General features: G+C 36.4%; 1 protein-coding gene, 1 non-coding gene and 2 pseudogenes across 4 annotated transcripts; 3 read left to right on the top strand and 1 right to left on the bottom strand.

Annotated features, from left to right (window-relative positions):
* Positions 1–34,843: 34,843 nt before the first annotated feature.
* Positions 34,844–34,967, bottom strand: LOC118155134 (small nucleolar RNA SNORA18). Its single transcript, XR_004745357.1, has one exon. It is a non-coding gene; the product is annotated as a small nucleolar RNA SNORA18 (small nucleolar RNA).
* A 22,146-nt stretch (positions 34,968–57,113) lies between these two features.
* On the top strand, positions 57,114–58,815 carry LOC100401627 (serine/threonine-protein phosphatase PP1-beta catalytic subunit-like; annotated as a pseudogene).
* Positions 58,816–74,074: 15,259 nt separating this feature from the next.
* Positions 74,075–77,993, top strand: LOC100387979 (RNA polymerase I-specific transcription initiation factor RRN3 pseudogene; annotated as a pseudogene).
* A 20,481-nt stretch (positions 77,994–98,474) lies between these two features.
* KYNU (kynureninase) lies at positions 98,475–268,605 on the top strand. Of its 3 annotated transcripts, none has more exons than XM_002749467.7 (14): positions 98,475–98,641; positions 111,388–111,575; positions 144,799–144,919; positions 159,122–159,204; positions 177,444–177,505; positions 178,809–178,880; positions 180,268–180,342; positions 182,924–183,070; positions 207,870–207,968; positions 208,720–208,793; positions 253,877–253,929; positions 257,464–257,549; positions 266,423–266,653; positions 268,341–268,605. In XM_002749467.7, the coding sequence occupies exons 2-14, from the start codon at positions 111,407–111,409 to the stop codon at positions 268,464–268,466; spliced, it is 1,398 nt and encodes a 465-aa protein (XP_002749513.4). In that variant the 5' UTR covers positions 98,475–98,641; positions 111,388–111,406; the 3' UTR covers positions 268,467–268,605. The 3 variants fall into 3 exon arrangements, with proteins under 3 accessions (XP_002749513.4, XP_008997191.4, XP_008997192.4); XM_008998943.4 differs by having other exon boundaries at positions 266,423–266,657; XM_008998944.5 differs by lacking the exon at positions 111,388–111,575.
* The last annotated feature ends 14,060 nt before the right edge of the window (positions 268,606–282,665 follow it).

Genomic DNA, 282,665 nt, shown 5'->3' with positions numbered 1-282,665 from the left:
AAGAAAATAGGTTTAATTGGCTCATGATTCTGCAGGATGTATAGTCATGAGACTGGCATCTGCTCAGCTTCTTAGGAGGTCTCAGGGAGATTTTAATCATGGTGGAAGGCAAAGAAGGAAGAGCAGCAACATATGATATTATGGCAAGAGGAGGAACAAAAGAGAGAGAGGGTTAGATGCCAAACAGTAACCTGAACTCACTCATTACTAAGGGGATAATATTAAGCCACTCATGGGGAATATACTCCCATAATCCAAACATCTCTCACAAGGTCCCACCTCCAACACTGGGGGTTACATTTTAGCATGGGATTTTGTAGGAACACAGACCCAAACCATATTAAAGATGTACAAATCACGAAGAAGTATATAAAAAAAAATGCCCAACATCATTAATCATCAGTGAAATGCAAACCAAAACCACAATGAGATATCATCTTACCCCAGTTAGAATGGTTATCATAAAAAGTCAAAAAACAGATGCTGGTGGGAGTACAGAGGAAAGGGGACTCATACACTGTTGGTGGGAATGTAAAATAGTAAAGCCACTATGGAAAACAGTATGGATATTTCTCAAAAAAACTGAAGATAGAACTACCATACAACCCAGCAACCACACTATTATTTATCAAAAAAATTATAAAAAGGGATACCTGCACTCACATATTTATTGAAGCACTATTCACAATATCAAAGATATGAAATCAAACCATATGTCTATCAATGAATAAACAGATAAAGAAAATGTGGTATCCCTACACATTGAAATACTATTTAGTTGTAAAAAATAAAATCATGTCAATTAAAGCAGCATGGATGGGACTGGAGGATCATTATGTTAAATGAAAAAAGCTGAGCACATAAAGACAAATATGCCATGTTGTTAGTATATGTGAGAGCTGGAAAAGTTAATATCATGGAGGTAGAGAATAAAATAATAGACACCAGAGGCTGGGAAGGATGTATAGGTACAGAGGCAACGGAGAGAAACTGGTTAATGGGTACAAACATACAGGTAATTTGAAGATAAACGTTTTAATATTTATAATAGAGTAAGATGACTATAGTTAGATACAATGTATTGTACATTTCAAAGTAGCTAGAATAATGGACTTGAAATTTTCCCAACACATAGAAATGATACATAGGTAATGGATACTCCGAATTCCCTGAGTTGATCATTACATATCCAATGAATGTATGAAATAATCACATATACTCCATAAATCTGTGAAATATGTACATCAATAAAAATAAACAATGAACATATTTCAACACAACAATTTATCATATCAGCAGAAAAAGAGCACATGACAAAATTTAAAAAATGGTTATTAACAAAATAGTAAGAGAAGAAACTTCCCAATCCAATAAAGACCATCTGTATAAAATTCACAGGTAACATCATCCCTACTGGCGAAACACTGAAGGCATTCCTCTTAAGAGTAGAAACAAATCAAGGATGTTCATCTCATTTCTGCTCAATGTTGTATTGGAATGTATAGCCAGTGTAATAAGTCAAGGAAAAGTAATAAAATGCATCTAAATTGGAAAGGAATAAATAAAACTGTCTGTTTGTAGACAAAATGATTCTATACCTATAAGATGAGTAAAATAATCTCCAAAGAAGCTACTAGAACTAAGAAGTGATATGGTTAAGGTTAAAGAATAAAAAATTAATTTAAAAAATCAATTTTATGTACTAGCCTCAAACTACTGGAAAATAAATTAAAGCTGAAATGGAAACTATGTCTCTAATAACATCCAAGTATGAAATTATAATATCTACTTACATAATAATATTTTACTTTATTATGACAAAGTATATTTACTGAATTTTCAGTGTTAAAACTTGGAAAGTTTCTGACAAGGGATAATTAAGCAAGATATGTGAAATAATGCACTTAAAAGTACAAATATTTCTGGAAGAAATTATAAAAGTTGTAAATTATTTGATTTTTGTAGATACATAGTAGGCATCTCTATTCGTGGGGTACATGAGATCTTTTGATACAGGCATGCAATGTGTAATAATCACAGCACTGAAATGGGATATTCATCCCCACATGCATTTATTCTTTCTATTACAAAGAATTCAATTACAATTTTTTAGTTATTTCTAAATGTACAATTAAATTATGATTGATTATAGTCACCCTGTTGTACTATTAGATACTAGGTCTTAGTCATGTTTTCTAACTCATTTTTTGTGCCCATTAATCATCCCCAGCTTATACCCACATCCTCACTACGCTTCCAAGCCTCTCATAACCCTCATTCTACTCTCTGTTTCCATGAGTTCAATTCTTTAGATTTTTACATCCCACAAATGAGAATGTGTGATGTTTCCCTTCTTGTGCCTGGCTGGTTTATGTAACATAATAACCTCCAGTTGAATCCATGTTGATGCAAATGACAAAAATCTCATTTTTTTATGGATAAATAGCACTCCATTTTCTAAATGCACCACTTTTTTTTTATCCAGTCATCTGTTGATGGACACTTGGGTTGCTTCCAAATCTTGGCTATTGTGAACAGTGCTGAAGCAAACATGGGATTGCAGTTATCTATTTGATATACTCATTTTCTTTCTTTTGGGTATCTCTCCAGCAGTGGGATTCCTGAATCATATGGTATCTCTATTTTCAGTTTTCTGAGGACTCTCCAAATGGAGAGTCCATTATGTTCTCCATAATGGTTGTGCTAATTTGTATTGCCACCAACTGCATACTAGGGTTCTATTTTCTCCACATCCTCATCAGTATTTGTTATTGCTTGTCTTTCGATATAAGCCATTTTAACTAGTGTGAGATATGTCATTGTTGTTTTAATTTGTATTCTTCTGATGATTAGTGATGCTGGATGTCTTTTCATGAGCCTGTTTGCCATTCATATGTATTCTTTTCAGAAATGTCTATTTAAATCTTTGGACAATTTTAAAAATCAGATTGTTAGATTTTTCTCTATAGAGTAGTTTAAGCTCCTTATATATTCCTGTTATTAATTACTTGCCAGATGGTGCAAATATTTTCTCACATTCTGTGTGATATGGTTTGGATCCATGTCCAAATCTCTTGTACAATAGAAATCCCCAGTGTTCAAGGTAGGGCCTGGTGGCATGTGATTAAATCATGGGAGCAGTTCTCATTAATGATTTAGCACCATCTCCTTGGTGCTACAGTCTCATGATATTGTAGTGAATGAGTTCTCATGAGATCTGGTTGTTTAAAAGTATGTAGCACCTTCCCCACTCACCCACGCCTTCATCTTGCTCTGGCTATGTAGAGTGCCTTCTCCCTCTTTGCCTTCTGCCATGAATGAAGGTTTCTTTCCTGAAGGCTCTCCACAAGCCAAGCAGATGGTGTCAACTGCTAGTGAGTCTATCAGTCTGAGGTCTGCAGGATGGTGGCCCTGTTCTCACAGCTCTATTAGGGAATGCCCCAGTGGGGACTCTGAGTAGAGGCTTCAATCTCACATTTTCCCAGTAGAGGTTCTCAATGAGGGCTTTGTCCCTGCAGCAGACATCTGCCTGGACATCCAGTCTTTTCTATACATCCTCTGTAATCCAGTGTACGTTTTTGGGACCTTTGCTGAAAATGACTTTACTGTAGGTGTGTGTGGATTTGTTTCTGGATTCTCTTTTCTGTTACATTGTTCTGTCTCTTTTATGCCATTTACATGCTGTTTTGTTTTCTATAGCTCTATAATATAATTTGAAGTAAGGTAATCTGACTCCTCAAATTTTGTTCTAATTGCTTAGGTTAACTTTGGCTATTATGGGTCTTTTGTGGTTCAATAAAAATTTTTTTTTTAATTTCTATTTCTGTAAAGAACATCATTGGTAGAGACTGCATTGAATCTGTAGATTGCTTTGGGTAGTCTGAACATTTTAACAACACTAATTTTTCCAATCTATGAACAGGGATTATTTTTCAGTGTCCTCTTCAAATTCTTTTATCACTTTTATAGTTTTTATTGTAGAGATCTTCCCCTTATTTGGTTAATTCCTAAGTATTTAATTTGATTGTGGTGATTGTTAATGGAATTACATTTTTATTTATTTTTCAGATTGCTCACTGTTGGCATATAAAAATGCTACTTAATTTTATATGTTGATTTTGTGTTCTGCAACTTTATCAAATTTATCAGTTCTACTTTATTTTGTGTGTGTGTTTCATTTTTATGCTTTTCCAAATACAGGATTATATCATCTGCAAACAGGACAATTTGATTTCTTTCTTTCTAATTTAAATGCCCTTTGTATTTTTTCTCTTGTCTAATTGCTCTAGCTAGGACTTCTGATTCTACATTGAATAGCAGTGGTGAAAGTGGGCATACTCATCATGTTCCAGATCTTAGAGAAATGACTTTCATATTTTCCCCCTTCAGTACAGTACTAGTGGTGGGTCTGTCATATACGACTTTTATCGTGCTGAGGTATGTTCCTTCTATATATAGATTTTTTTAGCACTTTTATCCTCAAGGGATGTTGAATTTTAACATGATTTTTCAGCATCAATTTAAATAATGACATGGTTTTTGTCTTTGATTCTGTTGACACGATATATCACATTGATTGATTTGTCTATGTTGAACCCTCCTTGCATCTATGGGATAAATTCAGCTTGGTCATGATGAATGATATTTTTAATGTATTATTGAATTTGGTTTGCTAATATTTTGTTAAGTATTTTGGCATCAATTTTTATTAGAGATATTGGCCTATAGTTTTCTTTTTTTGATGTGTCTTTGTCTGGTTTTGTTATCAGGGTAATACCAGCCTCATATAATAAGTTTGTAAGTACTCCTTCCTCCTCTATTTTTTGAAATAGTTTCAATAGGATTGGAATTAGTACTTCTTTAAATGTTTTATGGAATTCAGAAGTAAAGCCATGCTGGGCTTCTCTTTCCTGGGAGACTTTTTATTATTATTTCAGTTTTGTTAATTATTATTGATCTGCTCAGGTTTTGGATTTCTTTATGGTTCAATCTTGGTAGTTGTATAGTAGATAGGAAACCTGGTAGGTAGGAACTTGTTCATTTCTTCTAGATTTTCCAATTTATGACATATAGTGATCATAGTAGCTCCTAATGATCCTTTGAATTTCTGCAGTATCAGTTGTAATGTTGTCTTTTCATCTCTTATTTTATTCACTTGGATCTTCTCTCTTTTTTCATAGTCTGACTAAAAATGTGTCCATTTTGTCTAACTTTTCAAAAAACCAACTTTTTGTTTTATTGGCTTTTTGTATTGTTTTGTTCATTTCAATTTCATTTATTTCTGCCCTGATCTTTATAATTTCTTTTTTTCTGCTAGTTTTGGGTTTGGTTTTCTTTTGCTTTTCTAATTCTTTAAGATACATCATTAGGTTGTTTATTTGAGGTTTTTCTTCTTTATTAATGTAGGCACTTAAGTCTATATACTTACTTCTTAGTCCACCTGTTTCTATATCCTATAGGTTTTGGTGTGTTGTGTGAAGTAATATCATCTGTTTCAAAAATTTTTTCAAAAAAATTTTAAAAAATTTCTTTGTTGACCCATTAGCCATTCGGGAACATATTGTTTAACTTCCATGTATTTGTATCATTTCCCAAATCCCTCTTGTTGTTGATTTCTAGTTTTGTTTCACTGTGGTCAGAGAAAATACTTTATATTATTCTAGTTTTTCTGCGTGCTTTAAGATTTGTTTTCTGACCTAACAATGTTGAAAGATATAGTTAAAATAATTTAAATTTTTATAATCTTTTACTAATTGACCCATTTATGAATATAGTGACCTTGTCAATTCTTCATAGTTTTTGTCTCCTTTTCCAGGCAAAAAACCCTTAGATATGCCCTTTTGAGGCTATTTTCTAGATCTTGTAGGCATGCTTTACTGTTTTTAATTCTTTTGGCTCCTCTGACTCTGGATTTTCAAATAGCCTGTCTTTAGGCTCACTAATTCTTTTTCTCTGCTTGATCAATTCTACTATCAAATATTCTGATGTATTTTTCAGTATGTCAGTTGCATTTTTCATAATGAAATTTCAGAATGTCAATTTGCAATTTTCTAGAATTTCTGCTTCTTTTTATTTCAATCTCTTTGCAAAATTTATCTGATTGAGTTCCAAATTTCTTCCCTGTGTTATATTGAATTTCTATGTGTTTCCTTAAAACAGATATTTTGAATTGTGTGTCTGAAAATTTATATATCTATTTCTCCAGTGTTAGTTCCTGGTGCTTTATTTAGTACATTTGTTCAGGTCGTGATTTCCTGGATGCCCCTGATACTTGTAAATATTCATCTGTGCCTGGACATTGAAGTATTAGGTATTTATTTTGGACTTCACAGTCTGGGCTTGTTTATATGCATCCTTCTTAGGAAGGCTTTTCACATATTCAGAAGGACTTGGTTGTTGTATTCTAAGCTGTTTCTGCTTTAGGCGATACCCCAAGCCAACTAATTCCATGGTTCTTGCAGAATTGTAGAGGTACCACCTTGTATTGAACAGGATCTGGATGAAGTTTTGGGATTATCAGGCAGAAACTCATTCTTTATCTTAACTTTCTCCCAAACAGACAAAGTATCTCTCTATTCTGGGCCACCTGGAGCCTGAGGTGAACTGACACATGCATGCCTGTGGCCACCACAACTAGGGCTGTGCTGGGTCAGTCCTGAAACTTGCACAGTGCTGGGTCTCGCCCGAGGCCTGCTTAACCACTCCCTGGCTAATGACTATGTTCACTCAAGATCTTGCAGCTCTGCCATCTGCAGGTGGCAAAGACAGCTATGCCTGTGTGTTTTCTTTCATGATGGCAAGATCCTCCAGGCCCCAGCAGGTCTAAAAATTCTGCTGAGAGCCAAGAACTAGAACTACAGCCAAAACCTTAGAAATTTTCCTACTTTTTTATTGTACTGTGGCTAAGCTGTTACTCAATCACAAGATACAACTACTCCCACTCTTCCGTCCCCTTTTTAAAGGCAGAGGAGCCTCACTCCATGGCCACTGCCACCACAGGCACACTGGGAGTACTGCCAAACTACTGCTAATGCCCTTTAACCCTTTTCCCGTTTAGAAAAAAAAAGGCAGCTCTCTGTCAGAGCTCATTTAACTTTACATAAACATGATCTTTGAGGCTGAAGCAAATCTGACTGATTTTCAATGTAAAAATAAAATATAAAAACTGTTCCTGAAGTTATTTCTAAACAGAACTCACATCAGAAACATCTGAATCATCAGAATCATCTATTTTGGAAAAATCAGATTCATCCAATGAGTCTTCAGCCAACAATTGGTCATGAAAGATGTTAACATCACACATAGGGATACTACATTTTATAGGATTTGACATTTTCAGCAATCGAGGATTACTAAACCGAAATACCACTACTAAAAACAGAATGCTATAAATAGAATGATATCTTTTGTTTCCGAAGTCAATGTACTAAAGTGATGTGAAAATAATAAAAGTGAGCTATTTTATGACAAAGTTATCTCGGGGTAGACACTGCAGAGACAGTTGCCTCTGGTGAGTATTCTTGGGAAAACAGGAAAAGGGTTATCGCCTAAAGGTTCTTGAGTCAGCTTGTGGTGAATGCTGCCTGACCTGGGACTCACTCTTCAGGCAGACCCATAATGCCACATAAGAGCCAAAGCCTGGAATAGGGGACCCCAAGAGCCCATTGTTGCTCTAACCTCTGTGGCCAAGCTGGGTATGTAAGGTGCAAGACAAAGTCCTCTGCACTTTTATTTCTGCTTTTCTCAAGTATAATGGGTCTTGCTTCAAAACCACCACAGCTGTGAATGTATTTATTCTAATCTGAAGCCAGCAAGCCTCAGAGTCTTACCCAAGGCCCACAGTCTACTACCTGGTTATTTTCATGAAAATAACTATGTTCAAAGACAAAAAACTTACTGAAAACTGGGACAAGAGTTTACAGTTTCGTAAATCTCTTTTTAAGCCTGACAATAGAAAACAATTAGATTCTCATATGATTTTGCTTTCAGTCTATCGGTGTATGTTGTACTGATTGATTTACTGAAGAAAATCAGCCTTACACAGATATGTAGTTTAAAAACAGTAATATTTTAATAGCCTTTTCAGATAATTGTGACCATTATTTGATATTATATCAAAAGTCAACAAGTGTAAATTTCATAAAGGTGTGTTGCAATGTGAATATTCAAATATATCAATATATTTCACATGCTCTATTATATTAAAATCCATTATGCTATAGTGTACATTAAATGGATTTTCTCCATGTGTGAATGTCTCATGGACTGTAAATGAGAAAAATCTTGATTCTCTGAGTTCTGCAGTTCTTTCCTAGTTATAACTAATCTCATTCCACAATCTTTAAGTAACAAATTTCAGTTTCCTCTTGAGAAAAGAGGCTATTTTTCCTGTATATCACCATTTCCTAGGTCTTTGAGTTGATACTTTGGTTAAGTAAGTTAAAGTAGTTAAGATCAGAGCCCTGTGAGTAAATCTCTAACTTCTATCTCTTTATGCTTATTGTTATATGGGTAGAAACTGTTCTATTGCACAATAAATATTAATATTATTCTTATTATGGAATATGAGGCCTTTAAGATCTGCTTCCTCAAATATATTAACATCCTTCTTACCATCCTATTTGCTAAACTCAGAGTTTCCAGAATTCAACTTACTTGTACACATTTTGTCTACTTTGCCCACATCCATACATATACTTGTATTCTTATTCTGAAGAGCTCTTTATCCTCTTAAGCAAAGAAGTTTGATAATGTGCTAAAATGAGATTCTTTGCTATTATTTGAGAAAAACTTCCTTTACCATTTTGAATGAGATAGGGGGTTCCTTTCACATGCTGACATAATAACTGATTCTACCACTGTCTTGGTCTTCTTATGAATTAAAGAAAGGCAGCCGGGTGCGGTGGCTCACGCCTGTAATCCCAGCACTTTGGGAGGCCGAGGCGGGTGGATCACGAGGTCAAGAGATCGAGACCATCCTGGTCAACATGGTGAAACCCCATCTCTACCAAAAATACAAAAAATTAGCTGGGCATGGTGGCACGTGCCTGTAATCCCAGCTACTCAGGAGGCTGAGGCAGGAGAATTGCCTGAACCCAGGATGCGGAGGTTGCGGTTAGCCGAGATCACGCCATTGCACTCCAGCCTGGGTAAGAAGAGCAAAACTCCGTCTCAAAAAAAAAAAGAAGGGCAATCCTTCCATTTGGGCATGGGCTATACCGGAGTTGGCAGCCTAATGGAACCTTATTCAACGAGAAAGAAGCAGATCTTTCTCTAGCTGGACACAGCCTCCAAGTAGGCACAAGGATAGAAGGGAAGAACTGGCTAGAACTTTGATATCACTCACCAGAATTAGGAGTCCTTGTAAGATGACAATACACAAAATCGTTTCTGCCTGTCCTAACCTACTCCCACAGCACATTTTCTTTTAGTTATATAAAATCACCACCAGGTAAACTATAAGCAACTTGAGAGAAGAATCTCTGCTCTACCTGTGTCCCTAGGGTGCAGCACAGAAACTGACATACAGAAATGTTCACCATATGTATGAGGAATAAGTGAATATTGATGAAACATATCAACATGAATATCTATCTGCAAGAAGAAACGACGTTCATCGGGGACTTCTCTCTAAGCTCATGTCATGGTATTATCTGTCTTGTATCCCTCAACCGTCAAATTCAATACACCATCAATCTTCATTTGATAGATTAGTGTGGAAATTTAAAGCATTGAAATGAAATTATTCACAGAAAAAGATTTCTTTCTTTTCAAAATGGAAGTGTGAGACATGAAAAGTACATGAATAAATATATTTGAAATAGTAATTTGGGTGATAGTCAAAGGAGAGAAAATGAAATTTTCAAACATGCTTCTAGATTATGAAAGGTTCAGAGGAAATGAGACAGCATGGAAGAGCACACATTGTTAACCTTGATGAGAATTGGTAGGTATGCCGACTCAGTTCCTTTCTGGTCACATGAATTTGGGCAGACTGGTTATCTACTCTGATCACAGGTTTGTCATTTGTAAAATAAATGTCATTACCTCCATTGCAAGGTTGTTGTGAAGATTTAAAAATGAATGATGCATATAAAATACCTAGAATGGTATTTGGAACATTGCAGGCGCTATTTGGTAGTTCTCCACAATTAAATATGAGATTTAAATAGGAGAGCTATATATCTCATATTACATAAAGTAGATCTAAATAATTTTAGATCTAAAGTTCAAAGATGACAATAATTTATTTTATTGATGGGTTGTATCTGTTTTGGGCACTTCCTTATATTTTCATATCAGTGATAAATACATAAAAAGGTGTACATTTAAAACTATTTAAGTCAATATACAGAATTTTTAAAATGCATATTTGCTTCAAGTTGACTCCTGAGGAGCCATTAAAACAAAAGAGACAGATAAATGCATAGTTGCTTTATTATTTAATAATGTATTTGGCTTCAAATAAACAAAAACATAACCTACAGCAACTTTGAAAATTTGAGTTTTGTTATATATTCAGTAAAATGTTCAGAGGAAGCAGCCTAGAGCTGGTGAAGAAGCTCAATGTGCCAGGAAGGATGCGGGTTCTTTTATTTTCCACCACCTCCACTGCCCCTGAATTTTCATGGTCCACCCTTTTCATCTTTTATAGTGTTCACTCTCATGCTTGTTCTTCCTGGTTGGCAGGATAAATTTTATACACCCAGAGACCACCCAGCCGCCATACCTGCAAGGATGAATGGAGGTTTAATTTTAGCTTTCCAGACTTATAGTAGAGGAGGGCAAGTGAAGAGATTAGGAAGTATGTTGACTGGGGCCAACTACTATATCTTCTACAGCAACACATGTAGATGGTATTGTTGGCCTCAGTCAACATATTCTTCTATCATACACGTTTGAATTTAAATTTCAAATTAAATTAAATTTCAAACATGTGTATGATAACCAACACATGGTTATCATATGCGTGTTTGAAATTAAATTTAAACAAATTTGTCGACATTCTACACTATACTTCTTACTTCAGTTGCTTTTCTACTTTAATATTTGAAATGTCAATAGCAAAAATGCACCCTGTTTTAATACTGTGTGTTCAATAATGATGCATCCTAAGACTTCTATATACAGAAAATTTGTTGAAAGAGATAGTAACGTTATTTTGTTGACCCTCAATAATTCAAATTAGATTTTATTTTACATGAATTACATTTTTTTTTTTTTGAGAGTTTTGCTCTTGCTACCCAGGCTGAAGTGCAATGGCGCGATCTCGGCTCACCACAACCTCTGCCTCCTGAGTTCAGGCAATTCTCCTGCCTCAGCCTCCTGAGTTGCTGGGATTACAGGAATGTGCCACCATGCCCAGCTAATTTTTTTGTATCTTTAGTAGAGACGGGGTTTCACCATGTTGAACAGGATGGTCTCAATCTCTTGACCTCATGATCCACCCGCCACGGCCTCCCAAAGTGCTGGGATTGCAGGCGTGAGCCACCACGCCTGGCCCACATATTGTTATTTTTAAAGTTTTGAGGCAATTATAAAATATCTTAGATTTGAACACTTTAAGTACTTTTTCAAATAAGACATACATTCCGTGAACCGATTGCTAACTTGTAACATGTCGATGCTCTCTTTTACTAAAACCGTCAATATTTTATAATAACAAGGCATATTTTAAATAGTGGCAAATGGGAATACATAATATGTTGGGAAAAGAAACTGAGTTATGAAATAGAATCTGATACCACTAAGTAGGGAATAAATTTGTCTACATTTCTGAAAGATCTGTCAGTAGAGCAGACAGCTCTATAAGTGGGTGTGTCTTTTGTATTAACATCAAATCTTTAGATGACAATTTACAATACTTATATTTTATTTTTCAAGTGCTTACAAAAGTAATTTTTGATCATTTGTCAAAAACTAATTTACTTTGTGCATATTAGAGCAAAGTTAGGCAACCTGACTTGAAATATGACATAACCTTGGAAACTTTCAACATTTTTATGTTTAGCCAGTCAGAATTTTTGTCTTCCTTTCTAGTATTCCTGTATCTGCCTATTTTTAGCGCTCATTAACTTAGTTTTTATTGAAGTAAGGAGCACAAAAGTATCATAGCTACTTATCTTTTTGTTATTTTAGAACAAAACCAAATGAGTCAAATTAATTCCATTTATCTCATTAAAAATTTCTTAAAATCAAGGTACATTCAAATAATTATTTTCTTTGTTCCTTTTTTCACCTTTTCTATTTTATGCTACATGTTTATTGACCTGTTTTTATTATTTGTATAAGTATCATGTTTATGAATGTCTGTTTCTTGGATAAAAAAAGACACATGGAATTGTAGCCTTTAAACATATGTTTTGGGTACATGTTCAGCTAGTGACATTGGTAAGGGATATAATTTGTAAGAGAATCATGGAAGCCAAGGAGAAGCGACAGAGAAGTAGAAGGACCCACGAGGACAGATGTATTTACTGAGGCAGTGTAATGACAGATAAGCATTATCAGTAATATCTAGTGATAAAAGACTGAAGGATTAACACATAATTTTGAGAGAAATGTGCACTTCACATGGTTTGTTCAAAGATGTCACTAATATATATTTTAAACTATTATGATGGTTAATTTTACATGTCAACTTAGAGGATATTTCTGAATTCAGGATTTAAATCAGTGAATTTTAGGTAAAGTAGATTGCCTTTTATAATGTTAGTGGGCCTTATCCAATAAGTTGATGGCTGACTGGAGCAAAAAGACCAGCCTCCTCAAGCATGAGGGAGTTCTCCAGCAGACTGATTAGGACTTCATTGATGCAGGTGCTGATTCTGGGTCTCTAGCCTGCTAGCCATATTTCAGACTTGCCAGCCTCCATAATTGTGTGAGCCAATTTCTTAGAATAAATCTCTTTATGTATTGGTTCCATTTCTTTAATGAATTCTGATTAATACAATTATTCACAAAGAAGGTAAAATTTAAAATTTTGTGATAGGGAAAGTTGTAAAGGTAGTTGTCTTCTTCATGGAATTACCAATGCATTACGCTTCAAAAATATGTAAATTATTTACTGGTAATCACAGAAAACAAAATTATATAGCTCCAATAATTACAGCTTTTGAATTGAGATGGCTTCTTTTTTATTATTTCTCACACACTACTCATAAGAAGATTCAGTCAATACTTGATTTCTGATTTACTTTTTTTAAAAAAAGTTTTTAAGTTATAGCATATCTCATTACTTCCTTTTTCTCACAACATTGTAATATGAATGTTTTTTCTAATCTTCGAGAAATAATGATCAAAGCTTTCCTTGATCAAGTTATGGCAGAATACTCTTTCTAGCCACCTGTTTTATCGAATTAACAGGCAATTAGTTGACTCAAACCCAGAAATGATTTCAAATTGATAGACTACAGAAAATATTTGCAAGAGGTCAGTAAATAAATTAGTGAAAATGGTTTTTGTTTTTTGTTTTTTGTTTTTTTTTTTTTGAGACGGAGTTTCGCTCTTGTTATCCAGGCTGGAGTGCAATGGCACGATCTCAGCTCACCGCAACTTCCGCCCCCTGGGTTCAGGCAATTCTCCTGCCTCAGCCTCTTGAGTAGCTGGGATTACAGGCACGCGCCACCATGTCCAGCTAATTTTTTTGTATCTTTAGTAGAGACGGGGTTTCACCATGTTGACCAGGATGGTCTCGATCTATTGACCTTGTGATCCACCCGCCTCGGCCTCCCAAAGTGCTGGGATTACAGGCATGAGCCACCGCGCCCAGCATAGTGAAAATGTTTTGAAAGATCAAATTTTTTTCTCAATATGGCTTTGATTAAATTTATATTATGAATACATTTTATCATGCTATCCATTATGTTTATTTTCTTTATCTTTTAAAATAATTTTATTGTTGTAATTCACATACCAAAAAAGAGAGTATACAATAAAGTAGTTTTCAATATACTTACAGAGTTGTGCAACCTTCCCGTAATTTAATTTTAGAACATTTTCATTACCCACAAAGAAAACCCTCAGTAGTAACTTCCCATTTAACAGCCACCCCATCACCACCATTAGCCTTACTTTCATCTCTAAAATTGTCTCTATTCTGGGCATTTTATATTAATAGAATCATACAATTTCATTGTATGTATAGACTATGCAAATAAAAGCTAATGTTTTCAAGTTTCATCTATTTTGTAGTCTGTACCTGGGCTTTGTCCTTTTTAATCGCTGAATAATATTTTAGTAATTGGTTATACCACATTTTGATTATCAAATTCATCAATTGATGGCCATTGAATTTGCTGTGACTTTATAGTTTTTATGAATAGCTTCTATGAACTTTCCATGATGAGGAAAATGTCCTAAATCTGTGCTGATTATTACAGCAGTTACTAGCTATATGGAAATACTGGACTCTTAAAATGTAGCTTTTACTACTAATAAAATTTATTTTATTCAAATTATTTAGAGAGAGGGTCTCCCCCTGTAAGAACTTTTGTTGATCAAACATGTCATTAAGAGAGTAAAAAAGACTGAGCAAGCACAAGTATATATTTTAATTACATATATTTGACAAATTTCATTGAAGAGCACATATTTTTAAAATTCTTATAAATCATTAAGAAAAAACTAGTCAACCAAACAGAAAAATAGAGCAAAGACTTGAAAAGACACTTCACAAAAAAAGATACTAAATGTCCAATCAACCTCAAAAGTATACTGAAAGAAATATATTTATATATGTGAACATATGTGTACCAACCTACATGAATTAACACACGCATGGCAGCACTAATGTAGCAGCTCCAAATCTGAAACATCTAAAATGTATGTTAATAGTTAAATAAGTCAATAAACTGTACTATATTCATATAATGTAATATTAAATGAGTTTACTATCACATTAAATATTAATTTAATTAATACTTAATATTACATTTAATTTGCCCTTAATGGGGCAAATGGATCTCATTCTATGAGATCAGTATCATCCTAATACCAAAACCTGGCAGAGATACAACAACAACAAAAAAACTTCAGGTCAATATCCTTGATGAACACTGATACAAAAGTTCTCAACACAATTTTTGCAAATGGAATCCAGCAGCACATCAAAAAGCTGTTCCACTACATCAAGAATGCTTCATCCCCAGGATTCAAGATTGGTTCAACATATACAAATCAATAAAAGTTTACATAAACAGAACCAAAGACAAAAACCACATGATTATCTCAATAGATACAGAAAAGGTTTGGGATAAAATTCAATATCCACTCATGTTAAAAATGCTTGATAAACTAAGTTTTGAAGGAACATACCTCAAAATAATAAGAGCCATCAGCTAACATCATACTGAATTGGCAAAAGCTAGAAGCATTCCCCTTGAAAACCAGAACAAGAGCAGGATGTCCTCTTTCACCACTTCTATTCAACATAATATTGGAAGTCCTAGCCAGAGCAACCAGGCAAGATAAAGAAATAAAGCACATCCAAGTAAGAAGAAAAGAAGTCAAATTATCCCTGTTTGCAGACTACATGATTCTATATCCCATAAGTTTCAGGATACAAAATCAATATACAAAAATCCCTAGTAGTCCTATACACAAACAACAGTCAAGCCAACAAATCAGGAGAGCAATCCTATTCACATCTATCACAAAAAATCAAACATTTTAAAAAAGATACCTAGAAATGCAGCTAACCAGAAAGATGAAATATCTCTACAATGAGAACTACAAAATATTGCTCAAAAAAATCAGAGAAGACACAAACAAATTGAAAAACATCCCATGGACAGGCAGAATCAATATCATTGAATTGGCCATACTGCCCAAAGCAATTTATAGATTAAATGATACTCCTATCAAATTACCAATGACATTTTTCATAGAAGTAGACAAAAAATTAAAATTATATGGAACCAAAAAAGAGCCAAGTCAACACTAAGCAAAAAGAAGAAAGCTAGAGGCATCTCATTACTAGACTTTAAATTACACTGCAGGGCTACAGTAACCAAAATAGAATAGTACTTGTGCAAAAACAGGAACTTAGACCAGTAGATCAGAATAAAGAGGCCAGAAACAAGGCCATGTACCTATGACCATCTGATCTTTGACAAAGTTGGCAAAAACAAACAACGGGAGAAAGACTTCCTCTTCATTAAATGGTGCTAGGATATCACTGGCCAGCTACATGCAGATTGAAGCTGGATGTCTTCCTTATACCATATACAAAAATCAACTCAAAATGGATTAAAGGCTTAAACGTAAAGGCCAAAACTACAAAAACCCTGGAGGATGACCTAAGCAACACAACCTTGAAGCTAGAAATGAGCAAAGATATCATGACAATGATGCTAAAAGCAACTGAGACAAAAGTTGAGACAGATTTTGACAAATGAAATATAATTAAAATTAAAAGCTTCTGCACAGCAAAAGCTTTCTGCATGCCAAAAGCTTGTTGATAGTTGCTGAGAACTATCAACAGAGTAAACAAACAATCTACAGAATGGGAGAAAACATTTACAAGCTATGCATCTGACAAAGGTCTAATACCTAGCGTATATAACGAACTTAAACAATTTATAAAAAGAAAGAACCCCACTGAAAAGTGGAAAAAGGACATTAATAAACACTTTTCAAAAGAAGACATACATGTGACCAACAAACATATGAGAAAAAGCTCAATATCACTGATCATTAGAGAAATGCAAATCAAACCACTATGATATACCATTTTATACCAGTCAGAATGACTACAATTAAAAGGTCAAAAAATAACAGATGTTGGGAAGGTTGTGGAGAAAAGGGAATGCTTATACACTGTTGGTGGGAGTATAAATTAGTTCAACTGTTGTGAAAGCAGCATGGCAATTTCTCCAAGAGCTGAATACAGAACTACCATTTGACCCAGGAATCCCATTACTGATATACACCCAAAGAAATACAAATCATTCTGCCATAAAGGCACATGCACACATAAACATTTATAATAACAAAGACATTTATAGTAGCACTAGTTACAATAGCAAAGACATGGAATCAACCTAAATCTCCATTAATGATAGATTAGATAAAATCTGGTACATGTACACCATGGAATATTATGCAGCCATAAAAAGAACAATATAATGTCTTTCATGGGGATGTGGATGGAGCTGGCGACCATTAACCTTAGCAAACTAATGCAGGAACAGAAAACCAAATACCATACGTTATCACTTACACGTAAGAACTAATGATGAGAACTCATGAACACAAAAACAGGAATGATAGACACTAGGAGCTACTTGAGGATGGAGGATGAGAAAAGGAAAAGGAGCAGAAAAAATTACTACTGGGTACTAGGCTTAATACCGGCATGATGAAATAATCTGTATAACAAATTTCTGTGACATGAGATTACCTATACAGCAAATGTTCAAATATAGCCCCAAACCTAAAATCAAAGTTTTTTTTAAGTAAGACCTTAAAATATTCTCTAATGTTAAGTGTACTGCCAAATCCTGAAGAAGACCTCTATTGCCAGCATTTATTTTCCTAACTATACTTACTCTTCAATTATTTGTCCACTGTGTTAAAGTGTCTCTAGTATTTTATTATTTAAATTATTTTCTTCATATTCTTTCAGTCACATTACTTATAAACATTTGAGTTGTGAGTACATAATTTTCACTCTTAATTTAAACAAAGGTCTAAAAATATAAATAAATTACTCATATATTAGCAATCATGGCATTAAAAATTTATCTTTGAACTTCGTCCCATTTAGAGATTCAGTCTTCTTTTCCCAGAGCACCTGTACTCTAATCTGTTCATGTTTCTGAGTTTCTCCTTTCCTTCTAACATTCAGGAACTCTCATGAAAACAGAGATCCTGAGAGAGGACGGAAACTCCTCATTTTTTAACCTTTACCTTTGTCATAACCACTGCCACAAACATATTTTAGATAAATCAGATGAAATTTCAATATCTTAATTTTTGACATACAAAAGTGTCCTGTGGTTCAAACTAAAATATTATCACTATATCTTATTCTTAAAATTCTGCTCATTCAATATCACTTTCCTCAGGAGAATTTCCACAATTGCCTTATCCTGAAAGGATTTCTCCTCCCTAGGGAAATCTACTCTGCAATCACACTGTCATTGCTCCATCGTGGCATCACCTCTGGAGGTGTCTCCTGAGGGGAGACAAAGCACAGGTTTCAGCCAGTAGAACCATGTTCAAATCCTGACTCTTACTTGCTGAGTGATGTTGGATAAGTTATTTGACCTCCCTTAAGTCTCAGTTCCCACACTTATAAAAGTTTCTGTAAGTACTGAGATTATGAATTTAATCTTTTATATACTGTTAATTTTATATAGTGTTCAATAAATGTCATTTTAAAAAATCCAAAAATGTTCCTATTTAAGCAGTTCTTTCGAATCACACAGAACTAATTTATAACAGTAACCACCAAAGTCCCTACTACGTGGCTTGTAGAAACTAAGAAAGCTCTGTTAGTGCAAATTTTGTAAGATTTAAAATTGATAACTGGCAACAGAAATATTCCCATACACCACTGTTATGTATTTACATTAGGTATATAATAATGTATTATCTCCAAAATATCACCTGCATGTGACATTATGATGTATATATATATGACATTATAGATATATATGGCATTTAATATATATAATACTGTTATTGTATCAGATGTAGCTTCCTTTATAATAAATATAAAACTAATAGTTTTTCAGGTTATCGCAGATAGGTATTTAGCTTTCTCCAAACCTTTTTTATGTCTTCTGCACTGCAATGGATATTCTTAGGTATTCACCATTTCACATGGATGAGTATAAAGCTATAAAACAAATTCCTGAAACTACTTGGTTAAGTGAGATTTTTAATTTTAATAGATATTGCCATAGTTGTACATTAAGGTGGAAAAATTTACCTTCAAATAAGTCAAATATAATTCTAGCAGTTGTTTTAGAATGCTAATTCTCTGTGAAATCTGGAAGATGTATTATAGCAAGAAACAATGACATGACATGTGAGATACTAATTTAAACACTAATACAGTAACAGAAAAAGGCAGTAAGTGAGAGGAAGTAACAATTTCTCGAAGTATTGAAGTAGCAGCTTTGAGAGAATTGATATAATGGCACCTTTGAGTGCTCTATCCATAATGGCCTTAAGTATATCTTTTACTAAATCAATCAAACTGAAGTTCCAATAATTCAAGAGAAATCCAGTCCATTACCACCTCAACCTTTGACTTCTCAGCTCCTCTTGCCAAATTCTCACTTCATTAAAGTGCTACTAAAATGAATTCCCTTTGTCAGATGTCTTCACTACTGTACATTAACCATTAGCATGAACTTTTCTCTCTTAAGACTTTTGGCCTTAAAGGTTAGCAAACCCCAAGTTCAAGTATTAGGCCAATATCATTGAAAGCCTAAGGAAAAAAAAAAGTATTCTCAAATATGACTCCGTATTTAACCTCCAAATTATACCAAATTATACCAAGTTAAGCATTAAGAATTCTATAATCCCTAGAGGAGAGGAGAGCTGTCCACACGATTTACATGTAGATAAATGTATGAATTTCCTCTGGAGACACTGAAATTTATCGGAGAATATGAGCAGCAACTCTTGATTATTGGCTTAAATCCTTCATCATTAATCAATCAGTTTCCAAAATCCTTATGGTATGCATGAAATACATTTTCTTCCTGATATGAGAAAACCTTAACCCTATGTTACTCTTCCAAATGTTATGTAAACATAACTATAAATTGGAAGAATGTAGCTAAAGTTGTTTGTGATGCAATTTCTCCTGGGAGAATGCTGGGACTGACAGCTAGGTTTATGTGAAAATTTTTATTCAATACTTTTGCTCAGACCTGTATTCCACTTGAGAATCTCACTTTGGCTCACTTCTTCCCAAGATGATATAACTAGCTGATTATGACATAAGAACAGTTTGGAAGATGGAAAAGGCAGTGATCCCTGGAAGAGCATGTGAAAGCCTTAAGCAGATATCTTACTATCAGTGATGTCTATGGATTATGAGTATAACAGACACTTTTAATTTAATTTAGATTCAAACTTCGTGCTAATATCTCTGAAATCTAAAGCTAGCATAGGCAAGGTTGAAAGTGCGATAGAGCAAACAAAAACTAAACTAAACACAATTGTTCATTTAAAGCAACAGGAAATTTTCTGCCTTCAAACTGTTAGAGTTGATTCTACTTTCAGAGAGGCTGTTTTATTGTTCCAGGAACACTAGACACTGAAAATGTGCTTTTTAATTTTGAGAATGTCAATCAGTGATGTGACTCCAAGGAATTCACTTGCCTTGTAAGACAATGTAAAGAGGCTAGCTTTGTTGCAAGCAGAGTTGCATTTCCACAGATTGTGCTTCCCTGCGAGGATTTTTTTTCCAAGGATGTATTTAGAATGTGCTGTCTCTGAAAATCATAGCAAGTCCTTGGGGAAATTTTTGTGCAAACGATGGCCACAAGATGTCAGCAATACAGACCCCTCAGGACTTCAGGAAAGACCTGAAAGCTGAATTAACTTGAGCTTGGGAAACAAAAATCAAACAGACAAAACTGTACATTGGAAATAAATTGGGCTTGGCTAAACATTGAACCATTAGAGTAGATTGTTGATTTCTCATGCTATTAGTATTCAAGGCAAATAGTGTGTTTTTCAAGAGAGGGGCTGATGGAAGACTATTTTGTCCCGGTAGGATTGTTCTTTAGAAGAGGTTGAGCAATTTTATGTGTGTGTGATTGGAAGTGAAACTGTCTTTGAACAGAGTCGAAATATTTATAAAAATCATTCAGGAAGAGGGCAAACTTGGAATAGATACTGAATTGGTGAGTCTTAGACTGGAAGAAAAGAGAAATATCTGTCTTTACACGGATAGTAGGATTGTCATGCTAAAGAGTAGTAGGATTGTCACATTAAAGAGTACTGGTTTAGGTGGGTGGCAAGCAGAGGAATTAGGAGAAGTGGAAATTGGCCAATACGACATAGACACAGACTGGAAGCCAGACAGGAGCTATCCTGTTAGGAGCCACTTAATAGTAAGTTATAGCTTAGGTGTACCTTTGAGCTCTGAGATTGGCATGTCTAGTACCCGTTATAAATTACAAACAAGGTTTGTCTCTCTTTTCTAATGTTTTAAGTTTCAACTTCCTCAATGAGAAATTAAGTACAAATTTATGCTGATAGTTGAGGAGGGCAAGAAAGAAAAGTCACAGATACAACACATTTATTTGCTCATTTTCCAGATGCTTCTCACACTCGCTGTGTCTGAGGACACTATGCTAGATGCAGGGACTATATGGGTAAGCGAAACAGTCTTGATAAATGAGACAACATCTCTTATAAAGCTAACATTCTAAAGTGATGAAATCAATTAGGTAATCAGCAATTTTAAAAAATGAGTAATATAAAAAATTTAGACACTAATTAGTATTATCAGAATAATAAAATAAGAATATAATAGATTACAGGGATATTATTTGAAAAGATGACCAAGAAGGCCTCTCTTAAGAATGACTTCTGAATAGACACCTGAAATGATGAGAAGCCAGCCAGCTTCTTATGGAGCTCCATAAGGAGCTTAGTAAAAGCATTTTGTTGGAGAAACACCAAACTCCATGACCTTAAAGAAAGCAGAGTCGTACTGTCCAACAGGTGGATAGAGAGTAAGGATCAATAGATCAGAACCAGATTCCAAAGTGAAGTGGAAACTAAAGACCAGGTTTTCTTTCCAGAATATGTAAGTATACTCTAGAAATTTTCAGAAATTATTTAGAAGGGAACTTAGTGAAAATACACACACACACACACACACACACACACACTATATATATATATATATATATATATATATATATATATATATATATATGTAATAAAATTAGAATGAGGCATGCCATTCTGAAATACAAATTTCGAGGGCAAATATAAGCTATTTTGGTGCTTATATGCAAGTAAGCTGTTACCATACCATTTACAGTTATGTTTTTAATACAATACAATAACTAACTTGCTCTGAATAGGCATTAATTTTTGAAGCCAATATATCTAGATTTATATATATGTATGTATATGTATATATATGTACACACACATATACACATATATGCATATATATATACACATATATATGTATATATATACACAGAGAGAGAGAGAGAAAGAGAGACAGAAAGAGAGAGACAGAGAGAGAGACAGAGAGAGAGAGAAAGAGAGAGAGATCTTTGTTCACCTCAAAATTAAACTCAACCTTCACAACAGGTCCCAATTTTTATTTGGGGATCTATATACCAAACAAACTGACATATTAATGGTGCCACAGTAAAACATGTGACCTAGGCTAAGTCCATTAGCAATTTCTGGAGTTTTTAAAAGATTTCTGAGGCTACGATATAAGAAGCAAACATGTAGTCTCATGAGCTGCTAGAAGCCATCTTCATGCCATGATAGGAACAAGCTTTAGGATGACACCTACCAATCTTAAAACAAAGTGGAAAGTCAGAGGAAGCATTCTTCCTTGGGAATATCATTGAGTATTGAGTCTCTCAATCAATCATTATCTGACGACAGTGCTATAACAAATCTTCTGCTTATGTAAATCAAATACTTTCTTTTACGATATAAAACTTTTGTTTTTGGAGTCTGGGTCTCACACTGTTGCCCTGGCTAGAGAGCAGTAGCTCAATTACAGCTCACTGAAGCCTCAAACTGTTGTGCTTAAGCAATACTCCTGCCTCTGTCTCCAGAGCATCCAGGACTACAGCAAACACCACCATGCCCAGTCAGCTTTTAAATTTTTAAATTTTTTTTTAATAGATGGGGTCTTGCTATGTTGCTAGGGCTGGTCTCAAACTTCTGGCCTCAAGTGATCCTTCTACCTGAGCCTTCCAAAGTGCTGGGATTGTAGCTGTGAATCATCACACCTGGCCAAGACAATTTTAGCCATGTTCATTTATTATTTCTAGCCCCCACCCTCTCCCAAAATTATAATATAAATTTGCCTGTAAATTGGTAATTAGCTTATAGTTCATCAGAGTGCAGTGACTGGAAAATTTGTTAAATGATATGAAATTCTTATAAGAAAAAATGATAGACAAAATCCTAAAATCAGATCAGATGTGCATAGAGTTTAATAAATATTGTAATGCCAGCACATCTTTTATGCCACAATTTATGCTCAACTATTCTTATATTACCAAAAATGTAGATATGTGAAGGTTTTCTTCCAAGAAGCTTAGAGCTCTTTGCAAGCAACTCATAAATCCTCCTCATTATATCTCTCTAAAATAGTCAGGTTATAAGTGTTATTATTCATATTTAACATTAGACAAGAGCAATTTAAAACTCTTATAATTCCATCTATCTAAAAAGATAAAACTATTCACCCCAGAAACATTAAATATAACTTGGCAGTGAGACATATTGGTCCTGAGTTGCTTCAAAGTTCAATGCAACTAAATGCCTTTAAGTCTTTAAGCTTTTCTTTTTTTTTCTTTTTTTATTTTTTATTGCATTTTAGGTTTTGGGGTACATGTGCAGAGCATGCAATAGAGTTGCATAGGTACACACATGGCAGTGTGTTTTGTTTGCTTTCTCCCCTTCACCCAGAGTATCAAGCTTTTCTTTTTTACCATTTGAGAGAGCCAAAAGCTGATAAGAAAGAAACTATCAAGTGCTCCCTTCAAAATAATACGTGCTAATTTATGTATCCCAGTTACACTATTAAAACAATAGTGTAATTTCAAAACTTAATCAATATGTTATTTATGTATAAAAAAGACTAAATAAGGTCATCAAATAGAACAATGTTTTGAGATATTATTTAATAATATATTAAAATAGTAAATGATAGACTTGACATTGATTCATTTAACTTTGTCTACCCACCTCACCCTCCGTATTTCTTTGAACTGAAAATGCAGGTTTTGAGAGACCAGTTGTCAGAGTTAGAAACTATTACACTATTATAAGTACATGGCAAGAAAAAAATCTACATTAACCAATTGAGATAATTTATTAATTAGAAGCTTATAATTACCTGCGTTGCCAAATATGAGTACATAATCGTTCTTTCCCATTGTAGTCTTCTGTGAGTTTTAATCTCATTTTGTTTCTGTCATTAAATATTAAACATTTAGCATACAGTTAGTAAATTCAAACTAGGCACGGTATCATTATTAAATGGGTTTATCCTGCCTACACAGACTGTCACATAATCTGGTGCTTTGAATTAATGAGCTTAATGGTTAAGTATTCCATGATTGCCATCCAACTAGTCAAGTGTTTTTCAAGTATCATTTTTATACAAATGAAAAATCAGGTATCTTCCATAGACCTTCAAAAGAATAAATAGATTATAAATTTACTTTTTATAAAATCCCATCAAAGGAGAGTAATGAATTTTTGTAAAGGGAGATCTTTTTACAATATTACTGGAAGAGAAATCAACTTTAACTCTTAAATGCTTTCTAGATTAATATTCTACTAGAAAATTCATTTTGGTGTGCACATCTATCACTTTAAGCTACTAACTGAAATGTCCTGGCCACAAAAGTCACCTTAGAGAATGCAGGGTCATGACTCAGAAAGTCAAATACTATTTCCAGTAAGTGTTCCTCCTGAAATGTAGAAAGACTCAGTAATTAAAAGTTTCTGTGATTGAAGTAAAAATTCTTGTAAACTAAGAATGGGCTTTTAATAAGAACTAAAAATTGGTATAACTGTTCTTTTAAAAAATTACAAGCGGGATTTTATTTATTTTTAATTATTAATTTATTTTTACAGAGACAGGGTCTTACTCTGTCACCCAGGTTGGAGAGCGGTGGTGCCGTCAAAGTACACTGCAGCCCCGAACTCTTGTGCTCAAGTAATCCTCCTGCCTCAGTCTCCGGAGCAGCTGGGACTACAGGCAAATGCCACCATACATAGTCAGCTTTTTATTTTACTTTTTTGTAAGGATGAGGTCTCATTATATTGCTAGGGATGGTCTCAAACTTGCACTGCAGCCTCACACTCCAAAGCTCAAGTAATCCTCCCCCTTCAGCTTCCTGATTAGCTAGGACCACAGGTATGCTCCACCATGACAGGCTAAGAGCCAGTTTGGAAACAAAAATTTCCAAATATATTTCAGTTTATTTCTAAAATTGCTGAAAATGTTAAGGCAATAATTTAGATAGCAGGGGTCTTCATATTTTGGCAAAAGGAATACATTAAATGCTGTAACCATCTAGTTTCTTGTTAGACAATGTAGAAAAATAATCAAATATTCAAAAGAGCAATGTTACCCTAATCTTGATGGCATGTGGTTAGTGAGTTACCTTAAAAAAAACAAGATGTTTCTACATTTCAATGAATGGCATTAATAACATTTATCCTGAAGACTTACTCAGGATTTTTTATTTGAACTTGTCAGTTTTGATAATACTGTGATTGTATACAAAAAGTAGATTGGTTAACACAGAAACCAACTGAAACATTCCTGAAGTTTACTTCGTAAAGGAATTTCTCAATTATGTTCATCTAATGACTGTCTCATATGTGATATGCACATGCATGCACACACACAAACGGTGAAGACACTTAGCAACATAATCTACATGATAAAACTCCTTATCACATCTTAGGTCATGATGTGCAGTGCAGAAATGAGATTTAGATTTGGGTAGGGATTTGAGGGAGTAGTTGTATAGCAGGTATCATCAGGTAAGGCTCAGGTATAGAGTAGGATTTCAGAGATGAAGTCGTGGATGAAGCAGTTAAAATGTTACAGTAAATTATAATACTTAGTGTATTGGTTCATTTGTGTTGCTATTAAGAAATACCTGAGGGTGGGTAATTTATAAGGAAAAATGATTTAATTGCTTACAGTCTGCAGGCTGTACAGGAAGCATGGGACCAGCATCTGTTTCACTTCTGGAGGCCTCAGGGAGATTTTACTATTGGTGGAAGGCAAAGGGGGAGCAGACACTTCACATGGCAAAAGCAAGAGTAAGAAAGAGAGTGGGGATGCCACACTTTACAGAAACCAGATCACTTGAGAATGCATCATTGTGAGGACAGCTCCAAGCCATGTGGGATCTGCCCCCATGACCCCACCAGTCCCCACCTCTAAAACTGGGTATTAAATCTCAACATGAGATTGAATGCAAACCATATCACTTCAGGAAAGTAAACTAATACAATAGATTGTAAAGTAATTCATCAACTTTCGGCCAGGCATGGTGGCTCACACCTGTAATCCCAGCACTTTGGGAGGCTGAGGTGAGCAGATCACAAGGTCAGAAGTTTGAGACCAGCCTGGCCAATATGGTGAAACCCCATCTTCACTAAAAATACAAAATTTATCTGGGTGTTGTGGCGTGCACCTGAATGTTTAGGTGCTCGGGAGATTGAGGCAGGAGAATTGCTTAAACCCAGGAGGCAGAGGTTGCAGTGAGCCAAGGTTGCATCACTGCACTCCAGTTTGGGTAACAGAAGGAGACCACATCTCAAAAAAAAAAAAAAAAAAAGTTATTCATCGATATTAAGTTCCAAATAAGTTACGTAGATCTAAACCAGTAGCCTCATTCCTTAGAATTGATACCTAAGGAAAAGTATTTAAAAACCTTAGCAGGTATGGGAAAAACTCTATCTATGAAAATGCTCTTTGTGGTGACATTACATCTGCAGAAGTCAGAAACAGTCTAAAATTACAACAATATGCAATTACCTTATTTATTTCAGATTTACCTGCTTGATAATTTTTGTGTTAATTTTTTTGGTCAGTAGCATTTATTGAGTACCTTGTATATTCTTGGAAACATTACAGGTGTTGGAGATAGAGGGTTGAGACATTGTACATGGATCCTATCTTGTTGGAATTAACTACATATCAGTCATAATCAACTATGATAATCTTGAAGACTGTACAAGTATATAGAACAATGGTTATGTATTTTTTAATTATTGACATTTAAAAATATATTTATATAGAGGTTGTAACCATAGTGCAGAGCATTCTAAGGCATCCTTCACCCAGCTACCCACAATGATAACATTTTACATAGCCAAAGAATAATGATCAAAACCGGGAAACTGACATTGGCTTAATACGATTAACTAAATTACAGACTTTAGATATATTTCACTAGGTTTTTTTCTTTTTCGTTGAGATGGAGTTTCGCTGTTGTTACCCAGACTGGAGTGCAATGGCACGATCTCGGCTCACTGCAACCTCCGCCTTCTGGGTTCAAACAATTCTCCTGCCTCAGCCTCCCGAGTAGCTGGGACTACAGGCGTGCACCACCATGCCCAGCTAATTTTTTGTATTTTTAGTAGAGACGGGGGTTCACCATGTTGACCAGGATGGTCTCGATCTCTTGACCAAGTGATCCATCCTCCTTGACCTCCCAAAGTGCTGGGATTATAGGCGTGAGCCACCGTGCCTGGCCTTCACTAGGTTTTTACAGGCACACTTTATGTGTGTGCATGTGTCTGCATGTGTGTGCCTGCATAGCTTTATATGATTGTTTCACATATGCAGATTTGTAACCACCACAAAAATCAGGATACAGTAATATTCTCTCACTTTAAACAAAATTCCCCTTGCTACAATCTTCTACTCACACCCTTCCCACAGCACTAACCTTTGACTACCACTGATGTGTTCACCATCACTATAATTTTATGATTTCCAGAATAGTATACAAGTGGAATGATACAAAATGCAAGCTTTTTAAATTGTCTTTTTCACTTAGCATAAGGAACTTGAGATCATCCAATTTGTTGCGTGTCTCAAGAATTTGTTTTTTTATTTTGCTTAGTCATATTCTCTTGTGAGGATGAATCACAATCTGTTTGCACATTCACCCACAGAACATTTAACAATTGACTTTTGATCCTACCAAAGTGATATACATTATTAATATCTATTTTTCAATTATACAATACATGTATACCCAGCAAGGTGACTAGATCTATTAGGGGATTAATAAATATTTATTGCTTGAATCAATTTCCAGGAAAAAATATAGAAAATGTATAATTGTATATTTCATTCTGTGAAATAATGTGTAGTAACTGATTTCACAATTTTGTTTTTATAGACTTCTATGTTTAAAAAAAACATGGGCTACATAACATTATAATTAATCTTCTAATGCTACCTTATTCATTATACCTTTGACATTCTATTGATAATTTTCTCCAAAACCTAGGTTATATTATCTCATTTAATGATCACAATTTTTAAAAACTTTCTGTGAAGAAGGATTATTCTCCCCATATTCCAGATAAGAATACTGGAGTTCAGCACATTAGCATACAAATTAATAAAATAAGACACTTCTTACCTCATAGAAAAATAAAGTACATTAATAAGATGCCCAGTAATTTTAAAAACTATTTATTCTAGTAAGCCCAAACATACTTATTGAAAGACCAGTATATTTTAACCATGGAACTACCAAAGATTTGTTTTAAGTGATAAATACCCAAGACTTGTGATTCACTATTTATGGGATCAAAAGTTAGCATTAAGTTCCAGAGGACAATTAGCTATAAATATCTTCACCAATGTAACTTAATAAATCGACTTCAAGTATTTTTTCTGAAAAAAAAAATTATATGTGTGTGGAGCATACATATATACAAATATACATACACATATTTCTGCACACACACACATATACACATGTATATATTTGTTTACCAAGGTGTTTATGCTAATAATAACCTAAAATTTTTAGCTCAGATATAATTTAAATATATAAAGTATAAAATATCAACATTTATAGAATTTTGCAGATAAACTGATGTTTTTTCATGTTTTTATTTATTTGTGATCCTATTTTTTTGAGACAGGGTTTCACTCTGCTCATAATTTTTAAGTATTTCCTGTGTTTTACAATATAGTATAATATCTGTTTGTAATAACTACATATTTTAAAATCAGAATATATATAGAAATACATATGTGTATATATACAAATGTATATATATATATATATATATACACAGAATACACATACAAATATATGCTTTACATCATTAAATATTTTCTATGCTTGAAAATCACTTCTCACTTTTTCTCTTCCTTGGTTTTCACAATAGCCATTTAAGAATGTCATTATTGTTCAGTTTTGCTGTCAGACTACTGAGACCTAACTTGGTAAGTGATCTGCCAATATCTCACAGATAATAAATGCCAAACATAGTTCTCACAATCAAGTTTTCTTTCTCATGGGGTAGTATTCTTTTTACTGCACTCTGCTGACTGCATATGAAGTGTTACACTTCATGGGTAAGAAATATATTTCATCATATTTGTGCACTATAATCCTTAGGCTTGCCTAAACAGTAGTTTTAAGCACATTGGCTTAATTGATTATAGCAAATTTAAAAATTATTTAGTACTTGAAAATGTAAATGGCAACAAATTCATTTCCTATCAAAAGCAAGATTTTCTAGTAGCTAAATATTGAATGGAACTATGCCATTCATATTTCTGATATTCAGTTGCTACGAAGGACATTGAATTTCTTTGTAATGCAAGCATAGCCCAGGGGTGCTATATTTAAAACGACATTGGCATTTCTATTAAAATTCCAGCCTTTCAAGGGTTTATGCCAAAGCCATAAAAATTCTATTTGATAGAAAGACAGAACTGAAAGTCTCTGTGGAGATTGTTTTCTTTCTTTTTCATATAAAATCAGCTAACCTGCTTGTTTTCTTCATGAAATCCAAACACTTTAGCTGAACAAGAATCTCGTGCACCTGCTAGGTTGTTCAATATACCAGCACTCTACAAACCTGAGAAAATTGTAAGTTAGTTGTACATTCTAAAGGCTTGTCAATCTTTGCTTATAAATCTAAAAACTCTTTGTTAATAGTAATGGACTTTAGACCCAGAACATTTTGAGTCACTGTGCAAACAGTTTATATTGACCAAAAAAACAAATGTTAGCTTTTCCACATTATTAAGAAACTGCTATGATTTACGTTTTATGTTTTGAAGGGTGACACACAAACCTGTCCACTAACACAGGGGCATGTGAATTTAGAAATTTTGTCTTCATAATAGTTTTTCTGTCACTCAATTAAATGTCTTCATGGAGTCCTAGAATTCTTCACTGAGAATTGTGTTATGACTGTAGAAGATAAGTAGGAATACTGGACATAGCTCTGGGGTTTTTCTGCTTTTATTTTAGGTTCAGGGAGTACATGTGCAGATTTGTTCCATAGATAACTTATGTGTCACTGAGGTTTGGTGAACAAACGATCCCATCACCTAGGCAGTGAGCATAGTACCTGATAGGTAGATTTTCATCCCCATGCTCCACTCAAGCATTCTACAGTGTCTGTTTTTCCCATCTTTGTGTCCATGTTTATTCAACATTTAGCTTCCTCTTATAAGTGAAAACATGCAATATTTGGTTTTCTGTTTCTATGTTCATTTGCTTGGGATGATGGCCTCCAGCTGCATCCATGTAGCTGCAAAGGACATGGTTTCATTCTTTTTATGGTTGCATAGTATTCCATGGTGTGTATGAACCACATTTTCTTTATCCAGTCCACCACTGATGGGCATCTTAGTTGAACCCATATAGTCTTTCTGTTGAATGTGATGAATATACAATTCCATGTGTCTTTTTGGTAGAATAATTTATTTTCTTTTGGATACATACCCAGTAGAGGGATTGCTAGGTCAAATGGTACTTCTATTTTAAGTTCTTCGAGAAATCTTCAAACTGCTTTACCCAGTGACTGAACTAATTTACATTCCCACCAGAAGTATACAAGTATTCCCTTTTCTCTGCTACCTCACTATTGTTTTTCAACTTTTTATAATAGCCATTCTGACTGGTTTGAGATGGTGTCTCATTGTGGTTTTGATTTACATTTCTCTAATGATTAGTAATAATGGACATTTTTTTCATATATTTGTTGGCTGCCTGTATGTCTGCTTTTTAGAAGCGCCTCTTCATGTCTTGTACCCATTTTTATTTTTATTTTTATTTGAACTGTTTAAGTTCCTTATAGATTCCTGATATTAGACCTGCATCAAATGCATAGTTTGTGAACATTTTCTCCCTATCTGTAGGTTGTCTGTTTACTCTGTTGATAGTTCCTTTTGCTATGCTTAAGCTCTTTAATTGAATCCCACTTGTTAATTTTTCTTTTCTTTGTTCTTAAAGGGAAAATCAGATTAGCTCATGAAACATGTAGTTCAAATACATACTTGTAATCATTGTAAAATATTCACTAAAAACCTAGATGAAAATTATAATAATGTTAAATGCACTTTAATAGGGAATAATCTTACTTTTTAAGGATTTTATGACAGAAAACAACATAAGTCAACCTAATGCATAAGGAACATTAAGAAATATATAAAGATTTATCAAACCAAGTCTCAATTTTTTCAATTATAAGATGAAAATTAGCTGTGATCTGTGTTTTTTAAAATGAAAGAGGGCTGTTATACCTCCTTTAAAGTCATGAAAAGTCATCATGAAATTAAATAAATGAGTCACTACCAGCATTCTTCTAATAAATAAAATGGTATGGAATAGAAAAAATAGGAAATACTAAAACGTATCATATGAGGGTAGGTGCTGTTTCATGGAACATTTTTTTAAAGATATGTTGGGTTGTATCTCTCCCTGTATGTGATGTGTGTGTATAATCCACTATAAAATATGTGTCCTTTGGTGGGTCATCATACATATAATTTTGATTAGATGGACAAGTTTTATTTTATTTCCAAAGTTCTATAGTTTTGTAAACTTTCTCATATTTCATCAGGCTGTAACAACACTATGTCACATTAAACACTAATTTTTACTGGATTTAAAGTTTCATCAGTTGAAACAAGAAATTCATCTCTTCTAAAATCCCCATTTTCCAAAATTGTTGTTGTACAGAATATAAAGGCTGGTGGTATCCTGCATATGTCATGGTGATTCTAGTATAATTTTTCTACTCTGGCATTCTTTTCTAGGAACTGAACCAAGTTTGTCCTGAGACTCATTTTCAGTCCTTGAAGTTTCTGCAAGTGTTATAATTCATGCACAGTATCATGTTGACCCTGAAGCACCAAAGCTCTATTCCTGGGATCTCATAGTGCAGTTAATGAACTGAATTATTTAAGCTTCTAGCTTGAGCCTACTTGTTTTTATCAGATATAAAACCTAATCCAACTGACTGGTAAGCCAATAAATGCTGTTCTATCAATTATCAATTTTTGTCATTTCTCTCTCCTCTCCTTAAGTCTTCTTGCAAAAAGATTGTCCATATACCTCCAGCCAAAAGGTAAGGACAATTTGTGGAGATCATTTTTCTATTTGTTCTTGACCCCTAAACTCTATTCTGCCTGACTCTGCTATGTGTTAGGAGACTGAGGTAAGCATATTATATTTCTCAAACCTCCGCTGACAGCTGGCTTATTCATGAGTACTTATCATTAGGAGAGGGAAAATAAAATCAGAAAGCAGGAGAAAGAGAGAAACCTTCTATTTCTGGTTCATTCACTTTGGTAGTTGTTGAAAACTGCTAGAAATGCAAAAAGAGAGGACTTCAGCAATCTGGGAAAAGCTCCCTTTTCTGTATCAGCCCTGGGCTGGTAAAGCTGCAACCTCTTTGGTGGATCAAACAGCAACTACAACAGAGTTTCTAACAGAATTGCATCAGGCAAAGCTCATGTACTCCAGGTCAAGGACTTTCACAGCTTTTGACCTTTGAGTATCATATCTTTTGCCTTTTTTTAGACATCACCCTTTCTCTCTTTTGATATTCTTGTCCTTTCTACATGTTTAAAGCCGGTCCTCCCTAGGGCATTTCCTCTAAATTACTAGAATTGATCTGTTTCTCTAACTCTGTTTCTCTAACTCTGACTCAGTCCTTCCACATAAATGGGGATGGAAGACATATCACCAGAAACAGCACTATTTTGAACATCTAGTTCCAGTTCTACTTTAGTCTATGGAATAAGAGATGAAGGCGTTTGCCTTGAGTTTATGAGTAGTCTTAGCAAAATTATTTTTTCCTTTTTGATGCTTGAGGTAAATTAGAACATTGTTCAATAAAAATTCATTGCCTCTGATTTCCGTATAGGGAGTACATTTCCCTACTCCATAGATGTGGAACATAGCCATGCATTTTCCTTCGATCCATGAGATATGAGGTAAGTAACAGCAATAAAGTAGCAAGCTTATGCCTTAGAGGGCATCGCATATTTCTGTCAATCCCTTGGGCATAACCTGACTGCTACCAGAAAAAAGTCATGCTTCAATTGGCTGCTTCTTCTCTCATCTATGCATGGATCAGAACTGCCCCAACACACATGCCAACATGCAGCCCAAAGCTCAGTTGTCTCAGCCAAACTACAGGCCTGAGAAAAGAAGAATAAAAGCTATATTTGTTTTTGAGATTTTGGAACTTGTTGATATGCCGACAAAGCTACTATTTTCATTGTTTTCTATATTTTACCTTTTCTTACCTTATTGACTTCTCTCTATGTAATTGATAATGTAGATAATCCCTGTGATCAATATCTGTGCAACTCTCTGGCCTTGTCATTGTAACCTATTGTGACTGACTGCATAACATCTGGTGATTTCATTTAAAGCCATGAGAAAATAAAAATGTTATTAATTTTTCAGTACTTGCATAACATAAAAAGCAACTAATAGGCTTGGCCAACAATTTCAAGAAATATTTCTCAGCTGGGTGTGGTGGCTCACGCCTATAATCCCAGCACTTTGGGAGACCGAGGCAGGTGGATCATGAGACCAGGTGTTTGAGACCAGCCTTACCAATATGGTGAAACCCCATAAAAAAAGAAAGAAAGAATATTTCTCGAAAAAGAAATTTCGCTTAAGCTAAAAATTTGTTATCCTTTATTTATTTATGTATTTTTTCATTATTCATTATTATAGGGAGTCCATGAGGCCCACACATTGATGTGCCCGAATGTAGGGATCCATCTTCCCATGTTGGGCACCAAAACGTAGGGAACCAGCCCTACATCACCTGTGGGTACCCCAGTTTGGTGGCAACAAAGGAACGAGAAAAAGACAGATTAAGAGAGAAAGTGGGACCCAGGGGACCAGCACTTTATTACTCTGGAGGAAACAGTGAAGACCCCGAGCTCTGATCATCCACACTATTTATTGATTACGATCACTTTGATCTATATAGTAGGAGTGGAGTGATGATGGAATGAATCAGTGAGTCGGAAGTGAATCGGTGAGCTGGAACTGGTGTATCGTTCTAAGGACTGATAACAGTGGCAGTTTGGGAGTTTCACAAAACAAGAACATGTGGTTATCTTTTTTTTAAAATTGTGTATATTTAAAGTCAATAAATTTTTAATCACGGAATTCCATGTTGTGATTTCTTCCACTGTCCATCAAAGTCACTACAGATCCTCTAAAGAGCTGCAAGTTAGCCCTTTTTAACGAAGCTGATGATTACTTTAATCCAGTTGTCCTGTCAGCCCATTAATTTATTTTGGCTTCTGTCATCTCCTTTTAATACGGATATACTGATGAAGACTTCAAAATTCACCAAGAATCTTTGGGATCTACTTTCTTCAACCAATTTATTTTAGGGTCCTAGAAATTGAACTTTTTATTGTAGGTCGTGGATCTGCCTGGTTCTCAATTTAACACCCTTTCAACATGAATGAGTTCAAATCATATTCATTCCTAAGCAGTCACATTCAAGAATAGTACAGGTACGGAAATATGCCAATACCTAAGGTAAAAAAGTAAATTATCAGGTCTTTCAGACATGTAGTAACTGTCATTTTTAAACTTTCAGCAGCTGTCTTTCCATTCCTTTCCACAGATCTAACAATAGTCCTGTGAGTAAGGTAGACTCTATGAGGCATTTCCAACGACCTGCAGGCTACAGGAAAAGCTCCATAGGGATAGATAGACCTCAACCGAACATGTGGTTATCTTTAACCTATTATCTATGTGCACCTGGTGGAATGCGGGCCTTAAAAGGAGCCTACAAGTCTGCTACCACATAGTGCTACAAAGGGGTTTTACGTCCTTGAGCACAATGTTTATGATAATGGAGCGGAGGTCACTTTGCACGGATCCTGAGGCATGAAGAGGACTTCCTCCTCAGAGGCCTCCTGCAGACTTTTGCAGTTTGTTGTTCCCTGTTTATATGTTACTCACAACCAATTTATGTAGGCACTCTGCAAGTCCTCTCTCCTTTGTTGTTTTTCCCAACAATTATTATTTAAAGTGTGGAGAATACAGTATAAATCAAACAAAGGTCCTTGATCTCACTCTAATACAATATAAACGAATGAATCAGCAACATAATGCATATGCTATTTTGGATAGGTTCATCAGTGAAGATCCTTGGCCTTTGCCATAGTCATCATAAACACTAGCAGAATTTATGTTTTATAAATTTCAACATAATATACATATGTTGAAATATATGTATAAATCTACCATTTCATATATAAGATTAGTCCAAAAATATTTTTTTATTCTTTTCTTATTCAGCAATTTTTAAAATGAGATTCTGTGCCTTGCAAAATACTTCACGATGAAAACATTGGCATTTATTAGAAAGTTACCGAAGGGTATCTTTCAGAACCCAAATAGAAGAATTTTAAGCAGACATATCAAATGATTGGAAATAGAAATTAGCAAATTACCTGAAGAGTTGCTTTCTCCATTTCTCTTTTCTGGATTTCCTTTGCTCTTTACTTTGTTTGATGAATATCTGATTTATTCCTTACTCTGCAAAATTGCTTTCTCTAATTGTCCATGACCCAATGTGGCCACCTTAGCCCCAAATTTAGAGATACTACACAAAGATAACTGATAACATTTTCTAATTCCAAATTCTTAGTAAAGGGAATCTTATTAACCTTTACTAAGAGCCCAAGCTCAAAACTTTTCTAGGTCAGTGATTCCCAAAGTGCAATTTTTGTACCTGTAAAAGTAGCAACACTTGCTAATGCGTTTAAGATGCAAATTCACAGGCCCAGCCCAGACCTACTGAATTAGAACCTCCAATACGGCTGTCAGAAATCTGTGTCTTAAACCTTTCAGGTGATCCTAATGCATGTTAAACTTTGAGAACCACTGCTCTAGGTCTTGCCTCTAGTACTAATGAAGTATATGAAAGTAGATCACTTATTTCATATAAAACATAGTCATTTTTGTGAACCATGGGGTAGGGCTGGGATGGATTTTGAAGAAATTTCTTTTAAATAAAACAGAAAAATATGGGATAGAAAAGAAATGATTAACCTCCTTAGTACATCCTAGGATCCTTCTCATCTTTGGTTCCATTAGGGAAATTAATTAAGCATAGACTGCCTTTCATCCAAGATTAGAATTTTTGTTAATAGAAATTACTTCTATTAATATAAAAAATTATTTTTCATATATGAGTAAGTCATAAATTAGAACACACAAGAAATGTGTGCTTTCAATTTTTTTCCAGAGGGATCAGATCTGAATACATAGAAAAACACTTTTTCATAAGACCCCTCAAAAAAAGTGGAGTGTTTGAATTTCTCTTATATTGTGTTTTAGATTTTAAAATAGTATAAGTATTGTTTTTAGAACAGTTTGATAGCTAAATAACTTCCTGGGAATCCCAGCACAATATGGCTAATAAATACTGGATAATGTTATGTGATGTTCATAAAGTGTTTTTCTAACATCCTTACATGCTATGTTAGTATTCAATTCATAAAGGCAGCAGTGAGATTTAAAGCATTGCTTGTTCCAAATATTTTCCAGTAAAATAAAGGCCTTAGTATTAGAGTACATCATAGTAGAAGATAAATTTCTGGTGATTTAATAACCACTATTTACTCTGAAGAAGTAGGAATCAAATAAAATCCACATCATCCTAATGCTGTCCCCGGCACTGAACAAAGAAAACTACAGGATGTGTCCTTTGTCCTTCAATAGATTACAATCTGAGAACATATATTTTGCCTTAAAGAAACTGATTTAAGCAATCTAGCACAGAGAAGAAGTCACACACAGAGTTCCCAGGCAGTTAAAAAGTGGTTGAAACAGAAATGGAAGAGACAGGACTCATTTTATATACACGGAAATACCAAACTTCTAAGGCTATGAAGACTTAATCTTTGACCTTTGTTAAACACTCATAAGGCAAAAAGTAACTTCCTTGATTTCTGTTCAAAATTTTCCTGCTACAGTTCACTATCTTTGCTTCTCTGCTTCCTCTTTCAATGATGAACTGCTAAAGTAAACCATAGAAAGTGAGACAAAAATATATTTGTTTTGGGAATATTACAGCCAAATGAAACACATTATTGAGAGCAGATGCGTGCAAAAGAAAATGTAGAGAGAAGATTGTATGTTTTGGTAAAGACAGAGAGAAACAGCAAAACAAGACAGAGATATGACCTTAATTTGGCATCAAATAACAGAAAGAAAGCAGTGAGGATTAGAAGGTGCTTGAAAAAATTGAAAACTAAAATCTTAATCAAGAGTTTGAAAACAATAAGTTTTAAAAAATACTATAAAAATTTAGTACATATAAAAATAAATAGATTAAAAAACAATTCCTGAACTTATCGACAATGTAATCACAAGAACATTTCATACCTGTGTGCTCCTACTTGATTTTAGCACCATCCTGAATTTTTCGTCATTCTCGTTTGTTATAAAATGAGTTTTACTAAATGTGCTTGTGTCAAAAGACTCATAAATTTGAAACAAATTTAAATATTTTGAGAAGACAAAAATAATTTTAAAAATAATACTTTAGACAATGACGCTTATCTGTACATATAATTGCTAAAACATGAAGATAAAAGTGGATCTAGAGAATATATCAGCAAAGAATACATCAGCAAAGTAAGCAGTTTGTAGATGGATTTCAAATGATTCCTCATTTATGAATATATATTATCAGTAGCAATTATAGAAATTTAAATTTGTAAAAACAATAATATATTACTTTATCACCCATAATAGTGTAAACAGTTGAAAATAATATTAATATGCCAATAACGACCTGACAAATTCTGGGGAAATAGTGGTTTCTTTCATAGCTGACAGGAAAGTAAACCAGTGGAACACTGATGGAGAAGACATTTGGCAGTAAGTGTTAATAGTAAAAATGTGCACACACTGAGAGACAGAAATTCTATTTTTTTTCTTTTTTTTTTAATTGCATCAGAAATTCTAATTTTAAGTATTTAAGACAGAAGGAGCAAATGCATGCATGCATGCATATGGAGACATATTAGGGTGTTTAATGAAGACATGCTTTCCAAAACCTAAAAATTAAAACAAACAGAAATCCTAACACTACAAAAACAATTAAATCTAGTTTGTTCATTTGATAGAATAATACACAGAAGCTTTGAAGCATAAACTAGACCTGCAGACATACCTCAGAGATATTGTGGGTTCAGTTCGAAATCATTGCAATACAGCAAGTTATACAAATATTTTGGTTTCCCAGTACATAAAAAAGTTACATTTGTAATGTATTGCAGTCTATTAAGTGTGCAAAATTATGTCTAAAAAATGCACACATTAATTTAAAATATTTTATTGCTAAAAAATGCTTACTATCATTTGAGCCCTTCAGTGAGTTGTAATCTTTTTGCTGGCAAAAGGTCTTGCTTCAACGTTGATGACTGCTGACTGACCAGGTGCTAGTCGCTAATGGTTGGAATGGCTATGGCAATTTCTTAAAATAAAACACCACGGTGGAAGTATTACTTGAGCCCGGGAGGTTGAGGCTGCAGTGAGCCATGATTGGGCTCTGCATTCCAGCCTAGGCAAAAGAGCATGACCCTATCACTAAGAAAATAAAATAAAATATGAAATAAAATAAAACTAAGACAACAATACCGTATCAATTGACTCTTCCTTTTACAAGGGATTTCTTTGTAGCATATGGTGCTGTTTGATAGCATTTTACCCACAAGTAGAGCTTCTCTTAAAATGCTTTGTTAACTAAACTTACAGACTATTCTAAATCTACTGTCATTTAAACACTGTTTAGAGCATCTTGAGGATGAGGAGATTCTGTCTCAAGAAATCACTTTCGTTGCTCATCCTTAAATAGTAATTCCTCATCCATTAAAGTTTATTATGAGATTGCAGCAATTCAGTCACATCTTCAGACTTCACTTTCAGTTCTAGTTCTCTTGCTATTTCCACTACATCTACAGTAACTTCCTCCATTGAAGGCTTGAAAAGTCATTCATGATGATTGAAATTGACTTTGAAACTCCTGTTAATGTGTTATTTTGATCTCAAGCCACACATCATGTTCTTGATGGCATCTAGAATGGTGGATCCTTTCCAGAAGGTTTTCAAATTATTTTGCCTGGTCCATCAGAGAAATCACTCTCTATGGCAGCTATTGCCTTCCAAAATGTATTTCTTAAATAATGAAACTTGAAAGTCAAAATTACTCCTGGATGGTTGCAGGTACTCCCTTTGGTGAAAAAAAAAAAAAATTACTCTTTGATCCATGGACTGTAGGATGGTTACATTAGCATGAATGAAAGCATGAATCTCCTAGTGCATCTCTCTCAAAGCCCTTGGATGATCAAGTGCATGTCAATGAGTGGTAATATGTTGACACCAATCTTTTTATGTAAGCAATGTCTCAACAATGGACTCAAAATATTCAGTAAACCATGCTGTAAACAGATGTGCTGTCATCCAGGCTTTGTTATTTCATTTATAGAACACAGGTAGAGTAGATTTAGCATAATTCTTGAGGGCCCTAGGATATTTGGAGTGGTAAATGAGCATTGGCTTCGACTTAAAGTCATCTACTGCATTAACCTCCAAAAAGAGAGTCCACCTGTTTTTGAAATTTCAAAGCCAGGCATTGACTTCTCCCCTATAGCTTTGAAAGTTTTAGATGGCATCTTCTTCCAATAAAAGGTTATTTCATCTACACTGAAATTCTGTTTTTTTAGTGTAACCACCTTTATCAATTATCTTAACTAGATCTTCTGAATAATTTGTTGCAGCTTCTACATCAACACTTGCCCCACCTTGTACTTTTGCGTAATGGAGATGGCTTCTTTCCTTAAACCTCATGACTCCAACTTCTGCTAGGTTCAAACTTTTCATCTGCAGCTTTCTTACCTCTCTCAGCCTTCATAGAACTGAAGAGTGTTAGGGCCTTTCTCGGGATTAGGCTTTGGCTTAAGGGAATGTTGTTGGTTTCCTGCTCTATCCAGAACACTAAAATTTTTTTCATATCAGCAAGAAGACTGTTTTCTTTCTGCCATTCCTGTGTTCACTGGAGTAGCACTTCTAATTTCCTTCAAGAATGTTTTCTTTGCACTAACAACGTGGCTAAAATTGATGCAGGAAATCCAGCTTTCTCCCTGTCTCTGCTTTCAACACGCCTTCTTCACTTAGCCTAATAATTTCTGGCTCTTTACGTAAGATAAGAGACAAGAAACTCTTCTTCCACTTAAACACTCAGAGGCCATTGTAAGGTTCTAGTGGGCCTAATTTCAATGTTCTGTGTCTCCATGAATAGGGTAGCCTGAGGAGGAGGAGAGAGATAGGAGAGTGGCCAATGGCTGGAACAGTCAGAACACAAACAATATTTATTGATTAAGTTCATCATTTCATATAAGTATGGTTTGTGGCACCCCCAAAACAATGAAAAGAGTGACGTCAAAGATCATTGCTCACAGATCACTACAATAGATAATACTAGTAACTTTTAAAATAGAAATACTGACAGAATTACTAAAATGTAACAGAGACAGGAAGTGAGCACATGCTGCTGGAAAAATGGCACTCTTAAACTTGCTCAACACAGGGTTGCCCCAAACCTTTATACTGTAAAAAAAAAAAACCGTAATGTTTGCAAAGCACAAGAAAGAATCAATCAATAAAAAGTGTATGGCTATATATGGGTTAACATAGGCAGATTAAAAACATATTTGAGTGGAAAAAAAGAAAATTATAAAATAAACACACACCATACTCTTAATTATGTAAAATCAAAAACCTGCACCACAAATTTTATAAATGTTCTTGCATATATTTGGAAATATAAACTGTCTCTTTGTTTTCCCATAAGGGAATGCACAAATCAGGCAAGGATGGAGAAAGTGGAAGAGAGTTGTCAAAATGACCTCAACCTTCTGTAACAGGGTTTCTTCTCGGATGTTGTGGGTTCTTGGTCTCCAAACTCTTAAAGAATAAGCGGTGGGACTGCTTCAGCTGCACCAGATGCTCGCAAAAGTATAATATCGGACTCAAAAAGTGTTGCAGAAAGGTAATTTTATTTAGGTAGAGAAAAGAGAAAGAAAGGAGAAGAAGAGAAGGACTTCCACAAAGACTGTGGAAGGGGATTGCAGAGAGGAAATCCAGGAGGGAGCTCCTACCGTATGGGAGGGGATTCCAGAAAGCTGGAAATCCGGGGCAGGTGAAAGAGCACGGACTTTTATCCTGGGAGAAACCCCCACCTTCTCCAAGACCCTGGGCCAATGAAAGGAGTTCCTTAGAACTTCCGCAGGAGTGATTGACTTTTAGTTTCTTCCCAAGCCTGCAAAATTCAAACATAAACCGTTCAATCTCCCAAATAGAGAGAGATGGGAGGGGGCTTGGCACCAGAAAATTATTGCCTTTAAAGCTATGACCCCTCATTGACCCGGAAAAAGAACACATTCCCTCAATTCCAATCTCACATTCTCGTTATTTAAAAGACCAATGCAATAAAGTATTGCTTGTGTCACCAAAATTTAAAAAATGAAAATAAAAGTAAGATTTAGACAGCATTTTCAGGAAAGTAAAAGCTTGAATCACACAGGCTGGACTCTAAATGTAGTGTATGGTATCTCTTCATGGAAATAGATGCACTGGATTATCATGGTATGAAACATACAAATAACTGCTCTTCTTTTGAATCTGTTTACCTACATCTTATAGTTTTGATCTATCCCCCCAAGAAAAGTATGTGCTTAGCTTGGCAAGATGAATTTGCTTGTTAGCTGAGTACTAGATAGTTACCATGCACCCCTCTCTGCTCTGCATAATGGGAATATATCAGTAAACAAAACAAGAGAATCTTTCCATGTGGAAATTATAGTATAATTATAGTATAATTGTAGTATAATACGTAAAAATGTTAGATGATAGTAGATGATATTAAAAATACAGCAAAAGGTAAGATATAAATTTGAGGGAGTAATTGGGAATGAAATGTAGGCACAAGGATTGTTAAAAGTTGTTACAGGTTTTGAATCATACCCTGAGTTAAATGGGAAGCAGTTGCTGAGTCTTAGGCAAAAAAATTATTTGGATATCTTTGGGTGCTGTGTTGAGAATAGAGCAAAACAGAGCCAAGGTAGAAATGGTAAGAATTGTTAGGATTCTACAGTAATATAGACAATAGAATATGGTGGTTTGGACCAGTGTAGTAACAGAGAGATGATGAGAAATGTTCCCATCAAGATCTGTTTTGAGTGTAAAGTCCATAGTATTTGCTGTAGAATATCCTATGGATTTCACAGGGATATTTTACTCCAGAGAATGTAGTTATATTAGTACAAATAAGGAATCTGAAGTTTTAGAGAAAAGCATCATGGTCTATATTAATTTAACTTATGGAACAAAAAGAAAAACTAGAATATGTGGATATTTTATTTTGATCCTAAAATGAATGTCTTTTTATAAAAAAGCTAATGTATTAATATAACATTTTGGACTTTGATTTTAATACTTGACCATAAATGATAAGAACTTAAAGTCCCCTGTTAAACTAGAGAAACTTGAATATTCTCACTATGCTACTGTTTCATCACTCATGAGACACTGATCTTTTTTCCTCATTTTAACACCTTTGAAATTTGATGTGATTAAATCAATAGTGTCTCCCAACAGCAACCAGCCAGTGAGGATAATTGTCATTACTTATGTATGGGCAACCATCAAAATGCCAGATCAAAACTTGTAGAAAAGGTAGCAGTAGCTTTTAGGAAGGCCCAGAGATAATTTTGTGATCTAAAAAAATTCTTAGATACTATAAGTAAAGAAATTGAAAGACAATATTTAATAAAAATCTTGATGTGGCATTTAAAAGTAAGCTAGATCATCATAATTATAAAGTTGTCTTAAGAACCTATTACTAAAGTGTTCTTCTATGTATGATTTTAGGAAATACTATATTATCAATGTTTTTGAAGATGAAACATTGAAGTTTTGATTGCTGAACTGAAAAATTACTCAGAATATTTATAGTCTAATTACATAAAATTTGTAGGAAAAACTCAACCTGTTTTTAACTATTCTTTTCCACATGCTTGCATAAGGTTGATAAAGATATAGCCCTTAAAAAGCTCTTTTAGTATACACATATAAAATACAAATGTAAGTGACAATAAGCATTGAATTTTAGTTTTAATCTTTTTCAGAATTAACACTGTATCTAAGATTGAATGGTGCTTCAGAGGCATGAAGTACACAATGTGCTTTAAAGTGATAGTTTTTCTTTTAATCAGAAGTAAGATTAAATTAGCTTTAGAGGCTGTGATATCATCGAAGTGCATTGAGTCATAATTAAGAGGTCTAATTGTGACATTGACTTGCAGGAAAACATTAGTTGACACCAAAATGCTTATTTTATTGGTCTCTAATGCAAAAATAAAAACAATTGATTAGGAAATAACACTATCTGGTAGAAGTAATTCTGTAAATTCACTTAGTGTCTCAAACATGGTTGTGGAATTTTTGCATGGCTTTTTATATACAAAATAGTAATCTGCATAGCACACTGCATTTAGTAATCTTTTTACCAGTGCTGTGGCAATGAAGTTCAAAATAGCAACTTTTGAATTAACTATCTAGAAAAGCTCAAATATATAGCATCAACTCTTAAGTCAGTGAAGCTACCTCTTCAGGAGCCAGAGTTAATATAATCCTTTCTGAAAATAGAAAAACAAATAGGTACATCTGTTTCTTTGACAATAGAAAAATAAGTACAATTAAATAGAAACTGAGTCAAATGTTTTTCTGACCACCACACATAAAGTAACATCTTAGTCACTGTCACCTGCTTCTGCCTATGACCTGCTCCTTTGGTCATAATATGCATTATATTAGCATTTTCTATCATCTATTTTGTATGGCCGTTCTGTCTCTCAAGAGCATAATATCTACCAGAACAAAAACTGATCAGGTTTTCTAACTGCTATATATGTGGCTTTTGGGAAGTACCTGAGATACAGAAAGTTTCCAATTAATATTTGTGGTATGAATGAATAAATGTGGTGTTTTAAAAGAGCTTTGAGTAAAAATACTAAGTACAATATAAATGTAAGAATGTTGTTAATAATGAGAAAGGGGTGCACGAATCTTAGCCTATATTTTCAAAGGCACACAGTATGTATACAAAGTTTATAAGTGGGATTGTTCCCACATCAGCATCTATAGAGAGAATATATACAGAGTATGTATATACTGATATATATATCAGTATACTCTATGTGTGTGTGTATATATATATATATATATATATATACACATCAGTATACACTTATATATATGCACACTGTATATATGTATATATACACACATCTTAAGAACCCATTCTAAAGTGTTCTTCTATATATGATTTTAGGAGATACTATATTATCAATGTTTTTGAAGATGTTATTTATCAATTGCTGAATTGATAAGTTACTCAGAAAATTTGTAGTCTAATTATGTAAAATTTACAAGAACAACTCAACCTGTTTTGAAATTATTATTTCCCACTTACATGCATAAGGTTGATAAAGATATAACTCTTCAAAAGCTCTTAGTATACACATATATACACTGATGTATATATAAAGAGTATATATACTGATGTGGGAACAATCCCAGTTATCTGTGATGTCCAGGGAGCAAGGCGTTTTCAATCTAAAGGATAAGGCAAGGGTTAAGAAAATCAAATTTTATCTTTCTTTTATTATTGTGGCTTCTCTTGTTTTCCACTGCATCCTGCCATATTTTAAGATAAATTTTAATGTCATATATACAATAACATGGAACAATTTGGTGATGGCTTTAGGAAGAATTTTTAGAGTAATTTTTATATCATATTTACTGAAACAAATTATTTGTTGTCTTTTCAATTGCTATATTTATGCATTTTGATTATAAAATTACAAAAAGAGAGTTTTTTACTGCTTTGTGGTTCCTCCTGTTGCTTAAATTTAGAATATAGGTTTTAGTTATGAGTAAAATTATCTATTTTCTAAACACTTTAATTTGAAGTTGCTATTTAACCTCTTCTTTATTTTTAGAGCTTTTCATCAACCATCTGTGAAATATCTATCAATAACTTTATATGCCTTGTGTTTGTAGTCATGTTTGACTTTAAGAAAAACAATTTTACAAATAGTAGTTAGTGAATAAATAGTATACTCACATTGACATTTAGATAAACCAGTCTTTGAAGATTTTTTTTTTTTAAGGCAATAACTACTGGGTAAGCATACTTGACTTCTGGATATATAACTAAGCAGAGTTACAGAACAGATCAAATGTTTATTTGTTAAACAACTGTTTTCCATATATTTTCTCTCCTTTTTAATGCAGAGAGAGCATTTTAAAAAATTCCTGACAGTTAAAATTTAGAATTTTCCAAATTCAATCTTATCTCAAGTTCAAAGATTACCTCCACTGAGATAAACAGCAATACACTTAATAATGTTCTACAATAATTTAACAAAAGATGAATGTTCCCTTTTCTGTCCCTTTCTCTGACTGTAAATTATTCAGGCTGTGATAATATTACCAAGAACTAACACTTTTATGCCCTAATTAAATGTCACTAAGCACTAAGTATGTAATTACATTTAACTAAACACTACATACTCTATTTATATTAACTCATTTAATCTCAAAACAGTCCCACGAGGAAGGTAATGTTGTAGAATCTCGGAAAAACAATATGGAGAAGTTAAGAAACGTTCCCCAGATTAAGAAATTTTAAATACCGATCTTTCCAACTCTAGTCCCGAATCTTAACCATGATGCAATAAAAAAGTAACATACCATAACAAGATACCACTTTATAAATTATAGACTAATTTTGTTATAGTGGAAATGTCAATGGCTGATTAAAATGTATTTCTACTGTTATTCATAACATTGCTATGTCTTAAAAAGCTGACTTGAGAGGACTGAAACTGATCTATATTTGAGGAAATACTGAGGTATATCTGCTACCATGCTAAACAAATCTGTAAATTGAATATGGTCACCTGCATTATACCTTTCATTATATCTTTGTTTAATTCTAAGTTAAATAACACACTATGTCATTAACACAATGTAATTTGGCTCAAATATGTTAGCATAGATGATTGCCATACAGGCACTTTAAAATTATTAATCATTTATCTTATAACTAGTCATACTAAACATTTTTTAATATAAATTTATTCCAAATTAAGCTATAGAACATCTTCATATTTGTACCTATAGATGATAATATTTACATGTAATAAATATTAAATAAATAATTTAAATTAACAGACAACAGTATTAAGAACAGAAAAGTAATTGTTCATAAAAAGACATAAGGCATACCTGGTTATAAAATACTTACCTGTTTCCCTGCAGTTGTCTTAAAATGAATTTGTAATATGTGATAGGCTGAGTAATAGCCCCTCAAAGATGTCCATGTCCTAATCCCAATCCCTGGAACCTATGAACATGTTACCCTATATGAAAAAAGGAACTTTACAGATGTGACTAAGTTAAGGATCTTGAGACATGGAGATTACATTGAATTATAAGAGAGAGGAGGCAGAAAGAACAAAGTCAGGAAAAGGAGATGTGACAATGGAATCAAGGGTTGGAATGATGCACTGTGAACACACAAGGAGGAGCCAGGAATCAAAGACTGCAGTCAGCCTCTAAGTACTGGAAAAGGAAATGGAATTCTCCTCTGACGCTTCCAATAAAAATATAGCCTTGCCAACACCTTAGTTTTAGACTTCTGACTACCAGAATTTTAAGAAAATAAATTCATGTCATTCTACATCACTATGTTTGAGATAATTCTTATAGCAGTATTAGAAAGCTAATAAATTATGGTTGTTTAATAGGACTTCTCAGACATGCACCTCTGGCCAAGATTTGCCATCACACCAGAAATAAACCAAATAAAGCAAAACAAAAATGAACAAACAAATATACATGAAAACTTGTTTTCAAATTACTGGACATCAAATAATGAAAGATAGTCATTTCTTACAGGGAAATGAAATGAATAAACATTTGAATTGAGTCCTATAGTTTTCCTAGTTTGCTGTCTTCAGAGAAATTTCAGGCCATGGCACAGTAAGGAGGAAACTCTACATAACATTGTTGTAACCGAGCAAGCTCGAAATAACCACTGAGACAAAGACTAGGCCAAATTACAGGGTCTTTATTGCCGGGGTCCACAGAGGACTTGCATCTCTCTAACCCGTGCCCACAAAAGGAGGGTGTCAAGATCTTTTATGCCCAAAACCCACCTCCTGGGCAGGGGTGAGGGCAAGGGGCTTTGGATATTCTGAGGGCCAGTGGACCCAAAACCCACCTCCTGGGTGGGAGTGAGGTTGAGGCGCTTTGGACATTCCGATTGTTACTTAAGTGGTTCACAGAAGTCAAGATAAGTGTTAGTTTACACATTGTCTGGGTAGGGTGGAAATTACCTTAGTTACTTATTACAAGTCGCAGGGGCCAAGATGGTGTGGGTTTGGACTGCTTGCCTGTCACATCAGGGTTACAGGAGCAGTTTCAACAGAAAGCCAAGGTATGGTTGAGGTGTGCAGTTATATGGGGTTTTTACCACATCACAACATGGACAACTCACTGAGTTGAGGAGACAAAACTAAGAATCTGAAAAGAACATGGTAGCTAGATTTCACAGAACCAAGTATCTGAAAAGAGAGAACAGCTTCCCAGACATAGAGCTCTGGGAGAGGCACAATCAGAAAACTGCCCTAGGCTGGGGAAATGGCAACCATAATTAGAATGAATAGGGTTTGGAACACACACAGCTGGGAGCTGTGCCCAGCTCTTTCACACCGCTGGATAAACTCATAATACATGAGACACAGAACTCGGAAAGTTCATCTCAGTAGATGGGCATCTGTATCTATGAACTGAACACAACTAATAAATTTTAACATCTAAAAGGATCAAACTTCTTTACAGGTAACTTATCTGAGTCTCCAAAACTCAATGAGATATTACTATATGTCTATTAGAATGACTAACATAAAAAGTAGTGAAAACACCAAATGCTGGTGAAGATACAGAGAAACTGCTGGTGAAAATGTAAAATGTTAACGGCCATTCTGGAAAGCACTTTGGCAGTTTTTGAAAATATTAAATATGTAGCTGCCTTACAACCTAGCAACTGCATTTCTGAATATTTATCTCAGCAATGTGAAGACTAATGTTCACACAAAACTCTTATATGAATGTTCATAGCAATTTTATTCGTAATAGGCAAAAACTGGAAACAACCTATATGCCTCTTGCTGAGTGAATAGTTAAACCAATTGTGGTACATTTGCACCATGGAATGCTCCTTAATAAAAAGAATAAGCTACTGATACACACAGGAACTTGAATGAATCTCCAGAAAATTATGCTGAGTGGAAACATCCAATCCCAAAAAGTTACATACTATATGATTCCATTTAAAGAACAGTCTTGAAATAACAAAATGTCAGAAATAGAGATTAGATAAGTGGTTTCCAGTAGCTAAAAAATGAGGAGAGTGAAGTGGGTGTAGTTGCAAAAAAAACAACATGAAGAATCTATGTGTTAATGAGGAATCTTCCTGACAGGCCCAGATGTCTGCCCCAGCACAGGCCTTTTACCAGGCACCCTGGCCTCCACTGCCAGGACACACTTGTTTGAGCTATATAGCTATTTATAGATGGATGTTTTCTGTCTTACTTTAAATTGGTAAATGAAGAGAATATACACTCTGAATTAAGATCCTTATGTAGAAATTGGAAATCGGTGTTTAAAAAAATGGAAAAATCCTAAACCCCTTACCTATGTGAAAGGGTCAGTAGAAGATTAAGAGAAGGTTGTAAAAATTTATATAGAGAGTAAATTGTGATTTTGCTGTCATTTTCACCTTTGACGTTGGTACTATTCCCTTTATTTGAAGTCAGTGGTGAGAAAAGATTGTAATATGTGACCCCTGTAATTTGATTAGAGAGGACTGGTGTCTTTTCTTGCCTATATCATTTAAAGTGAGAGCAATCTGCTTTAACCTAGACTGAATGATAGGTGACTTTACTAGCATTGGTGGTGTACGTAATCAGAGTCTTCTAGGCACTGATGTGTGAAGATCTTCTGTGAGTCAGTTGTGGGCCATGCATGTGAAGGAAAGCTATTATGAGATTGATCTGGGTCCCATAAATAAGGGCTGCCTAGAAGGTAATGAACTGGAGCAGAAGAAAGTGGAAGAAGGATAGATGTTTAAAGTACTCATATTAGTCTGCATGTAGATGCACTAACCCAAGTCATGGAAGACAGAATCATATCTAGGGTCCTCAGAACAAGATACAAAAGCACTAAGAAGAGAAAGACAGCTGTAAATATCTGCAAGTCTCAGAAAGTGAGATGCCAGTTTATAAGTGTATCAAATAGATAAGAATTTCCCTGCTTCTATTTTCTCATTTCCACTCTGCTCCCCAACACATTCCTTCCCTTGGGGTCATACCCAGAGTGTCCGAAACTACTTTTTAGGCAGCTCAGGGAGGAAATGTGAAAGGGCTGAATAGTAAAGCCAACCACTCCCTCTTTCCTATTGCAGGCCTTTCAGCTGAATCAAATCTCAGCCAGGGATAGTGAGGAAAGATCTTCACCTAAATTAAGCTCAAAGTTTTGAGTATTACATAGATTATTTTCTAAGTTGACATGGCATTTTTTAAAAAATTCTAAGTGACCAGCAAACTATATCATACAGAAACATCTTGCAAATGGTGAAAATCAAAGATTGAAGATCTAGTCCCTATTGAACCTACATAGGAACTAGGAGAGATGTTTCTTTATGGTTATATGCCATTAATCCTAACTTTGAAAATATTGTGATTCATTTAGTAAATAAGAATCATTTAGCAAATAAGTAATGTGCTTAAAATACTGTGATTCATTTAGTAAACAACAATTCATTTAGTAAATAAGTAAATTTGCTTAACAATTGCTGAAAACCATTTAAAATTACTTTCTGAAAGAGAATTTCAACAGAAACATGAAAAAGATCAAGTAGTACACAGTTAATTCAACCTGTTTTTAATGCAATCCCTGTACAAGAGCATCAAAATATTCCTTTGAACACATGATGTCACTGACGAAAGCACTTCTGATAATGGGCTTGTGAATGTGATTCTGCATTTCATGAAGAACCCTGTATCATAATAACCTTTAACTATTACGAATATTTATAATCAAAATGTTATACTCCTGTATAATTGAAAAGATGTCAGTTTTTCCCACTTACAAATTAGCTGCACATCTATGTGGGGAGCTTTATTAATCTTGATTAAAGTAATGTTTTCCTAACTATTCCCTATGAAAACCCTGAGTTCTTTTTTGGCTCTGTTGCTGGCTTAATGCCCCACTCTAGAAGTGCTTTCTAACCTCTCTTTCATATATATTAAAGATATATATCACAGCTACTCCAAATAGGCCAAGAAATTAGGCCTGTATATGATGTAGTTTCCCAATATCTGAAACCATCCTTTACCTTGCACTTAAAGAAGGCATATTTGAAGATTTAAATTTGCCTAAAAACAACCAAAAAAAGTATTAAAAATCCCATTTATAATACCATCAGAAAATAAAAATAAAGAATGCATTTAATGAGATGTGCATAATGCCTGCACAGGAAACTCAAAAAATCTTCAGTGAGAAATTAAAGAAGAGCTAGATAAGGAAAGGGATTTACTTTATTCATAGATTGGAAGCCTCAATATTTTTAATCTCTCAGTGCCCCTCAAGTTGATCTATTGATTCAATGCTATCCCAATCAAAATCCTAGCAAGGATTTTTAGGGGGTAAAAATTGGCAAGATGGAAGGTGCTAGAGTAATTGCATATTCATATAGGGGGGGAAAATGAATCTTTCCCTCCATCTCACACAATACAAAACAATGCATAGGCAAATTCACAGAGACAGAAAGTACAACAGTGGTTATCAGGAGTTGGAGTGATGGTGGAATGGGTAATTATTGTTTAACAGAGTTTCAGTAGTGTTTGATGAGAAGTTCCAAAGATGAATGGTGATTATTTCACAACAGTGGGAATATGCATAAGGCCAATAACCTGTACAATTAAAAATAGATAAAATAGTACATTTTATATTATGTATATTTTACCATAATTAAAATGAAAAGAAATAATTTACGCTTTGAAAATCAGAGTGGCACTAAAAGCAACCTCTCCTAACTAATGTGTGGCTTATCAGGTAGGATAGTGAAACCATTTAGCCTGTCTTAAAGGTTTGGGAAAGATACTGAGTAAAAGGGTGCTTCAGACTTGAAAACACACATTATACTGATGGAATAAAAATATATAACAGGTGTATGTTGAAAATACATGCTTAAACCTGAGAGAAAATTAAATAACATGGCTAGCAATTGTGTGTTGAAAATATGTACTTAGAACTGATAGAAAATGAAATAACACAGCTTCCACCAGATCAAAACACTTGGATCGCCCTAGAGACGTCAGATCTGGCTTCTTGTACAGTTAAGTGTTATTTATGGACAACTTCTACAGAGATCAAAAAATGTTCACTGATGGATATGTTTATTATCTTGATTTGTGATGATGGCTTCAACAAGCTATATGTGTCAAATCCATCACACTATGCACTTTAAATATGTGTAGATTTTGTTTTTGTTGTTGTTGTTTTGTTTTTTGGGTTTTTTTTTTTTTGAGACGGAGTTTCTCTCTTGTTACCCAGGCTGGAGTGCAATGGTGCAATCTCGGCTCACCACAATCTCCACCTCCTGGGTTCAGGCAATTCTCCTGCCTCAGCCTCCCGAGTAGCTGGGATTACAGGCACGCACCACCATGCCCAGCTAATTTTTTGTATTTTTAGTAGAGACGGGATTTCACCACGTTGACCAGGATGGTCTCGATCACTTGACCTCGTGATCCACCCACCTCGGCCTCCTAAAGTGTTGGGATTACAGGCGTGAGCCACTGCGCCCAGCCGTTTTTTGGGTTTTTTTCTGAGACAAGGTCTTGCTTTGTCACCCAGGCCAGAGTGCAGTGGTACAATCACAACTCACTGCGGCCTTGATCTCCTGGGCTCAAGTGATCCTCCTGCCTCAGCCTCTTAAGCAGCTGGGACTACACGTGCATGCCACCATGTCCAAATCACTTTTTGTTTTTTTATAGAGATGAGGTCTCATTATGTTGCCCAGGCTGGCCTCGAACTCCTGAACTCATTATTGTCTCACCTTGGCTCTCAAAGTGTTGGGATTACAGGCATGAGTCACTGAGGCTGGCCAATATGTACAGTTTAATGTACACCAATTATTCTTCAATAAAGCTGTGAAAAAATAATTTTGGTGGATGACAGACAAAAATATAAATGCCATAAATATAAAACTTCTAGAAAAAAAGAATAACATCTCTATGACTTCATAGTAGACAAAGGTTTCTTAGGCAGAGCACAAAGAGAACCAATAATAAAAATCAGAAAAAGACAAGACTTAAACCACGAAATAATATGTGCTTATTAAATGAATCATTAAGAAAATGGAAAAGTACCAGGCGCGGTGGTCAAGCCTGTAATCCCAGCACTTTGGGAGGCCAAGGTGGGTGGATCACGAGGTCAAGAGATGGAGACCATCCCGGTCAACATGGTGAAACCCCGTCTCTACTAAAAATACAAAAAATTAGCTGGGCATGGTGCTGCGTGCCTATAATCCCAGCTACTCAGGAGGCTGAGGCAGGAGAATTGCCTGAACCCAGGAGGCAGAGGTTGCGGTGAGCCGAGATCACGCCATTGCACCCCAGCCTGGGTAACAAGAGTGAAACTCCGTCTCAAAAAAAAAATGGAAAAGTAAACCACAGACTTGGAGACAATATTGGCAGTGCATATTTAATAACGAATTTGTGCATAGGATTTATGTTAAAAATCTCTAAAACCCAATAATTTTTTTAAAAAGAAAGCACAATAAAAACAGGCAAAAGATTTGACACTTCCCCAAAGAACATACAACTGGCTAATAAAACTATAAAAAATGTACGATATTATTAGTCATCATAGATATGCCAGTAAAAACCACAATAAGAAATCATTTCACTAGAATGGCTAAAATTTAAAAGAATGGAAATACCAAGAATTCATAAATATGTAGAGATGCTGGAATTTCCACATATTGCGATAAAAGAGAAACTGTGTCATCACTTGGAAAACTCTGGCAAATTGTTATACAGTAATACTTACTGCATGACCTAGCAAATAAACTCCTATTTTCCCAATAAATCAAAATGTATATTCCCAAAAAGGCTTTCATAAGAATGTTTGTTATAGGTCTATTTTGAATATTAAAAGCTGTAAACAAAGTAAAATGTGAAAGAGTAAACAAATAGTAGGTATTTATATAACAGCATGCTATTCAGCAATATAAATCAAAATGTAATCAGGCCACACAGCAGCATGGATGAATCTCACAAAAATCATTTTGGGCAAAAGACACCAGATATTCAAAATTCCCTTTACTTTCAGTTAGAGAACAGGAAACATTGGTGACGGAGATTAGATCAATGTTCACCTGGCATGAGAAGAGATTGGGTGCACAGGTGCATGAGGAAACATGCAGAGGTCACAGAAATGTTCTCATTTGTAGTGGTGGCTACACAGAAGCATATATTTATGAAAACTCACTGAACCAATCACTTAACATCTGTGCATGTTATGTCAAATATATCTTACGGTGGTTAATTTTATGTGTCAACTTTGAGGTGTTTTTGAATAAGATTAATGTTTAAATTTGTGAACTGTGAATAGGGGAGATTGCCTCCCATGATGTCACTGGGCATCATCTAATCACTTGAAGACAGGAAAAAGACAGTTCTCGCTGATCAAGAAAGAATTCTCTAGCCAATTGCCCTCAGACTTCATCTGCACCATTGGCTCTCCTGGGTCTCCAGACTGCTAGCCCACACTATCGCTTTTGGATGTGCCAACTCCCATCTTGCAAGCCAATTATTTATAATTAGATGGATGGATAGTTAGATAGATAAAAAGATGATGCAAAATATGCATATATCCTCTTGGTTCAGTTTCTCTGGACAACCCTATTATAGAACTCATATCCAGGAAATAGTATAGAACAAATTCCTTAGAAACAATATGTTTCTTCTTTAAGAAAATTCTTATAAATCAATAGATTTCATGCCAAGCTAAGTATCAGAGTGTATACTTCAGAGATTACCAAAAATATTGTTGATTTTCCCTTATGAATCTTGAATGTTTCTACTACTAAAAAAATCAAGGTTGTGCTTCATTCTTCTGATCTCATCAATTGAACCACCCCAACCTCCTCCTTCCTAAAGTTTCTAAGTCATTTTCCTCCATTAAATCTATTTCTAAGCAGTTATTTCTGTTTGTTCTTACTCCTAGACCATCATTTTCATGGCTGTGCTCCTACAGCAGAGTCTGTTGTTAGGCCATGACCCATCTGGTATCTCACAGCTGGAAGCTCTTGGAGTCTAACAGGGACCCTCCGTCTTGAAAGCAGATGCCCACATCTGCCCCCCCAGCACTGTGTTCCTGAAATCTCTGCTCACCTGTTTGACTTTTAGCTACTGTTTCTGCTGAGTTTCTTGGAATCTCGCTTTGTAGGCGTCAGCCAATTCTTGAGAGAAAATTGCGCGCAGATTTTTAAACTCACTTTTCTGAAGTTTCCTCTCTCCAGGACTTTTTTTCTGTCAAATCCTATCCATTTTTCCTACCAAACACACACCTATAAAGTTGGCCATTTTCAGCTTGGGCTGTATTACCATGAACTGAAAGTTGGCAAATGCCTTGAGAGGAGAGAGCCAAAATACTTGCATGTCAGTATTTTTCCTCCCCTTCTCTTAAGAAAAGAAAGTCCTGCATCTTGCCTTTCTTAGTTCTCTCTAATGCCTTTTAATGGTTGCTTTGAATAGTTTATCTACATTTAATTATTGCTTTCAGGGACATGTTGGATAGTACTAGGGGTAACCACAGCAACCTTTAAAAATTTAAGTTATATAAAGTCACTCCTTGCCTTAAAACCCTTTAACGGCTTGCCTCTACACCTTGAACAAATTCAAATAACATAGTTTTGACTTAGAATGGGCTTGTAATCTAACCCTTGCCTATCTTACCTAGTTCACCTACAGTCACAGTCCCATTTTTTCACTGCAATCCAGCCACATATGCCTCCTTGCAAGTCTTTAAATAAGCCCTTTCCTGCCTTTGTATTTGCTGTCATCTCACCTCTGTTGGAAACACTGATTTCTAATTCTGTTATTGGCTAATTTCTTCTCCTTCCCATGACTGATGTAAATGCAACTTTTCAGAGAGGTCCTCCAGGAAAAGACACTGTTTTCACCTTTTGCTTTCAGTGTATATCACAATATAATAAATCACGGGCAAAGTCATACACAAAGAACAGGGGCAAATGAAGCAAAAAAAAGGATTTAGCTGTGCAGAGGAGAATATAATAACATCTGCAAAGTCCGTTTACAGAGCCTAATGTGAATGTAAAAATTCACGGGAAGAAGATGAGAAAAATGAAAAAAGGTGTAGATGTGAGACACAGTCCAAAGTGCTCTGTGTAATAAAGAGATTTGCTTCACTCTGTAATTTATTATCCAAATGAGCATTAATTAGAACTTAAGACCATTCTCTGAAAAACTATAATCAAGGTGTTCTTGAGCACCTGAAAGAAACAGTCTGTGCATTTCTCTGATTAATTTTCAAAGGATTTACTCACAAAACAAGAAATTTCTGACTTAAAGAATATGGGCATGTTTAAGGTTTATTATTCTAATTGTCAAATTATACTAAGACTGAATGCGCCAATTTACAAATAACTGGTAACATGCAAGAGTGCTAGTGTTTTGCCACATCCTCACCAATATAGGATATTGCTGCTTTTTAACATTTTTGTCAGTTTAATGGAAAATGGCATTCTTTTATTTACAAGAGTGATTGAATATATTCTCTTATATTTATTAATTGTATTTCAACAGTAATGAACTTTTTGTATACCTGAACCACTTTTTAATTTATACACACATTGTTTTTACTAAATTCAAATAACTTTTCATATATCATGGCAAGTTTTGATTGATGGTTTCAAATGAACAATTAAAAGTATGAAATGCTTCTATTTCTATCAGTATTCAAGCCAGATTTGCTTTGGGTATCTCTAGCTCCTTTTATGCAAGTGAAGAAAATTAACATTTTAACAGTGTCTTTTCTTCTTAATTCTTTTGGGCAATTAATTGAGCCTTTTGTTCTCAAATATAAGCTGTATCCAAAGTATTTCACCTATTTATTTTGCAGTAAGGTTAGTTCTTTATTACACATATGGTATATATCTTTAAAGTGTTTTACTTTTAATTATATTCTAACTTTTGCCATGCTAAAAGTTTTTATTTTATGTGGATAAATCTATGATTTTTTTCTTTATGGCTTCTCTTGTGGTATTATACTTTTAAAGTACTTTCTCATCCTAAGGTGCACTCAATTTTTTTAGTCACTTTAAATTTTTATGTCTTACAATTTAAATACATCTAGAATTTATTTTGACTTATGCGGTAAAATCTGGAATCTAAGTTACTATTTCCTAATTGTCAGTCAATTATCACTGTATATTATAAAATAATATTTTATCTCTTTAGCTTTAAGATCTCAATTTTTGGGAGAACTGCGTGGCGCGGCGGCGGGCAAGGGCAGTGCGCAGTGAGTGGCGCTGCGGGTGGTGCAGTCAGCGGCACTGGTGAGAGAACGCCGAGCAGTCACCGAAGCCTCCGCCGCCGAGAAGCCCGTTCCCGCTGCCGGGAAGCAGAGTCTGTGCCGACAAGATGGCGGACGGGGAGTTGAACGTGGACAGCCTCATCACCCGGCTGCTGGAGGTAGGAGGATGTCGACCAGGAAAGATTGTGCAGATGACTGAAGCAGAAGTTCGGGGTTTATCTATCAAGTCTCGGGATATCGTTCTCAGCCAGCCTATTCTTTTGGAATTGGAAGCACCACTGAAAATGTGTGGAGATATTCATGGACAGTATACAGATTTACTGAGATTATTTGAATATGGAGGTTTCCCACCAGAAGGCAACTACCTTTTCTTAGGAGATGATGTGGACAGAGGAAAGGAGTCTTTGGAAACTATTTGTTTGCTATTGGCTTATACAATAAAATACCCGGCCGGGCGCGGTGGCTCAAGCCTGTAATCCCAGCACTTTGGGAGGCCGAGACAGGTGGATCACGAGGTCAAGAGATCGAGACCATCCTGGTCAACATGGTGAAACCCCATCTCTACTAAAAATACAAAAAATTAGCTGGGCATGGTGGCGCGTGCCTGTAATCCCAGCTTCTCAGGAGGCTGAGGCAGGAGAATTGCCTGAACCCAGGAGGCGGAGGTTGCGGTGAGCCGGGATCGCGCCATTGCACTCCAGCCTGGGTAACAAAAGTGAAACTCCGTCTCAAAAAAAAAAAAAAAAAAAATACCCAGAGAACTTCTTTCTCTTAAGAGGAAACAATGAGTGTGCTGGCATCAATCGCATTTATGGATTCTATGATGAATGCAAACGAAGATTTAATATTAAATTGTGGAAGACCTTCACTGATTGTTTTAACTGTCTGCCTATAGCAGCCATTGTGGATGACAAGATCTTCTGTTGTCATGGAGGATTGTCACCAGACCTGCAATCTATGGAGCAGATTAGGAGAATTATGAGACCTACCGATGTCCCCGATACAGGTTTGCTCTGTGATTTGCTGTGGTCTGATCCAGATAAGGATGTGCAAGGCTGGGGAGAAAATGATCGTGGTGTTTCCTTTACTTTTGGAGCTGATGTAGTCAGTAAATTTCTGAATCGTCATAATTTGGATTTGATTTGTCAAGCTCATCAGGTGGTGGAAGATGGATATGAATATTTGCTAAACGACAATTGGTCACCCTATTTTCAGCCCCAAATTATTGTGGCGAGTTTGATAATGCTAGTGGAATGATGAGTGTACATGAAACTTTGATGTGTTCCTTTCAGATATTGAAACCATCTGAAAAGAAAGCTAAGTACCAGAATGGTGGACTGAATTCAGGACATCCTGTCACTCCACCTCAAACAGCTAATCCACCAAAGAAAAGGTGAAGAAAGGAATTCTGTAAAGAAACCATCAGATTTGTTAAGAACATACTTCATAATAAAAAGTGTGCGCTGTAAAACCATCCAGCCATTTGACACCCTTTATGATGTCACACCTTTAACTTAAGGAGAAGGGTAAAGGGTCTTAAACTTTTTTCTAATAGAAAGATGTGCTACACTGTATTGTAATAAGTATACTCTGTTATAGTCAACAAAGTTAAATCCAAATTCAAAATTATCCATTAAAGTTACATCTTCCCGTATCACAATTTTTAAAGTTGAAAAGCATCCCAGTTAAACTAGATGTGATAGTTAAACCAGATGAAAGCATGATGATCCATCTGTGTAATGTGGTTTTAGTGTTGCTTGGTTGTTTAATTATTTTGACCTTGTTTTGTGTTTTTGTTTGTTTTTCGCTAGAATAATAGCAAATACGTCTAATTTTTTTCCGTAAACATTTTTAAAAGTGAAATATGGGAAGAGCTTTAAAGACATTCACCAAGTATTACTTTCCCTTATTTACCTACTTAGATACCTGTTTAATCTTACTAAGAAAACTTATGCCTCTGTACATTAAAAATGAATTTTAGAGATTGATTGATTAAAAAAAAAATACGCACACTGTCGAATCCAGTGATTTTAATCATACAGTTTGACTGGGCAAACTTTACAGCTAATAGTGCATATTTTGCTTTATACCGAAATTGCTACTGCTTTGGATTTGTGCACTCTAATTTTTTATTTATTTATTTTTTATTTATTTTATTTTTTTTGAGAGGAAGTTTCGCTCTTGTTACCCAGGCTGGAGTGCAATCTCGTGATCTTGGCTCACCGCAACCTCCGCCTCCTGGGTTCAGGCAATTCTCCTGCCTCAGCCTCCTGAGAAGCTGGGATTACAGGCACGCGCCACCGTGCCCAGCTAATTTTTTGTATTTTTAGTAGAGACGGAGTTTCACCATGTTGACCAGGATGGTCTCGATCTCTTGACCTCGTGATCCACCTGCCTCGGTCTCCCAAAGTGCTGGGATTACAGGCGTGAGCCACCACGCCCGGCCTCTAATTTTTAACTTATTGATGCTCTATTGTGCAGTAGCATTTCATTTAACTTTAAGATAAGGCTCATATAGTATTACCCAACTAGTTGTTAATGTCATTATGTGGTACCTTGGCTTTAGGTTTTAATTTTCAGGGAACACCTTTTGGCATGCTTAACTTCCTGGTCACACCTTCACCTACATTGGTTTTGTTTTTTTTGAGTTTTTTGTTACTGTTGTTGTTGTTTGTTTTTAGATTCACAGAGAATCCTTTAGATTCATGAGAATCCTTTTTTGACAAGCCTTGGAAAGCTGACGCTATCTCTTTTTTCTCCCTCTATACAAAGGATGTATTTAAATAAGAATGCTGGTCAGTGGGACATTTTGTCAACTATGAGTATTGGGTGCTTAACTGTCTAATATTGCCATGTGAATGTTGTATACCATTGTAAGGCTTTTGTCACTAAAGATTTTTATTCTGATTTTTCATAATCAAAGGTCATATGATATTGTATAGACATGCTTTGTAGTGAACTATAGTAGCAATAATTTCTGTACCTGATCAAGAGTTTATTGCAGCCTTTCTTTTCCTATTCTCTCTTTTTTTAAGGGTTAATATTAGCAAATGGCAACAAGTAGAAAAGTTAACATAAAGATCTTAGAAGGAGAGAACTTAAAGGACACGGATTTGTGTGATTCTTTGGCTGTGACTCTATTGCATGTGTTTCTAAAAGCTTTTATTGAGCATTGTCAAATTTGTAAGCTGCATAGGGACGGCCATCATATCTATAATGCCCTTCTATATGTGCTACCATAGATGTGACATTTTTGACCTTAATATCATCTTTGAAAATGTTAAATTGAGAAACCTGTTAACTTACATTTTATGAATTGGCGCATTGTATTACTTACTGCAGGAGATATTTCATTTTTGGCACAGTGCAAAAGTTCTTTAAAATGCATGTCTTTTTTTCTAATTCCATTTTGTTTTAAAACACATTTTAAATGTAATTTTCTCATTTAGTAAAAGTTGTCTAATAGATTAAAAAAGATCTCAATTAAAAAATAATTAATATAAATGCAAAATATGTATATACCATATAATAATTCAGTACACCCACACACACCTGGATCGGCTTCCAGGCATTTTTCTCTGCTCCTTTCATATATCCACTAATGTTTATGATTGTAGTTCTTAATAACTAATTGTAAGATAAATGGAATTAAATCACAAATGATATTAGTCATTAAAACAGTAATCAAACTAAACAATTAAGTATGGTATATAACATCTTCACTTTACATATATATCTTTATATATATGTAAAAGCACATTTCATGGTCCTTCTTTTAAAAAGCTATTGAATATTTTGTTTTCTTTATTCTTAAAAATGTGCAATATTAAATGATTATCTTAAACCACATTTTATAAAGTGACATTTGATGTAAAATTAAGAGTCATCTGGAGTTTGAAATAAATATAAGGAAAGAATTGTTTTCTGTAGAACTGGGATAAAAGTAGATTTCAAAGATTTGTTCAGCACTATTGTTATTCATCCTGTGCTGTGCTGAGAACACAGAAACCTTTCGGTAAATATTTATTGATTGATTAAAAAACATATTTGAAGGCTTTTAAAATGTGATCTATTTCTCCAAGCTGTGCAAATAAAATTACACAGATAAAAAATACCCCTTTACAATTTTTATGACACGTGTGTCAATCAGTTTGAATCAACAATTAATATAATGTACATTAGTTACACACAGAAATCCCAGTTGTTTCAGAGTATATAGAAAGAAGTAGGAGATGTAATAAGTCTATCTTCTCAAAGAGTTTATAATCAAATCAGAGAAATATGTAATGTTCATTCAACCATTAAGAGAAGATTAAGAATTCCGAGAAGGGAGAAGTTTGTAATGTCCGGAATCTCACAGTTACCTCTCTTTGCCAAAAGGACAATACTCTTTTCCCTCAGGTACACAGAACAATAGGCAGGGAAACGATACAGCAGAGATTCGCTCCCCTAATGCCCAGGAATCCTAATGACAGAACTCCAGTGAACTATTACCATAGAAGTAAGTAGACTTCATGGTTTCAATGACAATTATTTTAGGTTGAATCCTTTTGAAGAGACATTCAACTGTGAAAACTAAAATACATGCTTCAAACTTTTTTACACTCTTGTGCATTTTCCTTTTCTAAAAAAAAAAAAACCCCTTCTTTTTTTAAATTCTGATTTGAGGCAAGAGGCTTGGGTTGTTGACATGGGTATCAACATAAGTATTCACTTGGCTATTCTATAGTTTTTAATACTGCCCAGCTGTTTATGATAACTATTTTCTATATATATATTTTCTTTAATGACATAATAACTTTATAAGCACAGCTTATTTTAATATTTTGTCAGTTTAATGGAAAATGGCATTTCCTTTTAATTACAAGAGAAATTGAACATATTTTCCTACATTTATTAATTACATTTCAACATTTATGAACTTTTTGTGTACTTCAACCACTTTTCTATGTATATACACATTGCTTTCACTAAATTCAAATAACTTTTCATATATGATTGCAGGTTTTGATTGATGGTTTCAAATGAACAATTAACCAGTTTTAGTATTGCCCAGCTGTTTAGGTTAACTATTTTCTACGTATCTCTTTTCTTTAACAACACAGTAGCATTATAAGCACAGCTATACAAAGGAAACAAGAAAAGAATATTAAACATATTCAGACTTACTGCCTGTTGTGTCTGTGGACATGAGGCTTAGGCATCTTCAAGGGAATATACAATTCAATCATTTTGACTGTTGGTACTCTGGGCCAACTCATATGCAAGAATAAAGCAGAGCAGTTAACAAGCTAATAATTAAAGTTATATTCCGGCTCAAATGTAAATAATTAGATAATACTTTGTAGTTGTATTGTTAATATGTGTATGTCATATGCTTTATAATAGTCTCTAATATTTTATGTTTGCTTGAAGAATCAGTTCAAAACAAAAAACTTTACAATAGACATGTCAACTTGAGCATGACATTTCAGATTTTATCCTGCAATGTTTATGAATTCTCTGCTCCATTAAGGCTTCACCTTAATAACCTTAGAAGGCCCTATGAGATTATCCATTTTAGTGCCTGTTGATTGACATTTATATCTTTCAGCACCAAAAGCTTTGATTTTGAAATTATTTATTAAAGGGTTAAACTATTTCACCATATGCAGGGAATAAACACCTATTTTTCCTCTGATAAAATACTGAGAAAAATAAATAGGTGGATTTATGGATGTGTACCAAAACATCACGAAAGCGTAGTTGATTCTGCTAACAAAGCTACCTTAATAATCAGAAGAAGGCCAGGCGCGGTGGCTCAAGCCTGTAATCCCAGCACTTTGGGAGGCCAAGGCGGGTGCATCACGAGGTCAAGAGATCAAGACCATCCTGGTCAACATGGTGAAACTCCGTCTCTACTAAAAATACAAAAAATTAGCTGGCACATGCCTGTAATCCCAGCTACTCAGGAGGCTGAGGCAGGAGAATTGCCTGAACCCAGGAGGCAGAGGTTGCGGTGAGCCGAGATCGCACCATTGCACTCTAGCCTGGGTAACAAGAGCGAAACTCTGTCTCAAAAAAAATAATAATAATAATAATAATCAGTAGATATCACTACCGAATCGACTTCATGATAGCAATTGATGTCGATAGTAAAGACAATCAGAATCATTCTCCCAATTATACTGCATCCTAGCTCAGTTATCTAACCTAGACAGGCATGGTTGCAGATACTAAACTCTCTCTGTCGGTCTCTTTTTCCTTCATTTTCTCTACAAATATTTTATAGAAAACAGATTGCATAGCCCACTTTTGACATTAGAGTTTCAGTAAGAAAATGAAACATTCTCTTTCTCTCCCCTAGACATAGGTAAAGATGGGTGGGTGGGCCTAAGACACATGTGTCCTCAGTAACTTCTTGGTTTTGATGTGTGGCAATGAGTGAAAATGAAGTAACCAGGGTATCTAACCCCCAAATCACTTCTTGTACTCAGGGTGAATTGATCAGCAGAGTTTATTTTCCCCAGGAAAGCCCTGTGAGCTAAAAGGTAACAATTTATGATGGTACAAATTATTTCATAATTTAGGGTCTTGGTTTTAGTAGTTTTTCTTCTGAGCAATTCACAAAGTTGTATCCAGAATGATCCAACAACTAAGACAAAAACCTTTGAACTTCTGAACTCTTTGTAAAATGAATGTTCTAATCTAAGTCATAATTCCCAGTCTTAGTGATCAGTAAGAGTTTTTCCCATAGCTTCCTATTCCAGTCTACCCCTACCTATAATCTCTCCCAAAGAACTCTCAACAAATAGAACTTCTTGAACAAGTATGGTCTTAATCATCTTATATAAATCAACTTAGACATGTTTCTGTTGATATTAAAATTATGACACTGAGCTACTTGTCAGAATGGCCGCTGTTTATTCAATGTTCTCTCTCCCTGCATTCATACCAGTAGCACATGGTATTGATAGTGCTACTTCACAGAGTTAGGAGAATTCCATGAATTGATATATGAATAACACTTAGAACAGAATAAGCCTTCACTAAACGTTAATAGACTCCTTTGCCTCTTGCTGTGGCTGTTGGCACTACATGCACGTCTGCCTCACCCTCCAGCTTCCTCTCCAACTGCCGCCCCTACAACCATGGCTGGGACCATTGCAGCTACTATCCTGAAGGCAACTGGGAGTGGAGTGATGGGGATGAGGAAGACAGACCTTCACTTTACCATTTTGACACTAGAGTGAAAAAGATCCTCCTCTAAATCCCTCTCTACAGTACTGTGGCCAAACTGCAACGTTTACAAGTTTCACTGAAAGTTCATGAGTAACCAAGTGGTATACAATCAGCAGTTATTTCTAATGGCCAATGCTTGTGGTTCTTGTCAAAGTCCACTAGTCCAGGCTTATATTTATGGAAAAATCTAGCACTCAAGTTGACAACTTGTTTACAACTGCTAGAGGTCAGCTCAGTTTTCACCAACAAAAAAGCAGTGGAGCATTCTCTTCTAGGTTCAATTATTATGAAATCTGGGGAGGAAAATGCCCCCATCACCCAAACCCAAGGCTTATATACTGAATTCTCATTTCTTGTCCCAGATTCTGTCTTTCCTCCAAGCCATTGTCAACAGGAACTCATTTCTGCAATATAACAATACAGTTTAATGTAATTTAATCCAATCTAAATCTCTTAAGGAAAAGAGATGTTTCTACCATCTATTTCCTCCTGTCTTCTCACCCAGGCCAAAAACAGCAACAATGTCAACAGAGATAGAACTCTGACTCAGAAAAATGCATACAATTTTATATTGCAAAGCTGCAGATTTAGCTTCTCCAGCTAAATCATCTGCATTTAGGTTAATGGGCACTTCAGTTCTTCCCACAGAGCAATGGTTAGATGCATTACAGGACATTATGAACATCTACAGATACATTTGCTAATTATTCCAAAAATTGTTTTAATTGCCTATTATATGCTTGCCACTGATACATAAAAACAAATATGCATTTTTTTTAATGAAAACATTAGGCTGTCTTTTGAAGGTAAAATCTAGTGATAGAAAAATAAGTTAAAAACAATTATTTTGAATGTTGTGAATTGCTGTAAGTTTTATTAAAAAAATAGAACCTGGGTAAGTGTTGAAAATACTTGTAAAAAAATCATTTCACTAAATGTAATTAAAAGTAGTGGTAATAAAAATAATGAAATATGGGGAAAATGGCAAATTTGGCACGCATATTGAAATAAACCTTTTGAAAATAGTATTGATTTCCAGGAACAAATAGCAAAGCACGCATCATGTAAACAATACTGTCCTTATGCGATAATCAATAAACAACAAATGTAGCCTGCTGTCCTTCCTCCCCTGCTACCTGCCCTATTTATTATAGTTTCACTCCCCTTTTAGAATTCTTATATGTGTTCCTTATTTACTGTTTTTCCTCTTTATTCCCACTAAGTTCCACAAGTGAAAGGTTTTCTTGTCTGATGAATACCACAAAGCATGAATAGTGCCTTACATGTAACAGGGGCTCAATAAATATCTTTAATAAAGGCATATGTATGTAAATTAATGAACAAATGAACATATTAAAATCTGATAATTTCAAGACAAAAAATATCCATAACATTAGATGAATTATAAAATTATTGCATTTGTGATTTTAAAAGAAGAAGTGACCTCCAGGTACAGTGTCTCAGGCCTGTAGTCCTAGCTTAGGCCAGGAGTTCAAGACCAGCCTGGGCAACATAGTGAGAAACTGTCTTTAAAAAAATAATAAAAATAAAAATTAGCCTGATGTGGTGGTACATACCTATAGCCCCAACTATTCAGGAGCCTGAGGCAGGAGAATCCCTTGAGCCCAGAAGTTTGAGGCTGCAGTAAGCAATGATCCTGCCCAGACTGGGCAGAGTGAGACCCTGTTTCAAAATAAACATTAATAAAAGTGACTTTATTAATCATCATTATCTTTCCTTGTAACTATAGAAGCCTGGTGCAATTTCTATAGTTTATCATTTTAATCACTTATATGTTTATTAATATACAAGAAAACAGTGTGAAGGAATATGGGAATAATTTGTATTTCCATTCCAATTTATATGAGCAAATGTAGGGATTTTTAAAATATGCTAATATAATAGTCAATGTGTTCAATCATCAATTCTGCAAATACTTATTGAGCCCCTACTATGTTTCAGGCATATAACTCTAACAAAAAAAAAAAAACCGGAATTTCTTACCTCATGGAAACAAATGTAAACCAATATAAAAACTGAATCATCCCATAGAATGCTAAATTCAAATGAAAAAATATGGTGAGTAAAAAATAGGGATTTCACTTGTGTTTAAACCATTCATGGACGATCTCCCCTGTGGGTGACTTTTGAACTGATGCAGAATGGGGAAATTGCACTTGCTACAAGGAGATTGAAGAGAAGAATATTCTAGGCAGAGAGGAGAGTGAGTACAAAACACTAGAGGTGAACGAAATGGACTGTTTGAGGAATGAAATGAAGGCCATTGTATTTGGAAATAGCTGAGAAACAAAAGAATTACAATGTAAGTTGAACTCAGAAAGTTATCAGGAGCTAAATCATGTAAGGCTTAGATGACTATGGATAGAATTTGGTCTTCATTTCCTGTTCCCTTGTAATTTTCTGGAGAGTGTCATGCTGCAAATAATGCAATTTGATTCCTACTTTCAAAAGATATTCCAGCTATATATAGGAAAAGGCTGTACTTGGGGGAAAAAAATCTTTATTATGTGTAGTTTCTATTAAATTCCTCAATGAGAAAGTGTAACAAAAAGGTAGTATTGAATGACTATTACAATTCTATGCATTAAAAGTCACAATTTTTATAATTTTATTCATGTACATCACAAATATAAAACTTTTAATTTTTCATTTTTTTCTTCAGACACATTTTAAGTTTTAGTTTTTTTCTTTTTCCTTTCTAGTTTTTTTTTTTTTTTTTAGAACTAACCTAAATTCTCCTGGGTGTAGGAGAGAAAATTAATAACAATAATTCCAGTCCAAGACTATTACTTTCTATAAAAGTAACCCTAAACTTTGGCTTACTTCAGCCCTAAAAGAAATGCCATATTAACTCTGGCTGACTATAATGGGTAAATATGATCAGTATTTTGCTTCTTACTCCTCCTGAAAAACTACAACCTGACAGAATACAGTAAATTTAAAGTCTAACCGATGAAGCTGTACCAAATTTAGTTTGGCCAGTAAGTAGGTATTTAAACCTGTACCATAGATGTGACTAAAACAATTGGTCTTGTTGACGTTGTTACCTTTGTGCGGATAGAAATAAATATTAACAATATAATTTACCATTGCACATTTTGGCAAGAAAATTTTTACCATTTGTAAAGTCAGGTTGAGCTTGCTCTCCATGGCAGCGTCACAGCCTACCTTTGATGGAAAACATTTTTAATCACAATTGGCTAAGTCATTTGTCTTAGTGAGACATCACAGGCAATAGATGGCATCAGCAAGTAGATATAGGAAAACTGTCATCATTAATTATACTGAGGACTGCTGTTGGGGTCCCTGAGCTTCCAGTCACAGACTCATAATGTAGGTAATACAATTTGTGAATCAAACACAATTAGGTGTAATATATAATTGATGTCTTTCTATTTGCCTCTTTAATTGCAAGATCAACTCTGAGTCTACACGATGGTGACTAGTACCCAACTAATTCTTTGGCTGTGTAATCTGGATTTACTAGTGGCATTGTATTTGAGCTTCCTGAAAAGTTCCACGACAACCAGCAGTAATGAGTAACTTTAGCCAGTATATACACAAACAAAGTAAAAGACTGAAGCAATTCTCTAGCTAGTGTTTCTCTGTAAATGTTGATCATCAGGATGAGTAAACTTTCAAAGAATGCAAACATAGAGTTTTCATTTTTAGAAAATTATTGGCTGAACACTGTGCCTCCCACCTGGAATCTGAGCACTTTGGGAGGCCAAAGTGGGCAGATTGTTTGAGCTCAGGAGTTCAAGACCAGCCTGGGAAGCATGGAGAAACCCCATCTCTGCAAAAAACTTGAAAATTAGCCAGGTGTGGTGACGTGCACCTGTAGTCTCAGCCACTCAGTAGGCTGAAGTCGGGGAGGATTGCCTGAACCCAGGGATGTCAAGGCTGCAGTGAGCTGCGATCACACCACTGCACTCCATCTTAGGTGACAGAGTGAGACCCTGTCTCAAAAATAATAAGAATAATATTAAATGAATAGAAAAAGTGAGACCCTGTCTCAAAAATAATAACAATAATATTAAATGAATAGAACAAATTCCCGTAAAAGTCATTTAAAATAAAACTATTCATGAGTGCCAACATTTTGACAAATGGGATATAACTTTAGAATATTTTTAATTGGATAAACAAGAGTACATAAAAAACTTGCTGCATCTTTTGGCTCTGATATAATAGATGCAAATTCAGTCAACCCTACTGGCTATAAATCAGTATTAATTTGATTACTTATGCATTTAACTATTCCCCTAGTATTTTCTCCTGTGGAATTTACAGTTTAAAATGCATTTTCTATTTACGCTATTCCATATTGATCAGGATTACAGTTTCTTACCGGCTCTGTTTCTGTAGCATTTTGCTCTTCTATACTTTCCTTTCATGCTCATTCATGTCTTTCATATTTTTAGTCTATTGAGCATTGCACTTTAATTTTGGTCAGTCTATTTCTCTTCTCTAAAATTACATTGGCATTTCTACTAGCACGTATTAGAATTTCTATATGCTGATTCATCTACTTTTTATATTTAGGAAATTTTTAAAAAGAAATCTTATGTGGCAAAATTCTCCTCTCCTCTCCAATCAGAGATCTCTTATTCATAAATCAGTGATCAAAAATACACATACCTGTCACTTAGAACATTTTTCAAAATGTAAGGTAGCTTTTTGTAGAAATCCCAAGTTTACCTTCTAAAAGTTACATTTATAAACCACTAAGAGATTTACATGATTCTTAGAAACATTCACTATTTAATTCTCTTCTCTCAGTATTCACATTTGTAAATTGTGTGTGTGTGTGTGTGTGTGTGTGTGTGTGTGTGTGTGTTCAGTGGATTTGGGAGAATTAGTCAGCTTGGCATGATTATGTAAACTCTATGTAAACCATGTTGCACCAAACATAGAGGAACATAATGACATCTTTTATGTGTATCTTTCCTTCCTTTCCTTTTCCTCATTTTGTCATTGACCTATGAATATAAAATAGCTTAGGGATGGCAACACCGTTTAAAGATGTTAGTTCTTGCCATCTCTCACACAGTGTACGTACCTCTAGAAATACAGAGTAACATAGGCACATTGCAACTTGGTCTTCTTTGCTGTAGTGTGTGTGTGTGTGTGTGTGTGTGTGAAAGAGAGAGAAAGAGTGGGTATGTGTGTGGTGTGTGTATGTTGGGGTGAAGGTCTGGCAAGCGGGCTGTGAAGAAAAATAAAATACTAGATGTCATTAACATGATTATAGCTATCCTTCTTACATTAACTCACTTCCCCCCTGCATTTTTTGTTATTATTCATTGAATCTAAAGAATTTTCAGACTAAGCTAAACTACCACTTGGTTAAGGCAAATTCTAAAATGGCACTGCTTTAATGCATACCTTTTCTATTTCCCTCTTTCTCCTGAACTAAACAAAAGCCTTTAAATTCACCAACCTGTAATTAGGTATGTAAAACACTACATCATTAATACAGTAATGCTTTGTCCCAGAGTAACTTTCATATGGCTACAAGCAAAACAGCACACTCTCTTTGACTGAAAGTAGCCTACATATTTGATATGGTATACATACACAGTAGAATACTATTCAGCCTTTAAAAAAAAAGAAGGGGATAGGCGGGTGGATCACGAGGTCAAGAGATCAAGACCATCCTGGTCAACATGGTGAAACCCCGTCTCTACTAAAAATACAAAAAATTAGCTGGGCATGGTGGTGCATGCCTGTAATCCCAGCTACTCAGGAGGCGGAGGCAGGAGAATTGCCTGAACCCAGGAGGCGGAGGTTGCGGTGAGCCGAGATCAGGCCATTGCGCTCCAGCCTGGGTAACAAGAGCGAAACTCCGTCTCAAAAAAAAAAAAAAAAAAAAAAAAAAAAAAAAAAGGAGGGGATCTCCTGCCATTTGCAATAACATGGATGAACCTGAAGAACATTATGCTAAGTGAAATAACCAGGTACCAAAATAAAACTACCGCATGATCTCACTTATAGGTGGAATCCAAAAAAGTTGAACTCATAGAATCAGACAGTGTGATGATTGCCAGAGACTGAGGGAGGAGGATGAATGAGGAAAAGAGAGAAGCTGGTCAAAGGGCACAAAGTTTCAGACAGGTGGAATAAATTTGGGTTATCTATTGTGCAGAATGGTGACTGGAATAAGTGAATATACATCGTATATCTCAAAATTGCTGAAATAATAGATTTTAAATATTTTCATCCCCCAAAAATAAGTGTGTGAGGTAATACATTCCTTAGCTAAGCTGATTTACACATTCCGTACATTTCTCAAAGAATCACATGTTACCTTGTAAATACACATAATTATTATTTGTCATTTAAAATGTGATTTTTAAAACATACTCATGTTCCGAAGGTGAATTCTTTCCAGATACAAGCTTTCTCTATCCAAAACTGATATTTTATCTTCATATCCACAGAAAAAACAAAATTGTATGGGATGAGGTCTTGAGATGGAACTTAGGCTGGTGACAAACACCTTGCCTCAGCCTCCCAAGTAGCTTCGCAGAAAATTTTACTAAGAGATAGATGGAATAGGAGAGAAAAGGGCATTCAGTGATCATGTTATTATGTGTAAAACTTCCTGTGACCAAGAGCTCATCTAGTGATTCTCATCTATATTTGACCTTGCTCGTAAGTCAATGGATCGTTCATGGCATGTCAGAAACATAAATAAGATCATAAATATCTTAAATTAATGCACTGATGACAGTTCTATACAGGTTTTCAAAGAAACTTCCCATGAAAACATCTCTAGACATGTATAATATTATGTATTACATATATATGACCCAGAGAGATTCTGAAATCTAAAAAATTTCCCACAGTAGGTTCAATTGTCCTTAAATATCCACAGAGGATTGGTGTCAAGACCACTCACAGATACCAATATCAATGGATGCTCAAATCCCTAGAAAAAAAAAATCACACCTCTAATTCTAGCAGTTTGGGAGGCTGAGGTGGGCAGATCCCTGGAGATCAGAAGGTCAAGACCAGCCTGGGAAAACCTTGTCTCTAGAAAAAAATTAAGAAATTAATCAGGTATAGTGGCGTGTACCTGTAGTCCCAGCTACTAAGGAGGCTGAGGTGGGAGGTTTGCTTGAGGCTGCAGTGAGCTGTTATCATGCCATTGAACTCAGCCTGGGCAATGGAGCAACACTCTTATATTCAAAAAAAAAATCAGTATTTTCATATAACCTATGTACATCCTTTTGTATTCTTTAAATCATCTCTAGAATATTTACAATACTCAATACAATGTAAATGCTATGTATTTCTGTATTTGCATTATTTTTTGCTGTATTTTCAACTGATTTTTTTTTTCTGAATATTTTTGACCTGCATCTTTTTTAATCCATGGATAAAAAACCCATGGATCCAGAAGGCTGACTGTACTGAACTTGGATTTGACATTAGACGCAATCCCTTCGAACAATACTTAGGAATTGACAAACATCGCTAGAAAGGATCAAAAACAATGATCCAGTCTTGTGCCCATTATGGCAAGCAGTCGAAGGGGGTCAGAATATGCCACCCTAAATATGCCACTTTGACATAAGAATTATTTTGAGTTGAGTTCCAGAAGAGTTCTCTGCTCTCTCTTTTAACTGCCTAAAAGTAGAGCATAAATTTCCCTTTGTAAAGAAATCCTCCTCTTTCCTTGTGTCAGGAATAGAAGAGCATTCATCACTGAGAAAGAATTTACACTAAGAGATATTTACTTCAACAGATCTTACTAAAATAACCTTGTCTTCCCTCATAAGTTTTCTAGTCAGTTCTCCAAGATTTCTTGACCCTTGAAGCCCAAATACCTTTTCTTTTGTTAAAAACTGGTCACCAAGTCAAATCACTTTGAGTTTTCCTTATTTTTTGTGAATTCCCATGCATGTAAAATATTAATTAAACTGTACTAATCTGCCTTTTTTTAGTTTAATTCATAAGCCCCTAGTTACTTAACATAATAGAATAGCACAAAAAATCTCCCTTCTAAGACAATAGTATGTATAATTTTTTAACATAAAAAATTTCCAGTCTCCATATATTATTTAGTGACCAGTTCCAATAGCTTCACATTCAACCAACCTTAATGGGTGAATTCATGTCAGGCATTTCCTTCTCAAATATTGATATGAAAATATTTCTAAAACAAGTGAAGCACTAAAACATAATTGAAAAGGCAAGGAGTACGGGAACACTGGCTAAGTCGAAGTGTGAGACAGAGAATAATGAAGGAGGATACCTATAAAGAGGCTTCCTATCTTACTATTTTCTCTGTATTTGACCGTGCTCATAAATCAATTGATTATACATGTTAGAAACACAAATTAGGTCATAATATCTTAAATTAATGCACTGACGACAGTTCCATAGATAGTTTCAAGGAAAATACTGATGCTTTTGGAGCTCTTTTTTGACATTTGAGTTGGCATCAAGTACAAAACATCTCTTCCTACCCATCCTTTAGTGACCTACTAAGTGACAGAATTCTGATGGGGCAGCACCCAACTGACTCCATGTGGCTGATATGATACTTTTGCTTTTATAGTGCCATCTGCAGAGAAATAAACCATGTTAAAGTTGACTGAGTGTGTCCTATGTTCACCTGCTTGAACAAGTTCAATGTAATTGACTGACAATAATAAAAGGGGATTAGAGAAAAAAAGGCCTCAGTATTGTCAAGTGAGTATCAACCCACACTTGACTTCTGAAAGGTGGTCAGGATACAGATGGTCTGAAAGAAAGAAGAGGCTATCCAAGGAGAGCAAAGACAGACAGGACATAAGGAGTGTGACAGCATGGCATCTGTGTTTGTGATGGGAGAGTCTGCATGCAATGGAGGAAATGGGAGAAGAGGTACTTTACATAGTTAAAAGGTTAGTCTGATTGAAATAGATAGTGCGTGTTGTTAACTAATAAGGGATAATTTAAAACTGTACAGTTCACTGAAATTATTGAATGCTATAATTTGGGTTTATTTTTGTATCACATTTGACATCTCAGCACAGTAGCACAAGTAGCACACTGAGAATTAATTAATTGAGAGCATTCTGTAGAGGTGAGGCTTTCATGCATTTTCCTCCTCTGCATACCAGAATATGAACCTAATGGAAAATCTGCATCCAGACAGACCAGGACTCTCTATATAGCAAAATCTTGAGGCCATTTTTGAAGGGATTGTATAAAGAGAAAGAAAGAATATGTAAAAAAACAAAAATTTGTGGAACCCATATCTGTAATGAGTTGAGTATATTACTCTAAATATTTATACACAATGAACTGTAACATCTCTGCAATGAGTTTTGTTATAACCTTTGCTCCTCCCATTGAATAACTAATGGAAACCATTGACCAGAGTTTTTCTGATGATCTGCTGGATGTGTTGCCTGTGCCTTGCCCTCTTGTTTCATGATCCACACTGATCCTCAGATAGTTCTTAATATTCTCTAGTTAATTCCTTTAGTGGCATTTGATGTTTTATTTCTGCTGTTCATTCCAGCTTGAGTGGATTGTTAGTGTGGTCTTGTTCTCTTAGCAATAGATTTTTTAAATGACAGACAGAGAATTTTAAACTTTCCTTAGAGGAACTTATGAATAGAATCAATGTTAAGAGAAAAGGACCAATAGACCACTTATGCATGCAGATTTTCTACCTTTGAATTATCCCAATCTTAGAAACTTAGATAAGCATTGTGTTACAAGCAGATAAATGCTCAGAGCATAATATTTAATAACTTACCTCCAAACTTTGGTGGATTTCTTTGCAAATATTTATAAATATACAATATCACTCCATGCCTGGACCTAATATTCAATATGAGAACTTTGAGTGCCGGCTTTCAATGCTGATCAAACCCTTCGTGTCCGTGTATCCACCATGTGGTGTAGCTATGAAGATGGATAGCAAAAAAATTAGTGGGCTCCTGTTCAGTGAGTCAAATGGGAATGACGGACAGCATGACAAATAGAAAAAAGCAATCAGTCAACATTCATATGCCGTGCCACTACTAGGGTCCCTGCTAGGAATCAAAGAAATAGATGACATTGATCTTGCTTAAAAAGATTAATTTGGAGTTCCAACATTTATTCCAAAGTTTTCAAATATTCATTTCAATATTCCAAAATTTAAATATTTATTAAATAATTAAAATTTTAAGAGCAAATAATGACATTAAAGGGAGTTAAATATCAATGTTACGTGGAATCATCAAGACTAAAAGGGCTTAAAAAAAGATTTTTTTTTTTTTTGGTAAGACGTTGTAGCAGGATTTAAGACAAGCTTCAGAAACAAATATGAAAGTTATTGTAGGAAGTGGTAACAAACATAACAAAAACAGTGAAAAATGACTGAATATGGTATATTAAGGAAATAGGGAAATAGAGAGATTTCACTTAAGAGAAATCTTCATCAAAACACAGCCTGAAGTACCAGAAGACCATCTGCTCAGCAATAGCAAATGTAGAGATTCACTTAGCAAAAGCAAAGGGGCAACAATTCAAAGGACAAAAACAAAAGGTGTATGAAATTACAAGAGCTGACTAAGTGTGGTGGTTCTGAATCCCAGCACTTTGAGAGGCTAAGGTAAAAATATTGCTTGAGCTCAGGAGTTTGGGACAAGCCTTGGCAACATAGGGAGACTCTGTCTCTGCAAAAAATAAAAATAAAAAACAGCCAGACATGGTGGCACATACTTGTGATCCCAGATACTCGGTGAGAGCCTGAGCAGGGAGGATTGTTTGAGTCCCGGAGGCTGAGGCTGCAGTGAGCCTTGATGGAACCAGTGCATTCCAATTTCGACAGCAAAGTGAGTCTCTGTCTCCAAAAAATATGTGAATAAAGTTAAAAGAGCTTCAAATTCTCTTTCTTACTGATAGTCTGTTGAATTTTGCACACAATAGGTGTCCAAATTATACTACAGAATTATTGCCTGGGCAGAATAAAATACATCGCTTTAAAAGTCAAATCGAGACTTTTTTCCCCCTAGAATATGTTTTGACTTCGGAGATTTAGAAGGATCAATTTCTATCAGTGGTAGAGGGCTATACTCTGAATATCAAGTTTAAGATCCATCATTTGCTTGAGCTACATTATAATAGTTTAATTTTTAAAACAACACAGTTGAATAGTTTTTGGATCTAGATACTAGATTGTAATACAGACTAGAAGGAATTGTAGTACATTTCTTCAGGGCACAAAGCAGGTGCAGTTATGTCTCTGCACGTGCATCTGATGCTTATGTATTTTAAATGTAAATTGTTTCTTGTAAGAGAAAATATTATATTGAATATTGATGCAAAGGCATTATATGTTTGTGTTTTATTTTCCTGAGATATAAAACTTATTCTCCACCAATAATGAGACTTCAATGAAATATTCCACAGTGTTTGTAACAAATGTGGCATTTAAGGAAGCAGATTTATATAAGCTGTAGCTGGGATTTTTTTCTGTATCTATTTCCAGTTTCTTCATACTATTTTATGCAGGCTTATTATGATTTTTGTCTATAGGTGCATTTAAGTATGTTTTGAATAATGAGAGGAAAATTAAAACTTGAAATTTAACAAAAAACTTAAAGTGAGTTACCACAACAAAGAGTTCTTAAATAATGAATTTTAGAAGTCAGGTGAAATTCTTCCTAAAAGGATTTATTATATAAAGCAAATAGCTGAACAATGTCAGGTTATAACATAGTAATCAAGAGAAAGGGTTTCCAGGCCGAGTTGCAGCTATCACTTTAAGCCCTGTGGTGTCCAGGTTGCTTCTCACATGGTTGCTGATGGAAGTTGTGGCTTCAGCTTCTGTGGTCAAGAAGCTGGGTATGTCATGGACCAATACTTCAGATATGCTTGTATTCAAGAATGATTTTTCCAGTTCTTCCCAAAGAAAAACTGTTCATCTTGATGGAATCATGACAGAAGTCTTGCCAAAGTTCCAAAAGGGTGAAACAAAAGACTTTGAGCTGTTGAAGAGCCAGTTGTGAAATCTAGACATAAAGGTTTACCAGTTCTTGAACTGGCTGCCAGAATTTCGCTCTTCTATCTTGTACTTGGCAAAAAACTTTGAGTAGCTCCCCAGTATTATATTGAGATTGCCTTGATTGAACAGAATTCAAACAGTGGTGAAAGAGTACCTGGCTTCTCTAGGTAATTTGTATCAACAGATTGGGGTACCCTCCCCGAATGATCATTAAGAAGAGCCATGTAAATGTTTTAGATTTAGATGACGGAGATGATTATCTTCCTGCAAATTTTGACGTATGTCATAGAACCTTGCAAAAAATCGCAAGATGTGTCCCTCTGGCACAGTGGTTTCATTGCCCATACCGGTTCAATCAGAGAGAACATTGGAATGTTACATTCATAACTTACTAAGGATTAGTATATATTTTCCAACTTTGAGGAATGAAATTATTAAAAATCTACTCAAGTTGGATGTGAATGCATCCTGGAAGGATATTGAAGATGTTGAGGAAACAGGAGCTCAAACTTGTGGTGGGACAGATTCCATGGAATGATTGTTTAATATGAATGAAGATGAAGAGACCGTTTTGAGGGCTGACCCCAAATGGCTGGGTCAGATAGTACACCCTGTAGCTGAATACGTGGACATCCTGCTGTCTCTGCTTTTGCAGAACGTGACATTTGCTATGTACGATAGATGGTAAGGTTGATAACAACAAAATAAATGATTTATAATATATCACAAACTGATAAAACTTATTTGACAAACTCCTGTTGCCCGTGCCTGCCTACTGTCACATACACTTTTTCATGTTTTACGTCCATTGCTTAAATTGGGACTCTCAGAAGCACTTTTGGAACATCTCTGGGAAAAAAAAAAATGCAGGATTCAAATAATCCTGCCATCATCAGGTGAGATGCTGGAAATTATACTGGAAGCTCTTTGGCAAGAGTTAAATTCATTCCTCTCATTACAACTATAAAATCATGTCTAGGTCTTTTGGTTAACTGGCCATACACATACCTTAATAACAAGGATAGGAAAACAAAGGCTTTTGGTGATGATGCTCTCCATCGATCACTTTATTCAGCCTTTCAAGCTATGTTCTGCACCTTTGTTTTTAGACACAAGCAGCTTTTAAGTGGAAACCTGAAAGAAGGTTTAAGATGTCTTCAATGCCTAAATTTTTAAGGGATAGTGACTAGTCAGCTAAATCCTCTCTGAAGATTTGCCTGCCCTCAGCAGTTACCTTATTTGCTGCTATCACAGGTAAAAAACAGCTAGTGTGCTCCATTATCAGGGAGAGGAACAACGGCCAGAAGTACAGCTGGTGGGAACTCAGTGTGAATGTGCACCAACCCATTAGATGCCTTCTTCCACTTTAATCCTTGTGTCCTTAAGCAGTCAAAGAAAACCATTGATTCTATTTATCAGATATGGGAAGACATAAGTGCTGAAGAACTTCAGGAATTTAAGAAACTGATGAAACAGGAGATGGCAGAAGATGAAGATGATCTTTTGAAAGGTGAAGTGCCACAGAATGATACTATGATTGGGAGTATACTGAGCCACTTTGATGTGATGCATGTTTCCAAAGTCCTTCAAGTAGTGTGGGCTCCACACGTGTGTTATACCTGGCAGATCAGTTCTTCTCATCTCGAGGATGTGTGATTGAGATGCAGCGTTCTTCCCCATCACTTATCATGCTCTTCAGCACCTGTTCATGCTGTTTGGGCACCACATCGAACTAGAATGAGCACCTGACTCGAATATCGTACTTTCAAGTTAGACTTGAGTGTCTGAACAGATCTTTTTTTTTCTTTTTTGTTCCCCTTAGAGACAAAATTAGGAGACTGAATGTCATGTGCAATATTTTACAATGGGGCAGATCATAAATGTTGAAGACTTTGCTTGTTTGTTTAAGAGGGACTTTTCTTATGCCTTACAGCTTTTTGACCTAATTATTGTGGGATTTCTAATATAGACAGAAGCCTATTTTGACAGATTGCCTTTTTAACACAGAATTTGTCAGAGCCATAGTCATGGAATTTGTGTTCAGTGAAGAATCTTCTAGGGATAAATCCTCTATTTAAAGACTCTAAATAGAATGTGTTATTTTTGCTACATTGTTTACCTTCTGCTGTAGTTACGTGTTGGAATTTCTGCAGGGTGAGGAGAAAATGGAAGCTGGGGAAACATCCAGACCTGGTCTGGGACAAAGAGAGTTGGGGCTGGCACTGAAGGAGATCTCTAGGGACCTCAGAGATCAATAAAAGCCAACAGGGGAGAGACAGAGAACTTAGGGAAACAGAATCAGACAAATAATATACTTTCATGGTGTGAAAATGAGCTTTAAAAAAATGGAGATCCAGGTAAATGTAATTTGCATTGACTGAAAGGCTTGGGCTTACATTAAACAACTGACATCTTATTTTCCCCTTCGGCCTTCAAGTGTCCCATTAGAACTAGAAATGGTCTTTGGTAGTAGTCAGGTAGAGTTCTTTTTGACCTGCATCAGTTGGTTATTTTGAAAATTTCTTTGTTCAAACAGGAAAAAATTTAGGGCCGGACATGATGTGGCCCATGACTGCAATCCCAATATTTTGGGAGGCTGAGGAAGGAAGATTGCCTAAGTTCAAAAGTTTGAAACCAGCCTGGTCAAAATAGCAAAATCTTGTCTCTACAAAAAGCACAACAATTGTCTGGGCTTGCAGCTTTAGTCCTAGCTACTCTGGAGGCAGGAGGATGACGTGAGCCCAGGAGGTGGAAGCTGCAGTGAGCTGTGTTTGCACCCCTGCAATCCAGGCTGGGCAACAGAGTGAGAGCCCATCTCTTAAAAAAAAATGTAGGTTATTCGGTGGAATAACTTACATTTTGCTAGCAATAATAGGCCAAACTTAATACTGCAGTCTTTGTCCAATGGCTATGCCTATCATGAATTCAGCTTGGTGAAATCCCTCTCTACAAGCCTCTTTTTCTATTTCCATAACTAAACACTGGAGAGAGGGCAAGTCTAAGACAACCTTGCTTTATAACAAATTTGCCCAAGCACTGTCATAATCATTTTGAAGTTCAAGTATATTTTTGCTTTGTTTCTTAAACGTATACTTTTTTGTTTACTTGTGAAAATGGCCCTCTTCAAACATATTTATTTTTCTGCAACTTCTATTTATTTAAAGGCAAGCAATATTTTCTTGATCACAAATACTTTGTAATGAACTACTTCCTCTTTCCTAAGGCTTTGTATGCTATTGCATAATTACACTGGTGGCAATGTAGAATTTGAATTTCAATCTATAAATATGTTTTTTTGAAAACAGAAATTGTCATTGATTCAAGATTTGGATATTGGTGATTGGATTATGATGACTTGGTGAAAAGTCATTTGAGAACTTTATGGTTCTCTTTTTTAACTGCTGACAAAAAGGGGATTTTTGTATATTGGATAAAATGAGTAAATGAAATTATATTTATGGAAGTTTAAAGATTACAGTAAGTGTAATCTTTGTGGGTTGGGAGACAGTTTTATTGCAGAAGGATCTATTTACAAAAAAGTATGTTTAGTTTCAAAAGAATTTGAGGTAAAAAATCCATGGTGAAAATAAAGCAATGATATGATTAATCTAGAACTTTCATTCTTATGCTGATAAAGGGAGGTACCCCAACATAAAAAAAAAAAAACAGAGAGAAGGGAGAGAGAAACTGACTGTAATCCAGGACTCTATGCCCAGCCCTGAATCATTCATTTGTCAGAGAAAATAAAGCTATCTATTGATATGCAAATAATGAAAATCATGTTATTCTACACCCATTAGGGGAGATATGGAACAAATTAAAACCATACAACAAACAATTAGAACAGATTGCTCGAGTATCCCTGTAGAGGACTTTAAATGAGAGATCTTCCATGCAAGAAAAGGACGCTTTATGAGCTCCATTCAGGGGGAACAAGATTGGGGATGCCAGAAGTCAAATAATAAATACAGTAAGTGTGATATTTGGTCAGCCTACATGCTTTATTGAAGCACAGCCAAAGCCCTAGTCTTTACTTATTCTCTATTCAATTGTGCTCAGCCTGAAGTTACATCTATGTGGTTTTATTTTAGTGTCTACATTTCTGTTATCAAGATTTCAATTGATTATTCTTTTATATTCATATTTTATTGTTTCAATCTTCCTGTTTTTTACTTCTTAAATAACCTAAAACACACTTATTCCTTTGATCATAATTTGATGGGGAAGAAATTTATCATCTGAGTGCTTAATCATTGTGTATGTCTTTCTTAGTGTTATGCTACTTAATATAATTTGGAATTTTACTTCACAGACTTAAGAAAGAATTTCATATGATTATTAATATTCTCTCTGTCCTCCCACTCTAACTGCCTTACTTATATCATGCCCACTCACTCAACTCTCTCTTTTTCCAAAAAGCAGTCACAGTTCCAGTAGCCCAACTTGTCAGAGGCACTTCTGTCTCCTACAGGAGCCGAATTTGTATCCTTTCTTCTTTTCACCCACATCCAGAGCCCTTTAGGCCCATAACTTCAGCCCGACTCACTGCTTTGTTGTTTTTCTACTTCTTATTCACAGAAGTATGTCTCCTTTTAAGTACAGCTATGATTATTTTGCTGTACTTTTATCATATTATCTATTATTGTTTTCATAATATTGTTTTATCATAGTATCTATCAATTACTTTTATCATATTGTCTATTGTTGTTTTGAGAACTATGTTGTGTGGAAGTCTTCCCTCTTCCTGTCTCTCTCCCTCTCTCTCTCTCACACACACCAAACACATACACACATTTATATTGTTTTCTTTCCTTTGATCTATTCCTAATCTCAATTCCCTCTTCGAATAAGCATTGATTATTTCCTTCATAATCTACATTCTTCCCAAACCACTGTTCATGCCATTATTTATATCCAGGGGATTTTTGAATAATATGTAGTATATGCATGTATGTTTTATCCTCAAAAATTGCATTCTATACTATATATCATGAAAATGTCATGACTGTGTTTTTTGCTGAATATTTTACTTTTGCTATCTCTGTCGATATAGATAGATATCATTCTTTCTACTGTTATGTAGTATTCCCTTACATGGATATTACATATTGTGCCTCTTCATTTTCCTTAGGTTTAACAGCATTTCTAATCCTTGCTATGGAAAGCATGCTTATATGGACAATAACCCACATTTCTCTCTGTAAGTGAAGAAGTGTTTTATGGGATCCAGTGCAGATAGGGCTGATTTCCAGCTGGACAGGAAGAGCTCTATCTGTAGTTCTGGAGATGCCTAGAAGTCTGGTTTTTTACCAAGGAAAGGGCAGTGGAATTCATGATATTCTCTTCAGAGTTTGAGACTTTCCTAGATACCCAAAGTTTAGCTTCCTTTTACTCTGTCACCCAGGCTGGAGTGCAGTGGCAGAATCTCAGCTCACTGCAACCTTGACCTTTCAGGCTCAAGCAGTCTCTCCACCTCAGTCTCCCAAGTAGCTGAGACTACAGCCATGCTCCCAATACTGGGCAAATTTTTGTATTTTTTGTAGAGATGGGGTTTTGCACTGTTGCCAGGCTGGTCTTCAACTCTTGGATTCAAGCAATCTGCCTGTCTTGATCTCCCAAAGTGTTGGCATTCCAGGAATGCACCACTACACCCAGCCCAAAGTTTGCTTCTTTATTGATGACTTTGTCTTAACCCATTGGATAAGACTGACTTCACTCTTTAAAAAGCTACTGAGAACTTTTGAGGGGAGCTCTTCCAAAGACAAAATTCTTAGCACAGATCCTGGGAATTTGAGTCAGAGACTCAGCTCATCCTAGAGCTCAAAGATAGGACTCTGAAGAGCTCACGCTATAGGTACCTCTTCGATTTCGAATGTTTGCTTGCATTCTTTAGATATTAGGTTGTTGCAAAAGCCTTAAAAGCCTCAAGGAGGTCTGGTGAGTCACTTCAAATAACTAATGTGGGGAAAACAATACAGAAACATACCCAGGAGCAAAACTTCTGGAACACTGGGTTTGGCTTTACTGGAACGGAGTCCACAGTGGAATTCCTACTTTTCCACAATCTTTCCAGCTGTAAATATTATCTAAATTTTTAATTTTTGACAACATGATTAGTATACAAAAATATTTCAGGGCCGGGCGCGGTGGCTTAAGCCTGTAATCCCAGCACTTTGGGAGGCCGAGGAGGGTGGATCACGAAGTCCAGAAATCGAGACCATCCTGGTCAACATGGTGAAACCCCGTCTCTACTAAAAATACAAAAAATTAGCTGTGTATGGTGGCGCATGCCTGTAATCTCCAGCTGTTCAGGAGAATTGCCTGAACCCAGGAGGCGGAGGTTGCGGTGAGCCGAGATTGCGCCATTGCACTCCAGCCTGGGTAACAAGAGCGAAACTCTGTCTCAAAAAAAAAAAAAAAAAAAAAAAAAATTCAGCATGGCTTTACCATGCATTTCTCTGATTTCTAAAGTGTCCGTCTCTTTAAAAATGTATTGGCCATTCAGGTTTTCCCTTTTGGAATTCCTTAATTCCTTATTCATTTTTTCTATTGAGTTTTCTGCCTTTCTCCATGAGGAACTTCTTAAATATTCTAGATATAAATATTTTCCTAATCTGTTACTTTCCTATTAACTGGGCCCATTATATCTTTAATTCAGTTTCCTTATTTGTAAAGTAAAAATAGTAATACCTATATCTCTTTTTCTTTTTTTTGCCTCTAAGGTTAAATGAGATAATGCATATAAAACACTAATACAACATCTAACACATAGTTAGAATTTAATATTTACCAGGAATTTATTAAGCATCTTTCAAATTGAATTGACTTTTTTTTGTACCTAGATATATGTATAAATTTAGGAAATTTATTTTAATCTAGATTTAAACTAAGTGCTTTTTCAGTAGCATATTTAATCCCAGACCAAAATCTCAGACTAGACACCTAAAGTTTAGCATGTAGACTACTGTGATAGATGAAGATGTGCTGGAAAGTCAGGAGCCTTACTCTGTTCTTGAACTCACATTAGCTGGGCACTCCTACCTGTGTGGGAAAGAGACCCTGCCCTTAAATCTGACCTCCCGTCTGCATCAGGCACCTGACCTGCTGATGATGGAGGGCCTCACAAAAGTATCCATCAAATCTGTATCTTTATATTTTCAAAACTGTGACACTTACATCATCATTACTCTTGCCCTTCCTGCATGGTGTATCACCCAGGTTGTCAAAAAATTTTTAAAAAGACATCATGAAACACAAGACATATGTTGTATCTGATTTCCTTTCCTGAAGAAAAACAAACCTAGAAGGGAAAAGAAAAAAATGTTCTGCTAATGTCATGGTAGAGAGTAAACTCATTCATAAATTGATGAGTCAAGATGCGTTTTCTAAAATTTCTATTATAGATATTAGCAAACACAGATATGTAAGACAATGGGGCAAATGGAATGTTCTTAAATGTGCATGGATTTTTTCTTAGTAGAAAGTTTTCTTTCAGTTGCTAACCAAATTCTCTAAACATTAAAAATATTTCAGATGTTGTATGGAAATAATCATTTATTTAATATAATCAATCAAGTAAATTGCTAGTTAGTAAAGTTTCACTCCAATGTCCATTCTTGGCTCTGCTAATTCATACTCTATTCTCAGTTGGCATCTTTACTAGCAAGGTGTCATGGGGAGCATTATGTAAATCAGATTAGTCAAAGATGCACATTGCCCCAGGAGTGTGTACACTCTTCCAAGGTTGAGAGACAGCGTTCCATTCCTTAGTGTTTGTGCCCGGAGTATTCTGCTGTGGAAATGAAAGATCACATCTAGGTACAGAGGAAAAGAGTGAAGTGTGAGTTTTATTAGCAATGTCTGCCATAAGCAAATGAGAAGGAATAGGTTCATATGTAAACACTGGAACCCTCTCTGACTTCTCCAAGCAGAGCAATTATTACCTCTTGCTGTTCCATGAGGATGTAATTTCAGAATATTTTGAAGGGCTCAATTCTAATCATGTTCTCTGGAGATCTATCAGACTAAATATAAATTTTAAATAATGAGTTTTCTTGGAAGATTTCAGATCAGCTATGGACTTTTATTACTTTAATCAATAAATTTAATTAATTTATAGGTAGATTACCAGATATAACAGATTTAGAAACTGAACATATGCTAGGGTTTTCCAAACTGAGCTAACCCTCATAATTCAATGGGAACTGTAAGTGTATTCATAATTGTTTTGTAAACCATATATCAATAGGCTCAAGTCTAACAAACATAAAGAAAAGTGTTTCTTTTATTGTTTTATACTTTAATTGTACTGTAATCAAGATATAGAGCACAAGAAGATGGAGTAATAGACACAATAGGGATATCTCACACATCATGAGTTGGACTCATTTAATAAACAAAGACTTGAGATCAACAGTTAAGCTAAGAGACAGAGTTGCAAAGAATAAACTTTTCATATGATCTTCAGCTGAAAATGTAAGAAACACAGTCTTTTTTGTGGACATGCAGTGGAAAGAATTAGTTCTAATTCTGCGGGTTTCTCCTACCATCGCTGGAAATGCTCATCACAGAAACAACTTTATTTTTGAGAAAGTAGGCTTTTGGGTGTGACAATGAGGAAATAAGTGCTGATAAAGCATTTCCTTTTTATAAAGCTTCTACAGCTAGAGTTTAATGGTCTCAAGGGGCATTCTTATTAATGTGATAGCTTTTATATTTCCTTTTTTTGAGGTAGGCTATTACTGTGTCGCTCAGGCTGGAGTGCAGTGGTGCAATCTTGGCTCACTGCAACTCTGCCTCCTGGGTTCAAGTGATTTTGTGCCTCAGACACCTGAGTAGCTAGGGTTACAAGCACACACCACCACACTCAGCTAATTTTTGTATTTTTAGTGGAGTCAGGGTTTTGCCATGTTGGCCAGACTGGTCTCAAACTCCTGGTCCCAAGTAATCTGCCCACCTTGGCCTCCCAGAGTGCAGATTACTGGAACGAGCCATTGCACCCAGTCTAATGTGATAGCTTCTTTAAAAAGAGCATTTGTTTTTTCTGGTGGATATTTTTTTTAATTTTAGTTGAAATTGCATGCCTCTGCCACGTTTTACTTGTAAAGTGTTGTCAGTGAAAATTAGACTAAAATGAATTTACTGACCAATGACTAAAAGTCATGATCATATTTCAACATACTTTTCTATTTGAAAACTGAAAGTAAGTACTTGCATATTAAAGAATTTTAAACTTAACCTGTGTTGTTTGTGTAGAATAACTATCTCCTTTATCTACTTAATTTACGCCTACTCATGCTAAGAGCCCAAACTTTACTCATGCTAGATCTAGAGAGTAAACTGATACTCAGGCATATGGCTCAACCTGGTTTTTTGGGTTTTATTGTGTTTTTAAGTTTTCTATTCCGTTGTCATAATTCTTTTATTTTTGCTGTCAATTTTAATTTATGAGATTTTAATACATTTAATTTATTAACATAACTATTTATTAGTAGATTTTGGTGAAGACACAACGCAGAGGCAATATATCTAATTTGTTATACAGTTTAATAATCTGAATTCAGGAAACATTTGATTACCTCCTATGTAAAAGGCACTAAAGAAAGATAAAACTTCAAAACCTTTTTACAAATATTCTAGTAAAAAAAGATAATTGGCTTGGTCTGTTTGCATTGCTATAACAAAACACCTTAGACTGGCTCATTTTTAAAAAATAAAAAATGTATTTCTCACTGTTCTGGAGCCTGGGAAATCCAACATCATGGTGCTGGCAGATTTGGTTTCTGGTGAGATCTGCTTTCTGCTTCCAAGATGGTACCTTATTGTTGCATCCTATGGAACAGAAAGTAAAGCTACGTCCTCACATGGTAGAAGGAGAATAGGAAAGGAAAAGGCTCATTCCTCAGAGACGATGTGGTCTAGGTGTCCTCAAATGGGTAGAAGGCATGGGAGTGGGGAGGCAGCTCTATGAAGTGTTTTCTAAAAGGGCATTTATCCTAACCATGAGGGCAGAGCTCTCATAGCAGCCTAGTGACCTCTGAAACACTCCACCTCCTAATACCAACACTTAGGGGGTTAAGCTCCATCACATGGACTTTGGAGCAATACATACAAACAAACCACAGTGGTAATCATGTATACAGGTAAAGTGTGAACTTAGCCTGTGCTAAGAGTTATAAAGAGCAGTATAAAAACTCCTGCAAGTACAAAAATAAAGGGATATGTTTCTCCTTGGTAACCCAAGGAAAAGAGTGTAGAGTGAGATTGAAAGAGAAGAGAAGACAAAGGAGAATGAGAATAGAAATTAGCTGAGATTTGCACTGTAAAAGAAGTGATAGGAATGAGAGCTTTCAGTGTAGAGGCTATCAGCAGAGAAGGCAGTTTTTGATTTGTCAATTAGGAAGTCATTAGACCTTTGTCAGAGAGGAGGTTCAGTAGCACAGGGGAAGTGAAAGTAAGGTTTCAGGGGAACTTGCAGTTAAAGGGGCAGGCTAGCCATTTTTACACTGCTTATCTCTTTAAAGCCACGAGAATATAAAAAAAAAAAGCTTTTTAGGAAACTGAGGAGAAGATTCTGTCTTTAATAAAAGTTAATAGCTATACTCTTAAACCACAAACTATTATATTAAGAATAGCTCTTGAATACAATGAAGTGTCAGACCTAAGAAATCCAAGTGTGAAGCCAGACACAGTGGCTCATGCCTGTAATCCCAGCACTTCAGGAGGCCAAGACAGGTGGATTGTTTGAGCCCAGGAGTTTAAGACTAGCTTGGGCAGCATAGAGAGATTCCCATCTCTACAAAATAAAAATACAAAAATTAGCCAGATATGGTGGCATGTGCCTGTAGTCTCAGCTTCTCAGGAGGCTTAAGTCTAGGAGGTCCAGGCTACAGTCAGCCAGTGAGCCATGATTGCACTCTAGCCTGGGCAACAAAGCCTGACCCTGTCTCAAATTAATTAATTAAGAAAGAAGTTGGCATGGAGAGCACACTCTCTCTTTTATGAGCCAGGGAGTTCTCCCTGGGCAGGCAGTATGGTCCCACGAAATGCAATGAAGAATATCTTGGCCAAGTGTGGTGGCTCATGTCTGTAATCCCAACATTTTGGGAGGCTGTGGTGAGAGAATTGCTTGATCTCAGGAGTTCGAGACCAGCCTGGGCAATGTAGGGAGTCTATAAAAAAACTTTAAAAATTAGCTAGATGCAGTGGCACATGCCTATAGGGCTGAGGAGGGAGGCTTGCTTGAGCCTGGGACTTGGAGGCTGAGGCTGCAGTGTGCTGTGATGGTGCTACTGCCTTCCAGCCTGGGCAACAGAGTGATACCTTATCTCAAAAAATTAATTTTTTTCCTCAAAGTAGTAATTTTGGAAAATTAGATAGGCCAGGGAGCAATCCCTACACTGCATCCCACTCTGAAGGAGATAGTATATAGAAAGGACATAGCCATTATTATAAGGCATTGCAGCAGGTATGATAGGGAAGTAAAGATCAGCAGCCAATGGCTTCACACAGGATGATCAGGTTTAGCTAAGTTATCTCGCCACACAAAACCTATGTTACCTGGTGCTAAACTTGAGTCATGTTGATTTCTTGCTTTAGTAATAACAAAGAGAATTGGTAGATTAATCCCTGAATACCTCCAGGATACCTCATACCTCCAGTCATACTTCTGATCTATAGAGCTCTATAGATCTTATATTTTCTCTTTTTTATATTATTTTCTCTTTTTTATGTTACTATCCTATTTTCTATCTTATTTTGTTTTTTTTAAATTTCTTGCAGAGATGGAGCCTCACTTTGTTGCCCAGGCTCGTCTTGAGCTCCTTACCTCAAGCAATCCTCCTGTCTCAGCCTCCCAAAGCTTTGAGATTACAGACATGAGCCACCACACCCAGCCAGACACATTTTAAAACAGGCAACTCTGTTTTAAAACTCTGACTGGAATTCAAAGGAATACCTTAAAGCTAGAATTGAAACTCAAATTGATTTCCTAAAGACGGCAATCAAGAAAGAAAAGAATATTCCTGCCTTCTGATCAGTGGTGAATGGGGAAAAAAAGAAAGAGAAACAAAAAGAATATTTCAAAGAAAATAAGTAACTGCACTTAAGGAAAAACAGAGAGGTGAGTAAGAGAGTTTGGGGCAGTTCAATATTAGGTTTGCTAAACTATAGCATCCGTGGAGAAGAGACACTCAAAATGAGACTCTAGAGCTAGGCACAGGCCTTGTGTGTCATGTTAAAACTTCATCCTGAGACCCCCATCTCTGCAATAAAAAATAATCATAATAGAGAAAAAATTTATTTTTACAAAAGGCCTTTACATAACATCTTAAGACGTGATTCCATTTGCATTTTAGAAAACAATTATCTCTGAATGACACGGAGTTTTGAATATAGGGGGAAATATAAAGACAGGGAATGAAGTTAGGAAACTCTCCAAAAAAAGTTGTAACATGAGGACACAGGATTTATTTGGGGTGCCACTTTGCCAGCTGAAAACCTCTGGGTTTTTCAGCTCCTCTGCCCAGGCTTTGCTCTGTCCCTCTGGGCTTGCTCTGCCTGCTTGGCCTGGCAGGCTGATGTTGGCTCACTCCTAGCTTCCTTGATCACCACATCTCTGCACACAGCCCGCAGTGGGACCGGGTGTGCCCCAAGGGGCTTCCACCGCTGGGTGCCTGCCTTAAGACAAGGGGGACACAGTGGTGCCCGAAAACTCAGAGACGTGAGCAACCGCGGAGCACCAAGTGGGTGTCACAGCTTCTTCTAGGGGTGTCCCGAGGTCTGAGCTGCCAGGGAATGCCACAGCTCTCTCTCTCCTTCCTGCCTCTTGCATCTCGGAGAGTGGGGACGTGCTGTATAAGCTCGTTCGCTCGAGCCGCCTGTGGCTTGAATTAACCTGGGAGTGTGTTACAACTCTGGCTCAGAGTCCCAAAGTCTGGGCCCCTAGAAGGATCACAACTCTCATTCCCGCGCCCGCAGCTCCATGAGCTGGCCAGGAGTGTTATAGCCTTTTTCGCTCCCATTATTCTGCAGTTTCCAGGTTCTTGTCCTGCAACCAAGAATAAGGTACACAGACACCGCAGAGTGAGCAAGGCAGAGAATCATGTTATTGAGCAACAGAAAAGCTCTCAACAACAAGAGGGGACCCAAAGTGGGCAGCCCCCTTTGTAAGAGGGGGGCCCAAAAGCAGGTAGCTGTCTGTGTGGCTGAGTCTGGGGTTTTTATAGGTTGGGACGGGGAGGCAGGGGTTGTAGGTAGCCTGGAAAAGGCAACATTCCATTGGTTAAAAAGCATTATTCATCACGCCTGTAATCCCAGCACTTTGGGAGGCCAAGGTGGGCAGATCACCTGAGGTCAGGAGTTCGAGACCAGCCTGACCAATATGGTGAAACCCCGCTTCTACCAAAAATACAAAATTAGCCAGGCTTGGCGGCACACCTGTATGTCCAGCTATTTGGGAGGCTGAGGCAGGAGAATCTCTTGATCCCAGGAGACAGAGGTTGCAGTGAGCTGGGACGGCACCATTGAACTCCAGCCTGGACTCTGTCTTAGAAAAAAAAAAAAAAAAAGCATTATTCAGAAAAGACCAATTAGGAAAGAGTGGACAAACAGGAATATTCTCATTCTGGTTGGACATAGAGTCTATCTGGAACTGGCAACTGGATTTTCAGGCTTTAAGTTGGCTTTGGTTTGAACACTGGGTTTTATCAGGAATCCAACCCTGTCTGCCTAGGTATTTGTCTGTTTCCTGCCACTATCAATGACCAGTTAGACTGAGACACACAGTGCGAGGGGGAATGCTGTAGAAGGAAGTAGTAGACAGTCATTGGTCAAAGTAAGGACTTCATGTTTTCTGTTAAAAAACCAACAGAATTATGATTCTATGCTTTTTGTGAAAAGTTATGAATAAAAATAAATTAAAAAGCAATTTCTTCTGCCTATGTCTTCTTGCTGATGATTTTTTTGTTCTATATTAGTGTCTTTCTATTAAGTAAAAATCTAGAGTATCCTGCTTAGCTACTAGTTGGTGTCAGTAAAACATTAACCTACTATTGCATTCAGCCCGTGTCAGTGCAGTGAGTCCAAAGGTGCATTTTTCAAGCACTGTAAAGATACAGAGATGCTGTATCAGAGGAATTGTTTTTTATTTGTTTGTTAATAGAGACAGTGTCTCTCTTTGTTGCACAGGCTGAAACACAGTAGCAGAATCAATATAAATGGTATGTAGATATTTATTTAGGTATATACCTTTTTAAAAAACTAAATAAAATGACACAAAAAAGTGTTGAAAAAGAGGAAATCAAAGAAAATATACAAGAGAAATATAAACAAAAGTTTTTCCTGTATTAAGATAAAAAATTAAAGACATGGGAAAAAGTATAACATGAACAAATGGGAATATTTTATTGAGTAAAGTGAAAATAAATAATAATAGTTTTTATCTATCAAAAACTAACCTGTGTATATACTATATATTCCAATATTTTTTCCCAGTTTGTCATTTGTCTTTTGTCTTTATGCAGGAAAGTCAGGAATGAGGCATGATCATCAGACCTGGAAACTAAAGAGCACTGAAGCCACTGGAGAGTCTGAAGCATCCGTGAGGCCAAGTGGCCAAGAGATGACCATGAGGGGAATGCAGGGAGAGATCCCAGCCTTCACAGAATGGGAAGCTTGCAGTTGCAGTGAAGAAACAGTTTTAACTTAGCATAACGTTTATAAGTTGGAAGAAAAAATTTCCAACAAATAGAACTGATTATTACTCGGATATAAAATGTTCTACTACAAATAATGCAACAGGAATATGAGCCAAAGTTGTGGTTACCTTTGCCTTAGCATTTAGCTAGAGGTTTTGACTACATCACAGCTGAGAACTACTGAGAGTCAATGATCCTGTTCCCTTCACTGTGTTGTGGCAAAGAGGTTAAGAACCACTATTCCTGTGAAATTTGATAGAAAACTGCAAGGTCATCTTTTCATGGTACAGACCCTTTCTCCTTGAGGCCATCCATATTGAATTGTTTTTCATATCCCATAAAAAGACCATTTTTTAAATTAAAAACATGTACAATTTTTAATAATGAACATTAAAACAGCCAGGAAATAATTAGAATTATGAAATTAAACCAATGAGATAAAGTCAAAGAACAGAATCCAAGAAACTAAAAAGTTGAATAAAAATAAAGAATAAACACCATCATATAAGACATAATAAAGGTTAAATTGTGTAACAGAAAACCAATTTAAAATAATTAATACTGAAATCAGTAAAATAAAAATAAGCATAATGTGGAATTATGAAATAAACTAGGGAAAGAAATAAAAAGAACTAAAAAATGACAAAATAAAAGAATCAATATTGAAATAATAATAAAAGAAAATGTAAGAAACAAATTGGACAAAAGTGAAAGAGACAATGAACTTGACTGGAAAAAAAAAAGTTAAAAAAGATAAGTTGAGGGGACCACTCAATGGCTCATACCTGTAATCTCAGCACTTTGGCAGGCTGAGGTGGGAAGAATGCTTGAGTTCAGGAGTTTGAGACCAGCCTGGGCAACATGGTGAAAACCCATCTCTACAAAAAATACAAAAATTAGCTGAACGTGGTAGTGTGCACCTGTGGTTCCAGCTACTTGGGGAAGTTGAAGTGGGAGGATTGCTTTAGCCCAGGAGGCAGAGGTTGCAGTGAGCCATGAGTACACCACTGCATTCTAGCCTGGGCGGCAGAATGAGACACTATCTCAAAAAGAAAAAGGAAAAAAAATAAGTTGAGGGTAAGGGGATGCAGGGATTTTACTGTACTTTCTGCTCAGTTTTGCTATGAACGTAAAATTGCAAAATGGGATAGAATAAAATCTCTATGAAAGAATAAATGTTTTTAGTTAAAAACAAGCTGAAAAAGGAAAATACAGTTCAAAGCCATGTAAAACAACAAATATGGTAAAACGATGCAGTGGGGAAAAGCTATATTTTAGGCAGAATTAGTATATCCTGAATAAAAAGAATTAGCATTGGTATCAGTGATATAGCTCGAAGTTATTGCACATGTACTTGATGGCTTACTTTGCATGTTTGTAGGATTAAACTTTATATAATCTTTTTACAAAAAAAATTAAATGCAGAATCTTTCAAGGTGAAAATAAAATCTGAAAAAAATAATAATTAGCTCTGATGAAAATAGATGTGATACAAAATCCTTATCAGCTTTTTAAAACTGAAGTTGTATTTTGCAGTTTAGATTCCTATTCTTATCAAGTTCTGGAACTTTAGCATAACTTCATAAAATGAGCAGGAAAACTTTTCTGGTTGTATGGTCTGGAATAGTTTGAATAACATGAGACTATCCTAATCTTCAATGTTGTGTTAGAATTCGTATGTAAAACTTTTCAAACATAATGTTGCCTTCTATTTTTTTTCTGTACTTCCTGGCAATGGGGATGTTTCCTTTTATACACTAACTCTTTAAACACATTTTTAATCTCCTCTAAAGCAACTGTTTTCTTCAAGTGTTTCTCTTATTTGGTCAGTTTTAAAAAATTGTATTTTGCTAACTATATTTTTCCTCTAAATTACAAAAATATTTCTATAAAGGATACTATATTCTTACATGAATACAAGTTAAAATTTCAAATGCATTTGTTCTTTTGTTTCTTGCTAGCTCTTATTCTTTATTTTTTAAATTTTTTTATTTTCTTTCCTTCCTTCCTTCCTTCTTTCTTTCTTTCTTTCTTTCTTTCTTTCTTTCTTTCTTTCTTTCTTTCTTTCATTCATTTTTAGTAGAGACCAGGTTTCGCCCTGTTAGCCAGGATGGTCTTGATCTCCTGTCCTCGTGATCTGCCTGCCTCAGTCTCCCAAAGTGCTGGGATTACAGGCGTGAGCCACTGAGCCCAGCGCTTTTATTCTTATCTAATACTCTGCACCTTCCTTGTCTAGATTCAGAGCCCCTTAGAAGTACTTTTTTTTTTGGCTTTTGAGGACATACTGCACCATTCTTCAGATTCGAGTCAAGTGAACACTTTCTCCCTGTCTGCAATGTGGGATTGAGACAATTTAGGAATTTGCTGTATTTTGGTGTCTGTGTACTATCATCTATGGGAAGTCACACGACTGGCAAAATTGTACACCAATACTGGACACTTCCAAAATGGGAACTCTAATAGCATTTATTAGTGACACTAGAAAACACTTTGCCAGACAAACATAGGAAGCAAAGCCAAATGCCAGAAGAGGATCTTGGAGTGACATCTCCAAATGTCAGCTCTATATTGCCCCGGTTGATAGTCATTTTTAAAATTAAGAAAGTTTTTTTGTTATGAGTTGTTATGGTAAAAGAGGGCATTGTATTGTACTTTGTACTGTGGGGGAAAAAACCTGGTGTATGAGCGCTTTGTCTTTAAATGGAGGTTTTCTAATGCCTGTTCCCATTTTTCAGAGTCATCATGATGTCAGTGATGTTGTTATGTGGTCAGTGATGTCAACATTACTCAAGTTACTTTGGGTTTTTCATGTTTTACAGGAACCTCAGGGAATCCGCAGTTATCAAAGTGGCGATGATAGCAGTGACAGTATTCCTTTGCAGCCAACTGTATTATTAAACAAACAGTAACAGCAACAACTACCACTACAAAATGGTTTATTTATTTGAAAGCAAACCATTGCTCTACTGTGGAGTTTCATCATTCTCAGCAAACTGACACAAGAACAGAAAATGAAATACTGCATATTCTCACTCATAGGTGGGTGATGAACAATGAGAACATATGGACACAGGGAGGGGAGCACTACACACTGGGGTCTATTGGGGGTAATATGGGAGGGACAGTGGTGGAGGGAGCTGGGGAGGGATAGCATGGGGGGAAATGCCAAATGTGGTTGAAGGGGAGGAAGGCAGCAAATCACACTGCCACGTGTGTACCTATGCAACTATCTTGTATGTTCTGCACATGTACCCCAAAACCTAAAATGCAATTAAAAAAATCCTTCATGGTAAGTTATTAACTAATCAATCTTCTATATATTCAGACATGATAACTCATTAAAATAGGGCCAGCAATGTTAAAAGCATATTCTTACATCTAAATGATTTTGGATACACTTTATAGCTGAGCTCTGATTCTTTTATCATCCGCTATTTGATTACAAAGGGAAAGAAGTGGATTATTTTATTAATTCTAAATCCTCATGTAAACAATCAGAAAATTGAGCAAATTGACTTGCAAACACATACACAGAAATCTACTAACGTTCCCCTGCTACAGCACATGGTTTAGATTGCCTTCTACACCTTTGTGAATTTAACAGTGAGGGAAAAGTTCTAATCTAGTAAAAAAGGAATGGGTTATAGGAATTTTCTATTCTAAATAAATTTTAATCACCAACTGACAAAATGTCATTTGCTTATAATGAGCCCTTGCATTTTTCTCTGAAAAACTGAATATACGATGTATAGAGGATAGGAAAGTCCCTGCCCATTACTGAGAAATTTTTCTAGTAACCAGAATATGTACCTCACAGGAAAAAAAATGTAGATTGTCTAAAATAGCCTAGTGATTCATTAGCATATTAATTTGCTTTGCTTTCCTAGTTCTAGAAGTGAGGGAGATGGAGAAGAAAGAAGAGAATAGGGGAGGAAATGAGAATGTAGTGGAGGGAGGAGAGGAAAGAAGAAAAGGGGAGAGAGGAAGAGAGAAAGGGAAGGCAAAAGGAGGGCGTTGGAGAAAGAAGAGAGAAGGCCAGAGTGAAAGAAGAGGGGGCAGCAGGAAAGGAAACAGAGGAGGAGGAAAGGAAGGTAAGCAGAGGAGGAAGAAGGGACAAGAGATAATTTTGTGTGTGCTATTTTTTATATTTTCCCCTACCCCTATAGGGAAGATACTGCTGTGTTCCTTGGCAGAAGTTGCTTAAGGCAAATCTCCTGACCTGGCATGTGAGAAAATTTTGTTATGTTATATTGGTCATCCCCAAGGGGAAGTTTGGAAAGAGTGTTTGAGTGTGCAGGGCTTCAGGGATAGGGTGAGGGGAAAGGAGAGTCAGGAGGGCAGAGAGAAGGAAGCAATTGGCCCCTCCCATATGGGAACTTCCCAATGCCCTGTGGAAAGAAGAGCCCCAATAATGACTCAGAGTTAATTTCCCTCCTAAGAAGTCAGGCGTGAACTCCAAATTTTTATTTAATTAAAAAAAACAAAAAACAAACAGTGTATTGTGAAATTTTCTATTTACCCTAGTTTGAGACTGCAGATTTTTACTATTTCTTCCCCCAACTTGTCCCTCAAGATGAAGTTTTTTCCTTTCATTTCTAGAGGCTACTCTCCATAATGGGACCATAATCAGCCACCAAGCAGTGGCCCAGTCTCTAATCTCATCACTCATTTTATGTACTGAGGACCCAGCCTTAGAGTGTCATGATCGGACGCCTAGTGCAGCCTTGGATTCTTTTTTTAAAAAATTTATTTATTTTACTTTAGGTGCATACTATATCTGGCATTTCTCTCCATGATATCCCTCCTCACCCAGCTTCAGATTCTTATAGAAAGAATTATTTGGTTAATGATCCAGCAAGTACACATTTTAGTCTACTAAACGCTAGGCAATGGCCAAACTGAAAAAAAGGCCCCGAAGAATAAGAATAAAGTTTGTGGTTCAAGATTACCTTCTGGGAGAATAAAATTTCCCCATATTTCCAATCATCAGTTTGTATAAAATAAATGAAATCTTAATTAAAAACAAATGAACCAATTCAATAGATATTTATTTAGCTCCATATATAGACAGAGCTATGAGGAGGATAAAATCAGTCTTTTCCTCTGAGAAACATCATGTTGTGAGGGGGATGACATACCTTGAAATGAATAGACAACTCAGAATTTTACAACAGCTTATTCTGGCAACACTCTTTTTCTTCCTGTTTCCAAAAAAGAAGGAATGGTAGCTTACACTGTTCTTTGTTTAACCTCCACTGCTGGCCATGTAGTGGGTCTCGCTTTCACCCGTCCCCACGTGACTTGCTCTCCCACAATCCCCTTATGTATTTAGCAGCCTGGGTTATGATGAAAGTTTTGCTCCCCATTACATCCCTGGCATTTCACTCTGTGCTTCATGCAAATAGTACATGTAATACTTTTCTTGAATGAATGAAGATGTCAACTGAAGAATGATAGGTTCGTAAATTTGGAAAGGAGAGCTTCATTTCACATAAAGGGTTACAGCCCGCAGAGTGGCATTCTGACCTCTGAGACGCGTAGTCTCTGGGAAACGGACATTATGAGGGAGGGGAAAAGGAAACGAATTTATGCTGAGCAGGGTAGCTGAATATACATCTTCAATAAGCTATAGGGGGACCATGAATATTCATGAAAGGAGAAAGTTGGGCATGCACAATTGAGTTTCATGCCTCTTCATGGGATTCCTGTGTATAAAATGACAGCCTTAATACAATCTGAGGGGGCTGTTTTCAGCCCAATGTGAAGCAGAAGACATGAAAACCTTTACTGCACATTCTCCATAGAATAGCCAGAAACACTCCAGGATCGGTGATGTCTTTTTGTTCCAAACCACAAAAGGGAGGGATAATGTCAGGTGATGGTTGAGGTCAGTGGTGGAGTCTTTTGAAATGACTGGTTTCTGTTTAGCCACAGGGCAGAAAGCCTAATCATAGTTAGTGATGGAGCAGGTATGTGTTCCACCTCCTATCCTGTCATGGTCAAAAACTTAGTTTTCAAGTTTATTCTGGGGTCCCCTTGGCCAAGAGGGTGTCTGTTCAGTTGGTTAGAGGATTAAGATTTTATTTTTATTCCTCAAATGTAACAAATTTTAAGAGAAATAAATTTATAAAACATAAGAAATAGAAGTATAGCTTAGACCCCCAAGCAAGTTATTTAAAGATGTCTAAGTTAAACATAGTTTTTAAGATAATATTTTGATGAAATTGTTCTTAATCATATTATTATGAGATTTTAGAAGAAGCAGATCAAGTGGAAACAAAACCTTGGTAGGTCCATATCTATCTCTGTCTCTAAATCTATAGTCAGTCTTTAAAAGAGTGACACAAAAATGACACAGACCCACTCTCTGGTTCACTCCCCATATATTAGAGACTGGTAATCTTCCACAGTTTTTACAGCATAAGGCATACACAGAATAGATCCAAAAAAAAAGTATATCTTCTGAAATTCCCTGAATGGATTCAAATTTTTACTCTTCCAAGTTAATATATTGGTAGTCTCTAGGATTACTGTAAGGATACAATTGATGAAATACGTTTTCTTATCACTGGTCAATTACTTGTATTAAGTAGTTTCATGGACTTTATCTCCCCTCTTGGAAACTGGAGAGTAGCACTTTTTGTCTGGTTAATAAAGATTTAAGAAAAGATAATATGTCATTTTTGACTTCGTGTCATGGTACCTGTGGTTTTCTACATGCATGATTTCATCATCTCAATAATCTTGGGAAGAAGGTGTTGTTAATTCATTTTATAAACAGGAGACTGAACTGCCACAAGGATTAAGTGAATTTCTCAGGGTTATACAACAAACACTTAGAAATGATTAAATAACACTTTACTTGATTTGTTGTGGGTTACTAAACAAAGCATAGGTGTGTATAAGTCATTCAATTATTCAGGCACAGTCTCCACCCTTAGTTCTAATACCGAAAGTCTTTGCTCTTAGTTTTTAATAACTACAAGGATAGTCATTGAAAGATCCAAGCTCCGGAATAAGCCTAAGGAAGTAATCTAAGTGGAACAATAGTTCACACTCTTAAAAGAATAATTTGCATTAATGGAGTTTGCCTGGCTAGTTTCCACTTCAAACTTCAAATCTTCTTCTTCCTTGTCTTGTTAACTGTCCAGATTTATTTCTTAGTTTTTTTAAAACTCATATATTAGGCAATGGGGTGTATTCTGGAATTGAGAGCCTATTTTAAGCATTTGACTAAGAAGTTTAGCCATCAGACTAAAAATCCTCAGTGCATTTGACCACGGGTACTGTCTCAAAAATCCAGAGCACAAAGTAAGGCAAAATTTAGAATTCAGTTCTAGGACAAACTCACCAATTCAGGTGCCAGAAATTTAAATAGTTAAAGGACAAGGAAGTGTATGTTTACCTGAGTCTAAAGAGCAAAGTTGCTTCTGGAAAAAAGCCCTCGCTGGAGGTGCTGGCATTTAAAATGTTGGGCAGGCGCACATGTTGCTTAAATTTCTGACAGTGGCTGGAGATTACAGATTGGTTAGTGGGAAGTAAAGTACGTAAATTGTAAATTCTCCACTGGGTGGAGTCTGAGCAGTTCTTTGAATCTCTCACCCTAAGATCTGGCCTGAACATTGGCAAGAAATTCTTGAGAGTTCCTTGAGAGGTTCCAGGAGCCGAGCACCCCACTGGAATCCTAGGTAAGCTCAAGGTGCTGATAAAAACTCTCTACCCTAATGTTTACTCTGTGTGTATTCCAAATGGAACTCTCTCAGCTGGAATCCTTGTCATAGTGTTTTAAAGGTTTTTTTCTGTTACTCTCTTCTTCTTTCTTTTTTTTCTCATATTCTTTTCATAAATAAAGATGGTATGACCTTCCTAAAGGCCCCACCTTTAAAAATGGGTTAAATGAAGAGATCTTTACCAATGTAATGGAAAAGAACTGATGTCCAGAGTGTACTGCAGTGCATCTACTGAATATGGATACATTTGACAAATCAAAGTTAGTCCTGTTCTTACTTGAGTTTAAACAGTAAGATTAGGTCAAACTCCAGATGCTGGAAAGATATCCTTAAACAGACTTTAAGTCTGCTGTTTCCTGGTAACTTTAATTGTCTTCTTATTCTGCTACATGTCATAATAAATATTTATTTAGAGAAGTGAAAATGTCTATTTCTTGCACAGAGTTTCTTCCCCTTTCATTTTATGAAACTGTCACTTCCCTAAGAAGAGATAGTTGATACACTTTTAAAAATATACTCGATTTTCTTTTTTCTGTTCTGCTTTTAATTTGAGGTGGTAAGGTGTTACTTAGCAGTAACATTGAAGCAAATGTATTGATTTTATTAATGTGTTCAGCAAGTAATTCATATCCTAAATATGAAATATACACTTGTAAAAGAGTAATGTTACCCATTTCTCAATGATATGCTTAAAGAATCTTGATCAGTAGGTATATTCTTTTTCCTTTTTCTTTATTAATGAAAAACTACACACTTTTCAACATATTTTTAAGTCTGGTTCTAAACTTTGAACCCCTATGTACAATTTGCTCATTTCAGGCATGGATGTGAAACTGTGTACAGATTAACTGTTTGGCACTCACAGTTATTTATTTAATTATTTAGCCCTAGATAGTGGATGACTAGGAGATTATGAATTCTGTGATTTCCTTAAAACCAATCAGTTTTGAATTATTATACAAGTTTTTTTTTTTTTTTACTTTAAAGTTGTAGCTGTCTAAAAAAATTGTGAAAACACAATTTCCAAACTTAAATTGAGGGCACATTGGTGCTGTCTATCAGAAGGTATTGATAATTTCTTTTAAATTACAAACAATCTTTTATCTTTTTATAAAGGACCTAATGTCATTTGAGCTTAACCACAATCCTCTGAAGAAAGTAAAATTTAACTTTAAATAGCATTGACAAACAGAGCAGTTAGGTGACTTGCCTGAGACCATATGATATGTATGTCCCCCCTTCTGACAAAATTAACACTAAATATGTAAAATTTGAAAAATTTGTAAAATACATAAAAGGTGAAGTTTTTAATGGCATAACATTATGGCTTCTGAATAGTAATTGTCTTAGCTGAAGAGGTGAATGCAGAATTAAGCAGCAATTAGTATGAGTGAATAAATTGCATCCTTAAAGTGAGTGCACTATGCTACCCTGGGAATTATAAACTATATTTAAGACTATGTGAAGTTGTGCACACTGGTGAAGTGGGGTAGGGTGCACTCATTTGGGAGATACTATGCCCATCAAATATCTCAAGGTACCCCAGGTGTGACAGGCCTGGAAGAACTAGCCACTCTAACTTTTGCCTGGCTGAGGCTGGACTGGGAAGGATAGATTCAAAAGGGTAGATCAGTTCATATATACCTTGTGGTCCTTTGCAGACTGAGTGTAGGACTGAAAAAAGAAGCCAGAGAAAAAGGGAATGAGCTGAAGAAATACACACACACACACACACACACACACACACACACACACACACACACCAGGAAGCAAAATGCAAAAAAATAAATAAAGTGAGAGGTTCAAGGTTCCGAGCAGAAATTGTGCTGTGTGCATTCCACTCACAGGGGCTGCCAAAGACCAACATAATGGACTCAGCATCTCTGGCGCAGTTAAGTACCGTACAGTGCACTCTGCTGTCGTTTTAGTCCATTTGTGTTTCTATTCTGTCTGTGCCAGTGTTTCATCTCGAAATGGAGGAAAAGGATTCTGATGCCTCATAATTACTACAAGGATTAAATAAGATACAGATAGAAAGAGGCTAATGACTATCATTTTTATAATAAGGAAAGTTGAATTTTATTCAAAATATGTTGGTAACAAACTAATCTCTTTATTTAAGTAACCCCACTTAGAGGTGAAAGTCACCTCCAATGAACTCAAAGGGCTGACCTCCCAAAGAAAGTTGCAAATATAAGGCAAGCTCTCTTGACTTGAATTTCATTAGAAATGTTTGCCTGGTCTTTCACATATGGTCAGAATGAGAGAGGGTGTGCACCTAGTAATATGTCATTATGTCAAATAATTCATCAACCAATTTTTGTTTATTCTCTCAAACTGCCACTTTGGCAGCAGGGGTACTCTGCCTAAATGAGGTAGCTATAAAGATAAATTAGACATGATTCAGGCCCCCTGGTAGAGTTCAGTTCAATAAGGTAGAATAGCAACTCAGTCCAGCTACCATAAGTAACATGTTTGCAGTAAGACTAATTTGATAATAAGACAGAAAAGCATCTCAGGGAATTTTAGGAATAGCCACAAAAATTGATTCCCTGAAGCCTTGCACACAACATGTTGCATGAAGGATTCAGTGACTCTCAACATGGGCTTGTCCTGTCACCTTTTCGGGAGACATAGCTATTCAATCCCCTGCCATTGTGTAACTAAGTGACTCTCACTTGCTGCTGGAATCACTTCATGCTTTTCATGCTTTAACAATCAGTGGTTATGTTTTACTTTGAAAAATGAGTCATCCCATGACAGTATTCCTTCTAGACCCTAGCATTTCATAGCTTCTATCTACGATTATTTTAACTTCTTGCTCCTGTATCTAACTGAATGAATAAGCACATCTCACAGCTCAGATTCCTGAAAGAATTTGATTATATGCTCAGCTAAACATCATCACTGTTTGGTTAGAGCTTTTACAGCAAATAATTCACAGATCTTTGATGAGGCTACAATGTCTTTAGTGGGTAAGTGTCCAACAGAGGTCTAGTAAAGTATGACCTGGCAATTGATAATGCCAAGTGTTAGAGACACGGTCATCACTCTTTAAAATGCAATTTCCTTTATCAGAAAGCTACAGGTGGGACCCATTTAGAATCAAGTTTTAGGCACAACAAGTGTTTTTGATCTTTCCTATCCATACATGTGTTCAAATAAATATAGTACCTGGTAGAATTATCATAAGCAAAGTTCATATCTTAATTGTTATTGGTAATCAGAGGAAGACAGACTACTTTTACTCGAGACATTGTAACAGGCCTCATGAAAAATTATTTGAGCTAGGGCTTTGAAGGTTGGCTCGAGGAAAGGGAGCAAAACACTTTAGGCAAAGGAAATGGCATGAGAAAAATCGCAGAAATAGAAAATTTTATGTGGAGGACAAATAATACTTATGGTCAGATATTGAAAGAACCATTCATCAATGTTGAAATCATACACTTTTGTACAGAACCATGGGTTGAAGCAGTTAGGAATCATGACGGATAGCAACGTAAAAATCATGCAATGGTGAAGCTTGTTATCTTTGTCTAGGAGTATAAAGGATGGCTTATCAGTGGAGACCATTGCCAATTGAGAAAGAAAGAAGCCCAAAAAATACAACACTGAAAATTGAGAGTGCAAGAAGAATGTTTTACTGGCATTACGTAACACTCAGATATACATCCCTTTATTGCCAAACACTGTGTGTGTTAGTGAAGGTAAAAGAGGAAGAGATACAGAAGAACAGAGACTGAATTGAGTTCTAGAGCTTTAGTTCTGTTTTAGTTTTGCCCCCCAGAGGTTCTAGGCATTAAGAACAGTCTGAATTGAAAAATATTAAACATATCTTGTGATCCAATATTTCCCTATAACATAGACTCAGATATCCAATGACCACCTTGACATTTCTACCTGCATTTTCCATACTTGTTGCCCAGGATGGAGTGTAGGATGCACTTAGCTTACTGCAACCTCAAACTCCTGGTCTCCTGCCTCATCCTCCTCTGTAGCTAGGACCACAGGTGCATGCCAGCACATCTGTTTGTTTGTTTGTAGAGATGAGCTCTTGCTAAGTTGCCCAGTCTGGCCTCAAACTCCTGACTTCAAGCAATCCTCTGCCTCAGCCTCCCAGTGCTATGGTAACAGGTGTGAACCTACACACCCAGCACACTAAACTGAATTTCAATTTCCTTCCTCAAAATTTTTCTTCCCCACATATTTTTATTTCATATTTCACATATTTGCCCATATTCCAAAGCTAGAAGAAAGCTCCTTTGCTGTCCTTACTAGAAGTAATCTGTTAGCCTGTCCTATCCACTTTTTCTCCAAATCTCTCACAAATCCACACTCTTCTCTCTACCTTTGCCCTCATCACCAAATTTAATTCACCACCATTTCTCTCCTGAACTACTGCATTAGCCTTAATTGGTCTCCCTTTTCAACTCTTAAAACTCATTACAGAGCAGAGTGATTTTTATTTGGTAAAATTATATCACATTACCTTTCTACTCAAAACTCTCCAATGGTTTCCCATTAAACTTAGAAACAATTTAAATTTCGTTCTGGCTCCCAAATTTCTTAATGATTACCTTCTGCCTCTGCTTTTCACACATCACAGTTCATTATCCCTCCTTCTCTCTTCTTCCCTCCTAGTGCTTTTAGTTGAATAAGCCAAGCCCATTTTCACCCCAGGAGCTTTGTACTTGTTGCCATGTTCCTCCAGGTTCAGGTCTTCACATAATGTGAAAATGCTCATCTATCACTTTCTCAGAAAGATGAATATGACCCTCTAAGGTAGCACTTCCATGCTCCAGTGGAGTCTACCTTAAAGGTTCTACCTTAAAGAGCTATCTTAAAGGGTCATGTTCATCTTTCTGAGAAAGTCACACACCAGTGACTGTGTCCCATTACTCTGCTGTCCCATTACTCATAGCTCTTAAATCTGAAACTACATTGTTTTTCTATTCTTCCACTAAAAATCAACCGTACAAGGGTTGGCACTAATGCACTATCTCTTACACTGCTGTCCTGCCAATGCTCGGAGCCACATGGTAGGTACCAAATAAACATTTGTTGAAAGAGTAAATTAATTAATTAAATGAAATCAGCAAAACTATATGTAAATTTAACTAGTCCAAAGAAATTTTATTTCCGTAATATTATTCTTGTTCAATTTCAAAAAAAAATAAACTTAGGGGAAATATAAACAAACAACCTCGGGTGAAATTTTAAAAACATGTGTTTAAATATCCATGGTCATTTATCCTTTTCCAAAAAGGAAATGTGGCATGATGATTAAACAGAGTATAGTGTGGTTTCAAGAAATGTCACACAGTCCTGTTTGTTCTAAGATAATACATATGGTGTTGACAAAGAAGAAATTTCAAATTATTAACAGCACCAGGGGGATGAATCTCTTTGGTATTCTTATGAACAAAATGCTAACATTTTAAGTAAAATTACCTTTTCCATGATTATGATTTTTACTCAAAACAAATAATTTTGTTCAGGTTCAATATGCCCATAGTATTAACACCATGATCCAAGAAACACTGGGGGTGGGACAGTGGATTTGGGAAACAAAGAAAGACAAGCTAAGTGGGACACTGCTTTTCCACATTTTGACAAAGATCATCCTTACCATTTCCTCCTCATAAGATACCTAGAGGAAAAGGTTATGATATTATATATGCTTGGAAGCCAATAATGACATATTTCTAGATAATAAGAATGGAATGAGCTAATGTTTAGTGAGAACTTACTCTGTCCTGAGCACTGTTATCTAATTTAGTTCTTTTAATGTCTCTCTTACTATTATTTTCTTTTCTTTCATTCTTTTTTTTTTTTTTTTTTTTTTTTTTGAGATGCAGTCTTGCTTTGCTTTGTCACTCAGGTTGGAGTACAGTGGTTCAATCCCAGCTCACTACAACCTCCACTTCCTGGGTTCAAGCAATTCTCCTGCCTCAGCCTCCTGAGTAGCTGAGATTACAGGTGCCTGTAATTTTTGTAATTACACCACACCCAGCTAATTTTTGTATTTTTTTTAGGACAGATGGGCTTTCACCATTTTGGACAGGCTGGTCTCGAACTCCTGAACTCAAGTGATCCGCCCACCTCAGCCTCCCAAAGTGCTGTGATTACAGGCGTGAACCACCGCACCACGCCTATTTTCTTTTCTTTCTTTCTTTTTTTTTTTTTTTTAATTTTTTATTGCTTTTTAGGTTTTGGGATACATGTGCAGAACATGCAAGACAGTTACATAGGTATACACATGGCAGTGTGTTTTGCTTCCTTTCTCCCCTTCACCCACATTTGGCATTTCTCCCCAGGCTAATCCTCCCCAGCTCCCCCACCTCCCGCTGGCCCTCCCCTTTTCCCCCCAATAGACCCCAGTGTTTAGTACTCCCCTCCCTGTGTCCATGTGTTCTCATTGTTCATCACCCGCCTATGAGTGAGAATATGTGGTATTTCATTTTCTGTTCTTGTGTCAGTTTGCTGAGAATGATGTTCTCCAGATTCATCCACGTCCCTACAAATGACACGAACTCATCATTTTTGATTGCTGCATAATATTCCATGGTGTATATGTGCCACATTTTCCCAATCCAGTCTATCATCGATGGGCATTTGGGTTGATTCCAGGTCTTTGCTATTGTAAACAGTGCTGCAATTAACATTCGTGTGCATGTGTCCTTATAGTAGAAAGATTTATAATCCTTTGGATATATATCCAGTAATAGGATTGCTGGGTCAAATGGAATTTCTATTTCTAAGGCCTTGAGGAATCACCACACTGTCTTCCACAATGGTTGAACTAATTACACTCCCACCAACAGTGTAAAAGTGTTCCCTTTTCTCCACATCCTCTCCAGCATCTGTTGTCTCCAGATTTTTTAATGATCGCCATTCTAACTGGCATGAGATGGTATCTCAATGGAGATGGTGGTTTTGATTTGCATCTCTCTGATGACCAGTGATGATGAGCATTTTTTCATATGCTTGTTGGCCTCATATATGTCTTCTTTTGTAAAGTGTCTGTTCATATCCTTTGCCCATTTTTGAATGGGCTTGTTTGTTTTTTTCCTGTAAATTTGTTTGAGTTCCTTGTAAATTCTGGATATCAGCACTTTGTCAGATGGGTAAACTGCAAAAGTTCTTTCCCATTCTGTTGGTTGCTGATTCACTCTAGTGACTGTTTCTTTTGCTGTGCAGAAGCTGTGGAGTTTGATTAGGTCCCATTTGACTATTTTGGCTTTTGTTTCCAATGCTTTTGGTGTTTTGATCATGAAGTCCTTGCCTACTCCTATGTCCTGGATGATTTTGCCTAGATTTCCTTCTAGGGTTTTTATGGTGCCAGGTCTTATGTTTAAGTCTTTAATCCATCTGGAGTTAATTTTAGTGTAAGGTGTCAGGAAGGGGTCCAGTTTCTGCTTTCTGCACATGGCTAGCCAGTTTTCCCAACACCATTTATTAAACAGGGAATCCTTTCCCCATTACTTGTTTTTGTCAGGGTTATCAAAGATTGTATTTTTGTAGATATGTTGTGTTGCTTCCGATGCCCCTGTTTTCTTCCATTGGTCTATATCTCTGTTTTGGTACAAGTACCATGCTGTTTTGATTACTGTAGCCTTGTAGTATAGTATGAAATCCGGTAGTGTGATGCCCCCCACTGTGTTCTTTTTGCTTAGAATTGACTTGGCTATGAGGGCTCTCTTTTGGTTCCATATGAAGTTTATGGTGCTTTTTTCCAGTTCTGTGAAGAAAGTCAATGGTAGCTTGATGGGGATAGCGTTGATTCTGTAAATTACTTTGGGCAGTATAGCCATTTTCACAATATTAATTCTTTCTAACCATGAACATGGAATGTTTCTCCATCTGTTTGTGTCCTCTCTGATTTTGTTGAGCAGTGGTTTGTAGTTTTCCTTGAAGAGGTCCCTTACGTTCCTTGTGAGTTGTATTCCTAGGTATTTTATTCTTTTTGTAGCAATTGTGAATGGCAGTACGTTCTTGATTTGGCTTTCTTTAAGTCTGTTATTGGTGTAGAGGAATGCTTGTGATTTTTGCACATTGATTTTATATCCTGAGACTTTGCTGAAGTTGCTTATCAGTTTCAGGAGGTTTTGGGCTGAGGCGATGGGGTCTTCTAGCTATACTATCATGTTGTCTGCAAATAGAGACAATTTGGCTTCCACCTTTCCTATTTGAATGCCCTTTATTTCTTTTTCTTGCCTGATTGCTCTGGCTAGATCTTCCAGTACTATAATGAATAGGAGTGGTGACAGAGGGCATCCTTGTCTAGTGCCGGATTTCAAAGGGAATGCTTCCAGTTTTTGCCTATTCAGTATGATATTGGCTGTTGGTTTGTCATAAATAGCTTTTATTACTTTCAGATACGTTCCATTGATACCGAGTTTATTGAGGGTTTTTAGCATAAAGGGCTGTTGAGTTTTGTTGAACGCCTTCTCTGCATCAATTGAGATAATCATGTGGTTTTTGTTTTTGGTTCTGTTTATGTGGTGAATTACGTTTATAGACTTGTGTATGTTGAACCAGCATTGCATCCCCGGGATGAATCCTACTTGATCATGATGGATAAGTTTTTTGATGTGCTGTTGCACTCGGCTTACCAATATTTTATTGAAGATTTTTGCATCTATGTTCATCATGGATATTGGCCTGAAGTTTTCTTTTCTTGTTGGGTCTCTGCCGGGTTTTGGTATCAGGATGACATTGGTCTCATAAAATGATTTGGGAAGGATTCCCTCTTTTTGGATTATTTGGAATAGTTTCAGAAGGAATGGTACCAGCTCCTCTTTGTGTGTCTGGTAGAATTCGGCTGTGAACCCCTCTGGACCTGGGCTATTTTTGTGTGGTAGGCTCTTAATTGCTGCCTCGACTTCTGACTTTGTTAATGGTGTATTCATAGTTTCAGCTTCCTTCTGGTTTAGGCTTGAGAGGACACAGGAGTCCAGGAATTTATCCATTTCTTCCAGGTTTACAAGTTTATGTGCATAGAGTTGTTTTTAATATTCTCTGATGATGGTTTGAATTTCTGTGGAATCTGTGGTGATTTCCCCTTTATCATTTTTTATTGCATCTATTTGGTTGTTCTCTCTTTTCTTTTTTATCAATCTGGCTAGTGATCTGTCTATTTTGTTGATCTTTTCAAAAAACCAGCTCTTGGATTTATTGATTTTTTGAAGGGTTTTTCGTGTCTCTATCTCCTTCAGTTCAGCTCTGATCTTAGTTATTTCTTGTCTTCTGCTGGGTTTTGAGTTTTGTTGATCTTGCTCCTCTAGCTCTTTCAATCCTGACGATAGGGTGTCAATTTTGGATCTCTCATATGGGCACTTATTCTCCTCATATGGGCACTTATTGCTATATATTTTCCTCTAGAGACTGCTTTAAATGTGTCCCAGAGATTCTGGCATGTTGTGTCTTCGTTCTCATTGGTTTTGAAGAACTTATTTATTTCTGCCTTCATTTCATTGTTTATCCAGTCAACATTCAAGAGCCAGTTGTTAGGTTCCATGAAGCTGTGCAGTTCTGAGTTCGTTTCTGAATTCTGAGTTCTAACTTGATTGCACTACGGTCTGAGAGACTGTTTGTTATGATTTCAGTTGTTTTGCATTTGCTGAGGAGTGCTTTACTTCCAATTATGTGGTCAATTTTAGAGTAGGTGTGATGTGGTGCTGAGAAGAATGTATATTCTGTGGATTTGGGGTGGAGAGTTCTGTAAATGTCTATCAGGTTTGCTTGTTTCAGGCCTGAGTTCAAGCCCTGGATATCCTTGTTGATTTTCTGTTGGGTTGATCTGTCTAATATTGACAGTGGAGTGTTAAAGTCTCTCACTATTATTGTGTGGGAGTCTAAGTCTCTTTGTAAGTCATTAAGAACTTGCCTTATGTATCTGGGTTCTCCTGTATTGGGTACATATATGTTTAGGATCGTTAGCTTTTCTTGTTGGATTGATCCTTTTACCATTATGCTATGTTCGTCTTTGTCTCTTTTGATCTTTGTTGCTTTAAAGTCTATTTTATCAGAGATAAGAATTGCAACTCTAGCTTTTTTTTTGCTCTCCATTTGCTTGGTAAATCTTCCTCCATCCCTTTCTTTTGAGCCTTTGTGTATCCATGCATGTGAGATGGGTTTCCTGGATACAGCACACTGATGGTTTTGGATTTTTATCTAATTTGCCAGTCTGTGTCTTTTGATTGGTGCATTTAGTCCATTTACATTTAGGGTTAATATTGTCATGTGTGAATTTGATACTGCCATTTTGATGCTAGCTGGCTGTTTTGCCCGTTAGTTGATGTAGATTCTTCATTATGTTGATGCTCTTTAGCATTTAGTGTGATTTTGGAATGGCTGGTACTGGTCATTCCTTTCTATGTGTAGTGCCTCTTTCAGGAGCTCTTGTAAAGCAGGCCTGGTGGTGACAAAATCTCTGAGTACTTACTTGTTCGCAAAGGATTTTATTTTTCCTTCACTTATGAAGCTCAGTTTGGTTGGAAATGAAATTCTGGGTTGAACGTTCTTTTCTTTAAGGACATTGAATATTGGTCCCCACTCTCTTCTGGCTTGTAGTGTTTCTGCTGAGAGATCTGCTGTGAGTCTGATGGGCTTCCCTTTGTGGGTGATCTGACCTTTCTCTCTGGCTGCCCTTAGTATTTTCTTCTTTATTTCAACCTTGTTGAATCTGATGATTATGTGCCTTGGGGTTGCTCTTCTTACGGAATATCTTTGTGGTGTTCTTTGTATTTCCTGCATTTGAGTGTTGGCCTGTCTTGCTAGGTGGGGGAAATTTTCCTGGATAATGTCCTAAGAGTATTTTCCAGCTTGGATTCATTCTCTTCATCACATTCAGGTACACTTATCAAACGTAGTTTAGGTCTCTTCACATAGTCCCACATTTCTTGGAGACTTTGTTCATTCCTTTTTGCGCTTTTTTCTCTGATCTTGGTTTCTCATTTTATTTCATTGAGTTGATCTTTGACTTCTGATATTCTTTCTTCTGCTTGGTCAATTCGGCTGTTGAAACTTGTGCATGCTTCGCGAAGTTCTCGAATTGTGTTTTTCAGCTCCTTTAATTCATTCATATTCCTCTCTAAGTTATCCATTCTTGTTATCATTTCCTCGAATCTTTTTTCAAGGTTCTTAATTTCTTTGCATTGATTTAAAACATGTTCTTTTAGCTCACAAAATCTCTCATTATCCACCTTCTGAAGTCTAATTCCGTTATTTTGTCACAGTCATTCTCCGTCCAGCTTTGTTCCCTTGCTGGTGAGGAGTTTTGGTCCTTTGTAGGAGTCTCAGTGTTTTGGTTTCAGGTGTTTTCCTCCTTTTTGCACTGGTTTCTTCCCATCTTTGTAGATTTATCCACCTGTCATCTGTGTAGTTGCTGACTTTTCGATTGGGTCTCTGAGTGGACGCCCAGATTGTTGATGATGAAGTATTTCTGTTACTTGGTTTTCCTGCTACCAGTCTAGACCCTCCACTGTGTGACTGCAGAGTTCCATTCCAGGCCCTGCTTGTCTGGGGTGCACCCATAGCAGCTGTGGAACAGTGAGGGATACTACCAGTTTCTTTTTCTGCTATCTTTGTCCCAGAATGATGTCTGCCAAATGTCAGTCTTTTGGATATAGAGGGGTCAGGGAGCTGCTTGAGGAGACAGTCTGTACTTTATAGGAGCTCGAGTGCTGAGCTGTGAGCTCTGTTGTTCATTCAGGGCTGTTAGGCTGCTATGTTTAATTCTGCTTCAGCAGAACTCATAAAAAAAAAAAGACCCTTTTTTCTCAGATGCTCTGTCTCGAGGGTTTGGGGCTTTCTCTGAGAGTGTCCATTGCGCTGTTCTGCCCAGCTAGGAGGCAGTCTAGTCACTATTTGCCTGCCGAGGCTCCGCTTGCTGGTGTGAGCTTCACCCAGTTGCTGCAGGCTCTGCCCTGCTGCTGCGGTCTCTGCCCTGCTACCCTGTGGCGGAGTCTCTCTGTTGTGATGGGTTGCCTGGGCAACAGCAGGCTGCGTTAGCGATCGGCGTATACCTCAGTAGGGGCGGATTGCCTCGGTAATGATGAACGCCCCTCCCCCACCGAGCTGCACCATCCTGGGTTCAGCTTTGCCCGCAGTGAAACTCTCCATCCGGAGCGTTTGGAATTGCCATTTTGTTTTTCCCACTGCGCTACCCCAAACACGGTTTCCCTGGAATCTTCTGGCCTGGCTCACTGTCCAAGTCCCATTCAGTCAGATAGATATGCCAATATGCCCTCTGAAGTCTCAGATTGCTGGTTCAACAGGGCACCTGGACCAGTGTGCCTTGTGCGGAGCGCTGTGGAGTGCCGCTGTGCTACAGCACTGGCTGCTGGCTGCACCGGCTGCCGGCTGCACCAGCCAAAACCTCTGCCTGGCATCCTGCATCTCTTTTGTACCTGGGTATTTCCCTGTTCTGTGGGCAACAAAGATCCATCTGGAAATGCAGCCCTGACTCACCCTCCGCATGTTCACCAAGAGCTTCAATCCTGGGTTGTTCTCACCGTATCATCTTGAGTTCCTCCTCCTCTTTCTTTTTTTTTTTTAATACATGAGAAAAACTCATGCATGGGGTTTAATGCTGGTTGGTTATGTATATTATTTCTGAGGTTGGGAAAAAGGAAGTCTAAAGGGCTCTTTTCCATAGGAAAATGATGGTGTCTAGATTATGTTTTATTATTCTATTTCAGTTTAAGAGAACAACTTGTAATGGAGCCTTCATCTCTTGAGCTGCCGGCTGACACAGTACAGCGCATTGCAGCTCAACTTAAATGCCACCCAACGGATGAAAGGGTCGCTCTCTACCTAGATGAGGAAGATAAGCTGAGGCACTTCAGGGAGTGCTTTTATATTCCCAAAATGCGAGATCTGCCTCCAAGTAAGAACACTGAGAAGATTTTTTAAATGGATTTATTGATTTATTTTTGCTACTGCATGTGTTCATTATCATCTTTGAAAATCATTGTTCTATTACATAATAGAGCTGTTGCAATTATGTTTGAAAAACAAAAGGACCCTGGTGCTCTCAATCAACCTGTCAGGCACCTTAGCCTCAAATTCTGTTTTCTCCCCTCCTCTGAAAATGCATACAGGGTACTTATACTGTCAACTACTTCTGTGAACAATTGAGTGACTGATTGAAAATTATAGGCAGATACATTTATTTGTTCTCTAAGCACTTGGGATTCAAAGCAATTCTTTTAGAATACAATGTTAGAATAGCTCTTATATTGTGCCACTTAGTTTATGATAATGTGATGTTTGTCTTAGAGAGAATATTATTTTGTGACCTGGATATAATGGGAGAGATGTTATATGAATAGCCATCTTTGCATGCTGTAAAGTTGGCAAGGGTAACAGTCACCAAGAAAAGAAACAATGAATGTACAATAACTACATACTATATTTTAAAATAACATAGTAATCTGACTCTGTTCTGGGTTTGGGGACATCATTTTAAGAAAATAAAATATAAGTAGCAAAGGTATAACAATAAAAAGAAATTCGTCAGATTTAGCTTTACTCCATTTTTTTATTAATAAAAAAAGTTCCCAGTTTGAATGGAATTAGTCAGCCAAACTGGGTTTCACATGCTTTATAATAGTCTGATTTCATTTTATTCAGATTAAATGAAGTTCAATTTTGGGTACAGTACTCAGGATCCATGAAGGCCAGCTAATAACATTTTAGGATGTCTGGTTCATATAACACTAATATATACTGTGTAACAGATGTTAAAACACCTATTCATCTTTGACTATGTACCTAACAAACTATAGAACTCTGGAAGGATGAAAGAAGAAAAATACCTGTATCTAACCTAAGATTGCATAATATCGATTGAGGGAGACATTGATAGAAATGACAACTAGAAGAGACCAAATAAAACAAGGCTATAAGTGAAGGGATCTGAGACAACAGAAGAAAAATCTAGGTCATCCTAGAATCTAAAATTAAAAAGAAATTTTGATTTGAATCTTAAGAGATAAAATACTGCTAATGAGTGAATTGTGAGGAAAACAAATTTAGGAAAGGAATTCTCAGGGAAATGGGAGATAAGGGGCTTGGTGATATGTACATCACACAATGTGGAAATCTTTAAAAATAGCGAGGACCCACATGAGTCAAGTCAGGTCTGGTTGATAGTGGCCCTGCCCTGATGTGCTCTCTGGCCCACAGGACTCCTGTACTGAATCAGAACCCAGTTTAAAAGTAGCATTGTGCCCCACTAATCACCAGGAAAATGTATGTCAAAACCCAGGGAGATATCACCTGACACCCTTTCCTCTGAGTACTATTAAAAAGTGCAGGATATAAATATTGGCTAGAATGTAGAGTGATTGGAACCCTTTTGCACTGTTAGTGTGAACATAAAATGGTGCAGTCACTCTAGGAAAGAGTATGTCAGTTTCCTCAAAAACTGAAGAATAGAATTACTATATGATCCAGCAGTCCCACTTCTGGATATATTGCCAAAAGAATTAAAAGCAAGATCCCCAAAATATATTAGTATACACATATTCATAACAGCATTATTCATGATAGCCAAAAGGTGGAAGTGGAATGAACCCACATGTCCATCAATGCATGAAAAGACAAGCAAAATGTGTGTGTGTGTGTGTATATGTGTGTGTGTGTCTATTTGTATATGTATGCGTGTGTGTGTGTGTGTGTGTGTGTGTGATGAAACCTTATTAAGTTTTAAAAAGAAAGGAAACTGTGAAGCATGCTACATGGTTCACATGCATGAACCATGAGGACATCATGCCAAGTGAAATAATCCAGATGCAAAATGAAATATCCTGGTTAATTCCAATTATACCAAGTATCTAGATTAGTCAGATTCACAGAAACAGAAAGTAGAATGGTAGTTGTCACAAGCTTGGAGAGGGAGAAATGGGGAGTTATTGCTTAATGAATATAAAATTTCAATTTTGCAAGGGTGAAAAATTCTGGAGATTGATTGCACAGCAATGTGAAGGGACTTAACTGAATTGTATATTTAAAATTGTTATGAGGGTAAATTTTAGGTGCATTTTAGCACAGTATTTTTAATACTCATCAAAAATAAAAATATTTCTCCCTTAGAAAACAAGCAGCATTGTACATATAACCACCTCTATTATACTTGAGTTGACTTAGTATCCTAATTATGGTATAATATTGATTTTGATTAGTTATCCAATATAAAGTAACTCTGAAGGATTACAACCTTGAATAAATCATTGCCGATTCTTAAAGAGATTTAAATTGATTTAACAAAGAGTTTAAATAATTTGCTTGTTTAAAATATATAGTTTTGCTAGACACAGTGGCTCACATCTATAATCCCACCACTTAGGGAAGCTGAGGCTGGAGGATCACTTGAGTCTAGAAGTTTGACACCAGCCTGCACAACATGAAAAAACCCCATCTCTACTAATGATAAAAAATTAATTAGGCATGATGGTATGTACCTATAGTCACAGTTACTCCGGAGGCTGAAGTGGAAGGATCACCTGAGCCCAGTAGTTCAGGGCTGAGTGAGCCATGATCACACCACTGCACTTCAACCTGAATGTTAAAGGAAGACCTGTCTCTAAATAACAATAATTATTCTAATAATTTTGAATGATATAAGACTTTATTAATGCCAAGTGTTCTTCTACATCAGTGATTGTCAAAATGTGGTCCCTTAATGAAAAGCAAGAGGTTCACTAGAGATCTTATCAGAAATGCAAGTTCTTTGGTCCTAACTCAGAATTACTGAATCAGAGATTCTGAAGGTGAGGCCCAGCCTTCTGTTCTAGATCAGCTAGGATGAGATGGTATCCCAGAATTGGGTCAATTAATTCCCATTCTTGCTATTCTCACTTCAGTTGCATCTTACTGCCTAAGAATTCATCCGTTCAGCAAATATTTATTAGTAATTTACCCTACTCAAGACACTTCTCTCAGAACAGTTCAGAGAACCAGAGAGCAAAGCTGTCATATGAATGTATATCTAGTATGACAAAAGATAATAACCAGACTTAGAAACAACTTAATTATGTGCTACCATTAGGTAGCACTTTAAGTGACAATGAGGACTGTGAAGATGAGGGTGTAATCTTACCCAAGATAGTCTGGAAAGGAAATGCTGGTGAGGTGCCATGTGAGCAGAGATGACAGCGCTGTGAGGAAATGAGCCTCATGGAGCACAGGTGAAGCTGAGCCTGGCAGTGGTCCAAGTTTATGCTGGACATAGGTACCAATTCAGGAGCACATGATGTTATAGGGGCAAAAAGATAATACATTTTTCATATTCATCATAAGGGGAATGACTGATGCTTCTAAAACAAAGAGGTAAGCAAGAGAAAAGCCCAGAGAAAACTTGTGATTTTATGCTAAGTCAAATGAAAGAAATGAATAAATGTGAAGAACTAGAATTGGAATAAAACATTATGATCTAATAGTAATCAATGGGCAGTGGCGGGGGGGACTCAGCAAGGTCTATATTTTTGAATTCTTCTTGGTCCCTCTGTGTAGCGCTCCTTCTCTCTAAATATAGGGCAAGCACCTGTCATATGAAGGTCTATCAGGAAGAAGGGAAAAGGTCAGTGAATGAGCTTTCTAGGTTTTATGGTTTGCTTTAGGAGAGGATTTCAGTTTCTTTGACTCATCTGGCTGCAGAGTACAGGGCAGTGGATTGCGGAAGATCCAGAAGACCTTGTTTCTAAGGCCCTAACAATTTTCTTCAGTTCAAAGTCCTCAGCATTCCAAGGTGCCATATTTTAGAGTATTATGTTCTGACCCCAACAGTGTTGAAAGTTCCTTCTTTTTTGTTTTGACAAGATGTAAATTCATCAGGAAACCCGTGCTTCCTATCTTATTAAAACCTTCCAAGAGCCTCTAAAAATGATAAATCATGTCAAATCATTTTGGGAGGCTAGCATAACACCAAAAACAAATGTCCTTTAGCAGCTGTTAACAACGGAAAACAAAGAACAGAAATAAACAAGTTTTGAACAAATGAGAGGATCACAATTTCCAACACGAGATTTTTTTTTTAATCTTGAAGAAAGGCTATCGGCATAACCTATAGTTTTGAATTTTTCCATTATATATGATGTTTTCTCTAAGTTTCTTATATAATTTTATTAAAATAAGTGCTATTCTATTCTAAGATGGTGTCTGAGATGTTATCGGAGAAAGGGGTCAAAAATACTTTTAATCAGTTTCTGTCCTTATGTTCAAGAGCACAGTTTACAAACAAGCAAAGGAAAGGAGGAAGAGAGAGAAAATGAAAGAAAAGGAAGAAAAAAGAAAGAAAGAAGAAAGAAAAGGAAAAGAAATGCAGGGTATACATATGGAAAGACATCTTTCTAAATTTTTTTAAATCATAAATATTCCTGTTTGAAACATCCTTATACCTAAATTTCTGAAAGCGTATTGGATAGCCCCATAAGATTTATGGCTCTTACGTGGACACAAGACAAAGACAATCTTTTTCAGAGTGTCAAACTGCCATCCAGGAAACCAGGTGTGCAAATTTACATTTCCTCCAACAGTAAAAACAATTTAGGGGATTAGTAGGTTTGTTTTTGTTTCTGCTATTTGGGGCCAGGGTCTTGCTCTGTCACCAAGGCTGGAGTGCAGTGGTGTGATCTCAGCTCACCGCAGACTTGACCTCCCAAGCTGAAGTGATCCTTCCACTGTAGCCCCCCGGAGTAGCTCAGACTATAGGTGCATGCTACCACGCCTGGCTAATTTTTGTATATTTTGTTAAGGTGGGGTTTTGCTGTGTTGGCCAGGCTGATCACAAACTCCTGGATTCAAGCAGTCCTCCTGCCTCAGCTTCCCAAAGTGCTGGGATTACAGGTACAAGCCACCAGACCAGGCAGGATTAGCAGTTTTAAGCATATCTGCTCGTTAGATAATAAAAAAATTAATCCATTATTGTTTGAATTTGCAATTCTTAGACAACCTTTGGAGATAGTTTTCATAAACTCCTTGGCCATTGCTTTTCTTTTCGTCTTAAATTGTTTTTAATGTATAAATTTAATTTAAAACTAAGATAAATGTAAGTAGTAATTTTAAAATTATTTTTTCTCTTAAGGATATAAACTCCTTCTTTCATGTATCTTAGGGATTTTAAGTGAAAATGTCCAGTCCATATAGCAGGCTAATAGCAGAACCAGAAATGGATTCCAAATATTGTGACTGCTAGCCCAGGTCTCTTGACTTAATCCTGCTTTTGCTCCTTTAAAAAATTATTCAATTGAAATATAATTTACGGACCATAGAATTCACCCATTTTAAGTATACAATTTAATAATGTTTAGTAAGTGCATAAGATTACACTACCATCATAATCCAATTAGAACATTTCTTCATTCCTCTTTTTTATCTCTAGCTTAGGCAACCAGTAATCTACTGAACTTGCCATTATTTGGACCTGTATAGAAAATTATTAACTCAAATAATTTTCACTATTCTTTTCATAGTCAAATAATTCTCTACTTCAATCTTACCACATATCCAGGAGAGAGATCAGTAAGTTGACAACTTTAGTGGACTTCAGTAAGTAGGTATAAATTTAAAGCCATCCAAACAAGATCATCTGTGACTTTACCCATGTAATTATTTGTCCTCAGTTATAACTGGGATAACAAAATAGTCATGCTTAGGTCTGTCTCCAGGGCTTCCATATAACATCGTAGAGAGCCTCTTAAATGCAACTGTTTGGAGGCTTAGAAGGCTGCGACAGATATGAGTGCATGAAATATAGGAAAGCATACTTTTCTCTATAAACTAGAATTCCTTATTCAACAACAGATCAAGATGTGTTAAATAAAAGATTTTATCCAGCTATAAAAGGACATGTATTTATAACTAATTTTAATAATCTAATAAATCTCTAATTTTTTTTATTGCATTTCAGGTTTTGGTATACATGTGCAGAACATGCAAGATAGTGGCATAGGTACACTTGTGATAGTGTGATTTGCTGCCTTCCTCCCCTTCACCCACATCTGGCATTTCTCCCAATGCTATCCTTCCCCAGCTCCCCCCTCAGCTGTTCCTCCCCTATTTCCCCCAGTAGACCCCAGTGTGTAGTACTCCCCTCCCTGTGTCCATGTGTTCTCATTGTTCATCACCCACCTATGAGTGGGAATATGCACTATTTCATTTTCTGTTCTTGTGTCAGTTTGCTAAGAATGATGTTCTCCAGATTCATCCATGTCCCTACAAAGGACACAAACTCATCATTTTTGAGTGCTGCATAATATTCCATGGTGTATATGTGCCACATTTTCCCAATCCAGTCTATCATCAATGGGCATTTGGATTGGTTCCAGGTCTTTGCTATTGTAAACAGTGCTGCAATAAACATTCGTGTGCATGTGTCCTTATAGTAGAACGATTTATAATCCTTTGGATATATATCCAGTAATGGGATTGCTGGGTCAAATGGAATTTCTATTTCTAGGTCCTTGAGGAATCGCCATACTGTCTTCCACAATGGTTGAACTAATTTAAACTCCCACCAACAATGTAAAAGTGTTTCTATTTCTCCACATCCTCTCCAGCATCTGTTGTCTCCAGATTTTTAATGATCGCCATTCTAACTGGCACGAGGTGGTATCCCAAAGTAATTGATTTGCATTTCTCTAATGACCAGTGATGATGAGCATTTTTTCATATGTTTGGTGGCCTCATGTATGTCTTCTTTTGTAAAGTGTCTGTTCATGTCCTTTGCCCATTTTTGAATGGGCTTGTTTGTTTTTTCCTGTAAATCTGTTTGAGTTCTTTGTAAATTCTGGATATCAGCACTTTGTCAGATGGGAAAACTGCAAAAAATTTTTCCCATTCTGTTGGTTGCCGATTCACTCTAGTGACTGTTTCTTTTGCTGTGCAGAAGCTGTGGAGTTTGATTAGGTCCCATTTGACTATTTTGGCTTTTGTTGCCAATGCTTTTGGTGTTTTGGTCATGAAGTACTTGCCTACTCCTATGTGCTGGATAGTTTTGCCTAGACTTTCTTCTAGGGTTTTTATGGTGCCAGGTCTTATGTTTAAGTCTTTAATCCAACTGGAGTTAATTTTAGTTTAAGGTGTCAGGAAGGGGTCCAGTTTCTACTTTCTGCACATGGCTAGCCAGTTTTCCCAATACCATTTATTAAACAGGGAATCCTTTCCCCATTACTTGTTTTTGTCAGGTTTTTCAAAGGTTCTATTGTTGTACATACGTTGTGTTGCCTCCAGTGCCTCTGTTCTGTTCCATTGGTCTATATGTCTGTTTTGGTACCAGTACCATGCTGTTTTGATTACTGTAGCCTTGTAGTATAGTTTGAAATCCGGTAGTGTGATGCCCCCCGCTGTGTTCTTTTTGCTTAGAATTGACTTGGCTATGCGGGCTCTCTTTTGGTTCCATATGAAGTTCATGGTGGTTTTTTCCAGTTCTGTGAAGAAAATCAATGGTAGCTTGATGGGGATAGCATTGAATCTGTAAATTACTTTGGGCAATATAGCCATTTGCACATATTAATTCTTCCTAACCATGAACATGGAATGTTTCTCCATCTGTTTGTGTCCTCTCTTATTTCACTGAGCAGTGGTTTGTAGTTCTCCTTGAAAAGGTCCCTTACATTCCTTGTGAGTTGTATTCCTAGGTATTTTATTCTTTTTGTAGCAATTGTGAATGGCAGTTTGTTTTTGATTTGGCTCTCTTTAAGTCTGTTATTGGTATATAGGAATGCTTTTAATTTTTGCACATTGTTTTTATATCCTGAGACTTTGCTGAAGTTGCTTATCAGTTTCAGGAGGTTTTGGGATGAGATGATGCGGTCTTCTAGATATACTATCAGGTAGTCTGCAAATAGAGACAATTTGGCTTCCTCCTTTCCTATTTGAATACCCTTTATTTCTTTTTCTTGCCTGATTGCTCTGGATAGAACTTCCAGTACTATATTGAATAGGAGTAGTGAGACAGGGCATCCTTGTCTAGTGCCAGATTTCAAAGGGAATGCTTCCAGTTTTTGCCCATTTAGTATGATATTGGCTGTTGGTTTGTCATAAATAGCTTTTATTATTTTGAGATATGTTCCATCAATACCGAGTTTATTATGGGTTTTTAGCATAAAGGGCTGTTGAATTTTGTCAAATGCCTTCTCTGCATCAATTGAGATAATCATGTGGTTTTTGTTTTTGGTTCTGTTTATGTGGTGAATTACGTTTATAGACTTGCATTTGTTGAACCAGGCTTGCATCTCCGGGATGAATCCTACTTGATCATTGTGGATAAGCTTTTTGATGTGCTGTTGGAATCAGCTTGCCAGTATTTTGTTGAAGATTTTTGCATCTATGTTCATCATGGATATTGGCCTGAAGTTTTCTTTTTGTGTTGGGTCTCTGCCAGGTTTTGGTATCAGGATGATGTTGGTCTCATAAAATGATTTGGGAAGGATTCCCTCTTTTTGGATTATTTGGAATAGTTTCAGAAGGAATGGTACCAGCTCCTCTTTGTGTGTCTGGTAGAATTCAGCTGTGAACCCATGTGGACCGGGGCTTTTTCTGTGTGGTAGGCTCTTAATTGCTGCCTCGACTTCTGACCTTGTTATTGGTCTATTCATAGTTTCAGCTTCCTCCTGGTTTAGGCTTGGGAGGACACAAGTGTCCAGGAATTTTTCCATTTCTTCCAGATTTACTAGTTTATGTACATTGAGTTGTTTGTAACATTCTCTAATGATGGTTTGAATTTCTGTGGAATCTGTGGTGATTTCCCCTTTATCGTTTTTTTTTTTTAATTGCATCTATTTGGTTATTCTATCTTTTCTTTTTTAACAGTCTGGCTAGTGGACTATTTTGTTGATCTTTTCAGAAAACCAGCTCTTGGATTTATTGATTTTTTGAAGGGTTTTTCGTGTCTCTATCTCCTTCAGTTCGGCTCTGAACTTAGGTATTTCTTGTCTTCTGCTAGGTTTTGAGTCTTTTTTAATCTTGCTCCTCTAGCTCTTTTAATTTTGATGATAGGGTGTCAATTTTGGATCTCTTCACTCTTCTTATATGGGCACTTATTGCTATATATTTTCCTCTAGAGACTGCTTTAAATGTGTCCCAGAGATTCTGGTATGCTGTGTCTTCGTTCTCGTTGGTTTCGAAGAACTTCTTTATTTCTGCCTTCATTTCATTGTTCATCCAGTCAACATTCAAGAGCCAGTTGTTCAGTTTCCATGAAGCTGTGCAGTTCTGAGTTCGTTTCTGAATTCTGAGTTCTAACTTGATTGCACTATGGTCTGAGAGACTGTTTGTTATGATTTCAGTTGTTTTGCATTTGCTGAGGAGTGCTTTACTTCCAATTATGTGGTCAATTTTAGAGTAGGTATGATGTGGTGCTGAGAAGAATGTATATTCTGTGGATTTGGGGTGGAGAGTTCTGTAAATGTCTATCAGGTTTGCTTGTTCCAGGTCTGAGTTCAAGTCCTGGATATACTTGTTAATTTTCTGGTTGATCCATCTAATATTGACAGTGGGGTGTTAATGTCTCCCACTATTATTGTGTGGGAGTCTAAGTCTCTTTGTAAGTCATTAAGAACTTGCCTTATATATCTGGGTGCTCCTGTATTGGGTCCATATATTTTTAGGATCGTCAGCTCTTCTTGTTGTATTGATCCTTTTACCATTATGCTATGCCCTTCTTTGTCTATTTTGATCTTTGTTGCTTAAAAGTCTATTTTATCAGGGACAAGAATTGCAACTCCTGCTTTTTTTTTGCTCTCCATTTGCTTGGTAAATCTTCCTCCATCCCTTTATTTTGAGCCTTTGTGTATCTATGCATGTGAGATGGGTTTCCTGGATACAGCACACCAATGGGATTTGGCTTTTTTTTTTAATTTGCCAGTCTGTGTCTTTTGAGTGGTGCATTTAGCCCATTTACACTTAGGGTTAATATTGTTATGTGTAAATTTGATACTGCCATTTTGGCTGGATACAAAATTCTGCATTGAAAGTTTTTTTCTTTAAGGATGTTGAATATTGGCCCCCACTCTTTTCTGGCTTGTAGGGTTTCTGCCAAGAGATCTGCTATGAGTCTGATGGGCTTCCCTTTGTGGGTGACCCAACCTTTCTCTCTGGCTGCCCTTAGCATTTTCTCCTCATTTCAACCGTGGTGAATCTGACAATTATGTGCCTTGGGATTGCTCGTCTTGTGGAATATGTTTGTGGTGTTCTTTGTATTTCCTGGACTTGAATATTGGCCTGCCTTGCTAGGTTGGGGAAGTTTTCCTGGATAATATCCTGAAGAGTATTTTCCAGCTTGGATTCATTCTCTTTGTCACATTCAGGTACACCTATCAAATGTAGATTAGGTCTCTTCACATAGTCCCATTTCTTGGAGACTTTGTTCATTCCTTTTTGCGCTTTTTTCTCTAATCTTGCCTTCTCATTTTATTTTATTTAGTTGATCTTCGACTTCTGACATCCTTTCTTCTACTTGATCAATTCAGCTGTTGAAACTTGTGCATGCTTCATGAAGTTCTCATATTGTGTTTTTCAGCTCCTTCAATTCACTCATATTCCTCTCTAAGTTGTCCATTCTTGTTATCATTTCCTCAAATCTTTTTTCAAAGTTCTTAGTTTCTTTGCATTGATTTAGAACATGTTCTTTTAGCTCATGGAAGTTTCTCATTACCCCCCTTCTGAAGTCTGATCTGTCATTTCATCACAGTCATTCTCCATCCAGCTTTGTTCCCTTGCTCATGAGGAGTTGTGGTCCCTTGTAGGAGGTGAGGTGTTCTGGTTTCAGGTGTTTTCCTCCTTTTTGTGCTGGTTTCTTCCCATATTTGTGGATTTATCCACCTGTCGTCTGAATAGTTGCTGATTTTCCAGTTGGGTGGATGTCCAGATTGTTGATGATGAAGTATTTCTGTTTCCTTGTTTTCCTTCCAACAGTCTGGCCCCTCTGCTGTAGGACTGCTGAGTTCCACTCCAGGCCCTGCTTGCCTGGGGAACTCCTATAGCAGCTGCAGAAACATGAGGGTTGCTACTAGATTCTTCTTCTGCTATCTTTGTCCCTGAATGATGCCCGCCAAATGATCAGTCCTTTTTGAGGTGACTCTTTGGATATATGGGGGTCAGGGAGCAGCTTGAGGAGACAGTCTGTACTTTATAGGAGCTCAAGTGCTGGTCCGTGAGCTTCGTTGTTCATTCAGGGCTGCTAGGCAGGTACATTTAAGTCTGCTGCAGCAGAACTCATAAAGCCCCTTTTTTTCCTCTCAGGTTCTCTGTCCTGGGGAGTTAGGACTTTATTTATGAATATCTGCTACACTGTCCTGCCCAGCAAGGAGGCAGTCTAGTCACTGCCTGCCTGTAGTGGCCATGCTGAGCTGCCGTGGGCTCCACCCTGTTGCTGTGGGCTCCGCCCTGCTGCCGTGTGTAATTCCCTGTAGTCCTGTGTAAATGGGTGTGATTAGAACTGCCCATATAAAGAGTGGGGATGGTGGCCCACCTCTGTAATGGTGGACTCTCTCTGTTATGGTGGGTTGCCTCAGCAACAGCAGGCGGCATCAGCAATGGCAGAGTACCTCCATAGGGGTTGAGTGCCTTGGTAATGATGGACACCCCTTCCCCACCAAGCTGCACTGTCCTGGGTTCAGCTGTGCTTGCTGTGAAACTCTCCACCTCAAGCGTTTCAAATTGCTGTTTTGTTTGTTTTTGTGGAGGTGGGACCCACCAGGCCTGATGGTTCCCTGCCTCAGAGCCCTTTTTTTTTTTTAAGTTGAATGGTTGACTCTCCCCTAGGTGTTCCAGTCACCTGCTGAAAGGGCGCTGGGATCTGTGTGATTTCCCGTGCAGCGACCCACTGCACCAGCTGAAATAACGTTGCTGTCCAGGAATCTCCTGGCCTGGTTTTCAGTTTAGGTCCCATTTAATCAGATGAATGTGCTAATCTGCCTTCCAAAATCTCCAATTGCTGGTTTAACAGGGCACCCAAACCAGTGTATTTTATACAGAGTGTCACTGTGCTGCGGCCCTGGCCCAAACAGCCACACTGGCCCAAACTGCCATGCTGGCAGCCCGTGGGGCTCCTACAGCTGGGAATCTCCTGGACTTTGGGCAATAAAGATCCATCTGGAAATGTGGTGTCCACTCACCCTCTCTGCTTTCACTGGGAGCTGCAATCTTGAGTTGGTCCTACAGCGCCATCTTCCTTGCTCCTCCCCTAAATCTCTAATTTTCATAAGAAAAGTAATTAAGTGTACTCCTTAGTTAGAAGTTTCACTTTAAAGGCATTGCAACTTTTTTTATTAGATGGGGTCTTGTTCTGCCTCTCTCTGTCACCCAAGCTGGAGTGTAGTGGTGCAATTTTGTCTCACAACAACCTCCACCCCCCTGAGCTCAAGGAATCCTCCCTCCTCACCCCACATTCCAATTAGGTGGGACGACAGATGCATGCCACTACACCTGGATCAGTTTTATATTTTTGGTAGAGATAGGGTTTGACCACGTTGCCCAGACTGGTCTCAGACTCCTGAGCCAAGGGATCTGCCCATCTCAGCCTCCGAAGTGTTGGGATTACAGGCATCAGCCACAGCACCTGGCCAACATTATAAACTTTTCATGTTACTTGAATTCTGCATTTTAGTGGGCATATTTGTTATCTTGTCATCTCATTTGCATTGGACTGTCTGCTCCGTGAGTGTAGGAACTGTCTTCGTTCTCTGTGAATGAGTGGGAGTCACCTAGGTAGACCTTAGAGTAGAGTGAGGTCCAATCACAAAGAGGGAACAGCATTTGCAAACACACAAGAGAAAACATAGTTGCTTTGATCCATAAAAATAGTTTTACATGATCAAAGTATGTCGTGTAAAAAACTGGGTGTGGGTAAATAGTAAACAATCAGGTATGGAATGGGGAATGCAGGGTACTAGGATAATTGGTATAATAGGATGGATATTAAATGAGTGATTCAAACTAGCAGTAAATCTAAAGAAGTAAATGTAATAGAAGTGGATTAAAAGGAAAATATTCAATAAATATATAAAATACTTATTAAATAAACCTGATTTAGTAGTAGGAGAGACATAGCATGAGCCATACTTTCTGGTTTATGTGAATAGTGGTGATATTCACTGATCCATTTAACTCATTTGGGAGCTAGTCATTGAAAGAGAAACTTGTTTTTTCTTTGTTTGTTTGCTGCTCTGTCACCTGTGGCCTTGACCTCCAAGTCCAAGAAGGTGGCAGCTGTTACAAGCAGTGAGAAGCAGACAGGAACAAAGAAGAAAAGACAAATATGTATGTGCATTCTCCCTTGAGAAAGGTTTCAGAGGTTGCCTCGTGATCTCTTCACCTAAGCCCCCTGGGCCAGTGTTTGGTCATGGCCTTGCCTATCTGCAAAGAAGACTGAGTGTAAAACACGGCTTTTATTATTGATGGCCACATACAAAGCTATTTTCTATTTCTGTAAAGAAAAAATGAAATGGCACTTAGGGTACAGCTAGCAGTTGAGTTTGGTTAGAAGGTAGTAATGTGACAATCATCAACATTTAGGTAATAGTTGAAAGGGTGGGTATGGATGATATTATCAAGGCATCATACCTAAGTGAGAAGAAGATGGTGGAAATAAAATTTTAAGCATTGACAAAGAACTCTAGAAAGAGCCAGAGACATAGAAGAACAAGGAAAATGCAGTATTCTAAAACCAAGGGAAGTGACACAGAGGGCTTGCCATCATCAGCTATCACAGAGACTGTATAAGCCTTTCATTTTAGCAGTCAAGAGAGATTCATTAAATTGCCTTAACTTTAACATCTTCAATGGAATGACAGGGAGGGAAACCATTATTTCTAGGTGTCATTGAAGGAGTAAAGTATTGGAAATGAGATTTTTAGACTTCTTTTCCAAAAAAACCTTGCTACAAAAGGAAACCTAGAAACAAAAGGAACAAAAGAAAATGAATGAATGCTTTTTTCAAGGAAGGTAGGGGCTTGAATATGATTATGCATTGAGAAGAAGGTATGGGAAAAAGAGAAACAGGCAGGTAACAGAGGTAAACCCTATTTTCAGCCAAGCAGAGTCCGTACTGGATCTGTTGTCTATTTCTGCCTTTTTCAGCTCATGGAACCCAATATTCTAAGATAATGCAAATTGCTGAAGACCACCTTTGTCTACTCTCTAAGGATATATTGGCATCTATGTCTAAGGTCAACATTAGACAAATTGAGGTTTTACCAAGAAATCTCAAGGTCCCAACCAACTGTTCCATATTTTTGGCAATGTGATAACAGGCATACCTCAGCCATAGGACAAAGGACTGGGAATAGAAAGATTCTTACTAGGAGAGTACACTTTCACTTTGCTGGGTCAATGGTTGGTCTTTTCTGTCTTGTCTTGGGAACTCTTTCCTCAAGGGATTTTATCCACCAAGGTGTGGGAAATCTCTTTTGGAATCCTTGAAATACAAAGTATTTCTCCCTCAGACGCCACACCACCCACCAATCTAGGCCTCAGAGAGAACTAATGCATTCCAAGCTAGACAAGAATATCTAAGTAGTGTGTGCAAGTGAACTGTAATGATCCCACATTTTTCTCCATCTTTCTCCTGAAATTAGAGGAAAAATATTCAAAGTCCAAGAAGCTTGTTGGGAGTATAGCCTTATATGGGGCATCCCTACTGGAAAAATGATGTGAATATGTCCTCAGCACCAGAAATTTAATATTACAAGGTATACAGCAACACAAAAAAATCTTTACTCACTACATTCCAAATAATAGTAAAAAGAATATACTTTTTATTTAGTAAAATGCACAAATCATACATCTCTATGAATTTTACAACATGAGCACATCTGTGTAACAAGATCCTACATCAAGAAACAGCATCGCCAGCACTTGTGGAAACTGCCTTGTACCCAACTTCAGGTACTATCTCTTTAGGGTTTACCAGTGTTTCTGTAGCCAGTATTAGTTTCTGAAGTTTCACCTAAAATTCACTCCAAGTTCTTATTTATTCAAAGACCCAAACATGTGGATCTGGTCTAACGTATGTGAATACCACAACTTATTCATATATTTAAGAAAATAGGTTTAATAGAAAATAGATTTCAAATGAAAATATGTATGTTTCCATATAGAGAGAGAAATGGAATGTTTATTTGTTTGTTTGTTTGAAACGGAGTTTCGCTCTTGTTGCCAAGGCTGGAGTGCAATGGTGCAATCTCAGCACACCGCAACCTCCACCTCCCGGGTTCAAGCAATTCTCCTGCCTCAGCCTCCCGAGTAGCAGGATTACAGGCATGTACCACCATGTTCAGCTAATTTTGTATGTTTAGTAGAGACGGGGTTTCTCCATGTTGGTCAGGCTGATCTCGAACTCCTGACTTCAGTGATCTGCCCGCCTCAGCCTCCCAAAGTGCTGGGATTACAAATATAAGCCACTGTGACCGGCCTACTTTCTTTTTTAAACTAATGTCATAGTTCAATTATTTAAGCCAGACTATTACAACTGGTTCTTTTTGTTCAAGTGTATGACTCACCCCTGTAACTCAGCACTCTTTGGAAGGCTAAGCCAGGATGGTGGCTTGAGTCCAAGAACTCAACATCAGCCTGGGCAACATAGTGAGACTCTGTCATTACACACCTTTTTCTGTTCATAATTCTATTTAACAAGTGCTACTGGACCACGATGTTCCCTGCATTTTATTTTTTTTTAATTTCATCCTAAGATCTTTTATCCCCCATTAAGAGGAATTGGTACAATGGTCTCTTTCCTGACAGAAGTGTGAAATAACTTGTTCATCAGGAGAGTTTATTATTGATATTGTTAATATTTAAATTTGCATTTCATGAAATGGAATATTTTGTCATACAGTCTGAATTTAACACATGTATAGAATAAAATAAACGCCTCTTCTTTCAGTATATCGAACAATTCCATAACCCACAAAAGACTCCTTTGTGCTAGCCCTTTGTAACCAATCTCTCCGCTATACCTATAATCCCTGACAACCACTAACCTATTTTATATCCCAGATATGCAGAATATTGTATTTTCCAGAATATGCTATGAAGAAATTATATACTGTATTCAGTCTTTATACTGATTTCCTTTATTTAAGGAAATGCCTTTGAGATTAGCAGTTATGTCAATGAAGTGTTTCTTTTTATTGCTGAATAGTCTTCTACCCTAAGAATGGACTGCATTTATTCATTTGCCCACTAAAGGGCATTTCAGCTGTGCCCAGCTTTGGTGATTATGGATAGCTACTATAAACATTCATGTACAGGATTTTATGTAACTGGAAATTTTTTACCTGAAATTATTTTAAGATCAGATAGTAAATATTTCACTCTTAACAGGTCTCATGTATTCTTTTTTATTTTTATTTTTTTGAGATAGGGTCTTGGCCTGCCACCCAGGCTGGAGTGCAGTGGCATAATCACAGCTCATTGCAACCTTGGTCTCCCTGGCTCAAGTAATACTTCCATCTTAGTCTCCTGCATAGCGAGAGCTACAGGTGCACACTACCACACCAGGCTAAGTTTTTAACTTTTTGTAGAGATGAGGTCTCACTGTGTTGCCTAGGCTAATCTTGAACTAGACTCAAGTAATCCCTAATCAGGCCTTCCAAAGTGCTAGGATTACAGGTGTGAGCCACTTCACCTTGCCAGGCCTCATATATTATTTCTCTTCTTTTTTTTCTTTGTCCTTTCCTAGCTTTTCTTCTTCCATTTATAAATGTAAAAACATTCTTAGTTTTCAGGCCATACAAAAACAGGTCATGGGCTTGATTTGGAACTCAATCCACAGTTTGTCCAGTCCTGTTTTAGAACACTACAAGTTGATTGCTGGATCATATTATAGGTATATTTTTAACTTTAGAAGAAACTGACAAACTTTTCCAGAGTGGCTGTACCATTTTGCATTTTGCATTGCCACCATAATGTGTGAGAATGTCTATTCTTCCCCATCTTCACCCCAGTTGGTGTTGTCAGGTTTTTTTTGTTGTTGCTGTTTTGCTTTTAGTCATATGTGTATGTAGAAGTATCTTATTTTGGTATTTATATGAATTTTCCTAATGACTGATGAACTCAACATTGAACATTTCATAAGCTTATGTACCATCCATACTCTAGAGAAATGTCTCCTCAAATCTTTTGACTACTTCTTTTAATTGGAATTTTCTTTAATTGTTGAATTTTGTTTTGGGGAAGTTCGGAGCCCTTTTTTATTATTATTTTTAAGAGGCAGTCTTGTCTCAACTCCCAGGCTGGAGTGAAGTAGTACAGTTAGAGCTCACTCCATCCTTGACCATCTTGGGCTCAAGTAAATCTCCTGCTTTAGCTTCTCGAGTAGCTGAGACCAGGCATGTGCCACCATGCCTGGCTAATTTTAAGAGACAGGGTCTCACTTTGTTGCCCAGGCTGGTCTTAAACTCCTAGCTTCAAGAGATCCTCCCACTTTGGCCTCCCAAGGAACTCAGACAACAGATGTGAGTCATGTTTTTTGTTTTAAGAATTCTTTACACATTCAGGGTACAAGTTGTTTGTTAAATAAGTGATATGAAAATATCTTCTCACAGTCTGTAGCTATCTTTCTAATCTCTTATTAGCATCTATTACAGAACAAATAGTTTTAACCTTGAGGATGCAAAATGTATTTATTTTTTCTTTTATGGATTGTGCTTTGGGTACCCTGTCTAAAAGCTCCTCACCTAACCAACCATCAGTCCTAAAGATTTCTTTGGCCCATAATTTATTTAGAACTGTGTTGTTTTATTTCCAAATCTTTGGACATTTCTCAGTTTTCTTTTTATTATTGATTTGTAGTTGAATTCTATTGTGGTTAGAGAACATTTGTTAAGGTTTGTTTTTGACCCAGGACAATGTTTTCTCTTAATGCCTCTCCATGTGCATTCAAAAGAATATTTATTCTGCTGCTATTTGCTGGAGTGTTCTTTAAAAGCCAGTTACATTCATTTGCTTCATGGTGTTTTTCAGTTCTGGGGATTATTTGTCTACTGATAAAATGTAGACCTAGTTCCTCAGAGGACCCTGGTTACAGATTTATGGACATAATCATAAATCCCACTTAAGCACTATTCCAAATTGCTGAAACTCAATTCAATATTACTAACAACAATAACAACACAACAAATAAATCACATTAGTACCACACTTATTAAGATAAGGACAGCTTTACAATTAGACAGTTCTTACCCAATAAATTCATATTAGATCCTTGTATTTTTCTTTGTAATACTAGAGATCCAAATAATCAAACCACAAATGAAACAAACACAGCTGAAATCTTTATGCTTTCTATTACTAATTATAATACAATCAGCAACAATTTCAGGTTCACCAATCTGGAGAAACATTGTATATCTTTAGGGATATGCTTTTCTTCTTTTTCTTTAAATATGGAAAATAAATTCTTGGTTTAAAAAAATAAGCAACATTCAAGTTTCTCAAATGAACAATCATAGTATGTCAGAATTTTAACCTATGATTTCTAATCGGAAGAGCATTCTAATAAAACTCCTAAACTCATTTGGCCTTTTAGTAGAGTAATATTTTCACATACAGATATGGAGGAAAATATGTTAAATGTAAATTCTTCTTTCTTCTCTCTATTCATTTATGTATTTATTTATTTGAGTATGTCTCTTTGTCACCTAGGCTGGAATTCAGTGGTGCCATCAGAGCTCACTGCAGCCTCAACTTCCTGGATTCAAGGGATCCTCCCACTGCAGCCCCCTGTGGAGCAGAAACCACAGGCATGCACCACCACATGTGGTTAATTTTTAAAAATTTTTTTCCAGACATAGTGTCAAGCTCCTGGGCTCAAGTGATCTGCCCACCTTGGCCTCCCAAGATGCTGAAATTACAGGCATGAGTCACTGCACCCAGCTGAATTCTTTTCAAAACCAGTAAACCATACATTTCTCATAGAAGTTAACTTCGACAGAGATGTTTGTTCTTTCTTTTTTTTTTTTTTTTTCATACTGCTTTACTGCCAGGCCAAAAAAATTGTCATCAAGATCCTAGCAATTTCTACAACCAATCCCAGGACTTCACTTCCAAAATAGCTGTTTAGCATCAAATGTGCCCTTAAATCATAGACCACAACTTCGATGAGCTTTAATTCTTAGCTGTGTCTTAGGATTTTCCTAAAATATGAAAGGCAGGAAGTCGTATTCCCTAGTTCGGGGGAAAAAAATCAATTTAGATTCAATGGTACATAAACACAAGAAATATTTACTTCAAAAAATTGTTATAAAGCAAAATATGTTACAAACTAATTTTTCATTCTGAACTCAAATACCTAGCTAGTAATATTGCAAAAATAAACATTAATTATGCAAAAAGAATTTTTAAAATTTTGCAATACTGAAATTAATGAGAGGAAATACTGATACTTCAAATATTCTTTACACAGACAAACCATTTAAAAAATATTAGAGTTTGTCTTTGCTTTTTCATCAAAAGATATTGTTACTACTAGATTTCCTCTTCAATTTGTAAAAAGAAAAGGAAAATATAGTTAGTTTCTTTATTAAACTTACACCTGATTTTCAATATGAGATTGTTCATTGAGTGTTTGCGTATGTGTGAGTTTGGAAGTTAGAAGTATGTTGAGATTTTTATTCTTTTTGCTCTTGGGGCAACTGGGCTGGGCCCTTCACCTCTGTCCTAAAGTAGCCTTTTAATTTTATTGCAAATGCAAACAGTAGAATTTTCTGCATGTTTCAACCATGAAAAGTATTGGAAAGTTTTGGGTTCATATGTATTTTATTACTGAATTTTAAATTATTTAAAATGGACTTAATTAAATCTTAAATTACAGTAAACTTATGCTGTATTAAGTTGAAGGTAAGCTACCTTCTGTGACCTTGGATAATTTAATTTAATAGAGGAGTCTCATTTTTTTTGTTGTTTACTTTTTGTTTTGTTTTTAATGAGTAAATTAAATGCCAGAGTTTCTGAAGTGAGTTCACATAAGAAATTGTTTGGGGGATCTTTTTTAAGAATATGCCCATATTAGAGTCCTATGCCAAAAAATTTAGAGTTTCTGAGTCACACCCAGGGACTGTGATAGCCCAGTATCTAAGTCCTTATAAAATATAAAATGCTCTATTTTCTAATTATAGAATTAAAACAAATTATTTCAGGAATATTATTATTACCAGTTTTAACAGTAACATATCTGTATATGTATAATATTAACATGAATGGTATTTTATGTCATTCAAACACAGACTATCTGGTACTTATATCTAACAATGTATTTACAATTGTGGTCTTGTATGGCCAATGTTGATTATGTTAATAGGATGTTCCAAACATATATCAAGTGCTTTTTTTGTGGAAGTCATTTTGATAGATAATTTTTATAGGTAGAAGATACAAATCTTTACACAAAAGCTTTAACATAGTTGCAATTCAAATCCAAATTAGCTTTATTGGGATGCCAACAATGAATATATTAAGGGGGTGTACAGGCATAATCCATTTTATTACACTTTGCTGTTTTGTATTATTATTTTTTTAATTTCAACTTTTATTATAGTTTCAGGGATACATGTGCAAGTTTGTTATATGGGTAAATTGCATGATGCCAAGATTTGGAGTACAAATGATCCTGTTACCCAGGTAGTGAACATTGTACCCAATAGGTAGTATTGTTCCTACCTTTATAGATATATGTACCAAATGTTTAGCTCTCATCTAAAAATGAGAACATATAGTATTCAATTCTCTGATTATGAATTAATTTACTTAAGATAATGGCCTCCAGCTACACCCATGGTGTTGCGAAGGACATGATTGCATTCTTTTTATGACTATATAGAATTTCTTGGTATATTTGTAGCACGTGTTCTTTGTCCAATCCACCACTGAAGGGCATCTAGATTAATTCCATATCTTTGCTTTTGTGAATAGCTCTGCAGTGAATCTACAAGTGCTTGTGTTCTTCTAGCAGAACAATGTATTTTCCTTTAGGTATATATCTGGTAATGGCATTGCTGGGTCAAATAGTAGTTCTATTTTAAATCCTGTGAGAAATCTCCACACTGCTTTCCACAGTGGTGGAACTAATTCACATTCCTACCAATGATGTACAAGTTTTTGTTTTCTTTGCAACCTTATTTTTTTATTTTTTAGTAATAACCATTCTGACTGTTGTGAGATGGTCTCTCATTGTGGTTTTGATTAGCATTTCACTAACAATTAATGATGTTAAGCATTTTTTCATATATTTGCTGGTTGTATGTATGTTTTCTTTTGAGAAGTACCTATTCATGTTCTTTGCCCATTTGTTAATGGAGTTATTTGTTTTTCACTTGTTGAATTGCTTAAATTCCTTATAGATGCTGGATATTTGACCTGTGAAAGACATAGTTTGTGAATATCTTCACCCATTCTGTAGGTCTGTTTACTGTGCTGACAGTTTCTTTTGCTGTGCAAAAGCTCTTAAGTTTCATTAGGTCCCACCCGTCAGCTTTTGGGGTCTCTTGAAATTGCTATTGAGGACTCAGTCACAAATCCTTTGTCAAGGCCACTGTCCAGGATGATATTTCCTAGGTTTTCTTCTAGGAATTTTACAATTTTAAACCTTACATTTTAGTCTTATCTATCTTGAGTAAATAATTGTATATGGTGAAAGGTAAGGGTCCAGTTCCATTCTTCTGCATATTTCTGGCCAGTTATCCCAGCATCACCTATTTTATAAGAGTTCTTACCCCATTGCTTGTTTTTGTCCTCTTTGTCAAAGATTAAACTCTTGTAGATATGTGGCTTTATTCTGGGTTGTCTATCATGCTCCATTGGTTTATGTATATGTTTTGGTCCCAGTACCATGATGTTTTGGTTATTGTAACTTTATAGTTTGAAAACAGGTAATATGATGCCATCAGCCTTGTTGTTTTTGCTTAGGATTGCTTTGGCTATTCAGGCTCTTTATTGGTCAAATAAAAATTTTTAGAATAGATTTTTCCATTTCTGTGAGAAATGACATTAATAGTTTGATGGGAATAGTTTTGAATCTCTAAATTGCTTTGAGCAATATGTGGTTTCCATAATATTGATTCTTCCAATCCATGAGTATGGAATGATTTTCTATTTGTTAGTGTCATCTATGATTTTTCTTTGAGCAGAGTTAGTTTGTAGTTCTCCTTATACAGACCTTTCACTTCCTTGGTTAGGTATACTTCTTGGTGTTTTACTGTTTTTTGGCTGTTGCAAATGGGATTGTATTATTGATTTGGCTCTCAGCTTGAACATTATTGGCATACAGAAATGCTCCTGATTTTTTAATGTTGATTTTGTATCCTGAAACTTTACCAAAGGTGTTTAGCAGTTCTAGGAGCATTTTGGTGGAGTCTTTAGGGTTTTCTAAGTATAGAATCTTATCATTAGTAAAAATAGATTATTCTTTTTTTATTTAGATGCCCTTTCTTTCTTTCCCTTGGCTGATTGCCCTGGCTATGATTTCTAGTACTATATTGAATAGGAGTGGCAGATAACTTTTACTTGTTCCAGTTCTTAAGGAGAATGCTTCCAGCTTTTGCTCATTCAGTATTATGTTGGCTGTGGGTTTATCATAGATGGCTCTTATTATTTTGAGGTATGTTCATTTAATACCTAATGGTTAAGAGTTTTTTATCTTAAAGCGATATTGGATTTTACTGAAAGCTTCTTCTGTACCTATTCACATGATCATATGGTTTTTGTTCTCGATTCTCTTTATATAGTGAATCGCTTTTATGGATTTACATGTGTTGAACCAACCCTGCATCCCAAGAATAAAACTTACTTGAATATGGTGAAATAACTTTTTGATGTGCTTCTGGATTTTGTTTGCTAGTCTTTTGTTGATGATGTTTGCATCTATGGGGATATCAACCTGTAATTTTGTTGCTGTTGTTGTTGTTGTTGTTGTTATTTCTTTGCCAGATTTTGGTATTGAGTGATGCTGGCTTCCTAGAATGAGTTGGGGAGGAGTCACCCCCTTCTTAATTTTTTGGAATAGTTTCAGCAGTATTGGTACCAGCTCTTCTTTGTAAGCCTGACAGAATTTGGCTGTGAATCCTTCTGGCATAGAGCTTTCTGTGGTTGATAAGTTTTTTACGACTGATTCAACTTTGAAACTCTATTGGAATGTTCAGGGTCTTAGTTTTTAACTGGTTTGGTCTTAGGAGGTTGTATCTTTCCAGGAATTTCCTTCAGAATGTCTAGTTTCATGAATAAAGTGTTCAAAAGAGTCCCTGAGGATCTTTTGCATTTCTGTAGGATTAGTTGTAATGTCATCTTCGTTGTTTCTGATTGTGCATATTTGAATCTTTTTTTATTTTTCCCTTTTTAATCTAGATAGTAGCTGCTGATCTTGTTAATCCCATTAAAGAAACAACTTTTGGTTTCAATAATTCTTTTTATAAATATTTAGGACTCAATTTCATTCTTTCCTGCTTTGATTTCGGTTATTTATTCTAGTAGCATTGAGATTAGTTTGTTCTTGGTTTTCTAGTTCCTCTTGGTGTGTTATTTTTGTTAACTGCAGATCTTTCTAAATTATTGATGTAGGTGCTTAGCACTATGAATTTTCCTCATAATACTGTGTTTGCTGCATCTCAGAGATTTTGGTATGTTGGTGTGTCTCTGTTTTCATTTATATCAAATAGTTTTTGATATCTGCCTTAATTTCACTGTTTACCCCAAAGTCATTCAGGAGTAAGATGCTTACTTTTTATGTAATAGTACACTTCTGAAAGATCTTCGTGGTATTGATTTCTACTTCTATTCCACTGTGGTCTAATAGTATGGTTGGTATGATTTTGATTTTTTAAATTTATTGAGATTTGCTTTATCTCAAAGCATTGGTCAATTGTAGAGTATGTTCTGTTCACAGATGAGAAGACTATATAATCTGTGGTTGATGGGTGGAATATTTTGCAGATGTCAATTAGGTCCAACTGGTTAAGTGTTGAATAGAAGTTTAAAATTTCTTTGTTAATTTTCTGACTTGATGATCTATCTAATGCTGTCAGTGGGTGTTGAAATCCCCTACTAGTATTGTTAACTATCTAAGTCTTTTCATAGGTCTAGAAGTACTTGTTTTATGAATCTGGGTGTTCCAATTTTTTGTATATATATATTTAGGATAGTTTAGTGTTCTTGTTGAATTGAACCCTTTATCATTATGTATTGCCCTTCTTTGACCTGTTCTATTGTGTTGGCTCAGACAGTCTGGCCACTCCTTGGCACCATTTCAGTAGCCTCTATTGGGGATATGGCAGCTGATGCCTAGCTGCTCGAGGATCCAAGGCCTGTGAGCTTCAGTGGTGCCCCTGCAAAGACTCTAGGCTGATCTCTGTGTTGATTTGGAGTTCCACTGGGGTCAAGGGCTTCTCCCATGCCCAGGATTGCAAAGGTCTATGGCAGAAATTCAGATCCCCTGGGAACCCTCGCTCATCAGTCCTTTCCTGACTTTAGGGAGCTTTCCCCAGCTCTATACTGGTCCCAAGTGGGCAGGTCCTTGGCTTCACTCCTGTTTTCTCCATGGAGCGTGTGGTTTCTTGTTGAATCCAAACATGACCTCTTAGATGATCTACTTAAAGACATATCATTTACTCGCCACTTTGTTTCCTCTCTCCATTAGAGCAGCACAAGCACACACTAGCTATTTCTAGTCAGCCACTTGGAACACCTCACCTGGAACACTGCCCATACCTTGGGAGTTCTGCATTTTGCTTTAAAGTGCTTTGCAGATACTGCTTTTTTTTTTTTTAACAAAAGGATAGCGGCAACTCCAATTCCTGCAAGTCTATCAGCACCATTTTTCCAAGAGCATGTGCTCACTTTGTGTTTCTGTGGCACATTTTGGCAATTCTCACAATATTTCAAACTTTTCCATTATTATATCTGTCATAGTAATCTGTGATCAGTTCCCTTTGATGTTATTACTGTAATTATTTTGAGGCAACATGAACTGTGTTCATATAAGATGGTGAACTTTATCAACAAATGTTGTATGTGTTCTGACTGTGCCAGAGACCAGTTGTTCTCAGCCTCCTCTTTCCTTGGTCCCCCCTATTTTCTAAAATACGACAACTTTGAAATAAGGGCAATGAATAATCCTACAATGGCCTCTAGGTTTTCAAGTGAAGGGATAAGTCACAGCTTTCTCATTCTAAACCAAAAACTACAAATGATCAAGCTTAAAGAGAAAGATAAGGCAAAAGCTGAAATAGGCTGAAAATATAGCCTCTTATTCCAAACAGTTAGCTATGCTGTAAATGGAAAAAAAAAAAATTATCGAAGGAAATTTAAAGTGCTACTTCAGGGAAAATGTGAAAGACCAAAAAGCAAAACAGCCTTACTACTCATATGGAGACAGTTTAAGTGGTCTGGATAGAAGATCAAACCAGCCACATTTTTTAAAGCCAAAGCCTAAGTCAGAGCAAGGCCTTAACTTTCTTCAGTCATATAAATGCTTAGCAAGCTGAGGAAGCTGCAAAAGAAGAGTTTGAAGTTAGCAGAAGTTGGTTCGTGAGGGTTAGGGAAAGAAGCTGCCTCCATAACATAAATATGCAACGTGAAGCAGCAAGTGCTGGCAGGGAAGTACAGCAGGTTATCTGGAAGATGTAGCTAAGATAATTGATGAAGATGGCTATATTAAACAGCAGATTTGCAGAATTCTTTTTCTATTTTTTTTTTTAATTTTACTTTAAGTTCTGCGATACATGTGCAGAACAGTTTGTTACATAGATATACAGGATTTTCAGGATGAAACAGCCTTCTCTTGGAAGAAGATGCCATTTAGTGTTTAATTGTGCTTTTGCAAAAATTTTGCTTAAGAACCTAGAACAGGTGACTAGAGTCAGAGGCAAGAAAACTATAATATGATACCATGAGTCCCAAAATAAGCATTGAGAATATAAAGGATCATAAGATATGAATTTGTTTGTAAAGCAAAGAGAGTTTGATATATAAATGTTGGCCTCTTGAGGAACAACTTAATCAATTTTGCTCTCTAATTTAAAGTTGAGCTGTTTTCCGCTTTTAAATCCCCCAGATGGTGGCTTTCCAGCCTGGATAATTACAAAAATGAAAAGAACCAGCCTGGATACCTTCAAAAGTATTATATTCACCTTAACTCTTTTCTTATTGTTAACCTAAACCAGTTGGTATGGGTCAGCTCTGAAATGAGCATGTGAAAATAAATAACATCTTTGTCATGAAAAATGATCACTTACCAGATAGCACCCTAAGAATGTGTTTTATAGTCACCAGTTGCATTAACAAGTTTTTTTGGTGTGAAAAAAGAATAGTTATTTTAAAACATGACTTCATCTTAAGAAAAATATTAAGAAATTTGAAGACTTTTTTGATGATGTTATGGCTACATATTTTAAGTCTTTATTTTTGAATCCTTGCTCATTTCAGGGGCTTCCATTGTTAGTATACAAATGAAGAGTCTTATCTGCTTTCTAAACATGTTCATGACTCATAGACGCTAATAAGAATATTCAGTTCTTTGGGGGAGATGATCAGAAAGAAATGGGCTAAAAAGCAGATCTGGGGCTCTCCAATCCGTAATCAAATATTGAGATTGATTGTATCACTTGCGCATATATTAATTTCAATTGGAGTAGCTCACCCAAGAAATAATAAAAATCTGGAATAAAACTGATTTATGAAGACCAAAAAAAAAATAGAAGATGCCATTTAGGATTTTCATAGCTAGAGAGAAAAAGTTGGTCCCTTGTTTCAGCACTTTAAGGACAAGCTGACTTTCTTGTTAGGGGATAATGCAGCTGGTACCTTTAAGTTAAGTCAATGCTCATTGACCATTCTGAAACTGTTAGGGTCTTAAGTATTTTGCTAAATCTACTCTGCCTGTGGTATATGCATAGAACAACAAAGCTTGGATGACACTGCATGTGTTTAGAGCAAGGTTTACTGAACATTTTTAGCCCAGTACTGAGACTTACTGCTCAGAAAAAATAAATTCCTTTCAAAATATTACTACTCACTGAACATATACCTGGTCACTCGAGAGCTCTGCTGGAGATGTAAAGGGACATCATTAATGTTTTCAAGTTTGCTAACACAACATTCATCTTGCAGCCTGTGACCAAGGAGTAATTTTTGCTTTCAAGTTTTATTATTTAAGAAATACATTTTATGGCCAGGCACAGTGGCTCATGCCTGTAATTCCAGCACTTTGGGAGGCCAAGGTGGGCAGATCACAAGGACAAGAGTTCGAGACCAGCCTGACCAACATAGTGAAACCCCATCTCTACTAAAAATACAATAATTAGCCGGGCATGGCGGTGCCCTCGTGTAATCCTAGCTATTCAGGAGGCTGAGGCAGGTGAATCACTTGAATCTGAGGGGTGGATGTTGCAGTGAGCCGAGATAGCACCACTGCACTCCAGCCTGGACAATAGAACAAGACTCTGCCCCCACCCTCTGCAAAAGAAATACATTTTGTAAGACTTTAGCTGCCATAGTTAGTAATTCCTCTGCTAGATCTGGTGAGGAAATTGAAAACTTTCTGGAAAAGATTCAACATTCTAGATGCCATTAAGAACCTCTATGATTTACAAGAGAAGCAAAAAGTACCAACATTAACATGAATTTGGAAGAAGTGATTTCAACTCTCACGGCTGACTTTGAGGGATTTAAGACTTCATTGGAAGAAGTAACTGCAGAGGTGGTAAAAATCACAAAAGGACTAAAATTAGGATTGGAATCTGAAGATGTGACTGAATTGCTGCAATCTAATAAGAAAACCTGAATGAGGAGTTGCTTCTTATGGCTGAGCAAAAACAAAAAGTGGCTTCTTGAGGTAAACTATGCTCCTGCTGAAGATGCTGTGAACCTTGTTGAAATAACAACAAAGAATTTAAAATATTCCATAAAAGTGGATAAAATTGTATCAACCGTATTGCATACTCCAAATAAATCTCTTTTTATTTATTTATTTATTCTTTTTTTGAGACAGAATTGCACAGGGTTGCCTGGAATGGAGTGCAATGGCGCATTCTCAGCTCACTGCAATCTCTGCCTACCAGGTTCCTGACTCAGCCTCTCTCCAGAGTGGCTGGGATTAGAGGCACAGACCACAACACCCAGCTAACTTTTTGTATTTTTCGTAGAAACAGGGTTTCACTGTGTTGGCTAGACTGGTCTCAAACTTCTGACCTAGAGATCTACCCACCTCAGCCTTCCAAAGTGCTGGGATTACAGCTATGAGCCACTGCACCCAGCTGAACTCCAAGATCTTGTGAAAGGAGAGTCAGTGCAATAAATCACTGTTGTCTGATTTTAAGAAATTGCCTGAGGCACTCCAACTTTCAGCTACCATCACCTTGATAAGTCAGCAGCTATCAATATTCAGGCAAGACCCTCTGCCAGCAAAACATTTATGACTCACTGAAGTCTCACTGATTGCATTTTTGAGCAACAATGTATTTTTAAAATAAAGATATGGACATTGTTTCTAGAAACAATGCTATTGCACCCTCAATAGACTATGGTAAAGTATAAACATAACTTTTATATGCACTGGGAAACCAAAACATTTGTGTAACTTGCAGTATTGTGACTCTCACTTTTTTGTAATGGTGGAAACGAACCCACAATTTCTCCGACCTATGCCAGCATTTCCTTTGAGAAAAGTGAACCCACTGAAAAGTAGCATAGTGAAAATGATACGGCTCCAGTGACTGGAGGAACACCAGGGTCCTTGGTCTTGTGCCAATTTAGATAAAATGACACGGACACATGTGGAGTGGATTTAAGGAACAGAGAGTTTATTTTTATTTTTATTTATTAATTTTTTTTGAGACAGAGTCTCCCTCTGTCTCCCAGGCTGGAGTGCAGTGGTGTGATCTCGGCTCTTGCAACTTCCACCTCCCAAGTTCAAGCTATTCTCCTGCCTCAGCCTCCCAAGTAACCAGGACTATGGGCATGTGCCACCACACTAGGTTAATTTTTGTATTTTTAGTAGAGACAGGGTTTCACCATATTGGCCAGGCTGGTCTCGAACACCTGATCTTGTGATCCACCTGCCTTGGCCTCTCAAAATGCTGGGACTAGAGGCAGGAGCCACCATGCCCAGCCAGCACAGAGAGTTTAATAGGCAAGAAAAGAAGAAACAGCCCCCCTGGGACAGAGGGAGGTGTCAAAGCCAAGACAGGAAACCCTGAGTGCCTCGGAAAACAGCCAGTTATATTAGGAGGCTGGAGGAGACATTGTTTGATTTGCATAGAGCCCAGGGATTGGTTTGATGAGGTATGTCATTCAGGTAGACCCATAAAAAAACTGGCCCTTTCACCCTAGCCATTTAATATGCAAATACAGGGCACCTTGATGTTCTGCACATGTGGGTGGGGATATAGGGGGGTGGCCATGTTGCCAGGCACATTTGGGGACAGGAGGAAGATGATGGAAATCATCATGTTTGGGTGGACCCAGTTTCTAGCCTGCATCTCATATTAAAGCTTGCCTGCCTGGCTCTAAGAGCTGGGGATTTCCTGCTAGACAAAAAACATTTCTGGAGCTGCTTTAAAGGAAACAAAAACTTCCCAAGAACCTCTTTTTGTCTCTATCTCCCTAAAATAATTTCTTAACTTCTATAACAAAAGATAAGTCAAAAGGGTCATACCTGAGAAGTCTGCTTGTTGGGTTGTGGAAATTTTTGCATAAATAGTCTAGAAATATATTGCATGAGGTGGGAAGTGGTGGTAGTGAGCAGATCATGAGACATCAGCTGAAGTATGCATTAATTAGCTCAGAAAACTGGAGATTGGAGGTCTCCAGTGGGAAGGAGATTTTAACGAACTCACCAAATGTAACTCATAAGGGAAAGAGCTAATCAAAAAGCACCAAAGCTGGACTAAGGTTTTCTTGCCTTTCTTTTTCCACTCCATTGGAGGAATTAGAAGTAGCAGCAGTGAGAAGCAAGAGAAACAAATTGTTTATAGACACATTCCTTTGTTCTAAACTGTAGTTTTCTGAATTTAAGTCAGGCATGAGCTGGGGTTGGGGAGATTTAAATCTGAAGTGATAATGATATTTTGAAACTGGTTCCCAGGTTAAGCTTATTCTTTCAACTAAAAGAATAACCTCATAAGGCTCACAGTGGTGGACATTTTTGATGCACTAAAATGCTCCCCAAGCAATCAAATGAGTTTCCAGAACCATGAGCTTTATAGCAATCGTACTGTAGCTTTTTCAGAGAAAGGAGCATTCCAGAAGAATGGCTCTAACACTGTTGACTTAAGGACTAACTGGAGCAAGCCCTGTTTGTCAAAAGCTAAAACTCTTGAGTGCATAAACAAGTTGGAAGTCAAGTGAACCTTTAAGCAGAGTGCTATGAGTTGAATTATGTTCCCTAAAAATTCATATGTTGACAGCCTAACCACATGTGCCTAAGAATGTCTTTAAAAAATAATCCAGTTAAAGCAAAGTCATTAGATTGGACCCTAATTTGATATGTTGTGATGTTCTTATAAAAGGAGGAAATTGGGAAAACACAGGCATACTGGGAGAAGGCCATATGCACAAAAAGATGGTCATCTATAAGCCAAGCAGAGAGGCCTAGAACAGATTCTTCCCTCACAGTGCTTGAAAGGAATCAACCTTGCCAACGTTTGATTTTGGACTTAGAGTGTGCAAAATTGTGAGACAATAAATTTCTGTTTAAGTTACCCAGTTTTGTAACTTTGTTATAGAAGCCCTAGTAAACTAGGGGACATATTACATGACACAAGTACTCCCAGCTCAAGAATTTACTGAATGTGGAGACTTGGCTGATAGGGAGAACTGATGAACTCTTTTAACACCCCCAATCTGTGCCAGAATTTAAAGTGTGACCCTCAGGCAAGGCTCAGGAAACTCTCCTTTCTTTCTGGAATAAACATTTTAGGATCACTATCACATTTATTTATCTATGGCTTTTTTCATCCTACCAGAATAAAAAGGAGGAATTGCAATGGAGACCACATGGCCTAAAAAGCCTGAAATATTTACTTTCTGACTTTTCCCAGAAAAAGTCAAGGGTACTGGTTAAAGATCCTGCCTGCTGGGTGTTAATAGAATAAATGCAGCAAATGATCTGATCTGAACATAAACCCACAGGATCTCCAGATCATGATACCTCTCAGTGTTTTCTCAGAGTAGATCTGGACGGTATGGATTAAGACGAAGAAGTTGAGACACTTTACCTCCCTTTTCCTTCCCTAATAAGATCAGGTTAAATTCAATGGAGGAAGGCTTTGCAGAGAACAAGAAGCAAAGGCACTAAAAGAAACAGTTGGAAAACGATACCTAGAAGAAAAGTGAGCCATAGTCTTGAAGCACTGTGACTTAACCAAAATTTGGGGATCTACTAACAAGATGTGTTAATCAAGCAGTTCACTTTGAAAAGGAAAGTTCCCCTAAGCTCCAAGACCTTTGTGAAAAGGCCATTGAGTGAGACAGAAAACCAGGAGGACCACTGAGAAACTGCAAAAAATGTATCCCCTAATTGGCAAAACCTACTTTAAAGAAAAATGTAATAATATCATAAATTCTACAATAAATATTTATCATAGCATTGAACCCACAATATGCTAAAACACTGTCAGTACAGGAGACAGAAAATATCCTGATGAACAAGAATGACTGGTATACGTTAATCCTGACTAGCCTTTGGGAAGAAAAGGGTAAATACAATAAATGCTTCAGAAAGGGGACTTTCTCCCACTTCATAAGCATTATATATTAAACAAGCTGTCCAGCAGATTCTATAAGACATTGAGATGTACAAGAGGCAGGAGCTGGCACTAAAGGACGGGGAGTTATGGATGAACCTAGAGCTCTCGTATTCTCAAGGGTTGTATAGAGAAAGCATAGGAGCCATGAAAAATGAGGATATATTCCCAAAGGCATTAAACTTAGCCTCAAGCTAAAAGGAGATAATTAGGAATGTCCAATATGACAAGAACCATTGATGTGATAACATTTTATTTAAAACAATTTTTTTAATTAAATAGAGATGGAGTCTCACTATGTTGTTCAGGCTTGTCTCGAACTCCTGGGGTCAAGTGATCCTCCCAGTTTTGCCTTCAAAAGTGCCAGAATACAGGCAAGGGCCACAGTGCCTGGCTGACATGGTAACCTTGATGATGGGAAATGGGGAGGCATATCTAACCCTAGGTCCAGAAAATAATGGGTATCTTAACCAAGAAGACTCTTCTGGCACTCATGTGTAAACAATATGTACATATCTTTTATTGGTCAGGTTTAAAAGATGCCAATGAAAAGCAATATCCATAAAAGGGATCTGGTTGAAATATATTTTTTAAAAGTCTTTAGAGGTATAATTAAGCAGTCTGAAGTAAAGACCAACATAGTACTGAATGATTCCAATGAAATATAAATGAGCAGCTTAGTCTTTTTTTTTCCTAAGAATTAAGAGAAAACTCAGTAGTTTACAAGTATGATTGTTAACTTGTGACCTTCTGGACTATGCTATAACCATATGGATTGGTTTGTTTGCAGTGGATAAGATGAGGATAAAAATCATCGAAGTTTGATTTATATAAATAAGAAGTAGATATGGAAAGCAATCTTTGCCTGTATGCGTTAGTACTATGCATACGTGTGTATTGATATAGAATGAAGAAAATGCATAAATCCAGTACATCTACTTTAGTTAGATAAATAATTATTTACATTTTTTTAATTACCATGTCTACAACACAAATTAATATGATGATAGTACTGGCCTAAATCCTGGTAATCTTCTTATACAATTGGATAGGCTGATGTATTTCCTATTTAAAAAAAAATTGTTTTTAACTCTTTTCTAATCCTTTGGTATTCATGATTGGAAGTAGTTGCTAATTAGGATTTCCTCATGGAGCACAGTAAATATCAGAGATCATCATAATAGCCTCTATAGTCTTAAATTATATTTTAAAATGTAAATGCAACAGTTAATTATTTTTTAGAGGACCTGAGGTCATCCTTGGGAGTAATTTTTAGTTACTTTCTATCCCTCTTGGAGTTGGTTATATTAATTATTTGTACTGGCTTAACAATACCATATGGAAAATTTTTTTCTTTTGACGTTTCTTCTATTTCAGTTGATTTATCATTAGTGAATAAAGATGAAAATGCCATCTATTTCTTGGGAAATTCTCTTGGCCTTCAACCAAAAATGGTTAAAACATATCTTGAAGAAGAACTAGATAAGTGGGCCAAAATGTAAGTATTATTTTAAAAGCTACTGTACAAAATTTCTCATACAAAAATTTACAAAATCACATTAGGTTGTCTAATATTTGGAAAGATGTATAATAGAATCCTAGTACAGTCATCCCTTGGTATCTGTGGAGTTCCAGGGCCTCCCTATGATTCCAAAATCCGCAATGGTCAAGTCCCTTAGATACAAATGGCGTAATATTTCCATAGAACCTAGGCCTATTCCGTATATATTAAATAAATAAATAAAGTTTAGCTTACGCTGACCACGCAAATGATTACAACCATGGCTATTAGATAACACTGCAAAGTTCTTAATTTTAGTGATTAAGAATGTAATTTCACAACTTGATGCAAGAATGATAGAAGTTTATATAATTTATTAATCATATTATAACTTTATCTGTATAACTTTTATGCATAATTTGCAAAATATGTATCACCACATTTGCTCTAGCAGGTTTTAGTATTTAACAAATGGGGGTCATAGTTAATAAAAATGGTTAATATTCATTTTTGGCCTTAATGTAAGAGAGGGCAAATAATTAGATTGAATGGATTTGAACTTTATAGAGTGTCCTTGCCTCTTGGACATTCATTCAGCAAGAGCTGTGCATTTTTATCCTCTAGGCATTTAAAATATATTCTGCTCTTCTATTCTCTTCCTATCCTTATGGTCATCCTACTTAAGTAAGAAACCAGTTGATTATTTTCAAGACTTTAAAGTTGCATATCAGGAAAGCACCTCTTGCCCTTCTATTGTTTCATCTTTTATATTTCACCTGGTGATGATAAATAATTTCATCTTTTTAATTAATCCTTCTCACTGAGTTTTCATTAGACAGATGATTCAGAAAGGTTGTATATTTTAACGCTTCAGACAATGTACAGTGAATTAAAGACTAATTAAGCAAATGGACATCTATTCCATCCTCACTTTGTTCACTTTATTTAGTCTTCTTGTTTTAATCTATAGTGACTCAGTCAACATCATGGCCCTGCCCATAAATGTCCGAGGTGTTAGGGGTGACCGATCACATGCCTATTCTCCCTACCTCACCAACCATTTTTGATCCCAAAAGGCTTTCCTCATTATTATTTTTTACCTCCCAAATATTTAGCTTAAAATTCAACTTCTGAACTTTTCCAGCTGAAGTTCTGTTGGGAGTAAACTTTTTCCTACCAAGTACTTAGGTCAAAGTGATTGGGGGCCTGCCAATTAGTTGACAACAGACAGGTTAACAGGAGTAAAGTTTATTTCACACTCAGAAGAATTCTACAAGGGGTAGTTTGCTGAACAGCCACAGGTAAAGGCTTATACCAGCCTAACTAAAAAGAAGAGTTTTAGAGCTTCAATGGGAAAATACAAAGGTTTCTACTGGGCTTTTTCATCCTAATGCTAATGGGCAGTATCCTTCCTAGCTGGAAGCTCCCAAGAGGGAGATGAATAGCAGCTGTATTTGTACCTCCAGGTGCTAAGGTCCATTTAACTCTAAGGATGGGTCAGTGGCAGCTGTATTTTTAGGAGGCTTTGCTTAAGTTTAGATAGCATTTCTTTCTGTGGCTGCTCTTTGTTCAAATGTGTTCAAAGTAGTCAGACCAGGCATGGTGGCCCGTAGCGTATTCCCAGCACTTTGGGGGGCTCACGTGGATCACTTTAGCCCAGGAATTAAAATCGGCCTAAGCAACAAAGGTACAGGTGCAGTGGCTACCGTCTGTAATCCCAGCAGTTTCGGAGTCTGAGGCGGGTGGATCACAGGAGTCCAGGAGTCCCAGACCAGCCTGGGTGACACTGTGAAATCTCATCTCTACAAAAAAATACAAAAATTAGCTGGGCACAGTGGTGCATGCCTGTAGTACCAGACACTTGAGAGGCTGAGGTGCGAGGATGACTTGCTCCCAGGAGGTCAAGGCTGCAGTGAGCTGTGATTGTGTCACTTAACTGCAGCCTGGGCTGCAGCAAGACCCTGTCTTTAAATATATACATACATACAAGTAGTCTTCATGATGCTTTAGTGGGCTATTGAACTCTTCATTTTTCTTTCTGACTGTTGCTTGGTTTTTTGTACTAAAATCAAACCCTGTGTGTGTTCAGCTGCCTCCAGATCCAGGGCCTGTCCTTATCCTGGTAAGTTTTGCCTGATCATTTCTTCCTCTTTGCCTCCCTCAGTGCCACTTCTACTCTACTTCTTGGCAGATACTCAAGCCAGGTCAGTGACCCCCTTTCTTCTTGACTGATAGATTATGGGAATTGCTGAGTAAAAAACAGCTACACATTTACTAAATACTATAATGCACATTGAAAGTAGTTGCTTAGTTGAAAAAGGTAATGTTAAAAATGTATAATCTTGACCAGGCACCATGGTTCAATACTGTAATCCCCAATACTTTGGGATGCCAAGGCAGGCAGATCACTTGAGCTCAAGAGTTCGAGACCAGCTTGAGCAACATGGTAAAACTCTATCTCTACAAAGTACACAAGAAAAATTTAGCTGGACCTAGTGGCACATGCCTGTAGTCCCAGCTACTCTGGAGGTTGAGGTGGGAGGATTGCTTGAGCCTGGAAGGGGCGGGTTGCAGTGACCCTAGATTGTGATGCTGCACTCCAGCCTGGGCAAGAGAGTGAGACCCAGTCTCAAAAAAAAAATTATAATCTTAACAGTAATATAAAATTAGAGTGCTTTGGCAAAGCAAGATTTATTTTTGGTATTTTTTTAAATTTTTTATTGCATTTTAGGTTTTGGGGTACATGTGCAGAACATGCAAGACAGTTGCATAGGTACACATGGCAGTGTGTTTTGCTTCCTTTCTCCCCTTCACCCACATTTGGCATTTCTCCCCAGGCTATCCCTCCCCAGCTCCCCCCCCCACTGGCCCTCCCCTTTTCCCCCCAATAGACCCCGGTGTGTAGTACTCCCCTCCCTTTGTCCATGTGTTCTCATTTTTCATCACCCGCCTATGAGTGAGAATATGCAGTATTTCATTTTCTGTTCTTGTGTTAGTTTGCTGAGAATGCTGTTCTCCAGATTCATCCATGTCCCTACAAATGACACAAACTCATCATTTCTGATTGCTGCATAATATTCCATGGTGTATATGTGCCACATTTTCCCAATCCAGTCTATGATCAATGGGCATTTGGGTTGGTTCCAGGTCTTTGCTATTGTAAACAGTGCTGCAATGAACATTCATGTGCATGTGTCCTTATAGTAGAACGATTTATAGTCTTTTGGATATATACCCAGTAATGGGATTGCTGGGTCAAATGGAATTTCTATTTCTAAGGCCTTGAGGAATCGCCACACTGTCTTCCACAATGGTTGAACTAATTTACACTCCCACCAACAGTGTAAAAGTGTTCTTTTTTCTCCACGTCCTCTCCAGCATCTGTTGTCTCCAGATTTTTTTAATGATCGCCATTCTAACTGGCGTGAGATGGTATCTCAATGTGGTTTTGATTTGCATTTCTCTGATGACCAGTGATGATGAGCATTTTTTCATATGATTGTTGGCCTCATATATGTCTTCTTTTATAAAGTGTCTGTTCATATCCTTTGCCTATTTTTGAATAGGCTTGTTTGTTTTTTTCCAGTAAATCTGTTTGAGTCCTTTGTAAATTCTGGATATCAGCCCTTTGTCAGATGGAAAAACTGCAAAAATGTTTTCCCACTCTGTTGGTTGCCGATTCACTCTAGTGACTGTTTCTTTTGCCGTGCAGAAGCTGTGGAGTTTCATTACGTCCGATTTGTCTATTTTGCCTTTGTTGCCAATGCTTTTGGCGTTTTTTTCATGAAGTCCTTGCCTACGCCTATGTCCTGGATGGTTTTGCATAGATTTTCTTCTGGGATTTTTATGGTGCCAGGTCTTATGTTTAAGTCTTTAATCCGTCTGGAGTTAATTTTAGTGTAAGGTGTCAGGAAGGGGTCCAGTTTCTACTTTCTGCACATGGCTAGCCAGTTTTCCCAACACCATTTATTAAACAGGGAATCCTTTCCCCATTGCTTGTTTGTGTCAGGTTTACCAAAGATTGTATGGCTGTAGATATGTTGTGTTGCCTCCGATGCCTCTGTTCTGTTCCAATGGTCTATATCTCTGTTTTGGTACCAGTACCATGCTGTTTTGATTACTGTAGCCTTGTAGTATAGTTTGAAATCCAGTAGTGTGATGCCCCCCACTGTGTTCTTTTTGCTTAGAACTGACTTGGCTATGAGGGCTCTCTTTTGGTTCCATATAAAGTTCATGGTGGTTTTTTCCAGTTCTGTGAAGAAAATCAATGGTAGCTTGATGGGAATACCATTGAATCTGTAAATTACTTTGGGCAATATAGCCATTTTCACGTATTAATTCTTCCTAACTATGAACATGGAATGTTTCTCCATCTGTTTGTGTCCTCTCTTATTTCATTGAGCAGTGGTTTGTAGTTTTCCTTGAAGAGGTCCCTTACATTCCTTGTGAGTTGTATTTCTAGGTATTTTATTCTTTTTGTAGCAATTGTGAATGGCAGTTCATTCTTGATTTGGCTTTCTTTAAGTCTGTTATTGGTGTAGAGGAATGCTTGTGATTTTTGCACATTGATTTTATATCCAGAGGCTTTCTTAAATTTGCTTATCAGTTTCAGGAGTTTTTGGGCTGAGGCAATGGGGTCTTCTAGGTATACTATCATGTTGTCTGCAAATAGAGACAATTTGGCTTCCACCTTTCCTATATGAATGCCGTTTATTTTTTTTACTTGTCTGATTGCTCAGGCTAGATCTTCAGTACTATATTGAATAGGAGTGGTGACAGAGGGCATCCTTGTCTAGTGCCGGATTTCAAAGGGAATGCTTCCAGTTTTTGCCTATTCAGTATGATATTGGCTGTTGGTTTGTCATAAGTAGCTTTTATTACTTTGAGATATGTTCCATCGATACTGAGTTTATTGAGGGTTTTTAGCATAAAGGGCTGTTGAATTTTGTCAAATACCTTCTCCACATCAATTGAGATAATCATGTGGTTTTTGTTTTTGGTTCTGTTTATGTGGTGAATTATGTTTATAGACTTGTGTATATTGAACAAGCCTTGCATCACCTGGATGAATCCTACTTGATCATGATGGATAAGTTTTTTGATTTGCTGTTGCAATCGGCTTGCCAATATTTTATTGAAGATTTTTGCATCTATGTTCATCATGGATATTGGCCTGAAGTTTTCTTTTCTTGTTGGGTCTCTGCCGGGTTTTGGTATCAGGATGATGTTGGTCTCATAAAATGATTTGGGAAGGATTCCCTCTTTTTGGATTATTTGGAATAGTTTCAGAAGGAATGGTACCAGCTCCTTTTTGTGTGTCTGGTAGAATTTGGCTGTGAACCTGTCTGGACCTGTGCTTTTTTTGTGTGGTAGGCTCTTAATTGCTGCCTCGACTACTGACCTTGTTATTGGTCTATTCATAGTTTCAGCTTCCTCCTGGTTTAGGCTTGGGAGGACACAGGAGTCCAGGAATTTATTCATTTCTTCCAGGTTTACAAGTTTATGTGCATAGAGTTGTTTTTAATATTCTCTGATGATGGTTTGAATTTCTGTGGAATCTGTGGTGATTTCCCCTTTATCATTTTTTATTGCATCTATTTGGTTGTTCTCTCTTTTCTTTCTAATCAATCTGGCTAGTGGTTTGTCTATTTTGTTGATCTTTTCAAAAAACCAGCTCTTGGATTTATTGATTTATTGAAGGGTTTTTCATGTCTCTATCTCCTTCAGTTCAGCTCTGATCTTAGTTATTTCTTGTCTTCTGCTGGGTTTTGAGATTTTTGATCTTGCTCCTCTAGCTCTTTCAATTTTGACGATAGGGTGTCAATTTTGGATCTCTCCATTCTCCTCATATGGGCACTTATAGCTATATATTTTCCTCTAGAGACTGCTTTAAATGTATCCCAGAGATTCTGGTATGCTGTATCTTCGTTCTCATTGGTTTTGAAGAACTTCTTTATTTCTGCCTTCATTTCATTGTTTATCCAGTCAACATTCAAGAGCCAGTTGTTCAGTTTCCATGAAGCTGTGCAGTTCTGGGTTGGTTTCTGAATTCTGAGTTCTAACTTGATTGCACTATGGTCTGAGAGACTGTTTGTTATGATTTCAGTTGTTTTGCATTTGCTGAGGAGTGCTTTACTTCCAATTATGTGGTCAATTTTAGAGTAGGTATGATGTGGTGCTGAGAAGAATGTATATTCTGTGGATTTGGGGTGGAGAGTTCTGTAAATATCTATCAGGTTTGCTTGTTCCAGGCCTGAGTTCAAGCCCTGGATATCCTTGTTGATTTTCTGTCTGGTTGATCTGTCTAATATTGACAGTGGAGTGTTAAAGTCTCTCACTATTATTGTGTGGGAGTCTAAGTCTCTTTGTAAGTCATTAAGAACTTTCCTTATATATCTGGGTGCTCCTGTATTGTTTAGGATTGTTAGCTCTTCTTGTTGTATCGATCCTTTTACCATTATGTAATGGCCTTCTTTGACTCTTTTGATCTTTGTTGCTTTAAAGTCTATTTTATCAGAGATGAGAATTGCAACTCCAGCTTTTTTTTTGCTCTCCATTTGCTTGGTAAATCTTCCTCCATCCCTTTATTTAGAGCCTTTGTGTATCCATGCATGTGAGATGGGTTTCCTGGATACAGCACACTGATGGGTTTTGGTTTTTTATCCAATTTGCCAGTCTGTGTCTTTTGATTGGTGCATTTAGTCCATTTACATTTAGGGTTAATATTATTATGTGTGAATTTGATACTGCCATTTTGATGCTAGCTGGCTGTTTTGCCCATTAGTTGATGTAGATTCTTCATTATGTTGATGCTCTTTAGCATTTAGTGTGATTTTGGAATGGCTGGTACTGGTTGTTCCTTTCTATGTGTAGTGCCTCTTTTAGGAGCTCTTGTAAAGCAGGCCTGGTGGTGAAAAAATCTCTGAGTACTTGCTTGTTCGCAAAGGATTTTATTTTTCCTTCACTTATGAAGCTCAGTTTGGTTGGATATAAAATTCTGGGTTGAAAGTTCTTTTCTTTAAGGATGTTGAATATTGGCCCCCACTCTCTTCTGGCTTGTAAAGTTTCTGCCAAGAGATCTGCTGTGAGTCTGATGGGCTTCCCTTTGTGGGTGACCTGACCTTTCTCTCTGGCTGCCCTTAGTATTTTCTCCTTTATTTCAACCATGGTGAATCTGATGATTATGTGCCTTGGGGTTGCTCTTCTTGAGGAATATCTTTGTGGTGTTCGCTGTATTTCCTGCATTTGAGTGTTGGCCTTCCTTGCTAGGTGGGGAAAATTTTCCTAGATAATATCCTGAAGAGTATTTTCCAGCTTGTATTTATTTTCTTCGTCACATTCAGGTACACCTATCAAATGTAGGTTAGGTCTCTTCACATAGTCCCACATTTCTTGGAGACTTTGTTCATTCCTTTTTGTGCTTTTTTCTCTGATCTTTGTTTCTCATTTTATTTCATTGAGTTGATCTTTGACTTCTGATATTCTTTCTTCTTTTTGGTCAATTCGGCTGTTGAAACTTGTGCATGCTTCGCGAATTTCTCGTATTGTGGTTTTCTGCTCCTTCAATTCATTCATATTCCTCTCTAAGTTATCCACTCTTGTTATCATTTCCTCAAATCTTTTTTCAAGGTTCTTAGTTTCTTTGCATTGATTTAAAACATGTTCTTTTAGCTCACAAAAGTCTCTCATTATCCACCTTCTGAAGTCTAATTCAATCATTTCGTCACAGTCATTCTTCGTCCAGCTTTGTTCCCTTGCTGGTGAGGAGTTTTGGTCCTTTGAAGGAGTCGCAGTGATCTGATTTCAGGTGTTTTTCTCCTTTTTGCACTGGTTTCTTCCCATCTTTGTGGATTTATCCACCTGTCGTCTGTGTAGTTGCTGACATTTTGGTTGGGTCTCTGAGTGGAGGCCTAGATTGTTGATGATGAAGTATTTCTGTTACTTGGTTTTCCTTCTACCAGTCTAGCCCCTCCACTGTACAACTGCTGAGGTCCACTCCAGGTCCTGCTTGTCTGGGGTGCACCTATAGCGGCTGCGGAACAGTGAGGGATGCTACCAGTTTCTTTTTCTGCTATCTTTGTCCCAGGATGATGCCTGTGAAATGTCAATCTTCTGGATATAGAGGGGTCAGGGAGCTGCTTAAGGAGACAGTCTGTACTTTATAGGAGCTCAAGTGCTGATCTGTGAGCTCTGTTGTTCATTCAGGGCTGTTAGGCTGCTACATTTAATTCTGCTGCAGCAGAACTCATAAAAAAAAAACCTTTTTTTCTCAGATGCTCTGTCTCGGGGGGTTGGGGTTTTCTTTATGTGTCCATTGTGCTGTCCTGCCCAGCTAGGAGGCAGTCTAGTCACTATTTGCCTGCTGAGGCTCGCCCTGCTGGTGTGAGGTCCACCCTGTTGCTGCAGGCTCTGCCCTGTTGCTGCCGTCTCTGCCCTGCTGCCACGGGCTATGCCCTGCAGCAGAGTCTCTCTGTTGTGGCGGGTTGCCTTGGCAATGGCAGGCTGTGTCAGCAATGGGAGTATACCTCAGTAGGGGCGGGTTGCCTTGGTAATGGCAAACGCCCTTCCCCCACCGAGCTGCACCATCCTGGGTTCAGCTGTGACCACAGTGAAACTCTCCACCCAGAGCGTTTTGAATTGCCATTTTGTTTGTCCCACTGCCCTGGCCCAAACGCGGTTTCCCTGGAATCTCCTGGCCTGGCTCACTGTCCAAGTCCTGTTCAATCAGATGGATATGCCAATTTGCCCTCTCAAGTCTCATATTGCTGGTTCAACAGGGCATCCAGACCAGTGTGCTTTGTGTGGAGCACTGTGGAGCACCGCTGCACTGCAGCACCAGCTGCTGGCTGCACCGGCCACAGGCTGCCCCAGCCAAAACCGCTTTGCTGGCATCCCACATCTCTTTTATACCTGGGAATTTCCCCGTTCTGTGGGCAACAAAGATCCATCTGGAAATGCGGCCCTGACTCACCCTCCACGCATTCACCAAGAGCTTCAATCCTGGGTTGTTCTCACCGCACCATCTTGAGTCTGCAAAGCAAGATTTTACACAGGCATATAGATGTCAAATTTCTCTCCATCCAAATATTGTAAAGTAGGAAATGCCATTTGGCTCATGGATTCCACCTTTTCCAGTTTTATGGCCAATTGTAGATATACTGCCTACCATACTTAAGTATTGCATAACTGATTTTTTGTCATAATACAGCCTAATTTTGTAATTTATGGCTACCATCTTTGATTTTTTATACTAAGGGAAAGCCAAGAATAGAGGTACAACTAAAAATATTTTAGGATCTGTCTTAGTTTGTTCCTGTTGCTATACAAAGTACCTGAGACTGGATAATTTCTAGAAAAGAGAGATTAATATTCTTATAGTTCTGGAGGCTTAGACATCTAAGATCAAGGTGCTGGCAGATTTAGTGTCTGATGAGGTCTGCTCTCTGCTCCCAAGATGGTACTTTTTGCTACATCCTCTCATGGCAGAAGAGGCAAACACCTGCCTCCCATCTCTTTTATAAGGGTCCTAATCCCATTCATGAGGGCACTGCCCTTATGACTGAATCACCTCCTAAAGACTCTACCCCTTAACTGTTACACTGGCAGATCAAGTTTTCACATGGATTTTAAGGAGACACTTTCAGATGATATCAGAACCAAATGATTTCTGAAACACGCTTAGTTAAGGCAACCTGTGAAAATAGTTTTCTTAGAAGCTTTTACCTCTACATTAGTTTTAAAATGCTATTACCATAGTTTTGCATTTTTATTTTCAACTCTACAGGATTTCTAAAGATTAATAACATATTGAAGAAGACATTTGTTTTTCAAAATGGCAATATTTAGACAATTTCAATATTCTGAAACAGAAAACTTTTTTGGTGATTACATTTGTTTGATGCTTAATAATTATAAGCAAAAAGGTTTTGTAACAATAAGAAGCAACAATATGCCTGAACTCTATGGGTCTGTTGGAATGAGTAGGCAGTAAGCATAAAGTATTTGGGGGAAATATTTTATATTAAATATTTACTAATGACCTAGGTTATTTAATGAAGAATAACAGTGGTTAATGATCATGATGCCACAATTCAGCTAGAACAGAAGGACATATCACTCCTGAACAGCATTATGATAAGCTGGGAAATGGGTAGTATGTCCTAAAAATAGAATCACAACATTTAGGTCATTTACATTGTCAAATCTGCTGCATAACATGTGTTCTCTCTTTTTCATAAGAGCAAAAACCTACTACAGTTTTGCCTGTACAGGGATTCTTGTAAGAACTCTGACAGTTTAGGTAAGGTTATATAAAGATGAAAATATCTTTTCGAATTACATATCAGGAATAAATCACTTAGTTTACTTTACATGGCAGCATGTTGTGCTGACAGGCCACTGATAAAACATGCCAGGGAGATGCAGATGCCTCCTGCAGACCCCTCTAGTCTCCTTTAATTTAAGCATTGCTTCCTTTAAAAACAATAGTGTTAGGATAAGAGAGCATAAAAAAATACATAGTATGGCATGTTTCAAAGATTTTTCACAACATCTTTATTTGTCTTTGTTTTTCTAATTAACATTCTTTTTATTTATTTGTTTGTTTGTTTGTTTTTGGAGTCAGGGTCCCACTCTGTTGCCCGGGCTACAGTGCAGTGGTGTGATCATAGCTCACTGCAGCCTCAAACTCCCAAGCCCAGGGTATCCTCCCACCTCAGTCTCCTGAGTAGGTGCGACTACAGGCACATGCCATCAAGCTTGGCTAATTTTTTCTTTAATTTTGAAGAGACAGTATCTCCCTACATTGCCCAGGCTGGTCTCAAACACCTGGGCTTAGGCAACCAACCGGCCTTGACCTCTCAAAATGCTGGGATTACAGGCACGAGTCATTGTCCCTGGACCCCTAAATCTTCATCAGCTAATCATCAATTGGGTCATGGAAAAAAATTATAATGTAATTAAGGCAGGCTGTGAAATCTTAATTATTTACTTATGAAAGGAAGCTTTCTCAAAATAGTCCATTTTTCATTTTGTGGAATGGTTAAAGCATGGTCCTACTTTAAATAGGACCCAAGTTTCTTTTAACTTCCTAATTCAATTTTACATCCTGCAATTCTAATTTCATGAGTAAACACTCCTAGTAGAGGTCTCAAAAAACACCCACTCACTGCAATGATTTATCCTGTAGGTGAGTTAACTCTCTTCCATGCTCTCTTTTCCTTTCCAGCATTTGTAAAAGAAGATTGCATCTATGCTGCAACTACTTTAAGTAGTTTTGTATGAGCAATATAATATTTTTTCTTAACTCTAATACTGATGTTTATAACTGCACTTTAATCTACATCAACTCTTTCTAATGACAGGCCACTTTACTTTGGGTCTATTTGGGTAACACTTTCTAAATACATTTCACTACCTTAGGCTAGTGGGCTAACAAAATGAAGAAGCAGACTCTGTGTAGTATTTTAAAGGGAGGGAGATGCCAAAAGCATTTCAGGAAGAAACATATCCTTAAAGATTATTAACACCGTGTCTACCAGAGTGAGGAGTAGGTGGTATAATATTCTGAGATATAAATTCTCTGAGGCAGAACATAGAATTTTACTACCTAAATGTAATAAGATGTATTGTGCTATCAGCAAAGGCTATGGAGCTCTATGTGATTAAAATAAAAAAGGATCCAAGTATCTGCCTTTAACTACCATTTAATGATAATGATTTTTGTCTTTAGCATTTATATTGGAAATCAAGGAAGAGGCAAACTGCAGGCTATCTAATACTAATATGAATAATAATAACTAACAAATGCCCCTTTCTTCCACCCTTAGTTCTTAGCAGTCTATGTTTATTTTCAATGAAAGTCCTCTTCCTTCATCTTAGTTTATGTGGTAATAGAAATGTTAGTTTAAAAATTGTCTTCTATCCACATGCTAATGAAGGGAGCTTACGCATTAGATTCACAGCAGGAAAGAGGACTCAGAACCGGGTGCTATGCAACTGTCTCTTTCATGTGTTACCTCATTTATTTCTCATGGAAATCCTTTAAGGTCCATAGTGTTACCCATTTACTTGCACAAATGTGAAAAATGAAGCCCGGTAGCTTCTAATAAATGTGGTCTCATGACCAGTAGTGACCTGGAGCTGGCTTATACTAGATGACAAAAGCCAATTATTAAATACTCAAAATTTTTGCTGGTAGTGTGAAATCACCCATGATGGGAGTATTTATATCCTGGGAACCTGCAAAGGAGGAAAAACAGTGCTCCAGTCCCCGGTCTTTCCACCCCACTTAGAGCATGTTTACCAGCCCACCACCGCCAGTTTATTGACACGAATTCAAACCCAAGTTGGTACTATACACAAAGCACATTTTCATTGCTTTCCTTCAAGCTGACAAAGCTTTTGAATTCCTATAGAATTAAGAACTGTTACCCAGAAAAAATGGGGTTCGTTAGTGTGTTGAGTAATAAAGGTCTTTCCAGGGACATGGATGAAGCTGAAAACCATCATTCTCTGCAAGCTAACACAGGAACAGGAAACCAAACACCACATGTTCTCACTCATATGTGGGAGTTGAACAATGAAAACACGTGGACAGAGGGAGGGGAACATTACACACCAGGGCCTGTTGGGGGTGTGAGGTTAGGGGAGGGTTAGCATTAGGAGAAATATCTAATGTAGGTGACAGGTTGATGGGTGCAGCAAACCACCATGGCACGTGTATACTTATGTAACAAACCTGCACGTTCTGCACCTGTAGCCCAGAATTTAAAGCATAATAATAATAAAAAGTCAGAGGAAGATATAGTGACTCAAATATTTAATGTTTATCTTTTTAATTGTGAAATTGCCTTTGGGGTATTTGTTTATTATCAAATAAATTTTAAAATATTGCTTAATTCTAAAATATTATGTAAAATAAACGATTTTTCTGTTGTTAAAAAAAAGAGAGCAGGTTTTGATCAATAGGAGTTTGATTACTTGGCACAAGTAAGGAGGACACTGGGAATTTTCACAAAAGCAGTATCTCCCAGAGGGAAAGTGACAGGGGCATTTTATGGAGTAATAGAGGAGAAGGTACATCATCGCATGTAGAGGAAGGGACCCAGTTGCACAGATGCAGTGAGTAATCATTCCAGTGCGTAAGTCGCTTGTTATGGTAATGAAGCTATAGCTCCTCCCTAGGATGGAGACTTTAGCATGGTAATGAGCAAAATTCACCTGGGCTCCTCTCTGAGTTTCGGGGGTCTGTTAGAAGCTGGCTCCAACCAACAAGGTGACAGCATCCACACCAGGCTTGGGAAAAAAACAGGCGTCAGGGCAGGTGGCTGTAAAACTGGCTGATGACTTACATCTAAAGGTCCCTGGTAAAAATTTTAAAAATAAAATAAATGTTATGATCCCTGGAGACCCCCTGCCTGCTTACAGAACTATCAGATTCAGAGCGTCATAAGATACAACAACGTAACAGCACTCAGAGGCACTTCACCTTAATCCTCCGTTTTAATTTCTTCTTCTTTTATGTTTTCCTGTATTTGCCTTCTTCATTTCACTGAAATTTCTTAAAACTTGCAGTACTCTATGTATTTTGCATTTTTCTGCTATGACTCCTGGGATATTGACTAGACTAATAAAATTGAACTGAAATGTGACAGATTAAATTGCTACCAAATAGGTTAAGCCAAGTAGTGCTGGCTTTGATTATTCCTAAATTTTGTTATTTACCTATAAAATGGTATGAGTATTATCATATTTTATATACTTCTATTAAATTTACAGATTTATACCCATTTTTAAGTGTCAATTTATAATTATTTTAGTCTCTAGCCTTACAAAAAAATATGTAAGTTTTAGTGTAGATACTACATTCTACAGGCATAAAAGCAGTGTCCAAATAATTTTTAAAATGTCAAAATAATTAAGACCAAAACAATTAGACTCTAGACTGTAGCAAAATATTAAAATAATATATAAACAATCTCCCTGCTTTCTAACAAAAAGAAAATAAAAGAAATGTAAAAATAAGTTAAAAGACATTGATCCCAAATATTATATATTTTGTTTTAAAAAAGCTTGATTTTATATAAATTACTAACACATTGAAAGATCCACGTAGAAATGTTTATTTGCTAAAGCTGATATTTGAAATAATCACACACATGCACACAAAAGAAATGTTTTTCCATTTTCCAATTTCAGAGCAGCCTATGGTCATGAAATAGGGAAGCGTCCTTGGATTACAGGAGATGAGAGTATTGTAGGCCTTATGAAGGACATTGTAGGTAAGTAGAAAACACTGAAATTGTTCCAAGTGAATTGTAAAGATACTATAATTTAGTTACGAACACAGGTTATAAAGTCAAAATCTTATTGAAGAACATCATGATTTTCTATTTTAATCTATAACAGTAAAGAGGAAGAATACTTTTAACTTAAACTTGTTAATTCAAAGATTGCTATTGTGAGCATGATAAGGTTATTTATATAAAAATTAAATATATGTTATCATTTTTTCTTGTATACTTTAAAAGTAATATTTATCACACTCATAAAAAACACATGCATTCTATTTTTATAATTGAATAAATTTCATAAAAATCGACTGAAATAAAATTGTTATAATTTCACTATTTAATAAAATTAACATTTTGACATGCTAAAGGTGTAAAACACCAATCATGTTTTTGTTCATTTCAATTCAATCTTTGATGATCTATTTAAATTTTAGCTTCGTGTTACTGAAAATGACATAGCTGATAATGTTTTTAGTCTAAATCGTGCTATATTAAAGAGAGTTATATATACTATTGGTAGTATTTAAGATAGTTTTAGATGGTAAATGTGTTAACATTTTGGAAAAAGTTATTTATTTAATTGGCTTAAATATTCAGCATTGTTTAAATTTAAGGTACTGAACAAAAACATTATTGATATTTTGATAATTGGAGTGGTGCTATTTGGATATTTTGCAGGACTTAGGGAAAACTCAAGTTTTCAAATCCTTTGTGAAAGCTTATTCTCTTGCAAGCAAATATAAAAATACCTTTATGGCTTCATTCCACTTGAATCTTGACCAGTAATTAGAGAGAAAATCAACATGGCTAGAAGGGAAATGGAGTGAGGAAAGCTGGACTTAATGTGTAGAAAAAACTATGGCAACTGGCAAACCATTAAAATCTGGAGAGTATCTTGCTTATTTAAACAGTAATTACTGATTCTTTGCTGTATGTCATGACTTGTGGGAGCTCTGAGGACATAAAAGTGAATGAGGGCTGAGCATGGTGACGCACACCTATAATCCCAGCAGTTTGACAGTCTGAGGCGGGTGGACTGTTTGAGCTCAGGAGTTCGAGACCAACCTGGCCAACATAGTGAGATACCATCTCTGCACAAAAAAAAAGTCAAAAATTAGCCAAGCATGGTGGTACACAGCTGTAGTCCCAGCTAGTTGAGAGGCTGAGGTGGGAGGTTAGCTTGAGCCTTGGAGGTCAAGGCTGCAGTGAGCCAAAATCATGTCACTGTTCCTCAGCCTGGATGACAGTGTGACACCCTGTCACAAAAAAAAAAAAAGAATAAGAACAATCACCATCCTTATCTTTATGGACTGCCAGTAAATGAAGATGCAAATAAATCCAAAAGTAATCCATGTACCTAAGTAAAATACAAAGAAATATAAAATTAATCACACTACCAAAGAAACATAATTTTCCAATTGATTTAGGCCTGAACACATGCATGTAACTACTCTTTTTTCTAAAGTCTCACTAAAGAATTCTGAATGGAATAGAAAAAAAAACAACTATAAAATCTAAACTCTGAAAAAAAATAGAATGACAAAGGAGATGATATTAATGATATCTGGAGAGTTGGATGGCAGATAGACAAGTGGTAATTGCCTTTGTCAAAAAAAAAAAGTAAAACAAATCCTAGGCCGGACACGGTGGCTCATGCCTGTAAACCCAGTTCTTCGGGAGGCAGAGGCGGGCGGATCACGAGGTCAGGAGTTCAAGATCAGACTGGCCAAAAAGTTGAAACCCCGTCTCTACTAAAATATACAAAAAAATTAACTGGGCATGGTGGCTCGTGCCTGTAATCCCAGCTATTTAGGAGGCTGAGGTAGGAGAATTGCTTGAACCGGGAGCCAGGAGGCAGAGATCACGACACTACTCCAGCCTGGGCTACAGAGTAAGACTCTACCTGAAAAAAAAAAAAAAAAAAAAAAGGAAAAAAGAAAAAAATTCTAATCTCCCAGTGGCAAAAAATAAAAAGTCATCTGTTTTACCCTTCTAATCACCTGACCATGAAGAGAGCCAAATTCTGTAAAATATGTGAAAAGTAAGTTATTCTGTAAAATATTCTGAGCCAAATATGAGTGGTCATAATCCACAGTCTCAAGAGGTGTTAAGAACATGTGTCCAAGGTGGTTGGGTTGACAAAATACATCAATCTATACATGTGAGATATTCATTGGTTTGGGGTTGAGGGTTGGACACTAGCGTGGGTGAACAGTAGGAGTTTATAGGTCATAGGATTGTAGGTGGAATCAAAGACTTTCTGATTGGCAATTGGTTGGAAGAGTTAAGTTATTATCTAAAAACCTGGAATCAATAGAAAGGAGTGTCTGGGTTAAGATAAAGGGTGATATAACCCAAGGTTCTTATTACGTAGATAAAGTCTCTTAGGTGGCTACCCTTAGAGATAATAGATGACAAATGTTTTCTATTCACACCTGTACAGGGTTCTAGTATCTCAGTTCATCTCTTCTGGTTTGGAAGGGACTGAAAAGGGAAAGATTTCATTATATTTATAGAGATTCTTTACAGACACAAATTTTCTCCCACAATAGAGGACTTTGTAGGGCCACTCAAAATACTGCAAAGTGACATATTTTGGGGTAAAATATTTTGTCTTTATCTGTCATTTGATGTTATGCCAGACTAAGGTTGAAAAGTAAGCTGTGTTATATAGGATTAAATAAAACCCATCTGGTGAGATTTTATGTTTTTTAGACTGTTACTTCCCAGGCCTCTTAGGAATTTGGGAAAGAGAGAAAACAGGTCAGAGTTTAGTCAAGAATCACTTGAATCCAGGAGGTGGAGCTTGCAGTGAGCCGAGATCATGCCTCTGAACTCCAGCCTGGGCAACAGAGTGAGAATCCATCCTAAAAAATTAAAAAAGGATAACACATTGAGTACAAACTGAAAATCTTCCTTTCTATGACAAATACAGAGAAATGATTGAAAAAAAATTAACAAACATATAGAAGCAGTTAAAAATAAGTAAATAGAAATCTTCATAGACCAGAAATTTACAGGCATTACTGAAGAAAGGAACAGTCCAAAATCTGAAAGTAGTATTTTTGGAGCAGCACACGTGGAGTCAGGCTCCGTGTAGGACTTGAGTCAAAGACTTTCCCAAGAAGCTCCAGGGCTAATTTGCTTGGGTCTGAAACCCAGGGCCAGAATCTTTGACAGCCAGGTCCAGTAAAGGTCAAAACCAAGAATCTCCTCCCACACCAGTAGGTTCTCAAAACACAGTACACTTGATCAGGCTATCAGAATTACCTAGAGCAGTGCGTATTCTGATGGAGAGAGTTCTCATCTGAACATTCCCGAATTGCATTTAAAAATGTTCAAAATTGTTCTGTGATAAATCCTTCATTTGTGTTCATTTGTTAGAAGCCAATTCAGACATTCAAATATCTCAACATATAAACAAACAAAAAGCTGAAAAAAGAATCGCATTTAATTTGACCAGGGAATACGTGTTTCTCTTAGCTGTGGATTTTTTTTTTCATTTTATTCAGTTTCCTTTCAGAACATAAACTGCATTCTAATCCTGTTATTTTGTTCTTAATATTTATCATCCTCTAAAGAGATGTTAGAATGGTTACGTACAAGCTAGGGAAATGGTAAAGTAATGTTATTCAGTGAGATTTATTTATGAAGCCAATAAAACCTGCAAAAAGGTTTCCTTTGACCATTTAAAAGTTTACAGCTCTGTTGCAATTTATTAAATGTGCAAGAGCTTTGTTGCCCAGTAAATACACATATGTCACATAAAGATCACTGAAATTTCAAACCAGCCACCTCTCATTATTGTTACTAAGGAAAAATAAAAGATAAGAGAAAGACTAAATATTCAGTCTTGTTTAGAAAAGTAAAAGGAATAAACTTATTTTAAATTTCTAAAAGAAAATTTATCAACCATAGATGCGAGGGTTTTCTACCTGTCTTTGAAAAACCACATAGTAATATAATTTACATTCTGGCCCACAAGACTGCCTCCATGTCAGATGCCAGTCAAAAGTCCTAGAAACCACCCTTACTCTGACAGCCCACCTGTAAATTCAGGGATTTCCACAGTGCCCTCCACAGGTTCCATCATTTGCTAAAGCAGCTTGCAGAACTTTACTTTATGTTTACCAGTTTATTATAGAGATACAGTTCAGAAACAGCCAATGAAAGATACGTAGGGCACGGGAATGGGGAGCTTCCTTGCCTTCTCTGAGCCTGCCACTGTCTTGGCACTTAGATATGTTCATCAGCCCAGAAGCTCTCTGAGTCTTACTGTTCAAGAGTTTTTATAAAGCTCAATCCCAGCCCTCCTCTCCCTCTGGGAAGTCAGGGGGTAGAGCTAAAATTTCACCCCTTGTCCCTCTAATCACTTGTCTTTTTGATGAGCAGCCCCTCACCCTGAGAAGTCTCTCAGGGCCACAACCTAAGTCACTTCATTAGCATCAACTCTCTTGTGATCTAAGGGGGCTTGTTATGAATAACAAAATGCACTTTTACCACTTGGGATATCCAAGGGTTTTAGAAGCCTGTGCCCTGAGCTGGGAACAAAAACCAAATATTTCTTGTTATACTACACCTATGGAACAAAGTTCCTTTAGTTTTCTGCATTTTTGTCTTTGAATGCTGCATTAGTTAAATCAGATGTGTTTGGTCTCAAATGTAATGTGTGATATAGATAGTAAAAACTATTTCTTAAAATGACAAAGTGAGTTTTGTAGATCTGAAACTTCCTAAACAAAATATTTATAACTTTCCCAGTCTCAAACCTTACGACAGATGCATTGCCACATTTTATTTGAAGTCTTTTCAGTGGTCTGGGTTGTAAATCAGAGTTATGAAGGGTGTGACAGCTCCTATGGTTAGGGAGTTTAGAGCCACAGGAATTTAAGAAATTTGCCATGCTGGCTTGTCACAGAACCCATGACCTGACCTGTAGGTAACTTAGCTTCCTTAACCTTTGGGTACATCTTTATCGATAAAAGAGCATCTGTTTTGCTCTCTCAGAACATACTGTTATCTCCAAACTTTTTTAACTTCCAAAATTTTATACATATTAGTCAGAGAAATGGTCCTTACTTAAGTCAAATTGAAAAATGAATAAACCAGGCACAGTGGTTCATGCCTGTAATCCCAGCACTTTGGGAAGGTAAGGCAGGAGGATTGCTTCAGTCCACGAGTTTAAGACCAGCCTGGGCAACATGGTGAAACCCCACCTCTGCAAGAAATACATACACACAAAAATTATCTGGGCATGGTGGTGCATGCCTCTAGTCCCAGCTATTCGAAAAGCTGAGGTGGGAGGATTGCTGGAACCTGGGAGTTTGAGGCTACAATGAGCCATGATCATGCTGCTGCACTCCAGCATGGATGACAGAAAAAAATAAAATGTATAACTTCACTCAAACAGACTCTTTTAGAATGTGTTTGTATGAGTGTGTTAATTTTATTTGCAAACCCCATGCAGCTTCCAATTTTGCTTCTGTTACTAAGAAGTTCTGAGAAAAATTTGATCAATTTTGAAGTAACAAAAACATTTCATAAATTCTAATTGGGTTTCTCATCTGTATTTACTATGTTGATGCTTTCTATCATTCTTCCTCAAATAGTTTTGTATTACAATTTATCTCATACCCTCTTTGGAAGTGTGGTTTAAGTGATGAAATGATTAAAATAATTGTGTTGGAACTGCAGTAAAGAGTAGCAAAGGTCAAATTTATTTTTCCTGCTTGCTAATGTTACCAGTAGAGAATCCATATGGGTGTGCCACAACCTCAATTCTTGCCTCTTCAGAAGAAATAATTCAACTGAGGGGCATAAGGCAGGAGAGATCAAGATCAAGTTTTAGAGCAGGAGTGAAAGTTTATTAAGTTTTCTAGCAGGAATGAGAAGAAGTAAAGTACACTTGAAAGAGGAGGCAGGCAACTTGAGAGATCAAGTGTGTGGTTTGACCTTTGACTTTGGGTTTTATTTGTTGGCATGCTTCTGGGGGCTTGTGTCCCTCCCCACTGATTTTTCCCTTGGGGTGGGCTTTCCAAATGCACATTGGCCTGCCAGCACTTGGGAGGGTCTGCATGTGCAGTGTGTTTACTGGAGACATGCATATGCTCACTTGAGGCATTCTTCCCTTGCCAGCTGAATGTCCCTAGGAGGTCATATAAGAGGCATTAAAACTCTGCCATTTGTCTCTTAATGTACATGCTGAAGCCTACTCACCCAAATTCTGAGATATTGGAAAGCTGCTGATCACCAGTTTCAGTTTTTTTTTCTACCTTTTGGGAGACTGTCTTTCCCCAGCACTGGATGCAACCAATTATTATTTTAGAGGGACAATTAACAACTGCCTGACCATCACCTGATGGTCACCTTACATTCTTGGTGATGGGAGAGAGCACTTTCCTGCCCTGCTCATTCCTGCCTGACTACCTACTGTAACACTAGGCTATCTAAATGTGCCATGAGCAAACAGACAGGTTGTACATTTTGGATCATGATTGAATCTTCCATGTTCTTAAAACCACAGCCTTTAGTTTACCATAATTTTTTTTAAAAAAAGGAACAGGAGAATAATAAAAAATATTATGTGTACAAATTGATAAAGTGGATAAAGAAGAGAAAGAAATAATAAGCAACCGTATTTATTCATAGACATAGAAAAACTTCAATTTCAGATGAGAAGAAAAACTATTAGTGAAACATTTTATAGAGCTCCAACAATTCTGCAAAACATGGAATAACTTTCTCTTATAATTAATGTCATATTATCAACATGGTAGAAATAAAATTGCTGAAGAATATTATTAATATTATTATTAAGCTTACTTTCCCCTGGATACATAAAAGTCACAAAGGGTTAGCTACATTCATTTGAGATTATAAAAATGGTGTAATGTGACCATAAATTTACTTTATGAAATTTGTGGCTGACCCTCAGAGAAGCGATAATCCCTGGAAGCTGTCTCCCCACAGTTAGAGATACTCAGTCATGCTCCAGCCACTTCTAAAGGCCGCTGAAATTTGTTACTTAAAAAATGGAGTGTAAAGTTCTTGGAGTTAGCCTAATTACAAACCTTACAGCCAATTTATAATAATAGTTTCATCTGCTAAATAAAATATACAGAACATGGTATGGCAGTTATGAGACCCATAATGAACCCTCTTATCCAATGGTAAACAGCTTAGGGCCTTGTCATCCCCACTTTGCAAGAGATTTGAAATTATGTTAGGATTAAAAAGACAGAGCGCTGATTATGAGCCTGGGTCTCAAGTCAAATACACAGAGTATTTTCTGTAAACGATGCTTGAATCCTAAAAGAACACTCTTATTTTATTTTTTCTTCTACAAGACTTTCAGTCAGTTAGTTCATCTCTTTGCACATCAGTTTCCTCGTTATGAAATGAAAAAAATCAGAGTAGGTACCTCATTGTGTTGCCGTGCAGACTGAAATAACACAAGTCACATAATTAGAAGTGCTGAAATACTTAAGGGATCCATAAACACTAGCTTGCCAGGCTTTGAGACCAGAAGGCAGTTGCTTGCACTTAACTAAGCTTTATCTTCTGGTAAAGCAAAAACATGATGTTCAATAAATAAACAAACAAGAAATAAACAAGCAGAGAAGCGCTCTTCAGATTAGAGCACTGGCTCACACTCATCTCAGAAGTGATTCAAATCTTGACATTTATTGCAGTGAGTCATAGATTATCTTATAAAGTAAATATCCTTTCTAAACCTGCTAAGCTTTCTGGAAGCATTTAAAAAATTTTTGCCCCTATGTAGTTGGAGCTCTCGATGTTTCCACATTAATTCAAAATAATTAGGAAAAAGTAAAGGAATAAAGAAAAACAACTTGAATAAACTTTGGTTAACTTTTTAAAAAAAGATCATTAATGAAATGTTGATGATATTGAAACATCTTAGAACAATATTGGTTTCAGAAATCTAATTTGAACTGAAAGGGATAGTCCAATTAGGTAAATAATCTTTTGAAAATACAGACATAACTTGAAAATATTGTGGCTTGGTTCCAGACTGCTGCAGTAAAGCAAATATTGCAATCAAGTGAGTCACACAAATTTTTGGTTAACCAGTACATATAAAAGTTATGTTTACACTATACTGTAGTCTATTAAGTGTGCAATAGCATTACATCTAAAAAGCAATGTGGATACCTTAATTTAAAAGCAACTTTATTGCTAAAAAATGCTAACAATCATCTGAGCCTAAAGTGAGCTGTAATCTTTTGCTGATGGCGGGTGTCTTGCATCTATGTTGATGGCTGCTGACCAATTGTGATGGTGTTACCTGAAGGTTAAACCAGGTATGGCAATTTCTTAGAATAAGACAGCAATCATGTTTGCCACTTCAATTGACTCTTCCTTTCATGAAAGAAAGCCCTGTAGCTTGTGATGCTATTTGATAGTATTTTACTCACGGTAGACCTTGTTTCAAAATTTGAGGCAATCCTCTGAAATCCTGCCACTGCTTTGTCAATTAAAGTAATGAAATATTCAAATCCTTTGTTGTCATTTCAGCAATGTTCACAGCATCTTCACAATCTTCAAAATCTTAATGAACCATTTTTCCTTGCTCCTTCATAAAAAGGAGCTCCTCATTTGTTCAAGTTTTATTATGAGATTTCAAAAATTCAGTCACATCTTCAGGAAACACCTCTAATTCTAGTTATTTGGCTATTACACTACGTCTGCAATTATTTCCTCCACTTGAAGTCTTGAACCACTCAAAGTCATCCATGAGGGCTGGAATCAACATCTTTCAAATTCCTCTTAATATTGATATTTTGACCTCCTCCCATGAATCATGAATGCTCTTAGTGTCATCCAGAATGGTGGCTTCTTTCCAGAAGGTTTTCAACTGACTTTGTATAGATCCATCAGAGGGATCACTATCTGTGGCAACAATATCCTTCAAAATGTATTTTTTTTCCAATTTTATTTTTTGAGACAGAGTCTCACTCTATTGCCCAGGCTGGAGTGCAGTGGCACGATCTTAACTCACTGCAACTTCTGCCTCCCAGGTTCAAGCAATTCTGTCTCAAACTCCAGAGTAGCTGATATTACAGGCAGGCACCAACATGCCCCGCTATTTTTTATAATTTTAATAGAGGTGGGATTTCACCATGTTGGCCAGACTGGTCTTGAACTCCTGACCTCAGGTGATCAACCCACTTTGACCTACCAAAGTGCTAGAATTACAGGCATGAGCCACTGCACCTGGCCTTCTATCCAAATGTTTTATTTTTATTTTTATTATTTATTTTTGAGATGGAGTCATGCTCTGTCATACAGGCTGGAATAGGGTGATGCAATCACAGCTCACTGCAGCCTTGACTTCCTGGGCTCCAGCAATTCTCCTGCCTCAGCTTCCCCCAAGTAGCTGGGACCACAGGCACATGCTACTATGCCTAGCTAATTTTTGTATTTTGGGTAAAGATGGGGTTTCACCATGTTGCTCAGGCTGATCTCAAACTCCTGAGTTTAAGCAATCCACCTGCATAGGCCTCCCAAAATTCTGGGATTACCGTGCCCGGCTGCCAAATTTTATTCTTAAAGAATACTAATTTAAAGTCACAATTACTCCATGATCCATGGACTGCAGAAGGGATGCTGTTTTAGCAAAGTTGAAAACTTTAATATCCTTGTACACCTCTACCAGAGTTCTTAAGCTGTCAATAAGCAGTCAATGTTTTGAAAAACATCTTTTTTTCTGAGCAGTAAGTCTCAACAGTGGGCTTAACATCTTCCGCAAACCACGCTGTAAATAGTCATCCAGGCTTTGTCATTTCATTTATAAAGCACAGGAAGAGTAGATTTAGCATAATTCTTAAGAGCCCTGGAATTTTTTTTAATGGTAAATAAGTATTGGCCTAAACTTAAAGTCATTAGCTACTTTAACCCAAATAAGATTCTGCCTGTTCCTAGAAGCTTTGTAGCCAAGACCTTTTTTCTAGCGATAAAAGTCCTAGATAGCATCTTCTTCCAATAGAAGCCTCTTTCATCTGCATTGAAAATCTGTTGTTTAGTGAAGCCCAAATCAATGACCAAATTTAATTTTCTGGATAACTTGCTGCAGATTCTCCATCAGCACTTGCTGCTTCACGTTGCACTTTTTGTTTTTCAAACAGCCAACTTGAGACAAGTTTATTAGTAATTTCATGGTACCCTTTCATGAGCTGATTCTCACCTCACTCCTTCCCCAAGCAACTTCTGTGAGTGATGTCAGACAGTGTATCCTTTTGTTGTTCTTTGTCCAGCCATCCTTAAAGACCCCAGATAGAACCGGTCTGTAAGTGATCTCTGTATGTGTAATCTTAAGTCATCTTGTTAACACAGACACCTCTGAGTTTCCCAAGAAAACTTCGTTTGAGTTCTCTAGGTTGAAACCTTGAGAGAGGAAGATTTTCAAGTAGGAACCAGACAAATTCATGTAAAACTTGCCACTACACTTCTTCAGGCTCCACTTCTAATTCTAGTTATTTGGATGTTCCACTACATCTGTAATTATTTCCTCCACTTGAAGTCTTGAATCCCTCAAAGTCATCCATGAGGGCTGGATGACCCAGTGGTCACACCTGTGTCATAGAAAAGTTCTGGTTTTTATACTGCAGATGGGATTTCCTCTTCAAGCTTACTATACTGTGTCTTTTTAAAATGTAGGTGAAGACGTCAATATAAAAGCTAATGTCCCAAACAGCACTGCCCTGAATATTGCTGTTTCTTTAAGTCTTTCTCCCAGCTCTTCCAAGATGGCCCATAACATTGCCTTCCTTGCCCATTACCTTGATCCCTTGAATGGGCTCAAAACTGGAATGCAAAAGCATTCATTGCACTTACTTGGTTGATAAAGATGATACACCAGGTTCTGTTGATTCAAAGATTATCCTGGGAATACTTCATTTGGGCCAAAATGAGGGATTATTCTAAAGAAGAATAAAGAAGCAATTACACCTGCCACTAGTAATATACTCTTGGACAATGATTACAGCTTGCATTTCTGCTGATAATGCTCTGTGCTATAATTACATGTAAGTATATAAGGAACCTGGGGTAAAATCATGGACTTTCTCTCTTTTGCTGGCATCGTCTACAGAAATACCATGGGCATCATGAAAGGCTAGATAGCTATAGGCTGAAAAAGAGCAGGGTTCAGTTTGCTGCTGTCAGGATGCCCTGTTGAGAGAGTGCTCTTCAAAGTTTTTTGTATCCTTGGGTCCTGCAAATCAGGCCTGGATGCATCTTTATTTTAGAAGAGTAGTTGCCTCTATTTTTTTCAGTTGAAATGACCAAATTTATAAGATCTAATAATTGTGTCCACTGAAGAAATTATCAAAAAAAGATCTGCATTTGACAATACAGAAGTATACCTGGGCCCTATGCAGGCAGTGGCACTGCTGCACCCTGGTCACTGCCTGGCTCCCATGCTCCTCTTCCTGAAACTTATGTCCGCCTTGAACGTCCAAGCTTCCATGCTAGTTTCACACTTTTCTTCTTCATCTTCCTCACCTCTCTCATGCTTTAAAGAGTTGAAGAGAATTGAGGCCATGCTCTGGTTTGGGCTTTGGCTTAATAAAATATTGGGGCTGATTTGATCATCTGACCAGACCACTCAAACTTTAACCATATCAGCAATAAGTCTGTTTTCACACTATTGATAAAGACATACCCAAGACTGGGCAATTTACGAAGGAAAGAGTTTTAATGGAGAACTCACAGTTCCACATAGCTGGGAAGGCAGCATGAGAGTGGCATAAGGTAAGGAGCAGCAAGTCACATTTTATGTGGATGGCAGCAGGCAAAAAGAGAACTTGTGTAGGGAAACTCCCCTTTTTTAAACCATCAGATCTCATGAGACTTATTCACTATCAGAAGGACAGCACAGGAAAGACCTGGCCTCATGCTTTAATTACCTCCCACCAGGTCCCTCCCACAACACATGGGAATTCAAACCATTCCACTCTTGGACCCTCCCAAAATCATGTCCTCACATTTCAAAACCAAGCATGCTTTTCCAACAGTCCCCAAAGTCTTAACTCTTTTCAGCATTAACTAAAAAGTCCACAGTCCAAAATCTCATCTGAGACAAGGAAGGTTCCTTCCACCTAAGATCAATGGTAAGTTAATTATTTCCTAGATACAATGGAGGTATAGGCATTGGGTAAATACAATTGATCTCCCAGGCTGATCAAAATGGGAGAAATTGGCCAAAACAAAGGGCTACAGGTCCATGCAAGTCCAAAATCCAGTGGGGCAGTCTAATCTTAAAGCTCCAAAATAATTTTGGACTCCATGTCTCACATCTGGGTCACACTATGCAAGAAGTGAGTTCCCATGGGGTCTTGGGCAGCTCTGCCCCTGTAGCTTTGCAGGGTACAGCCTCACTCCTAGCTGCCTTCATGGGCTGGCATTTAGTATCTGTTACTCCTCTGGGCACATGGTGCAAGCTGCCAGTGGATCTATCATTCTGAGTTCTGTAGAATGGTGGCTCTCTTCTCACAGCTCCACTAGGCGGTGCCCCAGTAGGGGGCTCCCACCCAACTTTTTCCTTCTGCACTGCCCTAGCAGACGTTCTCCATGAGGATTCTATCTCTACAGCAAACTTCTGACTGGGCATCCAGGCATTTTCATATATCTGAAATCTAGATGGAAGTTTCCAAACCTTGACTTTTGTCCACTCACAAGCTCAACACCACATGGAAGCTGCCAAAGCTTAAGGCTTACACCCTCTGAAGCCATGGCCTGAGCTATATGTACCTTGGTCCCTTTCAGCCACAGATGGAGTGGCTGGGACTCAGGGCACCAAGTCCCTAGGCTGCATAAAGCAGGGGGGTCCTGGGTCCAGCCCATAAAACCACTTTTGCCTCCTAGGCCTCTGAGCCTGTGATGGAAGGGACTGCCTTGAAGATCTCTGACATGACTGGAGAAACTTTCCCCATTGTCTTGGGGATTAATATTCAGCTCCTTGTTACTTATGCGAATTTCTGCAGCTGCCTTGAATTTCTCCTCAGAAAAATGGGTTTTCTTCTCTACCTTGTTGTCAGGCTGCAAATTTTCCAAACTTTTATGCTGTGTCACTCTTTTAAAACTGAATGGCTTTAACAGTACCCAAGTCACCTCTTGAATGCTTTGCTGCTTAGAAATTTCTTCTGCCAGATACCCTAAAATCATCCCTCTCAAGTTCAAATTTCCATAAATATTTAGGGCAGGGGCAGAATGCCACCAGTCTCTTTGCTAAAACATAACAAGGGTCACCTTTGTTCCAGTTCCCAACAAGTTTCTCACACCCATCTGAGACCACTTCAGCCTGGATTTCATTGTGCATATCATTATCAGCATTTTGGTCAAAGCCATTTAACAAGTCTCTAGGAAGTTCCAAACTTTCCCGTATTTTCCTGTCTTGTTCTGCCCTCCAAACCATTCCAACCTCTGCCTGTTACCCAGTTCCAAAGTTGCTTCCACATTTTTGGGTATCTTTTTAGCAATGCCCTACTCTGCTGGTACCAATCTACTGTATTAGTCTGTTTTCATGCTGCGATAAAGCCATACCTGAGACTGGCAATTTACAAAGAAAAGAGGTTTATAGGAGAACTCACAGTTCCAAGTGGCTGGGGAAGCCTCACAATCATGGCAGAAGACAAGGAGGAGCAAGTCATATCTTACATGGATGGCAGGAGGCAAAGAGAAAGCTTGTGTAGGGAAACTCCTGTTTTTGAAACCAACAGGTCTCATGAAACTTACTCATTATCATGAGGACAGCACAGAAAAGACCTGCCCCCATGATTACTTCCCACCAAGTCCCTCCCACAACACAAAGGAATTCAAAATGAGATTTGGGTGGGGACACAGCCAAACCTTATCAAGACTGTTGATCTTTCTTATCATTCTTGTGTTTGCTGAAGTAGCACTTTTAACTTCCTTCAAAAACATTTTCTTTGTATTTACAATTTGGTTAACTGTTTGGCAAAAGAGATCTAGCTTTCAGCCTCCCTCAGCTTTTGGCATGTCTTCCTTACTAAGCTTAATCATTTCTGACTTTTGGTTTAAAGTGAGAGACTTGTGACTTTTTCTTTCACTTGAACACTTTGAGGTCATTGTAAGGTTATTAACTGGCTTAATTTCAAAGTTGAGTCTCAGGGAATAGTGAGGCTGGAGAAGTGGGAGAGAAATGGGGGAAGGGCTGATCAGTGGAGCAGTCAGAACATACAACATTTATTAAGTTCTCTGTCTTATGTGAGTGTGTTTTGTAGCATGCCAAAAAAATTACAGTATTAACATCAAAGATCATTGATCACAGAAGTAATAATAGATTTTGAAATATTGCAAGAATTATCAAAATGTGGTACAGAGACATGAGGTGAGCAGATGCTTTTGGAAAAGTGGTGCTGATAAGCTCTTTTGATGGAGGATTGCCACAGACCTTCAATTTGTTTAAAAAAAAAAAAAAAAAAAAGACCAGGTGTGGTGGCTCACGCCTATAATCCCTCCAGCACTTTGGGAGGCCAAGGCAGGCAGTTCACCTGAGCTCAGGAGTTTGAGACCAGCCTGGACATGGTAAAACCCTGTCTCTACCAAAAATACAAAAAATTAGCTGGACGTGGTGGAATGTCCTCCTACATAGAGGTAGGAGGATTGCTTGAGCTTAGGAGGCAGAGGTTGCAGTGAGCTGTGATCCTGCCTCTGTACTCCAGCCTGGGTGACACAGTAAACAAAACAAATAAAAATAAACAGTAAAGTGAAGTTTAATGAAACAAAATGTGCCTGTACACTAAAAATCAGTCTGCTGTAGCTGATGTTAAGAACACTAAATTCTTTAGTGTCTTTAGGTCATATTTGTAATAAACAATTCTGTTAGTGTTTTAAAAATTTCTATTAGCACCACCCCCAGTTACAAGTATACACATTCATGCATGTTGGACTAACCCTGTTCTTAGACAAAGGTCAGTAGCAGATAAAGATTGCATTTTTTTGATGTGTTCAGTTAAGTTTAATTTAAGGTGGCCTATTGTACAATAATGTTTGTGTATGCGTAGAGACAAATTATTCAAATCAGGAAGGGATTATTTACAAAGAATTTACCCAAGCATGAGAAGCATTGAAAGTGAGATGAGGGAAGCTCCATACCAAGTATAAGTGTAGTTTAATTCTGCCCAGCACATCTGGAGGGGAACATGTGCGAAGGTGCATCACATTCCCAAGCCAGAAAAATTTTAGGTGATTCAAAATGAACATTGTATTGTTTGAAGAACAGAAGTGCTCTAGGAATAATCTTTTTTTTTTCTTTTTTTTTTTTTTTTTAGATAGAGTCTCCCTCTGTCACCTAGGTGCTGGTAGCACTGCCACCTCTCCTCTCCCACCCTGCCACCTTCTCCAGGCTTAAACAATCCTCCAACTCAGCCTCCCAAGTAGCTGGGACCACAGGCATGCACCACCACACCCAGCTACTTTTTTGTGTTTTCAGTAGAGACAGGGTCTCACTACATTGCTCAGGCTGGACTTGAACTCCTCAGCTCACACTATCTGCCCACCTTGGCCTCCCAAAGTGCTGGGATTACAGGTGTAAGCCATCACGCCCAGCCTATATCCAAATTTCTTTTTATATGTTTTTGTTTTGTTATTTCTTTCTTTGTTTTTTGTCTTTGCTTTTTTTAAATACAGGTTCTCACTCTGTCACCCAGGCTAGAGTGTGGAGTGCAATGGTGCAATTATGGTTCACTGCAGCCTTTAGCACTCTCTCTTTCTCAGCTTCCTGAGTAGCTGGGACTACAGGAGCATGCCACTACAGCAGGCTAATTTTTAAAAATTCTTTGCAGCAACAGAATCTCACTATGCTGCCCAGGCTGATCTTGAACACTTGGACTCAAGCATTCCTCCTGCCTCAGCCTCCCACTATATTCATTTTAATCAGAATGTAATGTTTAAGCAATATTAGAATGTCTGAGCTTCTACAGAAAGTCCCCCCTTCTGCCTCTTTCATTTCTTGATGTTCATTTGTGGTAACTATTTTTTCTTTTATTTTTGCCTCACTTTATTCTTTGAAATGCTTCTCTGTCTACTAATTTTGTTTTTTTCTTCACATTACTTTTTCTTTCCCCCTTCTACTCACCCTGCTGTTCTTTTTAAATAAATGGTTTCCACAAAAGATGTGTGTAAATAACAGAGAGTCAAGACTAAGATGAAGTTAGATACTTTAGATAATTTTTGTTTTAGAAACAGCAGTAAAAGTTCACATCATGGTTGTTCTGTGGGCGGCAGGTTCAAGCCAACCTATTCCAACAAATTCAAGCCAACAAATCCGAGGAAGCTGAAAGGCCCAAGAAAGAGACTGACAAAGCTAGTTTCTCAGAAAGAAAACATTTAATAGGGACTGAGACACAGAAGTCACGATGTCCTGGGAACTGGCAACTGCAAGATTAGTGAGTCCCGTGCCCCATTACCCACCAGACGTAGGACTTATATATAACAAAGGGAAGGATTGTGCGGGACAAATGAAGTCAACCCCTCAGGGAAAGGCAAAAATGCTATGTGAGTCTACCTAAGGGCAGGATTTATAGTAGCAGTAGTCAAAATAGAAATCTTAAAGGCCTTTCCAGCGTAAGGGTTACTCAGAAGTCACCATGTTGGAATAAAACCCAATATGGAGTTGCTTTAGCCTCCACAATAATGCAGAGAAACAAATATAATTGAGATGGCGGTATTTTTTAGACCGTATTTCAAAGAAATCTTCTCTTTGAAACATGAAGAAGAAGGTGTATGTCATGATATGCAACATAAGCTCATCGTATTCATATCTATTTAATTTATCTAGGAAAAATTTTATGTAGTTCTAGGAATATACAGTGAGAGTTTTTTTTTTTTTTTTTTAGAGACGGGGTTTCACCATGTTGGTCAGGCTCGTCTCGAACTCCTGACCTCATGATCCGCCCCCCTCGGCCTCCCAAAGTGCTGGAATTACAGGTGTGAGCCACTGCACCCGGCCACAGTAAGAGTTTTCTTATCGCCCCTTCACTTTAGATATTATTCACCTTACAATAATCAGATATGTATCTTTTAACATGGACCACTTGTTCATCAAATTTGTATATCAAATGGAGAAATCTATATAGCAAATGCAAGAAGAAGTTTTCCTCGACCCAATAAAGATACAGGACCTTCCTTAAATGGCTTTGTTAAAATATAAATTCTTAAATTATGTACTTATTTACATGGTTTCTCCCCTCTAGTAAACTTATCCTGGAATGTATCTATTACATTTATTCTACTTACTGTCTATTCTTTTAAAATGGGATTCTATCAGAAATATCCCTCTGGATACAAAATGTAGGATTTGTGTTATACATTTTCTCTAACATCTAGTTCAGCCTTAAAAGATTAAAGTACACGTCCCATTTTTCTCAGTGACAGTAAAGGGGCATAATTTCTATTACATAGGTCTAATTGCCTTGAAGAAATATCATAAGAACTCAAAACATGGAAGGTATTATTATTGTTGTTATTGTGCTTTGAATTCTTAAGTAACCAATATATTCTCTGTCTCTGGGTCTGTTTCTAGTGTCAAAAGCCTTGTTAGCAGGAATTAGATCAGATTATATTAATAATTATGTAGTGGATGTCTTACTTTTGCTATTTTCTCATCAGACAATACATGTCTAGATTATCTTTTATCTCAGTGGGTATGAATAAACGTCAGAGCTATTTGGGTCATAATTTGCTATGCAGCTTTGTTGTCTTGTTGTATATATCACTGTAATAACAGTGAGTTATGATTTACAAAGTAGCCTCCTTTTATTAAAGGTGCATTTTAATTTGATGTTAGAAAAACCAACTTTAAAAATGTAATTGGCCTTAATATCTTTTTAGATTCCTTTGAAGATGTACTTACCACAAAAATATGCTCCTTGGGAATTTGACAATCGAGCTGATAATAGGATATATCATTTTTAGTTTACAGGAAAAAGTAAATGTTTCATTATTTTGTTGTTATTCACTACATCATAAAATAAGTATAATTTTTAGCTAGCTATGTGCTTCTAAGTCCAGATATCATTTGATAAAATGAGTCAAGTGGGAAAACTCCATTTCTTTGTGATGACACCTCAAATATGCCCTTATCTCTAAAGACATCAGGAATGATTGAGTGAAGCCTTCCTACTTTGTTTTTTCAGTATCTTTAGACATCATAGAAACATCTAAATTATATGTTTGTTTTACAGGAGCCAGCGAGAACGAAATAGCCCTAATGAATGCTTTGACTATAAATTTACATCTTCTACTGGTAAGTTTTCCCACCAAAGTTTAGAACACATTCATTTATACAATCTGATGTTTTTCTATCTTTAATCCATGAGCTTCTAGGGCTTACTTATTTAAAAACAAATTGTGAAGTTATTTTCATTTTTGCTAGGAAATGCTGGCCCATGATATAATAGCTTCTTCCTAATCTTGGAAGAGTTGACTCTTGAAAAGAGCTTTAGAATAATGAACAGTTCTTGTCTGAGAAAATAAAGAATAAGAGCCATGTTGGGTAAATAGGCAAACTACTTTCAAGCCTACAAGATAATGATGTACAATGCTAGCAAAGCACTGAGCTTTTTGAAAAGACAATTTTCCAATATCTTTGGCAGAATAAATTTTGTAGATCAGTATAGTTTTGTAGATTGATATAGGTTAAAAAAGACTCAGAGAATCAAATTTTTAAAAAGGGGTCTAGTACTTTAAAAGACTTAATGTGTTTAAAGTACTTCTTACCTCTTACTCAATGAATAGTTTTACCTTAAAATGTCCAATGTGTTATCTATTTGGGATATTGTGTTACTGGTGACTGCCCAAGGCTTTGAAAAGTCGACTTCATTTCTTAAGTATATTTTGGAAACATGTCTACAAGTTCAGATATCCCTGGATTTGACTCCCAGCTAAATTACATAATGCCTATTTGACATTGAAAAAGATTTTTGGCATCTCTAAGTATTAATATTCTCTTTTGTAAAAATGGGAAACATGACATCTACCTCAAAGATCTGCTTGAGGATTAAATGTAATAATATGTGAAAAATTGCTTTAGCACCCTGGCCCAGTTAACAGTAGCTATCATCTTCATTGTTATTACTGTAATGTCACTCTCTAGGAATGGTATGGAGAAATGAAACAGCCTCACTTTAACAAATGAGCTACTGTCAATACGAATAAGACATACACAGACCATAATATTTCAGTGTCATGCCATTGAAATTACTATGAAATGTTTTGGGAAGGTAATTTTTCAATTAACATCTTTTTTTTATTAATCATCTGATTTTAAGTTTCATCAATTAATATGTAAGCAAAGTTTGAGACTTTGTTATCTCATTCACATTTTCCCCCAAGTTTGCTGTTTCATTGATAAGGAAATTGAGCCAATATCTTCTTTCTCTTTGCAATTCACTGGAAACATGGCTTAATTGAAAAGATAGCCTTGACAGACAGTTTAGATGTGGAGTTAATTAATGTCTTTAAAATGCTGGAGATTATAAAATGAAAATGTGGCATAAAATGAACAAATTGTGCATTAATGCTTTCTCAATAAATCCGTTTTATTGCAGTTATCATTTTTTAAGCCTACGACAAAACGATATAAAATTCTTCTAGAAGCCAAAGCCTTTCCTTCTGATCATGTAAGGATTTCTTCAAATTATATTTATGTTCTTTTCTATTCTTCTGAGAGGAGCATATCATTTGCCTGACTTGAATGTATACTCACTAGTTTTTTCCAAGTTATCTTACAATTAAAGGACCTATCAAATGCTTTTGATTTAGATTTTTAAAATAGATTGTAGCTTTATTTCTTTTGTTAAAATGAAACACATGTTAAGGGAAGAGAGGATTGGATAGGAACATTGATTTATTAGTCTTTTTAACGATAATTGAGCAAACTGCTTGTCTAAATCAAGTGCAGTTATAAATGTTTTATGAATTCTTGTTGCTGTTTTATTTCTTGAAATCAAATCAATACAAATGCCAGCGCTTAACCCTTAAGCGAAACAGAATAGAAATATAAACTTTTATTTGTCCAGTTTGATTTCATAGCATGCTAGAATAAATGTTGGCTCATTATTATCAAAAAATTATTTATTAGATATTAAAAGCATTTCTTGTAATTTACTAAAAAATGTCATGTTTCACTTTATTTCATCAGAAACTTGATGATTTCTTGCTTGACAAAATGTTTGTTCTTACTTGATAAGAAATTTGATGGTTTCAGACACAAACACAGAAAAAAGTACATTGTAAGACTGGGAGCAGTGGCTCACACCTGTAATCTCAGCACTTCAGGAAGCCAAGGCAGGAGGATCACTTGAGTCCAGGAGTTTGACACCAGCCTGGACAACATAGTGAGACCTCTGTCTCTATAAAGTAATTAATTAATTAATCAATTAATTAAATTTTAAAACTACATTGTATATTTTAGTTTCAGTGTTAGAGAAACTTTCTCTATATTATTCCTGTCAATTATTCTAGCCTACATCTTGTAATTTTAGGGCAAGTAATTACGTCAAAATGAATAAAACCCTAATATCTTGCTAAAATGTGTAAAGACTTAATATCTTTCAAAGATTCCAGGTCAATGTGGTGCTTATCCCCTTACATATCTTATATTCTTAATGAAGTAAACTTCATAATGCCTTTTTCTTTTAGCTAACTTACTCTTCCTAGGGTAAACCATTTATATACCCTATGTTCAAGCACAGCAAATCTCTACTGTTCAGTTTTCTTATTGCACAAATTCTGGTTTTGACTTAGATGATTAAATTTCTTATTCTAAAATCTCTTATAATTCCTTAAGTCAAGAAGATCCCCATGTTTTCAATCATCTCAAAGAATGTTCAGGATTCTATATGTAAATTTTATTAAGTGGTTCTCTCTTGTGTATTTTGTTTAGGTCTTATAAACTCCACCTTGGAGTTAATGTCATAATATGCCTTTATTTTTACTTTATTATTTGTTATTTCAGTGTATTTTTGTGCTCTCAGCTTGATTTGATAAATCATCTTTCCTTTTTAGTATGCTATTGAGTCACAGCTACAACTTCATGGACTTAATATTGAAGAAAGTATGCGGATGATAAAGCCAAGAGAGGTATATGAGAAAGAAATAAATATTCATTATGCACTATTTAGTATTGATTTTTTCTTCATTTTCCTCAGAAGTTTATTAAAATCTTCATTACTTTAGTGGAACTTTCAAGAAAGCATAAAGGATGTATACTTCTGTTACTATTAGATCATTTTGCTTAAAATACAGAATAACTCAGCTGTCTGTTTATTTTCATTTTTCAAGGGCTAGCCATATGCAAGCAAATTGTTTTTCTATTAATACCCCTGGAGTCTGCCATATTCTTCAATGGGATGGGAAAAGGGTGACAAATTTAGTATGCCATTTTCAATTTCAAATGTCATGCCCATGGGTGCCATTAAAATCATGCTAAAGACCAGAATTATTTGTTGAAGTGGAATCGTGACTATCTTTCATGTCCCCTCTTATTGTAAGTATCAGACGATTTCTTTGTGTTTAGCCTAGGATAGTAGAGAACGGGATATGGTACAGGGGGAAGAGCTTGGACTTTTCAGCCTGGCTAATATTTCCAGTGAAATTGCAGACTCTCTAGCTTACTGGGTATGTGACTTTGGGAAAGTTATATTATTTTCTGAGACTCCTTTATATTTAAACAGGTAACAAAAGAATGTATCTAATCAGGCTTGACCTAAGATCTAAATGTGTACTTTACATTAATAGAGATATAAGGCTCAGCTGCATAGACTTTGACATATAAACCCTGCAGTTTGTGTAATCTGTCACTATGAAAATCATACAGAATAAATTTTAGGTTTCACATAAGATGCTCCCAGGCCACTAAGTCATTGTTTGAACAATTACTTCTTTCAACCCAGGATTACTTTGAATAAATTAAAGATGTACTCTATTCACTTCCATTTGCCAACATGCAATAAATTAATGGAATAGAAAGTTCTCAGAAGAGAGGATGTAAATTGTTAATTACTAGCAAAAATGAATATAGCTGCTAATATAAATGGCCAAGTTGTGGAGTTTACTGAGTTACTCATAATCTTGGAACACTGTTGAGCATTATCTAGAACAAGTCAACATGAGAGAGGGCAATATCCTGTCACTAAGAAATATATTTCTTATATACTTAATACAGATTTTTAAAGATGCAAATTAAGTATTAATATGTATAGTATTTTCCTTACCATTTTACTGGAAATTATGTGAGTAAATCTTATTAAATGATTTTAAAAATAAAGAGTTTTGGATTGCCAAGTCATTAGTTTTACTTACAATTAATAAAACACTTTTCTTTATATATAGTATGCTTCACTTAATAATTTAGAGATTTTAATAATCTCATTGATACTGAGATGCCAATTTTTATTGATGCCCATTTTGTAAACAAATTCCAGGTTTCTTCTAGTAGAGAGTGCATCACATACACACACACACACACACACACACACACACACACACACACTCTTAACATGGAGCAGAGTAATTGTCAGATAGCAAGACAGTTAAAAATTAAAAGTAAAATGTAGGATAATATCTTAATGAGCTTTCCCCAAATATTAATGTAATTAATGATGCATTGACCTCAAAATCATGTCAGACAGCACTGGAGAAAATTCATGAAAACTTCGTGAGTAGATCAGAATTGCTAAAATACCCATAGGTACTTCGTATTTAACTAAATTTTTTCAGCTTTAGTCGTTGACAAGACCAAATCTAAATTTATTCACAACTTTCAGTAGGTAATCAATCATTAGTTGTAGTGGGAAGATATAAGGAAAAAAACTTCTCTAATAAAGTGAGTTTTATTGATATTTTTCTTTTTGTTGGGGTCTTGATCTTTAGATTAGTTTGGAGGAGATTTTGCTCTTGATATAATAGAAGATATTGGCTAGGTAATACTCAGAGGAAAGATACGTAAGTGTTATGTTTTCTTTGTTTAGTTTGGTTTTTTTGAGACAGAGTCTTGCTCTGTTGCCCAGGCTGGAGTGCAGTGGCACTATTCTCATGCCTCAGCCTCCCGAGTACCTGGGATTAGAGGGATGCAACACCACACCCAGCTAATTTTTGTGTTTTTAATAGAGACTGGGTGTCACCATGTTGTGCAAACTGTTCTTGAATTCCTGACTTCAAGTGATCTGCCCACCTATGGCCTCCCAAAGTGCTGGAATTACAGGCATGAGCCACCACACCTGGCATCTTTCCTTTTTTTGGAAAAAATAGCAGGATATTAGATTGACAAATGGAATACCAGTTTCCAGCAATGTACCTTGCTATATAAACTTAACGGACTTCTTGCACTTGGGCGGTTTTGTTGGCCAGGAATAAAGTAAAAACAACTTACAGCTGTGGAAATAGTTCAAATTAATTAAAAAAATACTGGAGAACAATAATCCAATTAGGTTTTGCAGATTTTCACTTTAAAAACAGCTTTTTAATGTTTTGTTATCATTTCTTAATAATAAAAATTATGCTCAAATGCTGCTCTTATGGCAGAATTTTAAAGAGCTTTATCCGAAAAAAAATCTTCTATTTTATAATGCAGAAGATCTCATGGTGAAATTTAGATTGGCAAATATGAAATGACAAATTTATTATTGCTGATGTGACGTAACTTGTGCCTACCTTGATTTAGGGGGAAGAAACCTTAAGAATAGAGGATATCCTTGAAGTAATCGAGAAGGAAGGAGATTCAATCGCAGTGATCCTGTTCAGTGGGGTGCATTTTTACACTGGACAGCACTTTAATATTCCTGCCATCACAAAAGCTGGACAAGCGAAGGTATGTACGTCTTTTTCTTCTTCCCATCTTACTCCAAACATCACTCTCCTTAAGAGTGTTCTAATTGTATTACTTGTGAAGTACTTAAGCATGTGTCTCAGTAAAACTATTTCAATAGTTAAAAAAGAGTAAGCCTTACATTTAAAAGAAAATCTGTATTGTTTTTTGCTTTAGGCAACACTATTAAAACTGCTATTTTTTTTTTCAACTTCCATGGTCTCACCTCCTTAGTAGCAACTGCTCTCTGCATTTGCCTCTAGTCAGCAGGCCAGGCAAGCTGCAGGTGCTGTCACTGGTACTCAGCTGGTCAGTCAGCAGGAAGCAGACTACAATACTGAAGATAGGAGCTACATGCTAGGTCTGTTAAAAACTCAACTGGTACTTTGTCATCCTATAACTCATTCTAAATATAAATCAGTTTTCACTTAACTCTGAGTATCTAAAGATGGAAAAATGCAGAATTAAACTTTATCAGTAGATCAAATTTTATACAAGTTACTTTAAAGAGGCCGTTTTATTCCTAAGAATCTTGAAATTTTTTTATACTGCCTATAATGAGAGCTTTATTTTTTCCTACACACTACTAAATCATAGTTAAATTGTTTTGAAGTCATGTCTCTTTGTATATAAGTATTTGTAAAAAGTTTTTCTAGTGTTTATTTGAGAAAAGTTAAAGGGGCAACATTCAACCGTCACAATTTGTGTTTAAAATCCTTAAATAGCACTTCTGTTGCATTTAGCAATCAAGTCATGTATTTAAAAATGTGACAATTGAATTTGATTCTGAACATTAATGAGTTATGGTTTAATATATGTGTGAGGTCTACTTAATATATTCAGTTATTGAAGCTAATGAATGGAACTAATGAAAAGATATTCAGTACTGCTATCAGCAGTCTCTAGGAATTTCTAACCACGACTTCCAACTGGTTTGATGGATAACTCTAAAAGTGGTGCATTACAAAAGATATAAAGATAATGTCTTCTTAATTTAGATATCAAATGTTAAGTACCAAAATAAAGGGAGGCCAATAAAAAAATCATATTTTAATCTGATGCAAGTAATCAGCAGTCCCTGCTTCCTTAGTATACATGTATGTCTCATTAACCTTCCTGGATATGAGACAGCAAGATACAGAAGAAAGACCGTGGGTTTTTGATCACACAATCTGAAGTCCAAATCTTTGTTAGGTCCTTTAATTGTTATATGATCTTGAGCAGGTTATTTGACTTCTCTGCATCTCTCTCTTTGAGAGTGCTAATTTAAGATAACAGCACCCACCTTATAAATTCAGCGTCGGAATGATGAATATAAAACACCAAATGGATTGGCATACATTCTGCTATTAAATGACGATTCCTTTACCTTTCTACTGTTCTCAATGAATATGACATTATAAAGTGGTTGAGATAGACACTTCCTTTTTTTCCCATTAAGATGCAAAATAAACTTGTTTACTATAGGTTTTATACGTAAATCTCATATATAAGTTTTGATTGCTAAAGCCATTTGTTAAGTGTTTTGCAGGCTTTCTTTAACTTAAAATATATAATAAATGCCTACTAAGTTAGTCTCCTAGATCTCTCAGTCTAATAAATAAAGGTAGGAATGAGAAGCTTTAAATGTAACTACAAAGAAGCAATCAATACTATGGTAATAAAATGGGGATATAGCAGATGTAGATGTATCCATTATCAAGATTATTCTAACAAATTTTTACCCTCTTGCTAAACAATGCCTCCTATTATCAACTGAGATGAAGCAAAGTTCTTTGAAATGTAGACTTCCGTATGTCTCATGGGTGGTCTAGTCATCTAAGAATAAAGCTGAAGAGAGAGGCAGAAAGGAAATTAAAAGTGCCAATTAAGAAAGAGATGGAAAATTTAGGGACAAAGGGCATAACACAGTCATTGTTAGGTTTGGACATTTGAGGCATAAAAAAGTTTCCAGAAATAAAGCTTGGTGGGAAGACAAAATGATAGTGGGTTGGATAATGAAAGTCAGTCAGAAGAATCTGAAGTAAAAACTTCACAGTCATGTATTAAGGAAGTGGAAACAGAAATTTTGAAAAATATTTTAATTTAAGAAATGTGTGTATACCAAAAACAGCATGAATCATAAGCAAATAGCTTCATGGGTTATTTTGAGCCCTTGTAACCATCACCTCTATCAAGATAAAAGTATTTCCAATACTCAGAATCCTTAATTGTGTCTTCCGAATACTACCTGTTCATTACCTTCTGTCTTTGTCCACTTGGGATGCTATAATAAAATACCTTGAATTGAGTAATATAAAAACAGCATAAATATATTGCTAACAGTTCTGGAGGCTTGGAAGTATGAGATTAAGATGCCAGCCGACTTGGTGTCTGCTTAGGGCTGCTGTCTGTTTCACAGATGATGCCTTTTTGCTTTGCCCTTCCTCACCTGCAGAAAGGGTGTGGGGCTGTCTAGAGCCTCTAATATAAAGTGACTAATTCCATTCATGAGGAATCACTTAATCAGTTACAAAGACCTGGCCTCCTAATTCAGTCACATTGGGTAGAAGGTAAGAGACCAACATTTAGACCATAGCATTTCCCTTTCAAATTTACCATTCTCCTGACTTCTAACCACATAGTCAGCTTTGTCCATTTTGAACTTTATATAAATGCATTATTTTCTCTAGTTTTGAACTTTATATAAAGGCATATACAGATTGAATATTCCTTACCTGAAATTCTTGGGATTAGAAGTGTTTTGGATATTTTTGAATTTTTGAGTATTTGCATTATACTTACTGGTTGAGCACACCAAATCTGGAAATCTCAAGTGCTCCATTGATATTTATTTTTTCTTTGAGCATTATGTCAGTTTTCAAGTTTTGGATTTTGGAGCCTTTCAGATTTCTGAATTTGGGATTTTGGATGCTCATCTTTTCTAAACATTTTTTTGTGTTTGACTTATTTGCTGACTTTTATATGTGTAAATTTATTCATGAAGTATCTAGTAGCATTTTGTTTTTGTTTTAATTTCAGTGTATTTTTACATAGTATGAAATAGACAACAGTTTTTTGTTCCATTTTAATTAGAGTAGATATCTGAATTTTATTTTCATTTGGGAACTATTAATGTAACAATACACAGTACTCTAAATATTTACATAAATTTCTTTAGTTACACATTTATACATATTTCTCTTAAGTATATACCTAGAAGTGTAATTCCTGGATCATAAGGTATATGTATATTTATTCCTAATCAATAATGTCAATCCTACAAAAAAGTTGTTCTTCTACCAGCATATATTAGACTTTCTGTTTCTCTACAGCCTCTCCAATAGTTACTATTTTCAGTCTTCATAATTTTAGCTGTTCTAATCAGTTTGCAGTGGTAATGTATGGCTGTTTTATTTTGCAATTCTCTGATTATTGATAAGATTGAGAAACTTCCAAATATTTATTGGCTTTCTAGATATCTTTTATGAAGTGCTTGTTCAAGCATCTTGCCCATTTTTCTATATAGTTATCTGTATTTTTCTGATTTGATTGTAGGTAGTATAGTAATTGATTTTGAAGGAAAGAGAAAATACAAGATTTCCAGTAGTCATCAAAGAAGGAAATTAATTAATAAAAAGAACAATTGATAGTATGACTTTGATTCACAAGATACTAAGGTTTTTTTGTTTGTTTTTTAACTGAGGTGGACCGAGATTGTAGCAAGTAGGGGAAGGCAGGAAAAACAGGTTAGAGAGCTCAATAGCAAGGGAAGGCAGCATGTGGTGAGAGATATCAGTTTGAATATGTCTCTTCAAGATGAAGATGTGCCAACCCATTATTTTGGAGCTCTATCTTACTTCCAGGCGTCTATATTTTTCATATTCTGTTACTTGTTTCTACTAGGAGTTTCTTCTTTTCTATACCCACTAATTGTAGATGTTTACAATTGTCTCCTGCATTATTACCTGTAGTGATTTTTAATCACTGCCATAATTCAGCTATCATTGTCAAGTTCAGACTCCAGGCCACTCATACAATAGTAAATAGCCTGCGTTGTCACACTATGTCTTGATGTCCTATGTGTATTTTGGGATCAATATGCTCCAAAGAGATTTGTATCACCCACAGGATTTCTCTACTGTATTATCATTCCACCATCTTTCTGGACTAGTTACACTCAGCTTTTCTGTTCTTGACCTTTCTAACCAATCTCTTATTAATTTCGTCTTTTCAGAGTCTGTCTTTATTTCAAAATTTCTGAATCAAATATGAATGTTTTCAGCTTCAAGAAACAATATTAACCTCAGCTGAAAAATATAGATTTCTTTTTCTCACCATGTTAAGACTTAAAGCAGGAGGCTGCTGGGTGCACTCACCAACTCAGTTATGTCTGAGTGCCATCACCCAAGTCTCCTTAGAGTTTTCTCAGACTTTTTCCATCACTCTCACAAGATAGTTGTCTCAAATTCAGATATCTCATTTCTATTTAAGGCAGAGAGAAGGAAGAAAGGAGAAGCAGCAGGACAGCTTCATCTCTATCTTTCACCCTAAGTGCTAAATCTTAACCAGAAAAAAAACCTAGCATATTCCTGGTAATGACTCACTGCTTCCTGAAATGGCAGCAAAGAAAGAGCGTGAGTAAGGAAATATTTCACATCTATGGCCCTATAGTAGAGAGAGACTATGAAGAAGGGATTTGGAATGAGGTTCAAGTTGGCTAAACATAATATTTCTTACGTTCCTCAATTATGCCCTCATAGGATCTCATTGTTCCTAACCCATTTTTCTCTTTCCTCTTTCATTGCTCCTTTTTCCTTTTTTTCTCGCCCTTTATCATTTCCCCTCCCTTTCCTTTCTTTCTTTTCCTCCCCTTCCTTGCTCTCTCTCTCTTTCTTTTTGCTTTTATCATCTCATTTCAAAAAGCATTTGAAACAATTCATGAAAAATTAATAAGGTGACAATAAAACATAAAGAGGGAGAAATCAAGGCTATATGCCTAGATCATCTTGAGATATGAATAGACTTTCCTACAAACAGATAATGATACAAAATAGGAAAGAAATAATGAAAAAAATATTTTCAATAAGAACTCTTGGTGTGTTAGGTAAAGTAGTTATTGGTTACAAATAGTGTCACAAGTGTCTTCACAATGATAGATATTTATATTTTATTCATGCATCAGGCAGAAATTAACTTCCTCTCCATCCGTTAATTCAGGTTTCCAGTGACTCAGGGTTGTGTTCTTTGGCTTTTGTGTCCTAGAGCCTCTGGATTCAGTCAAAGGAATGCACACTGACTTCTTAAAAGTCTCTGCTTAGAAATGGCAAAATTTACTTCCACTTATATTTCATTGATTAACACTCAGCCCATGCCCTTTTCTGTGAAATGAAGTATTACTGCATGCTCAAGAACATCTGTTAGTTTTGCTACAGCTGGAACTAGATATTGTGTGTTGCTGATGGAGTAGGAGACTTATTCTTAGATTCAGTACAGTATTTGCTTTATACATAATGCATAGAACAGGAAGACACAGTCAGACCTGGACTTGACCCTGGGTCTCTACATTACTTTTCAGCATAGTTTTAATTCACTTACTAATGTAAGTTAATTTGTCCATTTATCAAATGAGGAAAATAATAGTGTCTACTTTATAGGTTTGTTCTAACGAGAACTAAAAGAGGTACCATTTAAAAAATATTTAGTGCTTAGCAGATGGTAAGCACTTAGTAAATGTTAGTAGTTGTCAACATGTTAAGAACAAAAAAGTAATTTCCAGTCTTGTTGGAAAAGAAATAATGAACAAATGAGATTTTTAGACAGAAAGTAAAATATCTGGAAATTTTTTTTATTAAAGACTTTTACTGAATAGTTCCATACTAGAATTAAAAAAAAAAAAAAGACTAAGCAGTTTGGTCAAGACTCAAGGGACTAGACTTAAGTTTTTAAAAGTTAAGAGATGAAACTTATAAAAACTTTAATAATCTTATTTTTAAAAAACTCAGTGCAAATTCTTCACACTCCATCCCTTTCCAATTTCATCTAAAGTGGCTTACAGCACATGGAAACTTAAATGGGGCCTGGCAGTTAGGAAGGTCCAAATAAATATTTGTTGAATAAATGAATGATTCCCTTAATTTCTCACATCTTTTATACATTTAATCTACCTACACGGTTGCTGGCATATTTAGATTTTTTTAGCTTATTGAAAATTCAATGCAAATGGCGGTTAAAAAAATGAAATTCTACAAACTCCAACACTGTTTTATTAGCATCTACCTCTTTGTGTGCCATAAGATGCTTTGTTTGGGTGCAAATATCTCACATCTCAAACCCAACTGTCATCTGTTTAAATTATTAATAAATAGTAATCATAATGATAGCCTAAGCAGTTTGAATAAAAATGAATTACTTCCGGATGCAAATAATTTAAGGCAAAATCAGAAATAGGAATAAAGACATCATTAATAAAACCATTTAGTGAAATCACAGGTACTCAAACCACATTCACATGTAAATGTCCATCTTAGTGACCCTTCCACTTATCTTCAGGTAGGCCTAATTATTTTTTTAAAACAATTTTGTGATTATTTTAAAACATAAAGGATTGAATGATCAAACCTCAAATTTCTACAGAAAGCTTGGCTGTGATGCTTTTAATCCTGAAAATAGAAGTTAACTCTTATAATATTATAGTAGAATAACATCTCTGTAATATCTCTATTATGGTAGAATGATGCCAATAATACATGGGATATCAGAACTTGAGCAATGAATTAGCTAGAATAAATGAGCACTAAGCACTTTTGTATACAAATATAAATTAGCATAATGTATAAAATTTTTATTCATAAAAACCTCTTTCATGAAGGTTTAATATTGGAATGTTAAATAGTAAGTCATCTTTACCAGAAATTGTTGACATTAAAGACATTTTCTCTTGTCACTGCCCATTCACCCAATAGGATCTTATCATTATATTAGTATATATTAGTATATAAGAAGAATCTTGTCTCTGTTGTTCCTATGGTAGAACCATGGAGTAGCATGCATTTGGATCTTTTACCCATAAATATTTGATCAGTAATTTATAATAAAGGAGTTACAAATACAAACACCTAATTTAGCCTGGAGTGTCAGGGTGAGACTTTCTTAAAGAAGATGGGATCTAAGCCAATTATCAAAGTATGAGTAGAAATTATCAGGTAATATCCCCTGCAGGGGACTTTTTTTGTTGGTAGGAGCTGTTCTAGAAAGTTAAAAATGTTGGTAGAATTTCAGGGAAGCAAGTATTTCAGTGTGATTTGTATAATTTTAGTAGGTGAAGGACAAGAACTGAGTCTATAAAGCAGGCCAAAGGCCAGCTAAAGAAGGTCCCACTGAACCATTTAGCTTTGCCCTGAAGACCCATGGAAAGCTACTGAAAGGTTTTAGCCATTCAAGGAGCCAGATTTGTATTAATTTTACAAAGAAATCTCCTGCACATGGTGATGAGAATAGACTGGAATGCAATAAGAAAAGAGGCAATTGAAGTATTTTTGCAAGAATTTAAAAACTCTCTGTTGGCTGCGCACCATGGCTCACACCTGTAGTCCCAGCACTTTGGAAGTCTGAGGTGGGTGGATTGCATGAGTCTAGGAGTTCGAGAGCCTGAGCAACATTGTGAAACATCCTCTATATAAAAATTTTAAAAAATTTAAAAATAGCTGGGTATGATAGTGTGTGCCTGTAGTCCCAGCTACTCAGGAGGCTGAGGTGGGAGTATTAACTGAGCCCAGGAGGGGGAGGCTGCAGTGAACTGAGATTACACCATTGCACTCCAGCTAGCTGAACAGAGTGAGACTGTGTCTCAAAATAAATAAATAAATAAATAAATAAACACCCTCTGTCATTATGATACAGTTCAACAGATGAAAGTATGAAAAGAGTGATCCATTTTATGCACATAATTTTTTTATCTCTCAGGAAATCATTTTTATTTATCCTCATTCCCTCAGTGATAATAAAAACAGCTGTTTTATAAGCATCAGAAATAAAGTATCTATACTGAACTCCTATATTTAATGCATCTTTGGTTCTAGTCACAGAATTCAAGAAAAAAAAAAGGTTAACCACTCACACACATATATTTGTACACATTTATATGTATGTTTATATATGTGTATATATGTATGTGTGTATATCTACTTGACACATATTTTCAGGGTGATAAAGATGTACTATATCTGTTCATGAAAAATATTGACTAAGGAATTTGGACTTGTACTTTGATGAAGCCGAAAATGACATAAAGCTTAAATGCAATGTTCCATTAACTAATTGGCCTTTACTCTTCACTTTGGAAATAGTGGACCATTGTTTGGTTCAGACATAGAGTGAACAATCTGTGGTTTTAAATCAATGCAGGTGGAAACCTAAAATATATCAAATAAGTTAAAATATGTTGGTGAGGATCAGTGCCCAAGAATCTGAAAATTTTGAGCTATTTCTAAGAAGCCTTCATTAGGTATTTAATTTAAGCTTTTGATTAAATAGACCATTTGAAAAATAATGATTAATTCTCAATGAGAATTGAACCTGGACTCCAGATGTTGTTATAGGATTACAGATCTGGGAAAAACAAGCATCCTGGTTGTCAATCAGGATCTCTGCTTCTGCAACCACCCTTATCTAAGCCGTGAGGGATATCCATTTCTCCTGATCTAGTCTCATTCATTGGCATAACAGCTAAACTTAGGGACTCCCAAAGGAAGTATTACACTTAAGTTTTTTGTAGGTGATATATATTTTCTAAAATACTTAAGTTGCCTAAGGCCCAGGGTATTCTTGAATATTCCATTTTTCATGCCTCTTGACTAACTGAGGAAAGCAGATTTGTCTTTGTTAAACTGAAAAACGAAAGTGTTTCAACATGAAACATATACATCAGTTCTAATTTATTGTACCCTCCATAAAAATGGAAAGGGAAGGCTGTGTCTCATGGCAATAAAAGTAGAATTCCAAAAGATCTTTGGGCAGAAAAAATTTCCTAATAAAATATGAGAGATTTTTTCCACATCATTCTCTGAAATTCAATTCTTTCATCAGTTAAATTATTTATGCAAACAAGATTAGGGATGTCAACATGAAAGGCTAGTCGATTTGAAGGGTAAATGTTCCTTTTCCCAGCAGATAATCTCTCTTATGGAGGAGGGTGGTGAGCGAAGAAGATTATCATCACATTGTCTATAAAAACCGGCATCAAAGGAAGCAATTTAGAAGCAATGTCTTTGAGAATTGTCCCATAGGTATCTATGCAATATTATCAAATTCCGTATGTAAATAAATAATTTAAAATAAAGTAAATTTGGTTGGGGAATAGGCCATTCAAGTTGACACAGTATTTGGTAGAAAATATACCTTATGGGAGACTATTATTTTATATCTAAATGGGGCTATCTCCAGATATAATTGTCACTAGCATGTGATGGATAAATTAAATACTTGCTGCAAGTCCAATTTATAGTAAGACAATAGGTAACTTAATAAATAAAGGTTAAAAGTCACCATGTGTCTGAAAAGTCAGTTGGACTTTGTCGGGAGGGTTGTGATTGGCGCCATGTTTTGCCCTCTTGAATTTCCTACATCATTTTTCTCCCACAGGATGACCATTGTTCTTTCACTATTTGTGGAATAGAATGCAAGTAACGTTAGCTCTTTATGATTTTGCATATGCTCAATTATCAATATCATATTTTCCACTGTTCTCCTTCACATAACTTTTATATCGGCTAAGCCTAAAGTTGTATATATTCCCTTTCCAGACAACCTACTTTGTATCTCCTTGTCTTTCTATCTTTTCCTCCACCTACATATTCCCACATGTGAACATTCTCTTTTCCTCTACTCCAGCTCAACCATCACTTGCTTCATAGGTTACAACTTGTCTTAGAGATTTGCTTTTTGTAGGCCCGCATTATATTAGCAAACGTGTATTTTAAAAATGTAATCATATACCAACAATAAGAAATCATGAGATTTCATATAGAAACTCCTGGTTTCAAATACCTTCTGAAAAATTAGAAAAATTAAACTTCTTATTGTCACTTCTAGAACCATCATTCCTATAGGTGGTGACACTGGGTAGCAGCTCTGCCCCTTAGATGGGGCTTAAGCTCTTCAACACACCTCTGTGTTCACTCACTGAGCTCACTATTGAAGCCAAGTCACAGCTGGTGAATATATGTATATGAATACCACAACATTATATGTATGTGTATGTTTGTGTGCGTGTATTCATGTTTACATTGTGATAGTCTTACAGTAAAGTACAAAATCAAGTATTTCTTATAGGCCCAACTCATACATTACTTGACTGACTCTTATAGAAACCTGTATGTGAAATCCTTGACCTTTATTAACAAAATTTTCTCACTTTTCGGTATCAGGATAAATCTGTCTTCCTGTTATATTTCCACAGCGTGATGAAAAATATATCATTGGCCACCATTTACACTGCCTCATAATTACTTCTATGCCTATTTTAACTCTCAAATTTGGGAAGCTGTGTCAGTAGAGTGTTCAAAGACTGATTGAGGGTAGACCTTGCAAATTTCACAGATTCATGTGCTTTGCACATTCTTTCATCATTAAATACATACCTGCTAGACCAGTGACTGCATAAATGTCTGTACGTCAGCAATCAAGTGGGCCAGTTTGATTTGATGGAACAGTACTGCAGAAAAAGCACAACTGTGTTCTTGTTTAAAAAGAATCAGAAGCTTTTACAGAATTACTTATAATGGTTAATTAGTCTAAAACTCAAGAAACTTTTTGTAAGTTTTGAGTTCCTTTTCAAATGCCATTTCTATTCTTTGACACACTTAGGACATGCCGACTGCTCCATTAAGTCATTAAATATTAAATGAACTAAATTAAGCTTGAAAAATTACCTTAAGCTATTTTTCCCATCTTGAGTCTCTGAAATAAATCAAACAAACTACATTTTGTGTGAGGTCCTTGCCAGCCAGAGAAAGACTGTAGAAGAGAACAGCATGACTGAGTTTGTTTAATTTTTCTTGGTTTTCATACTTACTTTTGACAGTAAGTAAAGACAATTATTTTTTTCTGGTAAAAGAAATAGCTGAAATATGCTTTTTAAAGCATACACTTTAAAGGAGTATGGTTATTGTACCTGCAAATTACACAATGGTTTAAGATCTCAGGTTGGTTTGCTTTTCCTTTTTTCTAAAGCCTTTACTTTACCATGCAGCTGTCAGCTCTCTCTCATACCTTGTCAATTCACACCTTTCCCTTAAATTTCATCAGCAAAATGCTCATTTTCTTCCCTCCTATATCTCTTCTCTGGATTTGACAATCTTGTCAATGTCTACTTTAAGCAAGCAGGGCTGAAAAAATGAATCTAGTTTCTGAAATAATGCTTTGTAAAACTGTGAATGATAATAGCTACAGCTGATGGCCTACTGTGTTTCAGGTACTTGACGTTCACTTCCAATTTTCTTAGCAACCCTAACAGTAAGCTTTCACCATGGCTCATTTGAAGAAAGTGAGTCTGAGTATAAGCACTTGCCCAAGGCAATTTAACAGGCAAGTGAAGGCTAGAATTGGAGTCTAGCTATGGCTGATACCAAAGCTCTCTTTCCACAGTATTGTCTTGTCTCTCTCTCTATATATATGAATTTGCCATTTGTAGTCAATTATGTAGACTACAGAGACAGAGGCCATACATATATAAATATATATATTATATATATATAATATATATACAAATTTGCCATACATAGCCAATTAAGTAGACTACAGAGACAGAGGTTTCAGATTACCAAGAAAAAAAGGACCAAGAAAAAGTATATATTTTTTCTTTGATGTTTGTAAATGCTGACACCAATTCGCCACTTCATAAGGTGTATATATATATATATACATATAAATATGCATACATACATAGTGCATATATTATTATATACACACACTATAGTGTATATACACATGCTGTATATATACATACACACTAATCATATATACATCTTATATATATAAAAATAATCATACATATACACATATACATATTGTATATATAAACTAATCATGTAATGGCAAATTGGCGTCAGCATTTACAAACATATATATATATATATAAAATCTTTTTGTTGGTCTTTTCTTGGTAATCTGAGACCTCTGTCTCTGTAGTCTGCATAATTGTCTCTCCTGAAAATATTGAAAACCTACAAGTCCAAGTTTTACTTTGCTCCTAAATGTCAAGAATAGGCATCAAAAGTCTTTCTGTATTAGATTCTGCTCAGTGCTAGCATTCATCAATGTTTCTTCTCAGAATCTCAAACCTACTCTTTCCAATTACCCACATATAAGGAGGCCCCAAGACACTGGCCCCTCCATGCCCATTTTCTCCTTCTGGCAGTTCTCTTAGGCAGTTGCTCCATTGGCAACAGCTCCCAGCAATGATGGCCCCATTACCACTCACATCAGCGTATCTTCAGTGACCTGTGGGGTGTTTGCAGGAGCTCTCCCTCTAATTAAGAGCTTGCAAGTCTCTGTCTGATTGGGAAACACAGCTACAAAACACTGGAGAGAATTCCATCAGGAAGTACTCATCTCTCCCTCCCACTCTCTAGCACAAGCTGAGGTGCGCATTACTCTCAAGAAATTTTATTTCTTCAGATGTATAATGACCTCTCATTTTATGTCAGGCTCTGGGTTTAAAAAGAGACAGAGAGAAAATGGAGAATAAAAATTCCACCGTCTCTGTCTTAAAGAGATCAGAATCAGATATGACATAGAAATATGTAAAGAGAATATTGCTTTAGACTATGTTAAGTGCTTGACAAAGGAGACAATAGATTCCCTAAAGTGTCTTAGAAAAACAATCTCAACCTGTTCTAACACCATGAAAAGTATATTTTTGTATACTCCAATTCATTTAGCTTTAAGGGTGGCCAAAACCACAAACTGTGAATAACCTCAAGGAGAGCATTCAGATAGTTCAGGACATTCATTCCCATTGTAAACCAAAAAGTATCTGAGACAAGTTTCGCTCAATTTAGAAGTTTATTTTGCCAAGGTTAAGTATGTCCCCGAAGAAATAAACATGGAATCACAGAAACTGTGGTCTGTGCCTTTCTACAAAAATAATTATGGGGGCCTCAGTATTTGAAGGGGAAATGTGGGCTAGAGGGGCAAGAAGAAGGCTATGGTAACCCACATAGTGCATGAGAGAAGGGGCAGGAAAGGGAATAACCAATTATGTATTCCTCTCATGCTCAGCAAATTTTCACTTTATGTAAGATAAGGTGAACATAGAGTAGGATTTAACCTTTTATCTATAGCTATCTGCTTAGGAAAAATAGGAAAGGCAGCTTCTTGTATGACTCAGCTCTCAGCTTTTTCCTTTTGGCCTCTTGAATTGGGGTCCCAGTTTTTATTTTCCTTTCACACCACTGAAGTTGAGAAGCTGTAATTTCCCCCTGTCAGCTATTTGCATAACTAGAGGGCATAACAATGGTGCCAGATTCTTTGCCAGTTTTCTCCAAGGAGTAACTGGCTGGCTATGTAAATCACATTGCTGGAAGCAATCTGGAACTTAAACAAATGGTAACTTGAGTTACATACTAATTTTTAAAAATGTAAAGGCTCTCCTTCCTATGAAATAAATGTAGCCCAAGAAGACCTATAGAAATTGTGATAGCTTGGCCATCTTCAACATGTTCACCATGACTGTTCAGGAATCCAGGGTTTTCATCCAAAGACAAGCACCTGCTTGCTTGTGTCCGCCCTCTTCTATCCAGCTACCCATTCTGTGTCTGTTTTTTCACAGGACACTGCGGTCACATTTTCCTTTAGAGTAACTATGGTGATAAGCTACTACACGTTTAAAAATATCAGGGTATGGCTTGAAATTAGTGGGCAATAAAACTCTAATGATACAGTCAGGAGGCAGAGAAATACTGGGTAGAAGAGGGCAGTTCCCCAGCAAAGGCCACATCCTCAAGCCTGGAAACAATGGCCCTAAATGAGAACAGTTTTCTCTGTTTTACCACCGAAATGTTGTATTTTCCAAACCATCCTGGCGCATCAAGCCCCCCCAACCCAATCCTGTAACCATAAAACCCCAAACTCCTCTTGCAGAGGAGCAGAGTGGTATGACAAAGAAAGAGAAGGAGTGACTGAACATCAAAGAGGCAGCTGGACAGTCAGAGAGGGGTTCAGCCGGGACAGCCACGCTACAGGGGAAAATTAGCTACCTACTCCATCCCATGTCCAGTTCCCCATCCCACTGAGAGACCATCTCCATCACTCAATAAAACCTCCTCATTCACCATCCTTTAAGTCTGTGTGACCTCGTTCTTACGGGATGCTGGATGAGGACCCAGGTCCCAAGCGGGCAGGATGTAAAAGATTGTCACCCTGACTCCCCACTGAACCTCTTAACATTTGGCCATTCATGGAATTAATTTATTAATTCAATGAGTTTCTTGATTGCTGTGCACACTTTTCCTAACTGCTAAAAGAGCATTAGCTGCAACAGACCCCTAGATGCTACCATGGGTCTGGGGCCCAAAAGCATTCACCCTGGACCCAGAGGGAACAATCTGTGTTCCCTCCCCTGCAAGGGATTTGAGCACAGCAGCTGAATAAGTGAGCCACATACCTTTTCACAAGTCCTGTGAAGGGGTCCAGGGAGCTCTCCCATCTCCCTAATTCTGTATTAGTCTAATTTGCACAAGTTGATAAATAAATGAATATTTCTTGACGAATTCATTTCACTGTTTAGCTTATCCTTGAATCCAAGCCAGAGTTTTTAAATCACTAGGTAAACATGTTCATTCTGATTTCATTCTGATTCCAAGTTAAAGATATTCAATGAGTTCCTCAATTGCTATGCATACTTTTCTCATGATATCTTTTTTTATTTTTTATTCAGAACACTTCCTTATTGGATTTCTTATCTTCAAAATTAATGTCGCAGGTGCAACTAGCTGGGGCCTGTGTTGTGGGTGGTAAAGGAATTTACCAAGACAGACGTAGGTAAAGAAAGGCAGATTTATTAGAGAAAGTATGAAGATACCTTGCAAGAAAGCAATGGGCATTACAACAGAGAAGGGGCTGGCTGCAGAGAGGCAAGGGCTGGAGGGAAGTTTTATAGGGCTGTGCTGGAAGGGGCTACATGCTGACCGAAGTCATGCTACTATGTGTGGAAGGAGGTTATTGTGCCCACAGGTTGCTTGTGCTCATGCATTTCTCAGAACAATTATTCATTGTTCTCCCCTACCTGGGGACTCTTCCTTGTTGTTGCTTAAGTATCTTATCAGGACTCCACAATTAACTTTTTTGGAAGCTCCCAAGTCTATTCAGCTCTCTAGCATTAGCCCACCTGAGTGGGTCGGAGCCATGTTGTCTCTACCAGGGCCTGTGGTCTCCTCTGTGTGCATATATTGGCATAATATCATCAGTCAATAGCTCTAGGACAGTGGGGTTTTTCCAAGTTATTTATTGTGTAAAGGTTCTTTGTGATGATCACCCTTCTTTGTACACTTATTTGGTAAAAGATACATTTGAAATTAATCATTAGATAAATTACCTTAATTTTTGCTTATTTATTCGAAGGCTGTAAACTCAAAAATGTCTGAGATAGGTCTCAGTCAATTAGAAAGTTTATCTTGCCAAGGTTAAGAAATCACCCACGACACAGCCTCAGGAGGTCTTAATGACATGTGCCCAAGTTAGTCAAGGCACAGCTTGCTTTTATATGTTTTAGGGAGACATGAGGCATCAGTCAGTTCAGATCACATTTACACTGGTTTGATCTAGAAAGGAAGGACAATTCAAAGCTGAAAGCCTGGGAGGAAAGGGCTGGACTTCCTGGTCATAGGTAGATTTGAAAGTTTTCTGATTGGTAACTGATTGAAAGCATTATTATCAATAGAAAGGAATGTCTGAGTTTCAATAAGGGGTTGTGGACACCAAGATTTTATCACCCAGATGAAACCTCCAAGTAGCAGGCCTCAGAGGGAATAGAATGTAGATATTTCTTATCAGACTTATGGTCTGTGTTTATGTTGATGTTGGAAACTATAATGAGAACTGTCCTTCCCCTCTTCCATCATGGCTGGAACTAGCTTCTCAGGTTAACTCTGGAATGCCCTGGGCCGTGAGGAGGGGTCCATTCAGATGGTTCTGGCCTTAGAATTTTATCTGTGGTCTACAAGGTTGAGACTGATATCTTATCTACCATCTGAATTTTTCTTGTTTCCGTTCCTGTTGGGTGCTGAACTAAAATGTGAGCATTTAGAAATTATTTACAGGTGACTAGCTTTGTGGATGGAATTTTGGGTGGATTTATATTACATGCTGTTTATTCATTTTTTGATCTTATATATTATTATGTCTAAGAGCCATAGGATTAAAATAACTTAGAACAGTATTCTGGTTTTGTCCTGCAGAAAACGTAAGCTTTGGTTCTGGTTGCCATGCTGCTTGATTTCTAACTTTCACTGAAGCTCCTCTTGAAGATTGGGTCTTTTTCCTTTTTATTTGCATTGGTTTTTTCTATTATTTCATGTTTTAATAGTAAAAAATTGCTATTCTCATTGAACTATACTATATTGGTATAAGTAAGTGAAGCTTAGCACATTGCATAAAAAATAGTAGATAGCTATATTAAATAATTTTTGGAAAGAAATTGTGACATATAGAACTTACTGACTTTAAGTATAGCATGAACATAATATGTCAAATAATACATAGTTCCTACTCATAACCAGAGAGTTGGGAGAAAAGGAAACATAGAGAAAGAGTGAGAAGGATTTTTGAAGACCATGGCAAATTTAGTCTGCATGAAAAGCAGAACTTTCAGAATAGAAATTCGCTTTGAAAAGAAACATTTACAGAGATAGTAGAGGTCCCTCTTATGGAAATATTTACTGTTGTTTTTAACTTAGCACTTAGCATTCAAAAGTATGCTTTTGAATCATAACATATGAATGAATTCTGGAAAGCTAAAAGCTCCAAGACTGTGGCCAAAAAACCTATCTACCAGCTTTCCTCTTCCTCCTTTCCATTCCCAACTTTCTCTAGTACTATTCAACAATTCCCTAATTAGGAATTCCTTTGGAAAATTCCAAGATCAGAGTTAACTAGCCAACCTATGTTGCTAATCATTATTCATCCCCTCTATATAGAGATGACAGCATGTGCACACACACACACACACACACACACACACACCTTCCTGTACCATTTTCTTTTTTGCCCATTTTCCTCAAATTTTACATCATACATTTTTAAAGGTAATATTTCCAAATTTATAGCACTGTAGTTCTTGGATTGTTTCTTATTACTTTTTCATCAAGCAAGGAGTGATATTCAGAACACTTGAAGATCTGATTGGTATGGTATAGTAGCTACATTTCCCACAAACAGTCATGAAGAAGGTCATACTCCATTTTAATACCAGGTGGTATCCATCATTAGCCTATTAGAAGGTACTGAAAGTCCTCTGGAATTCACCCACCATGATGATAGTGGCACTAGCAAAGGCATTGTTTCATCCACTGGAATCTGGGCCAGCCCCTAGCAGTGAACATTCATAGGCTGATATTCGCAGACACCTCTCAGGAACCCAAGGACTGCAACCACGGTTGGTTATTCTGGTGGCTTAGGACAAAGACTTTGAGCTGGGCACAATGGCTCACGCCTGTAATCCCAGCACTTTGGGAGGCCGAGGCAGGTGGATCATTGAGGTCAGGAATTCGAGACCAGCATGACCAACATGGAGAAACCCCATCTCTACAAAATATACAAAATTAGCCGGGCACGGTGGCGCATGACTATAATCCAATCTACCCAGGAGGTTGAGGCAGGAGAATTGCTTGAACCAGATGGTGGAGGTTGCAGTGAGCCAAGATTGTGCCATTGCTCTCCAGCCTTGGCTATAAGAGTGAAATTCCATCTCAAAAAAATATAAAAGAGAGAGGATAAAGACTTTTTATGTACCTTAACTATTTTATTATTTTAACAATTAATAGGAGCTTCTCAAGGCATACCATCTATATATCAGCCCTGGTTATGGCCACAAATATCTTGTACAAGTACTTTTATTCACACCAAATTTGCTAATTATTAAGAGTCTTCACAATTCATAGGTTGTTTTTTTTATGAAAAAGGAATAAACTAAATAATAAAAATAATAGTCTAAAATCAATTTGTTACCAAATCAATCAATAAAGACATTAGAGCTTTAATGCTACTAGGAAAATAATTCAGCTATACCATTTCATATTTCATTTTAATAAACAGGCAATTAATCAAAGTTAGGAGAGAGTGAGATAGCTTTTCTCCTGGAAATTTCAGCACAGGCCATATGTATCGTATTATTCCACTAATTAGAAAAATTATTAGTATTGTGTTAGTGAAGATGGCAAGGAGAAAACACACATGATATTTCTTGTTAATTGAGAATGATTTTGAACATATTGTCAACTACTATTTTGTCCAAGATGCTCCATTCTAAAGATGTCATGTCTGAATAAATAGCATATGCAATAAAATTCCATCAGAAACAGAATCCCTCAAATAACATTCTTAAAAATTTAACATCACTTTAGAGAATAGCTATTGACTTCTGTAAGATTTTATTTGTTCATTCATTTATGTATTTATTCAACAATTATTTCAGTTCATATTGCGTGAGAGAAGACAGTAGGATTGGAAAATTGTTACAAGAGAGATATGCAGACAGGGCTGTAGAATAAGAGGGAAGAGGGAGTTGGCAAAAGAATCTTGGCTCAAAGTTATCTGTTGATCACAATCTGAGCTTGCTAGGCAAACGGAGGAGAGAAAGTGCATCCCCAGGAAAGGGGAAAGTTAATGTAAATAGAGAGAGGTGTATATGGAGCATCTGAACAAGGAGCATTTAACAGATCCTAAAGGTAAAGACCTTTCACCCAGGAGAGCTGGGTGTGGTGGTTTACACCTGCAATACCAGCTCATTGAGAGGCTGAGACAGAAGGATGGCTTGAGCCCAGGAGTTCAAGACCAGCCTGAGCAACATAGAACTCATCTCTACAAAAAAATTCAAAACAGTTAAAAAATAAAAAATAAATAGCTCTGTTATCAGAAAATGGCTCCCAATCCAAGATACCCTGAGAGAGAGTTCTTGGATCTCTCACAAGAGAGAATTCAAGGCAAGTCCATAAAGTGAAGTGAAAGCAGGCTCATTAAGAAAGTAAACGAATAAAAAAAATGGCTCCTCCATAGGCAGAGAAGCCCCAAGGGCTGCTGGTTGCTCATTTTTATGATTATTATATTTTTTGTTATATGCTAAACAAGCTGTGGATTATTCATTAGTTTTTTGGGAAGAGGGTGGGGGATTCCAAGAACAGAGGGTTTCTCCCCTTTTTAGACCATATATGGTAACTTCCTGATGTTTTCATGGCATTTGTAAACTGTCATAGCACTGGTGGGAGTGTCTTTTAGCATGCTAATGTATTACAATTAGTGTATAATGAGCAGTGAGGACTACCAGATGTCACTCTTGTCATCATCATGTTTTGGTGGGTTTTGGCCAGCTTCCTTACTGTGACCAGTTTTATCAGCAAGGTCTTTATGATGTGTATCTTGTGTTGGCCTCCTATCTCATCCTGTGACTTAAAATGCCTAACTTACTGGGAATGCAGCCCAGAAGGTCTCAGTCCTGTTTTACCAAGTCCCTAATCAAGATGGAGTTACTCTGGTTCAAACACCTCTGATAACCATACCAAAGACTATGAGTTGCATTCTGAAGTTAATGGGGACTCTTTGAAAGGAGGCAGAGAATCTTATAATCAAATGTATGATTTAGAACATTCCTTGGAGGAAGGCAGGCTGGAAATAATCAGAATGGCCTGAAAATGATTGCAATAGTTTTGGATGAACTATAAAGTTTTGGATGAACTATAAAGTAAGGTGGCATGCTGGCTAACAATGCTGTGCTTGTTGTGTCATGAGTGTGAGCTGTGCCAGTGTGAGTGTGGTTGTGTCGATGAGTGTGAGCTGAGTCAGTGTGAGTGTGGTTGTGTCAATATGAGTGTGAGCACCTATGGGTAATTTTAAATAAACTGTGTTGAAAAATACTTGATTTTTATTGAAAAATTGCATAAAGTAGGTACTCAAGTATAGAGTGTATGCTTTCACCTGTGCCTATCATGTGGCAAAAACATGAGGCAAAACAATGAAAATATCTAACTGGGTGGCTGTAGACAGGTTTTGGAGAACGATTAGTTTTTTTATGTTTACGATGCTGCCATCTAGTGACACTTTTGTGAAATCACTTTGCAGTGATATGTTTGTATCTTACAGTTCTTTTCTCAATACATTTTATGTTTTAATAATTTATATTGTATACCAACCAATGGGGAAATAATTACAAATGCATTAAGCATATTGTAGAAGCTGTAATTGATTTTTCAGCATGGTGCCACAAATGTGGCCATAGGGATTTTAATAATGGGATGTTGTAGGTAAAGTTTTGTGGTTTCTTCAACGTGCCGTTCTTTATAAGTGATTGATAATAAAAGTGCTGCTTTTTCTATTTCTTGAGTTTTCCTAGAAAAATTGAGTTCTAAAAACAAATCTTTGAAAATATGAGCTGTAAAAATTGCTTTATAAAAGTTGCTTTAATTGGAAATGTTGATGAGAAGAAAAGATGGGTTAAAATTTAAAATAATTAACTTTTATTTCTTTCCATATGGAAGTTCCATGTAATGAGTGTACCTTAAAATGCAAACAAATAAATGTGTGTGTGTGTGTGTCTATTAAAGCTAAACAGTCTGCAAACCTAGGATTTGATGATTTGATGACTTCTAAGTTTTGATAAAGATTAACTATATTTATGTTCTATTACTCTTTAAACTTGCATTACAATGGAGCACTTGTCTTATTTTCATGATATGTATTGCTCATTTTTTTTGGTGTAAAACAAAGAATAAATTAATCTCCCTTCCTCCCCCCAAAATCAGTTATATTGTGCTGGTAAGAACTTTCCTTTTGTGAGATACTACCTCCAGTCATATTATAGTGAATGACATTTTTAATTAATTAACTTTTCAGTATAGTGAGTTTTCTTTATGTAAACCAATGCTATAGGGTAGAAGCAAGTAAATATTTCTGTAAAGAACCAAGTAGCAAATATTTTAGGCTTTGTGGGCCATATGGTCCCTGTTGTAACAACTCATTTCTGCTTCTGTAGAGTAAAAGCAGCCATGGACGATATTGAAACAAATAAGATCGGCTACGATTCAGCATTAAATTTACAGAAACAGACCATACTTTGCATGCCTATTCTCTAGGGAAAACACCTGTATTTCTAATTTGGGGTTAATTTTTCTTAGGAGGTCTTAGAATACTTCTAAAATTTATTCAAATATTTACTTCAAAAACTGTAACTCCACCTGTAATCCCAGGACTTTGGGGGTCCAAGGTGGGTGGATCACGAGGTCAGAAGTTTGAGAACAGTCTGGCCAACATGGTGAAACCCTGTGTCTACTAAAAACACAAAAATTAGCTGGGCCTGGTGGCAGGCACCTATAATCCCAGCTACTCAGGAGGCTAAGGCAAGAGAATCACTTGAGACTGGGAGGCAGAGGTTGCAGTGAGCCAAGACTATGCCACTGCACTCCAGCCTGGGCTACAGAGCAAGACTCTGTCTCAAAAAAAAAAAAAAAAAAAACTTTAATTCCATTTCCATTAAGGATTGTGTGCCTCCAGTGCATTTGATTTGGTAAACTAATCATAAACAAAACCAGAGGTAAAATGTTTTGCAAAGTTCTATCACCTGTAATTAACGATCAGTTTTAAAATTCATGTTCATGTACAAAGTTGTCTCAATGTGGGAAGGAATCTTTGTATTTTTCTCAGTAAACATTTTAACATTTTGATATGCAGAAAGTTAAATGACTTTGATCATCAGCAATTAAATTAGAAACTTACCATTTCTAATTTGGGTACGATTTGGATTATATATATTCAGTGTTCCATTTTGTCTTCTGGGACTTTAGTGGAAACAGAGATTTGCTTTTTTTAACATTGTGCTTGCCACTAGGCAGACACACAAAACACTTAAAACCTCTTGACAAGTAAATAAGACAGAATGGACTCAGATGAGAAGAGACTCTTAGGGTACAAGTCACTGTATATGGAGAAGACAGTACGGTTAACATTCAACTTTGAAATTCTCTCCCAAATAGCATCATTCTTCCTCTTTATTTTTTGATAAGAATACTTTTTTTAAAATTAAGCACCATATAAAACAGCTGACTTACATTGAGGATCTGTATGATATCAAAGTATGCATATTTGCTTACAGAATAGCATTAAGCAAGGATTGATAACCTTATTCTAATGTGAGAACTAAAAGAACTCAAACAGTAACAGATCCAAACCTCCGTCTTTTAATCCTTTGGCATCTTGTACTCTTTAAGAGGAATGGCAGTTGTAATTCCTAAGACCAAATAAAGGATGTCTTACATTTTTTGGACTGAGTGTATCAATTTGCTCTTGCCTTAAAATGCTTTGTAACAAACCATCTCAAAACTTGTTGGCTTAAAACAATAACCATTGATTTATGGGTCACTTTGGTGTCAGAGCATCATGGTAGGACTTGGCTGGAAGGGATCTGCTAGTCTCAGCTGAGCTCACTCATGCTTCTGTGGCCAACTGCGAGGGGTGGGGAGGGCAAGTAGGAGCAGCTTAGCCAGATTGAGTTCAGGTGAGGATGATTATGATCCACATTTCTTTTATCTTCCATCTGGGCCAGCAGTTTGGCCCAAGCAAGTTCTACTCATAGAGATGGCAGACAGCAATAAAGAGCAAGCTTAGACACTCAAGTGAGTAAGTCAAATATTTGCATAAATACATTGCTTTAAGATAGCCATCCTACCTGAGACTTTTTATGACATGTGCTAACATTATTGATCAAAACAAGTCATATGGCTGATCTCAGTGGCACAGACTTACAGCTTGCCCACAGTGGGAGAAACTAAAACTTATCTGGCAAATAACATGGGCACAAGAGATGACAGAGAAGCAGAACTATTAGTACAATTTATAACAGTGTATATACTTGAACTGATTAAATATGCACATAAAGTGGGATTAAGTGCTAAACAAGAAAACTGTTGACTCAGATTACTAGGGTAAACCAAAGCAGCAGTTCAGAAACTTTTTGTGAAAGGAAACCTTTTACACTCTTAAAAACCACTGAGGGCCAGGCATGGTGGCTCATGCCTGTCATCCTAGCACTTTGGGAGGCCAAGGCAGGCAAATCACGAGGTCAGGAGATAAAGACCAAACTGGCTAACACAGTAAAACCCCATCTCTAAAAAATAAATAAATAATAAAAAAGAAAAACCACTGAGGATCTTAGGAGATTTGACATTGGCTCTATATCTATATTCACTGTATTTACAATTGAAACAAAAAAATTAAATGTATTTATTTATTTTAGATTAACAACAAATACATTATATATTAACATAAGCATAATACTGTTATACAAACTATATTTTCTTTAAAAATCAATAGCATTGTTATACTTGGCAAATCTTATTAACACCTGACTTAACAGAAGACAGCTGTTTTTTTATACCTGCATTCAATCTCTTTTTTTCCTCTTTTTGAGGAAAAAAAAAGCAAATAGGTACTCATGAGATACGTAGTCAGAAAAGGCAGGAGTCATTGAATAGCCTTTCAGTCAATTTTGTGTATTGTTTGATATTGCATCAGAATTTGACAAGTGAGAACTTTTTAGGAGTTGTGGTATGGAATTTGAACACTGAACTTTCTGTACTTTATTATATAAAAATGCATTGGCTGAACTTGCATTTTGAATAGATCCCTCATCAATGCACAAGATGTAACATCAAGCATTAGCCATTCAGAAAATATTGGTTTGTTGAATTATGTGTATTTTCCAAATGTTAATATATTTAATCATACAATATTTTTAGTACATATTACTACTATACTCATCAGAATTATCTCAATAATGGGAGCTAGTCCTACTCATGGAGGCGGATATAAGTTTTTCAGTATTCTAATTTCCCCTGGCAAATCCGATTTTATCATTGGGAGCAAATACTTAAGTTGTTTTCTTGAAGTGACAATCCATTTTCAAAAAAAATCTGTTAAAATACATCACATATATGAATTATCATTGTTTGTCAGTTGCTTTTTCATGGAGAAATGATTGACCATGACATAAAAATAGCAGGTTCAGCTTGCAATTCAAATAATTGCATAAATACATTGCTTTAAGTTAGCCATCCTACCTCAGAATGTGGTCAAGGGCTTTCTTTATGTGTACTTCCCACATTCAACATTTAAAATATAAGAATTAAGACATTGAGATTTAATGAAAATTGATCATGTTTATTGCGTTCACAAGGAGATTTTCACATGAAACTTTCCCATCATGCCTCCAACTGAAAGGCTGGGACCACTGTAATGACTGCCAGTACAGTTTGGTGCTGCTACCTTGGCTCCTGCTAAGGTGGCAGCTGTTTTACTCATCACTGCTTTTGCATTATCAATGCAAATGCCAATCCAGTGAAAAAGGCAAAGAATGTCTTAGTGTTATGACAATTGCTTTGATCTGGTGCGCCTCCTGAAAGCATCCTGGGAATTGTGGATCATGCTATGTGAATCATGGCATCGAAGAGCAAACCGTAATTTATGGTACAAAAGTTTGTCAAATATTTTCTTAAAGATACTTGTACTTATTATTTCTAATCATTGAGCCAATTTAACACTGATTATTATGTTCTTTCCCTAGGGTTGTTATGTTGGCTTTGATCTAGCACATGCAGTTGGAAATGTTGAACTCGACTTACATGACTGGGGAGTCGACTTTGCCTGCTGGTGTTCCTACAAGGTACAAACGAGTTCAGACAGTTACATCCCTTTATTGCACATTGACATTAGTCTGGAAAAGAAACTGGATCTTAAAAGTATTTGAGTTACTTTCCCTATTTCTTTTATTATTATATTTTCTGATTTTAGTTAATAGAGTTATATGATGGAATAGTATGATAAGTAATTTAATTCTAGTACTTCCATCAATACAGAGAAATTAATCCTTCAATTCCTAGGCTGCTATGGAAAAGTCAGGAGGTTCTGGAGAAAAAGTCCTACACTTAATTCAAATTGATGATCTTCTTAGTTTTTTTATTGATAGGTTGTGAAATTTCTGCATATATAATTTTTAGAGAATCAACTTAGAATTTATATTTGAAAGCAATTTAATTACAGGGAGCATGAATATAAAACCGATTTTAATTTACTTGTTTTAAAAATATACTTTTATTATTATTACAATATCTTAGGACAAATAATTTCAACAGATGAATTTTGAAGCCAGACCTCAGTAAAACTGCTTTCTACCAGCTGGAGTAAAATTTCCCTGTAAAAGTAATAGACATTTATTATCAACCTAATAATACTATTTTAAATTTGTTTTTCTTTGAAGAAGGTGACCCAAGCATTTTATCATAAATACACAAATAATTACATATTTTGAATTGGTCAGAAGTTGTGGTTTCGATTAAAAAATTCAAATGACTGCATTGTTTAGCTTTGTCATATATTCAAGTAAACCCACATAATTTAATTTGTTTTCAATCTAGTACTTAAATGCAGGAGCAGGAGGTATTGCTGGTGCCTTTGTTCATGAAAAACATGCCCATACGATTAAACCTGCGTGAGTACCATCTTCAGATAATTCTATGATTATGAATAAATTAATTTTTGTTAATAATATGTTAAATTTACATGGGTTATTTAAGATGATATCCAATAGGAATTAGGATTGGATCATAATTATTTTCTTACTCTACTAACAACAATTTACTTCATTTGAAATAAATACTTTTCAAAGAATTCAATTGGTTGAACAAGAAATTTAATAAAAAAGGAAAGCTTTAGTGCTAAAATTGAGTCACTGCAATCATGTAGAGCAGATGGTTTAATGCAGAGACCACTTCAATATTTTTTTCAAAAATTCAACTTCAGAAAATTTCAGATTCCTCACATTGATGAATAAATCAAAGGCAACCAGAGCTGTGCCTAATAGAGCCTTAAATATGGCATGTTATTATTAAAATTACATCTACCTTTAAAGCTATAAATGTTACATGATGGCTTGTAGGGAATATCTTCTGTCCTGAAAGACTTTATAATCCATGAAATCCGAAGAAGCTGAACGCCAAACAACAGACTGACTACATAAAAAGTAATACTTTTCTGTTTTATAGAACTCTTCATATTTTAGAGCAAGTATAAATGCAAATGTAATACACCAACAAACTTACACGTTTTTATTTGACTGGGAAACTCGTAAGTGTTCCTTTTACTCTTTTTGTGGTATGGAGATAGAGAAATAATATGCTGGGGAAAAAAACCGTTTTCATAGTTGTTGTATTGGCGTATGTGTGATGAGGAGACTGTCTAGACTCCTAATAGATAATGTAATAATGTTTGATTACTTTTCTGCATTTTCTCAGCCACTGGCTGAGTGGTGTAATCTTTACAAGAATTGAAGCTGAATTAGTAATAGAGTTTGGAGCACCTCACATTTCTAAAGTTCTATGCATATAAATCCTAGGAATTTAAAATGATTTTCTATAGTTTCTTTAATTGTGTCTAAAATTTTTTCAAGGTTTTAAGGTTTTAAACTTAAACAGAACATTTTCTTTAGACAGGTATTCAGTCAGGCAGACATCTTACTTGAATATCATTGTTATTGCATTATATTTCCCTCTATGTCCCAACATCTCTGAGAAGATTAAAAAGCATATATTATAGGAATACCATGTTTTCCACATAAACAGTGTATAAGATATTGCTTGTTTTGTATAGTGACTCCAAACTCTGGCTATTTCTCATTCTCCATTTATTCAAATTGAGATAAAGGGCCTGATGTATTATATCAACCCAAAGGGCAAGCCAGCCCCAGGGTGGAGGGGATGATGGCGAGGAAGAAGTAATAAACACAAATTCTAGAGATGTCAGTGTTAGGAGTTAATCTTTGACATCCTAGCATGCACAGGTCTTGCACTTGAGATTTCTCTCACCATGGACAAGAAACAAGGGCAAAGGGGTTGTATTGTGCTCATATATGCCTCATTTTGTGGAATTTCAAAATCTTCTACACAATGTTTAAATCTGTGTTAAGTCTATGCTCCCAGGAGAAAGACCATCTAGGTAGACCAGGTTCACAGTTCAGTTGGTCTCTTGGTGGTCTGTAACCTGGAGAATCTTCTTTGACTGCTCAGTGTTCTGGTCTCTCAACTGAGATAGTATCAGCCCCTACCCATAAGCAGTTATTGTGAGAATAAAATGAGTTGATGTATATAAAACACTAAATGTAGCTACTTAAGAATTTAATATGGTTTGGATTTGTGTCCTCACCCAAATCTCATGTAGAATTGTAATCCCCAATGTTGAAGCAGGGGCCTGGTGGGAGGTGATGACATCATGGGAGCAGACTTCGCCCTTGCTGTTCTCATAATAGAGTTCATATGAGATCTGGTTGTTTAAAGTATGTAGCATCTCCTCGTTATCCCTCTTCCTTCTGCTCTGGCCATGTAAGATGTTCCTGCTTCCCCTTTGCCCTCTGCCATGATTGTAAGTTTCCTGAGGCCTCTCCAGCCATGCTTCCTGTACAGCTGTGGAACTGTGAACAAATTAAACCTCTTTTTTTCTAAACAAATTATCCAGTCTCATGTAGTTCGTTGCAGCAGTGAGAGAATGGACTAATACAGCATTATACATGATCAATATGTGTGGGGTTATATAAAAAAATTAAAATTTAAAAAATACAGGAAAAAGATGGGTTGCATTCTGTAACACCCTAGCCCAAGTATTGTTTGATAATTATTTAGTACTGACTTCTACCGACTTTGTGGACTCACTATGAATTTGCATGCTAACATGTAGGTAGACTTTTGCTCAGTGGCGACCATTTCTCTAAAGCAGAAACTATAACCCCAAAGTTTATGGTTTGTAATTTTGTAGGACATTAGTTTATAACTGTCACCAAGTTTATTTTTGCACACCTTTGATGGACTGACTGTACAATATAATCTCCATTCCTTGGAGATATAATCTCTCTTATATGCTATAAGAGAGTTTTCTGGCCTTCCTACCATCTTACTGATTCCCCCTGCTATTTAGTGAGTTGAATGAAATTTCTTATGGCTGTTTATTTTGTATGTGTATGAGAACCTTGCTTTTAATGTTTATGGAAAATTATATGTTATTAACTATTGTTGCATTTTAATAATTTAGCTATGGAAATTTATGGGACTTAAATTGAGCTTGACTCGTGAAGGACACCTTAAGAAAAACCTTGGTTGTTTTTCCGTTTATTGTTTTCTCACACTCCTAAAACTTCTTTTTAAGTGATGTCAGTGACTAATTTCAGTGCTGTCACCTGCTAGCCTTGGCTCTCCATTCTGTACTAGGTATCTTATGTTACACTTAATTTGTGTTAGGAGAATGGAGCACTTTTATTAGGAATGGAATGCAGCAGATTTGGACAAATCAAGGGCAAGATATTTTCCAATCATCTCTTCTTTGCCCCTGATAGGAAAAGAACCGTTTGCTGAAACTTAACTTTGTGTCCCTTAGTGTGTTACATTTTTTTATTCATCTGAAAATCAAAAACCACCTGAGAAGAGTAATAAACAAAGACCTGAAAGCCTTACAATATCACGTCGTCCAAATAAGACTGATTGTTCAGATGTTACAATAATGTTCCATATATAAAAGTATTGTGAAGATGGGGGACAGGAGGTTTTCTTATGATGATGATGATGATGATGATGATGATTATGATTATTATTATTATTGAGATGGAGTCTCACTCTTTTGCCCAGGCTGGAGTGCAGTGGCATGATCTTGGCTTACTGTAACCTCCACCTCCCAGGTTCAAGCAATTCTCCTGCCTCAGCCTCCCAAGTAGCTGGAACTACAGGTGCCTGCCACCACACCTGGATAATTTTCCATTTTTAGAAGAGACAGGGTTTCACCTTGTTGGCCAGGCTTGTCTCAATTCCTGAGGTCAGGTGATCCACCCACCTCAGCCTCCCAAAGCATTGGGATTACAGGTGTGAGCCACTGAGCCCGGCCACGAATACCATTTATAGTTCCAAGGTCAAATCCAATTTAAATTTTCAGTAAACTTTAGAGTCTGTGTGACTACTGACTGTATTTGCCAATTAATAATTATATTTCAGTTGTTAGAACTCCAAGATCAGCTGGTTTAACTGTGTTTAAGAAGCCTTCCGTCACCTTACCTTTCTGTTCTTTTAGAGCTTTAGAGAGACCAAAGAGTTTTTCACTGTTAAGGTATTCATTATGTAGCAGAGAACCATATGGAGAACATCAAATATAGGGATAAATGTAACTGCTATTGATGTCACACTTTGTGAAGCAGTCTTTGTTGCATAAAAAGGGTGACATCTAGTGGCTAAACCTGTTATTTCAAATAAATGTTATCCAAATAACATTTCTTCTTCTGGTCCACTCATTCACTCTTTAACAAGTATTTTAAATTACTTGTTATTTAAAATATATGCTTGCATTATGTGTTCTTCTTTTTGATAATTTGACTAAATGTTGATAGTGTAATAATTGTGCAGTTGAAGCCTTCAGTAACGAGGTAGACTGTGTTGAAAATTGGAGGGAAGGCCGAGGGAGCATCTAGGTGCTTGGTTAAACAGAAAGCTTAACAGTTCATAAAGGCTGAGCTAAGAAAGGAATTAGAAGCATGGGTGACCCACCTGGTATAGAGACTGTATCCCCAGATATATAACATTGCATTTTAGAAGCCTAATATTTGGTATATAATTTTGAAATAGCCCTCTATGTGATGCTTCCATTAGCAACTGGCAAATTGCATCTTACCAAAATATTTCACTTCCTTTTTTGTTTAAATATACATGTTAAACATTGTTCAAAACCTACGACCTAAGGTTTTTCTAAGAGCCCTTTGTCCATAAAGAGAATGAGTAAATTAGACACCAGAGTCAACCCAATACATTAAGCATCATAACTCAAGCTGTTATTCTCAACTAGAATTTAACCTTTTCCTAGTTCATTATTACCTTTGCTATTTGCAATATCCTATTCTAAACTTTGTCTGTACAGTAAATTAGGACTTGTCATCAGTAAATAACTTATTTGATGCTTTTGCCCCACTTTAATTCAGTCTGCACAGTTATTTATTGCTCTGAGACAAGAAGGAAACTACTCTTAATTGTACAAATTTGACAATCTGAAATGTTTCACTAAAAATGCTTAAATAACATTGTAAATTTAAAAATTTTTTAAGTTACAAGTGTTAACCCTCATGGCACACTTTAGAGGACTGTTTAACCTTTTAACTTCAGGGGTTTCAAAGATATGTGAATCCTTTAAAATGACTCTTCTGTAGGAGCCCATACACTGAGATTTAAGATGCCATCTCCCTCTTTTTCTTTTTTTGAAATAGAGAGTCTACTATGAAAACAGGAGCAGATAATATGAGGTATTAAGGTCCCATCTATCCCTTACTTTTTTATGTTAGGCAGTAAAATCATACATGCTGAAAAATGACTGTTCCTCACTTTTCATGCTGGCATAGCAAACCTCCACATGTGTCCATTGTATTAGATCTTCTAAAATGCACATTTCCCTTGGGATACTTTTCTTCTAAGCTTTTTTGAATGGGCAAGAATGAGGCCAACTGACAATTTTGATAAAAATGCTTGAATTTTAAATCATGACAACACATTTCCATAATCAGTTAGAGGTATTTGAGGGAAAGTTTTAAACAGATATTACATTTTTAAGGCTTTATTAAGGCCTTTATTTTAACAAGTAATTTGCTGGTGAAAAAGCACCAGCTGAAGAGGCTGGCTGACTTCAATGCATGGTTAAGGAAATGCAAGTTATTATTATTTGGCAATAACATTTAAAAAATAATACACATCAAAAAATTCCCAGGAAAGTCCCAGAAAGAATAAAAATAAACATCCATAAATTTCAGCAAAAGACTTAAAAACTTATAACTTTATACCATGCTTTTTCCAACTGTACAATTTACATTGTATAGGGAGATCATCTTTTGCACATTTGTTCTAGGGAAGAGTGACTTATAAATTTCAATTCATATAATTTTCCAGGCAATGGTTAAAAATGCTGTAGCACAAAACTTATCCACAATTTAAAACCTGTTTTAGTTTCCAAATGATCCCTTCTGAATTACTACTTCTCAAGTCCCTATGTAGTACCTAAATAAGCTCTTCTTGTGCAATGTTTGAGAGACAGGAAGTATAGGTCGCAATGGCAAGATGTGCGACTTCACAACACTTCTGATACTTTCAAATGAGATAGACCAGTATCAGTAGATTTTTCATTGAGAGTTTTTATAGAATCCCCAGTTGAAATATGACCTTGGCCTTCTGAGGCAACTGTTCTGCTTATCTGGCCTGTATTTAGCCAGTGTTAACATAGATGAATTTCCAGCTACAACTTCTTGGCCTCTAAGCCATATATAATTGGCTGTCTCCATTGTCTTTAATATTTGCCTTTGGTATTTGCTTCATCTCTGATATTTGCTTCTGTGGTACCATTTTCTTTTGCTACTGCTCCAATGGATGTGAGAACTCTTCTGTATTTTAAAAGGTTTGCTTTTACAGCTTTTCATTGATTCTCTCAAAACCTCAATCCTCTTGCCCAAAAGTATCTTGTCCACAGTTATTTCAATGGTACATAATTGATGTAGAAGAAACCACTTTTCATTTCCAACTTTACCACATGCACAATTTTTATCCCTTATTTTCATCTGATTGCAAATTGCAAGAGTTTGTTATTTTTCAAAAATTATCTCAGTCCCAAAAGATACAAGGAAAATATTCACTAATTAACTCCCAACTTATAAAATTTGTCTTTACCTGAATATAATTTTCCAGGTAGTATTAACATCTGTCTCTATGAATTACTCTACAAAGTGTTAGTCTCTTGCTGATTATATGATGTCATAAATATCAGATCATACAGTGAAAACATAATGAAAATGGATTGTAAAGTAAGATTTCTTTTTTTTTTTTTTTTTTGGAAGGGAGGAAGGCAGGAAGGGAGGAAAGGAGGAAGGGAGGGAGGGAGGAAGGGAGGGAGGAAGGAAGGGAGGGAGGGAGAGAAGGGAGGGAGGGAGAGAAGGGAAGGAAGGAAATCGAGCAATGAGAGGGACATTGCCGACCTGGATCTAGAGGTCTACAATTTGATATTTTTTTCTTTTTTTGAGAGAAGGAAAGAAAAAAAAGGAGTGAAGGAGAGGAAGAAAAAGAGGGAGAGAGAAGGGAAATGTTGCTTTATTCTAAAAAAAATGAGTATTAATAATGGCCAATCAATGTTTCATTTAAACCTATGAGTAGGTGTGATGTGGTATTGACAAGAATGTATATTTTGTATATTTAAAGTGGAGAGCTCTATAAATATTTATTAAGTTTACTTGTTCCCGATCCGAGTTCAAGTTCTTGATATCCTTATTAATTTTCTGTCTTGTTGAGTCTAAGTCTCTTTATAGGTCTTATGTATCTGGGTGTTAGGATCATTAGCTCTTCTTGTTGCATTGATCCTTTTACCACTATATCTTTGTTGCTTTAAGATCTATTTTATCAGATACGAGAATTGCAACTCCTGCTTTTTATTTATTCATTTATTTTTGTTCTCCATTTGGTTGGTAAATCTTTCTCCATCCCTTTGTTTTGAGTCTTTGTGTATCCTTGCAAGTGAAATGGGTCTGGATGTAACATGCCATTGGGTTTTGGCTGTATCTTTTGATTGGGGGATTTAGTCGATTTAAATTTAGGATTACTGCCATTTGATGTTAACTGGCTGTTTTATCCATTCATTGATGTAAATTCTTCTTTATGTTGATGCTCTTTACTTTTTGCTATATTTTTAGAAAGGCTAATACTGGTTGTTTCTTTCTATGTGTAATGCTTCTTTCAGAAGCTCTTGTAAAGCAAGCCAGGTGGTAATAAAATCTCTGAGTACTTGCCTGTTCATAAAAAATTTTATTTTTCCTTCAGTTGTGAAGCTTAGTTGGGCTGGATATGAAATTCTGGTCTGAAAGTTCTGTTCTTTAAGGATGTTGAATATTGGCCCCCACTCTCTTCTGGCTTGTAGAGTTTCTGCTGAGAGATCTGCTGTAAGACTGATAGGCTTCCCTTTGTAATTAACCTGACCTTTCTCTCTGGCTGCCCTTAGTAATTTCTCCTTCATTTCAACCCTGGTGAATCTAACGATTATGTGCCTTGGGGTTGCTCTTCTTGAGGAATATCTTTGTGGTATTCTCTGTATTACCTGGGGTTGAATATTATCCTGCTTTGCTAGTTTAGGAAAATTTTCCTGAATAATATCCTGAAGGGTATTTTCCAGCTTGGATTCATTCTCTCCGTCGCATTCAGGTACACCTATCAAACGTAAATTTGGTTTTTCCCATAGTCCCACATTTTTTGGAGACTTTGCTCATTCCTTTTTATCCATTTTTCTCTAATCTTGTCTTCTCATTTTATTTCATTAAGTTGGACTTCTACCTCTGATATCCTTTCTTCTGCTTGAACAATTCGAGTGTTTAAACCTGTGCATACTTCTCGAAGTTCCTGCATTGTATTCTTCAGTTCCATTAATTCACTTATATTCCTCTCTAAGTTGTCTATTCTCATTAGGATTTTGTCAAACCTTTTTTCAATGTTCTTAGTTTCTTTACATTGGGCTGCAACATGTTCTTTTAACTCACAGAAGTTTCTTATTATCCCTCTTTGGAAGCCTGATTCTGTTAATGGGATGCGCTCATTCTCTATCAAGTCTTGTCCCCTTGTTGATGAGGAGCTGTGATCCTCTTTAGTGGGAGAGGCGTTCTGATTTTGAGTATTCTCAGCCTTTTTATGCTGTTTTCTTCCCATCATTGTAAATTTATCCACCTGTCGTCTTTGTAATTACCAACTTTCAAATTAGGTCTCTGAGTGGACGTCCAAGTTGTTAATTCCCAGGGCCGAAATATGAGCAACCCACTGCGCTGGCCAAAACAGCGGCATTAAGACTGATGGTGCTTTTTTGCCCAGGAATCTCCAGTCTGGCTTCCTTCTTGAGTCTGTAATAGGCGACTCTGCCTTCCTGGAGCTCCAAACATCAGTCAGAAGGGGAACCAGTCCCGTTTACTCTGCACCGAGAGCTGCCACGCTGAGGTGCCGACAAAACCACTGCACCAGCCACAAGAGTAGTGCTGGCGACCTGTGCAGCTCCTCCACTGGGAATCTTCTGCTCCCTGAGTGACCAAAATTTGTCTGAAAGTGTGGCATCCTCTCCTTGTCTGAGCTTTCGCTGGACGCTGCAATCCCGAGATGTTAGTGATTGGCCATCTTGGATCGTTCCCGATTTTTGTATTTTTAGTAGAGACGGGGTTTCACCATGTTGGCCAGGCTGGACTTGGACTCCTGACCTCAAGTGCAGTAAAGTAAGATTTCCAAGGGAGATTTAGGATGTCATGAAGCAAGTGAATTTGGAAAACACCTAAATCATGAAATCACGGGCAATGAGACTATGCCAGGGCAGTTAACAGGTAAAGCAGAGGACATTAGACAACATATTTCAAAAGGAAATAACTTGAATATCAAGCATTCAAGAGAAATGATGAAGGCCTCACAAATCTTTGTAAAAATTATCATTTTTACAAACATGCTGAAAAAGTTAAGTATACTATAAAAGAGATTATATTTTGCTACCATAGCATTTTGTCAACAAATATACCAAAAAAATCAACATGCTTATCATTATTCTTAATTATTAGACTATTATCACTCTAATCAACATTTTTTCAAATCATAAATTAAATTTTAAAAATACTTTTAAGCTCTATATTTTAAGAGAGCATCTGTCAAACCTTTTCTTCTGTCATTGACTTTAAAATTGATTTATTTAAGTGGTTTTTTCATATTTTCTTTTGTCATCAGCCAATAAGAAATTTGGATATGTCTGTGTATGTGTGTGTATATACACACACTTCTTTCCATTTCAGAAACTAAATATGGCAAAACTTGCATTTTATCTCACACAGGTATCTTTCTAAGGTAATCTTTGCTTTCTCATGTAAAGAGAATGATCCTGAGTTTATTAAGGAGATGTGAACATACATAACCAACAAATATTTTTGTGTAAAAAATTTTATAGATGGAAACAAATATAGGCTATTTCCTGTGATTTTTAAAATGTTATAATTCATTTGGAGATATATCTTTTAACTAGTCAAATAAGTGATTTAAATCACAGACAACCCAAGCTTAGAATATATGCCATAAGGAAGGCCACCTCTGATTCATTACTGGGTGAATTCACAGACTGCTTTTGCCATAGGGGCAGTAGAGGCATAGCTGACTGACTCAGAGCTGCTTGGGAAGAGCTTGAGCGAGGAGGTGGAGAAACTTACAGATTCAAATCCTCTGTAAAATTTAATGCAATACTAAGTGAATAAATTTACTCTGTTACATTGAAAACTAAAATTGTTGCTGATGAGAGAGATTTGCTTCATAAGTTCCATAAATTTAAGGGGATATAAAAAAGAAGAAAGAATTACTTAAATGTCATTTCTTAAAGGGATATGCCAAGTGATCTTTTCCTTTTTATTCTCCTCACTAGAATTTTTATGGAATCAGAGTTATTGACTTAACATTTTAAAGCCTGCCTCATTATCATAAAATTGCTCTTTATCTTTTGACAACATTTTTGCCGTTATAAGCAGTGGTAAAATCGTGATTGCTTTAAGCTCTCCCTTAGCTCTGGGGACACACTCATGGCGTGGGTTACACCTGTTGTCTTTCTTAGTCCTCAAATGGTAACTGTAAGGAACCCAAAAGTAGACACATCACTTGAAGAAAACTCATCTAGGGAATCATGACATACAACCTAATCCTATTTTCATTAGAAAACATTTGTATCAATAATTTATAAAGAATTTTTCAATTTTTTTCCTGGCTTGACAATTTTTACCGTGTGAAATTCTCCAGATGATTTTCTAGTGTAGTGAATTTAAGCTGTGATCTTAAAAATGACTTACATGCATTGAGGCATGAGCACAGTTAAAAATAAATTTAGTAAATAACCTGTATTTTTTTTAACTCTAAAGTAATCCCAGATCTTAAAGAAAGCCAAAATAGTAATTATCAGTATAAAAAATACATTAAAGCTGTTCTTGCTTATAAATCACTCCTATCAGACAATGATGAAATAGTCATTTATTTGAGAACACTGAAGTCCTTTGAAATCTAAAAATTTATTTTTTATTCTAAAACTGCAGTCCAGTGTCTCTGAAGATAGGTACCTGAAAAGTCAATAAACCTGTCAGGTATAGAAAGTAAAACTTGTCAAAGAGCTTCAGTTCTTGTTTTAATTACTTCAAGTTGTATCCCTAAAGTAACCTTTAAAATCTGCAGGGGTGTTCTCAGTTATAGGCGGGTGTTGAACAATGAGAACACATGGACACGGGGAGGGAAGCATCACACACTGGGGTCTGTTGCGGGGGAAATAGGGGAGGGACAGCAGGGGGTGGGAAGTTGGGGAGAGATAGCATGGGGAGAAATGCCAGATATAGGTGATGGGGAGGAAGGCAGCAAATCATACTGCCATGTGTGTACCTATGCAACAATCTTGCATGTTCTTCACATGTATCCCAAAACCTAAAATGTAATTAAAAAAAAAGTAAATATAAAAAAATTCTGCAGGGGCTTTATTAGTTCTTTTAAACTATTAACTGTGAAGACCTATTGCTACATTTTCATATGCTTTTGTTTAGAACATAAATGCATCCATCTGGCTTTTTATGATTGCCAAACAGCCAGGGTGGAAATTTGTTGTAATAATCCATGCTGTGTGAAGCAGCATTGCAAGCTACCTCAGCAACACAGACTTAATGGATCCCAGAACTTCCAACACTAGAGCAGGCGAACTTCACAGACTACACAAGAATTCTTGGAATATATTACTCACAACAAACTTCTGAACCACATGATTCATCTTCTCTATGTTCACCCATTTTTGCTCCTCCAGAGGAAGGAATCTGATTGGATGGGAAATATTCTTTTGTCCAGAACTAGTGTCTGTGGTCCTCACAACTAGCTCATGTATAGATTGCTTGCTTTGGTTCCCATATCAACCTCTGCTCCAATCAGCTTTGGTCAGGATTTCAGAAGATTTGGCACAAGCCATGGCAATTTAGGCAGAAAATAACCATGTGACACTATGTTTTTTAAGGGCCCAATGATCCCTATGAAAATTCATTTTAGAATGTCTGATATGGTTGCCTAATAAGTTTATTATAGATTGAAATCTTAATTCTAAATTATTTGAGTCCTGGGACATTGTCCTGTTAATTTTTCTTTACTTTCATAATCTACAGTGCCCAACAAAGTATTTTTTTAATGTTGGTTGTTGAATATACAGCTCTTTCTTTACTCTCATCATAATAGACAAACCATCTTCTAGCATATGGAAGCATTTCTACTTTGCAAATTATTCTGAAGTGGGGATGATTTGCAAAATACTGTCAAATTAAATATGCATTTCCATATGCTTCTATGAAGACCAAATATATCCATGAAAACTAGCTACAGACAACTTTAAAATCCTTCATGAATTTTTAATCAACATTGATGAACAAAATTCAAGTAGTTCTTTCTAAAGTCTTAAGTCTAGAAAACGTTCTGTTCTTGGGCTGGAGCATTAGTATTAACTCAAAAGATTATTTTGCCAGTATTTCAAAATAATAAGATATTTCAAAAATATATATATTCAGAAAATGTTCAAAGACTTTTTTGTTAATAGTTTCACGCCAAAAATACTGACTTAGCTCTTACAAGAACAACATGTTGAAACTTCAGAAAATAATTTTTATTAACTAAACGTATCATTTCTGGAAGTACTTTTTATGTCTATGCTTATCATACTGTTAGCTTACTGGACATATTTGAACGAGCCTCTTACAGAATGAGATTTAAAGAGGTAATTGAATATGTAACAGAACCGAGTGAAGCACTAATATTTACAGATGAGTGGACAAATGAGAAGAAAAAAATGGAACTGAGTTTTATGATACATCCTAAAACGACTTTCTAGAATAGCATTAAATCAGCTAACTTTGAACAGAGCAGAACAATTGTGATTCAATGAATATTTTATAGAATTGGGAATGGATAGAGATCTTTTTAAACTAAGAGTATGTTAGCAATATTGTACCTGCTTAATGTCGTGTCATGCCAAGCCTTCTAATGGGCATGCTTGGGGACCAGTTGCTGGCATCAAGGGGTGAATGTAGAGTTTATGAGCTGAAGTGACCTACTTTCTCAGTTTTCAACAGCTTTTCTTTGTCATTAGGACCTTTGAATCTGTTTTTGTCACTTAGCCATACTTTTGATTTTCCTACTGCTGTGTGATTACCAACCACATGGATTTAGACTCTGCTCCTTCTCTCATTTTTTGTTTTATGTTGTTTTGACCATTTGTTTTGATTCATATCTACTGTTTTGTCTGATTTTTATTCTATAGGCGCTATTTCTACATTCTCTTTATGTGCCTGAAGTACTGTTATTTCTGAATTCGAATATCTGCTTGCACTATACCAAGTGTCTCTCTGTTTCCTAAGCCTTTCTTGTCACTACACATGGTAGTCCAGCAATATTAATGCCCTACTGTGGAAACATGGCTGAAGATCTTGACTAGGGGACTTATGAACCCATGCAACCATGCCCACATTCTGCCAAACTGACCTTACTTTCTTGAAGACCGAATTTTAGTATAGTCAATCTTATGCTTTTTGTAGTAGGCCATACATTAGATTTATTGGCTAAAAAAATTGTTAGTGGAGGTGGAAAAAAACGTGTTGGCTGATGCTAGATGAATAGAGCTTGGAACAATAAAAAGGAAAAGCAGAAAATCTTTACCTATTCATAAGGAAAAGTGAGTATGTATACTGAACATTATGAAAGTATTTTGACATTTTTGAAATTTTAAAATTTTATTTTGTAGAGACAAGCTCTCACTGTGTCGCCCAAGCGATCCTCCCACCTTGTCTTCTTAAAGTGCTTGCATTACAGTACCTTGTAATCCCAGCATTTGTTGCTGACTATATGGCTCCTTCTGGTGCCTAATCCAGAATTTTGACATATACTCCTTGAAGTCACAGCTTTATAATGCTTCTGTGCTATATTTGCACTGGTTACAGAAATATTTACTGAGTATCTACTATATTCCAGCCACTTTTAAATATATTTGGGATGTATCAATAAATTAAATAAAGATCCCTTACCACACTGAGTTTATATTCCAACAGGAGACAGCAGACTATACACGTCAAAGAGCCAATTAGTTCATGTGCTAGAAGTTAATAAGTCCTATGGACAATTGCAAAAGTACAACAGGAAAAAGATATTAGGAACACCCTATGTAATATCCTTGATAATGTACTGTATTTCAAAAAGCAGTCAGGAAAGCCCACAATGAAAAAATGAGATTTGAATGCAAAAATGAAATGAGAGAGAGGGCCAAGCTGTTACCTGGTGAAGGAAGTTCCAGGCAGAGGAAGTATTTTATCAAAGATTCTCAGACATGGGTATAGCTTGGGTGTCTGAGGAACAATAGGGTTACTAGCATGGTTGTAATCAATTCAATGAGCAATAGGTTAGCAGATAAAACTAGGGAGGTAAAGATATCCAGATAATGCAGGGCCATGTAAGGCACTCTAAAGACATGAATCCATGCCCATTTTGGCAGAAGAATAACATGATGGAACAACTTTTAAAATGGTGACCCTGGTGGCTTTGTTGGGAATGGATTCCACAAGTGTAAGGCTGGACTTCAGAAGACCTACTAGAAAAGCAGTAGCTGGCAAGAGGTTAAAATGATTTAAAGTGGGGTGTGGGGTGAGTGGTGATGATAAATAGTAGGAGTCTGGATTCTATCCTAAAAGATAGATGGCAGGACTCTGAGAGGGTTCCAGAAGAGAAATGTAACAAAGAACATTTGTTTAAGGGAGTGGACATTGCATAAAAAGAATAGCAGCTCTGTCATCTTAGCCTATTCTAGTCTATCCTAGTCTAGCATTCTGCCAGCCCAAAACCTTAAGAGGAATACTTAAGTAATCTGGAGAAAATTGTTTTTATAGAATCACTGGTTCATTTTTAAAAACTGCCCCTGATGGTTTTGCATTTTTTGTGAATATCGTGGGTCATGATGGTCTATATCATGTTTGGACTTTAACAATTAGTAACTGTGGAATCTTAGACTACTTATCAAGAATTGTAGAGCCCTCATTTCCTCCTTTGTATTCTAATGCGGATAATGATGGTATACTTCATAGGATTATTTTGAAAATCAAGTGATTACTTTGAATGGTGTCTGGCTCATAATAAAACCTCAATTAATATTTGTTTTTGTTGTTCTCAATATTATTAAAACAACTAAGAGAACCTAAGTGGGTGGGGGAACACACATGTTCTAAGTTAAACTTGTTTGATTATTTTTATAAGATCTTAGCTAGTGTTTGAGGAGTTATCAGTCACCTAGGTTCAAGTTATGAGCTATCAATTGGAAGATAATATGAGAGACAGGCTCTCCAATATGTTGTTTTACTAAATAGAATTTTTTTATTTTCTTATTTTATTTGAATTAGTAATGTTTTTCAAAACTTTAATCTAGTTAACCAAATATCAGTATGGGCTCTTATATTAAAAATATAATATTATTGATGTGGTGCTTTATGAAAATATTCAGAGTAACCTGAAAAGTATCACATAACAAAGAGGAGAGCCCAAGATATCATTATTTAACAAGAGGTATGGGTAAAATTTGTTGAGAGGACAGGTCGTTTCTCCCACAATTTTTTTTTAAAGAAAGAAAACATTAAAAATGAAAAAAAGAATAGAAACATGAATATCAGTGAAGGGTTGGCAGTTTGCAGTGATATGAAATTAAGCTAGTAATTGTTTAAAATATGGTAATAGCAAATGAGATGGAGAAAGCAGGAGAGAGTTAAGAGTTATTTAAAAATTGAATCATGAGAACATAGAAAAAAATTTGAATAAAGTCAGCGATAAATTTGATGTTTGAGTAAAGGAATGCTAAGTCATTAATCCAATGCCACACAATTTCTTCATTTGTCATGTAAAGAATATATATACATAGAAAATACTGCCCTGTCTATAGTAAATGATCAAGAAATACATATATGTATACATCTATATACATAATTCATGTGTGTATATATGTATTATGTATCAGTATTATGTATATGTATCTATGTATATGTATAGTGAATGCTCAGGTTATACACATATACACTTGCATTATGTATATATGTATACATATATATGTATGTAGAGAGATATATATGTATTTCTTGAGAATTTACTATAGTATTCAAAGCATTGGGGATATAGGGATGAACAAGTTCCCATTGTCCTGAACTTACCATTCAGTGTGGGCAGTAAAAGAAGAGAGATGCTGGGGGAACCTTACAGAGATGAAATATAAGGTAACTGGAGAAATCCCCTAACTTTCAGTCTGACTGAAAGGGAACAGTGGGGTAGCCGTGCTGGGCAGGGTCATTTTCCATGCATGCCAGTCAGTGGCCAGAACATTCAGATCCTTATGTTCCAAGTAAGGAATTTTGGTTTCATTTTAAAGACAAAGGGGAGCCACTGACTGTTCATGTGGAACAGGATTACAGATTCAGATCTCTTCACCTCTCTAAAGCCTGGTTTGTCTGTGGAAAAAATAAAGACTACATAATCTCTGGAAGATTCTCTTCCAACTTTTTAATGCTGTCATACTCAAGTGATAAAAATGAAGCATCAGATTTAAGTGAACTGCCGGTAGTGATAGCTCAGAAACTAAAACCAGTTTGGTGGAAATCCGTGCATCACTGGCTAAATCAATAACTTTGGTGACCCCCTCCTTTACCTTCCTTTGTGAAATAAGTGCATGCTATTATAAAGTATAGTGGGTTCAGACAACTTTATGACAAATTTGCTATAACATTCTTATCTTTTTCCTTTTCTCAAGTATGAAAGAGTACTATGTATATATTTTTTAAACTTCAGTTGCTGAAGTTTTTACTATAAAATTTAAGACTATATCTAAGTTATTTAAATGGATAAATTTCTGATTACTCTCTAAACAAAACAAACTTTGTGGAAATATTGACTCCATGAACCTGATTATTTCATGAGGAAATAAGTAATATACTTTGGATTAGGTTATAGAGGATGACAGGATGACAGACATTCTAACTTATCTCAAGTTGCTATTACAGATTTTGTTTATTTTTAGAATAAACAATCAGGCTGTACCCAGCATGTTCCATGTTTTTGCAAAGCTATGACAATTTGTCTAATTCAGCACATTTTTTAAAGCCAAGAAACAGTAGGACGATTGTATTTAATTTTAAGTTATAGCCTTTAGGAAGAGAGAGAAGAGGAAAAAGGGTGTTCACATTCCTGAACACAAACTTAAATTATTAAATGTATGGTAATAATTTGCCAAATTAGAGAAACTTATGACAGCAGTCTTCTCTGAAAATATATGTTCTTAAGAAAGATTGTGAACTAATTTTATTATATTTTTGATTTTGTGCCAAAGATGAACTGATAATTTAACATAAGCTAAGAAATGGATTTTTGTTGTTTAGTTTTGGTGAGGTTGAGGTGAGGAGAAGTAAGGGGTTTAAAGGATAACTTAATGAATGGCATATTTAGGAATTCATATTGAGCATTTTACCATTAAAAACTTGCTAAGAAGATTAATAAGACTTTAGATATTTCATTTCATAACTCCTCACATCCAAAATCATATTCACTGGGTCCCTGGTGGCTTTCTCTTACTGAATCTGAGTATCATGCTTCAAAGATGCCTTTATGATAAGCAATGCTTTCCATCTGATAACATTCATTTGAAACTCCTTTTTGGGACTTCATGATGTTCAAAGAACATAAAGCATATTAAGATTTCTGCTTTTATTATTCATTGGCTCTCTTCTAACAACTTACTTCTCTCAGAGTTTGTTAATAGCTCCATTCTTAGTAAATCAACTCCCTTCTTGATTTTTAATTTTTGATGAGAAAACATTTGAATATCTAGTCCGAGTATGAGATTGTATCTTCATTGTTATTGTTTAAATTTAGTTTTTAGGAATGATTTATGAATTCATTGTGATAATAACTCCTTATAAACTAGTTTGGTGGTTTTTAATTTTACTTTATTAGCTTTCAAATATTTGTTTTTTAAGAATTTGCAGTTTCATTAAGGTTGCATTTCTTTTGTGTTTGGATTTTACCCTTACTGCCTTCCAAGTGACGGGCTCTTCAAATGAATTTAACTTCCTCCTAGGTTCTGTGCAATGTATTTTGTCTTTGAATGTTTTTTTGAAATAATCATTTCTTTATTTGCTTTTTAAAAGGCTTTAAACAGCCCCCATTTCTGTTTGTAAAGATTTGAACTTATAACAGATGAGTGATATGCTTATTCAAGTTCGCTAAATCAAATGTCTAGGACCGTGCATTTTGAAGAAAGGCAACTGCTTAAAGAGATTCTGAAGGAAAAGAAAAGGTCAAAGAAACTCTTTTTTTGAGGGAGAGGACATTGTACCTACTAAAAAGAATAGCAGCTCTGTCATCTTAGCCTATTCGAGTCTGTCCTAGTCAAGCGTTCTGCCTGTCCAAAACCCTAAGGGCAATGCTTAAGTAATCTGGAGAACATAACTTTTATAGAATCCCTGGTTCATTTTTAAAAACCTGCCCCTGATGGTTTTGCATTTTTTGTGAATATCCTGGGTCATGATTATCTATATATACATTCTGACTTTAACAATTAATAATTGCGGAATCTTAGACTATTTATCAAGAATTTTAGAGCCTCCATTTCCTCCTTTGTATTCTAATGTGGATAATGATGGTATAATTCATAGGATTATTTTGAAAATTAAGTGATTACTTTGAATGGTGTCTGTCTCATAATAAAACCTCAATTAATATTTGTTTTTGTTGGTCTCAACATTATTAAAACAACTAAAAGAACCTAAGTGGGGGAGTGGAAACACACATGTTCTAAGTTAAACTTGTTTGATTATTTTTATAAGAACTTAGTGTTTGAGGAGTCATCAATCACCTAGGTTCAAATTGTGAGCTATCATTTGGAAGATAATATGGGAGACAGGCTCTCCAATATAGTTTTACTAAATGGAATTTTTTCTTTTCTTATTTTATTTAAATCAGTAATGTTTTTCAAAACTTTAGTTAACCTAATATCAGTGTGGGCTCTTATATTAAAAATATAGTATCGTTAATGTTGTTCCTCATGAAAATATTCAGAATAGCCTGAAAAATGCCATACATTATAGAAGAGAGCCCCACATGGGGTATGGGTAAAAATAAATGTTAATGGGATAGAAATCTCATCTTCTTGCTATAATAATCCATTGAGATGATTAAATTTCTTTTTAAGAAATGAACATGTAGAGCATTCATCTTACAAGGCTGCAGTTTTTTTTCCAGAGGAAATAATATTTAGAATTTCATTAAGATTGAATTAATGCCAATTATTAATACCAATTATTATGATAACAATGTAATTGTTAATACTCTATATCCAAATAAAGATATAAAGGAAGAAAAACATCAATGAAAAATCAGTGATGGTCTGAAATAATTAGCAACCAGTACTCCTAGGACTTTATAGCACATATAATATGAAATATTCCTTCCCCTCCTTTTCTACCGCTACATGGCAGAAAACTATGTGCGTCTGTATTTATTACTGGTTGAGTTGTTTTGATGAATAATGTATTTAAGTAATTGCTATAACCAGAGAATTCAATGATATCACTCTTACATCAAGATATTAATCTTTATGCCATGTTTTGTAGAAAATTATATTATTTTCCAGCTCCAGAGTACTCTGGCTTCATTTACAATTCATTGTTAGAGAATTATAATATCAGTAACCTCTATTAAGAACTACTATTTTCTTTACTCTATTTATCTTACTATTATGAGGTCAAAATAGAATACATACACAAATCTCTAAATTTAACATTTTATTTGAGAATCACAGAATTGCAATTTGGGGCACACATGCAGACCAGGTAGTCATCAGTATGTCTAAAGAACAAAAAAAAAATATGCTGTGGTATTTATTTTAAAGAAATGTTACATATCTTTTCGAAAGAAAACTCACTGGCATTAGAAAAGCTTTTGGGAGCTGGAAAGCTCTGATTGGTGAGTGACGGAGGATAAAACTAGTCTTAGAGTTACAGCATGTGTTTCAGCAAATACTAACTGAAACTGGTCTTAGGATTACAGCAGGTAGTTTCAGCAGCTGAGTTTGTGGAGAATTCAATTCTTGGAGCAGTGTTATGTGCCCTGAGTGCTTTTCTCCTCTGGCCTTTAGATTTTGATTTAGGTGAGTATGACAAGAATGACCCAATTTGTATAAGTGGCATTCACTCTCTTCTCTCCTTGTAATGACTTCAATATTGATGCTGATGAAACTGAAACATCTTGAGTCTCTGGTTTCATATATTTCAGTGTTTTAATCCACTTAATGCCTCACTCATGATGGAATATGACAAAGCACTTTGTCTTCCTTATGTACTGCCTGTTAAGATATCAGGCACCTAGCTTTGATTCTATTTTCCTTCTTTTCATTCCTTCTATCTCACTTTGTCTCCTGGATTCTTACTTCTTGGTGTGGAGTTGCAAATTCTGCTCTAGGGAAAAGGGAGGGAGTTAGACAAAGGCATTCACACTAGGAGTCAAAAATGGAGGGCACTTTAAGAGTCTGCTCCTCACAATTTCATTGAATATTCTTAGTTACCACCTACCCCAGCCATACTCACATCCAATAGACTTTAAACTATTGGGCAGGGATGGTGGGCAGAGACAATGTCTGTTTTGCCTTATTATGCTATCTCTATCTCTGGCTTCTAGCAAAGCCTCTCATTAACTATTTTTGGAGAATTAATGATTGAAACATAGGAAAACTCTAATAAGCCTCAAAAAAGAAAGATAATTTAATTAGGAGCAGAAACAAGAAATAACTGTAAAGTTATTAAACCATTTGACTTTACTCAGCCTTGCTTTTCACCTCTGCTCTTCCATTCTGTTTCCAGGGACATCTCGGCTTCTACTTTACTACTGCTTTTTAAGATACTCAGTTTTCCTTTTTTTATCAGCTTTGTTCTGGTTTTGCTGTCTTGATCACAGCTTCTTGCTTGTCGTCAGTGTTCTTGTTTATTTATTGAGCAGGACATTGGCTTAACTAGCTGTTCCCATTTGGTTGTGTCATTCAACCACTTTAAGGCTTATTTTAATCTAAGATGGTAGAAAGAATGTTTACCTTAAAGTCGTGTAAAAATTAAGTGAGAATACAGGAAGTGAATGTACCCATTTTGCAGCAAACATGCCTTAGTTTTCATCCTTTTTTCCTTAGCTGCTAGCTGTGCAGAAATGTGGCTCAACTATTTCTTCTGAACAGAATTTCTTGTTGGCACGGGAGCCAATAATGTGATTCGCCAGGCCATTCTTAAATGTTCTATGGAATTTTATAGCTTCCATACAGAAGTAATAGATTCACAGGTAATGGGGGTAGGGAAAGATAAAGGATGGCAAACAATTAGAATCATCAGTGGAGCTGGTTCAAAGTCCAGATGGTCCTTTGTGTCCTTCGTATGAAGCTGTTGGAAATATATAATTTTGTTAAGTGAATAAATGAAAAAGACAGATGCTAGCGTCAGATAATGAGGTAGGCAACTTGGAAACTCTTTGTAAACAGTCATATTGTACTTAGACTTTTCAGATATAAAGTACTTTTGTAACTTCAGTAAATAAAACATTAATAAAACCCTGATGCCTTGGCCGCAGTTATGGAATCAGTTATGTTATTTTTTTCATAAGAAGAACACATTTTACTCTTTTTGTAGTCCCTTGTTTCTTTCATATTTGGGTTATGAAAATGTCATCAGTATTTTCAAGCACAAGTTATTATTTCCTCCTGTGATACTGTGTTTGAACATGAGGTCTTTGATGTTTCTGTCAGATATACCCAGCAATCATCATAACTCATACTCTTGAATTTTTAATATCACTCCACAAACAGAATTGTCAAGCTCTCTGTTCTTTAGTGAATGCATAAAAATGAAAGAAAAGTTTGCTAAATAAGAAAAAAGGTTGAAATACTGAAATATTGCTCCTGATTTTTGTTTTGATCCCATTGAAAGTAAATGGGAAATACATGTTGCTATTTTTTTTCTTTGCTCTGTCTCACAGCCACTGTTTGCATCAGGTTTTTTAACAAGAAAATACCAAGGGGTAAATTTTTAATAGTTTCCACAGAAAGCATTATGTGCATAAAGGTTCATATATTATCTTTAATATGCAACTCTAGTACAAATAGTTTTCTTTGATAAATTTTCTTTTCAAAAGATACAAAATAAAATAAAATAATAGTCAATGGCCCTTATGGTTCTAAACCATGGTGAATGTATCTGATTCATTTAGGCTAGAACTCCTTCCTTATTTCCTCCTTTTTATGCAAACATAATCTTACCAGCCTTAACGGAGGAGTCATAATAAGTTCTGTTCAGTACTCAGCACAGGGCCATTCACGCTTGTGGGAAGAATGGGTTTTGAATATATATTATGACAAACACTGGTACATTAAATAAGCAATTACTTTCTAAAATGGTTTCATTTCACCACACAATTTAATTCATTAATATAGCTCAGTTATCTGTTCAAATTAACTTAAGATAGTTTTCTGATCCTGATTCTGATATTTAATACAAAAACAATTCTTTACAAAACTTTGGTATGCATACTTTAAAATTTTGTTATTAATTTTTACTTGTCATCAGAAATTCTATTATTTTAATTTATTTTATTCTGTAAACCAGATGATATGGTTGGGTTAGGGTCTAACAGTGGACTATAAAGGAAGGAGTAGATGACAAAGCCATTTTGAGGAATAAGTGATAAAATTAATGGCTCATGAGACTCAAAGAGAACAGGGAAATAACGTAATGCTGTCCAATACAGGTGTCTAAGACTACCTAACAGCAGAAAGAGTTGAGCTGATGAAAAATGTAAAGAAAAACATGAATGCTGTGTTTGACATATTGTGTTTTGGGCAGAGGTGGAACCAGAAAACAGGTCTTCTGACTTCCAACCAAAGACATTTCCCCATTATTTGATTAAGATCTTCCATGAAAAAATGTCACTTTTGATTTACTTTGAACTTCCAGAAGACAAATTACTTAATATGTCTATCATTTTGACAGATTCATCAAAATCTAACAAAATCATTAGATGATAAGCTTTTACATTTCCTTCCCCATGTATTAATTTTCAACCATAAGGTTTAAGATCAATACCAGATATATTTAATGAGGGAGGGGAATCTAATGTTTAAAACAACTTACTTGACAGGCACTGTGCTAGAAGCTTCACATTTTATTTATCCATAGCCCTATAAAGCTGTAGATGGAATAACTTGTGTCCCACTCTCTACTAGTAGAAAGTTGTGGGATTGAAATTCAAGTCTCAGGTCCAGTAAAAAATTTCCTTATCAGCTCTCAGCATGGATAGTTCTAAATGTGTTGACGTTGCTGGAGGAATAAAAGCTAAAGGTAGCCCAGCATGATGGCTCACACCTGTGTTCCCAGCACTTTGGGAGGCCAAGATGGGCAGATCACTTGAGGTCAGGAGTTTGAGATCAGCCTGGCCAACATGATGAAAACTGTTCTCTACTAAAAATACAAGAATTAGCCAAGAGTGGTGGTGTGTGCCTGTCATTCCAGCTACTTGGGAGGCTGAGGCAGGAGAATCACTCTAACCCAGGAGGTTGCAGTGAGCCAAGATGGCACCACTGCATTCCAGCCTGGGTGACAAAGCAAGACTCTGTCTCAAAGATAAAACAAAGGCAATATTCATTTTTCCTCCTGATCATACAATACTATCTTTATTAAATGTTTCCTAAATTCTAGTTAAACTAGGTACTACTAACTTAAGCACTTAGGGTGAGGAAATGATAGCTCATTAGATTTCACCTGAAGAGAAGTTAATCTGGCATGACCAGTATCTAACCCCTCCACTAACGGGGTCACTAGTATTATTTTCATTGTTCTGGGGCCATCTGATCTGATGCATCATAGTCAAATCTCCTCAAGGCTAACACAAATTATGTTTTCTCTAAATAAAAACCAACACAAAATATCTTGCCCTAGCTTAAGCTAAGAGTGAGGCTTCCTGATAAGTAGGTCATCCAGACTCTAGGGATATGTTTTTCCCAAGTTTCAATAGCCGAATTGACCAAGCAGAAGAAAGAATATCTGAAGTCGAAGACCAACTCAATGAAATAAAACGAGAAACCAAGATCAGAGAAAAAAGCGCAAAAAGGAATGAACAAAGTCTCCAAGAAATGTGGGACTATGTGAAAAGACCTAACCTACGTTTGATAGGTGTACCAGAAGGGGACGAAGAGAATGAATCCCAGCTGGAAAATACTCTTCAGGACATCATCCAGGAAAATTTCCCCCACCTAGCAAGACAGGCCAACACTCAATTGCAGGAAATACAGAGAACACCACAAAGATATTCCGCAAGAAGAGCAACCCCAAGGCACATAATCATCAGATTCAACAGGGTTGAAATAAAGGAGAGAATACTAAGGGCAGCCAGAGAGAAAGGTCGGGTCACCCACAAAGGGAAGCCCATCAGACTCACAGCAGATCTCTCGGCAGAAACACTACAAGCCAGAAGAGAGTGGGGGCCAATATTCAACATTCTTAAAGAAAAGAACTTTCAACCCAGAATTTCATATCCAGCCAAACTGAGCTTCAGAAGTGAAGGAAGAATAAAATCCTTTGCGAACAAGCAAGTACTCAGAGATTTTGTCACCACCAGGCCTGCTTTACAAGAGCTCCTAAAAGAGGCACTACACATAGAAAGGATCAACCAGTACCAGCCATTCCAAAATCACACTGAATGCTAAAGAGCTTCAACATAATGAAGAATCTACAACAACTAACAGGCAAAACAGCCACTTAGAATCAAAATGGCAGTATCAAATTCACACATAACAATATTAACCCTAAATGTAAATGGACTAAATGCACCAATCAAAAGACACAGACTGGCAAATTGGATAAAAATCCAAAACCCATCAGTGTGCTGTATCCAGGAAACCCATCTCACATGCAAGGATACAAAAAGGCTCAAAATAAAGGGATGGAGGAAGATTTACCAAGCTAATGGAAAGCAAAAAAAAGCAGGAGTTGCAATTCTCATCTCTGATAAAATAGACTTTAAAGCAACAAAGATCAAAAGAGACAAAGAAGGCCATTACATAATGGTAAAAGGATCGATACAACAAGAAGAGCTAACGATCCTAAACATATATGGACCCAACACAGGAGCACCCAGATACATAAGGCAAGTTCTTAATGACTTACAGAAGGACTTAGACTCCCACACAATAATAGTGGGAGACTTTAACACTCCACTGTCAGTACTAGACAGATCAACCAGACAGAAAATCAACAAGGATACCCAGGGCTTGAACTCAGACCTGGAGCAAGCAAACCTGGTGGACATTTACAGAACTCTCCACCCCAAATCCACAGAATACACATTCTTCTCAGCACCACATCACACCTACTCTAAAATTGACCACATAATTGGAAGTAAAGCACTGCTCAACAAATGCAAAACAACTGAAATTATAACAAACAGCCTCTCAGACCATAGTGCAATCAAGTTAGAACTCAGAATTCAGAAACCGACCCAGAACCGCACAGCTTCATGGAAACTGAACAACTGGCTCTTGAATGTTGACTGGGTAAACAACGAAATGAAGGCAGAAATAAAGAAGTTCTTCGAAACCAATGAGAACGAAGACACAACGTGCCAGAACCTCTGGGACACATTTAAAGCAGTCTCTAGAGGAAAGTATATAGCAATAAGTGCCCATATGAGGAGAATGGAGAGATCCAAAATTGACACCCTAACATCAAAATTGAAAGAGCTAGAGGAGCAAGATCAAAAAAACTCAAAACCCAGCAGAAGACAAGAAATTACTAAGATCAGAGCTGAGCTGAAGGAGATTGAGACACGAAAAACCCTTCAAAAAATCAATAAATCCAAGAGCTGGTTTTTTGAAAAGATCAACAAAATAGACAGACCACTAGCCAGATTGATTAAAAAGAAAAGAGAGAACAACCAAATAGATGCAATAAAAAATGATAAAGGGGAAATCACCACAGATTCCACAGAAATTCAAACCATCATCAGAGAATATTACAAACAACTCTATGCACATCAACTAGTAAACCTGGAAGAAATGGATAAATTCCTGGACTCCTGTGTCCTCCCAAGCCTAAACAAGGAGGAAGCTGAAACTATGAATAGACCAATAACAAGGTCTGAAGTTGAGGCAGCAATTAAGAGCCTACCTCACAAAAAAAGCCCAGGTCCAGATGGGTTCACAGCCGAATTCTACCAGACACACAAGGAGGAGCTGGTACCATTCCTTCTAAAACTATTTCAAACAATCCAAAAAGAGGGAATCCTTCCCAAATCATTTTATGAGACCAACATCATCCTGATACCAAAACCCGGCAGAGACCCAACGAGAAAAGGAAACTTCAGGCCAATATCCATGATGAACATAGATGCAAAAATCTTCAATAAAATATTGGCAAGCCGATTGCAACAGCAAATCAAAAAACTTATTCATCATGATCAAGTAGGATTCATCCCAGGGATGCAAGGCTGGTTCAACATACGCAAGTCTATCAACGTAATTCACCACATAAACAGAACCAAAAACAAAAACCACATGATTATCTCAATTGACGCAGAGAAGGCATTTGACAAAATTCAACAGCCCTTTATGCTAAAAACCCTCAATAAACTCAGTATCGATGGAACGTATCTCAAAATAATAAAAGCTATTTATGACAAACCAACAGCCAATATCATACTGAATGGGCAAAAACTGGAAGCATTCCCTTTGAAATCTGGTACTAGACAAGGATGCCCTCTCTCACCACTCCTATTCAATATAGTACTGGAAGTTCTAGCCAGAGCAATCAGGCAAGAAAAAGAAATAAAGGGTATTCAAATAGGAAAGGTGGAAGCCAAATTGTCTCTATTTGCAGACGACATGATAGTATACCTAGAAGACCCCATCGCCTCAGCCCAAAAACTCCTGAAACTGATAAACAACTTCAGCAAAGTCTCAGGATATAAAATCAATGTGCAAAAATCACAAGCATTCGTCTACACCAATAACAGACTTAAAGAAAGCCAAATCAAGAGCGAACTGCCATTCGCAATTGCTACAAAAAGAATAAAATACCTTGGAATACAACTCACAAGGAACGTAAGGGACCTCTTCAAGGAGAACTACAAACCACTGCTCAACGAAATCAGAGAGGACACAAACAGATGGAGAAACATTCCATGTTCATGGTTAGGAAGAATTAATATCGTGAAAATGGCTATACTGCCCAAAGTAATTTACAGAATCAATGCTATCCCCATCAAGCTACCATTGACTTTCTTCACAGAACTGGAAAAAACCACCATGAACTTCATATGGAACCAAAAGAGAGCCCGCATAGCCAAGTCAATTCTAAGCAAAAAGAACACAGCGGGGGGCATCACACTACCAGATTTCAAACTATACTACAAGGCTACAGTAATCAAAACAGCATGGTACTGGTACCAAAACAGAGATATAGACCAATGGAACAAAACAGAGGCACCGGAGGCAACACAACATACATACAACTATACAATCTTTGATAAACCTGACAAAAACAAGCAATGGGGCAAGGATTCCATGTTTAACAAATGGTGTTGGGAAAACTGGCTAGCCATGTGCAGAAAGCAGAAACTGGACCCCTTCCTGACACCTTACACTAAAATCAACTCCAGATGGATTAAAGACTTAAACATAAGACCTGGCACCATAAAAACCCTAGAAGGAAATCTAGGCAAAACTATCCAGGACATAGGAGTAGGCAAGGACTTCATGAATAAAACACCAAGAGCATTGGCAACAAAAGCCAAAATAGACAAATGGGACCTAATGAAACTCCACAGCTTCTGCATGGCAAAAGAAACAGTCACTAGAGTGGATCGGCAACCAACAGAATGGGAAAAAATTTTCGCAGTCTACCCATCTGACAAAGGGCTGATATCCAGAATTTACAAACAACTCAAGCAGATTTACAGGAAAAAAACAAACAAGCCCATTCAAAAGTGGGCAAAGGATATGAACAGATACTTTACGAAAGAAGACATATATGAGGCCAACAATCATATGAAAAAGTGCTCATCGTCACTGGTCATCAGAGAGATGCAAATCAAAACCACATTGAGATACCATCTCACGCCAGTTAGAATGGCGATCATTAAAAAATCTGGAGACAACAGATGCTGGAGAGGATGTGGAGAAAAAGGAACACTTTTACACTGTTGGTGGGAGTGTAAATTAGTTCAACCATTGTGGAAGACAGTGTGGCGATTCCTCAAGGCCTTAGAAATAGAAATTCCATTTGACCCAGCAATCCCATTACTGGGTATATATCCAAAAGACTATAAATCGTTCTACTATAAGGACACATGTACACGAATGTTCATTGCAGCACTGTTTACAATAGCAAAGACCTGGAATCAACCCAAATGCCCATTGATAATAGACTGGATTGGAAAAATGTGGCACATATACACCATGGAATATTATGCAGCAATCAGAAATGATGAGTTTGTGTCGTTTGTAGGGACATGGATGAATCTGGAAAACATCATCCTCAGCAAACTGACACAAGAACAGAAAATGAAACACTGCATATTCTCACTCATAGTGGGTGATGAAAAATGAGAACACATGGACACAGAAAGGGGAGTACTAAACACTGGGGTCTATTGGGGGGAAAAGGGGAGGGCCAGTGGGAGGGGGAGGTGGGGAGGGATAGCCTGGGGAGAAATGCCAAATGTGGGTGAAGGGGAGAAGAAAAGCAAAGCACACTGCCATGTGTGTACCTACGCAACTGTCTTGCATGCTCTGCTCATGTACCCCAAAACCTATAATCCAATAAAAAATTAAAAAAAAAAAAAAAAAGAAGTACTGGTAGAGCTCCCATATGCCAGGTTCCATGTCAGGGCCCAGGCATGCAAAGAGAACCAGAACAAGGCCCTGCTTCTAAGAATTTCCAGTGACCTAGGGAAACCAGAAAGAAAATAGTCTGGCCCTCTTTGTCAACAAGTCCCATGTGTATTTATAATAGGCATGAGAACTTGATGAAAAAAATAAAAAGAAGAAAGGCTCAGTCATAAGTCAATAAATTTTTCAGGAGAGGAGAAATATTCAAAGTTGTATATTTGTAATAGTATAAAATATATATTATAAAATAGAATAAATATACAAACCTTGTATATTTTCAATAGTACATTTTTTCTTAAGTATTTTTGTTATGATTGCAAAAGAGAAAAAAACTGGAACTATTTAGGTTGGTTCTAAAGTAATTGCAGTTTTTGCCATGGAAAGTAATGACAAAAACCACAATTACTTTGTCACCAACGTATAATATTTCTGGGTAAAGAATGATAGAAAAACGACAGATTATTGGTTTACAAAGACCAGTCTGAACAGATAAGAAGGGAAAGCAAGGTAAAGTTTGCTGCAGCCTGAAGTGACAAGCAGACATTGCTTTGGTTCATGCTGTGTTCTGACAATACCCGGAAGTCCTCAGAACCCAAATCACTGAAGCTCTAAGGAGAGCCTAGAATGTTAATGACTCTGGGAGGAAATATCCAAAGTCACTGCTGATTCAGCTAGAGAAAATAACACTAGTTGTCTCAAAATCGGAGGGTCTCTTCAAGTTGGAGGTTCTCCAAAATATAAAATGTTTCCTGCAACCAGGGAAAACAGAATAAAGCAGTTTTAACACAGAAGGGGCTCGGAACTGGGCGTGGTAACTCACGTCTGTAATCCCAGCACTTTGGGAGGCTGATGCAGGTGAATCATCTGAGGTCAGGAGTTCGAGAGCAGCCTGGCCAACATGGCAAAACCCCATCTCTACTAAAAATACAAAAAATTAGCCGGGAGTAGTGGTACATGCTGTAATCCCCACTACTTGGGAGGCTGAGGCAGGAGAATCACTTGAACCTGGGAAGTGGAGGTTGCAGTGAGGCAAAATCTGCCACTGCACTCCAGCCTGGTGACAGCATGACTCCATCTCATTAAAAAAAAAAAAAAAAAAAAGAAGGGGAACTATAGAGTAGAAAGGTCCCTGTGTCATTTCCCATAATTTTTTACTGTGTATATTTAAGGTCTGTAACATGATGTATGGGATACATATAAGCAAGAAAACGGTCGCTATAGTGAAGCCAATTAACATACCCATCATCATACAGTTATCTATTTATTTTTCTAGCAGGAACAGTAAAAATCTCATTTATCATGAATACCAAATATAGTACGATTTTAATACCCATAGTCTTCATGCCATACATTCAATCTCTAGACTTGTTCATCCTGCATGTCTGCTACTTTGTGTTCTCTGGCCTACCTGTCCACATTTTCTTCCATCACGCCTGTCTTTGGTAACCATTGTTTTGTTCACTACCTCTGTATATTTGATTTTTTTTTTTTTAGATTCCATACATAAGTGAGATCATGCAATTTTTCCATGTCTGACTTTTCTCTTTCTTTTTCTATTATTAATTTTTTAGGGACAAAGTCTCACTATGTTGTCCAGGCTGGAGTGTGATGGATATTCACAGGAGCTATCACAGCACAATGCAGCCTCGAACTCTCAGGCTCAAGTGATCCTCCCACATCAGCCTCCCATGTAGCTGGTGCTACTAGTGTGTACCACTACACCTGGCTCTGGCTTATTTCACTCAGCATAATGTACTCCAGGCTCATCCATGTTATGGTAAATGACAAGACCTTGTTCTTTTTTAGGGCTAATCTCTCTCTTTCTCAGTGTGTGTGTGTGTGTGTGTGTGTGTGTGTGTGTGTGTGTGTGTTCATCATATTTTCTTTTCCACTCATCTGTTGATGGATGCTTAGGTTGATTTCATCTTTGCTGTTTTGAATATGCTGCAGTGAACATGGGAGTGTAGATATCTTTACAAGGTGCTGATTCTCTTTCCTTTGGGTATATCTCCAGAGGAAGAATTGTTGGGTCTTATGGTAGATCTATTTTTAATTTATAGAAATTTAACAATTTTAAAGAAAAGTTGCATATGTAAAGGTCATCAGGCCATGAACTTAAATGATCAAATAATTCTATTTTCTTTGCTTTTATCTATCTGAATTTAATTCTATCATGAACCCACATTTGTTACTTGCAGAAAATTTGGTCTTGTCACTCTGAATCCATACAGTTTTCAAATCAGGGGAAATGACAACACAAGATTTAATATAGGATGGAGAAACAGGGACAGATTCAAAACTGGAACATGAGGAGTTTCGTGTGTTTATTTTTGGTTTGTTTAGAGACAGGGTCTGGCTCTGTCCCCCAGGCTGGAGTGCAGTCGATCATAGATTACTGTAACCTCGAGTTCCTGGACTAAAGTGATTCTCCCACCTTAGTCTCCCAAGTAGGAGGGACTAAAGGTGTCTGCCACCATTCCTGGCTTTTTTTTTTTTTTAAGAGACAAGTCTTTCTATGCTATGGAGGCCAGTCTCAAAGCTTCAAGCAGTCCTTCTGTCTTGGCCTCTCAATGGATGATAAGTTTTCTCATCAGATTTAGTGCTTTTCTGGAAAAAATCATTAGACAACAATTCTGAAGCTAAATATTAAGTGTATGCCTAAACATTTAGTAAACTTAATGGAAAAGGTCTGCATAACTCACTTAAAATCAAACAGTACAAAAATAAAAATAAAAATTCTAATGGAAAAGAGGGTATGGGGAAATCAAAATACCTATCCTATATGCATACTGGAGGTGGAGTGGACAGACCAGGGGCATTATGCAAAATGCTCTGGAGCCAAGTAGAGTGAATCACTGCGTGGTAATTATTCAGTGCCAAGGCATTCAACTGAAAATATGATCAGTATGTAAATGCTGGATATTTCATGACTCATGACCTGATAAAGATCATCTGTGTGTCCTTAAATGTCCTTAAATGCTAGATATAAGCTTGGGTATTTGTTTATGTTTATGTGAATGATATTCCTTCTTTCTTCCTGGGTTTTTGTCCCTCTTTCATTTTGTTCTGTTTATGGAGATGAAGTTCCGTATGAGGGAAATCAGGATCAGGGAAATATAAACAGATTTGTGAGCTTATAGATGAGACTATCCAAAACATTTCCCCTCAAATTAAGACTGTATCTTTTGAGATACACTGGAATCAATGATGTCAGCTTGGAAGCTCAGATTTTCCTAATAATGAATAGTGCAGCTGAGACAAAATGTCAGTTTCAACAGTGAAATTCATTGATAGGTTCTTTGAATTTAACTCAGTGGCTTGAGTTGAGCTTGGAGTAATGCCAGAGGCAGGTCTTTGCCCTAAGTATAGTCTATTTCCTCACACCTGAAACATTCTTATCTCCTTTTCTTTTTTTCCTCTGGACTATTCAAAATCTGTTCCTTAGCTAGTAATCTAAACAAAAACCAATTCTAGAATATAGTTTTCTCTTAAAGTTTCTCCTGTTGAAATATTTTAGCAAGTTATCATTTAAAATAAAGCTTGCCCTGAGGCTTTGAAAAGTGAAAGTGGACGTCTCTACAGATAAAGTATCAAGTTTATTACCATCATGTAAAATTTTACAGTCAGTGATTATTTCCTTTGGAATAAGATTTATGTACTTCACCTCTGAGGCAAGACCTCATATTTGTCCATATTTCAAATTCTGTTTTTCACATAGATGCACATTTCAACATGTTAATATGTAATTTAGGAGACAATTTGGTTATCTCTAAAAGGATTATACAATTATTTCTTTCCTGTCCACAATGCAGCTTGAGAATTTTCTGAGTGGATATGGATTGTATAAATTGCTACCAGAAAAGCTCAAATACTTTATTTCTGCCTTCTAAATCAGTTCTTAATAATTTTCCAAGTAAATATCCATTATGATTAACTTGACATCTCATACAAACAATTGTGTCATAATTTTTTCTCCTAGTTTACCCCAACTGATGTAGTTCAGTTATATGAACTGCTGTTTATATTAGACATGAGAAAGGTTCTGACTTGTGTTCTAACCATGCCAAAAAGAAAATTAGAACTTCTGATAATTATGACTTTATGGTTTAGTTCATTTGTTTTTTATTTTTATAATTTCACCTTTTATTTTACATTGAGAGGGCGCCTATGAAGGCTTCTTAACCTGGGTATATTGTGTGATGTTGAGATTTGGGGTCCTACTGATCCTGTCACCTAGGTACTGGGCATAGTACCAGTAGTTTTGTAATTCTTGATCCGCTCCCTGTCTCCTTGCTTCAGTAGTCCTCAGTGTTTATTGTTATCATCTTTATGTCCACGTTCCCATCTTTGTATCCATGTTTAGCCCCTGCTTATCAGTGAGAACATGTGATATTTGGTTTTCTGTTGCTGTAGTAATTTGCTTAGTATAATGGCTTCTAGTTGAATCCATGTTGCTGGAAAGGACATGATTTTATTCCTTATTATGGCTGTATAGTATCCCATTGTGTACATGTGCCATATCTGTTTTATCCAATCCACCATTGATGGGTGCCTCGGTTGATTCCATGTCTTTGCTGTTGTGAGTAGTGCTACAATCAACATATAAGTGCATGTGTATTTTTGGTAAAGTAATTTATTTTATTTGGATATATACCCAGTAATGGAATTGCTGGTTGAATGGTAGAGGTAAGTTATTTGAGACGTATCTAAACTGCTTTTCACATGTCTGAAAAAACTTACATTCCCACCAACAGTGTATAAGTGTTCTCTTTTCTTCACAAGCTCACCAACATTGGTTGTTTTTTTTAACCTTTTCATAGTAGCCATTCTGACTGGTGTAAGACAGTATATCATTGTGGTTTTGATTTGCATCTTTCTGAGTGATGTTGTGCATTTTTCATCTGTTTGTTGACCAATTGTATGTCTTCTTTTCAGAAGCATCTGTTCATGTCTTTTGCCCATATTTTAATTGGGTCGTTTTTTCTTATTCAATTGCTTAAGTTCCCTTTAGATTCTGGATACTAGAACTTTGTCAGATGCATAGTTTGTAAATATTGTCTTCCATTCTGTAGGTTGTCTGTTTACTCTGTGGATAGCTTATTTTGCAGTGCAGAAGCTCTGTAGTTTAATTAGGTCTCACTTGTCTATTTTTGTTTTTGTCACAATTGTTTTTGAGGATGCAGTCACAAATTCTTTGCCAAAGGTGATATCCCTAATGGTATTTCTTAGGTTTTCCTCTAAAACTTTTATAGTTTTAGGTCTTACATTTAAGTCTTTAATCCATCTTGAGTTAATTTTTGTATATGGTAAAAGGTAGAAGTCTAGTTTTATTCTTCTGCATATTGACAGCCAGTTATCCCAACTCCATTTATTGAATAGGGAGTTCTTTTCCGATTGCTTGTTTTTGTCAACTTTGTCAAAGATCAGATGGCTGTTTTTGTGCAGCTTTATTTCTGGATTCTCTATCTTGTCCCATTGATTTATATGTCTGTTTTGTATCAGTACCATGCCATTTTGATTATTGTAGCCTTAAAGTGTAGTTTGAAGTCAAGTCATGTGATGCCACCAGCTTTGTTATTTCTTCTTAGGATTGCTTTGTCTATTTGGGCTCTTTTTTGGTTTCATATATATTTTAGAATAGTTTTTCTAGTTCTGTGAAAAATAATGTTGATAGATTGATATAGAAATAGTGTTGAATTTGTAGATTGCTTTGAACAGGATAGCCATTTTAGCAATATTGATTCTTCCTGTCCGTGAGCAGGGAATGTTCTTCCATTTGTGTCATCTCTGACTTCTTTTGGCTGAGCTTTACAGTTCTCCGTGTAATGATCATCTACTGTCTTGTTTAGATGTATTCCTAGGTATTTAATTCATGTTTTTTCAGCTATAGCAAATAGGATTGTATTCTTTATTCAGCCTTCAGATTGATTGTTATTGATGTATAGAAATGCTATTTTTTTTAACACTGATTTTGTGACCTGAACTTTATTGAAGTTGGTTATCAGTTCCAGGGCCTTTTTGGCAGATTCTTTAGGGTGTTCTAGGTATAGGAGGATATCATCAGTGAAGAGAGATAATTTGACTTCTTCTTTTCCCATTTGAATAATTTTTATTTATTCCTCTTGCCTGATTGCTATGTCTAGAACTTTCAGTATTATGTTCAACAGCAGTGGTTAAAGTGGGTATCTTTGTCTTGTTCTACTCTTAGAAAAAAGGCTTTCAATTTTTCCCTGTTCAATTTGATATAAGCTGTGGGTTTGGCATCTATGACCTTTATGTTATTGAGGTGTATTACTTCTACAGCCAATTTGTTGAGAATATTTATCATGAAGTATGCTGAATTTTATTAAACTCTTTTTCAGCTCCTATTGAAATGATCATAGGGTTTTTCTCCTAGATTGTGTTCATGTGATTATCGCATTACTAATTTGTGTTTGTTGAACCATCATCCTTGCATCTTTGGGGTGAATATACTTGATCATGATGAATAATCTTTTTAATGTGTTGTTTAAATTGAGTTTCTATTATATGGTTAAGGATTTCAGCAACTGTGTTCATCAGGGATATTGCCCAGTAAGTTTTCTTTTTCTGTTGCTGTGTCCTTATCTGCTGTTGGTATCAGGTAATGCCAGCCTCATGGAATGAGTTTGAAAGTATTCCCTCCTCTTCAATTTTTGAAACAGTTTGAGTAAAATTGATATTAGTTCGTCTTTAAGTGTTTGGTAGAATTTATTAGTGAATCTACTAGACCTTTGGCTTTTCTTTAATGGGAGACTTTATTATTGCTTCAGTCTTCTTATTGTTTCTTCATAGTTCAATCCTGTTAGGTTGTGTGTGTCCAGAAATTTACTGATTTCTTCTAGGTTTTTCAATTTCTTGCATATAGCTGTTCATAGTAGTCTGTAATGATCTTTTGTATTTCTTTGGTATCAGCTGTAATGTTTCATTTTTAGTTTGTGATTTTATTTATTTGAGTCTTCTTTCTTAGTCTGGCTAAAGGTTTGCCAATTTTGTTTATCTTTACAAAAAAAAATCACAGCACTTAAAAAAATTTGCTTTATTCTCAATTTCATTTATTTCTATTCTGATCTTTATTCTTTCCTTCCTTCTACTAATTTTGAGTTTGGTTTGTTCTTACTTTTCTAGTTCCTTGAAGTGCATCAGTAGGTTTTTCTATTTGAAATCTTTCTACTTTTTTGATGTAGGCACTTACTGCCATAAGCTTTCCTCTTGTACTGATTTTGCTGTATCCCATAAGTTCTAGTGTGTTGTGTTTTCGTTTTCATTCATTTCAAGAAATTGTAAATTTCCTTCTTACTGTCTTCATTGACCCACTGGTAGTTCAGGAGCATGTTGCTTAATTTCCATATATTTGTACTGTTTCCAAAGTTCCTTTGGTAACTCATTTCTGGTTTTTTTCCCTTATGATCAGAGAAGATACTTGATATAATTGCAAGGGTATAATTCCCTTATGATCAGAAAAGATACTTGATATAAAATTTGTCAAGACTTGTTCTGTGGCCTAAGTATATCCTGGAGAATGTTCTATGTGCTGCTGAGAAAAATGTGTATGCTAAAGCAGTTGAATGAAGCATTCTGTGTCTGTTAGGTCCATTTGGTAGACTATAGTTTAACTTTGATATCTCTTTGTTGATTTTCTGTGTGGACTATTTCTAGGTTCCTTTCAATCTTGTACTGTTACTAAAAAGATGTACTACTATAACTATACATAATTTACTTCATACTTATTTAAATACTTCTGGAGATTAAATTTCCCAAAGTGAATTTCCTAGGTCAATCATGTTTGTCTTTATAAATTTGGAAGCTATTGCTCATTTGTTTTCACAAAGGTGCATCACGTTATACTCCCAAGGTAATACATGGGAGTTAGCATTTACCCATAGTCACACCAATAGAGCACATAATCAGACTTTTGTATTTTTGCCAATCTGAGAGGTGCACAATGGTATCACAATGTAGTTTTAATTTGTATCCATATTATTAGTAATTGAAGAGATTTTCTTTTTAACTTTAAAGAAGAATTTGTTTTTCTTTTCTATAAATGATCTATTCATATCCTTTGGCTATTTTGATTAGATTTTTATTTTTGCTTTATTGATCTTTATATACTCTTATACTAGAAAGATTAATTAATCCTTTGTAATATGATATGTGAAGGATTTTTAAAAAGTATAATTGTGCTTGATTGGACTTTCTCTTCTGAAATTAGTCTATAGAAATAATCCTGAGTTTCTCTAGCTTTATTAATATAATGAATTATATATTAATTGTTTTGGTAACAAAGTGCCATATTGTTTTCCTTTTGTAGTTTTACAATATTTTAATATCTTATCAAAATACTTCACTTCATTGTTCTTTATTAGAGTTTTCTTAATATTATTCATTTTCCCAAATGACATTAGAAACAGCTTTTCTGTTTCCCAAATGAAAACCTATTTTTACTGGTGTATTGGGCCTTTCTCACATTGCTATAAAGAAATACCTGATACTGGGTAATTTTCAAAGAAAAGAGGTTTAATTGGCTTATAGTTCTGTAGGCTGTACAGAAAGCATGGTGCTGGAATCTGCTCGGCTTTTGTAGAAGCCTTGGGAAACTTAAAATCATGGCAGAAGGCAAATAGGGATGGGCACCTCACATGGCAGGAGCAAGAGAGAACAAGGAAGGAGATGCTACACACTTTTAAATGACCAGATCTCACAAGACTAACTTACTTTTGCAAGGACAGGACCAAGATGGATGGTACTAAACCATTCATGAGAAATCCATCCCCATGAGCCAGTCACCACCTTCCACCAGGTCCCACCTTTGACACTTGGAATGACATTTCAATATGATATTTGGGTAGGGACACATATCCAATTTATATCAACTGAGATAATATTAAATTTGTGCATCAGTTTAAGAATAATTGACATTTTTCTTAATATTGAGTATTATTCAAGTATTTTCATTATTTAGGAATGTAGATCTTAACCTTTTTTGGTAATATATCTGTAGCAATTTTAGATGTCAGATATTTATTTCTTATATTAATTTTGCACCAGACTATCATACTAACCTATTTTTGTATCATATTAGGCATAACATTATGTAACTTGAAAGTATAGTAGTAATAACTTACATCTTTCCAATTTTGATATCTACAAAATCATAGTATTAATGAGAGTAACTTTCTTGTTGTTAAATCTGAGTTTGACTTTCAGGCTGAGATTGCTGTATTTCAATACATTAAGTATATTTCTACTATTGTTTTTTTTAGATTTTTAAAGACAAGAATAATTTGAGATTGTTATCTACAAGGTTAAATAGTTAATCTTAAGATTTTTTTTCTTTAGCTAACAAAATGAATTGTATATTAATAAATTTGCTAAGATAGAGCCATTTTTACTCAGTGTGAATGCTACAATTCATGTGTTATTATTTAATATGCTGTGAGAATCTGTAGTATTTTATGATTTTTGTATTAATATTATTAAGATTATTTTATATATGAAATTCTAACCTAGTTTAATATTAATATTATAATAACATCACAAAAAGTGATAGTATCTCCCGTACCTCTTTTTTGATTTGGTTTTTGTTTTCTATGCACTAAATTAGTTTAAGTAGCATTGGAATTATCTACTGAAAAGTGTTGATAGAATTTCCCCATGAGATCACCTTCTTTTGTGATTTTTAGATGCTTGAGGTTTTTCTCTATTTCTATTAAAATCTGTTGGTTGCCATTTTTGTTCCTTTCTAAGATTAAGTTGAATAAGTAATATTCTCCCAGAAAATTATTTATTTGATCCAGATTTGTAAATTAATTTAATCAATGTCTGTCTTATGATGTGCTTATTTTTCCTTATTTTGTGAATATCCCTCTGCATATGTTTTTCTTTTCATAGCTATACTTTCTTGTGTTTTCTTGATTAATTGGTATTTCTCTACCTCACTGCAACAAACTTTTGATTTATGTATCAATGTAACCATCATTTTATGTTTTCTAACTATTGATTTCAACTTTGTCCTTTGTTAATTGCATACTACTGCTTTATTTTAGACTCCTTTTGTGTACTTTTATAATACTTTTTAGTCTTATTATTGATTTATTTGCTTTCTTTCTAATTTTTATATTGAGCTACAATTTAAAGCTATGAATTATTCTCTCTGCACTGTTTTGGCAATTTCCCAAAAGTCTTGATCAGGAACTTTTTAAAATCATTCATATAAAGGAAATTTTACCAATTCAGCTTGTATTTCTCTTTATCCTAAAAGTAATTTCAGATAAATTTACTTTTAACTTGCCAGATAATTGAGTCTTTTCATTTTCTGAGTTTTTTTTATTGATTATTAGTCCTATTGAATTTTACTCAGATACTATGGTCAGCAATATATACATTTTGGAAATATTAAAGATTTTGTGTAGTTACAGTAAACATTTTATGAGCATTTCTTTTGAAAGCGATAATCTTCAAGTCACAGCATTAAACATTTATGTTAGATTTACCGTCTTAATCAATATATTTGTCCACTTGATTGATCATGGACTTAGAGAAGTTAATAAAACTTCTGTCACAGGATATTTCTCTCTTCGTACTGTCTCTGTAATGTCCATTTTATGAGTGTTGGTATTGCGTTATGTTATGAACAGCAATTCTTAACTGTTTTATTTTTATTGTGAATTTGTCAAATTATTGATGAAACTATCAGGTGATGACAGATTAGGTTAGAGGAAGAGGAAAGCTGCTGAATCTATCATTGTTCAAGGAATAAAACCAATAGAATAAAGGAAAAGAAAAATTCAACTTAAAACCTTAAATATCAGAATAACTACTAACTAAAAAATAATGAGTAAAAAAGCAAATCATCTCATGTTGACTTTTTAAAAAAGCATTAGAAATAGAAAATGCGACATTAAAAGACATTGACTTAAGATCAGACATATTTGTCAAAGTAATAAATATCAGTAGGTTTAATTCACATATTGAAAGATAAAGTTACCAGATTGTACTACAAAGCAAAGGGATTCAATTAAAATAAATAACTCAGAAAAAAAAGAATAAAAGGATGACCAAAAGTATAAATAGGAAATGAAAAATAAAGCAAGATGCAATCTTTATATATGACAAGGTGAAATTCAGACCAAAAATATTAAGTGATAAGGAAACTTTTATCAATAGTTTTAACTTTCTTCATATTTACTTTGTATTATTAGATCTGATTATACTTTTTTTACCTGAACTGTCAAGTTTAAATTATAGATAGTGAGTAAAACTACGTTAACCCCCCATTTGTTTAGTTGTTTATTTTTGCACTTTTATATAACGTTTCCTCTTTACTGCTACCTTAATCTCCACATTTGTTTAGTCTCAGTCCTATAATTAAATACATTTAATAGTCACAGTATGTCATTTTATTATAGTTTCACCAGTCATCTCTTGGCTGACTTAAATTCTTTTTCAGGTAATGAAGAACTCATGGGAAAAATATTAGCAGAACACTTGCTTGATTAATAGCAGTAAAACTTATACAATTCCACTTAGTCAAACATAGCATTCATGTATCATGTTCTTTTTTCTCTCAGTATTGAACATATATTTCTACATTAGTCTCTGCCATTGAATGGTTGCATTTGATAAATTTGAAGCCAGTCTGATGTTTCTTTATTCTGACTTAACCTTTTTTGAGTGGAACTCCAATTTTTCTCTGTCCTTAAAATCCAATAATTTTAATAGACAGTAACTAAAATTGACCATTCTGAGTTAATTCCTCCCACCCAACTCAGAGGATGGTGTGTGTGTGTGTGTGTGTGTGTGTGTGTGTGTGTGTGTAATGTTTTAGGTTTTGGGGTACATGTGAAGAACATGCAAGATTGTTGCATAGGTACATACATGGCAATGTGGTTTACTGCCTTCCTCCCCATCACCTATATTTGGCATTTCTCCCATGTTATCCCTCCCCAACTCCCCAGCCCCCGCTGTCCCTCCCTTAATTCCCCCCCACAACTGACCACAGTGTGTGATGCTCCCCTCCCTGTGTCCATGTGTTACATTTTTTCAATGTAGATTCAGATCATTTTTATTTCATCGAAGTTGTCTTGAATCATAACTTTAAGGAAATTTATTTTATGCTTTTCTTCTTTGGAAACTCATTTTGATTATGATAAAACTTATTTATCTGTTTACTAAATGTGTCATTTTCTCTCTAAATGATTTTAAATATATCTTTTTATTTTTTCTCACAACTCTTTTTTGTCCTTGCTAGTTTTTCCACAGTATCCTGGCCTTTCTTGCAGTTTTTCAATTCTTTTTTCCTTTCTTTTATGTGCCTTATTTTTCTTTTCTAATCCTTCCCAGATATATTCATTCTACTGCTACATTTTTACTTGGCTTTTTCCAAACACATGTACTATTATTTCATTAACCTTCTGTTTTTTCTTGAGTTATTCATTTTCATTACATTTCTCATCCACTTTCAGGCAATCTTTTCCTGATGCATATTTTTCGTCTGTTTTTAGATTTCTCCCATTTTTCATGGAAAATCTTTGTGTTAGTGCTATATTCAGTTCTTTTTTCATTGTTCGGTGATTGTGTTGAATTTTCCCTGATTAGCAATTTGAGTGAGTTACCTAAGCAGGGATAAGGGAGAAAGGATACCGTAGCCTTTCATTTGCTCACTATTTCCATCTTTTAGGGCTCCTGTTGATTCTTCATATGGATGTGCTTCCTTTTTCTGCAGGGTACATAATGTAACTGCTGCTCTAAAAATGGCCCTGCTCTCTTGTATCTATACCCATAATTGTATCAAGGGTGTAGCTTTTGAAATTCAAATTGGGCACCTTGTCTTTTCTTTAGAGAATTGTTATTTTTATTATTTTTTTTTAACTGGAATTGCAGTAGATATTCCATCACTTGAGATTTTACCATTTTGTTCTGATTTTTTTCAGTTCCTCCTATGCAGATTCCACTCAATATCATCATTATAGGCTGAAGAACTGGTGGGGGAAAAAAGAGAGGATTATTAGGTTCTCATAATAAATTACTTGAAATGAGAGAATAAATATTAAAAATAAGGTTTGAAAGGTCTGCCTAGGCTGGTACTTTCTGAATTTAAATAAGTTAATGAGAACTGTATATTTTTAAGTGATGGATTTTAAAAAAATTAATCATTTTGCACAATTAATCAGACTCTGCTAATTAATTCTATAAAACTATATGCAAAATGCATGAAATAAGATATTTTTGAAATTAAAATAAACGTGGACTAACAAAGAGGAGTTAAAATGATAATTAGAATCTTTCTTTGACGGAACAACATGTGCTCTTTAAGAAAAATCTGAAAAACATGGGAATAAAGCATAAATTAAAATATTTAACATTTTGGCCATAGTTAAATATAAATGCATACATTTTATTGTTTTAAAACTAGAATCACACTCAAAATATTATGATCGTCATTTTAATCTTTTTGTGTATATATTATTTTAAATGGGGTTTTTATAATGGCTGCAGAGTACTCATTCATATGCCATGGTGTAATTTGTTTTATCAGTTCTCCATTACAAGATATTTAGGTAGTCTTGACACTGATAATTGTATTGTGTTAACTGTCCTAATGAAGCATGATTCTCCTGACCCCTTGCGGAACTCGTGATAGGGGTGACTCGTTTACTCAGCCCGCTGCTCTCAACTCCTTGCGGGAGGGAGTGCAAGAGCGAATGAGCACAGGACGGGAGCTGAAATGAATGAGTGCTGGAATTGGCTGGCCACTTTGGCGCTGGTAGGATCAAACTCCACTCACTCAGACCTACAGCATTCCACCCCTCGTGGGAGGGAACGCGTAGGTGAGCCGGTGTAGGAACTGGCCCGACGCTTTAGAACCTGCAGGAGTGAAGACCGTGGAGGCCCCACAGCAGAGTCCAGGCGGAGGTGCCTGCAACTCTCAAAGCCCCAGAGGGCATGTTTCAGTGCCCTTTTAGCTCTGTCGTCCTCAGTAGGCTTGTGTTAATAGCTCAGTGGGGCCTCTGCCTTTTCACAGGAGGCGGCTGCCTTCCATCAGTGAGGGCAAAGGGCCAGTGTGACAGCCTTTCATGCCTGCATTCATGGCTCCCAAGCTCTTGTCTGGTGTCCAGGAAAAATGAGGTCACGCGAACAAATTGAAGGATGAATGTGGGGAATTTTGGTTTTGGTGAAAGTGGCTCTCAGCGGGAAGGGGAGCTGAGAAGGCGTTGGGATGGGCAGGTAATCTTTCCCTGAAGTCTGGCTGTCTCTAGCCAGATTCTTCTCTAAAGTTACGCTGCCAAGCTGTCCCTTGGAAGTCAAGCCACTTTTCTCCGATGTCCAGCTGTATCCTGTCTACTGGCTGAGTCTGGGATTTATATAGGCACAGGATGGGGTGGTTTAGAAAAAGGCAACATTTGAGTGAGAAAACAGGGATAGAAGTTCTCACTTTGGACTGTGGTTTCAGGCTTTTTGACTTGAGGGTGGGGATTCCTGGGGACCCAGTCTTTTCTACCTGGATTTTCTCTGCCCACTTTCCCTATCACTAGTATACAAATCTTGGCATACTTCAAATAGTGTAATCCAAATAGTGTAACCCAATTTAGATAAATTGGAAGGAGTAAAATTTCTGGGACAGAAAACAAAGCATATTTTGCATATATCTTCTTAAATTGTCCTCCAGAAAGATTTTTATTATTTATTTATCATTATTCAACAAGTGGCTGATTTTCTTTTCTTTGAATCTTTAATAAGAATATTTACAATAATTTTTAAATCATTTTGCATGTTTGGTACATAAAATATGGTGTCATCTTTACATTATAGTGTGAAACATTAGTGACAGTGAGGTGTTTTTGTTTGTTTGCTTTTCCTGAATTCATGGGGCATGGACGTTTTCTTTTATAAACCCTGTCCATGCTCGGTGGCTGGGTCGCTGTTGGTACATTGTCCTTTTTCTATGTAAAACCTCTTAGTGAAAAGACTCTTTGGTATGGGACAAATATCACTCCTCTTCTCCATCTCTAGTTTGTCTTCCAATTTTGTCCATCTTTTTAATACAGAATTTAATTTAAATGTTTATAAATCTATTCGTATATTCTTTTGAATCTTCTTCTGTTTTATACTGAGAATTTTCTCTTTTGAAAATCATGAGTATATAAATATATTTTTTCACTTTTGCATTTTGGAAATGTCATTAAGAGGTGATAATTGTGACATGATCTGAGGACTGTTTCTGTATTTACTATCATATCTCATTTGTCTCACTGATTAGTTTTACTAGAATTATTCTTATTCATGTACTGCATTTTATAATATGCTATATCATACAAAGCATATAAGAAGACACTATTGTAAGATAATATAACACATTCCTCTCTATATTTTCTATTTCAAAATTTGTTATGTTCACCCATATATTCTATATAAATTTTAAAACATTTTGTCATGTCCCAAAAATAGTGCTTTGGAATTTTTATTTAGACATCACTAAAACTAAAATATTATTTAGGGATAATTTATTTACTGTAAATAAATATTTACAATAATTCAGTAAATTTAAAACTATTCTAAAATTTTAAAAAATTATTTTAAAAAAGATAATGGTCATTGATTTCCAGTTATTTCCTACCAGAACTCTCCCTTTCAAATTCACTCCCTTCCTAAATTTTTAATATTTTTGTCTAAATTAGTTTGTAGTCTTTTTCATCTAATATATACACACATGTATATGATTTTTCCTGTATATTTTGTATTTTATGTCTGACTAATTTTACATACTTAAAAACAATTTGAAAGCAACCAGTTTCTTTAGAAAATTATTTTTAAATTTTTCAACAACTGTATGGGTTTTTGGGGTACATTTGTCTTTGGAGATTCTATTATGAAAATATCATATGGTTTTACCTTTTGAGCTTTTAGCTTAATTTTAAAATAGAAAGTTACTTAATATTTTTGTTCATTTTATTTTAAATAAAAAATGATCATTAACTATAACTCTTAAGTTGATATTCCGCACAAAAATAAAATAACTAATCATATAGATAGGTAGATTTTATCCTCATTCTTAACATTATAAATATTAATTACCTTATGATACCATCATTTCTGCTGAGGTATTTGATGACTTATATCACAAATAGCTTTATAATGCAGGCCCCAGATTTCTAAATTAGTAGTATTTATTTTTATAGATCAAAATATTATGTCCAGGCACAGTGGCTCATACCTGCAATCCCAGCACTTTGGGAGGCCAAGGCTGATGAATCACTTGTGCTCAGGAGTGTCAGACCAGCCTGGCGAACATGGCGAAACCCTGTCAGTACTAAAAAGACAAAAAGTAGCCAGGCATGGTGATTCATGCCTGTAGTCTCAGCTACTTGAGAGGCTAAGGCACACGAATCGCTTGAATCCAAGAGGCAGAGATTGCAGTGAGCTGAGATCATGCCACTGCACTCTAGCCTAGGCAACAGAGTGAGACTCCTTTCAAAAAAAAAAAATCTAATGTTTTTATTTATATTTTAGATTAGTGGGATGGTTTGGCCATGAACTCAGCACCAGATTTAAAATGGATAACAGTAAGTATATTTATTTTGCCTAATAAGTCATTTTATTTTAACTTTATTTCAATTTTCATCTGTGTTTATGTTATGTGTAATGTGTATGCCCCAGGGAGAATGCACTTCGAAAATGTCACTGAGAATTCTCAACTAAGAAATGACATATCCAGCGTGTAAGACTAAACATTTATAGATTTTAGCATGATCTTGAGTTTATCCCTTAGTAGAGAGGTAAAAGAAAAAGAAGTCCAAGTTAAGGGTCATGTGGCTTGGTCAGATGCCGTCAACACGGAGTGCCCGAAATGTTGGGCACAGAGGACAGGAGGAAATTTGCAGATTGGCGTCAGATTTAGAAAGACTTCGGGGTTAATCACTCTTTGCTGCTTAATAGTTTTTTGATCCTGCACAAGTTATGTCATCTTGTGTTTGTTTTTTTCTTTCCCATTTACCTAATGTGAATAATAAAATCTATTTAAAAATTTGGTTTTAGGGTTCGTCAAGTTCAAAGCAATAAGCCAAGCAGGACACAGCAGTGCCTTAATAAATATTCATGTTCATTCTTCTTTTTTCCTAAATATTTTCCTTTTGTGGCTTTAGCCATGTACCAAAGAGTGTAGCAATTCCTGTGAGCAGTTAACCCCAGCAGACAGAAATGAAACTCTACCATGCAGAGTTGCTTTTTCCTGAGTGACCCTATTTCCCAACCATATGGGATACAGAAGATCATAAATGCTTTGAGAGTTCAACATAAATTTGATCCTTCAGATTGCTTTAAATCCTGAGATATTGTTTTAATTTTGTTTTCATTTTTTATTGATTTTATGTTTTTATTTTTTGAAACAGGGTCTTGCTCTGTCATCTAGGCTGGCGTACAGTGGTGCAATCATGTTCGGTTCAGCCTTGATATCCCTGGCTCAAGCAATTTCCCCCCCTTTTCCTCCTAAGTAGCTAGGACTATAGGTGTGCACCACCATGACTGCCTTATTGTTATTATTATTATATCTAGTAGAAATGAGGTCTCACTATGTTGCACAAGCTGGCCTGAGATGGAGTCTTGCTCTGTTGCCCAGGCTGGAGTATAGTGGCATGATATTTGCTCACTGCAAACTCCACCTCTTGTGTTCAAGCAATTCTCTGCCTCAGCCTTCCCAGTAGCTAGGATTATAGGCACCCACCACCACAACCAATTTTTATATTTTTAGTAGAGACGGGGTTTCACCATCTTGGCCAGGCTGGTCTTGAACTCCTGACCTCGTGATCTAACCTCCTTGGCCTCCCACAGTGCTGGGATCACAGACCTGAGCCACCACACCCAGCCCTAAGATAATATTTTGTCTATACATATGCTGTTTGACTTACAATGGGATTATTTCCTGATGAGCCTCTCACAAGCTACAACTATCTTAAGTAAACAATGCATTTAATACACCTAATCTATGGAACATAATAGCTTAGCCTAGCCTACCTTAAAACACACTCAAAACACTTACATTAGCCTAGAGTTGGGCAAAACAATCTAACACAAATCCTATTTTATAATAAAGCATTGAATATTTTATATGACATATTGAATACTATACTAAAAGTGAAAAACAGAATGGGCATATGGTTACTCAAAGTATGGCTTCTACTGAAGATGTACCAGTTATGTATCACTGTAAAATTGGACAATTTTAGTCAAATTATTAAGTCAGGACCCATTGGTATTCAGATTTGCAGCAACCAAATTGCAAGATTTGATATTCCAGTCAAATCAGGATATCTGTGTTTTACCTTGGCTGTTAAAATAATTAGATGTTATTGTGCTGGCTATTTAAATTATTAGAGATGGGTTTTCTTATTTGGAAATAGAGGAATTGAATTTGATCAGGAGTAGCAAACTTTTTCTATGAAGGACCAGATGGGAAATATTTTATGCTTTCTGTGCTACACAGTCTCTGTGGCAAATATTCAACTCCATCATTGTGGTCGTAAAAGCAGCCATAGATTATACATACATGAAAGATTGTGGCTGTGTTTTCAGAAAACAGTGTTTTAAAAAAACAGGGCTGGGCATGATGACTCACACCTGTAATCCCAGCACTTCGGGAGGCAAGGCAGATGGATCAATTGATCATAGGAGTTGGGGGCTAGCCTGGGTGACATAGTGAGAGCTCCTCACTACAAAAACTAGAAATATTAGACAGGAGTGCTGGCATGCACCTGTAGTCCCAGCTACTTGAGAGCCTGCAGTAGGAAGATCACCTAAGCCCAGGGAAGGTCAAGGCTGCAGTGAGCCACGAGTGAGTCACTGCACTTTGGCCTGGGTGACAGAGTGATACTCTGTCTCAAAAACAAAAACAAACTAGTGGGTCAAATTTGGCCCACAGGCCATATGGCCATATGTATTAGTCTGCTTTCACACTGCTATAAAGATACCACCTCAGATTGGGTAATTTATAAAGGAAAGAGTTTTAACTGACACACAGTTCCACATGGCCAAGGAAGCCTCAGGAAACCTACAATCATGGCAGAAGGCAAAGGGAAAGTAAGGCACATCTGAGGTTGTGGCAGGTGAGAGAGAGAGAGAGAGAGAGAGAAAGAGAGAGAGAGAGAGAGAGAGAGAGAGAGAGAGAGAGAGAGAGAGAGAGGGCTTAGGGAAAACTGCTATTTTTTAAACTATCAGATCTTGTGAGAACACCTTCATTATCATGAGAACAGCATGGGGGAAACCACCACCATGATCCAATCAACCTCACATCAGTTCCCTTCCTTGACATATGGGGATTACAATTCAAGATGAGATTTGGGTGGGGACACAGAGCCAAACCATATCACCACAATTTGCTTAATCTTGGATTGGATGACTATATAAAGAGTCATATGTTTTAACATTCTTTTAGTCAGTCATAGTGTTATCTCTGACTAGCCATCTTAACCCTATTGAATTTAACTTGCTACTGTTCAATCGACTTAATTAGGAGAGTACCTGCTATTAATTTACCTTTTTCATATATTATACTTAGGCAGATCTTTTTTTTAAAGCCCCCTCTGGTGTGTGTGTGTGTGTGTGTGTGTGTGTGTGTGTGTGTGTTTCTAAGAGAAACCACTTGACCTAACAATCCTAGAGCTAAAAGTCACCTTCATAGGTCATTTCATTCATATTTCTGCCTGCGGGCAACATTACAATTACATGTCACTCCAAACTGATGCTCTCTCTCATTGACATGGTTTCATAACAGGAAAGCAAAGGTTGAGCAGAACAAGGAATCCTGGGTTGGGAATAGGAAGGCAGAGAATGGGGTCCAGAGAAACTTCCAGAAGAGGTCATTTTTACCTTGGGTCTAAGATTTCTGGTGTTCTACTAAGAAGGTGAGGACAAGGGAGGTGGGAATTGCTGGTGAAGGGGAAATAATGATATTTTAGCTCCATGGAGTTTATCTTAACTATCTCGGAAATCCCACTCAGGAATAAAACTTTAAGTCTTGCTCTTTCACTCTCCAGTACATTAGTAACTTTATGGACACTTTTGAAGTTACCCTCTTTGGCAATGACGTGATATTGCTTTCTCAGAACTGCAGTTAATCCCTGGGGTCTGTGGATTCCGAATTTCAAATCCTCCCATGTTGTTGGTCTCTTCCTTACATGCTAGTTTAGAGGTAAGTGATATATGTTTCAACCTTCCCACATCTTTGCCTTTTTTCCTGATCTGACTGTGACAGTTTGTAGTTCTTTCTCTGCTACACAGCAAGATGATACATGTGCACTGTGCATGAACAAGGGAAAAGAAGGCAGCATTCTCTTTTAGGACAGTGATGTTGTGGTGGGTGTCTCCCTTCATTCATGTCACCAGCTCCCAGCACAATGCTTGGCACTTTATTGGCACATAGTAAATATTAAATGGAACTCTTTGGGGGAAATACATTTTTTTACTTTACGTAGAATCTGTTTAAACATGAATAAGTTATTTAACCTTCTCTTAGTCTCTCTGTATACTAAATAAGCATGAAATAGTTAGTTCTTTATAAATTCACTTATTCAACATAAATTTATTGAGAAAATATTGCATGCCTAATGTAATTACTGGGGTCTGTGCTGCTTCTAGCTCATTGTAGATGAATGAGCTGACCAAGTGCCATGTGACAAAGCTAGGAAAGACTTACTTAAGGGAAAAATAATGAATAATCAGAGTAAACGAAAGATTAAATAAGGTTGTCTCATGAGGTAGGATGGTTTTATGATTTTTGTTTTAGTTTTTAATTGGGACTTCTATGACATTATGTCAGTTTATAGTCTTCACTATCACTGACTCAACATTTTCCTTTAAATTAATTTATATTTTTATTTAGGTAAATTTAGTCTTACCCTGAAATGACAGATATACATAATAAGAAAATGAAATTGTTGTTGAATTTATGATTAGACTAAATGCAGTCAAGTAAAAATATATTGGTAATTATATAGTATATAATTCATAATAATGTAAATATATATTGAGTAAATATATATTTTGTATACATCTATTTATTTATTTATTTATTTTATTTGAGACAGAATTTCACTCTGTTGCTCAGTCTGGAGTGCAATGGCGTGATCTTGGCTGACTGCAACCTCCATCTCCTGAGTTCAAGTGAATCTCCTATCTCAGCCTCTGGGGTAGCTGGGATTACAGGCATGTGCCACCACATCCGGCTAATTTTGTATTTTTAGTAGAGACGGGGTTTCTCCATGTTGGTCAGGCTGGTCTCGAACTCCTGACCTCAGATGGTCCGCCTGCCTTGGCCTCCCAAAGTGCTGGAATTACAAGCGTGAGCTTCTGCACCTGGCCTGTATACATATATTTAAGCAAAATACATTTTAAGTAAATGTGTGTATATATTTCGAATAGAGGTTTTATAAAGAACTATTCGAACAAGGATTTGAAATTTTTCACATTTCCTTCTAATATCATGTAGTTTATTATATTTTAGCAAAAACTTATAGAGGATTCCAGCATCAAATGAGTGACAGGATGAAGATTCAAAATTCCTTCTAATCTAAAATGGCATAATTCCGTGAACACGTACAGCAGTTTCTCATTCTGGCCACTGGATGGCAGCATAAAGCTCCTCTGTTTTTATTAAATTCACCACTGGATAGTGATAATTACCTCATTTCATTCCATCCCAATTTAAAGCGCACCCACTCAGTTTAACCACTAGATGGAGCTTGTGCTGTTTTCACTTCATGGCAGCATTTTTTTCCTGGAAAATAGACACAGTAACGAGATTTTTCAGCCAGTGCTATATATCTTTGAAAGCTTTTTTGAGTAAAAATCTGCTTAGTAAATCAGATAATGATATTTGAGTTGTTTTGATAATATCCATTCAGAGAAATATTTTGTTTAAACATTTTAAAACAAAATTAAGTGTCTGCATTCGTTCCAAGTTTGTATCTGGTAAAAGAAGTGTGATAACATCAGAAGCACCATGACATACCTTAGGAAGAGCTTGTACCTAAAGTAATTTCTTTTGAAGGACCATGTCTTTGCGAATAACTTCTCAGACGTACCTGGAAATTTCCTTTTAGACCTCCTCACTTTGGCGTACTTTCTGCAGTGGGTTGGCTTTCCTAGTAGTAGTCACCCTTCTGCTATGGGGAAAAAGGCACATTCTTATTTTTCCTACCACTGTTTTCCTACCACATTGTATTAACAGTCACCTAGACAAAGTTTTTATTTTTGATTATAATCTGAGGACTGATTTTGTTTTTCTTTTTAATATGTAACCTTAACCTCAACCTCCTGAGTAGCTGGGACTGTAGATGTGGGCTACCACGCCGGGCTAATTTTTGTAGTTTTTGTAAAGACAAAGTCTCTCTATGTTACCCAGTTAAGATCTAAACTTAAAACCCTAAAAGCCACAAGAAGAAGGATATGCTCGTCTCTGGAGCTTCTAATTCACTTAGAATTTCTCTCGAGCCTCTTACTGCTCATTTCACTGCCAAGACTATGTTCCGACCAAAATTCTTTAGTTAGGCATGCTTTATTTTGGTAAAAGTGTTTTTCAAAATTATTTCCTACTGTAAATTGCAAAATTTTAAAATTACAAACTAATGCATCGAATTGCTTCCCATTCTCTGTTAAAACATCCTATTTTCTAGACATTTACGGGCTTCTGATGTGAGTAAGCATCCGTGAATTAACAATGTTTCCATTAATACTTACTTAATCTTCCTTTAAATTTTATTTATGAATATTTAGAGATGGGGTCTCGCTCTGTCATTCAGGCTGGAGTGCAGTGGTATGATCATAGCTTACCATGGCCTCAAAGTCCTGGGGTTCAAGTGATCCTCCTGCCTCTGCCTCCTGAGTAGCTGGGACTACAGGTCTGCACCACAACACGTGGCTAATTATTATTATTTCTTTATTTTATTTCTTTATTTTTGAGACAGGGTCCCCCTCTGTCACCCGTAGAGTACAGTGACAGGATCTCAGCTCACTGCAACCTCTACCTCCTGGGCTCAGTTGATCTTCCCACCTCAGCCTCCACTGTAGCTGGGACTACAAGAGTGCACCAACACACCCGGTTAATTTTTGTATTTTTTATAGAAACGGTATTTCATCATGTTCCCCAGGCCAATCTCGAACTACTGGTCTGAAGCAATCCTCTCCACCTCGGCCTCCTTAGTAGCTAGGACAACAGGGCATGCCACTGCACTCAGCTTAGTTTTTAATCGTTTTAGAGATGAGGTCTGGCTATTGTGTCCATGCTGGGCTGGAACTGCTGGCCTCAAGTGATTCTCCTGCCAGCAGGAGATGACTTTTAAAAATATATTAATATGGGGGGAGAACGATCCAAGATGGCCGATCGCTAACATCCCGGGATTGCAGCTCTCAGGGAAGGCGCGGAGAACTAGAGGACGCCACACTTTCAGACAAAGTCTGGTCGCTCACGGAGCAGAAGATCCCCCAGTGGTGGAAACACACGGGTCGCCAGCGCGACTCTCGTGGTCGGCACAGCGGTTCCGCCGGCACCTCGGCGCGGCAGCTCTCGGAGCAGAGTAAACGGGACCGCTTCCCCTTCTGACCGAGGTTTGGAGCCCCGGGAAGGCAGAGTCGCCTACTACCGACACAAGAAGGAAGCCCGACAGGAGAATCCTGGGCAGAAAAGCACCATCAGTTTTAACGCCGCTGCTCTGGCCCTGGGAACTAACAACCTGGACGTCCACTCAAGAGACCTAATCTGAAAGTTGGTAATTTCAAAGACAAGAGGAGGATAAATTTACAATGACGGGAAGAAACCAGCGTAAAAAAGCTGAGAATACTCAAAGTCAGAACGCCTCTCCCTCTAAAGATGATCACAGTTCCACATCAACAATGGAACAAGGCTTGATGGAGAACGAGCACATCCCAATGACGGAATCACTCTTCAAGGAATGGATAATAACAAACTTCAGTGAGTTAAAAGAACATGTTGTAGCCCAACGTAAAGAAACTAGGAACTTTGACAAAAGGCTTGATGAAATCCTATTGAGAATAGACAACTTAGAGAGGAGTATGAGTGAATTAATGGAACTGAAGAATACAATACAGGAACTCCGAGAAGTATGCACAGGTTTAAACACTCGAATTGTTCAAGCAGAAGAAGGGATATCAGAGGTCAAAGTCCAAATTAATGAAATAAAACGTGAAGAAAAGATTAGAGAAAAAAGGATAAAAAGGAATGAGCAAAGTCTCCAAGAAATGTGGGACTATGTGAAAAGACCAAATTTACGTTTGATAGGTGTACCTGAATGCAACGGAGAGAATGAATCCAAGCTGGAAAATACCCTTCAGGATATTATTCAGGAAAATTTTCCTAAACTAGCAAAGCAGGTCAACATTCAACCCCAGGTAATACAGAGAACACCACAAAGATATTCCTCAAGAAGACCAACCCCAAGGCACATAATCGTTAGATTCACCAGGGTTGAAACGAAGGAGAGGATACTAAGGGCAGCCAGAGAGAAAGGTCGGATAACCCACAAAGGCAAGCCTATCAGACTTACAGCAGATCTCTCGGCAGAAACTCTACAGGCCAGAAGAGAGTGGGGGCCAATATTCAACATCCTCAAAGAACAGAACCTTCAGCCCAGAATTTCATATCCAGCCAAACTAAGCTTCACAACTGAAGGAAAAATAAAATCTTTTATGAACAAGCAAGAACTCAGAGATTTTATTACCACCAGGCCTGTTTTACAAGAGCTTCTGAAAGAAGCATTACACACAGAAAGAAACAACCAGTATTAGCCTTTCTAAAAATACACCAAAAAGTAAAGAGCACCAACATAAAGAAGAATTTACACCAACACATGGATAAAACAGCCAGTCAACATCAAATGGCAGTAACCCTAAATTTAAATTGACTAAATTCCCAATCAAAAGACACAGCCAAAACCCAACGGCATGTTACATCCAGACCTGTTTCACATGCAAGGATACACAAAGACTCAAAACAAAGGGATGGAGAAAGATTTACCAACCAAATGGAGAGCAAAAATAATAAATAAATAAAAAGCAGGAGTTGCAATTCTTGTATCGGATAAAATAGATTTTAAAGCAACAAAGATATAGTGGTAAAAGGATCAATGCAACAACAAGAGCTAACGATCCTAACACCCAGATAGGAGACTTAGATTCAATGAGACAGAAAATTAATAAGGATATCAAGGACTCGAACTCAGATCCAGAACAAGTAAACTTAATAAATATTTATAGAGCTCCCCACTTCAAATACACAAAATATACATTCTTGTCAATACCACATCACACCTACCCATTAGTTTAAATGAAACATTGATTGGCCATTATTAATACCCAATTTTTTTCAAAATAAAGCAATATTTCCATTTACTCTCCCTCTTTCTCTTCCTCTTTCTTCCTCTCCTTTACTTATTTTTTTTTTTTTCTTTCCTTCTCTCAAAAAAAAAGAAATCAACTTGTAAACCTCTAGATCCAGGTCGGCAATGTCTCTTTCATTGCTTGATTTCCTTTCTTCCCTTCCCTCCCTCCCTCCCTCCCTCCCCGCTTCCTCCCTTCCTTCCTTCATCCCTTCCTTCCTCCCTACCGTCCTTCTTCCCTTCCTTCCTGCCTTCCTCCCCCACAAAAAAAAAAAAAAAAAAAATATATATATATTAATATGGATTTTTTATAAAACTATGCGTATATGGTTGATTTATATTAAAATAGCATTTTATAATCCATTTCAAACTGTCCTTTTATTTATATTTTTGGATTGGAATCATTTATACAAGACTTCTTAAAGTATTATGATGAAGGGATGGAGCCTGAGGCCAGGAAGCTGAAGGCAAGTGCTCTCTCCTTCACTGGATACTAAGTATGGCCTCACACAAGCAGTGACTCCTTTTGAATGTATTTGCCTTATTTTTTAGTGTAAGATATTTGGAAAAGATTATTTCAGAAGTCTCCTCAAATTCTAAATTAGTTAAATGTAAACAATACATATATTTTGAAGGTTCATATCTATATGTAGCAATAGGTAGACAAGTTCCAGCCCCTATGAGTACTCTGAGTTCATACTGAAATAATAGCTTCAAAATACAAAATTAGAGCATTTAATTAAAATACGTGCTGAGTCAGAAGACTCAACAAAGAAATGTACTGTATGTTTTCTTTCAGAGTTACTAGGGAGCCAGTTTTAAGAATTTAAGAGAAAAATATGACTATTGAAAACATTACACTAAACTTATTTTTCCTGTTAAAACTTACCTAGCTTCTCTAGCTTCATGCTCATTTAGTCAGTAAGAAAAAATAATACAAGTAGTTGAAACACTGCCAAGAATTATCTTTTAAGCTGAATATTTTCAAACTATAATTTTGATTTCTAATTTTAAAAAATTATTCTTTTTCAATATTGAACGCATAAAATGTATGAGAAACAAAAAAGCAAACAGAATATTTATGTTACTTCCCTATTATTTTCTCTCAATATTTTTATGTGAGGCTCAGAATAGACTTTTACCCTGTGTGAGATGAATTTAAAAGTGCCTCAGAATGCAGTTGCCCTTATTGTGGTTGTAATGGGGAAAGTATGTTTCATATTTTAAAATTACTTTATTATTAAAGAGTGATAACATTCTCCAGTATATTAAGATGGAAGCTATTTGTCATATCAAAAAAATTTGATTTCTAGTTATACAGAGAAAGCTGTAAGAGCAACACCTCCAAGCCCCTTTAAAAACTAAATGCAAGTAATATTCCTCAAAGTTTTGCTAACCTATGCATACAAATGAACTATCATTAAATGTGATACCTCATGTATTGATTGCCTCTATGTACACAGTAGGGCACCCATAGCAGAACCACAAAATTTCCTAGAATTTCCTAGAATATTATTAAGCTCCAGAGAGAATCTTGGAAAGATTCCTCACATAGTTTTTTATTCAAACCTCACAGTGAAACCAGCTGTGGCCTGTGCCTTGCTGTTCCTCTGGGAGAATTTTGATTTCTGGCTCTTGACCCAAAACTTGGCCGTGTTCCCTTGAGTCCTCATTATGCCAAGTCTACCTACATTTTGTTTTGCCCAAGAACATGAAGAGATGCCTCCTACCAAATTCTGCGTCATCTAAGTTGTCTGAGTCTTGGAGCAGTGTTATCGGCACTCCAGATCTTGGGGCCTTATGAAACCAACATGTCAGCCTATATGTGAGCTGTCACTGTAGGCTTCAGACATTGTCTGGGACGTGTGCGTGAAGAGAGGCAGGCGCTATTCTGTTCTCTGATTCTCCTCTCTTGCTTAGCTATTATTTACCTTCAGTACAGCTCCCATCCTCTCCTTCAGCCAATCCGTAGCCTCCATGCAGTATAGTTCCAGGAACTCTGTGGCTGAATGAGTGTTATTAGAGTGCCTTCCTACACATGCCATGTGTACATACAGGAATAACTGTTTTCATAGACTTGATGAAGTCTTGATATCACCAAATGACCCTAGCTTTGCTCTTGATATCTTTGCTCGTGACACAGAAAAGGAACATTAAGTGGCAGGCCAGTGCATCACACTGTTTGCAGTTCATTCCGTCCTTATACATAGGATATATTTTTACACTCGACTTGACCTTAAGAGATAAGCCAGAAAAGCACATCTGTTCTGACCCCTAATATTCCAGCACCAGTTACTGTGTGCCCTTGTCACTCATCTTAATATAAGACATCTCAGGCAGCAAATGGCAGTATTTTCACACCAGTGCTAGAGTTTAGAAGGGGCAAAATGAGAGAAATGCGTCAGTAAAAATAAATGCATTATCCAATGTTATTTGCTTCCCTCACTGAGAAAACGTAGCATTATTATTTAATTGCTTGTTTTCTTACTGTTAAGCTGGGAGAGATTTAGGAGTCAGTAAAACAGTTTTAAATATCACCAGTAACAGAGCTTTCCACATTTGCACATTTAGATCATATTGCAATTTTTGTGGGACAAACTTTACATCAAAGTAGAAAAGGCCTTCTTATGATTTCAAAAAGTGGTTTTGGAGAAAAGCTTACATTGTATGCTATTTAAATGCATTTATTAAGCTATGTTTTACTGGATTATACTAAGTTAATTTAAAATAATTGTGAAGGTATGCTCCCAGACGAAACTGAGGGTTAGGCTGCTATTTCTCGTGGCCTAATAACAAGATGCAGATGAACTGGGGAGGAAGAGAGTTTCTATTTCTGTAACCAGTTATAGGGAGAAGTCCTGGAAATTATCGCCAGACCAACTCAAAATTACAGATTTCCAGAGCTTATATACCTTCTAAGTTATATATATATATGTGTAAGTGTGCATTCTTCTGAAGACATCAATGATTAACTTCTTTTAATCTGTAACAAAGGTCTGAGTCCTGAAGACCTTTCTCTGGAGCCTCAGTAAATTTACTTAATCTAAATGGCTCCAGGTGCTAGAGTGATTACCCTTATTTTGTCTCCTGCTAAATCACTGAGGCTTGAGGAGTTCCTTTAGACCTTCAGTAAACTTGTTTGTGGAGGCCTGGGGAGCTTCTTCAGATCCACAATAAAACTTGTTTAATCCTAAATGGCTCCTGTTAAGAATTTCTTCATTATTTCGTTATGCTTTAAGGCCCAGGAAAGGCCTTGGCAAAACTCTTGATGGGCTTTCGTTACATCCCAGCCTTCGTATAAAGGCACTGGCTTTTTAGGTTTTTAATAGTTAACTTAATCACTCAGTCAGTACTAAAACAGTTGTGATGGAGGCCTGTGTTAGTGAGACCTGGCCTGCCACAGGTACCTGATATTAACCTACATTTTCTTCCTTTGCAAGTATTATTTAAGCGACATTTGTACAATTTTTCCATCATGGAAAATTTACCTTCATTGTTTAATAGCAAAGCATTTAAAAGAGGGCATGATTTTGCAAAAAAGAGTGTGTAAAAGGAGATATTTATCAGAAAGGTTAAATATGGGCATTTCCTTTTTTATGCATGATTTACTCTTAATTTTTGCTTCTTTGTAAATCAATAAGACACTTTAATCTGATTGTTTCTCATTCCACAGATCTTTAAGCAGGCGACAATGAAGGCATTGCGAAAGAAATCTATTTTGCTAACTGGCTATCTGGAATATCTGATAAAGCAAAAGTATATCAACGATAAAGCAACAATCAAGAAACCAGTTGTGAACATAATTACTCCATCCCGTATAGAGGAACGGGGCTGCCAGCTAACAATAACATTTTCTGTTCCAAACAAAGATGTTTTCCAAGAACTAGAAAAAAGGGGTGTGGTTGTAAGTACGTCTCTTGCTTTGCTACCAGATTTTGTCTATGGGCTGTGTGTTGGGGATAAAATTTGGATTCTTTGGTTTATTCATTGGTTATTTCACATCACTCCATCAATTAAGGATAAATTAAGTGCCAACTAATCCCGCAGCACTGTGCTAACTGAAGGCATAGACATCTGTCATTTCTGATAAAAGAGAAGATGCCACAAACTTGGGTTATAGGAGGAGTTCTTCATAACTTACTCATTCTTTTCATAACAGTTTGCAGGAAAGAAAGCATTACCATTTCGTGGTAATTAATATGACATTGTTTTCACTAGTTTGTACTATAATTCATTTATTGAATGAATGGAATTAAAGATTAGACCAATTTATTGAAGGGTTAAAAAAAAGTCTTATTTAGTTGCTTGATCAAATTAAGTTATTTTCAACCTTGTCGCTTCTGTCAAAAAAGATACATATACACTTCTCAGGAGTGGTAACAATGCAAGGAATGATTTTTTTTTTTTTTTTTTAGAAAAAATTGCCCTGGTAAAATAGGAATAATTTTTTTCAAGCCTTCACCCTATATGACCTTCTCAGTCTCTTGAAGAGAACTAAGTAAATGTGAACTAGTAATTTCAGGGAAAAAAGAGAATGTATCTACTTCCAATGATAATGTAATAAAGGCACTGCTTGGCTCATGTTTACCTCCAAACGTGTAGGAGACATTTCCCCCAGATGCTGGAGGCACTAGTCAGAAGATCAGGATTCTAAATCAACCAATGGCATTGTCAAGCTCTGTCCTCCTGGGAAAGTTCATTGGGATCTACTGGCTTGAAATTTTCACCTGTATTTGGGGTGTAAAATTAATTACCTTCAAGAGTTGTGATTGGATTGAAATGGGGCAGCCATCAACCATCTACTATATTGTCCAGCCTATAGCAAGTTTTAAAGTTAATCATAATGATCTCCAGGCATGTCAAATTATCTGGTGCTACTTCAGGACCTATCAGCATTCCCAGGAATGTAGCCTACTTCTTACCTGCAAGATTAAAGATTAGAGAATTAAGTTCAAGTATGATATACTAAAACTCTCCAGACCCCAATGGGGTTTTCATTCATTTAAATTCATCCAAAGGTTTTAGTCCCTCCAAGGGGTCCGCACAGGAAAAAAATAAATAAGAAACACTGTATATATGATCTATTGAAGATAGCTGCTGAATAGATTTCAGAATTTATCTTGGCTATTCATGCATCAATCCATTATTACTTCTTAAATTATTATCAAGAGAAAAGTTTCATAAGCCATAGAAAAGGATGAGTTCATGTCCTTTGCAGAGACATGGATGTAGCTGGAATCCATCACTCTCAGCAAACTGACACAAGAACAGAAAACCAAATACCACATGTTCTCATTCATAAGTGAGAGTTGAGAAATGAGAACATATGGACACAGGGAGAGGAGCATCACATACCGGGACGTGTCAGGGGGTCAGGGGATAGAGGAATGATAGGGGGTCAGGGGATAGAGGAATGATAGCATTAAGAGAAATACCTAAGAAAATAACACCGTGTTTTATTTAAACATTTTGCTTATATATTAATTTTTAGGGAAATCATTATGAAAGTGCTTTACATAAGTTTATCTCGAATGCAGATTTTCAATGTGTGAAAAACACAACATTATTGTGGCTTTATTTTTTCCCCACAGTGTGACAAGCGGAATCCAAATGGCATTCGAGTGGCTCCAGTTCCTCTCTACAATTCTTTCCATGATGTTTATAAATTTATCAATCTGCTCACTTCTATACTTGACTCTGCAGAAACAACAAATTAGCAGTGTTTTCTAGAACAACTTAAACAAATTATACTGAAAACTGCTGTGGTTATTTCAGTATACTCAATTTTTAATTATTGAAAGTATGTCACTGTATTGATCACATGTAACTAACAATAAATAATTACCTTACAGAAAATCTGATATAATTTTTCAGAGTCTGTGGCACTGAGGAGTTCACAGGACTGCCTAGTTGCTTGGTGTTTGGGGGACCAAAGACTGTTGGTTCAATTATGATGTATACAGTCTCAATAAGCTGTCATATTTCATGGTCATTGAAATGTTTTATGTTGGTTTAATTTCTGGTTTAACTGACGACTTCATAATGTGTGTGCAATTCTTGTGTCAATTTTGGAAATATTACTTTAGTTTCAATTTATCAGAGTTTCTTTGACTCATTGTAGTTGAACAGTCTGATATATATATTATTTTGAAATGTTACATCCAATTCCAATCTAAGGAAAAGATAATACATTTCCTGGGATAGTGCCTTTCAAATATTTTGGAGTGATAATCCACATTGCTTCTTCTGGTCTCAAATGTCAGAAACCAATGTTTATGTATATAGTTGCCAAATAGTATTGATTCTAAGACATTTTTGTCATATTTTAACCTCTTTGAAAGAGGACACATTTTTTTTTTTTTTTTTTTTTTTGGTGTGCATGTGTGTGTGTGAGCAACATGGCTGTTTATTCACCTGGGTGCAGGTGAGCTAAGGCCGATAAGGGCATTAGCAAAGTGCAATGGGATAGGAGTGGGTTGTATAGGTTTGGGTAGTTTTTTGGGGGGTGAGGTGTTGCAGAGTAAGTTCAGTTACAGTGGTGGGGGATAGGGGCAAGGAGTATACATGACCACGAGTTCAGTTACAATGGCAGGGTTAGGTGAGAGGTATTTACATTATCGTAAGAACAGTTAAGATGGCAGGATTGGGTGGGGGGCTTGTGGGGGAACCTATGATGAGCAATTAGGGACAATGGCGAACGCAGGCGGAGGGGTGGGAGACATCAGCCGAGGTAAGCAGGACTTCAGACTTTCAGGCTCCAGGCTTGCATATGGAGAACTGACATACCTGTCCTTTTATATAGGGAGAAAGAATTAGAGAAGAGGGAGTGATAACAGGTTTTAGGGGGTGGGTGCGAAGTTTCTCAAGGCTCCTTTGAGCGGGATTGGGGGCGGGGTGGAAACCTAAAAATGGGAAAGTATTTAGACTGCTGGGAGATTTTGGGGAAAGGGGTAATATTGTGGTGTTGTTAGAAGGAACATTTGTCGTATTGACTGATTGGTTATCGCTTGTATACAATTTTGTAGGAATTGGGAGATTAATTGGAAAAACACAGGGTTTAAATAAGAGAAGGAGAAAGATAGTATTAGAGAAGGTTAACTGAGTGGAGGGACAGCTTTTGTTTTATGGTGTATGAGGAAGCGTGTGGCATCATAAGCAACCGCTCACTTTTATTAACAAGATTGGGTTTGAGCAGAGAACAGGAGCCAGATTAAGAGTGAAATATTAGCTGTAATTGGCTGGAGAAAATGTGTAAACTGGCAACCTAAACAAAAGCAGGGCGTGTGAAAGTCAATGAGGACAGTGAATCTGAGCACAGTCAGACAGAAAGTAACAGAAACAGACTTTCTGAGGTGTGGTTTAAGTAGCAGCGACTGCATAAAGCTGGAGAAGGCGGGGAGCTGACAGTAAGTGTGTGAGGTGTAAAGAGAAAACTTTGGAGGTGGTGAGAGCTAGAGGGTAAATAGGGCATAGCCTGTGACTTTGAGGGATTTTAAGAGTATTAGGGCGGCAGCTGCTGCTGCGCGTTGTCATGAGGGCCAGCCCAGGACTGTTAGGTTAAGTTGTTTGGATAAAAAGGCTACAGGCCATGGGCCTGGCTCCCTTGTGAGAATTCCCAGCACACAAGCCCCGGATTTTAGCAGTATATAATGAAAAAGTGTTGAGACAGGTTGGGGAGAGCTAGGGAGGGAGCAGTTTTTAGAGATGTTTTTTAAGGAGCGAAAGGAGAAGTGAGGGAATGATTTAGGATTAGAGTTGGATAAGTTTTCTTTAGTGAGTGTATACAATGGCTTAGTTAGAATAGCAAAACCTGGTATCCTGAGGTGAAAGTAGCAACCACACCCAGGAAGGAGAGAAGCTGTTGTTTAGTGGATGGGGTTGGGGTTTGGGAAATTAACTGGATACAGTTCGCAGGGAGAGCTCATGTATGCTGGTGAAAGATTAAAACAGATGGGTAAGAAATTTGGGCTTTGGAAGGGGATACAGGATACCCCTTTGAGTATAGATGCTGAAGAAGCAGGAGGGTGAATTAAAAGGCCATGTTGCAATAGAGGGTGATAACAGGCTTTACTTTTAAAGCCTGTTGTGGAATGGGGTACTGGGGCTGGGCAGGATAAGTGTGGTAAGGTTTTAAGGGATTGATGAGGGTGAGTGACTTGTAGCAACGGATGGGAAGGCGGTGTTTTACACCCTTAAGGGTTAAGGTTGGGGAACACAAGGGGAGCTATTGAGGGAGGTACCGGTTTGGGGAAGAGGGTGGCAGTGAGGTGTGGCTGTAGCCCAGGAATAGTTAAGGGAGTACACAATTTTGCTAGGATATCTTGGCCTAACAGGGGAACTGGACAAGTGGGGATGATTAGGAAAGAATGGGGAAAGGAGTGCTGGCCTAATTGACACCAGACTTGGGGAGTTTAGAGAGGCCTGGAGGGCTTGCCCTCAATTCCTACAATAGTTATGGAGGCCAAGGAGACAGGTGCTCGAAAAGAAGGCGGCGTGGAGTGGGAGGCCCCCACGTTGATTAAGAAGGGGATGGGGCCAGGCGCGGTGGCTCACGCCTGTAATCCCAGCCCTTTGGGAGGCCGAGGCGGGTGGATCACGAGGTCAAGAGATCGAGACCATCCTGGTCAACATGGTGAAACCCCGTCTCTACTAAAAATATAAAAAATTAGCTGGGCATGGTGGCGTGTGCCTGTAATCCCAGCTACTCAGGAGGCAGGAGAATTGCCTGAACCCAGGAGGCGGAGGTTGCGGTGAGCCAAGATAGCGCCATTGCACTCCAGCCTGGGTAACAAGAGCGAAACTCTGTCTCAAAAAAAAAAAAAAAAAAAAAAAAAGAAGGGGATGGACTTACACTCCACCGTAAGAGTTACCCGAAGTTTGGCATCAGTGATGGTCTAGGGGGCTTCGGAGATACTAGGGCAGCCTTAGTTTTTAGCTGCCAAGCTGAGGATTGGAGCTTCAGGAGCTCTGGGAGCAGCGACCTGAGTCACACAGTTGACTTTCTGTGGGGGCCTTGCACAGATGGGGCAGGGCTTAGGAGAAATCCTGGGCTGTAGGCATTTCCTGGCCCAGTGGCCATGTTTCTGACACTTGAAGCAAGGTCCAGGAGGGGCGGCCGGACGCGCTGCAGTCTGGGTGCTCCGAAGTCTCTGTGAGCCGGTGGTGTGGCTGCGGTTTGTCTTACGGAAGAGGTAAGCATCTGTAGTTCTGAGGTGCGCTGCCGCCCGGCAGATTTTTCCCTATTATTGAACACCTTGAAGGTGAAGCTGCTTAATTCCTGTTGTGGGGTTTGAGGGCCAGATTTTAATTTCTATACCTTTTTGTAATGTTGGGGTTGATCTGGTGATAAAATGCATATTAAGCGTTTTTAGGGGTGAGAGTAGAAGATGACATTTAAGTTACTCCAGGTGAGATGATAGGACTGGGTTAAGTGTTGGAGGATTTGATGAAAAGGAGCTTAATCAGTGGCCAATTTAGAAAAATTGGATAAAGGAAAAGGAATGTGCACCTTAACCGGCTCCAGCCACCTCTGGAAGGGGGAATTGTTGCGAAGGGGCAGAGGAGGTAGCCGAGGGGCTAAACTGTAAGCTGTAACCCCATATGAGGTGGGGAGGTCACAGGAGGGGCATAAGGAGGTGGGTTGTGGGCAGAGGAAGTGGAGGAAGGCTCTGGGGGGTGGGGTTAGGTTCCGGATTAGGGCCTGGTTTGGACAGGTGGAGAGGAGAAAGGTTGGAAGGATTGGTTAGGGAGGGACTGGTGTGCAAAAAAAAAAAATGCCTGGACGTAGGAAGTTTCAGACCATTTGCCTGTGTTGAGACAAAAATTGTCTAAATTTTTTAAAGTAGAGAGGGTGAAAGTGCCATTTTTTTGGCCAATTGGAGCCATTGTTTAATTTGTATGTGGCCACGCAATGTTACAGAAGATGAGACGTTTGCGTTTTAGGTTAGGAGACAGTTGAAGAGGCTTGAGGATTTTTAGAACACAGGACAGCAGAGAGGAGGGAGGGATAGAGGACAGACGGTTACCCATGGTTCTGGAAAGGCAGCAGAGACAAGGAGAATAGGCACGCAGCCCAAATGCTCAAAAGGCGTCCCTAGTGGAGCCTGGGTTGAGCCTCGTTGTTGGTGGGTGGTCAAAGAGCACGTCTTCTACGTTGACTTGCCACCAATATCGGCCATGAGCCTGGTGGGCAAGTGACTAGGTTGAACATCTCCACAATAGTCAAACCGCTGGGGAAACTGGGTCCCCGGATCTGTGACCTACATAGGATTTTCCAGTCATGAACTTCACGGAAGAGCCTGGTTTACCTGATTTTCCTTGTCTTTGGGTAGAAAAAAAAATGAAACTGAAAGGGGGAGGAAATGGAAAGGAAAAGATGAAACAATGGGAAAGCAAAAAAGAGAGACTGCTTACCAAAGTAGCCGGTGGTGTGCGTCTGTGGGCTGGTCTGATGACCCCAGGTCAGTAGATGGATCTCTTCATGGAGGGAGCACAACAGGGACAGGGGTTTGATTTCCCATAGGAGTTCCCCGGTCCCAGGTGTCCGGCACCAAATGTTGAAAAGTGTGCGCTTTGAATGAAGAGATCTTCCAAACAGGCTTTGTGTGAGCAACATGGCTGTTTATTCACCTGGGTGCAGGTGGGCTAAGGCCGAAAAGGGCATTAGCTGAGGACACATCTTTCAATTTTCAATGAATAATTTCTTACAATGACCATTAGGCATCTCTCTCATTACCATCTCTGAAATTAACATGCATCTCAAGTGAATAGATACCATCTTATATTTGCTAAAAAGTCTAAATAGCAAAAATAAAAACTTTTACAATTATTTGCCTGTACTCTAATATGTATTATTCTATTTTATCTCATGAAAGAAATGTTGTAAACTCATTACATTGATTTCCTCACCCACTCGTGAATTAGGTGAGGAATTCACCCCATAGTGGGTCCTAATTCACACATTTCAAGTATGTTTTTTTCTTTGATATTATCATAATTTCTTACTTTTTAAATGGGGATTTCCCCTAATATAAGAGCTTAGATATTGTATTACTATGTTTCTATAGTAAATAAATCACCCAAGATCTTTTTGAGGACTAGAGGTGGGAAACACGTGCTCCATCTCTTGACCTTTATCTCAAATCTATGGACCTTTCTTACCCACTATGAAAAACCTAAAGTTACATTATGCTCTGTTGAACTTACCTAGTTTTCGATTGTTGATGCCACAGTCATTATTTATAAGTTGACAAAATAGTGTAGATTTATATACATAGCCAGAAAGAAACAGTGACATAATTTTGCCCCTGATTATACAATTTTTGTTTAACTTGCATTGTAGTCATGCAGCATGATGACATGAGAACATATGGACATAGAGAGGGAAACATCACACACTGGGGCCTGTTGAGGGGTGGAGAACAAGGGGAAGGATACCATTAGGAGAAGCACCTACTGTATTATTTACAGAAATACCTACTCTAAAGGATACCATTAGGAGAAATACCTACTGTATTGTTTACCTCTACCATCCAACACTTCAGATGGTACAGATAAACAATAATATGTGAAACTCCAACATCAACACCTACTAATACCAACAACTACTGATATTTATCAAGTATTTACCATGTACCATATATTGTGCTACATTACTCGTGTTAGCTCCCTTAATTGAGTAGCTACATAACTGCCTTAGCAAATCTTCCCATTGCAACTAATTCTCATAGATGGAAGAGTTCTCAAAATCTTAAAACTGAAGGCTAAGTAGATTTGTATATATGTGTATATATGTGTGTGTGCACGTGTGTGTGTGTGTTTTCTAAAGTTAACCAGAGTGATCTCTAGGCATGTCAAATTATCTGGTGCTGCTACTCCAGAAACTATCAGCATTCCCAGTAATGTAGCTCCCTTCTTCCATGTAAGATCAAAGATATATATCATATATATATATGACATATACATATGATATATATGATATATATATTATATTTTATATATATGATATATATATTATATTTTATATATATGATATTTTTACATATATATCATACTTTAAGTTCTGGGATACATGTACAGAACGTGCAGGTTTGTTACATAGGTATACATGTGCCATGGTGGTTTGCTGCACCTATCAACCTGTCATCTACAGTAGGTATTTCTCCTAATGATATCCTTCCCCTTGTTCTCCACCCCTCGACAGGTCCCAGTGTGTGATGTTTCTCTCCCTATGTCCATATGTTCTCATTGTTCACCTCCCACTTATGAGTGAGAACATGTGATGTTTGGTTTTCTGTTCCTGTGTTAGTTTGCTGAGAATGATGGTTTTATGAACAAATCCTTTTTTATGGGTGCATAGTATTTCATGGTTTATAACATGCCACATTTTCTTTATCCAGTCTATCATTGATGGGCATTTGGGTTGGTTCCAAGTCTTTGCTATTGTGAATAGTGCTGCAGTAAACACTATACTACGTGTGCATGTATCTTTATAGTAGAATGATGTATAATCCTTTGGGTATATACCCAGTAATGGGATTGCTGAGTCAAATGGTAGTTCTGGTTCTAGATCCTTGAGGAACCATCACACTGTCTTCCAAAATGGTGGAACTAATTTACACTCCCACTAACAGTATAAAGTGTTCCTGTTTCTCCACATCCTCTCCAGCATCTGTTTTTTCCTGACTTTTTAATAATCACCATTCTAACTGGCGTGAGATGGTATCTCATTGTGGTTTTGATATGCATTTCTCTAATGATCAGAGATGCACCTTTTTTTCTTGCTTTTTGGCCACATAAATGTCTTCTTTTAAACAGTGTCTGTTCATATCCTTCACCCACTTTTTGATGGGATTGTTTGTTTTTTTTCTTGCAAATATGTTTAAGTTCCTTGTAGATTCTAGATATTAGCCCTTTGTCAGATGGATAGATTGCAAAAATATTCTCCCATTCTGTAGGCTGCCTGTTCACTCTGATGATAGTTTCTTTTGCTGTGCAGAAGATCTTTAGTTTAATTAGATCCCATTTGTCAATTTTGGCTTTTATTGCCATTGCTTTTGGTGTGTTAGTCATGATGTTTGCCTGTGCCTATGTTCTGAATGGTATTGCCTAGGTTTTCTTCTAGGGTTTTTATGACTTTAGGTCTTACATTTAAGTCTTTATTCCACCTCGAGTTAATTTTTGTATAAGGTGTAAGGAAGAGGTCCGGTTTGAGTTTTCTGCATATGGCTTGCCAGTTTTCCCAACACTATTTATTAAATAGGGAATCCTTTCCCCATTGTTTGTTTTTGTCAGGTTTGTGAAAGATTAGATGGTTGTAGATGTGTGGTGTTATTTCGGAGATCTTTTTTGTGTTCCATTGGTCTATACATCTGTTTTTGTACCATGCTGTTTTGGTTACTGTATCCTCATAATATAGTTTGAAGTAAGGTAGCGTGATGCCTCCAGCTTTGTTCCTTTTGCTTAGTATTGTTTTGGCTATATGGGCTCTTTTTCGGTTCCATATTAAATTTTAAGTAGTTTTTTTCAAATTCTGTGAAGGAAGTTAATGGTAGCTTGATGGGAATAGCATTGAATCTATAAATTACTTTGGGCAGTAGGACCATTTTCAGGTTATTAGTTTTTCCTATCCATGAATATGGAATGTTTTTCCACTTCAGTCCTCTCTGATTTCCTTGAGCAGTAGTTCGTATTTCTCCTTGAAGAGGTCCTTCACATCACTTGTCAGTTGTATTCCTAGGTATTTTATTTTCTTGGTAGCAATTGTGAATGGGAGTTCAGTCCAGATTTGGCTCTTTTTGTCCTATATCCCTATACTGGTGTTTAAGAATGTTTATATTTTTAAGATAGAAGACAATGTCTCTCTGTGTTACCCAGGCTGGTCACCAACTCCTGGACTCAAATGATTCTCCCACCTTAACCTCCTGAGTAGCTGAGAATTTAGTCACACACCACCATGCCTGACCAGGAATTGTTTTTCAACCTCACAATGATAAACAAAACAGATGTGTTTTCAGTTCTCATGGAACATCAAACTTAGTAGGAGAAACACATGAACTTGTAAGAAGAGAAGTAAATCTAAAATGACAAATTGTAATTTCTATGAAAGATAAATAGATTACACTATGAGTAAAGAAAACTGCAGAATATTAATTAGATGGTTGAGTGAGTGGAAGTAGTAGAAAGTGCTTTTAAGTTTATGAATGTTCTAAAATATTTCATGCTAATCACAATAACATTATATCAAGTTATATATACAAAAAATTGAGAGCATAATCCCATCTACTCAACACCTAGGTTAAAAAAACAGCATTTGAAACACCGCATATTCTCACTCATAGGTGGGTGATGAAAAATGAGAACACATGGACACAGAAAGGGGAGTACTAAACACTAGGGTCTATTGGGGGGAAAAGGGGAGGGCCAGTGGGAGGGGGAGGTGGGGAGGGATAGCCTGGGGAGAAATGCCAAATGTGGGTGAAGGGGAGAAGAAAAGCAAAGCACACTGCCATGTGTGTACCTACGCAACTGTCTTGCATGCTCTGCTCATGTACCCCAAAACCTATAATCCAATAAAAAATTAAAAAAAAAAAAAACGCATTAAAAATTCTTCTTCCAGCTCATATTCTGCTCCCTTCTCAAATCCACAGATAACCACTGAATTATATTTTGTTTTCTTCATTCCCTTACTTTAAGTTTTACACCCATGTATTTACCCATAAAAATCTATTAGCTAATTTTGGATGTCCATGAATGTTGTATAAATGCAATTATACTGTATATATTCTGCTTTTGCACATATTTTTAGATTCATCCATTTGTGGCATGTAGCTTTCCATTCATTTTCATTGCTACACAGTATTGTATTTCAAATTTTACATTTGTTTTAGGAAAGAGTCATAAACCATCTTTAAATTCTAATATGCTACAAGTAATTTTATAAATGATGTGAGGTGGTGATTCTATTTCATTTTTCCCCATTTAGATAATTTATATTATTAATAATTTCTTATTCATAAGTCACATTTCTATATATTTATGTAAATATAGATATGTAGATATATGAAAACTATATATATATGGACTTCTTTCTAGATATCTGTACTTTCACAGTGGCTAATTTGCTTGTTTTTTCATCAATACTTCACTGTCTTAATTACTACTACATAGAGGGCCTGGCATCTGCTAGATTAAATCTCTCAGCTTCTTTTTATTAAGATTGCCCTGGATTGTCCTGGTTATCCTGGGCCCCCTACTTTTTTATATTTATGAATACATCTAAAAAGATTTAGAATAAACCTATCGTGTTCTTTAAAACCCCTGTTGGGATTTCAATTGAATTGCAATTAAATTTTAGATCAGTTCTGAAAGAATTGACTCAATAGTGAGACTTCCTACCCAAGACCATGACATTTATTTCTATTTATTTACAATTTCTTTAATGCTTCTCAAAAATCTCTATGTTCTCCATTATAGAAATGCACATTTATAGTTTGACATATTCCTAAGTACTTATATTGTCATTCCACATTATCTTTTTTGTTGTTGTTTTAAAATATAGGGTCTTGCTCTGTCACCCAGGCTGGAGTGTACTGATGTGATTATAGCTCACTGCAGCCTCAACCTCCGGAGCTCAAGTAATCCTCCCACCTCAGCCTCCAGAGTAGCTAGGACTACAGGCATGTGCCACAATGCCTGGCTAATTTTTAAGTGTTAAATGTAAAAAATATGTTGTAGAAACAAGGTTTTGCTACATTGCCCATGCTGGTCTCAAACTCCTGACCTCAAGCAATCTTCCTCCCTCAGCCTCCCATACTGGGATTATAGGCATGAGCCATTGCACCAGCCCCATGTGTTATCTTTTATAAAATTTAACATTTAACTGATAGTTGGTACTGTAAATACATGAATTTAACTGACATACACTGATTTTTTTAAATATAGGAAATTATCTGCAAATGAGCACATTTTTCAGTTTCTTCTTGTTTCCTTTTTTCCCTTTATGACACAGGGTGTCACTCTGTTGCCCAGGCTGGAGTGCAGTGGCACATGAACATAGCTCACTGCAACCTCCAACTCCTGGGCTTGAGTGATCCTCTTGCCCCAGTTTCTCAAGCAGCTAGGACTATAGGCACATTCCACCATGCCCAGCTAATTTTTAAAAATAATTTTTTGTAGATTCAAGGTCTTGCTATATTGCCCAGGCTGATCTCAAACCCCTAGCCTCAAGCAATCCTCCCTCCTCAGCCTCCCATTACACGCATGAGCTGCCAATCCTGGACCTCTTTTTTTTTTTTTTTTTTTTTTGAGACAGCTTCTGTCACCCAGGTTGGAGTAGAGTGGCACGATCTTAGCTCACTGCAAACTTCACCTCCTTGTTCAAGCAATTCTCATGCCTCAGCTTCCCAAGTACCTGGTATTACAGGCATGGGACACCATGCCTGGTTAATTTTTGTATTTTTCATGGGAGCAGAGTTTCACCATATTGGTCAGGCTGGTATTGAACTCCTGACTTCAGGTGATCTGCCCACTTCTACCTCCCGAAGTGCTAGAATTACAGGTATGAGCCACAACACCCAGCCCCTAATTTTCTTCTTGATTTTTATTTCTTTCCCTCTGTTTTTCTTCTGTTGGATTTAGGGATGTAGTGGGTATGTTGAGTCTGTTTTTTCTTTCCATTTGAGTGGAAATTATACACGTATTCTTTGCTATTTTAACAATTTCTCTGGCTATTTTAACATGCAAACATAATGAAGTTTAGAATTAGCCATTTTTTTAACTCTCCTTCTGACTAGTTGAAGAAATGAGAATGCTTTAACATCAAACAGCCAACTCTTGTACACTATTGCTATTCGTTATAGCATTTTTAGTCTGGCTTCCTCCCTACACATACACACATACTCTCTCTCTCTCTCTCTTTCCCCCTCCCTCCCTCCCTCCCTCCCTAACCTTTCCTTCTCTCTCTGTCTTATTAATCTTTTATATTTCTCCCTATCATTCAGAAATTTATTTATGGATAAAGTACATGTATAATTTATTAGAATTCATTTTAATTAAGAACTTTTAGTGGTAAGTTGTATTACTCTTTGGTAAAAACACTTTTATTAATACTTTTTTCTCATTATTAAAAAATAGTTTAACTTGATATAGAATTCTAGGTTAATAGTAATTTTCTTTCAGGAAGTAGAAAATATTAAGTTACAGTGTTTTGGTTTCCATTATTGCTGTTAAGTATTCAGCTACCTCTTATTACTTTGCCTCTTACTTACTCCTTACTACTACTACCTCTTAAGAGCTCTTTGTCTTCAATGATGTGCACTTTTATTATGATATGTCTAGGCAGTTATTGTGTTTTTTTCATTCTTCTTTATTGGCTGTCCATCCAAGATTTGAGACTTAATGACTAAAACACCAAAAGCAATTGCAACAAAAGCCAAAATTGACAAATGGGATCTAATTAAACTAAAGAGCTTCTGTATAGCAAAATAACCTATCATTCAGCATTATATTGTTTGTTGGTTTGTCATATGTAGCTCTTATTATTTTGAGGTTTGCTATTACAATACCTAGCTTATTGAGAGTTTTTAACATGAGGGAATGTTGAATGTTTTCAAAGGCCTTTTTTTATCTTTTGAGATAATAATTTGGTTTTCATCTTTAGTTCTGTTTATGTGATGAATCACCTTTATTTATTTGCCTATGTTTAACTGACCTTACATCCTGGAGATAAAACCAATTTGATAGGCCAGGCGCAGTGGCTCAAGCCTGTAATCCCAGCGCTTTGGGAGGCCGACACGGGTGGATCACGAGGTCAGGATATCGAGACCATCCTGGTCAACATGGTGAAACCCCGTCTCTACTAAAGATACAAAAAATTAGCTGGGCATGGTGGCGCATGCCTATAATCCCAGCTACTCAGGAGGCTGAGGCAAGAGAATTGCCTGAACCCAGGAGGCGGAGGTTGCGGTGAGCCAAGATTGGGCCATTGCACTCCAGCCTGGGTAACAAGAGTGAAACTCCGTCTCAAAAAAAAAAAAAAAAACCCACCAATTTGATTGTGGTGGATAAGCTTTTTGATGTGCTGTTGGATTGTTTGCTAGTATTTTATTGAGGATTTTTGCATTGATGTTCATCAATGTTATTGGGCTAAAGTTTTCCCTTTTATTGCTGTAGCTCAGCCAGGTTTTGGTGTTAGGATGATGCTGGCTTCATAGAATAAGTTAGGAAGGAGTCCTTTCTTTTCTATTTTTTTTTTTTTTTTGGAATAATTTAGTAGAAATGGTACCAGTTCTTATTTGTAATTGTGGTAGAATTCAGCTCTGATTCCATCTATACCTGGATTTTGTTTGATTGGTAAGCTATTTATTATTGCCTCAAATGCTGAATTCAGTATTGGTGTATTCAGAAATTTCATGTCTTCCGAGTTCAGTCTTGGGAGGGTATCTATGTCCAGGAATGTATCAATTTCTTCTAGATTTTCTAGTTTATGTGCATAGAAGTGTTTACCATATTCTCTGTAAGTTGTTTCTATTTCTGAGTGGTCAGTGGTAATATCCCTGTTATCATTTCTGATTGATTCTTCTCACTTTCCTTTTTATTAGTCTAGCTAAAAATCTATTTTATTAATTTTTTTCAAAACAAATCTGGTCAGAATTTGTTACTTTTTTGAAGGGTTTTTTATGTTTCTATCTCCTTCATTTCAGCTCTGATCTTTTTATATCTTGTCTTCTGCTAGCTTTGGAGTTTGTTTGCACTTGGTTCTCTAGTTATTTTAGTTGTGATATGCCGGTTTCAATTTGAGACCTTTCTAGCTTTTTGATGTGGACATTTAGTACTATAAATTTCCCTCAATACTGCCTTAGCTGTGTCCCAGAGATTCTAGTATATTGTCTCTCTGTTCTTATAAGTTTTTTATTTCTGCCTTAATTTATTATTTCCTCAGCGGTCGTTCAGCAGCAGGTTGTTCAGTTTCCATGGAGTTGTGTGGTTTTGAGTGTATTTTCTTTTTTTTTTTTTGAGACAGAGTTTCACTCTTGTTACCCAGGCTGGAGTGCAATGGTGCGATTTCGGCTCACCGCAACCTCCACCTCCTGGGTTCAGGCAATTCTCCTGCCTCAGCCTCCCAAGTTGCTGGGATTACAGGCACGTGCCACCGTGCCCAGCTAATTTTTTGTATTTTTAGTAGAGATGGGGTTTCACCATGTTGACCAAGATGGTCTCGATCTCTTGATCTTGTGATCCACCCACCTCGGCCTCCCAAAGTGTTGAGTGTATTTTTTAATCTTGAGTTCTAATTTGATTGTGTTCTGGTCTGAGAGATTGTTATACTTTCAGTTCTTTTGCATTTTCTGAGGAGTGTTTTACTTTGGATTATTTGATCAATTTTAGAGTAAGTGCCATGTGGCAATGAGAAGAATGTACATTCTGTTGTATATGGGTTGAGAATCTATCAGGCTCACTTGATCCAGATCTGTGTCCAATATATATGTGTTCAGATCCTAAATATATTTATTAATTTTCTGTCTCAATGGTTGTCTAATATTGTCAGTGGGGTGTTAAAAGTCTTCTGCTATTATGGTGTTGGAATCTAAGTCTCTTTGTACATCTCTAAGAACTTGCTTTATGAATCTGGATGCTCCTGTATTGGTGCATATATATTTAGAATAGTTAGCTCTTCTTGTTGACTTGAACCCTTTACCATTATGTAATGCCCTTCTTAGTCTTTTTTTTTAAATTTTTTAAATCTTTGTTGATTTAAAGTCTGCTTTGTCAGAAACTGAGATTGCAACACTTGCTTTTTTCTGTTTTCCAATTTCTTCACAAATTTTTCTCCATTCCTTAATTTTGAGCCTATGTGTGTCTTTGCAGGTGAGATGGGTCTCTTGAAGACAGCACACCAATGTGGTATGGCCCTTTAT

This window comes from Callithrix jacchus, chromosome 6 (assembly GCF_049354715.1).
Source record: "Callithrix jacchus isolate 240 chromosome 6, calJac240_pri, whole genome shotgun sequence".
NCBI lineage: Eukaryota > Metazoa > Chordata > Mammalia > Primates > Cebidae > Callithrix > Callithrix jacchus.
The sequence above is the reverse complement of the archived record's forward strand: the minus strand, read 5'-3'. Positions and strand labels throughout refer to the sequence as shown.

Excerpts from the sequence above, each read along its gene's own strand:
- KYNU (XM_002749467.7), top strand. The coding sequence starts at position 111,407 with ATGGAGCCTTCATCTCTTGAGCTGCCGGCTGACACAGTACAGCGCATT. Across the intron at positions 144,920-159,121 it reads CTAGATAAGTGGGCCAAAAT|AGCAGCCTATGGTCATGAAA; the intron begins GTAAGTATTATT and ends TTCCAATTTCAG. Across the intron at positions 180,343-182,923 it reads GGATGATAAAGCCAAGAGAG|GGGGAAGAAACCTTAAGAAT; the intron begins GTATATGAGAAA and ends ACCTTGATTTAG.